Genomic DNA, 243,617 nt, shown 5'->3' with positions numbered 1-243,617 from the left:
GCTGGTCAGGATGCTCTCGATCACACAATGGTAGAAGTTCATCAGTACAGCTGAAGACAGGTGGTGTCTCTTCAGTGTCCTCAGGAGAAAGAGGCGTTGATGAGCCTTCTTAACCAGACTGGAGGTGTTAGTGGACCAGGAGAGGTCCTCTGTGATGTGGGTCCCCAGGAACTTGAAGCTGGAGACACATTCAACAGCCATCCCGTTGATGTGAATGGGGTTGTGCGTGCTTCCTCTTTCTCTCCTGAAGTCCACGATGAGCTCCTTCGTCTTGCTGGTGTTGAGGAGCAGGTTGTTGTCAGCTCACCAGGCGGCCAGATGCTGTACCTCCTCCCTGCAGGCTGTGTCATCGTTGTTGCTGATGAGGCCAATCACCGCCGTATCGTCCGCAAACTTGATGGTGTTGGATCCATGTACAGGTCTGCAGTCGTGGGTGAAGAGGGAGTAGAGGAATGGGCTCAGCACACAGCCCTGTGGTACGCCTGTGTTGCGTGTGATGGTGGTGGAGCAGGTGTGTCCTGACCTAACATACTGGGGTCTGTTGGTCAGAAAGTCCATCATCCAGTGACGGAGGGAGGTGTTGAAGCCCAGGTCTCCGAGTTTAGTGTTTAACTTGGAGGGGATGACAGAGTTGAATGCTGAGCTAAAATCAACAAACAGCATTTGTGCACATGTGTTGTTATTGACCAGATGTGTGAGCACAGAGTGCAGCGCAGTGGAAACTGCATCCTCTGTACTCCTATTGCTGCGGTAGGTGGTAATGACATCCTTGAAGCAGACAGATGCTCCTTGAATGTCAAGGCTTGCTTGATTATTATGTCCACAATTAAAGGGAATGGACGGCCTCAACAATGACAGACCAGCCACTAAGGAGGTCTGGCTAGTTGTTACAACAGGCACAATTAAGAAAAGGCTGACTGAGGCAATGAGGATTCTGTGAGTAGAGTTGAACAAGAGAATTACAGGACCCACCAGAGTCCAATCCGCCCCCTCTGGACCAGCTAAAGCCTCAAAATGTTTTATTTTAGTTAACACGATAAATTTTGATTTTGAGCTTAAAAACAATTGTAGGGACAAATAGTTGGTTTTATAATTAGTTGCTGTAGCCTTCAGAGTTCCTTTTATGGAATTAAGTAATGCAGCTGCATCAGGCTTATCGTCACCTTTCAGAGAGATCTAGATTTAGTCAATTTAATCTGTCTTCCCTTTCAGTGTTTGTGCAAGCTGCTGCATTGAGCTAATTTTCAAACCAATAAAGGACACAAACAGGAAGTAGAGTTTAGAGATTAAAATGAGTTTATTCATGATCCTGAGCTCAGACATTTCATTCACTCAGTTCAATAATAAAGTATTTACAATAGTTAAAAACTTAAATTACACTCATAGCTACACCTTAAGTTACAGGAAACCAGAACCAGTCTAGTCCTGATGACCTGCAGACACAAGCCCTCGAGTTAAACAACCTTCAGTTTAAAAAAAAAAAATAATGTCCTCAGAACGAGGGTTAAAAACAAAAACATTTAAAAAAAAAGGAGCTGTGCTGTTAGTGCTGCTTGTTGTCGGCCAATCAGAGAGCCCGGTTGTCCCAGATCTCCGACGCCTTGCTGCTCTCCAACTGCTGCAGGTGCAGTGCGAGCGGCAGCAGCAGGTCGCTCAGGTGCTGGCTGGAGAAGGTGAAGGCGTTGTGGGCGGTGGCCTCGGCTGGTGGAGTTAGAAGCGGGGAGGTGGACGGAGGGGAGGAGGAGGTCGAGGAATTAGGTGAGGTGGAGGTGAAGGGCGAGTTGGGGGAGGGTAAACCTGAGCTGCTCTGGTAAGGCAGCGGTGTCTGCTCTGAGTTTTTCATCTTGCTGGGGAGGCCGTGCTGGAAGCGGCAGCGTGTCCCGTACAGGCAGAAGCCGAACGAGCTGAAGGTGCGGCACAGAGCGCCACGCGGCTTCCACTCCTTTGTCTGTGGAGGTGGGTGTGGCTGAGGGCTGGGAAGAGGCGGAGTCTTCTCCTCAACATCATCAGGGGAGTCCACGCTGCCACCCTCAACGTGCAGGAAGTTACAGCGGGTACCAAACGGGCACACGCCGAAGGAGCGGAAGGTGCGGCAGGGGACGTTCCTGCGGCGGCGGACGGCAGGGCGCTGCTCTGTGGCGCTGTGCACAAACAGGCAGCGGTTGCCATAGTAACAGTATCCGGTGGTGTGATAGCTGCGGCACAGCTCCGTCTTGTACTTGGGGTGGCGGAAGGGGACGTGGAGCTCGTGGAGGCCGTGGGCGAACTGGCAGCGCTCTGCGTACTTGCAGAAGCCGGTGGCCGAGTAGCTGGTGCAGAGCTCCGTCTTGTAACGGGTGGAGAAGAGCCACGGCATGAGTGGGGAGGAGGACGACTCCACCAGGGGGAGCAGGGCCTTCGCCAGGGAGAGACCGCCTCCTACGTCGCCATCAGACTCCTCGCTGGAGAGGAGGTTGTCCACCAGCTCCTCGTCCTGATAGGAGGGCAGGAACAAGTCGTCGCTGCTTGTCTGCAGATAAAAGAAATAAAACAGTCAACATTGGCGCCATTTTTTTAAACAGCAGTCACTTATAAACTTGTTTCAACACATGATTTGACAAATGTTATTTTCTCTACTTCCTGTTCATCACAAACTTGATCGACAATAGACTGTAAAAATCCAATGATGCTTTAGGCATTAAATCTAAGCTATCTGATGTTTAACGGCTACGTTAGCATTCAACCACTTAGCCTGCTAGCATCAGATTATTGCTTAATTTTAGTGATGAATTTTTTTAAAAGTTAAGCTTTTTGTTCCAGTGATCACTAAGTCACTGGTTGAGCGGTAGCTTCAGCCTTCCAGGTTACTAGTCGTGAACATGTGACTGCTCCCAGATTGATTAGCAACTCGAACCAAAAAAAAAAAAACACTTTAATATGAGCTAATTAGTAAAGTTTTAATTGATTAGCTGAGGTAAAAGTTTAGCCTCTTACTAGCCAACATAAACTGCTAACACCTTTCAGCACAAACGTGAAACTATTAGCCAGACGCTTTAATGCCAACATTAGAACTCAAGCAGTGATGTTGAAAAACGTCACATTAGCTAGATGTGGTTGAACGCTATATGCCCAACATCTCGAGTTTACACGGTTGTCTTCTGAGTTATTGGTTCATCAGGATGTGGCGATCATTACACTACAAGAATATTTTTACTTCCTTGCAGAATAAAAGACACAACAGTCATGCCAATTGTCACCACGCTGCCAAAACTTTGAGCCCATTAGCTTTACTTTAAAGTTTGCTTGAGCTAAACAGTATACTCCCCCCCCCCCTTGCTTTTTAGCCCCAATAGTCTGTAATACACATTAAAATAGTTTTAAACCAAATTTAGTCCAAAACTTGGAGAAATAATTAAATAACAGGAACAAACTAGAAATAGAAAAGTCCAGGTAAAGTTTCAACAGTTCACTGAATGTTTAAAATTTGTAAGTTAATTTCAAATTAAATAACTCTGAATTGTTGTAATAAATATTTTAAGGGTTTGGTTTATTATAAGTTTAAATAAAAAGTTGTTCCCAGCTTTTATTTAGGCTACTACAGGCCTTTAATCACATTCAAACTAAACCAGTGCACAGCCAAGAGGCAAGACTAAGACAATAGTAAACTTAAATAAATCAATAAACTAAATTAATTACCAACTTGATGTTACTTTGTAAAGCTGCTTCATGGTTTTTGTTAACATGTTGTAGCTCACCTTAGTTTTCTGTGCTGCTGTTTTTTTCCCCTGATTTATCCACAAACTGTTTCCACACTGAATGCACAGAGGCCTCTGAGCAACACCACGCCAGTGAAAGAGACTGGGCCTTACAGCGTGGTGAGATTTTAATGTTAATTAAATCATTTAGTCTTTAAACAAATTGAAGTTAATCGACCTTTAAAGAACATGTGACGACCTCTAAAGTTGTATTTTTGTAAGGAAAGCTTAGAGAGAAGGACAGTTTGAAGTAGAGACTCACCTCCAGCATGTCTGCACACAGGTGTGGTGGTCGTTAGAGATGATCGTGGAGGTGAACCGCACGGCTCAGGAGTTTACCTGTGGACTGGTGAGACGGTTTGATGGTTATGGATCCGCTGACCTGCTGGAATCACACAAACACACAGACACACACACACACTGAATCACTTTGTCTTTTAATCCTCGCGCCCTCCTCTTCAAACGAGCCTCAGGTGTGCGCGAGAGCAACGTCACAGGCATGTCCACAACCACCAATCAGCTCCAGGTGCGGCGGCGACAGCGTACAGGTATTTGCATTAGACTAAATAAAGTGTTGTAGGCTGTCACTATGTTTTTATAATCACCCTCTGTCGTTGAGTTAAGTCATTAAAACGTGAAGGACTACTTTCTGTCGGCGCGCGGATGTTTCTCCTCCGCGGGGCTCAATCCACATCCTTAAAGGAGAGCTGCTCTGCTCATTAAAGGTGTGTGGACATTTACACCTCAGGCTGAGCATTAAACAAACGTAATTAAAAACCGTCTGAGCACAAACACACAGATATGAGATGTTTGAGAGCAGGAAGTCCGGACTGTTTCATGTTTTATTTACTGAGCACATTTTATTCTTCTTAATGGAAACAACAGAAGAGAAGAAAGATAAGATAAAGATGAACTTTATTGAACCCCCATGGGGAATTTTTTTTCATTACAACAGCTCAAGAAAACAGGAAACAGGAATATAGTTATTAAAGATAACAAGAAGTTAAAAATCAAACATATGTAGCCTATGACAAATGTATGTATCAAACATATGGATCAGTGTTATTGTTGGAACAAGACACATTTATCTTCATGTAACTTTCATGTGAAGGGATTTCTGTCACTGATTTTTAGTTTTTCATGTTTTCATAATTCAGAAAAAGATTCCTGAAGCTTTCACACCAATGAAACCTTTAAATTGAATCAAACTGGACTCTCATGAGGGGGTCATTTATTTATCAATTAAACACAACATCGATCAAATCATGGACACGCCAGGCAAACCTCATTAACTAAAAGATAATCCCTCTTTTAAAGTTCTGTTTTTTTATATCTGACTTTTAAAAGAGTGTTTGTTGTTTAAGTTTGACAACAAAATATTTGAAGCATTAAAAAATAAAATCTCTACGGAAGCCCTAAGTGGACACACATCTGTACATTTGCTTCCAGTCAAATTCACTTTCAATTTCAGCAGTGACTGAGTATGACGGAGGATTAGGACCTGTTAAAGAAAAACAAATCTTATATTTATCAGAAGAGCAGTCGCCTGCTCGAATGACAAACGTGGAGCGTCTTGTGACATTATAGGCTACTTTGGTAAAGGTTTCACAAATAAGGAAATAGGCTACTTCCTTGTGTAGTCTGTAAAAAACAGTTTGACACAAATATCCGATAGTTGTGTTGGGGCTTTAAGATATGAAACTGGGCTACACATGTTGTAGGAGCCATTTTGTGTTTATCGTTGGCATGTTTTATAATTAGATTTATCTGAATATATTATTTTCCACGAGGGACAGTGAATGCACAGGGGCGTGTATATATAGTAGCACAGGTGACAGGAAAGGGAAGGCACAGGTAGGGGGAGCACAGACAGTTCTCACCAGACCGGCATTCATGTTTCAGACCAGCACTCAGACAAACTACAATTCATTCATTCTACTGGCTACGCTTCACTAGAAATGTTTTTTGTTCTCATATCTCCATCAAGTCACTTCAATAAACCTTCAACTCAACTTTAATAACGGCTGGAAAATCATTGTTTGCATCTGCGTAAGACTTCACCCCTACCTGTGTATTCATGGCAATAATTGGAGCAAAGGAAAAAATTGGAAAATTGCCATTACACATGTTTTTGGAACATCAGCATCACGTGGTCATTAAATATCAGGACCCTGAAAAGATACTGCAGGAAACTAACTGTGGCTTTCTGAAGAAACAACCACACTGACTCAGAAAAGACTTTCAGATTCACACAACTTTATTTATCCCAGGAGGGTAATTCAGTTTCACAGCCATCGAGCCGTTGAAAGAAGCGAAGACATCATAAAGGAAACAAACAGAGTCACAGCAGCATCCACTTACATTCACATGTCAGTAACAACAATTCAACAGACGGACAGGTCGACCAGTGAAAAGCCAGAGCTAGCAATCTAGAATTTCATAAATACAATAAATCTAATAAATAGACACATAAAAAGAATGGACCTCACAGGGAGTGGTGTAGTGGTGCCTGAAGAAGTGGGTATACTCTGAATTTTTCCCCAAAATGTTTCTTTTAAGCGGCCTGTCCACCAAAGGAAAAAAGGCCTCTGTTAAAAACAATGGCTTTTAAGACAGATTAGAGACAATTAGAGACAGAGTAGAAAGGCTCATCCCTTCACCATCCAAGGAAAAAAAATTGCAGCATACTATAAAATATTGTTAATAAATCAATGGTGTGAATCAGATGATATTTAGAAGTGGGTTTACTCTATAGAAACTGAAAAATAAGTGGGTGTTCAGCATTCAACAGCCTGATAGCTGAAGGGATAAAAGAGGTAGAGTATTTGTTATTAGTTCTTCTTGGAGGAGCAAGACAACTCTTTAAGGGTTCTCCTGTCCTCATTTTCACGTATACAGGTGGATGGCTGCTCTTTTGATAGGCGACAACGCTTAAGAATAATTATCTACATAGCCTAATTTAAATTGATTTACGAGTTTAATCTCAACATTTTAGGGGTTTTTTTTCTTAAAGATGACCCTAATACCCCGTCGTAACCCAGAACTTCCTCCAGTTAACTTGTGCATTGTGTGTAAACTCCCTTATGTCTCTGTGCTCCCTCGTCCGTCATCACAACACTTCATTACCGCAAACCAGAACAAAGTGCAGAACACACAACATACTCACGGGTTTTTTCATGAGCCTGAACAGTGGCGGTTCTAGACCACTTTAACTGAGGGGGCCTAACGGGGGCCAGTTGTTTTGTCAGAGGGGAACATTAAACCCAGGTGAAAAATAGACAAAGATGATCACTTTAAAAAATATATAAATATTATGCCAAATAATAACGCACATCATTAAATACCACAACATAAAATACCATGATTTATATTTGTTTCAGTAACAGTATTTAATACTAGATTGTGAGTCAAATACTGTGTATGTGTTATTAGGGGGGCTCTTCCTTTTGGAGGGGTGGCCACAGGGGGGGCCAAGCTCAGTGTTACAGGGGCACTGGCCCCTGTTGGCCCCTGCTGGCCCCTGCCTAGCACCGCCCATGAGCCTGAAACCAAACAACCTGTTGACAATCCAAAAGGACTGATTTTATTTTTTAATATCATTCACCAGAAACACAAGTAGGCCTATATGAACTTGAGGCAGCCTTCAGAGCGCACAGAGTTTTGAGGTACACACAAATATTTGCAGGTTTGTAGTGACCCTGTGTCTCCTCTGAAGCAGTGTGCTGCTGTCTGCAGAGAGAGGAGTCTCCCTCATGTGAGTTTGCATCTCCTGATTCACGGCCCGTTGCTTTTTCCACAACATCACTGTCTTCATTTACAGAGGCAAAGAGTGCATGCAATGGTGGTTATACTGAGAGCGACACATTGCAAACATGAGACCCTGGAACTTGATCATATGTAACATTTATTATAATAATCTTCTCTTTATAGCCTCTTTAAAATATGCCCTGCTCTCCTAAAATGTCCTGACCTCATCAGGCTGAGCTGCATGTGTGAACAGGAATTGTCCGATATATCTAATATCAAATATAAAAGTTGTGAGTCAATGCATTAAGCGGATAAAGACAACTAGATATATATTTCACAAAGCTTCAGATTCAGAAGGGAGAGATGGCTTTGGCTCAGTGGTAGAGTCAGTCATCTCTCAACCGGAAGGTCAGAGGTTCAGCAGCCTCTACCATCAGTGTGTGAATGTGTATGAATGGATGAGCAATGGTTAATATCAACTATGCTCTTACATGAGCAAATAAATATGAAAATAAAATTGAAAATGTGTAATATGAGAAAAACTCAATACATTAGAAAAAGTTAAATTACTTTTGAATCAGACTTTAAAAACCAGTGGCAAATTTAACTTAATTAATGTCAACCCCACTATATATCATTAGTCATTAAGGAAACATTTGGAAATGCTTTTGAAAAAATGTTATGAGCCATTTTAAACGCTAGGTGTGGCATATTGCTCCTATTGAAATGTGCTAGAGGTCATCATATTTGGGCTTTTATGGTCAAAATGTTTCTCCGGGGGCGTAAGCTTCTCTACAATAACGGCACAAAACGCCCCCAAAAAAAATATCTTAAAAAAGATTACACTTTTATTATTTAAAAAAAAAAAAAAGACAACTCATATGCAAGCGAGACTGGATATCCACTGCTCATTAGTGTACACAAATGATATACTTAGGCCTCAAAACATTCTGGCAGGGTGAGCTTTGCATGTGTACAATTTTTTTTTTGTGTGAATTACTTGTTTTACTTCACCACCGCTGCTACACATGCATCCTAGGGGAAACACTGCAGGGTCCAGGTTCATTTCTGAAGTTTTCAGGTTCATCTTTGGACTGATCACTCTTCAGAGACGGACAGCTGAGTACAGGAGACTCTGCTCTCTGTCTGCTCCACTGAACTCTGGAACAAACCAACAAGTTTTAATTTATATGATCTGAATCTTTGATCAACTCTCTGATGACAATGCTGTAAAAGAAGCTGTAAATACAAAGAGGGCTACAGGTTTCCAGGTTTGTTCCTTTTGTCAGGAGGCTTACTTGCTGTTCAAGTTAAAAATATTCGGTCTATCATCCTATCAGGCTGTCTGAAGTAGTTTGATCCAGCAGAGGGCGCTCTCAGTATAACCACCATTGCATGCACTCTTTGCCTCTGTAAATGAAGACAGTGATGTTGTGGAAAAAGCAACGGGCCGTGAATCAGGAGATGCAAACTCACATGAGGGAGACTCCTCTCTCTGCAGACAGCAGCACACTGCTTCAGAGGAGACACAGGGTCACTACAAACCTGCAAATATTTGTGTGTACCTCAAAACTCTCCATTTAACATTTAGAAACAAAATTAATAAAATTTATAGTTGTCAATGAAATTCTCTTCAATGTATATTCACAAAAAATAAATATGACAAAGTTGGAGGAGCCTCACAGTGAAGGTATGCAGCCAGACTGCTTTGGGGTCACATCAGAAATTAATGCTAACGGGCGCAGATGTCCCAGCAGTTTGGTTGCGCCCCCATGTACGCCACCTCTACCATCTCCGTGCTCTAATGAACCTGCTGCATTATGTTTCCTGTTCTCCAGTATGTTCTTCTCCACTCTTTAGTTCACATTGACATTCTGTTCAACTACACGTAGCATTGATAGAAAGACACATATTCTAATTTTAGCGTCGTATATAGGACTTCGTAGGCTACTTCGTCACTCACTTTACATCACGTCTTACCTCAGGAGACCCCCCCGCCTGACGGGGTAGTCTCCTGCTGTGAGGTGCATGTGTGAACAACCCATTAACTGTAAATATGAATGTTTGAAGCCTGAGTAACGTCACCCGTCTGTTCCTGGAGGAGAAAACAGCCACAGAGAGACCGGTCCTATTTACCGTCTACGGTGAAAAATCTGGAATAAAGAGACCATTAAGAGCCGTGACTGACCACGAAGAAAACAAAAATCTTTATTTCTTTTCTTATCAAGATACATTAAAGGATACAGAGACATTGGAATAAAAAACACTTGAGAAAAAGTTTCAGTTGTAGCATGTTTGTCTCTCCGTCATACAAAAAATCAGCCCCGTCCCTTTTCAAATCACCCCCCACCCCCACCCTGCCCCCCCTCCCCTAAGCCCCGCCCACTTAATGAAGGAGAGCGCTGTTTCACATCCACCTGTTAGAGCCATCTCCACAACACCGGAGCAGAAGAACGACACACTTTAGATGTAAAAAAAAAGTTTAAAACACGCCTGTTTCCCCGCTTCTCTTTACACACGTTAGTATTTGCTACAAACTCCACACTTCAATTTCTTCTTCTTTTGAGAAATATAACGAAGCCCACATTGGGACCAGATGTGATTATAAAACCAGAGTAACCCCTCGATTCTGAATTACCCAATCTTTTTTTAGTGCTCTCCGTTTCAGAGCGACACGAACGGGGGAATAAAATAAACACGTTGAGACAGCTGGACTTTCACACCGACGTCGAACCCAATCAATCGATAAGGCCGTTTTTTTAAAACCGCTCTGACCTTTCAGAACTTGATTTTTGGCCCTAATTGCCTTCCATACATTTACATATTGCCGCTTCTTTTTTTTTTTAACAGACTTTTTCATCAACTGACCACAAACGTAACGGCGTGTGTCAGTTTCATCCTCACAGAGCGAACAGTACTTTGTCAGAAACGCAGCGGCTTCACTTTCTTTTTTTTTTTTCACGTTATGGCTTCTTTTCAGACTCAAACATTGTAGAGTTCCTCATCAATCGCTGTTAAACTACAGACTCTAAATAATTTGATCCGCCCCCACCTTTTGATTTTTGACTGTTTTTTTTTTTACACCTCTCAGCGTCAGACTGTCTAACAGCTCGCAGTGGTCAGAAAAGAGCGGCAGGCGAGCAAAGAGGAGAGGAACGACCTCCAACCCTCGTCCTCCTCTTAAAAACTGAAAACTGTGGCGTTCAGGTGGAGCCGGTACGGAGGGTTAAAAAGGACGAAGGAATCATTACTATAAAAAAGTGGATTAAAGCACCTACATCAGGAAATCGAAGTCGGGGTTCAGTGTAAGAGGAACAAACACAAACGGGGATCCAGATCTGTGAAAACCAAACACCTCAGTCCTCTCTCTCTCTCAGCTCATTCAATCTCCCTCCTCCTCCAGGTCCTGGTCTGCAAAACCTGTTAGCTAGTATCAGTACCAGGTCCCAATTTGATGACCCGTCGGGTCAAGACCAGGATTGGAAGTCCTTCTAAAGAAGGCTGAGATCTGCAGTGCTGTGAACCAAAAACAAACAGATCTTCACAGAGATTTAACGACTAGAAACTGGTTTAAAGGACGCTGAAATAACGACACCAGGATGATGAGCTATAAAAAGTCTGGATTTGACAGCTCGGCCTGCAACATGAGAGTCTCAACGAGCTTTCGCAGCGATTTGGTCCCTCAAGCTGAAACTTTTTTTTTTAAACGTACCAAATTCTGCATGTCCGCGTCAAGTTATTCAGACCCTCCTCCTTCACTAATTAGCATCAACTGCTGCTTATAACTCTTAAAATGCTTCGTCCTCTGAACGTTAGACGATTTCTCTAAGTGAGGACGTCGCTGATCAGCTCTTTGATGCAGAACATTGTGGAAAAAAAGTTCTAACTTTGCAAATGTGCCTTGTTTCATCGACTGAGTTGGTATTATGTTTGCAGCTAAAGTTGTATTAAACTGAAAGTGTAGGTTTTGGACTAAAGATTTTTTAAAGATTATCCTGGTAAATTCTTACTAATGTTGAATTGCAGACCTCAATGATTTAACTGATTTAAGATCCCAAAGAGGGTGAACATCCATACTTTTTACTTTTCTGATAACGAGTAAAGTTTGTGTTCTTCAGATCTTGTGTTAACAAAACTATTTTATTTGTGTTGTTGAGATCTTGATGAGTTCACTCATCACGGGAAAAGCAGTGTTGTGTTCTCATGAATAAGAACTGATCTCTGGATAATAACGCCACTTTCCCTGTGATAATGAGTTCTTTTTCTGTGATAGCACAGAAGAACCAGCAAAGATCACTACTTATTTATCTCTTTCTCTCTGGAGAACTTTGGTGGCAAGGACTTCATTTCAGTCGGTTTCTCGAGATCTTGGAAAATGAACTCGTTGTCACTGGGATACCAGCGTTGTGTTCTTGAGGTAACAACTGGAACAAGTTGAGATCTCCAGAAAACAACCGAGAAGTCCTGAAACACACAAATCAGAACAGATCTTTTTTAGATTCTGCCGGACAGAAGAAGTCCACAGACCTACATCTGCGGAGCGGCTGTAGCCGGAGAGATTCCTTCAACTAAGTCAGAAACTACTTGTCATGAAGGGGAACAAAATGTATGAATGTCCTCTTTGGGCTTCCGTAGTTTTCTTAAATGCTTGCACATCCGTCTTACTTCTGGAGCTGTATTTTGTTTGCTCAATGTTTTTTGACACTTGGAGGCTTCCGTATCACGGAGCGTATTATATATTTCGAGACGCAGGTGGGAACCTGATGCAACATGCATCATACAACGGATAAACGCAGCTGAAGGATCGAACACTGAGAGCAGATCTGACGACACGCCTCCTAAATTTAAACCAATGAGCTGCAAGCGGACGTTTCCCTGCTGGACTTCATTGGACGAGGGAAACTTTTGAGCCAAATCTGACCTCAGCTGTCTCACGCACGGTCTGTGGTGCAGGTATTTACACAAAGATCGGGACGTGGAGGAAAAAAACCAAAGTGTGCTTTATCACTGTCGATTCAGGAGGAGAAATATCTCAATTTAAGTTACACATTTAAAAACAGGCAGCGCTGAAAAAGGAGAAAATAATTTGTGATGTTGATAAAAAACTACAAATCCCAGCAGGCTGTGTGTGTGTGTGTGTGTGTGTGTGTGTGTGTGTGTGTGTGTGTGTGTGAAAATGTGTCGTTGTCTAAGTGCTTGTGTGTGTTTTTAGGTGTTTGTTTGTGGGACAACCTGGGGGGTAACAGAGGACTAAAGTAAAATGACGCTGAAAAAGGAAAGAAAGACTACAGTTATGGCGTGCTGTGCTGCCTGTTATGTGACGGCCTGAGCACAGACCCCTCCCCCCAAACCCCGTGTCCTGCTGAAAGCCCCGCCCCCCCTCCCGTCTCTCCTCCTCAGTCCTCCAGGACGATTGGCTCGCTGGTGCTGGAGGGGATCAGGGGCATGGCCAGGGAACGGGGAGGAGGGGGCAGCTTGATCCGGACCAGAAGGTGAGGCTTCCTCGCTGCCCGACGCATCTCAGACTGAGTCAGGTGTTTCCTCAGAGCCCTGAGAGGGGAAGAGAACCAGAACGTCAACGAGAAGGTCGACCACAGTCCAGTGACCTGCCTGTTTGATAACGACAGGTGAAACAGGTGTGAGGGACTCAAATGTACCTGGTGTCCTTTGTAGCCACAAACACCACCGGGTTTGGAGCTTCCCCCTGGCTAACCTTCTGCCGCTTGATGACCGACTGAGAGGTGGTCCTCATACCTGAAGTGTACGGCCTCCCATTGGCTGGGAAGGGAGCCCCTGAAGCCTGTGATCCAATCAGAGAGCAGGAGAATGAATCAACCAAGATGTTAAAGAAAATCAGACTGAGGGTGTTTTAAAGGTTTGTTTAGGAAGATGAGGGGGTTTAAATATGTGTGTGTATGTGTGTGTGTGTGTGTGTGTGTGTGTGTGTACTCACGCTGTCGAAGCCTCTCTTTCCCAGCAGGCTTTGCCCCACTCGTGGCTGGCTGGCCTGGTTCCTGTTGATGGGGGTCGACGGTCCTCGAGACGCCTTCAGCTTCAGAGGGGCAGAGATGGCTGCAGAGACACGACGACAACAAAAACTCAACAACCAATCAGAGCGGAGGAAAGACAGACGAAAGGGAGTGATGTCACACAACGTGCTCTCACCTAAGTCCTTCACGATGGCGGCCAGAGACGGACGAGGAATCACTTTACTCTTCACGGGAGTTTTTGTGGCTTTAGGCAGCCGGATAATACCTGAGGACACACACGTTTAAGATTAAACACTTTAACCACGGAAGGTGGTGTTTTAAACGACCTGTAAAATTTGTATAGGTATACGTACACTCTGCCTTGACCGCGTTGGCGTTGATGGAGGCGTAGGGTCGGCGTGCAGCGCGTCGAGGCTGCAGGATGTCCTCACACACCCGGCGGGCGATGCGTGTCAGCTTGGTGGTCTGCAGGATGAACGTCTGCCGGTTCTTTGCGAGCAGCTTGGCTCGACCCTCGTTACGGGTGAACGGGGACAGACCCTGGACCTCCTGGCGGGTCATGTGACCGCGGGGGCCTGACTCCTGGAAAAATGAGGAAGAAACAGAATTGATGATTTCTACTTTTACTTTCTGAAAACAAAAACTTCATGTTGAAATGGGCCAGCGGGGACTTACAGAGCCAGCTCGAGCGGCGCCCTCTAGCTGTGTGGGGGTCTTCAGGCCTCCGTATTTCTTCCAGTAGATCCAGCAGGAGGCGCACAGTCTGCACTGCATGTTGGACGGCCCCCAGGCGTACCACTGAGGAGACTGAGCCGCTGAGGAGGTGAGAGGAGGGTTTAATAGATATAAAATAAGTTATTCTAAATAAATAGAAACCAGAACACATTGTCAGATTCCTTAACATTCTACATGTGCAAAGATACCACGACAGGCTTCTGTACACATCTAAACCCTGACAGGACTTCAGGACCCTGTCTTCCCAGTGTGTGTGTGTGTGTACTCACTGTGGCAGCCTTCACAGCTCAGTCCTTTCTGGAAGCCTGGAGCTCCGTTCATTCCCGGTTTACTCCCTGGAACCATGATCTGGTTTGGGTTGGGTTTGGTGCTGTTGAAAAGAAGACAGAGAGTTCTTCTGAGAGCTCGACTTAAAGGGGGGTGGTACAGTTTCCTAAAAGGGGGGTGGTACAGTTTCCGGTGACTTATAGGATTTATACTCACTATGTGGGGATGTAGACCTGCTTCAGTTTACTGTCTGCCTCCGCAGCCTTTAGTCGTTTCTGACCAGAGAAGAGAAACAGGAAGTCAATCATCTGAAAGCGCTTCAGACAAAAACAAGCTGAATATTTTGGCTCGTGTTCACTTTGAAAATGCTTCTTTGAATGTTTCTGACGAATCATAAAGAGTCAGGGGAATCTAAGAGCTGATTTTTGTTGATGACACATTGTCGAGCAAATCTGTCGCTCCAGTTGAAACTTATTTGCTTCCAGTCATTTGTGTCCTCATCACAAGCTCTGAGTCCTTCCATTGACTCTCCATGACATTTGTCACATGAAATATTTAAACAGCTTCATGTCAGAACACACCTTAGCTGCCTTTTGGTGTAAGTGTGTCTGTGCAGACGTACCTGCTGGATGTAGCGGTCTGTCGTCTTCCACATGTAGTAAAACTGGACCACACTGGCCAGAGACTTCCAGGGCAGCTGAGGGAGGAGAAGCAGAGTTTAAACCATTAATATTCAAGCTTTTAAAAAAGAAGATGATCTGGGGCTCAGAATAGCCTAGCAGTTTTGTACAGAAAGTCTACGGCCCTGCAGCGGAGTTCAAATCCGACCTTGACCCTTTGCTGCATGTCATCCCCCCTCTCTCCCCTCTATTTCCTGTCTCTCTCCAGCTGTGCAAAAGATCCTGAAATGACCTAACATAAAGAAGAAGAAGAGCTTACAAAGTCCTGGCGAATGTCGTTGAAGTCCTTGCCGTATTTCTCCAGCGCCTCCTCAAACAGCATGGCCTCTGAAGCGCTCCACTCCTCCATCTCGTCCCGGCAGAGGACCGGCCCCCCCTGAGGGACCAGCGTGGACATGGCTTTGGCCAGGTCGTAATCGTTCTTCTGCAGCGTGTCCATGGCGTGGAACTGACGGCAGAGAGGAGGAGAATTACAACCTTTCTCAGAAGGGACCTACAAAATCTTTTTTATGATGGCCGGAGCACAAAGGCACGAACAAAACAAGCAGTGCTGTTTTATAGACACCCGGTCCACGGTGACATCATGCTCATCGTTCCTCTGAAGCAAAGTTTAAACTACACGACTACATATCAAAGGCTTAACCTGGGGGACTCCAGCAGGAAGCCTGAACAGCTGACCGGTGGCTTAGTTTTGTAGTTTTTACACATTTTGTAGTCATCTTAAATCTTTTTGTAGATTTTACACATTTTGTAGTCATCTTAAATCTTTTTTGTAGTTTTTACACAAACAACACGATGAGCTGCACTGCTCATCCAAAAACTCAGCCATGTACAGTCCTTAAAACCTCCAGAAACAGGAAGAACAACTTTTCTTCGACACATTTGGGCCTGATGAAGTGATACATTTATGTTGAAGTAAATCTTCTCACCAGTGTGATGTCTCTGGAGGCTGCTGCTGCGCTCATGTGGAGGCTTGGCTGACGGATGGAGCTGCTGCAGTCCAGAGCGCGAGCGAACGTCCCCACCGCTCTGAAACAAACAAACAAACAAACATGTTTATCACTGATCGGTGATCTTCTCATGAGCACCGGGATTTATCAAGTTCAAGATGAAACATGTGCAGTCAGATTAAAGAAGTATCATCCCCTCGCCTCTTCTTAACATATCTCTCTGCTTGTTAGTAGCTCTGTTCAAACCGCCGTCTCAATGAGTGATATTTATGCCCCTGTGATGTTTGGCTTTCAATCTGAATGTCTTGGAGGTGTAATGAGGGGACGAAGTGACCCCCTCTCTGTCCCGCGTCTTTAGAGGTGGTAACAGAGGAGAGACAGGATCAGCTGAGCCAGCGGGGGAGAACAGCGCTCTGTCTGTGTGTGTGTGTGTGTGTGTGTGTGTGTGTGTGTGTGTGTGTGTGTGTGTGTGTGTGTGTGTGTGTGGAGCTCTCTCGCACTTCTGCAGCACCACGTGAATTCACAGACTGGGACACCAATGTCACGCCGTTGCTGAATCAATATAAATGTCTGAAGACATAATAAGGACGGAGCTTTGCTGCTACTGATACACTTCAAACAAGACCCTTAATTCTCTGTACCATTCTCTTCAACTTATCTAACTCATATTTCACTTCTTTTGTTTCTTGATATGTTTCTCTCACTGATTATAAAACCTGCCAGGTATCCTCCAGAGTTAAAGTATTTCTATGAGGACGAGTTTCAGACTGTGAGATGTTTGGGATAAAGGTCGGAGGAGGGATCGGGTAAAGAATGTGCTCTATATAATCTGTATGTCGTGCGGAGCGTCACAGCACATCCTGTAAATATGTAAATGTCTAACTCACAGGAGAAGAGAAGTGAATCTGTAACTGCTGAATGTTCACTTAACGACCACTAGGGGGAGCAGTTGGCTCACATTCCAGTTTAAAGGCAGCCGGATGATTCCCTCCAAAATCAAATTTCCTGCAGATTTTTTATTTTTTAAATTTTTTGTAATCATTCTACAGCGACTAAAGATCGCAGTATAACGTCCATATCATGCTAAAATAAAGTATCATTTATGTTTACCTGCATTTTCAGAATAAAGGCTGAAATAAAACTAATATGTCCAAAAATCCTCGGGACAACATGTCGACTGCACTGAGAAAATGTTCTCTTTATTCCTGCTGAACATAGACGGATGTTGTTCTTCTATTTTTATGTGTATTTTTAAGTTATAAAAGAGCATTTTTCAAACTCCCTCCTCTTCACCAAGATATTCATTAATTAATTTTGTCTTAAAAAAAAAAATACATCAAAGATATTCTTTTGATCCTGTGAGAGACGTTTAGGCTTGTTGACGATTCCTGCATCTCATCCAGAAAAGTTGTCATGGCAACAGGATCTAGTGATGATGATGCAACAGGGTGACAGATGGCTGACAGGGGGGGTTTGTTACCTCGCCACCACCAGGAACTGGTCGATCTGGGGGTCCTTGAGCTGGTTGTCGGGGTCCCACACTTTGGTCTCCAGCTTCTCCTGGACCCGGGTGTCTGACTCAACTGAGAGGTGAAAAAAAAAACAGGTTCAACTTCTGCTTTTTTTCCTGTTTCTAACGGGTCAGACAGGTCTGGTTTCTCTAACTCACCCTCTGCTAGCTTGTCAGGGATCTCCGCCTGGTACTTTGAGCCGACCCGGATCTCGCCCTGATCCGCCAGCAGGGTCTTCTGGACCGGGTCGAACACCAACGAGTAGAAGAAACAGTCCTGCACACAGATTACAGAAGAGATTAGAGATCAGATCGTTCAGTGTTTGTTTGAGCTGCAGAAAGGTGAGTGGGTGGTGTCCTACCTCTTTGTCCAGGTATCCGGCCAGGACGTCTGTTTCATTGAGGAGGGTGACGTTACATTTCCCCCTGAGGAGACACAGAGAGGAGCTTGAGGATACCAGACTAACACTCTATATAAATATGTATGTACTGTATGTATGTATAAATGTATAAAGAGGTTTTTGCCTTTATTCGATAGGACAGCTAAAGAGAGACCGGAAACACTGTTGCATTTCATCCCCCAGTCTCTCCTACCAAAGGGCCAGGGCCGGATTCATAATCTCGGCTCCATCATCTCAGCCAGTAAAACCAGACTATCCAATATTGATCCTAGTTTGAGCACGTTTCTGCTCGTGGAGCTTATTGGGGCACGGTCACACTGGCCATCCGTACCACGCCCAAGCACGATTCAACCCTAAAGTCCAGTTCGTTTGGCCAGTGTGACTGCTCCGTATCGTGCTCAGGCACGGTATACTTCCTTGGCTTTGGCACACATCGGAGAGGTGTGCTTTGGCACGGTACACTTCATGCACGAGCACAAGCACGCGGGTAAACAACGTTGACAGCCTTCATTATGGAGAAATCCAGAGTTTGTATCTGACTAACATGGGGACAATCACTTCTATCTGAACCACTTCTCTTGACCTCTTCCATCACTGCAACACCTGTTGACCTGATAACTGCTCTCATATCTGGCAAACCGAGGGGCGTCCAACACGGCCGTTTGGGGGGTGCCTTAAAACCTCCTACCTCCTCTGTTCCAAACAAATCCAGATCATTCAGGACCAGAATCTAAAGTTAGAAGGAGGACATACTGACTGCTGCATTGTTGTCAGAGAAGCCAGCACTTCAACATAACATGTTTCCTTAATGTCTGATCATATAGTAAGATACCTTTATCATCTCACTCACTACACATCTCACTGATTGGACCTCTTAGGGTTGGGAATTGTATCTTCTCTTACTTCAGGCTGTTTCGTTTTTTATGACTTAATGACCAACAACAGAAACGACTTTAAATCGGCCGTGACGTATTTAAGACAGTCAGTGTATTCAGTCAGATTCACACAGATAAAACTACAATTCCAATAACTTGGACATTTCTGTTTCTAATTTCTTGATGAGTATATTCCAACAAAATTTCAATTTTGTTTTTTGTTTCAAACATTCACTGAAACAAGCTCTCTTTATTTCTTTGTTAAAGATCTGACTCAATAATATGTCCTTCTTTTAAAGGGTAGGTACTTTTTAAAACCATCGATCCTGAAAATAAAAGGAGATGCATCGCTTTGAAACGTGTGGTATCGGAGCATCGAAACGTTTGACTTCCTCACATCATACTTGGATGTTTATGTCCTTAATTCTCTGCTTCACAAAGTCAAATATGTGCTGCACATTTATTCATCAACAGCTGTGGATGCTGTGAAGGAAATAAAATGAGACAGTCTGAGCACGTGCAGAACATGTCAGTCTGAATGTGTCTGCAGAGACACTTCGACTCACTCGTTCACCGCGCACGTGTGTGTGTGTATGTGTGCGTGTCTTGGAATAAGGACGTACCGTATGTGAGTAGCAGGGAGGGATTCGAACTGTCGGGACAGGAAGAGTTCTCTGTGTTTGAGCTGGTGTTTCTGTGGTTCAGCCAGAGTCGGCTGCTTCGACTCCTCCTCGAACTCTCCTAAAACACAAACAAACAAACGCGTCAGAGTCACACAAAGAGCACGCAGCATCACGACATGACACAGTAACAACACTGCAGCACTACTCTTCAGCCAGTGTGTCAAAGAACAAAACCGTCACAGATGCATGGACAGGAATTTCCTCTGACGCCCCCTGGTGGTCACACATTTGTCGCTAATCTGAGAAAGTATTCACAATGAAATGTTGACGCCAGTAGCATTTATCAGGCCGCCGTTTCAAGGCGCGATATCTACATCCCTGTGAAGTTTCACCTTCAATATGAATTTTGCGGTGTTGAAATGGGGGGAACGAAGAGATCCCCCTTTCTGTACCACCTTTGGAGGTAGTAACAGAGATCAGCAGAGCCAGCGGGGGAGCGGGGGAGCGCAGGGCTGTGTGTATGTCTGCATGTCTGTGTATGTGGAGCTCCTGCTGTGCTGTGCTCTCTTGCACTTCCACAACACTGAAACATGATTTGAATTCACAGACTGGGACCCCGACATTACTCTGCATCACCAGGGAATTAACATCTTAGGGCATAATGACGGCGGAGCGTTGTTACTATGAAACAGAGTTGTGTTGACATTTTAGCATCAAACCTTTTTTTTTTTTTTTTTTTTTTTTAAACACTAAACTTGCTTCGGTACCTTACAGATGATGACTTCATTTCAGTCCGCTTTTTGCTCCGCTGTTTCAAAACTTGACGTACGAGCGAGTTGCAAACTGACAGGATTTGAAAAGGTCCAGAATTTCACTGAGGTTTGTGTTCAACTGTGAGCGCCATTTTTTACGCTTTTAATGCTGCAAGAATCATAAACTACAAGAACTGTCCCCACAGACAGGAAGTGAGTGCTACAAAATAAAGTAATACAAACATAGTGATATGTTGTCTCTCGTTCGATGTAAGTGTTGTACATCGAGAATTAAGTACAAATGACTTAGGCACCGTGTCCAGCTAGTTTTTTTCTGAGGGCCAGCGTCTTTTTTTAATTGTTTAACTTTTCAGAGAGGCGTTGACATCTTTTTTGAAATATCCGATATTACCCACATTTTATTGTCTCCTACAGATCGTGTCCTGTACTTACATCCTCCCCGCTCCGCGTGCAGACAAATTAGGAGGACAAACATCGTCCGCTTGATGCTCATAGTGAAGGAAAAAAATATACATGCAGTAATAACCATCGGAGCATTGTCGGTCATACCAAACCATTTTTAAAAGACTGTTGTCATAGAGACAGGTTGACATGCATGGTTCAGAGCGCACAGCCGGCGCTTTTCTGCCCGAAAAAAACAAAAAGCTGGGTAGGTAAGTGCTTTAAACACCGAAACACAAACAAGCAACAACGCTGATGTTCTGTGAGGTCAAACCAACAATTTTATGAATGGAGTCTGGCGACGTTGTGAGACGTGTTTCTGGTTGGGGGTCAGAAACTCTGTCCCAACCTCGACTTATTTCCCCCCAAACAGCTGTGAACTCTTTGATTTATTTCTCACAGCATATCTTACCCGGTGGACAATTAGATTCATTACACTACGGTGCAACACTGACATTTGGTATGCCTTGTTTTTTCTTTCAACTCTGCACTTCTGTGTAACATTTTACGTCTCCAATACTCTGCACTTGTTGATTTATTTATTATTTGCGTCACATTTCTTTTTTTAATCCTATATTTTCTGTGTATAGGAGCGACTGTAATGCCCGGGGATTAATGAAATACTGCTGATTCTGATAAAAATAAAACATCTCAAACTTTATTAAAGTGTCTCTCTCTGTAGTGATCCTTTCTGTAATGATGTGGACTGAGAATAACTATAGGAGCCTGTCAGGGACAAAAACAACAACTTTTTGTAGACGCCATTTAAGCTGCAAGGACAGCTATGCAATCAAACTTTTCTACCTGTCTGTTATTTGGACCTGAAAATATGTAAAGTCCTCAGATAATAAAAAGAAGAATTAGAGCAAAGGGCCACAGACGCACGTCTTAACAGACTCGCTGTAAAACAATCATTCTGTGCACCACATGAGTCGAGTTTGCTGCCAAGAAAAGCTGAACCCATGGGCTCATTGTGTGTGTGTGTGTGGCCACTAGATTGCGCATTCCTAATTTCAGGCGGGTGAGTAATTTGTTGCGGGCCTGAGGGGGCGGGACTAGACTGCTCCATCTCCGTGGACTCCACCCCTGCACTCAGCCACAGGAAACCCTGTCAGTGAGGGCAAGAGAGAGAGACAGAGAGAGCGAGCGAGCAACATGCAGAGAGATAGTGAGGGAGCGAGAGGGACGGGACCTTAAGCCACACCCCTTTTCTGTTAACCTCTCTAACCCCCTCTTCCTCCTCCTCCCCCCTGTCCGGCTAGTCCCTGCCAGACAAAGTAGGAAACCCTGTGTACCAAACCTGAGGCGCCCATCCCCCCCTCAACATGTATCCCCAACTCAAGCCACACACACACACACACACACACACAAACACACACACACAAGATGAAACCACACACACACAAAAAGAGCGACAGACACAAGGCGAGTCAGAATTAACCCGCTGCGTGCCGCGGCCCTCAGGGAAAGATCAAGGGCCTTTTGTTCTGCAGAGAGACTTGATGCAAGTGTGTGTGTGTATATGCATGTTTGTCTGTGTGTGTGTGCGCATGTGTGTGTATGTGTGCGTGCAGAAGAAGGAGGAAGGGGAGGAGATCAGTAATAAAAAAAAAAAGAAGTGAGGCAAATAAATCATGGTCTAGTGGGAAAGAGGGGCGGGGAGAAGGTCCAGGTTCAGGTCTATAACAGGATCATAATGGGACGAACCGACCCCAGCCTCGACAGGCAGAATCCAATGTTTACCCTGGGTTTGCAGTTTAAAAAAGAAAAGATTTATTTGGGGGGGGGGGGGGGGGGGGGCGCAGACGGACACCAACACAAACACTTGTTTTCATGGAATCATGGTGTTTCTTTTAATGACGACAGTCAATATAATAACTGAACAAGGATTTGCCAATAACAGTCTAGTAGAGCCAGGGGGAGCGTTTCCCCTCTGACAGCCAAGCTGGGGCAAAACCTGTCATCTGGTGGTGACTGGACTTTTGCTGCTTGTCAGGGGCAGGGCGTGCAGCGCTTGGGTCTTCTCTGTACTTGAACCCGCAGCCTTACTCCTGCTGCTATTCGCAGGAGAGCGAGTGTTGCCATCTTTACCACCCTGGGAGCCTTTCAAAAACGCAGATATTTCTGTCTGCTTTTCGGGTGGTTGACGCAACATTTTGTCCGACGCTCACTCTCTGTCCGCTGGTGGGAGTGTGCTCACCTGTGTGATGCGCGCACGTGTCCTGCAGAAACAGAAGCCTTGTGTATCTGCTGCAGAGGACTCCGGACTGACGGAGCGGAGACGCAGCGCAGCAACTGGAAGCACACATCAACCCCGCGGTTGATGTGTGCTTCCAGTTGGACCGAACACGTATCTGGTGGAATTAAGCGGTGAGACGCTGCCTCCGCTCTGAGTGTCAGAGTGAAACATGCAGAAGAACGCCACTTTTATTTAGCTACCGCTGCGGCTGATTTATGTCATGTGCACTTTGACAAAACGTGTTGTTTTCACCGGTGATGACTGTAGGGCAAAAATCCATGGCGTGGGAGAGCGTAATAAGGGTTCCGGTGTAAGTTCTGCTCGGGGTCCTGCGTTTGTATGATGATGTAGCAGATTGTGATTGGCTGTCAGAGAGTCAGAGAGAGATCATGAAAGAGGAAGTCCTCAGACACACAGCGTCCAAACTGCCTTAAATATTACACGGGTGATGAGACTCCCCCGTCTGAACATATTAATATGCTAATGCATAATGTTTGTAAAGACGCCCCCTACAGGTAAGAGACGGTAAGCCTCCTGTAACACGTTTCACTTGTTAAACATCAAAAGTACACCATGTGCTCTCACTTCCTGTTCATTCCTTTCTCCATGGATTTAACATTCATTGATATTCTCCGTCTGAAGAGCTGTGAATACTACATCTGTAAACTCTCTGACAAACAGCCAATCACAACGCGCTACATCATTATATACAAATGTACAGTCGATCATCTTGTGCAGCGTCACTGGCAGACGCAGGACCCCGAGCAGATCTGGTACCTACATCGGTACTGATACCAGTTTACTGCCCACCGCTTGCTCACACAATGGGGAAGATAATTTTGCTTTAACTATCGGACACAGCAGAGAAAGATTATTTTTTGTATAAAGAGGCAACATAACCGGATAAATTCATCATAACCCAGATGTGACGAAATGAGCCTTAGATTTAGAAATACGTCAAAATGTGTTTGAGTATAATTTGATGTTTGTTTGGCGTTGTCAAAGAATAAAATCCTTGATGATAAAGAAGCGTTCATGAAATAAATATCATGATGGAATGAAACGTTTAGTTTTTTCAATTAGACTCAAATGTCCTCAATGACCATGGAGCTAATACAGTTAGCATTGTTAGCATGTGTGTGTGTGTGTTAAGCTGAGTACAATGAAAAGAAGCAGCATTCATGCATCCATCTTGAGGTGTGTGTGTGTGTGTGTGTGTGTGTGTGTGTGTGTGTGTGTGTGGAGGCGTCTTTGTCTGGAGCACTGCGGGCTGGGGGGGAGGGGGGGGCTGCTGGTGGGGGTAATGAGTGAATGTGATCAGGCTTCAGTAGTCTGCACACTATTAGCAGCACAATCACACCACCTCCACCCTCTCTTCTCTCTGATCACACACACAAGAAGGCGGCAAGAAGCAAGCTGATTGGTTAATCCAGGCGGACTAGAGGGGGAGGGGCAGGTGCCTCATATTGAGAAGACTACAGATAATACTAAAAAAGTGTCAGATAATGTTCTTACTATAATGTCTCCCCAGAGCTAAAATGTAGAAATATCATGTCCCGAAGGTTTCTTAATCCAAATACTGAAGGTCCTGAAGAAAAAAATGAAAACTGCGAGCTGAAGTCGTTAATCCGACATAAATAAATAAGAAGAATATCTACAAAAGAAAGCGTGTGTTTATGTTATCAGCTGTGTTTCCACCAAACAGTCCGGTCTGGTTCAGTACAGTTTGGTACGGCAAACCCTGATCGTGTTCAAGTTTCCACAGCCGACTGTTACTCCGTTAGCAGAGCGTTAGAAAAGAAAAGCGCGACACAGTAAACTAAGGGCAGCAATGGAAGACGTCCAGCAGAGGTCACCACCTCCGAGGTTGTCGACGGGGCGGAGCTACGCGCTGACATTAAGTCGCTGACTCATTAAGTCGCTGACTCATTAAGGAAATCGCCGGTCGTCGGTCCAGCGATCGTTGTGGTGTGTCCGGCTCCGTCACCACCCATCAGCCACCATTTTCTACTTTTTATCAGACATTATTCTCCATTAGTAGACTACCTATAATACGAGTGGTGAGCGACACAGTGTGAAAATGGTCTTCTCGTATCATAACAACAGACTACCGCCCCCTGCTGGCATGGAGAGTTATTTCCTCTCACGCATGTGCAGAACGTACGTGGTGGTTGACTGTCGGCTGTAGTCTTTGTGGTGTGTTCAAGTGCACACCTTGATAAGATAACCTAATGAGGAAGACACAATAACTTTTCCTAACTGTCATCCCTCCCGGATCCTGAGGCAGACGTGACGGTGTTCCTCTCTCTGTGAGCTGTTCTGTTTTATTTGTCTCCACAAAATCTGCAGAGGAGCTTTGAGGTTTTGATGAGAAACACAAAGAGGAGCGGCTTCATTAAAAAGCAGCGAGCAGGATCACAGACGGAGTATACAGAACAAAGAGAGAGAGCGGCGTCAGGACTCACTGGCGTTGCTGTCAGCCAGCGTGTTGAGGTTTCCTGAGATGTCTCGCCTCCTGAACAGACACACCACCTTCGCCTCCACGTTCCCATTGGCCGTCTGTGAGGAGAGAGGCAGAGGTTAGAAAGCACTACACCGGTTAGAAACCAGGTAACATGTTAGCATGGTTTAGTTCAGCGCTCATTAAAAGGAGTTGAACACAAACAACAACAACTCTCGCTTCAGTTCAGCTTTCCTCCTGCTCTGATGTTTTTATTTTATATCATCTGAGGGAGCCAAAACAAATCAGGAGTCAAATCCGCTGTAAGCATCAGCAGCTGCAGACAGACACACTGTTTGTCCATCATATCGACACAGACTACTCACACAGTTTACACACAGACAGGAGTCTGTTTCTCTTCTGCTCTGTGCAGGAACAACGATTCTGCTTCATGACTCACATATTTCATAACTTGCAGTAACTTCTTCTAAGGTGGCGAGTAGCAAAATGTATTTATTGTGTACCAAACTGGAATCATCCTGAAAGTTTCCGAACTTGTCTCAGCATTATTAACCTCCGACGTGGAGCAGCAACAGCTCTCTATATTTCTGATGGCTTAATTTAACAACCTGTAAATAACACTCCTCTTTTGTGAGCTGTGCGTTTATCGATGTAGACGTAGTCTAAGGGCGCACTCACACTAAGCAAGCCGTACCGTGCGTTTAACCCCTAAAGTCCAGTTTGTTTGACCAGTGTGAGTGCTCTGATCCATGCTCAAGCTTGGTACACTTCTTGGCCCTGGCACATTTCGAAGAGGCTGTTTCTGACTAACATGATTCAAAGTAAGTAAAGTAGCTGTCTAGTTCTCTGTGTTGTTTCGGATGTGCGGACACGGACTCGACAGCGCGTCTCCTTTATTTATTTACATTTTTTTTGTCTCGAGTCCGCCTGTCTTGTGAACTGAGCACGCTTCGTGATCACGTAAAGCCTTGCATGTGTTGTATAACGACGTTATGTACAAGAGGTAACTGCTCAGGCCCGGTTAGTCCTGGAGCAGTGTGAGTGCAGACTAGCGAGGCAATGGGGAGGGGGGCAGTCGTGCTTAAACACGGTACGGGGCAACTTTGCTCGTGTGAATGCGCCTTAAGATTATAGCGAAATAAAAATTGATTCTTCAACGGCATCATTTTGGTGTCACAGTCTTTCATTGTATCGCGGTGTTGCAGAAGAGAAACAGCAGGAGCTCCACATACACATTCTCACACACACTCAGTGCTGTTCTACCCCGCTGGCACCTCCGATCCGGTCTTGCCCCTGCCTGCCACTCCTCTGTTACTGCCTCTGGAGGCACGAAGGGAGGAATCACTTCTTCCCCCGACATTTTATTTTCCGACCATCTCTTTGCACGTGTTGAGAGTGGTTTGGGGTTTTCCTGGCTATGTGATGAAACCGTCAGCACACAGGACGGGACAAGCGTTCCCTTCGCTCTGCTCTATTCTCTCGAGATATCATCGATACTACGTCCACTATACTGGAGCAAATCTCTCCATATCTAATATCCAGAGAGCTTTGATAGATGATGAGCGATTTCTATCTGGCTGGACTGACTGATCAGAGAGAAAGCAGAACACACACACACACACACACACACACACACACACACACACACACAGAGCCACAGGCTGGAGCTGAGACTCGTCCACTCTCTCTCTCTCCCTTCATTCATTCATTGCTGTGAGCAGCCGTTAGCACTCAGGACGCTGCAGCACGAGCCCTTCAGAATAAGAGTGTTACATAAATGAGCTTAATCCTTTGACTGGGAAAGAGTCCTGTGTCATACGCTGCTGCTGTTATATAAGAGGCTCCTGTACCACAGTCCTGTCATCACAGAGGCCACCACAGTTTACCAACAGAGGCCAGGAGACTGCGTGTGTGTGGACTGGACCCTGATGTATGATTTTGACCCTCTGAAAGCAGACCTCCAGATTATCGTGTGTGTAATACATTTATTTTATTTATTTAACGGAATAATTGAAATAGTTCGATGCTTTATTATTTCTGCAGAGTGAAGCAGACTTTTTTCTTTTGCATCACCCTGCTGTCTGAACATTTATGTTTTCATCACTTTGTGTCTGTGCAGGGTAAAACCCTGGGGACGACATGCAGCTCGGTCCTGGCTCGGACAAATTGTGAGCATTTCATCTTTTCTTAAATAAAAGCTTTAAAAGCATTCAAAGACTTGGAAACAGGGTCTGAAATTAACTTTTTGACTCACCGGCCAAGGTGGCAGGTAGATGAAAAAATTCACCGGCCAAACATATTTTTTTACCGGCCAAAATAACAATATTTCTTCTTGTGTCCTATACACATCTGTTACAGTACATTTAATTGAGAAGGCATTATGTTTTGTTTAATCAATAACAAATTTAAGTCACAGATTCGATCATGTCATCAGATCAGGAGATTGAGAAATTGCAAAAGAATATATTTGCTGGCCTTTATTTTTTTCTTAATGTATTATTTGTAGGCAGTAGTTCCAAAACTCGCCTCCTGCTCCCCTCTGAACCGCCCCTGCATTACAACATTACAGACTAAAAACAAAAATCCATCAGAGAATAATTAATTAGTAATCCTCAAACCAAGGTTTCTCCTGATTTAGCTTTGACAATATTAGAAACTTTATATAATCAGCCTGCTCATTAGTGGATGTGTGTGTATCTCTGACTGCTCCTGCTGCACGTGATGGAAGAGAAAAGTGGAGCGTGCATTTAGCATCCGCTAGGATATTTAAAGTGTTTAGAACGCAGCGCTGTTTTACAAAGTCTGTGTGGAGATGTTCACAGACTTATGACGTTGCTATCGCTAAGTTAGCTGCAGACACGGTGAGAGTGAACAGAGAAAAGTCGAACCGACTGTTAGACCTGATCACGTGTGTTCCCGTCTCGGCACTCCGGTGTGTGTGTGTGTGTGTGTGTGTACGTTTGCGCTGCAATGTATGTTAGTGTGTCTCAGCGTGCCCTGCGATGCTCGCAGACATTATAGCAGAGAGAGGAGCAGAGAAAAGTAGCTGCAGCATAGTTTTTTATAACTTTTTGATGAAACATTTACCCGCCCTGTGGCGGATAGCCCTCTGAAAAGTACTCGCCAAACGGAAAATCCACCCGCATTTGGCGCTTGGCGGGTGTTAATTTTGGACCCTGCTTGGAAACAATCCGTTTTCCTGCAGCTGACAGTTCAGGCTTCTGCTTTCCACTCCACCATCATGTCGGTTTGTTGATGAGGCCATTACAGTTTACTACGTGCGGTTTATAACCGGGGAAGAACATTTAGCTGGCAACAAACTGGCTTGAAGAAAAAAAAGGTTGTTTGCAAGATCTTGTTTAAAATGAGCTTCAATAAAACCCCCAAGAGCTGGAGCATTTATTCTTTAAGCATCATCTTAACGTACGTTCACTGATGAGGTCATTACTTTAAGACCTGTGCCGTCTGAAACTTGCCGATCTCAAGCTCTTTCTGCATGTTCCTGTTTAAACTAAATGTTATAGAAAAAACATTAAAGCTAGAGCATTACTTTCCAAACTTAGATTTTGGGGATATAAAGTATTAAAGGTCCAATCAGTAAGATGTGTAGTGAGTGAAATGGTAAAGGTATCTTACTATATGATCAGACATTAAGGAAACATGTTGAAGTGCTGGCTTCTCTGACAACAATGCAGCAGTCAGTATGTCCTCCTTCTAACTTTAGATTCTGCTCCTGAATGATCTGGATTTGTTTGGAACAGAGGAGGTCGGCGGTTTTAAGGCACCTCCATACAGCCGTTTTGGACGCCCCTCTGTTTGCCAGATATGAGAGCAGTTATCAGGTCAACAGGTGTTGCAGTGATGGAAGAGGTCAAGAGAAGTGGTTCAGATAGAAGTGATTGTACCCGACCTAAAAAGCCTCTGCATGTTTCTAATAAGCTCCACGAGCAGAAACGTGCTCAAACTAGGATCAATGTTGGAGATGCTTTTGAAAAATGGAGAGAGGTTAGAACACAGATCCATGCAGAGCTGGATAAACACTGAAGCTTCAGAGTCCACCACATGGTGACCTGTGTGAGCATTGACTCTAGAGAGGAGGGGGGAGGGGGAGACAGCTCTCTATGATGTTTAAAACACTAGGTGTCAGAGTTACGTATTGCTCCTTTAAATTTTCACAAAGATATGTCATATCAATGAGAAAAACAAACAGTGGAGTCACTTTCTAATAAGACATCAAATAAAAACACGTCTGCAGTTCACTCTGCTCATAAAAACAAGAATAACTCAAATGTCTAAAGTTGAAATAACGTCTGGAGTGTTGATCTTATTTTGTTCATGTTTCATGTTTTATAAATCTTCATGGCTTATGAACTTGCATAACGCTGTTATCACTTTCCAGCATTAACTACTCCATGACGCAACACTTTAATGTAATTCCCAGTTTAGAAACTGGGTTTTATTGCAGATATCTCAGAGTTGACTGACCTAAACTATACTAAAACATTTTTTATTGGTGCGTACAGTGTGAGGCAACAGGAGAAAACACGTACCTTGTTGAGCTCTTCTATTCTGCGGATCATGTACGGGTTACTGGAGGAGTTCTCAAAGTACACATAATCTACAAAAACAGAGAATGAAACATTAGAGTCACATCTGATTCACATGCACGGACATAGCACACAGGATACACATGAATAATGATGAAGATTATATTCTACATGACCCTGTAAACAACGTCAGGTCAAACCTCCTCTGCACAGACAGCAGCTCAGTGAGTGAATGTTTGGACAGACTGTGGCTCACCTGACGGATAAAACCCTTCAGTCTGACACACACACACACACACACACAGCTCTGATATGAAGCCTGTCTGCTGAGCTGTTAACAGACCCAGACCCCGTCAGCTCAGTAAATGAACAGGTGTAATGTGAGCTGCAGACTGACGTCATGTGATCTAATGTCCAGAATAGTTTGAATCATGTTAGCATGCAGCATTCACCCAGTGATCTACTTTTATAACTTCTGTATCCTCAGAAAAACATCTTATTAATAACTGTTGTTGTTCAGACTCACAATCAAACCTAGAACCTTCAATGTTGCCTTCATATGCAAATCAGAACACATGATATCACACAGCTGTCAATCTGCTTGGTGGCCATAAAAACTTGATTACATCATTCATCCTCATTCCTAATTAAAGTTTATTAGGTTCTACATCTACATGCTCATGTGAGCCCTGCAGACCGATGAGACTCTATACAAACTGACATGGCTTGGTTTTAAGTCACCGCCTGCTCTACGATCTGTAAACCGGATTATCAATATCATTTTATTTTTACTAGTATCGTAACAGATCTGGAATGGTGACGCCCCTACTCTTCACTGTTTGAAATAGGATTTATCTTGAACTCCAGGTCTCCTCTGCCCTTTCCTTTTCCTGAAACACTTTTGTTGTTTGTGATAAACGTGCCTGTCCTCAGTTATAAAACCAAAGACTGAGCATGTACATAAGAATGTTTCCTGTTCTTCTTCACTCTTTAGTTCATATTGTGATTGTGTTGAACTACACTTAGCATTGATATAAAGACAAATATCTATTTCAGGAGTGCAGACGTGAACACGGCTTAAGTTTGTTCGACCTGCTCCACCTGCCTCATTTCAACACTGAAGACTCTGCAGGAAGAATCGAGTTCACTCTGGAGGCAAACAGCTTATTAGAAAGAAAGTTAAAGCAACTTTCAAGCATAGAAACGTATCGTCAATCAGCCTCCCATTCTTCGAGTTTTTTATGTTAATCTTATTTTATGCACATCCGTCTGTAATTTATGCTAAACACTCGTTTAAACGGGTTCTTATTTAAAAGAGGTTGTTGCACTTTTAAACAGACTTTAATTACCCGAGTGTTTCTATGACTTTTGGTAAATATGTTCAGATTTAGTGAAGAAGTGCTCGCAGCAGCAGCTGCCGACAGCTTTAATAGACACTCCAGCCTTTACACAGCATACTGATGGAAGCTGCCCGTTCATTATCACACACTCAGAGCTTCTGTTGTGCCGTTTGAAGCCGCTCCGCACAGCTTCACGTCAGGCTCCATCTGGTCCTCCCACGAGCGGGGACACGGAGCCTCAGGAGGACTTCTGGTGCTTCGCCACGAGCCGAGACGCAGAGACGACGATTCAGACGGGGGAGAGGATTTCTTGCTCTACTTAGCACAGTGATGGGGAGCCCGAGCGGAGAGGCTTCACCTCCTTGTTCACAGTGAAGGAACACAACAGCAGCACATTACATAACACGGGCAGAAGCAGCGAGAGGGGATCTGCACTCTCATGTGCCTGACATGACTAATTCTAGCCTCAAAAGACACAGTGATGGAGGACAGAGGGAGTTATTTTATTTTAATCCAGCCTGGTGGGACATATTAGAGACTGAGCCTGTTCCAGCAGAACTAAGGAGGGGGTGATGGATCAATAATCAAGAAAAAAAAACACACACACTGGCTTCAGCTAGCGCCTGCATTGGGCATAATCACATTGCCTTTGAAAGGGTTTTATGTTAATGGACAGATTTAAGTGTCAGCCGGAAGAAAAAGAGATCTTTAAAAAGAGTGTGTGTGCTGAGGCTGCTGTGTGTGTTTGTTGTGGATGTACACGGCTGGAGTGGCGCAGTGTGCCGCTGCTTGAGGGTGAATGAAGAGGAGGAAGCCCTTTGACTAATCTCTGAGGAGGATAATGATCTTACATGCAGGCTGAACACTATGTGCTGGTGGAGGACCGGTGATGTAAAGAGCTGCCTGATGCAACAACAGGACTCTTACTGAACACACACACACACACACACAGGTTAACAACAGCTTCAGTAACGCTGATACATTTCTTAATTATCATTTCTGCATTAAAGCACCATACTACTTATTAACCTTGCTGCTGTGTGGGCTACTTAAAAACACATTTCTCAGTCATTACATAATCACACGCTTGTTGCGAGCCGCACGATTACAAGGGCTGGACTTTACACGCTAATGTATTAACGGCTTCATCACACTCGATTCCTGCTGAGGCTTCTCCTCTACACACACACACACACGAAGATCCAGCAGGCTGGCGAAAAGAACAACGGTGCCCGAGAGACCCAGGAGGTCTGTGTGGCGAGGACACAACACACACTGACACTGAACTGTTGACTGTACACAAGACTGACCCACAAATCTGTGTGGTAAGAGATCGAGCTCATCCCAACACATCTCATGTGCAGACAAATTACCTTAATGTGAGGACGATAACCACTGGTGGAGCACAACCACACAAAGGAGAAGGAAAAGCTAAATAGTGTTCATTTCCTGACAGTCTGACCAAGCTTACAATGACTCTGAGCTTAAACATCAGGGTGAGATGTAGCTTCACTGGAACACCAAAGTGAGGAGATTCCTCGGATGAAACGAATGACAAGACAACCGTAAAGTTTTTTTTCTCTTTCATTTAAAATATGTTTAACATTAATCCCTCAAAACTACATTAGCATTTTTCAGACTTCTCAGCCGTCACCGCCGTCTCTGTGCGGTCATATTGATTCCACGACGGCGTAATAATGGTGTCCCAGTCTGTGAGGTCACATTGCGTTTCGGCGTTGTGGAAGCACGGCACAGCAGGAGCTTCACACACACACACACACACACACACACACACACACACACAGTCAGACATGCACACACACAGCGCCGGATCAGCAGATCCCATCTCTCCTCTGTAACGCCTCTGCTACTACCTCTGAAGACTGAGGTCGACTGAGGTCACCGAAGCGTTTGATACCACGTGTTTTTAAAGTACACGGTCACAATGATATCATGACTGATGATAAGAAGAGGAAGGAATCTATCATTTCTGTACAAACGTTTTGTGCAATTAAGACAGTGTGTTGGAGTTTGCCTGCAAATTTTTTAAATTAAAAACAATGACTCACGCAATTTAGGGTCTCTAAGATGTCTAGTTTTGTCGACTTAGAGAAAAAAAAAAGGTCTCTATATTGTTTGATTTTACTGGTATCATATGGAAACTTCAAATTATGGTGTGATGACGACACTAGACCAAACAAATAATTTGCCTAAATAAACGATTAATTAATAACCAAATTCAAATAAAAAAGGTTTTTCAGTTGCAGCCCCAAAACTTGTAGATGCCCGCTATTAAAAAAGTATTAATTTTTTTTTTTTATCATCGTGGGGTATTGATATTATCCAATATAACCCAATCAGCACAATGAGCTATGCATTGTTTCTACATCACACCTTGGACTGTGCAACTGTGTGAATAAGCAACGCTTCATATCTAATAATAAAATGTTAACCAAGCAGACTGCCACTGGCAACAATCATACCAACCAGTGCGAAAAAACAATGCAACAGCAAAGCCAACATTTATACTGCACATGCTGTCCTTTACTTCAGTCTTCAGTCCTTTGCATTAAACACAGCTACATGCATGCACAAAATATTCTGCAGCAGTGACCTATATAGTGTACAGACTGATGCACAGCCTTACACACTGAGATAAGGCTGCTGTCCCACAGGCAGTCAGTCCAGCCATCTCTGAGGCTGCAACAGCGGAATCACAGAAGGTACACCAAGTCCTAATATCACCATCAGCGCTCAGACACAACACACAGCGGTCACAAGCACAGCAACACAGGTACACTGTAACACACACACGGATCAGTTACACTTGTAAATAATGATGTTGGAGAGATGCTTCTCCTGCTGTTAGCAAACTTTGTTATCACGCAAAACAGTCTTTTAAATTGAGTCCATTAATGTTGATTATGTATTTCAATGTAGTTTCACTTTGATGCTACGAGTTGGTACATGTTAAAATGTAAGTCCAAGTGGTTGCAAGTTTGCTAACTTGGTTCAGTTTTGTCATCGTTAAGTGTTGACTTATATGTTTTTTTCGAAGCATTAACTTTCTTACAAAAACAGCGTGGTTACTCAACGTCAACCAATATTACCAAAACAAATAACACCGGTGTAATGACGAGAAATGCATGCCTGCCAGAAAAAAATTGCACGCACCGCGCTGGTGGCAGATATGTGATGACAAAGTATCTGAAGTTTATACTTAATGAACATAAACTGTCCTTGTGGTTCGGTAGACTTTGTAGAAGACGCTTTTTCTGTAGCCTGCGTAAATATGACCTGCAAACAGTGTTTGACTCTTAAGTGTCCTTAGAGCAACTTAAAGGGTGGAAGACAAACTCGGCAGCAGAGCAATTTTGTCTGCCGTATTTTACATTGTCCTATGGGATTTTCAGCAGACGTGCATTTCTCGGCATAACACCGGCTTGAACATACCCACACGCAGTACGAAGCCACGGCTAACACAACTTAGCAATCAAAGTTAGCACACACGGCTGACGAGTGATATGGCGGAGGCGATCATGAAATGTACCCGCTGCTCCGACCAGGCTACCCCCCAGCTATACGAGTGAATCTATCACTACCCATAGTACTTTTTGAATTTTACTTAAAAGCAACCCGGTCCACGCTGCTCAGTAGCCACGTAAAGAAACTATGAGGGGAAGTCACGCAAATTATTTGACAAAGTTGATATTTTCCTGCAAGTTTACACAGATTCATGTGTAACATATATACAGAAAAACCCAACTGAATATTAACGAAGTTTTTACGCTTGCTGTATTATAATTAGCTCATGTTTGACTTCACTATCGGATGCTTTTATAGATTTGACGTTCCTACGTACGGTGGCTAGCAGAGTGTTAGCATTAGTTAGCAACCACACAGACAGCTAGCGGCAAATGCTAACCAGCATTGTGTTCACTTCCAGGACGTTGCATCCACATTGCAAACACATTACGATTGCTTCGCTTTTAATTGCAACCTACCCGATGACTGAGTCTGCAAACTCTAAATTACGCTTGTGTGTTAAAAATAAATACAAACTTTCTACCGGTTCACGTTGGTTTTAGTTTTCGCTACTCGCGGCGGGCCACCGTAGTTTGAGGAAACTAGTCGGGATATCACGCAAATATGTTGTAAAAGTTATTCTTTTAAATGAATTCAAACTTCTTAGCGTTTATATGCATTCAGAAGGTCTTCAGTTTAACTTCGGCTGGATATAATTTAAATCATAATGTTGGGATTTCTTTAATTTATGCACAGGCTCATTCAGATTACATTGTTGGGTGTTTGAGTAGATTTGGCGTCCCTCTAATAAAGAGTCACGTACAGACGTTAGCACGGAGCTAACATCAGTTAGCGGCTAGCCGCGCAGACAGCTAGCGGCTAGTTAGCCAACTAGCTGTCGAAACGAACAATCACGTTGTGTAGGGGGGGATCTTAAAAATATTAAAACATTCTTTACCTCCCACTCGGTACATATTTGCCGCCATCCTCTCGTCACTGTAAGATAAGAAGTCCCGGGATATTCCCCGCTCCGGTAGAAAAAGGTCGATGGGGATCTATTTTATTCCTTCATTTATCGTAGACTCCCCCGCCGAGAAACAAAGCCGGCTCCGGGCACCGCGAGCGAGAGCTGTGGCGGGTAAAAAGTTGAAAGTTTCCGTTAGGAATGCTCCGGAGGTTATCCCCAAAAAATCCAAGTATTTGTTTTCGGCCCCTCGGACGACCTTCCTCTCCTCTTCCTCTTCCTCACTCACTCATTCACTCACAGCTAGCCTGTATCTTACTCCACTCTTCCTCCCATCCTCCGCTCCCAGCTTCATCCTCCTCTTCTTCACCTCCGCTCAGTTCAGCACACACACACACACAGAACACACACTCACTGGCCCCCTTCGCTCGGGTGATAATCGTCATCTTCGGACATTGTCGACAATCTCCGGTATCTCACAATTAACTTTTCACTCTTAGCTACTGTTTTACTAAACAGTCCTGATATGAACTCACACACAAATAATACAAACTGTATTTTATGCACTTTACAGAGAAATGCCCATAAGTGAATCTCAAATTATTTAAAAAAAATATATTAAGTTTAAATATTAGTAAAATTCAAACATAAAAAGTAGAGTTACTGTCAGATTCAGGCAAAGCAGGGACTTGGGAATGTAAACACTAGGATGTAATAATCAGAAATATTTTTTATTTCACAGCTGCTTTATTACAGAAGAGGATTAGGGCCAGACATGAGAAATAAATGATGAGAGGAGGAATACATTTTTTCCTATTATGCACTATGAGAATTAAGTTGAAATAGCCTACAATTTAGGAAGGATTAGAATTATGTTGACAAATGGAAATTGGGAGAATAAAGTAGAACATTTTTTGTCGAAATGTTGGGAATAATGTTGAAATATTGAAATGTTCAGAAAAAAGTTAAAATTCTATTACATTTTATGAGATGAGGAAGTTTTTCCCCTTATACACGTTGAGACAAATTGAAATGTCTATAATTACGTAGAAGTTTGAAAAACTAAAATTGAAATACAATTTCATGAGTAAATTCAAAATGTTAAGAATTACGTTGATGTACAGATTTGTGAAATTCTGACATTATTCTCGACATTTCGACTTTTACCTCGAAGTGCATAATGAAAAACATAATCTACCTCCCCTCATGATTTTTTTCCTGTGCATGGCCCTAATTGTCTTCTGTACATTTTGACCGTGGTGGGTCTGCAGACCTTTGGGGCAAAAACTCCCGGGGCAAATCACCAACTAGTGTGCAAAAAAACTATATATATATCTATTTATCCTTGTTGATTTGTTTGTGTAATTAATAATGTAGAAAAACTCTCAGAAAAAGAATACACACATAATACATTTACAGGCTATATATAGGGCTTTTAATCGCATGTTTGCAATTTCATTATTTCAAATTTAAAAATAAAAATGGTTAGGCTTTTATTTTGAATTCTTGTACTGTCTTAAGATGAGAGTACTTTACTTACTGTGTGCTTTTATTTTGAAATAAAGTAAGGTCCTTCTGGTAGAGTAAAGCTTAGGACATGAAGTTAAGCACAGAAACAGGAAGTGGTTAGGGATCCCAAACTGAGGTCAAACAGCTCAAAAGAACGGTAACAAAGGTCAATGTGTGATGTCATAGGTCAATGTGTGATGTCATAAACTGGATATCACTTTGGACTCGTCAGCTGAACTGTATAAGAGCTTGTTAAAGTGAAATGAGATATTCAAAGATGCAGCAGATTCTGTCTTTTACATCACTGAGACTACAGGGAGACACTGAGGACGACTATCTACAGTGAGCCTGAAGGGACAAAATAGCCTGATATTAATCGAGATTAAAAAGAGATTAATGCTGACAGACCTAATATATATTATTCCTGTTTCATATCATGATACAGTTTCTCCTTTTATTTTTATACTTGCCAATGCACACTTAATCTACCTGTACCTGTACCCCTCAGTACTCCTCTGTACTCCTCTGTACTCCTCTGTACCTGTACCCCTCAGTACTCCTCTGTACTCCTCTGTACTCCTCTGTACCTGTACCCCTCTGTACTCCTCTGTACCTGTACTCCTCTGTACCCCTCTGTACTCCTCTGTACTCCTCTGTACTCCTCTGTACCCCTCTGTACCCCTCTGTACTCCTCTGTACTCCTCTGTACTCCTCTGTACTCCTCTGTACCTGTACTCCTCTGTACTCCTCTGTACCCCTCTGTACCCCTCTGTACCTGTACTCCTCTGTACTCCTCTATACCCCTCTGTACCCCTCTGTACTCCTCTGTACCCCTCTGTACTCCTCTGTACCTGTACTCCTCTGTACTCCTCTATACCCCTCTGTACTCCTCTGTACTCCTCTGTACCCCTCTGTACCCCTCTGTACTCCTCTGTACTCCTCTGTACCTGTACTCCTCTGTACTCCTCTGTACCCCTCTGTACCCCTCTGTACTCCTCTGTACTCCTCTGTACTCCTCTGTACTCCTCTGTACTCCTCTGTACCCCTCTGTACTCCTCTGTACCCCTCTGTACCCCTCTGTACTCCTCTGTACCCCTCTGTACCCCTCTGTACCCCTCTGTACTCCTCTGTACTCCTCTGTACCTGTACTCCTCTGTACTCCTCTGTACCTGTACTCCTCTGTACTCCTCTGTACCTGTACTCCTCTGTACTCCTCTGTACTCCTCTGTACTCCTCTGTACCCCTCTGTACCCCTCTGTACCCCTCTGTACTCCTCTGTACTCCTCTGTACCTGTACTCCTCTGTACTCCTCTGTACCTGTACTCCTCTGTACTCCTCTGTACCTGTACTCCTCTGTACTCCTCTGTACCTGTACCCCTCTGTACTCCTCTGTACTCCTCTGTACCTGTACCCCTCTGTACTCCTCTGTACTCCTCTGTACTCCTCTGTACCTGTACTCCTCTGTACTCCTCTGTACCTGTACCCCTCTGTACTCCTCTGTACTCCTCTGTACTCCTCTGTACCTGTACCCCTCTGTACTCCTCTGTACTTCTCTGTACCTGTACTCCTCTGTACCTGTACCCCTCTGTACTCCTCTGTACCCCTCTGTACCCCTCTGTACTCCTCTGTACTCCTCTGTACCCCTCTGTACCCCTCTGTACTCCTCTGTACCTGTACTCCTCTGTACCCCTCTGTACCCCTCTGTACTCCTCTGTACTCCTCTGTACCCCTCTGTACCCCTCTGTACTCCTCTGTACCCCTCTGTACCCCTCTGTACTCCTCTGTACCCCTCTGTACTCCTCTGTACTCCTCTGTACTCCTCTGTACCTGTACTCCTCTGTACTCCTCTGTACCCCTCTGTACTCCTCTGTACTCCTCTGTACTTGTACTCCTCTGTACCCCTCTGTACCCCTCTGTACTCCTCTGTACTCCTCTGTACCTGTACCCCTCTGTACCCCTCTGTACTCCTCTGTACCTGTACTCCTCTGTACCCCTCTGTACCCCTCTGTACTCCTCTGTACCTGTACCCCTCTGTACTCCTCTGTACTCCTCTGTACTCCTCTGTACTCCTCTGTACCTGTACTCCTCTGTACCCCTCTGTACCCCTCTGTACCCCTCTGTACCCCTCTGTACTCCTCTGTACTCCTCTGTACCTGTACTCCTCTGTACTCCTCTGTACCCCTCTGTACCCCTCTGTACCTGTACTCCTCTGTACTCCTCTATACCCCTCTGTACCCCTCTGTACTCCTCTGTACCCCTCTGTACCCCTCTGTACCTGTACTCCTCTGTACTCCTCTATACCCCTCTGTACTCCTCTGTACTCCTCTGTACCCCTCTGTACCCCTCTGTACTCCTCTGTACTCCTCTGTACCTGTACTCCTCTGTACTCCTCTGTACCCCTCTGTACCCCTCTGTACTCCTCTGTACTCCTCTGTACTCCTCTGTACTCCTCTGTACCCCTCTGTACTCCTCTGTACCTGTACCCCTCTGTACTCCTCTGTACCTGTACCCCTCTGTACTCCTCTGTACCCCTCTGTACTCCTCTGTACCCCTCTGTACCCCTCTGTACCCCTCTGTACTCCTCTGTACTCCTCTGTACCTGTACTCCTCTTTACTCCTCTGTACCTGTACTCCTCTGTACTCCTCTGTACCTGTACTCCTCTGTACTCCTCTGTACCTGTACCCCTCTGTACTCCTCTGTACTCCTCTGTACCTGTACCCCTCTGTACTCCTCTGTACTCCTCTGTACTCCTCTGTACCTGTACTCCTCTGTACTCCTCTGTACCTGTACCCCTCTGTACCTGTACTCCTCTGTACTCCTCTGTACCTGTACTCCTTATAACACCATGCCTCCATCTTCTGTGAAAGTGTGACTTCTTTGTAACTCAGGTTTAAAACGTTATCTCATATTTACAACTTAACCCGTGTTTGTGACTATTCCACGAGTGTTTTTATCATCTCACAGTCTTCAGAAATCTTAACTGTTTACACGTTTTTGTAGGATGCAACACCTTTGAAACTCAAATATCTCTCACACACACACAGGGTCAGAACCCCTGTGAGGGCTCTGGTCTGGGATCACAAACAGCAGAGCCCTCAGTGTGTGAGGCAGCACTGCCCACTAGTGACACGTAACACACATTACACTTTCCAGTCTTCACTTCTTTATTGGGAGCTTTACAGATACAACATCACAGTATTCCCAAACTTCTATTAAATATGTCAAACGTTATTAAAGTAATCATTTCCAGGAGTACTGATGTGATAAAAGTTCATTAAGATACGATTTCATTGGAAGGATTTGTCACAGTCTGTTTAATGCAAAAATGAATATTAAGACAGCTTCAGTTTTAGCTGAGACGTTAAAGAAAACACTGAGAAGAGTCACTTCAATACTTTAAACCTGGGCTCTATTTTTTGATGTATTTTGGCATCCAATGACAACAGGAACTAAATGATTTTAAACTGCTCGAGTGGAGCGACTCAGCCTGCAGCCACGAAACGAGCTTTTACAGATTTCATCTTTCAATCCATCAGAAAGTGTGTCCACTCGAACTTGTTGTTTTTGTCCCTGTCAGGCTCCTGTTGTTATTCTACAACAATACAGAGAGGATCCCTTCAGAGACAGAACTTTTTATGACTGCAAACGTTACAGCCTGTTTTTCACATTGGGACCCAGCTTTAAAAATACAAGAATGACTCTTTAAAATGTAAAAACATCATGAAAACGTCTTTAAGGCTCGATGGCAAGCACCACAATGCAGTGGGTTGATAAACAAAAACGCAGAAATGTTCATGAGAAAGTTTCTGCAGAAGTCGAGTCGTGTTCTGTACCAGCAAACACACACGGCCACTTCTGATCATCCTCGCCTCACGCCCGACAGAACCACAGAGATCCTGAATCACAGCGTCCAGTTTCACAACATGGTTTCAGAGGAGAGGACTCTTCCACATGTTCTGTATGAAACTGACGCAGCGGTGCAGCTCAGAGGATCGTCTTCTTCCTCTCAGGCTGAGTTAACACGCCCCCCCCTCCATCACTGTTCAGATCTAGATCGACCTTTTGTTTATCCAGTTGCCGGTTCTGGAGAGCTGGTGGAGGTGGACGAGGCTGAAGCAAGTCTCTCCCTGCTGTCACCCACTCCTCCTCCTCCTCCTCCCAACACCCTCCACTGGAGGATGCAGGTGTCCTTCCCCCCCATGGAGAGGAGGTGGGAGTCGCTGTGCGTGAAGCAGACGTTGGTGACGTGGCTGCCGTGGCCCTCGTACTTGTGGCTCGGCGCCTGGAGAGGAAGGAAAGAGAATTCACTTTTAGAAAGCGCAAAAAAGAGAAGTTAGAACACATCATCTGGACTTTTTCTGCATTCATGTAATTCTTGAATCAATTTCCTGAGTTTGGACCGTGCACTGTAAATATTAATGGATGAAGCCTGAGTGACGTCCGCTGTCTGATCCTGCAGGGGGGGCTGGAGTCCCATCGATGGCGGTCTCCATGCTGGAAATGCTGTCTCAGTCTAACTTTCAATCAACCTAACGACAGGCTGAGAGCTGCAGCTGAGGCGGGTTTGAAGCCTCCTGACAAACTGTTGTAGCTTACACTAACACTAATCAGAAAAGTTCCATTTTGCACGCCCTGTTCAGACGGTGACAAACTTGATATCATCCTTTTCCTTTTTCTCTCCTGGTTGCACAAAGCTTTCGAAGAACCAGGTGAAGGTTTAGAAGTGTCAGAACAAAACAGGTTTTTGCTCTGACAGGCGGCCAAAGTTATCGTGAAGCATGAACCCAGAGATGTGAGTACGTTTGTGCAGGATGTAATGAGGATGATGTGTTAAAAAGTTCAGACTGAAGTTCTCTTTAGTCCACCTGCCGGTCCTAAAATTAAACATGGAGCTTACTAAGTGCACTGGCAGGCCTTGAATATTGTGATTTGGAGTTGAAAATGTTGTCAAATGTTTGTACAGGTACGTTTTCTTTCATTTAAATGCTGAAAATGTCCGACTTTGTCCAACAAGTAAGTCTAATGATTGGGCCGTGGAGAGACGGTACCTTTGGTTTAGGACAGGGATAGTGGAAGAGATGAACTTTACAGAAATCATCGGCGACGGCGACCATCCTCTCACTGTGAGAGCGACACAGAGCGTTGATGTCCGTGCCGTCTGAGCCCTCCAACCACACACCTGTAACACGAGAACAACACCGTCATTCACGTGACGTATTATAACACATAGAAGAAGAAGAAGAAATGTTTTTACGTCTCACCCATGACGTGGAAGCCGAGCACGCAGGTGTAAGACGCCCACTCTCTGTCTTTGCTCTCGTAGCGATTCCTCAGCAGTTTACAGCCCCCTGCGATGTCCCCTGATTACACACACACACACACACACACACACACACACACACACACACACACACACACACACACACACACACACACACACACACACACACACACACACACACACACACACACACACACACACACACACACACACACACACAGGAGCACGGAGCATCAATTTACCACAGAGCAGACCGAGTGGGACAGGAAGTCAGACACCATTGTTGTGTTTATGCAACGCACACGTATCTGGTGGAAGTTCTGGGTAAGAGTTTACGTACAGTAGAGGATCTCGTAGTCTCCTGAATTGGACATGATGTATTTTCCATCTTTGGACCAGTCCAGGTGAGTGATGAAGCTTGAGTGTCCCTGATTGGACGAGAAGCCAGAGTAAGAACATTGTATTCTGAAGGGTGTTTCATGTTTATTTTAATCATATTTATCTTCAGGTGTTCTCTGATACAGATATGGATCTTCTTCCAACATATTTTTACTCATTCACATCTCTGCAAATCACATCTTTTACAGGATGCATCTTCACTCAAACACTCAAAGGATAAAGGAAGCACACATGGACCTCGGGGAGAGAGAATACTGTGAAGCTGTTGTGAAACTGATTCTGTGGGCTGGATTGTAAAGTCGCTCTACAGTATTTTCATTCATGTTAAAGCTCCTGAAATCTTTCCTTCAAATCAAAGTATTTCTTCACCTTCTTTAGCTTCGAACTTTGAGACTTTAACGACCACAAACTCCCGACTTCTGGTGTCATCAGACTTTAATCAAACCGACCCACAGTCATCAGATTCAAATAGCTGTTGGATCGGTGCATGAACAGACGAGACTCTCAGGATCACCACTTCATCCTGGCCATGTCAAACCAACACGCTCATATTTCAGCCTTTAGTGGAAACATGCTCATTGCTCATCAAACTGAGATTCACTTCAAACCTTGGAGTCAGACTGAATCATGCGAACAACAAACAAGACTGATGTAGACGTGTATTTGATGTTTGACTCACGTTACATTTCCCGAAGCGAGTGTACCTCCGGCCGAACTCGGTCACAGTGTAGATGTAGATGAAGTTATCATGAGAGCCCACGGCTAAGAAGCTGCCGTCTGAAAACACAGCAGAACATTGAAACTGTTAACAGGAATGTCAACAAACATAATTCTTCAGGGTCTGTGGTGTTCATATCCTCTAAAGTGCTCTGAAATGTAGGTAAGGACGATGTCCGTCAGAATACTGTTCATTGTTAGATAATAAAGTCTGACCGGGTGAGTATCTCATGACGGACAGCTGCTCGTTCCCGTCAGTGGACTCAGACACCACCTCTCTGGTCAGCAGGTCCAGGACCAGCCACCTGAGACAGGTGAGAAAGGAGAGAGAAAGTTACACAGGGGGCGTTACATCACAGGGAACTGGACATAGTTGATGGAAATAATTTAAGTTTTAATACCTCAATATATTAAAAAAAATAAAAATAAAAACATGTAAAAAAAAACCTTTGGCCTTATCTATCAATGCTGATTGATTTTGGGAAGATAATACTGCATATATCAGTGAGATGTGTAGTGAGTGAGATGATAAAGGTATCTTACTATATGATCAGACATTAAGGAAACATGTTGAAGTGCTGGCTTCTCTGACAACAATGCAGCAGCCAGTATGTCCTCATTCTAACTTTAGATTCTGCTCCTGAATGCTCTGGATTTGTTTGGACCAGAGAAGGTAGGCGGTTTTAAGGCACCCCCACACGGCTGTTTTGGACGCCCCTCTGTTTGCCAGATATGAGAGCAGTTATCAGGTCAACAGGTGTTGCAGTGATGGAAGAGGGCAAGAGAAGTGGTTCAGATAGAAGTGATTGTACCCGACCTAAAAAGCCTCTGCATGTTTCTAATAAGCTCCACGAGCAGAAACGTGCTCAAACTAGGATCAATATTGGAGATGTTTTTGAAAAATGGAGAGAGGTTAGAACACAGAAAGGTTTACAGACCGATGCAGAGCTGGATAAACACTGAAGCTTCAGTGTTCTTCTTTAACAAACACTAAAATCCATACTGTTTCGTTTAATGATTTTATGACGAGCTGAAGGATTTCTTAAAGTCTATCATTGCTGTGACTTTGATGTGTTACCTTCCTGAGTTGAGTCCGACTGAAACCACTGAACCATTCGGACAAAATCCAGCACACAGACCGTACTCCTGTTGGAGAGACACACACACACACACACACACACACACACACACACACACACACACACACACACACACACACACACACACACACACACACACACACACACACACACACACACACACACACACACACACACACACACAACAATAAGTGAGAAAAAAAAATGTAAAAAATGTATTTGAGCAAAAGTAGAGCTCCTGCTGTTACTTTGTTCCTGGACGAGGAGGGAAAATGTAATAAAAAGCAGAGGTAAAGCCTCCTACTTGATTTTATTGGCTGCTTGGACCAAAAGTGACTCTGACGAGGGCTGCGACTCTGCGTCTTGAGCTGATGCAATGCAAACTGCAGCAACTGCACAGTTAATTATTTCAAAATCTGTCACAGCTTTAAAATTAAAGCTGTTAACGATATTAAATATTGATCAGCTGCTCCGAAGCTCTTGGTTCTTATATACAACAAATCTGCACTGTTATAGTTTGTATTGAATAGCTCTACTTTTTACCTGTTTTTTTTATTCTGTTTACTTATTGTCATGTTGTTTTCTGTACTCCAGGGGAGAGATGCTAAACAAGTTTTTGTTGTGCCTTTATAGGTTGACAATTAACTTGATTCTTATTCTGATAAGTCGGGGGAAAACATTTTTTTGTTCAGGGTATAAAGTGTCAGTAATCAGCGTGTTTTACCTCCAGATTGATGCTCCAGTCCAGTTTGTGCTCCTCGGTGTTCCACAGACACACCTGTCTGTCGTGACCACAGGTGAGGAAGATGTTCTGAGAGGGGTGTGTGGCCAGACCCCACATCTCATCTACATGACCCTGAGACACACAAACACCAGTTTTTGTTGTGTTTAAAAGCTAAATGCTAACACTGCTTCTACATGCTTTTGTATACGTATTATATTTAGATTAACATGATCATTATCAAAAGATGTCGCCCTGAGCGTTGTATTTTCATGATTCAGTTTTGTCAACAAAACTTCCAACATCGAAAGCCGAGGGCAAAGTGTGACGTGCAACATTTCCTTCCACCCATTCTTTTAATACTGCTAGACCAAACACACGTGTTCAGTGGCTTTAAATGTAGCTCACCTGCACGATGGCCACAAAGCCGTCTGAGAAGGTTCCTCTGAGGACGGCGTTCCTGGTCGTACCAACTAACAGCTCCTCTCCATCTACGTCTGCGATGGTACGAACCGCCCCGTACTTCTCTGGAATCTGCACAAATAATCAATGATTAGTCGTCTATTAAAGTCTTAATGCAACGCTACCAAAATAACACACAACCACTCATGCATACATGCCTAAGTATAACCCATGTGAATGGGTCAATACAATTCCTGCTCCAGCCAGCAGAGGCACTGCAGAGCATGACCGTAAACACCCACACCTTCAGCCACTGTTGGCAAAAATTGTAAAACTTAACCAGAGTGGCTTTGACAAGCTTTTAGGATGATTTAAAGTATGAATGAAAAATGCCCTCCCTGTTTATTGGATAGTCCACTGTTGGTGAATTGTAAATGACAACCTGGTTCCCGTTTAGATGGAAGTGCACTTAAACACACAAATACAGACACACACAGACACACACAGACACACACAGAGTTGTGGTTCACCTCACACTCTCTCTCAGGAGCCAGGTCGGCGCTCCAGCGAATGATTTTTCGGTCTTTTCCTCCTCCGCTGAGCAGAGCGCCGCCCTGCAGGTTGCACAGCGTAAACACACTGCCCTCATGAGCTCGGGTCTGACGCATGATCTGAAACGTCTCTGTGGGCAGAAAGAAGACTCACAATTCATGTCGACAAACTAGGATACAAAGTTTTACACAAATAAAAGATTCATCGTTTTGTTATTATTTCACCAACACAACACGAAACATTTGAGCCTGATTGGCTGCACAGAAGTGAATCTTTATATTGATATTTGATAAAGGGCCGTTTGATCCACAGCTCTGACCTTTAGCTCCTTTCCCGAGCGTCTTAATGTCTGCAGCCGACTTTCCCCACGTCAGGATGTTTCCTTCAGAGTCTCCGGTCAGAACGTCTCCAGTCAGACTGAACACAAAACACTGGATGAACTTCGGCTTCTTGTATTTCTGAAATGAAAAATAACAACTGATTTTAGTGGGCGAATTACTGATTTGACACTTTCAAAAATTAAAACAAATCTGTTAATTTGCAACAACTCTTCAACTTAAACCCCAAAATTTAGCATTATAGAACAGACATATTCAGATGCTTGAGGTAGCAGGAATAAATTATTCCACTAGCACTGTGTAATTTGTTAATCTGCTTTCACAATTTCTGCTCAATTGACACCCAACTTGCAAACTTCCTATTTAACACCAACTCAAACACAATATGTGAATTGAGGAGAGCAGAAAAGTAGAAAGTTGTTGTGAGGATAATGTGATTTATTCATCTCTTACTCCAAAGATTCCTTGTTTCTTGGTGAACTGTCCGTCTCTGAGCGTCCAGAAGTAAACATGAGATTTCCCGCAGGTGATGATGTTGGAGCTATCGCTGGGATTAAACTCGACCTCAAACACAGCTTCATTGGTGCTCTGAAAACACGGACACACAAAAACAACCTGATTCACATCAAGGATCCTTCCAGGGGGAATCATTTACATGGTCGACTTTATCTTTGAATGTAAAGATAATGTTGAGGATGAACGAGGACATAAAGCAGCACCAATCATTAAATCACACACAACAACATTCACTCACTTTCATAGAGTTTTGAAACTTTTTATGGACTCTCCTCTCAGGCCTGAAGACTAGAATTTGAACGTTTACTGCTATCACACACACACGCACACACACACACACACACACACACACAAGCACGCACACACACACATACACACACACAAGCACGCACACACACACATACACACACACAAGCACGCACACACACACATACACACACACACAGTGTGTGTACGGTATGTACAGTGCAGCGAGTACAGCAGCATAATTTCTGCACAAAAAGCTCCTTTCACCGCAGAGCTATAAAGTGCCTATGGGGGGGGGGTAATTATCTGGTTCCTGCTGGATAGATGTGTGTTTTTGTATAGTGTGTGTCAGTGTGTGTCAATGTCGACCCACACAGAACTGAAGCACGTCACGTGTGTGTCTCACAAAACATACGATCCTGCACAACGACCATTAAACTCCTGACATGACATATGTTTAAACTGTGTGCTTCCTCTACTATGTTACACACACACACACACACACACACACACACACACACACACACACACACACACACACACACACACACATGTCCAGTGCATATAATATTTACACTGTTGTCATGGCAGCAGTGCAGACCAGCTCTGAGGGAAGTTGTGGCATTTTGGGATCAGAGCCCATAAAAGCAAAAAGAAGTCTGCCATCTTTTCCCCGACTTCCTTCCTCTTACTGGATTTTTGTCTGTCTAACTCTAAGTATACACTCTGCGCAAAATGTCCAGCTCTTTTTGTCAATGATTGTACATATTTAATATAATACAGTTTTAGATTTTTATTCCAATGTTATCTGCAATCTGTATCTCGGAAACCTAGTGTCTCCCCTCCCCCCTCCTCTCTAGAGTCCATGCTCTCACAGGTCACCATGTGGTGGTCACTGAAGCTTCAGTGTTTATCCAGCTCTGCATCGGTCTGTAAACCTTTCTGTGTTCTAACCTCTCTCCATTTTTCAAAAGCATCTCCAACATTGATCCTAGTTTGAGCACGTTTCTGCTCGTGGAGCTTATTAGAAACATGCAGAGGCTTTTTAGGTCGGGTACAATCACTTCTATCTGAACCACTTCTCTTGACCTCTTCCATCACTGCAACACCTGTTGACCTGATAACTGCTCTCATATCTGACAAACAGAGGGGCGTCCAAAACAGCCGTGTGGGGGAGTCTTAAAACAGCCGACCTCCTCTGTTTCAAACAAATCCAGATCATTCAGGAGCAGAATCTAAAGTTAGAAGGAGGACATACTGGCTGCTGCATTGTTGTCAGAGAAGCCAGCACTTCAACATAACATGTTTCCTTAATGTCTGATCATATAGTAAGATACCTTTATCATCTCACTCACTACACATCTCACTGATTGGACCTTTACGTTTCTTGACAGGAGAGGTGTTGCTGTTTGTTTTGTTCCAAATCAAACACCTTATAAATGTAATTGCTCGTACACAAAGTAAGAAATCTTAGCAGTATTTCTGCTGGTGAGAAGAAGAATCTTTACGGAGGCTGTTAGAGATCATTTATTTGAACAGTTGTTTACCTTGACCTCTGCTATCTTGGTCCCCTTGTTACAGTCCCACACTGACAGCATGTGTTCATTAGAGTCGTCGATCACACACAGAGACGCTCCGCTGTCCTGAAAACAGAAAAAACAAATATAGAAACTCAGTAGATTCAGTGTAGCGTTGGTGTTTAACCTTTTGTGTCTCAATAATGACACTCAACCCCTCTTCAAGATGTTCCTGCGAGAGAAGCTTTACATTTCATTGATGCAAAATGTAAAAAAAAGGAAGTGTGTTTAGCTTTCTCAAATCTTTACCTGTACTGTTTGACTCTGAGGAAGATGCAGTGTTGAAAGGTTAGTCTTTTGCACCAAAATACATTTGCCTTAAAGGCTTTATATGCGATTTTTTGATCCAGCAGGTGTCGCCCTTGAGCACCAGCATGAAACCAAAACAACTTGCGCTGCATTGTTGTGTTTGCATGCTAATGCTAGTGATCTTTATTATGCTCGTATCTTCACACTGCATGTAAATTTACCTGAAATGAGCGTGATCTAGAAACACAGTTAAGCAGTGAGTACAGTATGTTATTCTTCTTTTCTCTAGTCCCTCAATTAAACAATTTTTATACGCGAGGGGAGGAGTCAGCCGGCCGTCCCAACGATGTAAACAAACTGAAGATAGAACTCTGAAAACATCACAGACAGTGGGACTCGGGTGTTACACCCATTGTAGACAGTCATGACTCACAGAGTTATTTTCAGAGGATATACTGGATTTCTATGATATTTAAGTGAAAGCAGGAGCGATTTGTCCCAACAGGTTGAATCATCTCTGTTTCAGATAAAGATCTGGTTTTGAATCATGTGTTCATGGTCATTAGTTCATACCTCACTACTCTATAGTTGGTGATTTATTAGAATGAACTCACTGTGAAGGAAAAGGCGACAGATCCCACTCCCCTCTGGAAGGTTCCCAGACCAATCTGCTGCAGAGTAACGAGCGTGGCCGAGTCCCAGATATGAACACAAGGCTGCAGAGGCTAAAACACACACACACTTACCGTTAGATAGAACTACATATACAAACGACTTTGAGGCTAAATGTAAATCTTTGAATGGTTAGAGACCCAATGTTTGTCACCTTGCCGTCTTTGTCCACGCCAGCTGTCTGACCTGACGCCACTCGCACTTTGTCCGGATGGACGGTCAGACTGCAGGAAGAACAACAATACTTAACTCCATGACGAGACAGCTTTAACAAACATCTGGACAAACATCTGTTTGAATTGGAGTACACACATTCTTTAGTCCAGAAGAAGTTACTTGAATAACTTGTGCGGACCAGGATCTGAAAAACGTCAAAATGTTTTTGATACTTTTGGATAACGTGTGTTTTAAATTAAACTATCTCTCTTATTTCAATGAAGAAAAAAAAAATCTTCGGTCATATTTCAACCAAAAGCTGCAACGAGAGACAAAAAGAGAACACTTCCTACACTTCACTAATACGTTGGCAACGTTTGAATTTGTGCATTTTATTGATTCTTTTGACAGAAACAAGTAAATAAGTTGGGTCTCAGGTAATCAGGGGCTTTTAGTTCACAAATCACAGATTAGAGCAGCCGTTAGTGAAATGTGGAGAAATGTAATATCTGACATCATAAAAAAATCACTTTTAATCTCAACTCCAACCCGATGCCAGGATCCGAACATGCAGCGACCTGCAACATGAGAAGACTTATTTGTAGAAGTTTGCTGACAGTCCAGATGCTAACACAAAGGTTGTCAAAACGTCAATTCCTTGTTTTTTAAAACGATACATTCTGTTATTTCAATAATCGTATGTATAGAGAAGTACTGAGCCTTTAAAGAAACTACAAATCTTCTAAACCTAAACCAAAAGCTGATGGTTAAGTTCAGTACAGAAACGTTGCCAACATATTTGTGCATTTAAGACGGCGAGCAGGCGCTTACCTGCAGTTTTTATATTTAGATTAAAAACAAGAAATGTCTTAATATCGGGTACCTTTCACTTCTATTTGTGTTGCCGTGGTAACAAACAGGTAACCATATCATTTGATTTGTACTAGAATCATATCAAAGATTAAAACTTGACGACCCTCCTCTGAAAAGTGTTCACAGGGTCAAAGTCAGAAGTCTCCCTCTGAAGGACTTTTCTATCAGCTGTTAGTGTGCAAAGCTAACTGAAGCTCACCTCACATTTCAATCCAACAATATCCGTACCTGTTTGATACCACGGCGACAACAATAGAAGTCCTAGACACTCGATATTTGGTCATTTGTTGTTTTTAATTAGCAAAAATTGCAGCTAAGCTCTTGCACACTGACTAAACTACACAAATACGTCACCAACGTCTCTGTTCTGAATACCAGCAATATGTTTGTGCAGTTTAGACATCGCTCTCTGTCTTTGGTTTGCAGCAGCCTTTGGTCAGAAACATGCCTGAAGATTTATTTCAATCCTTAAAGTAACACAGACTATATCGTTTTAAAACACGTGGAATCAAAAACTGATGAAAACTTTGACAACTTGAGTCTATTAAAGTCTGGACTGTCAGCAAACTCCTACAAATAAGTCTCCTCGTGTTGCAGGTCGCTGCATGTTCGGATCCTGGCATCGGGTTGGAGTTTAAAAGTGATTTTTTTTAAATGTCAGCTAGTTCACTGACGGCTGCTCAGATCTGTGGTTTGTGAACTAAAAGCAGCTGGAATGTCCCCTGATTACCTGAGACCCAACATGTGCTTCTGTTCGAATATAGAGACTTCATATCACATCCCTCCTTTCTGATATTTTGTACATTTTGGGGTTAAAGGACAGGCGGTAACATGTCCGTGTCACACAATCAATCCTGCACCCGCCCTGAGTTCATTTTTAGGTTAAGACAAAAATAACTCCCCCAGCTCGTGGCGTGTCTGCTGCTAACATGTTGATTCATCTGTGGACTCACTCGCCAAGTTTTAAATCCTCATCAATCAAATGAATTAACTGAATTAACTCAGGTGATTCTACGTGATCTCCTGAAGGAGGGAGGCGAGGACAAAACAGAGTCTGACACGGTATTAATGCCTTGCAGGAAGAAGAAAGAGAAAAGCAGAATTCTGAGAAATTGATGGAGAAAATATCTGTGATGCCTTCAACTCTGCTAGTCTGTACTCATGCTGCCTTCATGCGCTCCTTGGACATATCGTACTCACTCTGTTTGCAACCCTAATTTTTTTTAAAGGAAGAATGTGTGACTTTTTCATCCAGTAGATGTCGCCCTTGAGCTCCAGCATGAAACCAAAACAAACTGCTGTTTAGCCACACCTCCTCCATCCTGAAGCCTCCGCTCTCCTCCAGAGACACACCTCCAACCCCTCTCCCCTTGTGTTCACACGAAGGAGTCACAGTGTCAAGGAGTCAAGCGGAAAGGGCGGACAAACTCGTCCTCGGCTCGAGCTGCATTCACCTGTGTCCTGCATTGTTGTGTTAGCATGCTAATGTTAGCGCCCTTTAGTTAGCTTGTAGCTTCACATTGCATGTAAACTGACTAAATTGTAGAATGACCGTGATCTAAAAACTCTCACTAACATCCAAATAATCAGTGAGTATGTTCTTCTTCTTCTCTCTAGTCCTTGTTTTAAACAGCTTTTATACACAAGGGGAGGAGCCGGCCGTCCCGTCCATGTAAACACAGCTCTGACAACAACACAGCCAGCGGGACTCGAGCTTCTCACTCATTGTAGACAGTCGACACATTTACACAGGATAGACTGGATTAATGATATATTTATATGTCGCACATTCTTCCTTTAAACTTTTTTTCAGACAGATGACCTCTCAGCCACACACAGATGATCTATGGCTGTAGATAATATAAAAATGTCTGACCAGCGGACGCAGTCTGTGTGTTTCCGGTAGTGTCTCTGCGTTCGGTTGTTGATGTGGTAGAGGACGACGACGCAGGCGATGAAGTAGACGGCCTCTCCCGTGGGCAGGAAGTACAGGTTAGCACGACAGTCCCGTCCCCGGTAACCATAGCTACATCAAAGGGTCAAGGTGATATTCTTAGTAAACACATGTTTATGTACATTACTGCATTGGAGTGTAATTCAGTGTAGACCTTTGTAATCTTCTTATATCTATACTTTTCTGCAAACATAGACATACATACTCATTTCCAAAGCTCACAGTTCATCTTTGTTTGATCCAGCTCTCAGTCGACTGTTTAAAGCAGGGACGTCAAAGTTCTATTGGGTCGGGGGCCGGATTTGTTCAAATGAGACCTCAAGTGGGCCGGACTAATTTTGCCAACATCACTATAACTCAACACATGGATATATAGGCTAATGTAAGATTGTATAGAAAACTTTAACATTAAGCAGAGGGGTTAACTGTCATTGCAAACTGCATGTTGGCACATGGAAATATTTAAATGTACCACACAGAAAATATCAATAATTACCGGTATGTTTTGTTTGAGATTATTATATTATGTTTAAATATTGCTGTTCAAGGTTATAGAAACTTTGACACAGGTTACTCAACTTGCCCTGGGATCAGTACATTAGAGAGAGAGAGAGAGAGAGAGAGAGAGAGAGAGAGAGATACTTTAGATCTGTATTTCAGGCCACAGCACAGTTTGCACTCCTTAAGGTTCATTACAGATAAAACCTGCTCACGTGAATTAGTTGTCACAAACACACAGAGTGTCTTAGATGCAAGACCGAAATCATCTTTGGGTATTTTAGTAGTAGGCATTATAAAATGATAACATGTTTCCAAACCAACAGACTTGAATTTCTCCTTCAGCGTTGCGCACTGCAGTCTGATCAGCTCCGTGTGGAGTGCACGTTCTTCAACTAAGTAAACTCAGTAAAACGACTTTTGATATGAGTCTGGCAGTCTGTTCTTCTACGTGTCCGCAATATCGTAATCTATCTCTGTCACTGACTTTTTATGCTCTCTGCCATCTCCGTGCGCAATTCGAGAAAGTATTTTAGCGCTGCTCCACGGTTAAACCAGCGGACCTCTGTATGATCGGGCAGCCTGTGCGTGATATTGTTTTTGGATAAGAATGAAATGTTCCGTAATAGTTACATATTTACAGTCTGATGAAAGCTGGTGATAAAGTCGCAACAGCAGGCTACTGCATTTAGAAGTGATGTCGAGCTGAAACTTTTAGGTGATCAACACAACACGTTCATCTCTGGGTGACCTAAACATGAACCATCTGTAATTAAAATCAGTTAATATTCACTTTAATTTACAATAACCAGAGGTAAAACTAGTCGGGAGATGCATCAGGCTCAACGCCGGTGTCCACAACCTACACTTAGTCTGGATGTGTGGAGACGATCTGGGCCGTTACAGAGAGCATTGTGATGTATTACCAGCGTAATGCAGGAGCAGCTCGTGATAGTCCCTGCTGAGAAGATAGTTCAAAGTGCCCCGTTTAATTAATATTCGTATCATGATTTCAACCTTTACGTTGCTCATCATAGGTTTTAATACAATTCCGGGAAAATACGTATTACAAATATTTAATTTATAAAAAATCTCAAAATATTTTTCAATACATTTCCCCCTTCTTCTCAAAAAGTCTTGCGGGCTGGATGAAACCTGCTGTCGTTAGTTTGACATCCCTGGTTTAAAGAGAGCATCTATATTACAGACAGATTGGCTTTAATCCAGCCAATGAGATCAGCTCAGTCTGAACGTCACACCGCTCTCATAAGTATAAACATGAAGCTCGAGGAGGATACACCCAGTCCAGCTCCAGCCTCTCGGAGGGCGGCTCCATCTTCAGCTCTTCGTAGTTCTGGATGTTGGAGGGGATGTACATGGTGATGGGCCGGCCGCGGATGAACATTTTAATCGACTGTCCTGGAAACACAGCAGATGGGCACGGTTAGGAGACAACATTTGTTCATGTTAGCAGAACACAAAATAAAGTTCATGTTAGCTGTTGTTGCACACTTTTTGAACGGGAGGGGAGCTAAAGAGAGGGAAGGCCCACACATACATCCTTTGGTTACACAGGAGGAAACTGTCTGTATGTTTAACTTCTGCAACAGTGAAAAAAAACACATCAGAAGAAGAGTTAAAGTGACATAACAGCAGGTCTACCTTGGCCGTAGGTTCCTCTCCTGGACGCAGGGGACCCTGTCAGGATAAAAACACGAGGTTAGCAGACAAATAAACACCTACTCCTCCTCCGAGCTGTGAGTCAGAGGTGACCTGACTCTGACCCGAGGAATCCCAGAGGGTCTATAACCGACTTATACGACTCAGATCTACGAGCTTTGAATCTCAGGCTGCGTTATATTTTCCTTTTTCGTTTTCTTCCTGGGACTTCCAACCTGGCTCGGATCGCTTGGCATCCGCTCTGTTCGTTTAGGAGGCTGCAGGGTGAAGGCCGAACAGACGCGGTCTTGAACTATCTGTCTGACAGTGAAATGGTGTGAAGCGTGAAAAAGTATTTAGACTTGAAGTAGTCACAACAGGAAGAGAGGACATAAATCAGAAGCTGTTTCCTGTTTCGATCTGTTGTGAGACGATAAGAACACTGAGCTGATGATCTTATGAGACGAACGACCCTGTTTCTTTTGTTTTTTTTTAAGATACATTTTTGGGCCTTTATTGGAGAGATAGGACAGTGGATAGAGTCAGAAATGGGGGCGAGAGAGAGAGAGAGTGGGAAACGACATGCAGGAAAGGAGCCACAGGTCGGATTTGAACCTGGGCCGCCTGCTTGGAAGACTACAGCTTCCATACATGAGACGTGCACACTAACCACTGCGCCACAACAGCCCCACGATCCTGTTTTTAAAATATCTGAGGACAAGTCAAAACAAATTCATCCAGAAAAATCCCTAAGAAAAGAAAAAGGACTGTTAAAGAGAGATAGTTGGACTGTGTCCGCTGCAGTTTCCATCCATCCCTCGTCTCCCTCTTCTTCTTCTTTGTCGGGGTCTGATTACAGTATTCCAGACGTCATTTTCCCCCCCCAGTGTTTTCCAGCTCCTCCTGCGGGATGTCAAGGCGTTCACAGGCTGCAGAAGACATATAATCCATCACGTGGGTTCTACAACTCGCCAGGAAAAGCTGCAAAATGAGCCGACCAGGACGCGTCCCAATCAGGTCCCTGAGTCGCCTCAAAGGAGCAGCGGGTCTGAGTTCCCTCCAGGTGTCTCGGTCCTGACTCTATCTTGTATTCATTCTGACCCAGCCCTGAAGGCCGCAGTCTGGGAGAGGAATGAATCAAAGCAAAGTCTGACGCCATGATGACAGTCTTTCACTTTGTATCAATGATGAGTGGAGAAGAGTAAGAAGCAGCTTCACTGTGTGCACAATGACGAACCAATCAAATGATCGTCGTCATTATTGGTCCTTGTGGGTTTTCAAGTGGGCAAAAAGGCAGATCCTTGAGCCACACATTTAGATGCAGTGTGGGTGGGGCTATTTAGGTTTAGTTTGAGCTTTCTTTGGTGGTCGATGTCGCCTTTCTTGGTCTGCGCTTTGTCTTCTGCAGTGCGGTGAAGGTCCTTTTCATATAGTGCAGCACCTTCACAGACAAGCTTTCTCCAGAATGTCCTGTTGGCTACTTTGGTCTCCCGGGTTTTAAGGTCAACGTGGCACTTTCTGATATTCAGTCTGATGTTGTGCTTCTACCTTCTCTTTTGGTCTCCTGGTGCACGTTGTCCAGTGAGCAGCTGAAGGACTTCATCTCATTTCCCGTGCTCTGGTAGATTTCTTTGAATAGTTCAGTTGATTTCATGCAGAGGGTGGGGGGATGGTGTTTGTTGTGTCCACAAAACACAAGGAACGTCACATTAAGCAGCAGCTCCTGCACACTCAGAGCTTTATTCCCCTATCACAGAGAGGAACAGGTCTAGTTTCTATCTATTTTCTCTTCCAGATGGCGATGGCTCTGACCTCACACGCTGCAGTGGGTAGTTCTGTTGCCTCAGCTTTCTGTACGTTACGTTATGATTGTAATAAGTACAGATGAAGCTACAGAATCCTGTAATTTAAGATCCACTCTGGGACGAGCATCTAAATTTAGCCTGGATTAAACACAGCCTAAAACTGGACACTCTGAAGTCGATGATGATGCGAGAAAGTCGAGAGCCGTATGTTTTTGTCAGGAGTATAAAAGTTTAAGACTCATCTTTGGAACAACTATAACTCACCCAAACACAAACTGTGAGGACAGGATGAGAGTGAAAATGACAGAGAGCAGCAAAAATGTTTTTCTGGCTGCCTCCTCTGCAGAGCGTTCATCCATCATCCCGTCAGGAGAGCGGCCACTAGGCTCACCGCAGTGCACGTGACTCCAGGGAGAGAGAAACAGACTGTCTCTGGAGGGTTTGACTTCAGATTAAGAAGTGATGGTGAGTCTTAAGAGAGGAGGCCACATATTCTGTAAAATCTACTTATCCATATATACACTAATAAGTGTCTCTAGTCCGTCTACAAACCCTCCAATGATGAGAAAAGTCCATCCTCTCAGTCTTCTGCCTGCTCCACTTTTCAGAAAATGTGTGCTGAAACAGGCCGTTTGGAGATTTTCCCTTCATGACATCACAAAGGTGGCTGACACTCCCACAGCTAGGTGTTTGTTCTGCCCTCTGAGTCTGCCTTCTCACCGTAAATAATAGGACATGGAGCGAGAAAGCCCGAGACACCCGAGCCCTTCCAGAGAGGGGGCGTGGTCAGACACAGCTCATTTACATATTTAAAGCTACAGACACAGAAACAGCCTGTTCTGAGCAGGGCTGAAATAGAGGGGTTTATAGACATGATCAAATACAGGATCAGAGTGGATTTAGAACAAGAAACTTCACAGACATGTTTTGGGGAGCTCTGAGACTTATTTAAACTGGTTGAAGAGGAGGAGAATATGTGACCTATGTGTGAAGAGGTTTAATTGAATTTGAGAAACCTGATTTTCCTACCTGGAGAACTCTGACAGAAGACGTGATGCTCTGGCATGTATATACCTCACCTCGGTTTCTAACAGCTGCTGTTTCTTTCCTGTTGCTTGAAATTAGGTGGGGAGAGATGAGCCTGCAATATTCCATAATGGTCTTATTTTTCTCAGATTTCTAAATGCTGACGGTTTGGGTTGTAAAACATAAACATCACAGACGCCTGCACAAATAAGATGCAGTATTCATAAAGCAGGATAATCACATTTCTCATCTATACAGGGGGATGAAGATCCAGGTATCTCTGTGTGCAAAAAATGCAGAATCGGGTGGCAGTAGCTCACTCTGTAAGGACTCGGGTTGGGAACCTCAGAGTCACTGGTGAAAGTCCTAATGCGGACAAGTGTTAAAGTTGGAGAGATGCCAGGTCAGTTTCCAAGTACTGCCGAGGTGACACTGAGCAAGCACTGATCCCCCAACAGCTCAGCCTCATCTGATATGTCTCCATTAGTGCATGTCCACAGGTCCTGTTAGTGCATGTGTGTGTGTTCAGGCCCATGTGTGTGAGAGGGATGTCTAAATGTTCAGCTCCAGAATAAATCAAGGTTTTAGCAGTTTTTGTTTTTATTTTAGATTGATATTAAAACGATTAAGAAATACCTCCTTTACCTGCTGCAGTCGTTCTACAAAGCTTTCCAACACAGTTACTGCAGAGTCAAAGTTCTGCACATGCTCAGAGTGGAATAATCTTCTTCTTGACTTTCACAAACAGAGCATCTTTTTCTCTTTGTCACAGACTTCTGCAGGAATGAGGCCTAAAAACAGAGCTAACCAGAACCAGACTGAAGCCAGCACTCATAAAAGCTACTCTAACCACGCTGTGGTTTGTTGGGAAATGCTCTCGGTTTTACACAAATGACTCCATGTGTGAAGCGCTGAGAACGGAACAAGCACGAGAATAGACGAGCAGGCCGCTTCTTTCCTACAGTAAAGTCAGAGCGATGTGGGAAAGACTCGGATTATTACAAACATGAGCATGATAGAGGAAACTTGTAGTGTGTCTATTCTTGTTTTATTACTCGTAACAGTAACTAGTAATGCACTCCACGTAAAAGGCCACCTGTCACTCAGAGGTAGCGGCTTTTTAGGCTAACACACAGATCATCCTGTTTTAAAATGTGTGTGTACAGACTCTGACCTGCAGAAAACACACAGAGGAAAACTGCACAGAAACAATGTTTACTCCGGTCGGAAGAAGCGGCTTTATTCAGGATGTAAAGGAGGTTAAACCTGCTGACTCAGCTCTTTGTTTGCATGACTCACACATGAGGCTCTTCAGGAGAGGCTTTGTCCTCCTCACATAAAGAAAACCTCCGATTAATGAATAACAGGACAGAACAAAGACCCGACCAGGTCTCTGAAACCAGAACACGATGCTGACAAGTGCAGAAACACCTGCGAAAACCTGCAAAGAAATGTGTACGCAACATGTGCGGCATGTTTTTTCATCTGTCCTGGTCAGTCTGCTTTTGTTTGCACTATTTAGAGTGAGATGAATAAACTGAAACTCACGCAGGTTGCCATGTGGTGGAAACTGAAGCTTCAGTGTTTAGCCAGCTCTGCTCATTAAGTTAATAGTTTAATAAAGTTTATTTTGAAGGATAACTCACCTGAACCAGCGATCAGCTCTTTGGCTCGACTGTGGACATAAAAAAATAAAAAAACACTTTTATGAATCTGTCCATCGCTGCAGAATCATTCAAAAAGTGTGTGTGTGTGTGTGTGTGTGTGTGTGTGTGTGTGTGTGTGTGTGTGTGTGTGTGTGTGTGTGTGTGTGTGTGTGTGTGTGTGTGTGTGTGTGTGACTCACCTCTCCAGGCTGGGCGAGCGGGTGAGGAGGTTAGCTGAGGACGCCGCCTTCTTGTCCAGACGCTTCCTTGTTTTCTCGGGGTTCCCGAGCTTCTCGCTGTTCCTCCGAACCCTGAAACAACCCGACAACAGGAGTCAGACACACAGCAATGCACGCACACACACACACACACACACACACACACACACACACACACACACACACACACACACACACACACACACACACACACACACACACTCACACTCACTGTGAATCACACACGGAGGGATGCTGTTAGTCTTCTATTTTGAAAACATCCACAGACAACCGGAGTGAGGGCATGCATGAACACACGGAAACATGCATCAACAGAAATCTGTTTCACTAGAGGGTTTCATCAATCGTCTCTGCTTTACATCAACTCTGACTCTACAAAGACCGAGGTTGTCAAAATGTTCAATATTTCAGAGCTGTTAGAAACCACGAGATTTAAAACAAGACAATCTCTCTTACTTCAATGAATGATCGGATCGAGCGGGTTTGAGTCCAATCTGTGGCAGCATAACTGAATATTGTCAATCAATCAATGGTGTGAATCAGAGGAGGTTTAGAAGTGGAGAGTGAAACATAGATGGTATACTCTGTCGTCCCTGACGCGCTCGCAGATGTTACAAAACTCTGCAGCTATGTTGACTGGAACCAGGAAGAGAGAAAGCATCTCTCCTCTACTTCCATCTTTGCACTGCCGGCTCCCGGTCGAGTCGAGGATTGAGTCTAAGGTACTACTATTGATTTTTAAGGCTTTCCTCAGTCGAATGTGTTTGTTTCTTCGACTCCTGTCGGTTCTGCTCTATGAATAAAATCGATTTGACTTCATAAAGTCTGAGTTTGACAAAAGATGACCGAATGAGTCCCAGCAGGTCAGACACATCTGTCACATCTGTACGCTCCTTCATGCAGCCAAGGAATGCGTCCATCTTTGTCCAGATTTACAGGAGCCATCTGCTGGATTCACGGCCCGACACATCTCAGATTCCCCGGGGAGAATCGCTGAGCTCAAGAATACAGCTAATGGGGATCCTAACACATGAACACTCAAATAAATAAATCAGTAATGATGTCCTAGTTTAGAGACTCTTTAGATTTAATAAATAGCCTCAGTAAAATTTGGACCAAAGTTTAAATGAATCAGATAAAAGCCGAATCCTGAACGGCCGATTCACACAGGAGAGGTTTGGTGTTCATGCTGAGGGTCTTAAAGTGAACCAAGGAGGATAAATAAACAAAAAAAAACATGTTTTAAATTTTAATCTAACTCGTATTGTTTCACTTTTTCTTGCGACACACCCCATTTCCTGGCGAGTCGCCGTTCTACCACAGAAAGTGTAACAAGGCTATAAAAAAGCTTTGGACTTTGTCCACGACGTCACTGGCTGCAGATCAGGGAAGTGAAACTGAACTGGCATCAAAACCTCCCCCATCCCCCCCCCCGGATATCTCTGCACTCATCTTTAAATAAAGTGTCGAATGTGGAGCATGGAGATGAAACCATCCCAGTACCTCCACTTTCCATGGAGGGGCGTGTCAGAGCAAAGCAGCACAAGTTCCCCATCACCAACAAAAAAAAAAAACAGAACAAACTTCTTTACAAGCCACAACAAGGAAGTGAAACAAAAGAAGCGCTGCATGCACGAGCGCACACACGAGTAAACAAAAGCAGCAGAGCTTCGCTTCTTTGATTTCACAGCAAGGAACAGATCCCAGCATGCAGCAGAACCTTTGTTTGTTTGAAGAGAAGGACCATTAGTGCAGAAGTTCTTTGGAAAAACTGTCTGTTAAAGACGCTTTGTGTGTTTCTGCAAATCCCAGTCGACTCTGCAAACATCTGCAAAGACTTTAAGAACCGAAAACGTTAATCCTGCGAGTCTGCTGTGCAGTTTTGACACACCGCAGGTTCTTCTGATGCAGATTAACTCTGATGTGAGCAGTTTAGACATTTCGAACTGTTTCTCTTTGACCTTTTCTCGTTCAGCCCGAGTGTAAACACGCTGTAACACTAACCGCGCTCGTAGTTTTTTCTAGAGTTATGCTGCATTTAATTTCCCGTACATCACTTTTTCCACTGGGCTCTAACCTGTGTGTGTGTGTGTGTGTGTGTGTGTGTGTGTGTTAATCTTGGATGTGTCACTCAGTGTGCACGAGTGCCTCCATTATGTTCAACAAAAAGGCTTTATGTTCCCTCGCCCACTGCTCAAACACACAGAGGGGAGAGAGAGGACGGAGCAAATACGACGACAGATCGGCATCCTCTGGTTTCCTTCTTTAATAATCATTTAATAGACAGAGGCCTGTCTCTGCTAATGTGAAAATACAATGACCAATATCTGACACTAATGGGAAACTCAATATTTTGAGTATTAAATGATCAGGACAGTTGATTTGTATTTGAGATAAAATATAAAGAATTTAATTTAAGAGACACTGAAGTAAAAACTTTGAGACACTACGGGATAATTTCAGGAGGACTGCTCCTATAATCCTCCTGAGGTAAGACGTGACTGTACGACACTATAATGAGAATATGTGTCTTTCTATCAATGCTATGTGTAGTTGAACAGAATCTCAATGTGAACTAAAGAGTGGAGAAGAACATACTGGAGAACAGGAAACATGCAGCAGCAGGTTCATTAGAGCACGGAGATGGTAGAGGTGGCGTGCAGACAGTCTATGGTCGTGCAGAGATCACAGGGAATAAACGTCACCACCCCCTCCCACTCGCTCCAGGTGAATTCTCCTGATTATATCCTGCTGCGTTCTCACATCAGCTCACTCTGACTTTCTGCAGAATAAATACGAGGAGGCTGGAGGAGAAACTCTGGGTGAAGAGAGAAACATTCAGCTGTTTGTGTTCACACATGACGCTCACCACCAACACTTAAAGGGTTCTGAAGGTGTGAAAGCTCTTTTATCAGAATTTTTTTTTTTTTGCTGAATTTGCTGAATTTGCCTCCCACGACCTCTGAGTCTGTCTTTTACCTGAGCAGATTTGCAGGTTTGTGTCTCACCTGGGTTTTGCAGTCACACAAATGAAATCAGTAAATTTGATCTTAATCAGCCGTGCAATCACTGACAGAGAGAGAGAGAGAGGATGATTAAAGTTTGGCGGTGGAAAGAAGGACGACGGTTTGATCACACACAGCGGTTTCTTCTCCCCCTCCTGGATGGGGCACAGGGGTCCAGGTCGGGGGGTTAGGTTCTGCTCAGGGGTTCTGACGGAGGGGGAGGAGCCGCCCGGGTCATCGGGGGAGCAGCTCCCGTCATGAAACTCCTCCCTCTGCAGACCTCTGATCGTCGTGGGCTGGATTGGCTCCTCCACCGACGACGTCCAGCTCAACTCCCCTCCCCCCTCCTCGTCTTCCTCCTGCTCCTCATCCTCCTCCTCCAGGCCTGCCACACGGTGCAGCTTCGCCCGCGTCCCCTCTTGTACCGGCTCTCCAGGAATGAGGGCGTCCTCCAGGTTAAGGCTCTGAAGACGCCTAGACAGAGGGGCGCGTTCCTGAGCCAAGGGGGCGGGGTCAGTCTGTGTGGATCTATCCTGAGTGGCCATACTTTGTTTCAGTGACTTGGGGCCTCCGATGTGTCCGTTCGGGGGGCTCACCAAGTCTGACACGTGACTAGAGAGACGTCAAGTCCAAATAAAACATCATATGGAAACAAACAGACGGCTGCATATAAAGTTGGACAACATGACACCTCCCTAAGTGAAGCCAAAATATTTAGATCCCCCTGCTGACTGGCTGCAGTATAGGTCATAAGCTCCGCCTCCTCCATGTTTAGTTATTGGAACAAGGGTCAAACTTCAATATCAAAATACACGTCAAATAAAAATCTCTAAAACATGGCTTCTATCATTATAGTTCGTTCTTATGTCTGTTTTTCTGAGAAGTTAAATTTTAATTATGTATTTGATGCTTGAAAAAAAAAAACGATTGACAGCTCTGTTGACGAATCCTTCGTTGCTGTGCGCACCGGAATATCAGAGTAGAGGAGGAGCGGTGAGAGGACTTTCCATAACTGTGAGTGTCTGCTTCAAACTGACACAAGAATCAGTTCTGCAACTGAAACCACCTGAGCGACCTTTGACCTTTAAGCAGAAGATTACACGTGTTTTGGTTTGGGGAAGGTGGCGGGACCTCAAAACTGCAGCTGCACAGACTTGGTATCCAAATCTGAATCTGTCAGTTCCGATCTCGAGGGGAATTTTGGCTTCACTTGTGTACAACATGTGGAGGTAGAGACCCGTCGTCCATGTTTTTATACAGTCAGTGATCTAAACAAAGCAGTGTACAGTACAGGCAGACAACAGTGTGCAGGTGAGTACCTGTTAGCAGAGAGTCTGATCCCATCACCTGCTGAGCTGGACGACAGCTTCCTGTTGTTACATCCATCAGAGCCGCACACCTGGTTCAGGACTCGAGCAGCAGCCGGGTTCACTGCAGGTGAGGAGAGGAGTTTAGTTTATTACAAATTGAGTGTTTAGTAACCTTTACGTTTATTTTCACACAAAGAGCCTGTGTCCACATCGTGTTGTTTACGGGCAGAAAAGTTCTGGCTGTGCACTCGGAGTGCTTGCATGAAGAATCTGTGTGCTGAGAAGAAAAGAGATGCACAACTTCCTATCTCTATGACAACAGTCTGTTGACAACGGCCGCTGTTTGATCCACACTGCTCCATAACTTTTTACTGTATCTTTTTTTTTTTTTGATCGATTTTTTGAGAGGAAGGGGGTCATTTGAACATGTAACTCACCTGCGATGAGCTGCTGTTTCAGTATTGGCAGCAGCTGATCATGAAGGCGGATCCGCCGCAGGGCGTCAGCCAATGAGGACTTGAGCAGTGTGATCTCGTCCTCCTGAGCCTGCAGACGGACCTCCATCATGGACGCTCGGTCGGGAAACTCTGCGCTGCTGTCTGCAGACGCGTCATCTACACAGAGAGAGGAACAGACGAGGGTTAAGAATTCAGAAATGACAAGTTAAGGTTTGAGTGTCCTCACAAGTATAGAGAGAGTTCATGTGTGTTAACACGTGTGTGGAGCATTGTACTGAAATGAGTCCAGACCCCCAAAGACCCCTGAAGACTCGACTGTGAGCAGAGACAGTTCTTCACGTGTAGGCGGAGCTGGTTCTGTTCCAGATGGAGTGTGTGTGTGTTACTGTCTCTGTGTGTGTGTGTGTGTGTGTGTGTGTGTTACTGTGTGTGTGTGTGTGTGTGTGTTACTGTCTGTGTGTGTGTGTGTTACTGTGTGTTTGTGTGTGTGTGTGTGTGTGTGTGTGTGTCTGTGTGTTTGTGTCTGTGTGTTTGTGTGTGTGTGTTTGTGTGTGTGTGTGTGTGTTACTGTGTGTGTGTGTGTGTTACTGTGTGTGTGTGTGTGTGTGTGTGTTACTGTGTGTTTGTGTGTGTGTGTGTTACTGTGTGTGTGTGTGTGTGTGTGTGTGTTACTGTGTGTGTGTGTGTGTGTCTGTGTGTTTGTGTGTGTGTGTCTGTGTGTTTGTGTCTGTGTGTTTGTGTGTGTGTGTGTGTGTGTTACTGTGTGTGTGTGTGTGTGTCTGTGTGTTTGTGTCTGTGTGTTTGTGTCTGTGTGTTTGTGTGTGTGTGTGCGTGCACAGCCAGCGCCAGCAGGACATTTTCCTGCTCTCCTCTTCCACCTCTCAGCTGTTTTTTGTGATTCCTTCGTTCTCTCTCGGCCGTTTTACATGTTATTTTTTTCTCTGCAGTCCAACAAAGCTGGAGTTTAAATTGACTGTGAAGTTTTGAGGAAATGTTTCGCCTGCGCTGTAATAAGTAGGTAAGAGGTCCTCTCTGCCCAAATCCTATAAAGACTCCCAGACTCTCAAATCACCACCTGACACGATAAAGTCTCAGTGATTGACGTGCTTAAATATCCTCCAACAGTTTTCATCCTCTGGACGGGCTTTGTTTACTCTCCTTGTTTACTCGTCTTTTTCCATCGGAAACAAATCCGATAAATAAAGTTCGAGCTCTAATATTCAGACAAATCTTAAAACTCAATTTCTCTCTGCTGCAAAGAGAAGCCACCAGGCCTGGTAGAGTCGGTTGTCTCTCAACTGGAAGGTCGGGGGTTCGATCCCCAGCTCCTGCAGCCACATGTCCGATATGTCCTTTGGCAAGACACTTAACCCCAAGTTGCTCCCACTGCTTCGTCTATGGTGTATGAATGTGTATGAATGGATGAGTTAATACTGATGAACTCTTTACACAGCAGCCTCTACCATCAGTGTGTGAATGTGGAGGTGTGACCTGCGGACTAGAACAACACTGGTAAATGAAGTGCTGATGCTAATAATCTCTCTCGTTCTCCAGATGTTAGAAACACAACATTTCTGTATTTTAATCTTTGTTTTAGTGTAAATACAAAATGTGATGTAAACATCATTTTCAGTAATATCTTTGAAAAGTTGCAAAATGCCTCGTCCCAGGTTGTGCATCCTTTGTCCAAGGCCTCCCTACTTCTGATAACTGATCCTTCATATCCCCAAACTGACACCCAGAGATGAGTCCATGCATTCATTTAAAGGTTAGTTTACTGTGAGGCTCTCTGTGCAGGATCATCCAAAACAGTCTGTAGGACCACTTCAACTCATTCAGAGTCCAGCAGCCAGAGTCCTGACCCGTACAGGAACATCTGAACACACACACTCCACTGGCTCCCCGTACAGAATCCCTTTTAAAATCCTTTATCAGTCCATAAAGTTTGAAGTATATTTCTGACTATGACACGACCTGGACCTGGACCCCTCAGGTTAGTCGTACCTAGACTTATATCATAGTCAGGAGGGCGGGGCCTTTAGTTACTGTTGTCCTTCTCTCTTGAACAAACTTCCTGCTAACTTTGCGGTGTGTCTGACTTTATTGGTTTGATTTCTGTATCTTCTTCATGTTGTTTTTAACCTCGATGTAAAGCACGTTGAGCTCACCTGTAATGAAATGTGCTTCATAAAAAATAATGCCATTCTTAGTGTTTGTCTTTTCTGAACAAGTTCATAATAACGTGCAACATAAACACTCATTTTGGTAACGGCAAAAAACTGCAATGAAAGCAAACAAAAGTGAGGTCATATTTTACCAGCCAAACAAATCAGTTACCCACAGAAACGACACGAAAAGGTGCAAATATTATCTTTGCACATCTGAAATCAAAGGCATGCTAACAGAGAGTCCAACACCCATCGGAGCTAATAACACGTCAGCAATCAAACATCTCAAGATCCCTCGGGTCTACACCATCAGCCTCCACAGCTGCAGCTAACCTAAGAGAGCTAGATGAGGCTTCAGCTGAGCTAACAGTGCTGGGGGTTTCTGCATCAGCAATCCATTTTGACACTTTTGAAAGGAAAGTTATTATCTGTGCACATTTGGGCTGATACCATTTGTCATCATCTTCTTTTATATTTTCTTCATCCAATGTTTCAGCACAGGAGGCATGCACAGCTTTAAAGTCATCCAAACACTGAACTTCATCACGTTTCCTTTAACTTCGTCAACAAAGTCTTTATCAGCCATTAAACTCTTCACAATGTTCATCCTCCGCGTTGTTATCAGACATTTTTCCTGATCGGTAGATGAGCGAAGACGCGCAGCTGCATCATCCAAGTCTCCTACAGGTGAAACTCTCCGAATGACCGCTGGGATCGGCTCCAGCCTCACTCGACCCAGAAAGGGAAGAGCAGTATAGATAATGGATGGATGCAAGTGTTCATTTTCAGTCGCACACGGTGGAAATGCCGACTTACGGAGCTGTTTTAAAACAAGCGAGCACAAACAGTGGGTACAGACAGGAAGTAGAACTGTAACGATCTGGTTCAGTGAAGCAAAGGAGCTGCTCAGATGGAAGCCTTTACCGACCAACCTTTGTGGCCACTGCAAGGTCACAGGTCTGTAGATTGGTACATGTGGTCGCCCTATTTAAACCCTGGTATCTGCAGTTTATCTCTATAATAATGAATGAAAACGTGTGCTGTGTTTTTCTGCCCTCAGTGTCTCTCTCTGCCAGCTGAATGATGTAAAAACACCCTGAGGCCTGCAGGAGGTTCTGGCAGATGACGATTATGATTCACTGCAGCTTTTAAAGACATTTTCCTTCTGTGTAACACTTTGACTGGAACTCAACTTTCATCATCAACGCTCCAGTGTTGCAAAACGTCTGGAGACGATCCAGAAGTGAAGAGGTTGAAAAATATTCCTCCTCCACTCAGGCAGGTCAGCTCGACGATAACACGACTTCGAACCGGTTTTCTCGGCTCATCTCGGGTTAGATCTCCTGTTTTTAAAGGCGTACATCCTCCTCTTATCACATTACCTGACCTTAACTTGAATCAGTTCAACTGAAATATTTGAGAGAAGTTTGTCAACCAGTTGACTCCTTTTCACAGGAAAGTGTAGGAGTAACCTGAGAGGACGAGTCCTAAATCACATGATTAATCACATGTTCAATATCAGAGTGATCACCTCTTTCTCTCTCTCTCTCTCTCTCTCTCTCTCTCTAAGTCTCTCTCTCTAAGTCTCTCTCTCTAAGTCTCTCTCTCTTTCTGTCTCTCTCTCCCGTCTGATGCTTCTACAGATTTGATTCAGATTCAAATCAGCACAGAGACGTCGGCCGGTGGCCAAAGAGCAGGAAGAAGGAAGTGACTGTTGAAGCAGCTCGTTGGGAATTTCCACTGAAACCACACACACACACACACACACACACACACACACACACAAACACACACAAACACACAAACACACACTCTCAAAATGTACAAAATGTTCACCTGCTTGTTCGTGCTTCTTCTCAAATTCTCTCTTTGGTTTCCTTGCAGCGTGAGTGATCGATGAAAACGCTGGAAGAGAAACTTTTTTTCCTGCAGGATTTTCCATCATTCACTCGTGCTTTCACTTTCCCCTCCTGATGGGATGTGCGGCGGTATTTTGTAGGAACTCCTTCCCTCTGAAAGGACTAGGATTTACCAAAGCAAAGGGGAGGTGCAGAAGTCGACTTTTCTCGCACTTAATACAATTTGCTGAAAGATTATGGAGGAATTTCTGCACAATGACGTCAAAGTAACAACCTAAAACAACAGAAATATAATGAAAGGAAAGCTGATCGGAGCTGTGGCTGAAGAGAATTGTTGTTTTAACCCCGTGAATGGGATGGTAGTCTCTGCACACTGAATGCTTTGTACGAGGGACTCAATCTGCAAACCTTAATGTCAGAAATCCAAAGTCCCTCATAGGGATGTGTGCAATAAGACGACTAAACGACTGAATGTCATCACCCTCACAAGTCGCGCCAGAATCACTTTATCTACGAGGCCCACGATGCCAGTTAAAGCTCCCATATCGTCCTCATGTTCTCCTCTCATGTTGTCAGTCTGTGAAACCTTTAGAGCAGCTTTAATGATCTTATTGATCTGATACTGGAGTCAGTAAAAACCCTCATTTCAGCCTCTTTCAGCTGCTCTCTCTTTAACGCCCACCCTCTCCTAGTGCCCACTAGGAGAGGACTACGCTCTCTTCTGATTGGCCAGCTCTCTGGAAGCCTTCCTGGGGGGGCAGAATGCTGCAGGGCTGCCAGGGGAGGGCTGCTCTCCAGGGCTGGGAGAAGAGAGTCTATGTAAGAGGTTTCAGTGGCTCACGTAGAGGCTTGAAGCCGTCTGGTGAAATTCTTTGTTTCATAGTTTCATATCGGGGAACTATGGCGTGATTTACAGAGCAAGTCGTTCAGCGCCCTCTGCAGACTCACCCTGGGATTACTCCAACATATGTTTACCTCATGATCTGAAGCTTTGACCATGTTTAGTTTGGGCATCCAGCATCATAACACTATATGAGTTTTAAAATGAGGACCAGCACAATAGATTAAATTTAAATGTTGTGTGTCTACGCTGTAAAGCAGCCATCCACCACTAGACGGGGCTGTAGCTCTGGTTAATGGACCTGCTCTCCCTGCTCTATGGTCCAGTGGACCAATGGTGTCTCATAAGAGCAGGGCAGGTTAACTGACATGTAACCACATTCAGCACAGGCATGTGGATGTTAACCTGCAAGGAGGACTGAAGGCTGGTGGTGTTAGCACTGCTAATGTTAGCCACACTCAACCAATGTGACGTTTTTTACCTGCAGACGCCGTGATCCAGCTCGGTCTGAAAAGATAACACGGCTCATCCCGTCAACGACAGCACAAGATGTTTTCTGAACTTCCGACTCGTCCGAATTTAAATTAAATCAGTCGCTAGGAACGTCCGTAGTTCAGTCAGGACCACTTTGTCAAGAAGGATACTTTGACGCAGTTATTTATATTTGGCGGTATGGCTCTCCCTGCATTCAGGGAAAGCTATAACGCAGATATAAGCAGCAATAACCAAACAGAGCATCGATGACAAGCATGACATTGATTACGTCAGAACAGCAGAAAACGAGGAGCCAGGGAGGGGAAGGGACGCAAATGTGGCTTGCAGAGGAAGCAGCAAAGAATAGGCAGGCTAGAGCAGTTTAAATAAGGCGGCATAAGAACTATGTGGCCAATATGACACTTTGAGCAAATCAGCTGGCCATCAGCTGATGAGGCTTGCGTGAGATCAGCTGACGCGAACTCTGGTATGATAGAGCATGACTCCGTGGCCTGCCTGAACTAACTCATTTTGTGGTTTCATTTCTTGAAGTATCTTTAAAACCTTAATATCCCAAAAATACACACAAACTGAAGTTTTTTCAAATGTCCTGGAACACGTGTTGTGTTGTGCATTAACACACGAGCATTTTCACCACTTTTACACGACTTTACATCATGCAATGACTTCATGAGCCAGCAGACAACATGAGGACAGAAAGATGAATGTCTAAATGTTGTGTTGCAAAAAGAAAGAAGGCTCTGTCTGTTATAATTTTCTTTTTTGTTAGATTTAAACGAGGTTACGTAATGTGCATTTTGTTTTCTTCTCGTTGTCCAACCCTACGCTAACCGCTGCCTGTAGCTTCATATTTACTCCACAGGTATGATGGTGCTCTCTACTCCTCACATCACCAAACATGTCTGAGTCTTCATTTGATGGACAGAAATCCTACAGAATGAAATCATGCAGAGTGAAATCCTGCAGAGTGATATCCTGCAGAGTGAAATCCTGCAGAGTGATATCCTGCAGAGTGATATCCTGCAGAGTGATATCCTACAGAGTCATGTTGGAAACACAAACCTACCTGCTAAGCCAGGATCTCTGTGAGGCCTTACTCTTAAACTCTCCTCCTTCCTGTCTGTGCAGACGTCAGCACAGAGCCGCTGCAGACTTTAACAGGCGTCCTGACTCCTCCACACTAAACACTACCTCCTGATAAACAATTAAAACATTCCAGTTCTCCTTTTGTGAGGCTGAAACGTGGGCAGAAAAGCAGAAACACATGCACAGAGCTGGCTCTCAGTCCGCAGACTCCATCAGTCAGAGAGGAGAATCAAAGAGCCACATCGTTAGCAAATAAACAAGTTTCTCTCTCCAGCTCCAGCAGCCTGACAGAGATTGATGGACACATTACTGTCTGCAGAGTGCAGCATGTTCTCATGTTTTCTCTGTGTTTGGCTCACGATGAGCTGCAGCCGCAGAGAATTCAATCCAGCTGCTGCTGCGGTGGAGGAGAGTGCACGTTTGTGTTTGTTGGTGTTTTGATGCTTCATTTGTCCATGAAGGCTGATCATGTTTACAATCGTGTGTTGGATTTATGGTGCAGTTGCCTGTGAGTGTAGCAGAGACTGAAGCCTTAACCCGCTCATCACATCATTAAAATCTCTCACTTTTCTCTGTATGCAGGGTGCATCAAGAAAACATTCAGATGTGCTTTAAATAAATCTCAGTTTTCTCTCTAAGCTTGTGATCTAAGGAGTGAGACGTCTTGGTTTCCGAACGTCTCTGTGCCAGGTTCAAGGATCAACGCTCAAGGCTCAAGGATCAACGCTCAAGGCTCAAGGTATCTTTATTAGTACTATTAGTTTTACTGACTCAGCTCAAGGTTTTTAAGATACACAGATAATAGTTTCTGAAACGGCGACGAAGCAGCAGAGTGCTCTATGCGTCTTTATATCAAAGCTACGAGAAGTTCAACATGAGTTTGTCCTCAACAGAAGATCTGAAGATGTGAGGCGCCGGCGTTACGGACCGTTGAAGGTTTGTGATAAACACACAATACAGAGCTAAACACTGTTTACTGTGTTACTGCCAACACACACACACACACACACACACACCCACCCACCCCCCAAAACCTTGTCACATGTCAAGGACGAGCTGCAGAGTCAGACTGTGACTGCAGAGAGGAGCTGCTACAGCATCAACACTGCAGGCTGTGCATGCACAAAGTCTCACTGCAGGAGGTGACATTTCATTATATTATAAGCCGGGTACGGACGGAACAATTCCAGGCCTTCTCAGATGAAAGATGAACAATCGTGGTCATATCTGTGGTCATGGCTCCATGATGGTGGTCTCTGTGAGAGAGGATCACAAGCAGCCCTGAGGTCAGAGCACCGACAGCGGGCAGAGTCAGCTGACAGCGAGAAGCTGACAGCGATGGGTAGCTGGTGGATGCAAGGCGTCCCTCTTCTTAAGCGGCCCAAAGAACTTCTGATGTGACGACTGGAGCTGAAGCTTGTTTCTTCTGCAGAGACATTAGTATGTGTTTTTGCCTTTTTGTAGCACCTTTTTTATTTTCACTTCTTAACATTCGTTTTGGACTTTTGCACGAGTTTATGAATTGAAACATTTCTCACACTGCTGTTTGTTTATGCTGGTGGACCTTTGGGGACATTGTAGCATGATTGCACTTATCCACTGTGGGTAGATTGCATCTGAAACTTTTGTAGCATGATTCCTCTGAGATGATGTTTATCAGTAAATGGCCGCTCGTTCAGATTCACAGTCGTGATGTAACACGGACATTTTATACCATCAGACTCAGTGTGAGCAGCTGTAAATATCTGGACATCACACGGTCTCCATCTGCTCCGTCCTCTGCAGGAATGTTCCCCAAACAGGAAGCTGCTCTTCCAATAAAGAGGCCTCTTACTGATGAATTCTCCCTGAAGGAAGAAACTAATTTAACTGTCCTCAACCGACCTGAGTCTGTCTGAAAAGTCTGCTCACACATATACCAAGTCCAAAGCACGGTGGTGTTTCAGTGGATATAAAGCATGTTAGAAATGTTTCTGGGCACATTAAACTCTTTTTTTAGTCTCTGAGCTCACGTTGTATTTATTTAGAGTGCGGCTGTCAGTTTGGAGCCACCACACCCTCTGCTGCTGCTGCTGTGACAGAGTTTGTGTTGGCAGCGGGTCGCTGCACTTAGAGGGCTGCCTTTACACATAAACTGGATGAATCAAGTGTTTTATCGTCTGGTTTTGATGGGAGCAGCAGTGGCACTAACAGGGAGCTAACGTTTGACACTAAATGAAATCAGATTGTTTGAGTGCTTCTTCACCATCTGTCACATCTATTTATATCTGTTCTGTCAAAGTGCACGCCAGGATGCTCTCAGTGACCAGCAGTCATTTTAATACACAGCAGACTAAAAATATGACTCCTTCGGACTACTGTGCTCCTCTGCAGACTGTGTGTGTGTGTGTGTGTGTGTGTGTGTGTGTGTGTGTGTGTGTGTGTGTGTGTGTGTGTGTGTGTGTGTGTGTGTGTGTGTGTGTGTGTGTGTGTGTGCTGCTGTAGTCTAAGCACTCTGAATTTCATGTTCAAGTCACTACAGATTATTAAAAGAAAAAGCAAGGACAGAAATGAAGCCGACAAAGAAATGTCAAAAACTGCAGTTCCCAGAGTGTCCACCTGAGGCTGTCTCTAAAAGTGCATGCATCATTCTCTGGCACATTGCTTTGGTTTTTTTCTGTCGCTCTCAACCTGAATGGCTCGGAGTCAAAGAGCTCGATGAGCTGAATGTGTGTCACGCACACCTGCCACCGCGGGCACCGCTAAGGACCGCTGTAAAAGTGCAGGTTGCTGCTTGGTCTTCGTCGTCGTCCCCCCCCCCCCCCCCCTCTCTGTCTCCCTCTGATTTCTGACTTTATCTACTGTCCAGTCTTTCAAATAAAGGCATAAAAAGCCCCAAAATAAATCTACAAAGAGAGATTCTTCTCTTGTGCCTGATCGTTTTTAAAAAATCCTGTAGTCCAAGCTGCAGGCGTCAGAAACTCGTTTGGACCGTAACTTCTGCAGGTCAGATTCAACACGTTCAATGCAATCTGCTCCTGCAGGAAATCATCATTTGTTACCACAAACCAAAAATAAACTTATGACTCTAATCTAATGAATCTAAAGTTTGGATCACTGCAGGAAGCTCAGTTCTGGTTAAATCCAGATTATTCTCAAATCCACGTAAACAAACAAAATTTCACACACACACACCTGCACACACACACACACACACACACACACACACACACACACACACACACACACACACACACACACACACACACACACACACACACACACACACACACACACACACACACACACACACACACACGTATGTGCATGCTCAAGTGTTTTCCCGCCCTCTCCTCTGAACGTCTGCTTTTCTTGTTTTCATTTTTCAGTTACGAGCCAACACTGCGGGTGACTCATCTCTATTTGGCAACAGCTCATGGGAAGCAGGAATTTGATCCGCATCCAATGAACTGGAATTCTGGTTAATACTCAGCCTGCATCGGTCCATACAACCACGGTGTGAACACGACGACAGAATCAGGGTGAAAAACGCTCGTTATGACTCACGCCGTTTGGCATTTTGAGTGTCCTGTTCGTCTGAAAGTGTGTCTGTGTTTCCAGGGAAGGCGCTGGATCTGACATTCCTGCACAGAAACAACGAGCCTGCAGAAGGTCTGACTGGCGATGGTGCATGAATGCATTTCAAACATAGCAGACAAGAGACTCTTAACTCTTCTTATTGCCTCAGATAAACACCTGAGGGCAAACCTGTGGTGCAGAAACTTTAAGACCATAGTCAAACTTTTATACATACCAGAAATACATTCAAATACAAAAAGGGAATGTTGAGAGACATGAGATCTGTTGACAAGGTTCATTGTTTTGGTTTTGTGTTGGGAATCTGTTCAAGGCATTTAAATGTTTTTGTGTTTAATGTGCTGCATGTGGCTCCTATCTTAGGATCAGTTAGTTATCCCCTCATTGTTGGATATGATCCACGGACAATTAACCTCACTTTGGTGAGTCAGACAGACGATAAAAAGGTGACACTGTGGCTGCCGTCTCGTCACAGTTGGCACTTTCACCAGCCAACAGTTTACTGAGCCATTAACAGGTAGCAGGAAAAATAAATGAATCAAGCAGGCGAAATAGGAGGAAAATAAATGTGCTCAGTTCAGCAGAAAACACGTTTTTTCTGGAGCGCCGTCTCAAACATGTGAATGCACCGCCTGAGACGGTTTGGTTTCCTGTCAGATCGAAAGCCTCATGTCTCTAATGACCCTAAAAGAGATGCAGGAACACTTCATTCCAAAGCCGAGCAACAGATCTTGTGTCTGATTCGGACTGCAGGCTCCGGGTTGTTCCAGGTCTTGTGGGAGGCTGGCTGCCTGACAGCTGCACAGCCACACATTCTTGGACTCGGGGGAGTCTGTTGTGAAGTCTCAGCTCTGCAGACTTTCTCGTCCAACTGGTTGATGCTCGAGTTTACAAAAACGTCCCTTTTCATCCCAGCAGGAGCAGAGCCAGGAGCAGAGAGGAAGCAGATATAATTAGCCAAGCTGGCGTTCCTCTTTTTCTTTTGATCTGTTTGTCGTCGGGCTGCCACGTCTCCAAATGTCTGCTATTTGCATGTAAAGCGTGTTAAAACATCAGATTCTCCTGCAGCAGGCACTTTGAAATCACATGCAGCTTATTCTCTGACGGCCACCCACTCATTCTCTTTGACTCTAACCTGCATGATGACCTGAACCACCTACAGACGCCGTCTGTCCCAGAGTACATCACTCTCTGCATTTAGTTCTCCTCTTTGATTGTGACGCCTCGCCGCCCCTATACTTCCTGCACGCCCCTGCACCAGAATCTGAGGAGTGAAACCGAGAGCAGCGTCACCTCAGAGAGACGCTTTCTCTTCCCACGCTCCTCCAGGCACCAAGGGCAACGTTTACACGGCTGAGATCTGTAACAGCATCATTTGATTAACTTTGAAACATCTTTAAGAATCACCACAGACATAAAAACACAGGATCAACATCCTGAGTCACAGATCAGAAAGCCGCAACCTTTGTGAAACATTTCCTTGAGGGGTTGTTTGTCAGTTTGTTTGTCTGTATGTGAGAGTACAGTCAAACCAGAGTTGGTGCCGTATGGCCTAGCGGGTATGTCGCACACCCCATGTACGGAGGCCGTAGTCCTCGTTGCAGTGGCCTTGGGTTTGGTTTTGACCTCTGACCTTTGCCACATGTCAAGAAGTCAAGCGTTTAAAGAGGACATATTATCCCCCTTCTCCACCTTTTCAAACAGTCCCCTGTGGTCTAAATGAAACATCTGTGCTGTGCTTTGGTCAAAATATAACATGAATCAAGCACCAGAGGAGGTTTGTGACCCTGCATAAACCAGCTCTCTCAGAACGCTCCATTTTGGTGTGTGTGTCTCTTTAAATGTAATGATCCCCCCCCCTGAGTTTTCCTGGTAGACATCACTCCTCTGTAGAGAGAATAAAAATGGCCGACCTGCACAAAACTTTTGTTCTAGGCTGGGGGTGGAGTCCATGGGTGGAGATATCAGGGGAGGGGAGGGGAGGGTATTCTTTTTTACCAGAATCCCACTGTGACATCACAAGGAGAGCACATTTGAAACAGAGCATTTTTCTCTGTGTTACAAGACAGATGTTGTGGTTTATTAGTTTCTAATTTTAGAAGAATGGAAAAAAAATCTGCTTCCTTGTTTTGTTTTCTGTCGCGATTCGTACGTCAGCCCCCGCAGTTTGTTTGAGGTTCACCACCCCATCAACACCTGTGAGCAGACGATGCATTTCTGCTTTTCAATCCATGACAAGAGCGTCCAGCAGCCAAACACAACACGGCAGTTTGTCTTTTGATTCGTGTGTGATTGCACAACAAAATAACTATTAAAAAAATGACTGATGCATGTGTGTGTATAAACACTAACATTTATCTGGCACAAAGCTTCAGTGTTTGGAGGCTGCAGCTCTTTTCTGGCTCAAAGGAAGTGATGCTATTTGTTTGCAGTAAATTAGGGCTTTCACGTCCGTGGAGAAAGAGTCTCAACGAGGGCTGCAACAATAAATTGCCATTTTATGGTTATCACAATGTCAGCTTTAGCAACAGACACATCGTAAAAGTCTGAATTTACCGCAATAAATCTGGAAAATTATTGTTTTTGCCAACAACTAGCACGGCTCACTCACTCAGCAAACGTACATTTTCACGCTCTCACACCATTTTCATGCCGTCAAATTAAACTCAGACTATCATCTTCTCCTCAGAGTCACTCTAACAAACTGAAACCACGACCGTCGTTCTTCAGACTCCAGAAGAAGAACTCGACTGATCCTCTGAAAAGAAGTTTTACAACGCTCTGTAAAAAATGATGTAACTTCCTGCTGATCTCTGCACAACCTGCACTCTGTCCCACATCTGATTGTTCACAGTGAAGAGAGGATCCCATTAAAGGAGGTCGCTGGTGTTCTTTATTATGTCATCATGTTGTCATCGTAAGTCTTTACATCACAGAGAGAGAGTCTGACATCCACACAGGCTGTAATCAAAGCTGGAACACCCTGACATTATTCTTAATGACGTAATAACCAGCAGCTGCAGAAGCTCAGTCTGCTGCAGGTTCAAGTCCCGGTACAGACCAAAGTCTGGAGACTGGTCCGGTAGCTGGAGAGGTGCCAATGAGCAAAACACTGAACCCCGAAACATCTCAGAAGTCTTTCATGTGCAGCTCCCTCTCTGGGACATCTCTCCTTCAGTGCATGACCACAGATCCTGTTTGTGTGTGTGTGTGTGTGTGTGTGTGTGTGTGTGTGTGTGTGTGTGTGTGTGTGTGTGTCCTGTCCTATGTGTGTGTGCAAAGCATGTTTAACGTCACACACTTCACAACAATGTTATCAGTCTCAGTGTCCACCTATGTGTTTTTTTAAGGTTATTTTTGGGCGTGTTGTGCCTTTATTGTAGAGACAGGACAGTGGACAGAGTCAGAAATCAGGGAGAGAGAGAGAGTGAGAGGGGGATTCGAACCTGGGCCGCCCACTTGGAGGACTACAACCTCCATACATGAGGCGTGCGCGCACTAACCACTGTACCACCGGCGTCCCCTCCTCTTCGCGTTTTAACCAGTTTTATTATTCATTGTTTAAACTAAAGACAGTTGTTGTTGTTGAACGTGACGCTCTCACCAACCGATCAAATCGGGTTTTTTTAAACACATGCAAGTCAGAGAGGAATGAACGCCATGTAAAAGTAGACAAAGTCTTTTTCTTCCTCCGGGTACACATGGATGTAAACTTGGATGCTGAAAACCTTTTTATGCTGAGATCGTGCAGCAGTATTCTGGTATTATGTATGTTTGCTCGTTTAACAAATGTGAGATTTTCATAACGCTGCACCAGATTTAACTTCACATCAAATGTGTCAAAGTCCACTATTTCACTTTGATGTCTAAAGAACTCTCTGAATAATTTACAGTCTCGTGTGCAGGAGTATAGAACATGGAGGATGCAACCAATCGTGATATGGAATCATTGACAGGATGCTCGCAATCAGATCGAATAGAAAAGTGAGACCGATGACAACCGCAACCCTGAGAGTCATGATTCAGGATTTCAGCTGCTTTGGTTTAAACTGACGACAACATGAGATATCTGATTTTATGGTGCAAAGTGCTGAAATGAAATCATTCCCTGCATCACACATCAGTCTGACTACTTTATAATGTGCATGTTTTATATACTTTGTGAAACCGTTTGACTGAACCGCCAGTGTTTTTTTTATTAACGTTGTGATATCTAAGCCAAGTCAGATTCTTCTCCTAAACTTGAACTTTGGTAAATTCAACTTTTAAGCAAAGCTTTTGGCAAACTGTGGGCACATATTTTGGACATTAGAAGTGGAGAAAAATTGTGAAATTGTTATCGTTGCACAGAAACCAGTAACTCCACATCATCTGATTTCTCAAAAATCCAGTCAGCTGACGGTGAAACACACACACACACACACACACACACACACACACACACACACACACACACACACACACACACACATTACTCATGAATCTTGAGTTTAGATAAATACTCATAAAGACAGAGGAGGTGTTGCAGCCTCAGAGAGATTTACTCTTCTCTCCCCTGCAGCGCTCTCTCTCTCACAGCAGCCTTCCTCACAGATGCTGAAGCACATCCGCATGTGATGTTTACTGTTCCCTTGTGCCTCGCCGCCCCATCGTTTAACAAGACAAGTAAACACAACATCAGCACACAAGGTGGGACAGCGAGGGCCTGCAGACGTGCAACAAAAGCAGCTTTGTGAAGCAGCGTCGGTTAAACACACAGCAGAGAGAGCAAGATGTGAACACTATTATTTTAATTCATGAGTCAAACATGTGTGCATAATCATGACGTTCAAAAGTCACACGGTGCAACATGTTGTACAAACACTGTATAATGATGTTTGTTTGTAAACACGCTGCTGCTCGTCTGACATTTTCAATGCACCAAACCTCATTTACAAAAAAAAGCTGATTTTGACAACTACTGAATGTTCCATGAAGTATAACAAACTCTGCAGCCCCTTCACATCAGCCACAACCAGATTAAGAAACACAGGAACTACAGTTGCAGTCACGCCTCATATTTTACTCCAGCCCGCGTTTGGATCCGAGTCCAAATCCGTCGGGCGCTGCAAGGGAAACTCGGCAGCTGCAGAAAATGTAAATGTCAGATGTTTATTAATGCACCAGGATGTGATGCACACACATACACACGTATTACGCAAATGCGTGTCGCAACACTGCCTGCAACGACACTCAAGTGCGCCATCTAACTCTGCAGAAATCTGGACGTTCATTAAAGAATAAACTGAAGCTGGGGAGCCAAAAGTTCAAGAAATATTCTCTACTTCCTTAAAAGTGAACATTACTATGAAGCCTGTCTGTCTTTTTTTCCACTGAAATAAGCCAAGAAATGCTGCAGCAAAGCACTGCGAGAAATCAGCATTATCAAATTAAAAACGGTCTCATGACAGATGTACATGTAAAATAAAGATGGAAAGCATGCCGAACAAAGCCGGAGAGTTTACCCTTTTTGAATATAGCCTACTCTTACTAATGTTGTCCATGTTATGTACGTTAGCAGAAAATTAAATAAACAGCTATTGGAAACTTTTTCGCAAGATGTTCGGAGCAGTGTTCCCTCCATAACGATGTGAGAGTCATATCCGAAGAGTCTGACAACTTTCCATAACGCTGGCAGTAAACAAACAGTGAGAAACACAAACAGCACGCAGGTTTCCATGCTTCACTCACCCAAACTGTTGGTGGAAGAGTCCATAATCCGGAGTTTGAATTGTGTGAAGTTTGTCTAAGAGGAAAGTCTGCACTGAGGTGTGTTTTCCATGCTGAGAGAGAGAGAGAGAGAGAGAGAGAGAGAGAGAGGGAGAGAGGAGTGTCAGAAGTCACACACTGCTCGGGGGACTCCCATCAAACAGCCCAAAGTTAACGACAATAACACCGGAAGCAGTTTTCACAATAAAACATGAGCGCGTCATCCTTATAATAAAAGTCTAGAATTTATGAAACAAAACTGAAAGTGCAAACTGGATGTCTGCATTCATAGGCCTACAGTTTAAATATATTATGGACAGTTCATTATGATTAGAAGTGCTGCTTGTCAACAGGCAAGGCAGGCAACAGCTTGGGGCCCCAGACCAGTAAGGGGCCCCTGAGGGCTCACAAACTTTAAACAAAGTGTGGAAAAGTTTCCCATTGCAGTAGGAAACCTCCCTAAGGGGTCCCCATCTGACAGCACTCACTCTCGTCGCCCTGCTGAGCATTGCATTATGCGTTAAGCATGCATTGCTGCTGTGAAAACCAAAGTTTGTGCTTGAAAGTCAAACAAGAAAAATAAAGAGGAATTATCCGTCTATAAGAGAGAAAACAGAAACTGGAAAAAGGGAGAGAGGAGTAAGCGTCAGGAGACTGGCAAAAATAATGGTGAATGGTGAAGAACGCTGGTTGGAGGGCCCCCCCAATTAATTTTTACATAGGGCCCCAACAGACCCTATGCCACAGCCACTGATTATGATAAGCACAGAAGCCCTAAGAGGACATACATTCAAACATTTGATTTTTGGCTCCATTTTCCTGTAATAACGAGCTCAATTTATTTATGTCGTTATCTCATAATAAAAAGGTTGATTTGTCAAGATCTTGTGAAAGCCTGACTGGCTGAAATGCACTTATGGTCAGGGTAGAAACCAGTGTTTAATCACAAGATAACGAGAAAAATAAGTTGAGTTCTGAAGAAAACAAACAAAATTGATTGTAATTATGTGCGAAATGGAACAAAATAAATTGTAGGATGCATATCCGCTGAAGGCTTCCTTAAAAACCAGCCTGCACAAAGTCAATTCATTGAGAAAACAACCAGGGAACACGGAAAACTGAGTAAAATAAATGTATGTATGTCCCTTGTAAGTTCATTGTGATATTTACAGGATAAAAAGCAGTTAAAAATAGTTTTAAACTGAAAAGTACACCAAAATCTTTACTGGAAACAAGTGGGTGTTTAGGAGATACCAGGTAAATAATACTACTTAACTGGCTTTTATTTTATTTTTTTAATAAAAAAAAAAAAAAACTTTTAATAATTTCCTAAGCCAGTTGAGAATTTAATGATAGCATGAAATAAATGTTACTACCGGTATAAGAGTAAATAAATAATAATAATAAAATAAAAAGCCCCAAATCAAAACGTTTAAAGTACACACCGGAAGTACTTTGCCTCATTTTGGCAGGCTTGACGATATTCGCAGCGCCCTAGCGTGTTGAGCTCATGGCTGAGTCTCGTTGTTGTTAATGTCGAAAGTTTCATTTTTTATTCCTCTCAAACTGTTGAAGACGCTTACACTCAATAAATAACTTCCACTTACTTACCTGAGGAGTGCAAACACAACTTTTCCAGGCTTCACCTCCGCGCCTATCAGATACATAAAGGTATTATCAGTTGGGAAGATATTTGTCGCCACCTCGCGGCAGGGTGGTGTAATACAAGCATATCTTGATATTCAAAACGACCAATAATCGACTTAAAACAACCTTTATATACGACATTTAAACCTTCATTTGTTACCAATTTGCTTAAATAAACCTTCAAATTTAATACGTATTGGGCGTGTACTCCTCTTTGCTTCCACTTGACAAGGTTATCGATTACGACTCCGTTTGTACCACAAAAAAAGTGCCAAAATATACAGACAGCAGAGTCACATTTTAATTTATCAACAAAACAATAAACAACTCAAAAATCTGTACCATTGCAGACACAGGAGCCGCGGAACAATTATCTCAGCTCATGTTTCTGTTGTTTAGGGGAAGCGAGCTCCTACAGGACCCGGATGTACAGCCGGCTCTTCAACATGGAGGCGTCCAAGGAGACAGATTTCTGAAGGGGACTTATTTCTTCATACCCTCGTCACCATCACTGTTGTTTATTAAGTAAGGGTTATTGCGTTTATGTGATGTGTATATTTGTTATGTACTAAATAGAACAGTTGTTATTATAAATAAATCATTACATAAATTAGTATTTCACCCGTAGACAACCTCATGTCTGCGAAACCTCGTACAGAACTGTGTTAGTTTAATGTTTTCTTTACTCCAGGATATAAAACAAATGGGATATAAGTCAACTAAAGACTTTTTCTTAATCAAAAAAGTCAGCTCTTTTGTTCGGCTACCACAAATCCAAAGGACATTAATTTAATAAAATATATTTTGGTAACAGTTTAAGCTGTTTTCATAATCATTTGACGTCACCCTTGTTGGAAAATCTTCACTTTTCTTACTGGGGTTCTGCATGGTTAAATCCTGTCCATGTCATGTGTATTGCTCCTCTGCAGTCTCCCGTGTGTCTCTGTGATGTCTCCACCATGAAGTGTTCTCGCTGCCTGCTGCAGCTGCAGACTCTCAGACTGGTGGGTCAGTCAGTCAGAGCTGCTGCCCAGTATGGTGCTGGACTCCAGTCAGCCTCCTCCAGTCAACCCAGCGTGCTGCACAACACCAAGCACCAGGTAAAATCTCTCCACACATAGCAGCCTGATTCCATTCAAATGATCGATAATCTAATGATGATCGCATGCATAGAAAAAAAGGAGGTATCACACATCGAAGCAGAACCGAGCTTTTATTTTGAAGTCAAAAAGAGGGCGTCACATCTCGCAGTTACCACCAACTCTCAGCAGGCGCTCATTTTTGTTTGTGAGTTAGACCCGTTTTACAATGAGGCTGATTTAAATAGAAAGAGGACAGTCTCCCTCCAAATGACGGCATGATGGCTCATTTAAATACACACAGCAGAGAAGCACAGAGACGCCGTTTGCTCCGCAGCGCAGGTGGGGGAGCATTTAACCCTTTACGCTGTCTGTGAGATAGACGGGGTCTCATGTGGTTTCAGGAGCGCTAAAGCCGTACAATCATTTTGTGTGTCAGGCCCTGAATGTGCACGATGTTTAATATTTCTGCTTCCTAATTAAAATATACTAACAGAAGTACTTGTGGCTTCTAGGTGTTGAGGCGTTTCCATGGCAGCCCGGCGCGCGCAAAGACTCCGCCCACTGAGTTCATCAAAGAGTTTGACAAGGAGAAGAACAGATCTCTGGTCACGCAGGACGGCCTGTTTGAGCAGATTTCCCAAGACGCCAAGTCTAAAGCGACATTTAACAAAGTGGTGGAAGTCTTCATGAAGCGGGACGTGAGGCGGCGAGGCCACGTGGAGTTCATCTACGCCGCTCTGGCGAAGATGCAGGAGTTCGGCGTGGAGCGAGACCTCGCCGTCTACAACAAGCTGCTGGACGTTTTCCCCAAAGAGGTGTTCGTGCCGCGAAACTACATCCAGAGGATGTTCAACCATTACCCCCGACAGCAGGAGTGTGGCGTGCAGGTCCTGGAGCAGATGGAGAACTACGGTGGGTCTGATTTAGACTTCAGGATGCTCCTGGAATTCCTGGAAAGCTTTGGAATTGAGACAGTTTGTTTTCTCTCTGAAGTTGAAATGTTTTTGTTTTTTTTAGGAATCTTACCGAATGTGGAGACCAAAGTGCTGCTGGTCCAGATATTCGGAGAGAAAAGTCACCCCATAAGGAAGTACCAGCGTCTCATGTACTGGTTCCCCAAATTCAAAAACCTGAACCCCTTCCCCGTCCCTCAGCAGCTGCCCGAAGACCCCATGGACTTGGCGCGCCTCAGCCTGACTCGTATCGCTAACGACCGGGACGCTGAAGTCACCATTTACCAGGTCAGACTCGTCAGATTTCAAGAAAACAACTAACAAACATTCAGGAAAATGAGTGAGAACGAGTTACGAGTGAGAACTTCTGCTGGAGATTTAACTTTTGTCTGGGTGTTGATCAAGGAGCTGGACTCTGGATGTGTTAGCAGCAGTTAGACAGACGGTGGAAAGGGACCAAAGTCTTAAAAAATCGACCTTGCAAAACCTCTAAAACACAGCGAGCGGTTGATAAAAGTGTTTGTTGAAGTGCATTTAGAACAGGAATAGCTTTTGGTCGACTCTGTGGAGAACATAAGGCTGACTCTGTGAGTCCACTTACTTCGTCGACAGTTCAGAGTTTTCAGCGCTCGGTGTCGACGCCCTCCATGTGAGCTGTTTATTGTCGCTGCGATCACAGCCGAGCTTGATGATGTCACCAAATCAAAATTTACAAAAAGAGGTGGGACTTCTGATATCAACTTCGTCACCGGCATGAAAATAGGTGAATTTCTTTAAAATTGTATGACATTTTTATTTGGGATATTAAAACAAAAACGGTTTTCGTTGTTCACAAAGGATCTAAGTTTCATTTAATGGTCCCTTTAGGCATTTTTGGGCCGCAGGAACTTTTTCATAGGTCCAGGAACTGTTGGAACCCTCCCCCTTTTTTGATTAGGTGTCTTTGGACCAAACAGTTCTGGGGTCCACACCGTGCAGAGTACCTACCCTGAAGCAGGAGCTAAAAAAGGTTCCTTTGTAGTTTGTAGTAGTGTAGAGTTTGTTCCTTAACAGTTTGTAGTTCCACGAGGTGCAGACTCAATAAAAAAGGGGGAGGGTTCCAACAGTTCCTGGAATTATAAAACAAGTTCCCATGGGATGTAAAAGCCTATTGAGTCCTCATTCAGATTAAAGGCGAAGCGTCACAGGGGCGTAATTATCGCGGCTTTAAGTGGTGGTCTGAAGCGGGCTTTGACCCAAAGGACGCTGGGTAAATGATTCTCGATACAGTTTCAGGGGTAGAGCTGCGGTAATGCCAGGACACGATTTCTTTTACACGTTTGATTTTCTTCTTGAATAAAAGCAAACAGGGAAATTTAAAACGGACTCAACGGTCACTAAAGATGGAGGCGGAAGTGCTGCTCTTTCGTATCCTAGCAACAGTAACCGGTGAGAAGCGCTGTGCACTCTGAAGTCGAGGCGGTGGGCTCAAGAGAAGCCGTTGTTCTCTCTTCTTTAACGTCCTCATCTTTGACATAAATAACATTTATCTGTGTTTGTCTTCTCGTCCCTGAAGATGCCGTGTACAGACGTCACCGAGAGCGGAGAGGAAGTCACGCTGCCACATGTCGTCGGTATGGAAACGGTTTTCTATGTTTGAGTCGTTCACAGGTTTCAAATGTTTACCGCTTAGCAACACCTGAGTTACCGTTTGAAACACGTCTCCATCACTTTCCTGTATCTTTGATCTTTTGATGTCCGCTGACCTTTACGAGTCCTGCTGTTAGCTTCTACTTCTATATTCTTTGTTTTTACAACAAAAGCTCATCCCTCACTTCAGCTGTCTGTCATTCTTTAAATTAGAAAGTTAACTTAGCTCAAAGATGGATTCTTGGCCGTACATTTGGTCTCATCTTCTGTGTCTCCTGTCGTTCCCGTGGTGACTGCAGGGACCCAGAGTCCGGATCAGGTGGAGCTTCTGTCCAAACACAACCCGAGCAAGCCCGTGTTTGTGGAGGGTCCGTTCCCGCTGTGGCTGAGGAAGAAGTGTGTGTACTACTACATCCTCAGAGCGGACCCCACTCCTGCTGAGGAGAAGGTGGGGAGCTTTATTTTTCAAATTTGACCTGGAAGGTACTTTTACCAACGCTCATTTAAATACAGCAAGATGTATCGTCGTTTTGAATCTATTGATATCGTAGTATCCCCCCCCCCCCCCCTGCAGGTAGAGGAGCCCTACGATCCAGAGAGGTGTTTGGACTATCCTCTGCAGCTGGACCTGGACCTGGATCGAGACTTTGGGGACGAGGAGAGCTTCGACGTGGAGGATTGTAAGATATCTGACACACACAGACTAACCCTGAAATCTTCCCGACTTAGTCCCCGTGTCCACCTTGCGTCTTCCACAGAGCGTCTTCTTTAAATTGTTTCCAATGAGTAGAGAGCGTTTGCAGCAGCAGGCGGTCGCCAGGAGACAGGAGACAGGAGACAACATCCTGAAAAACGATCTCAAATATAAAACGTGCAGTAAAAAGAGCAGCGCGGTGACGCTCATACAGCGGCCGTTTTGAAGAGACTGTTGTCATAGAGACAGGACGCAAGTGCAGCGCTTTTCCTCTCACATCTAAACGCTGCTGAGTGCACGGCCAGCACTGGACACGGCGGCCTTTCTCATCCTAACAAGCACGTCACAGTCACAGCGGGAGAGGAGGAGGCGTCAGGGGGCGGACGAAGCACAATGACTGTTTTTAGCTTCATATGCTCATAATGCTACGCGTAGTTTGACACATTCACAAAATCAACAGAGCTGAGATGAAAATACTGACGTCACCGCCTCCTGCTGCGTTCTCATTGGCTCATCCCGTCTTCATGCAGAAAACCTTAGGCGGGTGCTGGCAGGTAAAGTCAGGGTAAAACAATCGCCCGTTAGCGTTCACATGTGCAGCTCACCGTTAACAAATCAGGAAATGTAAATTTAAAAAAGAGCAAAATACACCTTCAGGTTTGATGGCGTTACATTTAAGAATCTGAGCGAGTCTTAAAGCTGTCCCTTGTGTGTCTTGTTCGCAGTGGACGAGGGTCCTGTCTTCGCCATGTGTATGACGGGTCGGGGCGACCAGTCCACCCTGAACGTGTGGATCTCTGGACTCCAGCAGAACAACCCGATCCTGGGTCAGGTCCCCACGCTGTTCCGCCTCGAGGCCGGGCCCAAAGAGCTGGAGGGGGCCGAGGACACGGAGTCAGAACACGAGCGCACAGCGAACCCAGAGACCCCGAGAGAGGAGGGCGAGGTCACAGAGGAGGAGGAGCCGAGGAGGAGGAGGAGTCAGTGACAGCAGGCAGACGGTTTTTAGACTGATGGAGAAACAAAAGACTGAGTGGTATAAATGTGTGTCAGTGTACATGTGAGGAGCTTGGATACCAGCTGATCAGAAGACCATAAAGTATATTACCTGATCGAATAAATGTAATTTAAAAACCTTCTGTACGTCCTCATTTAGATTCGCTGGTTTATGGAGAATTTACAGGATTTAAAAATAGGAAAAAAACATATTTTCAGTTTTTAAAGGAAGAATGTGCAACATGTTCCACATAAATATATCATTAATCCAGTGTATCCTGTGTAAATGTGTCTCTGAGTCATGACTGTCTACCATGAGTGAGAAGCTCGAGTCCCGCTGGCTGTGTTGTTGTTAGAGCTGTGTTTACATGGACGGGACGGCCGGCTCCTCCCCTTGTGTATAAAAGCTGTTGTAGTCAAGAAGAACATACTCACTGATTATTTGAATGTTAGTGAGAGTTTTTAGATCACGCTCACTCTGTACAGTAGTGTAGTAGATAATCAAACGCCCTCTGCTGGTTAAAACTGGAAACATCAAAACGTCAGACCAGGAAGTCTGCTGGTGCCCCAAAACTGTCACGGTCCAATCAGAGAGGAGCTCTGCAATCAGCGTCACTGTGACTCAGGTGAAGTTGATCTCCCCTCACCTGGAGTCAAACGAGACTCGATGATGATTTGATATTTAAAAAAAACTGTTAATAAAAGTTCACTGTCTTTAGAGTTCAAACCAAAACAGAAATGTTAATTAAACGGTGTAAAACAAACTTGTTTGATTGTGAAATGGCAAGTTCGGTTTTATTTTTTCTAAAGCGCTTCTAAAGGAAATTGTTCGTTCTTGCCATGATTTGAACTATGAGCAAGAAAATGTTCATCAACGGTGTCGGCCGTGGATCTGGAAGGTCGGGGGTTCGATCCCCGGATCCTGCAGCCACTGACGTGTCCTTGGGCAAGACACTTAACCTCAGCTCATCTCTTGCATTGTGTAGAAACTACGTCATCTCATGTCTCATTCAGCGGTAATTAAACTCACAGTATAAACTCTGTCATCAGTGACGCGCTTTGAGTGTGAGCTAGAGCACACAAGAGGTAGAAAACGAGCAGGGAGACAGGGAGGCGTCTGATTGGTTCATTCATCAGATTGGTACCTCGTGGCAGACATTGGTTGAAATTATTACAGGCTTACAACTGCTACAGATGACAGATTTTCTTTGTTACTTTTTCAGAGAATATGAGTTATTAATTTCTGTCAGGACCTAAAGACAAGTTCAACCAGAATCTGAAAAAGTGGATCTGGAGGAAATGACCAACCCTGTCTTTAACTTAGCAAACATTTGTCGATCCCTAACATATTCTGAGAAACAATTATTGACTCAAACGTTTATCAAACAAACAGTTCAGCACTAAATCACTCAAAGGTCTTTACAGAGTTTAGAACGAGCAGAGACTCTTCCCAAAGGTAGAAAAGTTTTATTACTGAAAGGCATCGAGAACATTCCCTTTAAACCAGTAAACATGTCGGAGTTACATTCTCAGAGGTGAAACCAGCTGCAGGCAGCTTTGTGCTCAAACACAACAATATATCAGCATCACACTCGTCATAATAAAAAATCATAGAAAAACACGGGAATGCATTCAAGGGTTTCGTCTCTGATGCACAACGGAGCGTCCTTTTTTCTACATATCATGCAGTAAGTTCTTCCTTTGGAGCGTCGACAGTCACAGAAGAAGAGCTAACATGGAACTATCTACACGCGTGAGAACACCAGATATCAATAAATAATAAATAAAGTGATGAACAGCACAGTCAAAGGAAACATTTGGCATCTCAAAACCACTTCAGTATTTACAGTGCAGGAGGTCATTTTTTCACTGTGGAGTAAAATAAAAAAAAGGTATAAAGAGGTCTGACGTCCGTAAGGTTTCAGGGTTTGTTTGTTTGTTTGTTTGTTTGTTTGTTTGTTTGTTTGTTTGCACACTGCAGAACCAGACGCACGCAGAAAAAAATGTTCATGCAAAGATTCAGGAGCTATAAAAGTCTACAACAGTCGAGGACCTGAACGCATCGTGCCAGCAGAGCGGGGAAACCTTTTTACAAAACAGAAAGAGTCAGTCAACTCTTAAGTGTTTGATTGATCTGTTACAGGGCCGACACAATGTTATTTAACCTCAACATTAGATTCCACAGAGTCAGTGTGTCTTTAAATTAGAACGGTCACATCTTAAAAGGGAACTTTAAGTTCACCAACCTGAGCCTTTTTTTTTCTTTTTTTTACACATTTGGGGACTAAATTTCTTAAAAACTTAAAAGTTTTGGGAAGGATTCAGCCACCACCAAACCCCACTGACAAAAACATCAATTTAACGTCACAAACGACAGGAAGTCCTCGACCTACAGCTGCCTCTATCGATCTATTGTCTATGTTACTTTGAGCTACGAAAATATCCTGTTGGATCCAAACTAACTATCTAGATTAAAAAGTCACATGAAGACACAAACAAACTCAAAGCTAGAGGCAGTGGTAGAGCAACAGCTCCAGTGTCCTGTGAGGTAAAAAGACCTTTTGTGAATGTAGTCTGGTGTGTTTGTAGAGAGTGACGTCACACTTACAGGACTTTCACACTCCTGAAAAACTCCTGATATTTCCATGCTGAACGTCGTGTGTGAACACAAACAGCTGAATGTTTCTCTCTTCACCTGGAGTTTCTCCTCCAGCCTCCTCGTATTTATTCTGCAGAAAGTCAGAGTGAGCTGATGTGAGAACGCAGCAGGATATAATCAGGAGAATTCACCTGGAGCGAGTGGGAGGGGGTGGTGACGTTTATTCCCTGTGATCGCTGCACGACCATAGACTGTCTGCACGCCACCTCTACCATCTCCGTGCTCTAATGAACCTGCTGCATTATGTTTCCTGTTCTCCAGTATGTTCTACTCCACTCTTTAGTTCACATTGAGATTCTGTTCAACTACACGTAGCATTGATAGAAAGACACATATTCTCATTATAGTGTCGTATAGAGGACTCTGCTGCTTCGTTCGACACTTCCTCGTCTTTTTTTTTTACATCACGTTTGACCTCAGGAGACCCCCCCCCTCCTGTCTGACAGGGATAGTCTCCTGCTGTGAGGTGTATGTGTCAACAACCTGTTCACCGGCTGCAGGATGAAGAAATGTTTTGCACCTTTACATCTTTTTAACTCAAAAATATTTCAAACACAGGCTCCCGGTTTTAATTGTATTCCCCGTCTCTAAAATGAACACTCTGTTTATAAAATGGGGGCAACTTAAACGTTAAACTCTTCTTCTCTCTGTGACATCACAAACTGCATAAATACGCTGACAATGTGATGCTTTTGTGCAAAGTAGAGACAGTGTGCCGAAGTTTGATCCGATATGGTTTGCCGAGGACTTCTATTGTTGAAGCCGTGGTGACAAAACGAGTTTCGACATCTTTTGATTTTGACTATAAATCATATCGAGGTTTAGAAATCAGTTACCATGGCAACACTACGGACACCTCTTTATAAATAAAGTCCATGCTAACTTTGATAAACACATCACAGCCCGGGTTAAGAAACGATGTAAAGCAGCTCTTTTTGGTCATCGTTCCTCAAACAGCATTTTCTTCTCATGAGTTTTATGAAGCTCGTAAAAATAAATAAGTATGAAGTATAAATAAGACGCATTCAGGGTGGGGGGTTTGGCCTCCTGGATCATGGTCGTCAGTTGTCTTGTCTGCAGCTCAGTTTCTTTCCGTCTCTGCAGAATAAATCAGACAGATTTGTAAAATTAGAATCAAGTTCTGCTCCTGCGTAATGTGCCGATAACTACCCCGCTTCTTACACAACGCCCTAACGTTTGAGGAAACGGGGCTGCCCTGCCCCCCCCCCACCCCCCCGACATGTCGTCGCGTACCTGTCTCGCTGTTCCTCTGCAGCTGGCTGGTGAAGAAGCGCTCTCGTTGGGACACCTGTTCGTCCCAGGCCTCCAGGATCCTCTGGTGCTCGCCGGGGTCCAGGTTGAGGGTGTCGGGGTGGGCGTCGTCGATGTGGGCCCTCACCCCCTCCAGGCTGTGAGAGTACTGCTGCTCCCCACACACCATGCACACCAGCAGCTGGTTCAGAGGGTCGTAGTCCATCAGGTACCTGCTCCTCCACACGGCGTCGGAGACCAGACCGTCCTCGGCGCCGCTGCTCTCGTAGTCCATGAACACGAGCTCCGACTCGTCTGAAGAGGTCAAAAGGTTCTGTTTTCATTTGCGATCTAAAACATTCAACATGTAAACATGACGTGGAGCATGACTCACCTTCCAGAGGTGCGGTGTAGTTCGAGTAAGAGAAGGATGAAGGGTCGGTATCGTCTGATTGGCTGTCACAGAGAGAGAACAGAGTAAGTCATTATTATGTGACATTAACGAGACTGAGAAACTGGTTTTAAAGTGACAGCTGACCTCATCAGATGTTCTGACTCCTCAGACGAGTTCACCCACGGATCAGAGTCCTTCAGGAGACAGAGAGAAACAGAACGGTTTTATTAATGTACGTTTTCAGCCTGTTTGTCTCCACTAGGCCCCGCGTCCACCTGGCACTTTTTTTTTCCAGGCAGTAAAGCTCTTGAGCGCTTGCATGAAGCGTTTGTTCTCTGAGAAGAAAACCACTCAAGTCCGTCCTGTCTCCATGACAACAGTCTGTTGATAACGGCCGCTGTATGACCCACTCTGCTCCGTTTATTTTTACTGCATGTTTTATATTTGAGTTCGTTTATTTCCCGATCAGACCAAGGCGAGGAGGATGAAAACGATCTGTAGGCGGCAAAACTACGGGGAATATCAAACATTTGGAAAAGAGCGCAGGTGACGTCAACAGCAACTTTCTGAAAAGTTGAAAGATATTCAACTTGAGTGTTCGGAGCGGCCGCACAAAAAAGGCAAAGCGCTCAGAAAATAAAGACGCTAGGTGCTGCGCTTTTTTTCATATCAAACATTTTCCAGATCAAGTGTCTTGCGATCCTCATCGACTTTACAGTAAGCTCTTAACCCTGTCAGCTGTTTAAATACGTCGACCTGCGCCGCGTGCCTCACCTGTGTGTGCAGCTCCTGTGCAGGCAGGATGGGCCTCCAGGTATTGGAGGATCCCCTTGATGTGACTCCCTTCTCCCTGATGGCCTTCCTCGCTCTCTGCTCCTTCTTTTTGATCCTCCAGTACTCCCTCTTCCTCCTCAGGAAGTCCTCCTCAGACTCCCCGAGGACACGCTTCGGAGGGACCATGGTGCTGATCGGGGTCAGCTTGTGGATCGTGTGTGCGGGGGTCTGGAGGTGGGCACTGGGGATTTTTAGGGTGGGGTTCAGGGCCTGAGGAGGGGGTTCGATGGGGTGCAGGTTGATGCTGGTGAGCGGGTTTTCCGGGGGCTTTAGGGTGGGGAGAGGAGGAGGCGAGTCGACGCCTGTGCTTCTACAAATCCACTTTCCTGATCGTGTGGCGGTTTGTCTCTGATTCTCTGGAGCCCTGAGAGCGTCCGCCCCGACCTGTGAGGGTCTGAAGGGTCTCTGCTCTGAGCAGGACGCTCTGTTAACGGGCACTTTGACCTGCAGCGTGTCAGGTGAGCTTTCAGGAGTAACCGCTGCAGGGCTCACCACCAGGACTGTGGGGATACCGGTCGCAGAGGTCACAGAGGTCACTGAGGCAGTGGGAGGTCTGGGCTGAGGGGCGGGTTTAACTGGAGAAACAACACCTTTAGCGGAGTCAATGACGCCCACACCTGAAGCCTGCGAGGAAAAATACAAACACATGATTAATGAAGACAGAAGGTCTGAAACATGCTCATATGTTGGTCCAGAACTTAAAGGAGGCCCCTCTCCTCTATATTTATGTCACATGCCAAACTCAGGTTTGTGCAGAACGACTCAGCCGTGTTCACACTCAAACAAGTTTAACAAACGTCCTCATATTTCCATATTTTCCCTTGTTTTTTGAAGGGGCTAAAATGGCTCCTATGCACAGAGAAATAAATCAACTTCTGTCTGCATACGTTTACTAAACTCCACTTTTTTGAATTCAGGGTTGAACAAAAACAAACATTATCCCTATTGTTCCCACGTTCCACATTACCTGTACGTTCCTCTGGGAAAACCGAATGCTCGAGTCTCCCGCTCTGTCTCTCTGCCCCGCCTTTAAGCGCGCCCTCTGCTGCCTCTTCATCAGCTTCCAGTACTCCCTCTTCCTCTGCAGGCTGCTCAGCCCGCCGTGCTCCGTCACCACGCAGCCATGCTTCTGTGGCGACTGAACGCTGCGGTTCCTGCACGGCTCGGGCGCCTTGCGTGGCCGCTGCTCTGGTTGCGTTTGATCTAAAGGAAGGTGGTGCAGCCTCGGCGGCTCTGGCGGACTGTTCTGAGCGAGGGTCTTTTTGGTGCAGATTCTTTGAGTCCTGCGCGGAGAGGGCGGGCCGTCGGAGGCGTCCGCGGAGGGCTTTACGATGAAGTTTGAGAAGGTTTGGGATGAGCTCTCGCAGGTCGGGCTGGAGACAGGAAGGGGTGACGGTGGCTCGCTTGTTGGGGGGGAGTTTTTGAGATTAAGACTTGGGGAACCTGCTTGTACTGAAGCATCAGAATCCGCCTGCCAGCTTTTAATCTCCAGAGTCAGATCAGCCGCGATCGGAGCCACTTGGTCTTTCTCAAAGAAGAGCTGCATCAGCTTGGGCTCGGCGTCTGAAGCCTCGTCCTCGATCTTAACGTCAGCCTGCTCGCCTTTACACTCTGTCACCGTGCTGAGCGACTCCTCCAGAAGTTTCTTCATGGAGGCCACGGCTAGCAGTGTGGTAGCCTGGCTGTCTGCACTCAGAGCTGGGTCAGGCTCCTGCTGAGGCGCTGGAGGGGGTGATGGAGGGGTTGGGGGTTTGATATCTGGACAGATGGCTTGCTCTGGTGGGGAATCTAGGTCAACTGCTGCCTCTTGTTTTATCCCACTTGCATTTGGCTTAGCAGGAAAGCTGTTTCCGGGGAGAGGCTGGGCGCTCTCTGTTCTGTCGGTTCTGTCGGGTGGTGCCGCGGTCCCCTGCCTCTGGAGCTTCCTCCTCTGTAAGGCCCTCGCTTGTAACAGTCCCTGCTTCAGCCGGGCTGCCCGAGCCGCTCGCTGCTCCCGCTTCTTTATCCTCCAGTACTCCCTCTTCTTCGCCATCCTCTCCTCCTGTGTCAGCTCTGGGTCGGGACAGGAAGCTGACGGGGAAGTCACACTACTTGAGACGGCCATTTTCATAACACATCCGCCGAGACCGGACCCTGCTGCTGACCCTCCAGAGGACGCACTTTCAGGGGTCTGAGGATGAGTGAGTTTGAGCTGGCCTACACTATGGATATAAACGCTTGTGCTTTCAGCTTTGATTGATGGAAGCCTTTGAGGTTTGTTGAGTCCAGCGAGAGGAAAGGAAACTTTCACCTGAGCCGGACGGAGGGGCGGCAGAGTCACGCGGACGGGTGCAACGGCTCTGCGTTTGTTATCCGGGTGAACGTGAGGCGTTGAGATGGGAGAGCTTTTGGAAAGTAGCTGTTGCTCTCGTTTGTGTTGCTCTTCTGCTGTGCTGCGATTCGTCGGGATGCTGACGCTCACCGTCCCGTCCTCTTTGATGAACCCTCCGATGGCCTCCGAGGCGTGGGCGAGGATACTTCCTGCTGATTGCGCTCTCGCCCTCCTCATCTCCTCCAGGATCTTCTGATACCGCTTGACCCTTCGCATGACGCAGTCCTTCTCCTTCAGACGAGCCTTCATCTCCATCGACAGCTTCGCTCGCTGCTCGCGCTTTTTAATCCGCCAGTACTCCCGCCGCTTGCCGATGATCTGCTCAGGTGTGTCATTGGGGTCTATTTTGGGGATGTTTCTTGTACCAAAGAAGGAAACAAGCATCGGGGATTTACATCTCATGTTTCTTTGATTCATGAAAGTCTTTTGGGCGTCGATGAATCTCTGTCGGGGTGTTTTACATCGTGCGATCCCTCGGGAAACATTTGAGAGATTCACATAAATTGGAAGCTTTCTATGTGTCTCTCCCGCCCTTCTCACAGAAATCCCTTCAGGTGCGTTGACTGTCATGTTCCCCGGTGGATTCTGGACTTTCACCTGGTCTGCTTGCAGGTTAAACGTGGCTAAACGTTTTGCAGGCGTAAAAGAAGTATTGACCCGAGCATGACACTGATTCTGTCCGACTCTTCTCGAGAACGTCCGAGGTGAAACACAAGGAAGAACCGTGCCTCCAACAAGTCCCGCTTTTTGTGCCGTTTGCCTCTGTGAGGTCACCTCCGGGCCCTGTATCCTCTCTCTGGTTTTAGCTAACTTCGCTCTCTGCTCTCGCTTCTTGATTCGCCAGTGCTCTCTGCGCCTGGCTGCTCTCTCCTCCTCGGACTCTGTGGAAGTCAGTTTGGAGACGTAAACACCTTTAGCCCTCTGCGAGGAGGCCAAGGCACTCTTTGTTCCTCTTTGAGGTGTTGTGTTTGTTGTCCTGCCCTCTGATGGAGGACAAGTTGTAAAAGTCTGACCTGTCGTCACACTTGAGGGCGAGAGTTTGGGCTGAATGTGGGATTGTGCCTTCGGTGGAGTTTTGGGGACGAACGCTCCCTGCATAGACACACATGGCTGAGGTGTTTTAGTGGAGCTGCCGTTGGTGATTCTGGTCGGTCTGGATGGAGGCACTGAGGAGGTGGAGTTCAGACGGGCGGCTGTAGGTGAGGTAACGGCTTTGATCCCAGCAGCACTCACGTTCGGGCACTTCACCGCGGCGCTGTCGACCCCGGCAGCTCTCACTGAGACTGAATATGAAGCTGGCACCTGAGGCAACACCTTGTTGAGTTCCATCGTCTGCAACCACTTCTCCTTTTGGCGCTCGCTGGCTCTGACTGAACCGTCCTCGGCTGTGTTGCGCGACTCATCCTGACCCTGCAAAGGAGAAGAGAGAGCAGCGAAGGAGCCGGAGACGTTTGGACGTAAGAGTTCGTCTCCTCGACTCTCTTGCGTCGGCTTCCCTCTGCTCTCTGACAGTCGAGCTCTCTGCTCTCGTTTCTTGGTCCTCCAGTATTCTCTCTTCTGGGCGAGCGTGGCATTGTCGAACTCCGAGGCGGGCCGGTACCGGTGGGACGTTGCACCACCTTTACCTTTTGCAGTTGGCATGCTGTCTCCAGCTTGGACAGCCCATCAGTTCTCATCCAACAGTTCTGCTTTTCTCTTCCCTTGTCATCCCTCGCAGTCCAGAATCCTCCGTGCTTTTAGCTCACATGGCGTCGCCCGGTACGATAACACAGCAGTCGTAGATTTTGCTTTGATGAGCAGCGGCCAGATCTCTCAGACATCACATCAGAAGGCAGGCGTCCTGGAACACAGGAAGTAGTTCTTAGTAACTTATCTTAAAACTTAGAAACACATGGTTCTCTAAAAGGTAGCACAAAAACATTTCTCTTAAATTATACTCAGGGGAAACTTTCATTGATAAACTTCTACAATCTGTCGTAAACCACCGAAACATTGGGAAGAAGTTGGACATTTAAAAGTGAATTAAAGACGTCGGAACATATTTTGAACATTTCTACCTAAACTGGACATTCTGTAAATAACAACGTCACTGAACTCCTGACATTTCTATTTTAATTTCAAGGATTCGACTTTACTCTCGACATGTTGACTCTGTTCAAAACCTTATGACTTTTACGTTCACATTAAACACTTGATTGCAATTAATTACATGTTTGGAAAGCCATTATTTTGCATTTTAAAACCTTTTATGGTATGCTTTTATTTTGAAATAAACTCAGGCTCTTCTGGTAGAGTTGAAGTTAAGCACAGAAACAGGAAGAGGTTAGGGATCCCAAACGGACGTCAAACAGGTCAAAAGAACGGCAACAAAGGTAAATGTAAATTGACACAGAATGAGCGTGATCTAAAAACTCTTACTCACATCTAAATAATCAGTGAGTATGTTCTTCTTGACTAAAACAGCTTTTATACACAAGGGGAGGAGCCGGCTGTCCCGTCCATGTAAACACAGCTCTAACAACAACACAGCCAGCGGGACTCAAGCTTCTCCCTCATTGTAGACAGTCATGACTCAGAGACACATTTACACAGGATACACTGGATTCATGATATATTTATGTGTCACATATCACACATTCTTCCTTTAAGTGACTACCTGTCTTTTTCTTTTGTTTGCAGTAACTTAAATGTTTTTGCTTTTAGATATTTCAGCATGTTGCCCTTCAGGGCCACCGTACATTACTACTTTAATCTTTACGTTCTGTACTTTTGGACAGAGCTGAATTCTCGTTATTTCTACTTTAATTCTAACACTTTTAATGAACTCTTAACATATAAAATCTGAGAGTTTTCTCCTCTTGTTCTTTGCCTCAATAATCTCTCTTAGATATTACTTTTAAATAAAGGTGCATGCGCATTGGGCTACATGGGAAACATGAATTCACATCCCTGACAGTTCACCTGTGACAACATTAGCTTTCCTTCCGTTTCCTCACATGAACACGATAAAACATCACAATCGGAGCCACTACGGCACATGTTGGTATTTCCTGTTCCGCCTGTTTCAACGGATTAAAAAGCAAAATGAAGACAATGCGTGCTTTAAACCGCCCATCTCCTATCATCACAACACTCAGAGTACACACACTCTCCACGTGAGACACCATACAGCTCGCTTTGTATTCAAAAAGATCACCCGAGAACCTAAATGTGGAATATTATGTACATTTCCGCGACATGTTTGGTGGTTTGAACACGTCGCGTTTGAAAGCTACAAAGCTCCAGGAAGCAGGAAGGAAGCAGAGTGACACTGTCCCTTTAAACCTGTCCCTTTCTATCACAAATTATATCTGTCGAGAGCCATTTTTATTCTTTATTGCGTCCGTTTGACTGTAAACGAGGAGAAGCGGACGCGCAGAGGCAGATGTAACATTACGTGCGGACAAAATGTGAGAAAATGGAGCTTGGCTCGATCCTAACGCGTTGTGTCTCTGTCCCTGCGCTGCACAATGGACAAGCTCTTCCTCCTTCTGTCCACACGGACTGTCTGAGGCTACAGAAAAACCACGAAACCCCGCACAGGATCCCCGCAAAGCAACGCGCTCGGAAACATGCGGAAGAAAAACATGCAAACCCGTTACCTTCCAGTTACACTGAACTTTCCGGGACAGTTTGTGTGAACGTTTTTAGGACAGATTTTTCTGCCAGGACACTGCAGCTACTTTCCGCCTGCCTGCCGAGCTCAGAGGCTGCCTTGACAACGCTGAAAAGTACCAGGATGTGGGACCTGGATGCTCGGTGTGTGTGTGTGTGTGTGTGTTTGCGTGCGCACGAGTGGTAGTGTTTATGTGGGCACTCAGTGTACAGTACAACCCCCTCCTCCCCTCTTCAAACCCATAAAGCGCCGCGTCAAAAATACAGAATTAAACCGTGAAGTGCAAACAGAGATGGATTCATGCACAATGATCGACCACACGGAGCCCAAAGTTTGCATTCACACTGTGTGGAGCAGCTGCACAAAGGTCCATTGATTGTATTGGCTGTTTCCACTCATGACCTCATTTTATGCAGAGTTTTGTACAGAAGCAAAGCGGCTTGTTGCACCAACAGAAAACAGAAGAAACATTTCCAAACAGCGGTTTAGAATACGTCAATGTATGGAGTTCAAAAGCTGCCAAATACAAACAAATAAATGACTCAATATTTTAAATTTAAATTCCATTAAAGCTACAACATGTAGAATGTTAACACAAAAATACCTTAATTAATTTAAAATGTTCTAAACCTACATTATATATATTTATTTTGTTGAGTCCTTACATCACCTCAAATATTTCCAACATTTATCAAAGACAGAGTAATCCTTCATTTTAGAGATGAAACAGGAGGTGTGGCTCCACCATGTTTACAGTTGCCGTGGAAACACGGGATGTTACATCAAATTCCGCTGCTTAAGGAAGTGTGAGCTGCTCCTGAAAGCTGCCGTACTGTTGCTGTATGTGCTGCTGTGATAAAAACGTCATGTAGATAATACTCTGATCCATTAGCTCGTCTGTAAACATATTCTCTTCCTCAGGTCGGTTTCACCGGGTCGTCATGACTACGGTCGACTAGGAGGTTGTTTACATTGCGGGTGAGACGGGGAGTAGTAGAAAGAACTCCCATGATTCCCCGCCAGCCTCGACGTCATCTTTTAGTTACTGTTTAATTGAGAGCACCCTAGTGGTGGAATTTACTTACTGTGCGTTTTACTGGTTAATCACGATCAATTAAGGTCTGAAATTAATATATTAGTTGTTTTTAATCACATTAATCTCGTACTATTTTGTCCCTTCAGGCTCACCGTAGATAGTTGTCCTCAGTGTCTCCTTGTAGTCTCAGTGATGTAAAAGACAGAATCTGCTGCATCTTTGAATGTCTCATTTCTCTTTAACAAACTCTCAGACAGCTCAGCTGACGAGTCCAAAGTAACATCCACCTTATGACATCACACATTGACCTATGACATCACACATTGACCTTTGTTACCGTTCTTTTGAGCTGTTTGACCTCAATTTGGGATGCCTAACCACTTCTTGTTTCTGTGCTTAACTTCATGTCCTAACCTTCCATCTACAGGAAGGGCCTTACTGTATTTCAACATAAAAGCACACAGTAAGTAAAGTACTATCAGCTTAAGACAGGACCAAAATACAGAATAAAAGCCTAACAGGTTTTATTTTTAAATCCAAAAAAATGAAATTTCAAACATGCGATTAATCTTGATTCAAATATTAAACCCTTTCACTGCCTCATTTGACATAAGCACATACATTTTAATTAGATTTTTAAATAACACCGTTTTCATTTATGATCTTCGCCTTACATTTTTTAAAATTTACATTATTTCACGTATTGTTTATTTTTAGTTCACATTTCTAATTTCCTGCTTTTGTCCCCGTTTTTATTTCTCCCAAATTTACTTATTTTTGTATTTTTTTTACCATATTGGTCTGAATATAAGACTACCCTGACTATAAGACCCCCCCCTTTCATTTTTAGAAACCTGATTTCTGTTTTTTTAAATAAATAAAAACATTACATTTTTAAATAATGAAGACAAAAGTAAGTAAGCTTTTTCCAAAAGACACCAGACATTATTAAAATAATATTTATAACATCAACACACATAACCCCCCCAGCCCCCACCCAACGTCACTGGACGCGGAGCTCCGGTGTGTTGGGGCCCATATTTGGACCCGCCCCGCGCCTTTAACCCCTGCAGTGCCGGACTGCGAGCCTCGTCATCACATGATTCACTCAACAACAGTATTAGTAACAGCCGCTTATCAGTATTTACGCCGCTAACCCCCGCCACCCCCACCACACCCCGCCCCCCCGGTGCGTGAGCTTTGTTGACGCTGCTACTGTCTCTTTAAATTTACCCAGGAGCCCCTTAAGGAGCCCCAGGGGCCCCTAGTCCGGCTCCCCACCCTGAAGACAAGCAGGAGCCTTAAAATACACGAGAGGAGGCCTGTAATGATCAGCACGGAGCAGCGGGCTCTCTGCGCCGCCGGACTGCGGGATTTCTGCGGGATTTGATTCTATGAAAAGTTAACTTGGCTCCCGTGCGGGGCGCGTGGGGGGACATCGGAGAGCACGGGCTCGCCTGGCAGATGCGTGTCTCGCGGAGCCGTGCGGTGTGAGAGGGGAGGGGGGACATGTCCCGCTCCAGCGCTGCGGTACCGTGAAGGAAGCAGGAACCGCAGCGGCCATTAGCGCAGCAGCAGGGCCCGCGATGGAGGAGGGAGGACCGGGCGGAGCGGAGCCCGCGGAGCTCCGGTGTGCGGAGCAGGCGGAGGTGCTCTCATTAATAATAAGCGGGGAGGAGGAAGCGACGCAGGCGGACGCTGAAGCGGGAGGTAAAGAGAAGAGCTGCGGGAGTGTTTGTGTTTGTTTGGCACCGCACGGTGAGTGTGCGGGGCTGTCACACACACGCCATTGTCAGGCCGCCCGTTAATCCGTGTCAGGGACAATACCGGAGCAGCATGGCCCCTCCGTCTGTGGCTCCTATAAACAAAGGCTCAACAGCACGCAGGCAGGCAGGCAGGAGCAGCCGCACTCCGCCGCCCCCTGGTGGACGCTCCTAAAAATGAATAAACAAAAAAAAACATGCGTTTGAGTTTCTAGATTCATTAGATTAGAATAAATAACACATGAAATATATAAAATACAGGATGTAGAAACCGTAACAGAAAGGAAGAGATTTAAATGTCTTAAAATAGTGTTTGATATATTTATTTTTATTTAGAGGAAGTTTCATGACTCTAGTTTTAATCATTTCCTCTGTCGTGATCTAAAGGAAACAAACTCGTTTAATGTCTAAACAGATTTTCAATGTCATTAAGACGGGTAAAGTTTTAGCCATTAAATCTGTAAATACAGACATTCATCATGACACGACCTCCTTTTCAGAGATGGAGAACATCCCTGTATGAACACATGGACTTATGTAGATATCATAGTATGTTATAGTTTTATGTCAGGCTCTGTGATCTCCTGATGTTAATATTTTATGTCATTTTAAAACATTGAAGATCAGAGCGGCCTTCACTTTGTTTAAGGCTCCAAACGCCTCGAGGTGAAGTCGTGAATTTAGGGATCTGAACAAAGACATGATGTCAGATCAGCAGGGGCGGCATGGTGGTGCAGTGGTTAGTGCTGTCCCCTCTCAGTGAGGAGGTTCCTGGTTTGAACTCCGACCCATAAAAACAGGCCGGATTATTATATTTAGTGTCCGAGCAGAACATTCTGATCTGTTGTACCTGAAGTAAAGATGCGTTCACTGATGTGACTTCCTGTCTCCTCAGACGGCGACGCTCTGGCTAACGGTCACGGTGACGAGGAACCTGGAGGAGTCACACCTGTCAGGTCACCAGGTACCACCTACTGGAGCATCACCGAGCTCCAGGACCACCCCCTCCTCCTCTCCCCGGCCCCTGGGCCTTCGGGGCGGAAACCCCCAGTCCAGAAGGCGTCACGCGCCGGCCTGAGCCGCATCCCCGGCCGAGACCACCGGCGGTACTACCACGAGTACTGGAGGAGCGAGTACCTGATGGACTTCGACCCGCAGAGGCACGGGATGATCTGCATGGTGTGCGGCAGCTCGCTCGCCACGCTGAAGCTGTCCACCATCAAACGTCACATCCGACAGAAACATCCGGACTCCCTGCTGTGGAGCGCCGAGGACAAGGAGGTGATCCGCTCAGGGTGGGAGAGTCACCTGAGTGTGGGCGGGGCTCTGAGGTCGTTCAGCTCTGCAGAGACTCCCTCAGCTCAGGAGGAGGAGGAGGAGGAGGAGCAGCAGGAGGAGGAGCAACACGCTGCAGGTGGGCGGAGTTTACCAAGGGTCACAGTGGGGGTCAGCAGGAGTGTGTGTGTGTGTGTGTGAATGTGTTTTTAAGAGCAGCGTGTGAGGACGACGTTTTTATGATTTCACACTTCTACAGAGCCTTCGCTTTATTTTGGCTTTTTTGATGTCGTTTCCTGAGAGTGTCTTCAAATGTTTAATGTTCCTATAATCTGAACACCCTGAAGGCGCCGCTCGTTTTGTAAGTGATGCTGTAGATATTATTAAAACAGGTTCACACAAACAGTCTCCTGTGCTGAAAAGACGTCGCCACCTGCACCATGCACACACACTCTCACAGGGTTTTTACTCTGCATGTACTGTAATGTGATGATGTCATCAACAAACATACAACTGGGTGTGACGAAAGGTTTGAGCTTCCTGATGCAAAAAGAACAAACACTCCAGCTGTAAGACTTTTGATTGTAAGAACACTTAAAGAGGGATTATCAAACTAAAGGCAGGATCGTTTGTGCAAACCTGAAACATTCAAATGCTGCAAATACTTCTTCAAGTCAGAACGTTTCCGGGCTGCATGCTCAACTTATTTAAGAAAGTACCAGTACTTCAGCAGGGACTTGATGTAGAGCTAGGACTTGATGTAGAGCTAGGACTTGATGTAGACCTGGGACTGTAGACCTAGGATTTGATGTAGACCTGGGACTTGATGTAGAGCTAGGACTTGATGTAGACCTAGGACTTAATGTAGACCTGGGACTCGATGCAGACCTGGGACTTGATGTAGACCTGGGACTGTAGACCTAGGATTTGATGTAGACCTGGGACTTGATGTAGACCCTGTACTCTTCAAAGGAACCTCACTTCCCCCAAAGGTTCTCAGTCCCTGGAAACCTCCATTCCTCATCAATAAAATTCAGATTCTTAAGTAATTTTTTTTAATGAAATTAACTTTCAGCCTGAAGACAAAGATATAAAAAAAATAGATTTTTAAAGAAAGTCAACAGAAACGTCTGATTTGAAGAATAAAATCTGTGAATAAGTCTGAACTCTCTTAATATTTTTTTATATGAATCCAGCAGAGCCCCCGTACCCAGTGACCCCCCAGGAGCAGCAACAACAACCTCCCAGTCCCCCTCCCCGCTCTGAGGAGGGTGAAGCCCCCCCGCCTCAGGAGGACGAGGATCAGGACCTGCCGGGGCCGTCGGCGCAGACTCTGGAGCGCTACCTGAACGACTCGCTGCACGCCTGGTTCAGACAGGAGTTCCTGATGGAGTACGAGGCGGTGGCGGGCCGCCTGCTGTGCATGGTGTGTGGAGGAGAGCTGCCCTCGCTCCACCTCGAGCACATCAAGAGCCACGTGCTCGACACCCACCCAAACTCCCTGGTCTACAGCTCGGAGGAGAAGCACTGCATCCTGCAGGCGTGGGCGCAGACTCACGGTGAGGACACGAGCGCCGGTAGAACCTACCATCGCATCGTAAACTTAATGATTTTATTTAATATGTCGTGTGATTCTTGTCTTCAACAGAAGAGTTAGAAATGTCAATCAAATCAGAGGCGGACACCAAAGAAGCAGGGGCGGAGCTTTTCTCTCAGGAGGTGGAGGCGGTGCAGGTCCACGCTGACTCGTACCCGCAGGCTGACGCCACTTTAACTCAGGACACGTGTCTCATCGGAGAGGACGGGGGCGTCGGAGCGCCTCAGCAGGGACCGCCGCCGCCCCGGCAGCCCAGGAAGAGACGACTGCGGGGGGGCGACCCGTGGCGGCTCCGCCTCGACTACCTGGTGGCGTACGGGCCGGCGGGCAGGGGGACGTTCTGCATGGTGTGTTCTCAGGTTCTCCATGAAACCAAGGTCAGCAGCTTCCGCCGCCACATCCAGGAGAACCATCCGGATACGACGAGCCTGAGCCGGCAGGAGAGAGAGGCCATGGCTGCCGCCTGGACCAAAGATTACTCGGGGGAGGGGTCGCACAGCCATGACGGTGAGATGATCCATTTACTGTTCATGTTTTAATAGTTCAGATTTATATCAAATTATTCAATCCTGAAGTTACAGCAAACATCACCAAACCATTTCATTTCCTAAACTGGACAAAACGTATTTAAAAACATCCACTCAGGTCCTGAATTTGATCGTGTCTATAAACAGAACAGGCTGAACCAACAAATGGCTGCATATGTCACAAAAAGGGTCAAAGGGCGTCTGGGTTTCAGAAAGGTGTCAGTGGGAACGTAGCTCCAAACAGCCACCCACTGATTGGCTATCGAAAAGAGAAGAGAGAGTCAGAGGACGGAGGGGAAACATTTCTCTTCCAGCAGCTCAGATTTTCACTCAAACGGAAAACCCAGAAAGCCAACTGATGGTGTCGACTCACAACCAGCTCCACCCTCCCAGCACAGCTGATCACCATCAGCTGATCAGTCATCAAAACGTTGTTCATAGACTTCTGTACATCAGACGTTGAGTCTCCCCCTGCTGGATGTTTGAAAGAATGCAGGTTTAATGCACTCTGTAATTCTGTTTTCTTGTTGTTTTATCAGAGCTGAATGTGAGCGGCGGCGACGTCCTGAACACCTCTGGAGAGACGAGCGAGGACGCCTCACCTGACGCCGGGACATCGAGTAAGATTGTGAAAAAGGAGGAGGGGGCTGTGAGCGGGGGGAGGGCTAAATCAAAGGACAGCGGCGCTGCAGCCACGCCCTCCCGCCACGGTCATTACCCCGGGAAGGACCAGCGGAGGAACTACCAGTTGCGCTGGAGGATGGAGTACCTGATGGAGTACGACAGCCGCAGACACGGGCTCATCTGCATGGTGTGCGGAGCCACGCTCGCCACGCTGAAGGTGAGCACCATCAAGAGACACATCCAGCAGGTGCACGCCCACTCGCTGGACTACAACCCCGAGGAGAAGCAGCAGGCCCTGCTGAGCTACAACCAGACCGCCCTGAACGCCACGCACCCCGATGACCTGTCGTCCAACCAGGAGAACGCACACACCGAGCTGGGCCCCGCCCTCGACACTTAGGCACTTAAAAAGGGCTTCAATCTGTCGCTCCTCACACACCCCCCCCCCCCGCTCAGAAAAGACCCCTACCTTTAAACTGAAAGGGAAGTTCAACTTTAACTGAAACAGGGTCTTTTAATCCGTAAACCTGACCCCCTTAATTCTCACCCTCTCTGGTTCCTAAATCTCTTAAAGGTCAGGTTTTCTTAACCATGACGGATAAATACACGTGAATAAGACCAGCTGAGTCTGCTCCTCCTCACAGGAAAGGTCAAACAAGAACGTCACGGCCTTCAAAATAAAAGTCTAGACACTCGTTGGAAACATGAGCCCTTCTCTGCACAGAATCATCCTTTAATTTATGATTTAAAATCCTGATTTAGAGACTCTGAGCTGAATGGAGGCCAATAAAAAGATGAATGATTATAAAGAAAAGACCCTCAGAGAGTTCGCTGAAGTTCACTCTCACAGATTCTGTTTTGTGTGAAATGAGGTCAGAACTTTGCACTTAAAATGACCTTTGATAACTCCACAGACAGCAGGTTGACATGAGAGGAAGAGTCAGACTGAACCTGACTTACGTTAGCATGTTCACGGCTAGCTCGCATGTTATCAGTTAAAGCTCGGGCAGCAAAGCGACCATTAGTCAAGACATGAGGGAGAACATCTGCAGCCAGATGTGTCGACCTCTGAGTCAATCAAACTAAGACAAGAGAACATTTATGAAAGACTCGTATTCTTTTAGTTTGCACTTTATTTCTGATTCTTGATTTGGGCTTCAGACATCAAACCGCCTCGTGAGTGTCTGGACGTTCAGACTTTGTCTCCAGAGTGGCAGGTGTGCAGACGTCAGCGTTCACCTGTTAGGGCCATTCAGGGGGTGGGTGGGAATCAGGGCTCGAGTCTTACGCTCTCAGGAAGTTAGAAACTGAGTCTTCGTCGAGGCCGAAGCTCCGTTAGCTTAGCGATGGCGTGTCTGAGGACAACACAGCACTTTGTCCCCGAAAACAAAAAACTGTCCTGAACGCAGCGCTCGCCGTCTGCGTGTCTGGATGAGACTTGAGTTAAAGCTGAAGACAATGAACGCAGCGTGCAGTTTGACATCTCTCCGGTTTATATGATGACCCGTTTACAGCTGAGGACGAGGAGGAGGAGGAGTCCCTGGTTTAATGAGATATGTTATCTCTCGGTCTGCTTCGTCACCTCGACTTTCGGACAAACTGCACAAAGACTGTAAATAAACGAGAAATTAGAATTATTTTTCCTCGATAAAAGCACTTTTATGCACCCTGCTTTCTACGGAACTCGTTTGTAACTAAGTCCAGTTTTTCTACTTTAACTGAATATTTCAATGAGGACGTTTCTTCTTCTTCTTCTTCTTTTTGGACTTTTGAACCTTGTTGCTCCAGTTTTTGGTGCCGGCTTCCTTTTTTCCTGTCTGTACGGAGCGTGTGCATCAAACACTTCATCTACAGCGACGTCACGTCTTCTAAATGTAACTCAGGGATTCTGTTGTCATCAAACACCTGAAGATTCAGCTGTCAGCCGAGGCGGGAAGGTGATGTCATCACTACGGCAGAGTGTTAGGGTCACATGTCAAATACCCCTCAGTGTAAGGAAGAGATCTGAGGATTGTTAGGAACTTAAGGGGGAGTAAATTACCTTAATTTAAATAATTTATATCTGACTTTAAATAGTGACAGTGACTTTCTTCGTTTCAGATCTGGTTTCAAACAAGTCGTTTTATTTTGGGGAAAAGTTCTAAAAATCTAAAGTCACATTTCTGTTTCTTAAAAAGGATCAAAATGTCAGAAAGAATCATTTTGATACGATGCTCGTAAAAATGTAAAGACTTTTGACTCCTCCTAACTAACTCCTGATCAGATACCACGGCAACAACATTTGCAGAAAGACGTTGGTAACGTGTGCCGCTGTTCTCTGTTGGGTTCATTCCCCCGCTTCCATTTTTCCGATTCACATTTTTTAATCTCGATTGATCACATTCTTAAAGATTTATTCATATTTGGAGAAAAGATCCTCCATCCATCACCTTAACCACTTTTCCTGTTCAGGGAAGAGTCACCAGTTAACATAACGAGCATGTCTTTGGACTGTGGGAGGAAGCCGGAGTACCCAGAGAGAACCCACACATGAACGGGGAGAACATGCAGACTCCACACAGAGAGGATCCCGACAGATGAGGAGTCAAACCTCCTCATTGTGAGGGGACAGCACTAACCACTGCAGCACCGTGCACCTCGAGGAAAGATCCTGATAAAATGAATTAAAATACGTTGTGTTCTCAGAGAAGAGGTGATAAAGTTACTTTAAAAAAGTTTATATTTGGAGTACAGCGACGTCATTGTCAGACATAAAAAACATAAGAAAAAACATAAAAAACAAGTAAAATAGGAACAAAACGTGACACAAATAATTACAAACGTTATATATGAAGAAAACTTAATTTAAAGTCATAAAAAATGTTTTAAAAAGTCTTTAAATTTAGACATTAGAGTGTCACGTTGATGAAAAGATTCAGAGAATATTTAATTTTGAGATTTAAGAGTAAATTTAGACTCTCAGGAAAAAGAAAACCTGCTTCTTTATTTAATGCAATGCTATTATTTTGAAAGGGTTCTGTGTCCCTCTGACTCTGTCGGGTGCTGACTCGATGAGCTTTGTTGAATCGTTTGAAATTAAACTTCATTAAATCAGAAATGAAATCCTCGGCGTGACTCTCCAGCAGACTCACGTGACGCCACGTTTTCATCTTTTCTCAGAATAAGACTCAAGACACGAAGACGCCTGACAGCACTTAATTATTTAACCTGAAGATGAACGAGATGTGTGTGTGCGTGTGTGTTTATACTGTGTCATTTGAGGCTTTGTCTTCTTCTTCTCTCTCACCTTTCCTCACCTGAACCTCTCAACATGTGAGACGTGTTTTTTCTGATCTTTGAATAAAAAAGATTCGACTCACCACGACGACTCCGGATATATTTTCATTATTTGTTGAGTTCTTACATCACCTCAAATATTTCCAACAGTCATCAAAGCCAGAGAAATCCTTCATTTTATAGTGGTAACGCCCCGTGTCTCGTTGAGGCGTCCGCCTTGACAGACACGACATGTTTAGTGTTGCCGTGGAAACACCAGATGTTTTGTCAATCACCAATGAGCTGCTATTGAAAGCTGCCGTGATAAAACCGTCATGTAGATTATACTCAGATACATTAGCTCGTCTGGAAACATATTCTCTTCCTCAGGTCGGTTTCACCCGCTCGTCATGACTACGGTCAACATGGAGTTCGTGTTCATCGGGGTTGGAGGGGAGTAGTAGAGAGAATCACTCCCATGATTCCCCGCCAGCCTCAACGTCATCTGTTAGTTATTGTTTTGATTGAGAGCCCCCTGGTGGTGGAGTTTACATCCTGTGCCTTTACATCTAAAAAACTAAAAACACTATATAAATTACTAAACATCTTTTTTACAGTGAACTGTCATTTTCTACTTTTGACTTTATTCTCAAAATAACATATTAGTAAATATTTATCCATCATGTTTGTCCGTTATGGGCCTCCGTAGCATCCTCTTCTTAAAAACTTACCTGCGGAAGAAAATGGCTGAAACAAGCAGGGGCGGAGCCAAGTAGTGGAAATCTGATTGGCTGTTTGTCAGAGGGTTGATCTATCATGTCCAGCATGATGAGTGTTGAGCAGAGTGTAGTGGTGCTGCTTTGGAAACACAATCATTGGACCTTGGCGTGCATGGAGTTTGTGGAAATTAGGAGTTAGCGTTGTCACTTTTATTGTGGCGATATAAAGGGTCAATTAAAGTGTTCCCTTCATGTGAATGTGTTCGTTCATAACACTGCAGGCTGCCCCTGCAGAAGTCAGCTGCCTGGCTCCGCCCCTCGAAGTGATTTTAGAGAAATATTCATTCTGAAGCTGCTGACTTTATCAAACATTAAATATTTACATGCATGACGTTTGTATTGTGTTGCATAACCTCACGCAGCCTTTTCACACTTTCTAAAATTAGAAACTTTAATCCTCCCCCCGCCCGAACACGCTCTGCCCAAATCGTCTTATTTTACTTTCTAGTAATCTGGATGATTTAATTTTTTAATCCGCCGCCCTCTTCTCACCGTGCAGAACATAAATAAATCCACAGAGCCAGAAAAGTCCTTTTAGGTGTTTTTATTAATTTCACTTTGACATCAGTACAGAGACCACAAACTATATTTTTATCTGTTTTCTTTTTTTTCCTGCAACACTACCCCCCGCCCCCCCCCGCCCAAGCTTAAAAAAAAGGAACCAAAGTCATAGCTAATACAAAACAGAGTTGATGTTAGTGAACGACGTCTAAAGATACAAGAAAGAGTTCAAATGGAGAAAAGGTCAAAACCACTCGTCACACACTCGCAGAGCCGAACACGGGAACACGACGAGGACGCACAGAGAGGACAACATGGATTTATTTAGATCATTTATGATTCTCTGAGCTAGTTCAGCCGCTAACATCGTGGACTAAAGGTTCACTTAAAGGTGCTGTGCTAATGCTAATTAGCTTCCTCCTGAATTCAGAGAACCAGGGTTACCTCTGGAGTTTTAGTCCTCAGATTAAATCAAATGATTGAGATTTTTACATCCTCTGCTGAAAGGAAACAGTTTCACTTGGAATCATTTTACACAGAAAAAATATTATTCCCTACTTAATGTATTTATAATTTAACAAACGATTCAGTTTCCATCTCATCGTTTGGGTGGAGGAAGAAATCTAGAAAAACTCGCTAAATCTGTAACAAAAGCTGCATTTTCGCTGCAAGAACTTTCCCCAAAGGACCAGGTACCCTAAGAAATCTCTAAACTCCAGCAACCAATCCAAAAGTCCTCGATGTCATCTGGTAATTTGCTTCCTCTGTCTCTTATGTAAAGAAAGAGATCTTTTGTGAAAGCAACGTTTCCACTGCAAAAACTTTCCCAAAGTACCAGGTACCAAGAGCAAAACCTGAGTACATTTTTACTGCAGGGTCTAAATTTAGTTCCATGAACGTCATTCTACTGCTCAGTGTGCTTAGAACTTTGTAAAAACGTTTAGGAACTTTTGGGGCGTGGCTTGGAACATAAAAAAAATTCTACCTCAGAGAGCAGGGTCCACATTTAGTTCCTGGGATATTATTTTGATGGTCAAAAAGTTCCCTATTCAGGTGTTGGTACTTCCTTAAAGTTCAGAAACTTTCCGAGCGGGATATGCAGGGCTAGAATTTATTCCAATTGGTCAAGTACTTGCATCTTTTTTTTTCTTCAGTATGCAACAAGTATTAAAAATCTGCACAACTTTTTGTTTTGTAAATCAGCTGAAAAATGTTCCTTCATTTCTGAAGGTCTTAAGACCATGTCCAAAAAGACAGGAAAGGACTGAACTGAAGGAACTTTAGTGTTTAGAAAAGCAGATACCACTACTAAAATTTTAATTTCAGGGGAAATACAACAATTTCCAAAATTAATTCACGCTGAGTACTTGAATAATTGTATTTAAGCTGCAGTCGGGAACTACACCTTTTCTTTTAATTCTCTGAAATTTAAGTTTTAAGGATGAATAGTTACATTTTGTGGGTCCGATCTTTAGACGTCAACAAGAGTCTGTAGGAACCCCAAAAAGTAGTTCCTGGGACTACAAGGTTTTACAATCGAATCAAGTCAAGTCTTTGGATCATTTAGTCTACACCAACATCTAAAAAGATGTGCATACTGTACAACCTTTTCCTTCAAAAATCTTTAGACTGCAACACAAGCCTGAAAAAGAAGTTCCTGGCACTAAAAGGTCTGTTCTTGTGGTGGAAACGCACCCTTAATAAACTTAATAATTTTAGTTTAAAAGGAGACTTTTAAAGCTACGTTATGCAACTTTTCCAGCTTCAAATAAACAAGAAAGGATGCATATTATCATCAGGGTTTGTGGTTGACTAACAGAAATGTTGCATATTTTGTTTTTTTACCCCTGAAGTTTGAACAGAGGTGGAGCCCAAACAGCTGAGGAGGACTGCTCTACCAGAGACGACATTCAGGCAGACGTCTGAAGAGTTTTAAAGTGTTACTGCATTTAGAGATGACAGGATGATAATCAGCTGTCGACCGGGGGACATTCACTCCATGCAAACTTAAAAAGAAAAAAAGACATCAACACCAACATTTTAGTCGTTTCACTTCCTTTTATAAATTCATCCCTTAAAACAAAATGGAGACGTAGCATTCGAGCTAACATGACTACGGTTTCTTCTTCTTTATTATCGAGTTCAAAAACACAGATGAAACAATCACAAGTAATAATCATATTAATCCAAAAGAGAGGGTTTAAGAATATGATACAGCCTATTATCATAATATAAAGGGTGAGAGTCTGTTTCCAGCTTACACTAGGACATGCGCTTCATGGCAGTCGAAGAAGAAAAAGAAGAACAAAGTGACAAACCGAGCTCTATGATAAGAAACACTCCAAAATAAAAAACAAGCCTCCTTCGACAGTGACACTCTTTATGCAAATCACGCCACTCCTGTATGAGCTACAGTGCCAAAAATGTCCTCTCAGGTCCACGTGGAGTCCAACATGTGCCAAAAAAACCCGAAATATTTTAAAGCAGAATCACAAACTTGATTCCACTTGTGAAGCTTTCTGCCTTTTCTCGACTGTTTAATTTGCAGGTTTCTCTTCTTCTAGTTCGAAGAGCTGAAATCATTCTGCTGAGTGAAGATTAAATCAGAGAGGATGTCAGGAAGCTTGAACACTTCAGTTGTTTTTGTTTTTCACACTGCAAGATTTTAAATTCAGAGTTTTTTAGACTTGGTGCATTTTGTGTCGTTTTAACTCCCGGCCACTAGATGGCAGTGCTCCACTCCCGACATGACAAGCTGACATGTGAAAGGAAGAGAGGGAAAGGACACAGGCTCACTGTATGAATCAGACCTTCATGAGGGGAGTAATATACATCGCCCTTTTTAGAATAAATCAATATATGTCGTAACATTAATATTTACAATCTATGGTCGTAACAGGCCTTTAAACGTGTCGACCACCAAGAGAACCGACACTTCCGGTTTACCAAACAGCAACTATACTTTTTTAATTTAATCTTAAAATATAGTTTTTAAACGAGTCAGAAGCATCAACAGGAAAAAAAAATTTAAATCGCAATTTTAGGAAAAGTCAGTTTTAGGATTTAGAGGCCGAAACACAAACGGAAAAGACGACGACATTTGTAATTTGTTTATTATTCTTAATTTTACGACTCTTTATTAAAACTTAAAAAATAAAGCTTATCCTCCCTTTTTTCTAATTTTAATTCTTTAATTTAAACTTTATTCTTTGCTGACATTTTCACGAATTCAAAAGGAAAAAAAGGAAAAAACAAAATTCAGACCTTTTTCTATTTACTTTAACTAAATCCTCAATAAGAATATTAATAAATCCCGTTTTAATGCCTTCCTTTGTTGTTTTTGCATATTTTAAATTATTTTATTTACTTCTTTATTAAAAAAAAAAAAAAATCTGTTCAGTTTTGACACTTTCCTGCATAATTTAACTCAGACTGAAAGAAAAGTAAACCTTCGAAACAGCCCGGGCTTTTATTTCCTTCAGTCTCTGAAACGACCCCAACTTTTATTAGGGACGGGCGTCGACACCAGACGAGATTTTTTAAATATGTTCAAACTAAATCTGAGCACAGCGAAGACGGGACAGAAATAATAAAATCATACCAGTGACAATACTAAATGCACTGATTCACAGCACGCCATCCTGCCGCATAGCCGGTACAGTCACCGTCATCATGCTGTCATTTAAAGGGCCGAGGTCAGATTCGAACAAGCGGCTGCTGCAACGAGGACTACAGCCGCTGTACATGGGGCTCACCACGTAACCATTCGGCTGTCCGGCGCCCCTCGCTGCCTACTTTTACTCTGACTTTTGAACTCTGTGATCTGAGAGGACATTTAAATCATAGCAGAGAGAGCGTCTCTTAACGTCTCATCCCTCAAGAGGCCGCGATACAAACATGAAAACTACAAAGTGACGCTTAAACACGACCGTTACAATGCTGTCGTCAAGCTAAGAGGGGAGTCCGAGCAGCCGTCCTACGATTCATATCCATAACAGGAAGTGGTGATGAGAAGAATCAAAACATGAACACGTGAGACCTCAACACTTTGCTGCGTGAACAGGTGCGACCAGAGGAGCGGCGTCGGTACGTTAAGGTGAGGGGACGTACTGTCGATATAAAAAGCGAGGCTAACGTGTTTCCATACGGCAGAGAGAGAGAGAGAGCAAGAGAGAGAGCGAGCAAGCGAGAGAGAGAGAGAGCAAGAGAGAGCAAGAGAGAGAGCCTTAAGGTGTATTTACAGTCCAAAAAATGAGATCTGATCAGAAGAGGGTGAACTAGACCAAATTATCACAGCTGGCTCCGTGTTTCCAATCTTTTTATTTCAACCTGCTGACGTGTGTAAAAAATTAAAATTCAGTGCAATGCAGAAAAACTTACATACAGAGGAAGTGCCTGGAAACAAACTCAACAAGCCGAACCCAAAAACCAACTTTTTCAAACTCATCTCTATCCAAGCAAGAGCTGCAGAGCGAGAAGACAAGTCGCAGTGACACCCGAAAGGTCGTGTTTGTTTGACTTATGGCGTTACCTTCAGGGACATGTGGGGAAAGTACAGACATTTGCTTTTTTTTTTTTAAATGACCATCACCCCCCCCACTGCGCGCTGCACACGACTAAAACCAGGTCATAGATTCAGTCTAGTTCACTCGACCCTGCCTCCATCTCCCTGTGGCTCCGCCCACAACAAATCCGGGGTCCGCCGCTGGGCGTTACATCACTTCCTCTCCTGTCTGCACAGGCACAGTTCTTTTTAATGCTGTAATGCGAGTTAAGCTGCGCAGTAGTTTTACATTGAATATCGAGTACCTCAGGTTTTCTACCTAGCGGGGTTCAGTGTGGGAGGTCGGGAGGGTGCTGATGGTGGATGGAGGAAGGGGGGGAGGAGTTATTTGACTGGAGGGGGCGGGGTTTAAGGTGGTGATGAAGATGAAGATGATGGTGTTGTGGAGGTTTCTAATGACGGGGAGGATCATTCAGTTTTGCTGCGTTTCACAGCGCCGGGGAGTTTCTCTTGCAACCTGCCGGAGACAAAAACAAACGTTACAAAACAAGTTTGATGACATCATCTCTGAGAGACGGTCGTATTTACTCATCGATAAAAATCACTCACTTGGCGATGGTGGTGTTGACTTGAGTGCGTACGACGTCGATGAACTGATCGATCTGAGTCTGGAAGAAGAGAAAAAGGTGAGCAAATCGTTTGACCTCAGAACATGTTCAAAGTTCAAAGATCGACTTCTGAGAGACAACTCGTCAAAAAACGTATTAGAGTGCTTTTTATTTCCTCTTTTTTAACCGAGATCCCGCTGCTCTGCCACTAAGAAGAAGGACCTCACTTTGCTTTCTAACAGCATACCAAACTAAACCAATATACCACATTCCCATGTGCCATCTTCCAGAGGTGGAAAGGCGCATCAAGCAGCGTCCTCATGTTCTCCTCTCATGTTGTCAGTCTGTGAAACCTTTAGAGCAGCTTTAATGATCTTATTGATCTGATACTGGAGTCAGTAAAAACCCTCATTTCAGCCTCTTTCAGCTGCTGTCTCTTTAAGGCCCACCCTCTCCTAGTGCCCACTCTCTTCTGATTGGTCAGCTCTCTGGAAGCCTTCCTGGGGGGGCAGAATGCTGCAGGGCTGCCAGGGGAGGGCTGCTCTCCAGAGCTGGGAGAAGAGAGTCTATGTAAGAGGTTTCAGTGGTTTACGTAGAGGCTTGAAGCCGTCTGGTGAAATTCTTGGTTTCATATCGGAGAACGATGGTGTGATTTACAGAACAAGTCGTTCAGCGCCCTCTGCAGACTCATCCTGGGATTACTACAACATATGTTTAACTCATGATCTGAAACTTTGACCACGCTTTGTCTGGACATCCAGCTTCTTAAGTTTAACTGTATGCAAGTTTTAAAATGGAGATCAGCAGAACAGAATACGTCAAAAAGCAGCATGATTGGCCAACAGAAGCCGTGACATCCTCACTTAATAATTATTAACAGGACTGACCGGATCATCTAAACCTCTAGAAGCAGGTAAAGGTCAGAAGCTGGCATTAACAGCAGTGTGACCATGACCTGTATGAGCTCTTTACTCTCTGACAGGAAACAGCTGAAGATAATAAAGCCCTAAGAGTATGTTGCAGCGTGTGCATGAGCGTGATGCTAACGGGTCGCCTCTATCTGCCCTGAGAGCGCGATGACTTCATGTCCTCAGCAGCAACAACAAGAGAAGCAGAAAGACTTGAGTGTGTGAGGAAGGCTGCGCTCATCCAGTGAGCTCAGCTGAAGTCATCGCTGAGACTCGACAGATTTAAAGAGGACATATTCTCCACCTTTTCTAACAGTCCCCTGTGGTCTAAATGAAACATCTGTTCTGTGGTCAAAATATAACATGAATCAATCACCAGAGGAGGTTTGTGACCCTGTATAAACCACCTCTCTCAGAACGCTCCATTTTGGTGTGTGTGTGTCTCTTTAAATGAAATGACCCCCCCCCCCCCCCCCCCCTGAGTTTTCCAGGTAGACATCACTCCTCTGTAGCAAGACCTGCAAGAAAATGGCAGACCTGCACAAAAGTTTTGTTCTAGTCTGAGGGTGGAGTCCATGGGTGGAGATACCAGGGGGAGGGGAGGGGATTTCTTTTTTAACCAGAATCCCACTGTGACATCACAAGGAGAGCACATTTGAAACAGAGCATTTTTCTGTGTTGTAAGACTTATGCAGACCACAAACAAAGGACTGGATGGATTTATTTCACATTTTGTGGATCAGTAGACACTCAGGTTACACAAATATACTTTATGTTCACAAACACTGTAGAAGTGGATTTTTCATAATATGTTCCCTTTAATCACTGCGAGCTGTGACAGAGGTTCACACTCACCTTGTTCTTCTCGTAGATCGGAGGAGTGGCGAACAGGAGGATGTCAGCTGGAGGACACACAGAAGAAACGTTACGAGTACGGGTCATGACAGCAGAATATCAAACTTCCATACGAGTCTGAGAAGACTGAGACACCAAGTATTTGATCATTGCATGTTTTAGAGGATGGTTCCACATCAGGGACCCGGCTGATCCGAGTATGCTTGACCCTAAAGTCAGGTACTGAGCCCGAGTCCTCTTAGCCACGGGTCATGTGTACTCGAGTACGGTCTGCGGGAGATGTGAACACAACTGTGCTCAAACAAAGAACGGGACCGCTACATGGTGCTGGCTGTGCGCTGCACATCCGTGCAATATGAGTGTCAAACAGTGACTTTGTCTGGACACGCAGCGACGAGGGTGAGGATACACGACAGGGTCCAGAGGAAACAACAAAAATATGCAAAATGTATTTTATTTTGAAAAGAGCGCTGTTGACGTCAACAGTGCCTTTATGAAAAGTTGAGAGAATTTCATCTCTGAACGGTCGCCTGCAGCAGCAAATGCGCTCTACTCAATAAAAGCACACTGGTGCTGAAAAAAAAACTCCAGGTGGACACGGGAATTACTTAGCAAATACTAACACACCAACTTTAAGGTCTGTGTGTTAGTGGAACTTTTATTCTGAAGAGAAAACAGATCATGCTGCTTCGAGCATTTAGTTTGTTGTTTGGATCCAACACTTTATTTGTTTAAACATAACAAAAATAACGGCTTCAGTCAGTTGTAAGACAACGACTCCTGTTCTCTGGACTTCACAGATACAGGACAGAAGTCTAAAGTCTGACTATGAATAAACACTCGTGGTCATTATTGTCAATGTGGGCGTTATCATGTGAAAACAGAAACATAAAGGGTGTGAGTGTGAGTGTGGTTTCCCACGGTGCTCACCAAGGATGAGGATGGTGATCCCGTTGAAAACAGCTCCGACGTAGGTGAACAGCCACATGGCCACAGCCAGCTGCAGAGAACGACAACCAGACACACAAGTCAGTCAGAGAACGACACACACACACAGGTCAGTCAGAGAAGGTTTACAGACCGATGCAGAGCTGGCTAAACACTGAAGCTTCAGAGTCCACCACATGGTGACCTACGTGAGCATAGACTCTAGAGAGGAGGGGGCGGGGGGGGAGACAGCTCTGTAATGTTTTGAATTTGGACTGCAGTACACATTTTAAACACTAGGTGTCAGAGTTACATATTACTCCTTTTATATCAAAAGAATGTAATGAATGATGAATGATGAATGATGAATGATGACGACAGCGGTATGGGGATGGTTAATGGAGTGTGTTCAGTCTTTAATCTCTCAGGTCACACCTCATTTTCTACACCTGAGAGTCACACCCTGCAGATCCTCCACACAGGTGTGCTCTCTCTCTCTCTCAGGTAGACTGATCAGACACAGTCAGTCCCTGTTCCTCCTGTTCGATCTGTTGCACCTGTTAGGGAGTGACCACTGCACATTTATAATCCTCAATTCCGCAATTCCAGTTTGGTGACACCATGAAAAAACCTGTGTTCAGTCCAGTTTCAGAATAAACCGAAACACCTGTGTGTGTGTGTGTGTGTGTGTGTGTGTGTGTGTGTGTGTGTGTGTGTGTGTGTGTGTGTGTAACTTTGAGTTTTTGTTTTGAGGTCATTTCTTGTGTTTTCATGCTGTTTATTAAAAACAGGGGACAGTGGGAGCGTCCTGATGACGATGGTCGGAGACGCTCACCTTCAGGGAGTCGATCAGGTCCTCGACCAGGAAGAGGCGGCTCATCTGCTTCAGGGCTCGGTTGATGTAGGTCAGACTGCAGTCCACGTGCTTCCGGAAAGTCTCAGGAGGGATGCTGACATCCTTATCTATCATGCATCTGCAGGGAGTGAGGAAGAAGAGAGAGGAGGAGGAGGACAGAGGTAGAGAGAGGGAGAGTGGAGAAGAGAGAGAGATAAAGGAGGAGAGAGGGAGAGAGAGAGAGAGAGAGAGAGGGAAAAAGGAGAAAGAGAGAGGAGGAGGGGAGAGGGCGAGTTGAGGAGAGAGGGGAAGGAAAGAGGGGGAGAAGGTTGTTAGAGATTCAAACACAATTTAATCATGATTTTTCACCAATGTCATTTTACTGAATTTTAGATTTTTAAATTTAATGATATTGAAGGAAGTTTGTTACCACGGCAACTAAAATAGAAGTCAAAAACACCCAATATTTGATAACTTCTTGGGCCAGCCAGTGTGCAGGAGTTTTTGATGGAGTCATTCGTCTCTTTGGCTTTTTTAACGCTTCAGTGGCTATAGATGATATCGTGTCAGAGTGCGTGCAGAAAGCAGACGAGTTTGTTTGATTTAGTTAAACCTAAACATTTATTCACCTTTTAGCCCTAATTATGACCTTCTCAAAAACCGACTGGGTGTTTTGAAAATGTGCTGAGGTTCTGGAGAATATTGACGAAGAGAGTGTGTACGAGCGTCAGTCACACCACCCTGCTGATGAGGCATTATTACTTGGTGTGTTAGCGATGTTACCAAATGCTTCGCGCTGCACATTAAGATGATTTGCACGTGCTTCTGCAAATTCTTCAGCAAGACAGAACAAAACACTCACACACCAGAGGAGTTATGATCCAGCCTCTGTGTGTGTGCGTGTGTGTGTGCGCGCGCACGTGTGTCTGTCATTACTTAATAATCATAAATTACTGATCTTGATAATTGCAGCGCTCTGAGCTGCCTTCACAGCTGTGCAGAGGTGAGAGGAGGTTAAAGGATTTTGCGGCTGTGTGGAGTCTCAGGAATGTTTTACATTTTTAATCAACAGTTAGAAAGACGAGACCGCGCAGCGCACTTCTTCTGAATATAATCATGTTCCAAAACTGTTGTGGCGTGCGCTCTTACTTGAAGGGGTGTCCCTCGCCGGACTTCTGCACGGCCTGGACCACAGACTTGTAGATGCGGAAGGTGATGGTGACGCAGAGCAGAGCGAGCAGCAGGTAGGACACCACGCTGATGACGCTGAAGGCCGCCAGCGACAGCAGCAGCAGCATGGACACGCCGAACACCACGCCCGACTTCTTGGGGTCCCGCCAGTGGATCAGATCATTCACTGCAGGGAGGAAGAGGGACGGGTTATAGACTCAATCTTAGATGGACGTTTGAGGACAAACCATCATCTTTATATTCAACTCATTTACTGAACAAAGATGGTAAACTGGAAGCAGAAATATTGAGTAATTTATTTTCAAATGATTAAAAAAAGCAGGCAGACAAACACATTCTGAAACTGGTTTCGGTTTTATAACTTTGCAGCCTGGGTCAGATCTGGGTCTGTCGTCGGACTCAGCGGTTACACTGCTGGAAAGGCGTGTAATAGAAAACATCTGTGAATAAACGGCTGAGTTTTAACTGACAGAGTTTCAAAGAAGATCCACAAGGAAGCAGCAACTGGGAGTAATTAGCGAATAAAAACAGTATTTCTGAGCTGCAGGACGCTGAAGATGAAGTTTAAAGGCGGCTGAGTTTGTAAGATGATCATTAGTGGATAAAGAACAAGACTTAAATGAATATATATCAAAATTAGACAAGTAGAGATTAGAAAAAAGGGGATGATTCTAAGAAAAGTCATTCAAATCAAGTTATAAACAGGGAATCACAAATAACTTCAGTGTCAGTGTCACACCTGGTCTTATTGAATCTGCAGCTGCAGTAAATTAAAGCCCCACCCTTTAAGTATTTGCAATTACACTGAGGCTTGAATATCAGCTCTGTTGTTTGCAACCGGTTGCATAGATAAAGCAAATATTCATAACTCCCCCCTGCAGCTCCATGTTTATAAACATGCACCATAAACCTCGCTCAGAGGCTGCAGCAGGGGTGACTGAGGAGGCTGCAGCAGGGGTGACTGAGGAGGCTGCAGCAGGGGTGACTGAGGAGGCTGCAGCAGGGGTGACTGAGGAGGCTGCAGACAGGGGTAACTGAGGAGGCTGCAGGTAACTGAGGAGGCTGCAGGTAACTGAGGAGGCTGCAGACAGGGGTAACTGAGGAGGCTGCAGGTAACTGAGGAGGCTGCAGACAGGGGTAACTGAGGAGGCTGCAGACAGGGGTAACTGAGGAGGCTGCAGACAGGGGTAACTGAGGAGGCTGCAGGTAACTGAGGAGGCTGTAGACAGGGGTAACTGAGGAGGCTGCAGCAGGGGTAACTGAGGAGGCTGCAGACAGGGGTAACTGAGGAGGCTGCAGGTAACTGAGGAGGCTGCAGACAGGGGTAACTGAGGAGGCTGCAGGTAACTGAGGAGGCTGTAGACAGGGGTAACTGAGGAGGCTGCAGCAGGGGTAACTGAGGAGGCTGCAGACAGGGGTAACTGAGGAGGCTGCAGGTAACTGAGGAGGCTGCAGGTAACTGAGGAGGCTGCAGGTAACTGAGGAGGCTGCAGGTAACTGAGGAGGCTGTAGACAGGGGTAACTGAGGAGGCTGCAGCAGGGGTAACTGAGGAGGCTGCAGCAGGGGTAACTGAGGAGGCTGCAGACAGGGGTAACTGAGGAGGCTGCAGCAGGGGTAACTGAGGAGGCTGCAGCAGGGGTAACTGAGGAGGCTGCAGACAGGGGTAACTGAGGAGGCTGTAGACAGGGGTAACTGAGGAGGCTGCAGCAGGGGTAACTGAGGAGGCTGCAGACAGGGGTAACTGAGGAGGCTACAGGCAGAGGTAACTGAGGAGGCTACAGGCAGAGGTAACTGAGGAGGCTGCAGGTAACTGAGGAGGCTGCAGGTAACTGAGGAGGCTGCAGGTAACTGAGGAGGCTGTAGACAGGGGTAACTGAGGAGGCTGCAGCAGGGGTAACTGAGGAGGCTGCAGCAGGGGTAACTGAGGAGGCTGCAGACAGGGGTAACTGAGGAGGCTGTAGACAGGGGTAACTGAGGAGGCTACAGGCAGAGGTAACTGAGGAGGCTACAGGCAGGGGTAACCGAGGAGGCTACAGGCAGGGGTAACCGAGGAGGCTACAGGCAGGGGTAACCGAGGAGGCTACAGGCGGGGGTAACTGAGGAGGCTACAGGCAGGGGTAACTGAGGAGGCTGCAGGCGGGGGTAAATGAAGAGGTTGCATTTCTGTGGAGGCCCGTTTTACAGTCTGAATGCACATCCTGTGACGAGTGCTGCATGTGATAGCCTCTATACCAGCCGGTTATGTAACTCTGGCACGCTCAGACTGCCACTACTCCTCCCCCCCCCCCCCCCCCCCCCCCCCCGTGTGGGGAGAAAAAAAGGGGGTATTTAAAAAAAAAGAAAAAGAAAAAAGCCTTGTGAGCGGAGGAGAAGCCACGTGGGCCGATGCCTGGGGGACGATCAGGCCTCTGTGCTCTGACTGGTTTAATGAGAGCACACGTTATGCTATAGAAGCTTCACAGAGCACAGCAGCGAACTGCTAAATATCTTTGAGACTTTTAAAAGCACGCTTTTATGTCATTAAAATCGTATTCTGAGTAAGGCGTCAGCTTCTTCTGCAGTTTGCAGGATATATAACAAAGCTGTTTTTCTTATCAAAGTGGCCACGAGGACGGCAGAAAGACTTTGTGATATTTTTAGGTTCCTAACTGACAGCGCTTTAAAATCTCGGCTCGCAGAGAGGCATATTTGACTGAATGTAATGCAGGAGAACAGATCTGGAGCTGCAGCATTAAGTTCATTTATCAAGCAGTCAGCCAGAAGAAAAAAAATGCTGCAACCGTTTTAAAGTAATCTTTAATCCAAACACTAGACAGATAATGTTTTTAACAGCCTCTTAAATACAAGGATACAATGATTTAAAAACAAAAAAAACATGTTAACTGCGTTTGACAATCTGACAGAACAAGAAATCGAGTGCGTTAATATGTAGGACTCTAGTATCTTGGTTAAGGTCATATTCCGATAAGGGCCTATATTCCTATAACATTCCAATTAACCTCGAAAAAACGGTGAATTAGATATTTCTGAGGAGCACGTGAAGGTAGCATAAGACGCTGTCGTCGCTGCAGTCATGTTTGTTTTTGCTGATACGTCACTTGGCCTGTCAGAAACAGTATCATGTTTTCATTCAGTCTTCAGGTGGAAAAAAATCAGATTTCTCAAAATTTAAGATAAGGACTCCCACCAAGAGATTTTTGAGAAACTGGGATGATATTTTATTTCATTATTTTTTAAATCGGGTGAATAATCTGCAGATCCAGAACAACATCACAACTAACCACAGATTTAAAACGGACTGAATCATAGAAAACTAGAGTCATATTTAAAACCTAAAAAGTGTTACCGCATCTCAAGATCATATCGAAGGCTTCATAAAAACAGGGTTTGTAGCAGGACTGCAGGTTTAATACATGTGTATGATTATGTTATTGTTACATATGCATGCACTGTATTCACTCTGACAACTGTACCGTTAGTGCATCTTTAATTATTCAAGATCTGCAGACTGAGCTCAAACACACTCAAGCTCAAAGATGCAGAAGACACACACTGTCAAACACAACGACACACACTCCTTGTGACCGACACGTCATTAGATTACATCACATTGTTAGACTTGAGGACTGACTGAAATCGGCTCCTCAGGGATTTTTAAAAAGCTTTACGTTGTGGGCTGCCTGCATTCCTGACTCATCAAATCCAAAAAACAGTACGACTTCTAGATGAGTGGTAATTTTGGGACAAATTTCCTTTCCCTCCTTTCCATATTGTGCATTGGCAATTTTAATATCAGCATGTACAACACCTTTATATAATCCATTCAACCACCATCTATATAATGCGAGAGGCTGGAGACGATCCCAGCTGTCATTGGTCGAGAGGTGGGTTATACTCTCTCACAGGGCTGACATACAGAGACTGACAACCAGCCTCACATTCGCACCTACGGCCAATTTAGAGTCACCAGTTAACCTAGAACCCATGCATGCATGGAGAACATGCAGACTCCACACAGGAAGGCTGCTGTCAGACGGGGATTCAAACCAGGAACCTCCTCGCTGTGAGGCAACAGCGCTGAGCACTGCACCACTGAACTTCACAAACATCTTAGTTTAGTAGTTATAAATGCATATATGTTTGTGTCTGTAGCTTAAATGCTCTCTCCTCTCCGGAAGGGCTTGGGTGTCTCTGGCTTTCTCGCTCCATTGTCCTATTGTTTACAGTGAGAAGGCAGACTCAGAGGGCAGAACAAACACCTAGCTGTGGGAGTGTCACCCACCTGGGGGAGGGGTTACTGCCCTTTGTGATGTCATGAAGGGAACATCTCCAAACGGCCTGTTTGAGCACACATTTTCTGAAAAGTGGAGCAGGCAGAAGACGGAGAGGATGGACTTTTCTCATCATTGGGGGGTTTGTAGACAGACTAGAGACACATGTTAGTGTTAGAAAAACATGTTGAAGTGTATGTGACCTTTAATCAAATAAAGATATGATTCTACAGAAGCAGCATTGCAGTGGGACTCAGGATCAGGAACAAAAGAGCTCTCTTTGTTTCTGTTTGTTTGAGTTTAACCTAATACATGTCATATGATGTCAAATTAAGTTAAAACTATTATCAGGGGGAAGTACAGCCACTCATCTGAATTTAAACCTGATTTAAAAACATTAACTGGATGTCACAAAAAAAAACAACTCCTGATGTTTTCATACGACAACGACAATAACAATGAGCGGGGTTTCCGCATCCTCAGTGCAGGGGTGTGTGTATCCTCCCAGCATGCTTTGCTGCCAGCACCCACAGGGAGGCAGCCGTAGCTTTGACGGCCTTCGTTCATTATCTCTCTCGCTCTTTGTGTGTCTGCTGCTCTGTGCTGAGCTGCAGTGTCCTGCTTTTACTGAGCTGCTCTTAAAGCCACACACACACACACACACACACACACACACACAATAACAGGCTGGCCCAACGTACACTAACTAGACCATGAAACCATTTGTGCACTCTTAACACAATTTATTCTAAAAATACATTTACTAAGCCATTACATGGCTAGTGAGAGGCGCAATTAGGGCCATAAATCCACCAAAACGTGCGAGCAATCACCTTAACACTGCATAGATTGCACTAATACATTAGATAGCTGATGTTTTTGTGCAGTTTAGACAGTGGGCAGGAGTTTGCTTTCTGTTTTATACAATTGAAAAGAAGAGCTTACCCACCATTGGGTGGACAGACTTCCATCTTTTTGTCCCTGGTATCAAAAAAGATATTGATTTATATTATTAGCCTATTGTAGCTTAAAGGAAGAATGTGCGACTTTTTGATCCAGTAGATTTCGCCCTTGCGCACCAGCATGAAACCAAAACAAACTTCCTGTTTGGCCACACCTCCTCCATACTGAGACACACCTCCAACGCCCCCCTCCACTCAAGTTTGAATGCAGGAGCTGCAATCACGTGTCCTGCATTGTTGTGCTAGCATGCTAATGTTAGCGCTCTCTAGTTAGCTCGTAGCTTCACATTGTAAATTGACACAGAATGGCGGTGATCTAAAAACTCTCTAACATTCAAATAATAAGTGAGTATGTTCTTCTCTCTAGTCTCTTGACTAAAACAGCTTTTATACACAAGGGGAGGAGCCGGCCGTCCCGTCCATGTAAACACAGCTCTGACAACAACACAGCCAGCGGGACTCGAGCTTCTCACTCATTGTAGACAGTCATGACTCAGAGACACATTTACACAGCATAGAATGGATTTATGATATATTTATGTGGAACATGACGCACATTCTTCCTTTAAAATTCTGTTATTGTGACCACGTTGGGTGCACAGTGTAAATATTCACTCAGCACGGAGAATCTTTGATACAAAACTAAATTTGGTTTGTTTCAGGCACAACGTATTATACAATTACAGAATCTGTCCAGCATGGAGGATCCGTCTTTCATTGGGAGAATTTTCAGCAACTTGCATCTAAGTGGAGCAACAAGTGAATTTCAATGCGTCAGTGGTGAGCTGTATTTTCTGCAGCTAGTCTTTAACTGTCTGTTTGGTACAAAGTTTGTTTATTTATCAGGTTTTTCATTGAAACAGGATCTCTGGTCTTGGTTTCTGGCCTATGATGGATTATAAACTGTCTCACACTCACCTGGTTAAACTCAAATTAAGATTACTTTCAGTATCAAACATTGCTCTATTTTTCAAGCGACCCAATTACAAATCCTGTCTGGGTTATTATCTTGTTCTACTGAATCATTGCAGGTTTGTATTCCTGTGAAGCAAACAGCGATGCAGGTTAGATTTGATGCAGGTATTCACACATGTGCCTTTCCTTCACTTTGGAAAACCTTCAAACGAAGGATTAACACAAATCTGAACGCTGAAGGAATGCTTTATTCAGACTAATCTTTGGAGCCCCTGCAACAAGTCTGACATTAGAAACCTGAGGCAGAGAGCCCTGTTTGGCTTTGTTTTTAGCCTCACAGATTTCTCCAACTAGAAACTTGAACAGCAACACAGCAAAGGCAAGCATATCCAGCCTGACAACAGCCACACCAACAGAAACAATCATACCCAACTGAGTGTACCCCGCCTAATAACCTACTGAGTTGTGGAGCAGCACTGCAGAGAAGCACTAAAATAGAAGCAGCTCATGGCTGCAGGGGGGGAGGATTCAACAACACGGCTCCTCTCCAGAGCACGACACAAAGCAGAGCTTCCTCTTCAACACGATTAAGAAAGAACTTTATTGTATTTACTGCGAAACAAGCCTCACAGAAAAATAAAACAAACAGCTTTAAAATGAAGCTGACTTTTCTTTTATGCACTCTGAAAACTCTCCCTGTTGTTCCTGGTTGCTGAAGCGCCAGCAGTGCGGTGAGCTGTGCCAAACTCTCGGTAAAAGTATTCAACACATGTAGACGTAGCTCTGAATGTGTCAGGATTACTGTCTGCATACCAGCCTCTGTGTGCATATGTGCGAGGAATAGAGATCATGTTTGCAGAGGGACGACGGGGAGGGTACCGCAGGACTGGCTCCTAGAAATTAACGCTTTCCTCGGCTTTGACCTTGCAGTGGTCAACTTTTTATTACAGAATATACACATTATGATGCATGGAAACAAAGGGAGTCAAGATACCAGGGGTTTTAAACTTGGATTACAATATAGATACCAAGATATCAAAAATGTTTTTTTTAATTAACAAAAGTAGAAGGCAAACTCCTGCACACTTTCTAAGCTGTACAACTATGATGCCAATGTTATAGCACTGAAATTTAGCCAACGCATACGTCCAATTCAGACAGTGCTCACCCTCTCATTAACAGCAGATTTAGGTTAAAAATTTGACTGCAGATCTGCAGTTCTTATAAAGTTTCTGTAATATTTTATACTATAATCCAAGGAACGGAAATGGCATAGTTGTAAAACATGTAGTATTTGAAGAGTATCAAACATTTGAATGGAAACAGGCTGTTTTTTTGGTTGAGGATTAACTGACTTCATTAAATTCAAAAACAGAATTGCAAAATTGTTCTCTCATCTGAAACTGTAAAGGCACAAAAGTAATCTGCCACTTTAGATTTTGGTTATTTTAATTATTTTGGCACCCTTTTTTTGTTCACTGCCTAATGTGATGTTCTTACCAAGGGTGTTGTAGAAAGTTGCATAAAGGCAGAAACCCAACACCATGGATCGACTGCAACCCGTGACATCCAAGGTTCCCGAAGCCAACACTTGGGCACCATATTTAAACCCTCCTGTCCCAACACCCACCCACCCTCTCTCTGTGAATGGACCACAGCCGAGCTGTAAAGGACAGAGGGCAGGTGAGGGTCAAAAGCTCAAACAGAGAGGGGATCACTGAACCATATGCAGCTTTAGTGTTCATATAGAACACTTCACTGTGGATTATCTTCAATAATCTCTGAGACAACTGCAGTTTCTACAGCTGCCCTCACTTTGGAGATGTTCTGATAACATTTTTTTTCTTCCCGATACCAATTCTGATGCCTAGACTTGGACATTGTCTAATAGCTAGCACCCCTCAGAAACTACTGAAATTTAATAAACATACATGATATTGGTTGAAAACCCTGATTGGTTTTCCTAGCTTTAATGAAGATTTAACTTTCTGTTAGCACCACACACTGCCAAAGTTTGTTATTGCCACTCAATAATTTACATGAAACCAGTACGTTTTAGGAGGCTGACTTGTTGTGCTTTCATTACTATGGTTATGGTATTGGAACCGTTCATTGACTTGCATACTTGCCGATCTCAACATTCCTGATTGTCAGGTGTTGTCAGAGGCTTTTTTAGAAAAAAAAACTTGTCATAGGTTTCTTTTTTTTTTTTTTTTTAAACTTTCAGGTCGAACATTTTTCTTTTCAAGGCTCAACAGTACGTCATGGACAAATGGCATGTAGTGGCTGAAAAGTGTTATTCAAATACTTAAAGCAACTTGGGCATTATGCTGATATCCTGATTCCTTTTAACTCCACTGAAATGATTCACGATGGAAAGGTTGATTAACAAGATCATTCTAGTTTCAGACTATTGTGCTCGAATAAGTAGCCATTTTACTAAAAATGCAGAGAATATCTGTCAAATAAGATCTCATCACAAAAAGCCAATCTTGCCTTGAAGACTTAATAGGACAGTCATGTTAGGTACAAGTGAGGAAAATGGGTCCTTCTGAGGTGACTGCATGAGGTTAGCAGGCCTACCGCCTGGAAGGAAGAGGTGTTACCTGATAAGTGGGTTAGTATTGCTGTCAAGACATGCTCAGCAAGATGATAGGCTTCAGCCACCCATTCGTCGATGGCGTCTACCTCTTTGGAATACGCGCTGTCAAACACACGGTTGCTTTGGGAACATGTAGGGTTGGGAGCGGAGGGACAGGAAGACTGCTGTACAGGTGTAGCATTGATGCTTTCTTTGACAGGAACCTTTGACCGGAGAGATATTGCCTCCTCTTCCTGACTGCTGCCAAGCTCTTTGAGAGCACTGATGGTTAGCTTTTCTTGTTCAAGATCCATCACCATGGTAGGATGGGAAGGAGGCAAATCTGTGCTCCCAGACTTGTTCTTAGAGGAAACCTCTTGGAGCTCTTCATCAAGGTCTTCATCTTGCCTTGATTTAAGGCACTCCCGCATAAAGTCCACAAAGCTGTCTGTAGGCTCAGAGCTGTCAAGGTCAATGCTTTCTGGTTTACTTGTTTTGTCAGGATCCGTTTTAGTGTCCTTCTGGACCTGTGTGTCAATATTTTGTGCAGAGATAGAGTTACTATTATCCATGTTCTTTACAGTCTTCTTTTCGAAATCTTGCTCAATGTTGCTGCCTACAGTTGTACTTTGGAAAGAGGAATACGGATCTTGGGGATAATCTCTTGCAACTGGCTTGGTGAGGACATCATCTTTAAGACGGTCTTCTTGAAGCGTAGGATCAGAGAGAAACCGCTCCTTTGCGTTGTTAAGCCCTTTGTTATCAATGTCATCTAAGGGACAGGATGCATCATATTCATAATCAAATGATTGTCTGTCATATATATCGTCTTGCATGAAGCTAGTTTTAGGAAAGGAAGTGGTCTCCATATAATCTGCTTTTTCAGTTGTGTTGCTCTTATCATCCACTTTCAATGGAGCGTAAGGATTTGCTTCCATGAGTGTAAGATCACTCTTGCTTGAATTGACGAGGATATCTTGTGCTTCATCTGACCACTCATCCTCATTGTCTGGGAAATCCACTTCTTCATTTGTGCCCATTAAGGGGTTTGTTTCTTCCTTTGTTTTATTGGAAATGGCCTGTGGTTTTTCAGATTCAGAGTCTTTTGTAACTGTCTGATCAGGTTTTGATCCAGATTCCTGAAGGACTGTATCAGGAAAAGATCTGGCTATCTTATGGTCAGGAGAGTATTCCTCATCAGAGTCCACAGGCGAGGACGGAGGAGAGTAGCCTTCCATGAATTCTGTTTCTAAGGGACGTTTTCTTGGTGGTTCATTTTTACTGTCATCTGGCTCGGGTGTTTTTGAAGCCTCTCTAACTGGATCTTTAACAACCTCATAATCTTCTTCTTCCATTTCAAGCTCCATCTCCTCATCACTGTAATTTGGCTCATCTGTCTCAATAACATTGATTGTTGGAACCTGCATTAGCTTCCTCTCGGATCTCAGTGGAGGAGCTTCCTTTTCCTCAGCTGGAGGACTGGGAGCTGCGGAAGCCGGAGCAGCAGTAGGCTCATTTGAAGCAGCAGGATCAGAAGATGGAGGAGAAACAGATGCAGGAGCGGTGACACCATCTTCAATGACAGTATCATCTGACTCTCCAGAGCTGTCTGCTTCACTTGCCTCTGGGGGCTCAAGATCTCCAGTCAAATTGAGCTTCTTGTCATCCAAAGACTTCTGCTTGGAGTCTGATGCGACTGGAGGGGAAGCAGGAGGAGTAGGGGAACCAAAACCTGCAGGAGGCGGAGGAGAAGACGGGAGCACAGGGTTGACATTTGACGAAGCCTGGACACCTGACTTTTCCTGCTGATCCCACATGTAAGCAGTTGGCAAATAGCTGAGGTCAAACTCAGACTCCCCCTCAACACTTGGCTGCTTCTGTGCATCAATTACATGATCCTTCAGCTTTGGAGCTTCAACTGGAGAATCCATGAAGGCATCGGGAACACCGGCAAAGGCAGCAGGAGCTTCAGGTATGACCATGTCAGTCACCTTCTCCTCCTTTGATTTAGCGTTGTCTGAAGTCAAGTTTCCTTTTATTAGATTGACTGCATCAAAGTCTGGCACAGGTGGTAGATGAGCCTTCATCCACTCTTCGGTTTCTTCAAATTCATTGACTTGCCTCAGATCGCCAAGAACCTCGAAGGGAGATTCAGGCGACTCCAGATCAGAAGAGCCTCCTTTTTTCTGGACAGGTGGTGTGGATTTCTCAGTGGGGGATTTTGGAGTCTCAGCGAGGGATTTTGGAGTCTCAGTGGGAGTTTTTGGAGTCTCAGTGGGAGTTTTCTCAGATTTCTCATGGTGGCGATCTCTGTAATGCGAGAAACCTCCATCACTTCTAAAATCAGGCTCCTTCTTTTTAGCAGCAAGAGCTTCCAGTGCTTTTATTCGCTCTGAAACAGGGGACGTCTTTATCGGTGAATCTGGTTGTCCATCTGGCGGACTTGCCTCACTCCCGAAGTTACCAGGGGTGAACGAGCCAGGTTGAGAAGGAAAGCGAAGGGATGTCGCTACACCTTCGCAGGGCTTGTCAGAGCCCAGGACAACTCTTTTGTCTGCATCACCATGCCAGAAGAATGGCAGCGAAGAGGAAAAAGGAGGGGAGGTCATATAAATCACAGACACGAAACTCCCATGCACTTATCTTATTCAGCGAGGCCTTAACGTTGCAGCCATAGCACTCGTGCATTGCATCATGGAAATGTAAGGCAGACTGGTATAATGGATGGGATTTCAACCTGTTGCATGCTGCTCTTAACATCTCTACGAAGTTGCCAAAATGATGAAATGAAGCAGCAAAAGAAATTAAATCTCATAGACTAGGTCTTTAGAAATCACTGAGGATTCAAATGCTGTATATGATTTGCTAAACACTTGAACGCAGTTTCTTTTCGATGGTGTTTAATTGACTGCTTTATCAAAAAACAGTATTTTCTCAGTGGTAACTAAATGAATTCTTTGCTTAAATTCTCAGTCACTGATATGAAAAGGTTTTGATTGGAAACAAGTGCAGCTAAAATAAAAGTGGTGGTTGTGTGAGATTGTGTATAAAGTGTAATTTTTTTCAAAAACAGAGTATTGCAGATTTAAGTCAACACAGACACCAACTGTTATCTTATTTTTCATGTGAAAAAGCTCTGAGCTCCTACTAAACCCCCAGATATTTCTGGTTACTTGTGAGGCTGCCTCTCCTTAGTTTTCTAGGAAAATGTCTACTTTTTGTAATTCCATATCAAATGACTAATGCTAATAGCTTCAAGGTAGAAGTCCACAAGAGTGTTGCACAAAACAAAAACCCCACTAGAGAAAGTTGTCACCACCCAAACCAGATACTGGCAAACATGGATGCAACATCAAATGCATCATACGTATTCCCCAATTTTGCCTGAAAGGATATTTTATGGATTCTTTCAAAAGGGACATGTAACAAGTATGCCCCCTGAAATTAGAAATCACAAAACAAGTGGCTGTAATATGACTACATCCTAAGCTTTAGACAAATAGGGAACGAGTTAGTTGGACATGTTTAAAGTGAGTGAGTCAACATGCCAGATCGAGTCCCAAAGCCAATCAGGCATCCATGCTCTTCAGAAGAAGAAAAGACCCTCACTGGAAAAGCCGTTTTACACGTTGTGTGATGTTGGTTACGCTTTTTGTCTCATTCACCAGTCACTTGCGATTCAGACGTCTAACAAGAGTAGCCAAACGCAAATAAATTCACTTAAATTGTCTATATTTGTTTCCATTTTGAATGTATTGCGAGGTATCCATTACATCACTAGACTAAAGCTTTGCCAAGAAAATTAAGACACAGGAAGTTTATGAATACAATAAATCTTTAAATGCTGCACAATAAATCAGAAAGTCAGTGTCAGAGAATCTCAAACATGGATATTATGTGATAATCTGATTTCAAAATGGTGAAAGTCATGCACAGAGTTAGGTAATACTGCAGTCTGGTTGGTTAAGTTTTTTAGCAACACTGAAAGGGCACCTAAAAAACCCAAAGGCATTCCTATAATCCCTTTCAGCACCAATGATCATTTTCAAAACTCACATTGAGCCACAACGTTAGATTGCTTAATTGGCCCAGCTCAACCTCTTAATTTAACTTTTACTTAAAAGGCACTGGTTTAGCAGGACGCTGAAATTTCATCTTCTGTGTTTATAAAAGTTTATATTTGTGGGACTTTAATTGAGCTCTGCGATGTTCGCTTCAACGGACAGATTTTTCCACAGATGCCTAACTGACTAGTCCACTTTGTCTTGCACAGGACAGCCACCTCCCCTGCGCCACAATACAATGCCTTGTTCAAACTAGGCCACATGAATGGACTTTCCAACTCGCCAGCAGCATCAGCAGCAGTCGCGTTGTAGTCATTTGCAGGCTTTGTAAACAAAATCCAAAAACAGTTTCTGTTCTGAGAATAAATCCCTGGATGTCACACAGAGAGGGAGGTCTACTTTATTAGAATATCCAAAGGGACCGTTATAATTCAACAGTGACTTCATGAACATGTTTCAGATAAAACTGTCAACAACTTTGCTTTGTAATTGGCCACTAGTCATGTACCATCTGCCAAATCAGGCCTCAGTGCTCTTCAACGCCTCGTTTATGTAATCTGCTCTCTGCAGACGCCGGGTGATTATGTTTGAGGCCTCAGGTATGGGAATCTTTTGGCAAAAAAAAACCTCTTTCTACCAGTTCACGTTGGATCAGTAAGAAAATGATCTCAAGTCAAGGTCCAACCACATCAACAACATATAATCATCCTAGAGCTACTGGACATCAATTTATAGCTCACAATAAGTCAGTAAATGGACTTTTAGTTGACATTATTTGTTACAATAACTCCCAAAAAGAACGAGCAGGGCTACAATGGAATCAGAGTTTTGCTGGTCAATTGAACTTTTGCTCCCCAAAACAAATTGTTAACCATTGAGTCAATTCTTTTTTTCAGCTAAGAACAACCACATACTCCTTTTTCAGACTACAGGACTCACGTTAATGCACATTTTTCAAAGACTTAGATAAGCATCAACAACTTTCTTGGTCTTTTAAGTTTCCTTACAGTAATTTTTTAATCGATTTATCCTGTTGAAAGATTTCAATCAACAAGCCAAGTTTAACAGCAATGGTGTATCTACTTAATATTGCTGGGGAAACAAATGTATTATTTATTCAACATTCTCACCAATAATCTTTTTCTTGATGTTAATTTGTACACACCATACTGCCACCTTGTTTAGTTCATTAACAAGCTTTTCACCTGCCAATTTCAACATTGAAACTACAACCAGGCGGTCCTGTTTGGTTCAGAATGCATTTATTGGCGTTTCCACAGTCAAAAGTTGTGAATGGTTGTCAAGCGTACCAATCCATCCTTTTGCTGGACGTCCTGCGTTATTGCTCTGTTTACTGTGTCACGTTCTCCTTCGTTGAATTTATTGGCGGGCTATACTGTGCTGCTCGGCAATGATGTAAGGCTATTACATAGCTGACACGTCTAGGGTCATCCGGCTTACACTCTGCTTACCAAGTAAGGTTACGGTTGGCTGTGGAAACACAAGCAAGATCACGGTTACCTAAACTGTACTGAACCAAACCAGACCGCTTGGTGGAAACAGGGCTTTAGACTCAGTTTGAGAGCTTTACATGCTGCATCTCCTGCTAGCTCTTTCTACAATGACACCACTAATAAAAGGAGTCGTGATTTAACTCGGGGTCTCTTCCACGTATTTGAAACTTGTACCTTCAGTTGGCAGCCCTGAAGCTACTTAAATAAAAGGACTTAAAACCCACAGGCAGGAGTCTAGTTTAATACTTTGTCTCCTTCCCTTGAATAACTTGGTACCCCCCTAAAAATATATCCAATAGATCAAGAATTCTGCTCTGTAGGCATTTCTGTCAAATCTCCAGTAATTGATTTACTGCTTAAACACTGTGACGAATAAGCAAAGTGAGCTTTCTTCGATAGGAAGCAGATGAGTCAGGAGGAGTTCAAATTCCACTGGGTGCAGACACGTCCTTCCATTCCTCCCCTATAGAGTCAATATGTTGGCTGCTTGTGACATATGTGTGACTTTGTGTACCTACATTAGTCTATTTCTACTCTTGAAACTGTTATCTACTTCAAATTTTAGGCTACAATCAAAAATCACAGCACAAAAATAATCTAAAAAAAATGAGGAAAGAAAACCTACTTTTAAAGCTAAAGCAAGGATGAGACATGCAGAGAGCCTACAGAGCCATAAGCAGGTAGTGGGGTGGAGGGTGGTTGAGCGGCTGCAGGCGATGGCGGGCCCAGGCTGCTGGGTGGTGGGTGATTTCTCCGGTGCCACTCGTCCTCGGAGGGGCATGGTTGCTACTTGGGCTTAGGAAAGGAGCTGGGATATTAAGGACAGCAGGAAGGTAGGACCGTCCCCACAGGAACTGGATCCATTTTTAGGTTTCTGCTCTTGTGAGCACAATGTGAACTTGAACTTCTCCGCTTTCTTAAAATAAAGTGGCAATCTTGGGATTATCTTGAACCTACAGCGAGCGCCGCTGACCTAAATAATGCTCGACAGCACGAGGTAAAGACTGAAACGGATCAGATTGCTGGCAGCTGCACAGCCCAGGTTATACAGGGCTAATTCTTTAGTAAACATTCAGGAGATAATTAACTGATAATGCCAATTTGATCAATCAAATCCAAGTACAAAAAACTATGTGTAAAAAAATCTCTCTAGCATTTCTCAGTTTAGCTTCTGCTGCCATGCACATTTAGATTTTCCTGCAGCACTTACAATACGCTAACAATAAAACTTGTCAATAGGTCAAGATGGCTATTTTTGGAACATGCTAGAGAGGTTTCATCTCAAATTGCAGCAGGGTTTGTTGGAGGGGGGGGGGTTGGTGGAGAAAATTACCAATGCCATATGTCATTGAAAACAGGAGGAGGTGCGGTGCTAACTGACTAACTGACAGTCAGCAGTGTTGGAGACAGATGGAAGAGCATGACAAGGTTGGCAGGAGGAGGGGAGGGTAGAAAGCAGTCGAGCTGGGTGTTAGGACTGAAGCTAGTTAAGTCGTTTCTCTTCTCTTCGCGGGTCCGTTCTATTTTCATTGGACTCTTTACACGAGCAGGAGAGGGGCACCAGAAATAAAAAGGAGGGATGAAGTAGAGCGGTACAGCAGCAGGCCAGCGAGAGAGAAGAGGAGAGAGGGAGAGAGCAGGCGAGCAGCGTAAGAGAACCATACACTTGCCTTGAGGAGACTGAATGAGAGATACAGGCGAAGAGGAAAGAAAGCAATCTGAAACAATAAAAAAAGGACAGAAGAATGATCATCCTAGAAAAGGAAGGAGAGAAAGAAGAAGAGAAGTCGTCCTATCCACCGAATCCATTGAAATTAAAGCATTTCAATAAAGACTTAACTTATCCGGCTTTAACAGCTCTACGAAAACGACAGCGAAATAAGGCCAAAAATACAAACACGCTCCATGCATATGCTCTAAATGTAATCCTGCAATGACTTTAACACATGCACTTATCATTTCTATACAAGGAAGAACGTTAGCTTAAGCAAACAAGCTTAGTGTTGCTATCTGCAAATACAAGAGCTTCCACAAAGATCTATAGGACCTGCAGAACTTCCCCAGACGTAATGATGCTGCTGCAGAAAACTACACGGCACAAAGACTTAGCTTCTTCATTCGACAGGGTCAACTTTAAAACCGGCAAATAATATTTTGGATCGGAAAAAAACATCCATTAAAGAAACTTTGAATGTCTCAATGATTCGCTTCATCTGGGAGCTAAAAAACAGGCTGTGATGTCATCATTCAAGGAAATGCTCTGAATCGAATAACTTCCTCTAAAAGTCGTTTTTTCCCTCCTGATAGGTATCTGACAACATCACAAAAACGATCCCTGCAGAGACAAAGCTTTTTGTAACAGAGGAAGAGGATTGCTTTTTTTTTTTTTTTTTTTTTAAACCACAAACAGTCATGACATCACTCTTTGTAAAGACACCAAACTCCACTGACAAAAACATGAATTTAATGTTGCAGAATGCACAAGTTGCTGGTCTACCGTTGCATTCATCAGTTATTTGGTTTGTGTTAAAGTGTTCCACAAAAATAGTGTTAAATCATAAAAAATAAAAAAAACTTTTGTAAATACTAGAGCTCGACCGATTAATCAACCAGCGGATAATATCGGCCGATAATAGCATATTCAGTAACTATCAGTATCGACTAATTATATCTCAGATATTACTCGAATTATTAACCAGTTAAAACATAATTTCATTTGAGCTTCATTGTACAACACTAGCTGTTCTCTGTCACCAACAGAGGGCGCTATATGGATTACAACGAGCATCATTACTCTGCAGTGTCGAGCGGCGAAGCATCTGAGGGACACAATTCATGTGTTTATCTATCTCTACACATGGAACATAGATCTAAGAAAGATATTGGCCGATATATCGGTATCAGATGTTTTTACTTACTAGTAATGATATCGGCCCCAAAAAAATCCACATCGTTCGAGCCCTAATAGTTATACAAAACTTTCTGATCGTACGACTGCACACACTCACTCACTTCTTTTTGCCAGTGTGAGTATTTGAGCCGTACACATCGATTGATAATTGTGAACATTACATCCTGATTTAACCTGATACAGCTCCCAGGTAGTACAGTGTGAGCCTACATTTACCATGACCTTCATACAACCACACAGAGTTCACCGGGCTTTAGTTCTGATCCATCACAATATTTGTGGAACGCACAAGAACCTCAATAAATCAGAACTTTGATGCAACAGTAGAACGGCGACTCTCATGCATTCTACAACGTTAAATTGATGTTTTTTCAGGGGAGTTTGTTGGCTTTGAAAAGAGCGAGGGAACGACTGTTAGTGATTTAAAAAAAAACAAAAAAAACAATCACCTTCCTCTTTAACATAAAGTTTTATCTTGACAGGGATCTTTTCTGTGATGTTGTCAGACAATCTGAGCCTGTCGGGGAAAAACCAAGTTTTTGGATTCAGAGCATTTCCATGATTACGTTCCAGCCATCATAGCTTGTTGTCCAAGGCATGACACAAAAGCAAAACTTTATGTACCTATTCATCATGGAGACACTAGGGCTGTCGCGGTGACGGAATTTCCACCGCGGTGATCCATGGTGGCTCAATAGCGCGGTGTGCTGTATTATCACTGTTGAACGAACTTTGATGCAGGAGTAGAGCGGAAACTTGTTGGTTCTGCGACGCTAAATTGATGTTTTTGTCAAAGGAGTTTGGTGGCTTTAAAAAAACGATGGAACGACTTTTTGGGGTCAAAAAACAATCATCTTCCTCTTTACCATAAAGCTCCATCTGTGCAGGGATCCTTTCTGTCAGACACTTTGAATACGTTCCAGCCATCACAGCCTGTTTTTCAAGGCTTCTGAGACACAAAAGCAAAACTAAAACATGTCAAATAAAAAGGCCCAGGCTTTAAGTGACATAAATCCCCCTCAATGCAGCTCACAGTGATAGTCACAAAATACACAGGAAGTTGCTCCTTTTCCATTTCACATGTCACAACGCCCCCCGTGCACGAAGCATGATCCACAAAGAAATTATGTTAAAGACTAGCCATGATCTAAAGCCTGACTAACAGCTTGAACTTGATCCCAAACTGCAGACTAGACCTCGCGAGGATTAGTGCCCCTGACAAGGTGAAGAGGAGGTAATTAGGAGGTCACACCTCATTCTCTAGTGTCGGACGAGTTGGGAATGCCAAGAGAGAAACGTCCTGAGTCATGGGTAAAATGTGAACAAGAGTTTCAGGTTGACTTAGGGAGGAGCAGCTGGCGTCTCCCTTCCCTTCAGCTCTGTTGGAGTTTGTGCAGGCCGGACAGGTTGGGGTTGGCGTGCCCTCGTGGTGCAGCATTCCTCCTGTCAGATTCATACAACTATTCCCCCTCTTTCACACACCACACCTTCACTTTTTAAACCACATTACGCTCCAAGGCACACTCGTATTTCTGGATTGTCGGGGCAGATAAGAGTGAAGACGGCTGCAAGGAGATGAAACCTGCACTATGAATCTCTATCTAATGAATCTATGGAAAATGATTACAATGGTTCAACAAAAAGAGAAAATTAAAGCATACCCCTACACATTTTGATACAGCTCACATCTTAGATCTCAAATCTAAAAAAAGTTATGGAAAAATTTTAAATGAGGAAAGCAAAGATCTCCGAGTGTGATTTGAGTGTTTTCAACACAGCAAAGAACAAAGTTGAATATATGAATGCAAACAGGTCAGAAATTAGTATAAATGTTCAAACTATGCAGCCGAGGAGACGTAGAAAGTATCCGTTAGCTCTTTCCTGAATATTAATGCCATTCCAATCTGCATTCAGGTCATTTTTGGAGAACAGAAACAAGCTGAGAGCTACATTTAACATTTAAAGGCCTTTACAAATCTGCCTGAAGAAGTTAAAGCAAACAAGGCCAAATTTAAAATACCCGCTTCCTAATCTGCCTCCTCCTAAATTAATGTTACCACCAGAAGGAGTTGCATTCTGGTTGTTGGGCCCAGAAGGGGATCATGTGGTATGGGAGGTAGTATCAGCATTGTCACTACCTGGAGCTTACATGCACAGAGCCTGGTCTGTTGAACGTGGCGATGCTGTTTGGACTGTGACGGCCATGTGGTGAAGTAGGTCAGATATAAAAGCTTTGCATGTGGGTGTGGTGGGCAGAGATAACTAATAATTGTGGGGGGGGGGGGGGCTATGGTGTTAAGAGATAGCTGTCCAGCCTTCCTGAGGTGTCGTGGGACTAATTGGGCGCAACACCGACAACCCCAGTGATGTCCTGGGTCTTGCTGCCCATCGTTCTACACGGTTGAGTTGTGGGGGTCAAGAGGGGCCATGTGGTAGGAAGGTAGTATCGCCGTTGTCACTACCTGGAGCTCTCATGTACGGAGCCTGGGTCTGTTGAAGGTGGCGGTACTGTTTTGGTTGCGGTGGCAACAAATGGCCATAGGTTAGGTTATGCAACTTATATCAGTAGGATATTGGGGCATGACTGAGCACCTTTCATTTCATTAGGGCATTTGTTTTTTCAAGTTTAGTGCAGGTGACTTCAGAGCAGGTTTTGTGCAGCTGGAAACACACTCCAACACAACATATTGATTATGACAGTTTTTGGACTCTGGTTAGACCGCCTTCATGGACTCCCAGTAACTCTAAATTTAATCTGTTATTGGCAGACAGTAGTTGGAGGTCAGAGTTGCCCCTGCAGCCTTGGGCTTATTACGCTCCTCCCTGAGTGGATGTGATGGTGCAGGGTGGGTCAGCTGCACCGCCTGCCATCCCTGCCCTGGTGTTCCAGATATCCTGGACCATCCCCCCCCCCCCACCCCAGGCATATCTGATTGCCTGTGTGACCTCAGAGATTCGGTCGGCTCCAGCAGGGAGTGAAGGGGGAGGAGGAGGGTTGTGTGTTGGCAAGACAAGTGCAGAGAGGAAGGGAGGGAGGTGGAAAGAACTCAGTGTTCTTTAAAGCTTCACCTCCGTGAGGTTTACAGCGAGCAATAATCAACTAATCAAATGCATGTTAGCCTCCCTCAGATATGAGTTCAGATGAATGAGACAGGTTTTTTAAAGTAAAACATGTACATTAGTAAAGCTGTGTATCATTAGGTTTGTGGTTTAGCCCAATACAATACTTAGAGGTTGTGTCAGCTTATAGTTATGAAATAATTTATTGTGGGCTAATGGTAACAGCATGTCCTAATAGCATGCGACGTGAGTGAGCAACAAAATCAGCTTCTATTGTTTCCTATCTGAGAGTCCTAACACCCTGTGAGTGACTGTGCAGTTTTTAACCTATGGACAAGGAACGAGGAGGAAGGGGCTCTACAAGGCACCGACACTCTTCCTCCTCCCTCAGCAGAGCTTGTTCGCGTGGTGTTCAAAGAGGAGATAACTGTGCATTAACAATATCCACATCAGTGATTGAAAGTTAACCTCTGACCTGTGTCAACACCGGAGACAAACTTAATTTCGTCTCACAGCGAGCTGTTTGTTCATGTGTTGTGATTTGAGTAAACAGCTCGTCAACACAAAGCACCACACTTCGATTTGTCCACCTTCAAAATAAAAGCACCACATGTGATAATGTTTGCAAGGGAAAACTGAAATTCACAGAGCAAATATGAGTTGTTTAACGTGTGGACAGCAAGCGAGCAATTGTCTGCTCACATGAGAACGTGTCTTTTAAAGAGTCATCATGACATCCAAAAAGTTTGGAATTGCACCTATAGATTGCATCAGCCTGCAGCAGTGAAGCAGACTGTAATGGACTAGGGACAGCGCTTTTTGCACTGACAGCACCCACAGTTTCTGTTTCAGAGCGCTTTGGTTTTGTATTGAAAACCAGAGTAAATAAAAACAGCTGTCTGTGGACACAGGCCTTAATCGTCGTTCATCCCTGCCAATCAGTCCCTGGATTTTTCACCTTTAAGTCAAATTTCCTTCAACTTTAATTTCCCCGTCTTCTTCTCCATCGCTCTCCAAGTCACGGTTTGTGAATGCTCAGACACCTAGCCACCTTAAAGGCGACCACCGCTTCTGTAAATACAGTGAATGTCACATGAACAAGCCAATCAATATTACCAAAAATAAAAAACATACAAAGACGCCTTTTTAAGACATGTTATGACCCTAAATCCTAAAAATTACATTTAAGATTTCACAGGACTTTTTAAGGATCCGCGTGGACCCTAATGGAGTCGGGCGCCTTTGAAGAGAGAGTTTAAGACGTTATCTCTGTACAAATCCGTTCTGTGCCGTTATCAGACACTTAGAAGATCAATCTAGACGCACTTTGACATTACACTGCTGCTGGCTGAAGCAATCTACTGGTGCAAGTCCTTAAGGGGAATTAAGAGTCAAGGTTTGAAACCACCAGAGTCCCCCTTTAAGTCTGAGTGCTGCAATGTTTGGAGACAACTTTAAAGTTCTTTGAATCATTATGCAGAAAAACAGGGATTGCTATCAGAGGGTAACTTCCCCTGGATCTCTGATGTAATGTAGTTTGAGAAATGAGGTCTCCATTTTGAAGTGTGCCACTTCCTTTGTGACTCGAGTGTCACTCGTCAGTCAAGTGGAATGGGCTCAGTTACAGACGCTGGAGAGGTGGGCCAGGCCATCTGGTAGCCTGGCGGACTCACCGGGTGTAGATTATCACGAAAACTACTCTCAACCAGGTCGGGGAATTGTGGAGAAAACCATATTTATGACAGGATATGTCCATCTAAGTCATAGGTAACAGTTAGAGGACAAAACCAGAAGCGGTTTGCTTCTCTTTGCAGCTTCAGTAAACGGCAAGAGCTATCCGAGTTATCTCATCCTGCTCTTACACTTTTACTAATTTATTACATTTAAATCAACACAGGGAAGCTTTGCAAATCTATCTGCCTGAACAAAACAAGCGTCATATTAATCATTAAAGGAGCAATATGTAACTCTGTCACCTACTCAGCGCTGTCTCCCCCCCCCCCTCCTCTCTAGAGTCCATGTAGGCCTCACAGGTCACCATGTGGTGGATACTGAAGCTTCAGTGTTTATCCAGCTCTGCATCGGTCTGTAAACCTTTCTGTGTTCTAACCTCTCTCCATTTTTCAAAAGCATCTCCAATATTGATCCTGGTTTGAGCACGTTTCTGCTCGTGGAGCTTATTAGAAACATGCAGAGGCTTTTTAGGTCGGGTACAATCACATCTATCTGAACCACTTCTCTTGCCCGCTTCCATCGCTGCAACACCTGTTGACCTGATAACTGCTCTCATGTCTGACAAACAGAGGGGCGTCCAAAACAGCCGTGTGGGGGTGCCTTAAAACCGCCTACCTCCTCTGTTTCAAACAAATCCAGAGCATTCAGGACCAGAATCTAAAGTTAGAAGGAGGACATACTGGCTGCTGCATTGTTGTCAGAGAAGCCAGCACTTCAACATAACATGTTTCCTTAATGTCTGATCAGATAGTAAAATACCTTTATCATTTCAGTCACTACACATCTTACTGACTGGACCTTTAAGAAAATAAATGAAAAGCTTTAGATTATAAATATAAATAAAATTCCTGATATTGTTAGTTTATGACAACAAAACCTAAAATAAATATATTTATTTAGCATTTCTGAACAAGGAAGACACCAACAAACAGGTCTTTCCATATGACGTGGATTCAGAGTTTATGGCCTACAGCCCACACTTTAAGGTGACTCAGCATGCAGGAATGACTAAGGTTTGTGTCATCTGTCAGGGATAAAACAACCACGTTCTATATGTTCAGGACTGCTGGATAACTATTTATGTGCACAGCTATGTTTCTGAGTCTCCCTCTAAATTACAGTTGGGGGTTGAAAAACAGAAAACACCCCGTAGAGATGCTCTCAAACAGCTCTGCCGCATGTTGAGTGAATAATATTCTGCGTATTAGTGAGAATCTGGAGAGATGAAATGTGTTACAGTTCAGCATATGATACATTTCAATTCCAAAAGCATACTGGGATACAGAAACGCATTTTATTCAACTAGCATAGGATTAAAAAAAAACTATACCTTTATTGCAATATTTAAATACTCCGAATGTATTTACACTTCCTTACAGACCTTGTAAATAAACGGCAAGCAATCCAAAACATGCTGCTCCTAATATAATCAAGCACCAAACTCATTTTTGCAGAAAGCTGGAGATGAAAATTCAGCAAACTATAATATTTGACTAAACGACAAAAAGCACAATTAAATAAATCATCATTTTTAATCACATGATTGTAAACATGTAGAGAATGGAGCTCATGGTCTATTTTTAGCTTCCTGTTTTTTTTAATTCCATGGATCTTTAATTTAGTGAATTTTTTATTTCCTTTTCTCTGCGATAACAACTTTCCGGGAGGCATCAGATGCCACGCCACGCCCTGCCTCGTCCGGCTCACGCCCATGACCACATAAGCTGTAATTCTTTAAACCCCACAATCCGTCTGATTAAGAGAAGATGGCTTTGAAGACGAGTGTCTCACATGTAGTGGCTGGTGTAGATCAAATCAGACAGCTTAACGCACACATACATACAAACATAGAAACACACACACTGATGCTGGAGCTGCCACTCCCTCCTTAGGGTACACAATCCCCCTGTCAAAAAGGCCCAGCTGGGTGGGAGACAACACTGCTCCTTTGAATAAATTAGGCCTGTCTAGACTGTGAAATCTAAAAACACAACAAAACCAGGAGGGGATTGGTATTAGACATAAAGAAACGATGACGCTTAAGCTTTTTGGGTTTGATTTTTTTTTTTTTTTTTTTTGTTCTTGGGATGTTGCCATTATTAAGACACCGACACAAAAAGAGCAATGCGCCTTTAAGAGGTCCTCCCTTCACTGGCACTCGCCCAGTAACAATGCCTCTGCAGTGCAGAGTATCGCAACATTTCGTCAAGCTTCTGCTCACCGAATGCCGTAATGAAAACTGTCAAGTTATATTTCTCTAAATATTAACAAGCAAACCCGCGGTGTAGAGCATGACGTAAGACTACATTAACAGTCGTTAGGATTCAGGCTTCAATTCGGCTTACAGTAAAATCCACTACATTTTGCGTTTCTATATTTAATTTCGCTTTTATTCCGAGATAGCCTCGCAAAACAGGCAGTCTCCATGTGCTAAAATAGCGCTTCTGCGCAGAGTGAAGCGGTGTTTTATTTTACATATCGGCTTTCTTTAAATGTCTGTGCTGTTTGGTTAAATGTCTTATCTCATGCTCTACAACAAGAAGCTTACGCGTATTAGTAAAGCGACTGAAAATCACTGATTCTTAAATGGACGTTTTGCATTAAGTCATCATACATGACAGGAGGCTAAGGCTAACGTTGCACAGGCGATGATTGGCAGCAGTGCGTCCGGATACGTTCATTAGTCACCACAGGTGTTTCGCATTAAAGCTAATACAAGCTTAAACAATTACACATGGACTAACAATAGACAATATACGATATATGTTTCTACACAGCCAACTAAAATTATTGCGTTATTGCGCTTGACGTAAATCAATGAAATCATTAATGAGGATGTCCATAACAAGAACATTTAAATGGCTTAACGTCGATTTAATCTTAAATTTATCATAGGCTAATTACGTTGACATGAGTGTGTTTCTTACCGGACATCTTTGATTCTTTTGCAGCTGAATTTTGTCCATCGGCAAGCCCTTGCGACGATGATATCTGGGCGGACTGAGTCATTGGATCCATTTTTTACTGTAAACTGCTCAAATGCGGTGAAATGACCGTCGTCTACACTTAAATAGTCTAACACTGTGCTTTTGAAGGCGTGTATGTCGTCTGACTTTCCTCTATGTAACCCCAAAGAGCGGGACTCGGCGGGTCTGCACCTTCAAGCGACGTCCGAGCAGCACTGAGAGCTCAGCAGAGATGATGGAGGGAAACAAGGCGGAATAATGGAGGAGGGGAAAAACATGTCGGGCTGTGACACGTTCAAGGTCTCCACAAAAGCTCATAAATCTCACCGACTACCTTCAGTCAAGTGCGACAACATATAAAAAAAAAGAATTATTTTATAACCATCAAAAGTTGACCTCCCTTTAGAGAAAATATAATATTTTAGATACTTCTGCTATATTAATATCAAACTGTACAAGCCCACATGTGTAATGGTGTCGTCAAGTTTATCAGCGATGTCGAAATATTCCACTGCATGTGAAGGCAGCAAAAGGAATATTCCTGAACGCAGGCAAGACACCATGTTACAGCCTGCTCTATACAAAAGCGAGATTTTTGTGTCATTTGCTGATATATAATTATCCTGTGCGGACAAGAGCATCTTTTATTTATTTATTTTTGGGGACTTAAGGGGCTCTGTAATTGAGATAATTATATTGTGTGCTCAAGATAATAACTTGTGGACACAAGTTACATGATGTCTTGGGCAAAATTTCATTATATTTGTTTTTACTTTTTGGGACTTCAGTGGCTCCGTAGTGTCTCTTAATTGTTATTAATATTTGTATTATTACTACTACTATTATTATTATTATTATTATTACGTGTGTGTGTGTGTGTGTTGGTGATGGTCTGTTATTAAAGACAACGATAATGAGACATTAAAAGTACAGACAAATAATCAATAAAGGTCACAGTGATACAATGATTACTGGATGATGAATGACTGGTCAGGAGCAGAGATGTGATTTGGGTGGATGGAAGAAAAAATAGATTATGTCAAAAAATGCGAGAGCGAGGAATACGTAATAATATCGGTGTGTTGGAGGGAGAGTTTATGTTCTCACGTGGTCCAGTGCAGTTTGGTGAAAGAAAATTGTGAGAGCAAGCATAACAAATAGTGTAAATACAAATTAAAAAGTAAGAATGATAGTAACAATAATGGTACCATCAGTGATACAAAATAATTAGTCTACCTACAGCTACAGATCCAATCACACTCACACATACACACACATCTTTTTATATTATAGTATAAACACATCTTTACCAGCATAAAATAAATACTCATACTTTATAGTATATTTTTCTAATGGTTATCCCCATATATACGGTAGTATTGGTCTCTTTTCATAAAAAAGAGGCAAAAAAAGTAACGACAAATGATGAGGTAGTAGTGATTATATAATAAGGCTACAAGAGTGATGATCTAGAGTCAATATAGCACGGTGGGACATTTGCTGCTATATCATTGGCAGGCTGTATTTCACTCTATTAATTTATTATACATGGTGAGCATTGTTACCGTACTTACACGCATGAACTGATCTGTGTTGAAGCTTTATGTAGGTAAATAAAGCTAGTCACGGCTAAATATTTGATAAAATAGTTAAGTAATTATCCAGATAGTGTAACTTTACGGCTATAATACAATTTTAAACGATTTTACACAGTGTATAACCTATTTTTCCATTATGTAATGGTTACCTTTGTTCCATTTGGAGGTAATTTGTCACAACATGACAACATGCTGCCCTCTACTGGGCGTGCGAACGAATACGTTACAATAAACTACATTTCCCATCGTACATGAGAACAAACCGTGCGCGAAGACTAAGAGATCTATAACTACATGGATGGGGCTAACAGCGTTCCTCTGCGCATGTCAGCTCCTGGTATACTGTTATGAGATCTGCTCTCGCGCGCAAACGTCGCGGCCGTTGACGCACTGCAATTGATTTTCTGGCAGACAGAAGTGCGCGGCAAAAGAGGGGTACACAAACAAAAACATGTGGCTGAGCCTGTGAGAAAACAGGTAGGTAATCTCCCAAAAAGTCAGTCGTATTGTACGTTAATAATAACGTAGAGCGACTCGGCGTTGAGTTGTAATGTGGAGGTATATCCCGCGAGAGTGCTCGGGCGAGAAGAGTTATCTTAAAGTGGTGAGTTTAGCTAACTAGCAGCTCGTTAGCTTGTTAGCTGCTCCTCTCATCACTCAGCCACCTGCTCTCCCGAGCCGGGGGTCGCTTCATTGTCTAGGCTTTTATTGTGCTCTATACCGCTTAATAACGTTGAGTTCATTCAGAAAACTAGCTCAACCAGCGAGCTTAACTCGGTCGATAATATTAACTTAACTTAGTAAAGAGAGCTAGTTAGCCTTCATAAACCAACCACGCAGGCTAGCTAATTAATCATCCTAACGTAGTATTCTGTCTATAATGGGATATTTTAAGTTTGTGTGATATTGTGGAGACATTTGTACCAGTAAAGTGTTCATAGAGGATGTCTTAAAGCTGTTAGCAGCTTTTCATTGAATGTGAGTGTGTAGCAGCGGGAGTGCCCCGCCCACCAAAGCGCCACAGACAGCAGCTTGATGTAACAACATTATGCAACCGCACAAGCTGCTGAGGGTCAGTGTCCTGCTGGTTCTTCTTTTGTTTGTTTATATCGTGATCAAATGTTTTATTTATTAGATACTTAAGGGAGGCTTAGGAATTAATATTCAACAGTTAATTCGGACCAATGCGATTATGATTAAACGAGTCATTCCCTTAGCGACTTTACAGGAGAACAACAACATCACTGGGTCCTTTCACATTATGTATCCCTCCTCTTCATCCTGGAGGTTAGGAACACTTTTAATGAACATTTACAGCGGACAGAAATGTCCTTTATACATCATCTCAAACCATAGAATCTCACAACAGACTTTTATGTTAGCATGTTAATATTTACGGTCTATGGTTACCACTCATTTCTTTTGACATTCAAGTAAAGGTTCATGCTGACATAGTTGCTGCTCTGCGGTTACCATGGACACAGACAGCAGAAATGAATGTTTGGGTTGCTTAGCAACAGCCTAGTTTCAGTAAAATTGTGGAACTTGTTGAGTCGGTCAATGGAGTTAAAAAATGTCTGTTGATTTTTACTTTTTAACACCTTTTTATGCCAATCATCTCAAATTATTAAACAAAACATAAACCAGTATGTATCCTTTTCTAATGCATTTGATCTTTGTTCATGGTGTTTGATCTCAGCTGATCCCTTCTCTCCTCTGTATCGCCTCTGAAGACGCTACAGAGGGGGGATCACTTCGTCCCTCGTAGCTGCCGCAACGTTGAGCTTTAAGGCGAAAAGTCACAGGGACGTAAAATTCTGCGGCTTGAAACGGCACAATATAATGACAACCCTATGCACCTCAATGAATATTTCAGACTGAGTCTTCTTTTTACTCTTTTTACACTTTGTGCTGATATTGATGTAGAGTTCTGTAACTGTAATCAGTCCTTCAGGTGAGGGGATCGTCTGAGCCACCATGGGTCTGCACTCGTCCCAGAAGAAGCACTTCCCTCTGCGGGGGATCGACGGCGTTGTTCAGCTGTTTGACGCTGAGCTCCGTAAATCTGAGCCAGACCTGGCCCTCCTCTCACTGGTCCTTGGTTTCGTTGAGCACTTCCTGGCTGTGAACCGGGTCGTCCCCATAAATGTCCCGGGGGTGCGGTTTGAGCCACTGGAGCCGGACTGTCCCAGCTCGTGTTTCCCGACCGTGGAGCTGGGGATGATCTCTGCACTGTACGAACGCTTCACGGCACAGATCCGCGGCGCCGTGGACCTGTCTCAGTACCGCCGGACTGCTGCCGGGTCCAGCAGGGAGCTGGTGAAGAAAGTCTCTGACGTGATCTGGAACAGTCTGAGCCGCTCGTACTTCAAAGACCGAGCCCACATCCAGTCCCTGTTCAGTCTCATCACTGGTACGACACTAAAGGAAATTGTTAAATTGAGTCTTTGTGGAGATGTTTGTCCCGGAGAGTTAAACAACCTTTACTTTCAGGTACCAAACTGGACAGCTCAGGTGTGGCGTTTGCTGTGGTGGCGGCCTGTCAGGTTCTTGGTCTTAAAGACGTCCATCTAGCGCTCTCTGAGGATCATGCCTGGGTGATCTTTGGTAAAAATGGTGAAGAGACAGCCGAAGTCACCTGGCATGGGAAGGGGAACGAGGACAGACGAGGACAAACGGTGGCAACAGGAGTCAGTGAGAAGGTGAGCGGGCTGACTGTCTTCACATTGACAGTGAGGTCTTTGTATTTCTCAGCCTTTATGGAGTTCTCTTTGACATACTTAAATAAAGTCCTATATCAAATTCAGAACACAAAATGTACTCTTATTCAACTGAAGATGAGTGAGTATCCGTAATCTGATGAGAATCTTGTTGTGACTTAAAACAGATCATAAACCCGAGAGATTTAGTTATGAGTCACACACAGGAATCTCCCCTGATGGAACCTGGTGATGCCGACAGGCGCCACCGTTATCTTGTATCTGTTGCATTCAGATGTTGTGTGTTTGTGTGTCCCTCAGAGCTGGCTCTACCTGAAGGGCTCCTACATGAAGTGCGACAGGAACATGGAGGTGGCGTTCATGGTGTGTGCCATCAACCCGTCTCTGGACCTGCACACTGACAGCTCTGAGCTCCTGCAGCTGCAGCAGGTGGGACATGAGTCTTTGCAAGAACCACACAGGTTTCACTTTCGTGGTTGATGTTACAGGAAGAGGAGACCTACATGTCAGATGGCCTAGATCTAACAAACTTTAACTGACATACTCAGGACTTCCTGTTTGGTACTCTCTGCCTCCCGATGTCATACATTTCATGTTTCTCAAAGCAGAAAAAGGTCTTTAATTATCCAGCAGACGTGTTATTTTCTAACTGGTGGAGTGGAAAAAGAGCAGAGTAAAGCCCTCTTGGAAAATGTTAACATTAGAGAGAACATATTATACCCCTGAAATGAAACATCTGTTCTGTGCTTTGCTCAAAATATAACATGAATCAAGCACCAGAGGAGGTTTGTGACCCTGTATAAACCAGCTCCCTCAGAACGCTCCGTTTTGGTGTGTGTGTCTCTTTAAATGCAATGACCCCTCCCTGAGTTTTCCTGGTAGACATCACTCCTCTGTAGCGAGAATAAAAATGGCGGACCTGCACAAAAGTTTTGTTCTAGGCTGGGGGTGGAGTCTATGGGTGGAGATATCAGGGGAGGGGAGGGGATTGTTTTTGGAGAGCACATTTGAAACAGCATTTTTCTGTGTTTTAAGACTTATGCAGACCACAAACAAAGGACTGGATGGGTTTATTTCACATGTTGTGGGTTAGTAGACACTCAGGTTACCCAAATATATGTTCAATAACACTGTCAAAGTGGATTTTTCATAATATGTCCCCTTTAAAACTCTGCACTCAGGGCACAGCAAACTTGTTGCAGAAACCGGGGGTCCGAATCCGACCTCTGTACTTTGCTGCACGTCATCCCCCTGCTCTCTTCTCTCTACATCTCCTGTCTCGATCAGCTGTCCTCTATAAAGGCGAAAAGGCCAGAAAAAAAAATCTTGGGGAAAAAAAAAAGAAACATTTACCAACCTAGCGTCTTTTTAAAATAGTTTTCAATGAGTAGAGAATGTTTGAAGAGAAGCAAAAGCGGCTGCCTGGAGAAAAAGCAAGGCGCCCAGCTACTTTCTTGTGCAAGTGCTTCGAGGTGAAAATCTTTCATCTTTTCATAAAGTCGCTGTTGACGTCACTGGCGCTCTTTTCCAAATATATTATATTCCCCGTATTTTTTCCACCTATGGAATGTGGACAGCAGCTGTTGTCAGCAGACTGTTGTCATAGAGACAGGACGGAAGTGCTGTGCATTAATTGACAGCGCACAAACGCTTCATGCAAACACAACCAACGCTTTTCTTTCCAGAAAAAAAACACTTGGTGGCCTCAGGGCCTTATGTGGGACATGTCAGACCTGATAAAGATTTCTCTGAATCATCTGAATCTCTTCCCGATCATTTCTTTGTTCTCCTTTCCTCCCTGATTTACAGAAACTTCTCTGGCTGCTGTACGACCGAGGAAACCTGGACAGGTGAGAGATTGTTTGTTTTGAATTACTAGTCTCAGAAGAAGTTTTTATACAGCTCACTGCGACCCCACTTTAATGTAACTCTATGAAGGCGTTCTTAAAATTCAACCAGCTCCTCCTGTCCCGTGTTGTTGCAGGTATCCCATGGCGATGGGCACTCTGGCCGACCTTGAAGATCAGGAGCCAATCCCAGGAAAGGAGAACCCGCTGAAAATCCACCTCCAGGTCAGACTCATAGACTGTCATAAGACTGTAAGGAAGTGAAGATCACATTCGAAACAGGTTTTTTATTCTCCTTATTTCCCGTGTTTCTCTCTCAGGCCGTGACCTCTGCGCAGAGGCACTACAACAACGAGCACATCTACCCCTACATGTACCTCGCAGGTTTCCACTACAGACACAGGAACGTCAGGGACGCTCTGAGGGCCTGGGCCAAGGCTGCTCAGGTCATGCAGGAGTGAGTTCACACACCTCTCTGACACACGGCTAGAAATGTTATGAGTATCTGTTGCAGGCTGAAGTTAGGGAAGAAGAAGATGATGCAAGGAAACATTTTGAATTTTAAATTTCAAGGTGACATTAATCCAACAAAGATATGAACACGTCAACTGTGAGACTTTAGAATTTAAAGCGGACTTTAGATGGTAAAAGTGACAGTGTTCAAATCCTGTGGTATTGTTTTAAGGGGCAATGGCGTTTAAACACACACAAGGAATCGGTCCTGCACGTGAGAATTGATTTGGACTGTGAAGCTCGTCTCCTCCTGTGACCTCGGCTGCTCAGCCTTGATGTCCATTAAAGATAATTTTCAAAGGTTTTAACGTGAATAAGCCCGCCCCCTGCCCCGGATGTCAGCGGTTCCTTCTTGTAGTTGGCGCGTCTCTGGAATTTTTTTTATTTTTTTTATTTTTTCTATCCGAGAGCCGGTTCTTTGTTGGTCCAAACACAAAGAAGTGGTTTTAGATTTGGTCCTAAAGCTGACTATGTAGAACACACCCTCGTCTTAAAGTGGAACTATCATAGAGCAACATTTCTGTTTAAAGTAATTAACCAAACTGATGAAGGAGATGCCTCTGTTCTGCAATTCGAATCATTGTGTCACATGTTTTCTAACGGCTGCCTCAGGTGTAATACCACCAGATGAACACAAGATGGCAGCAAATGCACGACTACCAATCCAGAACTGGGGTTGTGGCAGATTGAGAAATAATTTGAGGTAGACTAAATGTTAGAATTAGGTCGGTCATTATTCAAAAAGATCAATCTAAAGGTGATGAGGCGGTGACGTTTGTGGGTTGAGATGGTTCACCAGTAAACCTCCACCACTGATCCCAGTTAGTTTGGAGGGTGTGGTGTTTGAAACAGGAAGTGTCGAGCTCTGCATCCTCGCTCTCTCTCCTCCGGCAGCTAAAAATATCATCAGTGACCCTCCACAGCTCGCATTCCTCGCCATCCATCAGCTTCCTCTTCCTGCTGCTGCATTGTTCTTCTTCTTCTCCGACGTGTGTGTGTGTGTGTGTGTGTGTGTGTGTGTGTGTGTGTGTGTGTGTGTGTGTGTGTGTGTGTGTGTGTGTGTGTGTGTGTGTGTGTGTGTGTGTGTGTGTGTGTGTGTGTGTGTGTGTGTGTGTGTGTGTGTGTGTGTGTGTGTGTGTGTGTGTGTGTGTGTGTGTGTGTGTGTGTGTGTGTGTGTGTGTGTGTGTGTGTGTGTGTGTGTGTGTGTGTGTGTGTGTCAGATGATAATCATCATGTTGAATGTCACCAAATCAAAGTGAAACCTGAACCTTATAAAATCTTCTTTTTTTTTTTTTAAACATCACAGACAAATTTGGTGTTGAAAATCTTTCATCGTTTCATTCCGTCCCTTTTTATTAAAAATCTCTTCTCCTCTCATCACCTCTTGCAGCTATAATTATTTCCGTGAGGACGAGGAGATCTATAAGGAGTTCTTTGACATCGCGAACGATGTGATCCCCAACCTGCTGAAGGAGACGGCTGCTGCTGCGGAGAGTTCGGGGGAGGGAGGAGAGGGGGGGGAGGTAGCAGACAAGGTGAGTAATCCCAGCAGGGGACGGGCTGTTTACTGTTTACCAAACCACCACCAGATCCATTTTATTATTGGTCAAATACGGCTCCAGCGATGAGTCCTTTGATCACGGCTGTTTTCCTCTTACATCCAATGGTCAGTGACATACAAAGCAGATGATTTCTGTGAACACTCGTCCGTCCCGCTCGAATACGTGATATTTCAGGAGCTGAATGTCCTATCTTCACATTTTTCGCCGAAATGCCCTCGTGGATTCGAGGATGGACTGATTAGAATTTGGGGGCTTAACCTCTGTCCCTTCCCGTTCCAAGAAGAAGAAACCTCAGACATGTCTGGAGGGAATTTAATTACATCTGGTTTATGTTTTATGCATCTTAGAGAAAAAAACAATAGGAGAAAAAAAACCAAGACCCCTGAGAGCATCATTGATAATCCTCCTCCTTTAATCACAGCGCTGCAGTCATGGTTTTTTAAATAGTGAAGCTGCAGACTAAAATGTCTTCAGATGTGAGAGCGCGTCAGACTGTTTTTAAATCTAGTTTAAGATCAAGTCTTGGGGCGCCGTTGGAGTAGTGGTTAGTGTGCACACCTATGTACGGAGGCTTTAGTCCTCCAAGCGGGCGGCCTGGGTTCGAATCCGGCCTGTGGCTCCTTTCCAGCATGTCATCCCCCACTCTCTCTCTCTCTCTCTCTCTCTCTCTCTCTCTCTCTCTCTCTCTCTCTCTTTCGCTCTCCTGTCCTTTGTCTACAATAAAGACGTAAAAATCCCCCAAAAATCTTTCAAAGATTAAAACCTAAAATGAACACGATGATGATTCTTCAGGCTGTGACTGAGACTAAACACGATTGTTGTCCAACTTAACGCTCAGACTCCAGATACAGTCTGACAAATCTGGTAACATTGATTGTGTGTGTATTTACACCAGAAGAAAAATGAGGGGATTAAGAGGGGTACCCCCGACAATCTTAATCTTAAAATATTAAGATGCATTTAGCATGTTAGTAACTCCCTCTCTTCTGTCTGTCAGGAGCCGAAGCAGGCGGCCGCTTTCTCCGCTCTGCAGGACTCTGACTGTTTCGCTCACCTGCTGCGTTTCTATGACGGCATCTGTAAGTGGGAGGAGGGAAGCCCCACGCCTGTCCTTCATGTGGGCTGGGCCACCTACCTGGTCCAGTCCCTGAGCCGCTTTGATGCTCAGGTGAGGCACCAGGAATAGACTTTTAGAGAGTGTGAGTGTGTGTGTGTGTTAACCCTTTGAAGCTAAAAGCTTTGTGTGTGTGTGTGTGTGTTGTGATCCTCAGGTGCGTCAGAAGGTGTCCATCATCACCAAAGAGCTTGAGTCTCAGGACGAAGATGACCAGTCCAGTGATGACCCCCGAGAAGGTCGCAGACGACCCCCGAGGAGGGAGTCCAAGCTGGAGGAGCAGAGTTCTCCTCATTCTTCTGCTCCTCCCACTTCGCCCTCGTCCCAGCCTCCTCCAGCAGCAGCTCAGCCCAAGAAGGTGGGAGAGGGAGGGAGCCGTCGCCGCTCCTCTCAGGGCCCGCGTGGAGGCGACACTGAAGGAAAACCCAAATCCCCAAGCCCGGACTCCTCTCCCTCCTCCCAGCATCAGCAGGAGGCGCCCCCCTCACCTACCTCCTCCCCGGCCGGGCCCGTGGTGGTGTTCCAGAGCGAGAAGATGAAGGGGATGAAGGAGCTGCTGTGTGCCGCCAAGGTGAACTCCAGCGCCATCAAGCTGCAGCTCACGGCGCAGTCGCAGGTCCAGATGAAGAGACAGAAGAGCACGCCGAGCGGAGATTACTCCATGTCCTTCATGAAGAGGCAGCGCAAGTCTCTGTAGACACCGAGGAGGAGGAGGGGACTCATACTGTGAACATCTCGCTTTCATTCGTCAAACTCTTTTAGCCGTGTTTTCATCAGTTCAGTCTCAGCAATATTTTTCAGTTGCACTCTTCACATATCAGGTTTGAAGGCGGCAAAGAAAACCACGCTGCATCAGCAACTCAAAATGTTTTCATCAGGAGCAAACGGGATGCAACTGCAGGACGAAGCAATTTTATAACAAATAAACAAATAGGAGGGAAACATGCTGCATGAAGTCAAAGCAAAGGCTTTAAAATCAAACCTGCTTAAACGACACATCCGATCATGACGGTCAAAGTGCTTGTGGCCTGTAGGGGGTGCTGCAGGGTGTAGCTGCTGTTTAGCTTAATAAGCCGGGCAGACGGTGGTATTTTCAGTTCTACTCTGCTTAAAGAGCTCTGAGGATCGGCGAGTGTTGGTGTTGTCTCTTTAACCCAACGACAAAGTTAACTGAGAGTTAATCAGGACTCTGGTGGAAGGGTTGAGGAGGAGCGAGAAACATTTTGAGCGATATTAAGCGTGCACTTAGTCAGACCTAGAGGGGGGGGGGTTTCTGCAGTTTACAATGAGCCAAAAAAAAAAAACAACGGCACTGCTGCATTCCCCGTTTTCAGTCTGACTTATAGTCCCCAAACATCAAGTCCTCCTGGCAACACGAATCTCCTCTGTAGATTATTGTGTCCATTAAAGCGCCCCCTACAGGCCTGGAGCACTTTGTATGCATTGACTGGATGTGCAGCATGTTTCTGTGGCTTTCTAATCTGCAGTGCTTGCTTTTGCGGCACATTTGCTGACGATGCATCACTTTCTCCTGATGAAAATCCTCTGGGCCGTTGCTGCGGGTTCGCCCTTGTCGTCCGCCGTAACTTAAAACTGAAGGAGGGAACATTTCATTGTGTTTTAATTCAACTTCAGCTGGAAACAAACAGACTTTTCCTGGTTTGACAGATTGTAAACACTCATTAGTTTGTGTATTAATTGGCAGCCAATTGCACACTGACTATTAACTTCTGATTGACTCACATGTGGATGTTTTGAAGCCAAAGTTTCTCCAGAATCCAGCGTACAGAGGAGTGAAAACGACCATTAGGACAGTGTTGATGACTGAAGCCTGGAAGTGATTAATTTAGGATAGTTACTGTGTAACATTGTCCACCTGTGCTCGATCCACAGCTTCTTATTGCCAGCTCTTTGTTGCCTTACGTTGCCTTTGTTCTATCTACAGTAGGTGGCCTTTAGTGTCGGTTAGCTGCGTTAGGCCTCATTTCTGATGAGTAGAGAGGAGCAGGAGACCATGCACTGTTGAGACGGCGCCTCAGTAGGAGGCCCGATACATCGATTTACCTTTTAGTTGTTGTTTTTGTATCTGCAAGTAATAAAGGTCTGATGGAAACACTGTGTGAAGGTGTGTGTGTGTTCACAGGGGACCCAGCTGTGAGAGGATGTACACTGTAAAAAGTGTCTTAAACCTGCAGTCCTTTTCATGTCCAGCAGGGGACAAAACAGGAGTGGAAGAAAGAGACTTCTATGATGAAACCGTCCTACTTCTCTGGATTTATTCCCTCAGTAAACATTTTTTCAGTGACTCTATAGTCTCAAGCTTGAGTTTCAAGTCTTCTTCAGACCCAGCGTGACGTTCATGTAGTAAATTATGATCCCATTAAGAGTCAAGGATACCAAAAAGCAGCATGGTATACTATTTATGATTTTAAATTGGGATTATTATTCAAAATGGACGAGAAATTAGAGAAAAAAAGAACAAATGCAAATCTTATATACCTGAAATTGTGTAACAGTATGATTCAATATCGATTAAATAATACGCAGAAAATCCATGACTGTACCTTCTGGTATTTGTTAAACATCCAACCAGTAAGATGTTGTAGTGAGTGAAATGGTAAAGGTATCTTACTATATGATCTGACATTAAGGAAACATGTTGAAGTGCTGGCTTCTCTGACAACAGTGCAGCAGTCAGTATGTCCTCCTTCTAACTTTAGATTCTGGTCCTGAATGATCTGGATTTGTTTGGACCAGAGAAGGTAGGAGGTTTTAAGACACCCCCACACGGCCGTTTTGGACACCCCACAGTTTGCCAGATATGAGAGCAGTTATCAGGTCAACAGGTGTTGCAGTGATGGAAGCGGGCAAGAGAAGTGGTTCAGATAGAAGTGATTGTACCCGACCTAAAAAGCCTCTGCATGTTTCTAATAAGCTCCACGAGCAGAAACATGCTCAAACTAGGATCAATATTGGAGATGATTTTGACAAATGGAGAGAGGTTAGAACACAGAAAGGTTTACAGACCGATGCAGAGCTGGATAAACACTGAAGCTTCAGTGTCCACCACATGGTGACCTGTGAGAGCATGGACTCTACAGAGGAGGGGGTGGGGGAGACAGCTCTACAATGTTTAGAGTGTGGACTGCAGTACCCATTTTAAACACAAGGTGTCATATATTGCTCCTTTAATTCTTGAGTTTTTTCTTGTGCATAATGTAATTTTTTTTTAATCATTATTAATTTCTCATGTGTGGCCCTATAACCCTCTTCCATATGAAATGTTGTACGAAGACGTTGACATATTTTTTTGCAGTATTTGAAATATTTTTCCGCTTTTCAAAATGTATTTGTGTGTCATTTAGGCTAATATGTTTGCATTAATGAAATGTTTTGTTGCAAGCATGAAATATTTGTGCAGTTGACCTTCAGGGCCACCGTAGATTTCCCTCTTACTCTTACATGTTGTGTTTCAAAGATGGACAGGATCAGAGGAGGTGAGCTCGACTTGTGTTTGCATTTTTTTACAGTGTGCAGTGTCTCTGCTCATGCGTGAACTGGCTCCAGCTCCACTCGGGACTGTCTACACACACACACACACACACACACACACGCGCACGCGCGCATACTTTCACAGTGTCAGTCTGCAGTCACTGAACTCTCGCTCTTGCCTCTCTCGCTCTCTCTCTCTCTCTCTCTCTCTCTCTCTCTGCTTCTCTGCAGGGTCGACCCCTCCAGTTTTTAGTCAGATCCAGTTCGGTCCCGTTAACGGTCAGAGTGTTTATCTTCTCCTGCGGTAAAACGTGCAGCAGCAGCGGTGTGTGTGTGATGTGTGAGTAGTTGTCAGGCAGCAGCACCCTGAGGTGTCTCCATCATGGACCGGATAGGTGTCTCCTTTCTGGACCCCCTGGATGATTACGAGTTAATCCACAGGATCGGGTGCGGCACATACGGAGATGTGTTCAAGGTGAGCGCGAACGTTTGGTTTACAGAGCGCGAGGACTCGTTAATTCAGGAACACACACACACACACACACACACACACACACACACACACACACACACACGGGAGGGTTTTGACTTCCTGACACACAGGTGGAACTGAGTGTTTGTGTGTTTTTGTGTCTGTTTCCGTTTTTTAAGGTGAATGAAAGGTTAATTTCTTCCTCTCTTGTTGTGATCGGAGCTGCGTGGTTTTCTTTGTGCCAATAAATCTATTTAACCCTTTCAGTCCTTTAAGACTCTGAACACAGGTATAAACCATCGTGTTGTATCTGTTTGAGCCGCAGTCACATGATGTTTACATACAGAAAAAAAGAATCTAACCTCTTGTTGCTTTTTTTTTTTTTTTTTGGTGCAGCGCTGTTATATTTCATAATGTGTCTAAATATCTGTCAGATCAGCAGTTTATAACCCAAAATAATCATCCTGATTTGTGAACAGAAATACATGAACGCTCACTGATTCCTTGACTAACTGACGAGTCAATTAAAGGAAAAATAGCAGTGAGTACTTTGAACACCGATTTATCATCTCACTCATTTCTTAAGATTAAATGTTTTCTGTGTTGAGCTTCTCTCATGAGAGAGAATGAGTGGAGACAATAGGTGGAGATATCAGGGGAGGGGAGGGGATTTTTTCCCACTGTGACATCACAAGGTGAGCACATTTGAAACAGAGCAGTTTTCTCTGTGTTGTAAGACTTATGCAGACCACAAACAAAGGACTGAATGGGTTTAGTAGACACTCAGGTTACACAAATATATGTTCAGAAACACTGTAGAAGTGGATTGTTCATAATGTATCCCCTTTAATGCTAAAAGTGTGTGTGTGTGTGTGTGTGTGTGTGTGTGTGTGTGTGTGTGTGTGTGTGTGTGTGTGTGTGTGTGTGTGTGTGTGTGTGTGTGTGTGTGTGTGTGTGTGTGTGTGTGTGTGTGTGTGTGTGTGTGTGTGTGTGTGTCTGTCTGTCTGTCTGTCTCAGGATGCAAACATCCTGTGCTGCCAACCCGCCCGCTGCCTCATGCATCCTGCAGAAACACAGAAAGAATTTGTATTGTTTCTTTTTTTTTTTACTCCCCAGCAGCCTGACAGCTCAGACTGAACCTGTAAATTGATGAAGTAAATCAAAGTGTCACACAACATGACTGGAAGCTAAATGTAAACACTTACGCCTGCTGCAGAGATTTATACTCTAGATCTGTTTTTATAGCTGCACTCCTGAAGATATAATCACAGAGTCTCAACAGAGCAGCTTCAAGCGTTGACTGTGAAGTTTCTTGGTTTTTCTTTTTGAAAGTAGGAAACTCCTGGAGCTCGCTGCCTGTTCACGTCTTACTGCCAACTTCACCACTTTGATTAGTTTGGTTAGTTCAGCGTCAGACTCATGCTCTTATTGTTTGCAGCAACATCTCAGCTTAATGTGTCTCACTGAATGTTGTTTATTCAGTTTACTCTCTCTTTTTCTTTTTAACTGTTTTCATCTTTTATCTACTCTAAAGCTCTTATAGGGACGAGTGTCACAAATCAACATCCGCTATAAAAACTCTGAGACTTTCATCTGGCAGCTGTTTGTAGCTCAGTCTGTAGGGACTTGTAGGGTCGCCAGTTACAGGTGAAGTCTGAAAGAGGTGCCAGATCACTTTGCCGAGGTGTCCTTGAGCAAGGCGCTGAACCCCCCTAACTGTTCGGGTGCTCCTTCATGTGCAGCCCCCCGTGACGCCCCTGTGCCTGTCAGGTTGAGTCTTCTCTTCTCTTGTGATGCAGGTTCCAATCAGCCCGACGCTCACAGCCTGCTCACGGAGACTTCCTGCATGCTCCTTGTTTTTAACTTCATCTCCCTTTTCCATCCAACACCTGCACCATACACTCATCACACACACGTGGTGTCATTTCTGAAGTTATTTAGATTATAATGTACAGACGTCATTAGGTTTATTCACTGTTCTCTAATGTCAGTCAGACCTGACAGAGTTCAGTTGTTATTAGAACACCAAGTACAGCTTAGAGAGTGTCAACTGTTCTTCCTGATATCTGCTGGATGTTTGGTAGACTTGTTGTCTGCTCCAGTGTTAGAGACGTCACAGTTTAGTCTAGGTGGGTCAATGTGACACGACCCTGATGATGATAATGTCTTTTAGGATATATGCGATGCCTTTCAAAAAGTTCAGGAGATGTGATTGAGCAAGACACGAGAACAGAAGTGTGATGTTGATCCATGTCTCCTCATGAGTATTCTTCTTAAGTATAAACTTTCATCAACGAAAGCCATCTGAGTCAACTGAGTCTTATTGTGTGGAGTCAAGTCTTAGTAAACTCTTCAACAACACACACTCATCACACACACTCATCACACACACACTCACTCTTACTGACATCCAAATCTCTGAAACCGCCGTTTCCCCTTTTAATGGAGGACTCTTCGTCTTCTTCTGCAGCTTTTTTTAAAGACATATGTCACTTCCCCTGCCTAAGCTTAGAATATTTTAAAAAAGAGCTTCAAGTTGGCAAACAGGAAGTGATGGTTATCAGTTCGTGTTCAGTGCGCTTTGTTTCATGCACAACGTGAATGTGCCCTGCTGACAGAACGACACAGTGTGACGTGAAGGCTTCTGTTTGTGGAGTTCAGGCTGGAAAGGTCCGATAGAAATATTATTCATATCTGTTTCACACCCATCAAACTTTAGGATGTAATGTTCAGAGACAGTTTCCACATGTCTCTATGTGAAGCACACTGTGTCCTCTCTAAAGCTGCTTTCACATCTCCACTCCTCAAAATATCTAGATCATTTAAGAGGACTGCTCCGGATGTCCTCCTGATCTGGTTGTTCACACATGCACCTCACAACGTCACCCCCCCCTGAAAGTTTCAAAGATAAAAACACGTATTTACGGAGGATAACCGCAATATTTGTGTCAGCATCAGACCGCCGCCAACAGCACGACAAACACAGACACTTTAGAGATTCACGTCCGCCTCGATTCAATCAGAGTATGTTTGTAAGAATTCCCTCCTGTGTGTCACCCTGATGGAGCTCAACCTGGTTTATACTTTTATAGTAGCTCTGTGTTTGGTCTCCTCCACCTCCTGAGGGAAATGTCCGACTCTTTAGCTGCTTAAAGCTCCATCATGTTCTCCAAGGAGCTCTACAGTCATGTTCAGGAGTCATCAGAAAAACCTTCAGAGCTCGAATCACTAAAGACAAAATATAGAAACAGTCTGACATGCTCTCAAAGGTTTGGTGTTTGGATCTGTCTTTGTGTTACTGTAACATGTGGAGATATTTCAGCCTGTGTGTGTGCGCGTGTGTGTGTGTGTGTGTGTGCATGTGTGTATGAGCAAACACTCACAGACAATCACACACATTATCTCCGCTGCTGCTTGTGGGTTTGAGTCCGGGCTGATCATGTGACCATGTGGGCTTTAAGGACTCTCCTCACACTGCCGTCATTCAGAGAGTCTCCTCCTCTTAGTCCAGACCTCTGACCTCCTGAGGATCGGAGCAGTCCCAGCCGGATCACACGGAGACAGATTCTGTCCTTACACCAAAAATGAAATGAATTCATTCTATCAATTCAATCAATCAATCAATTTTTATTTGTATAGTGTCAACTCATAACAAGTGTTATCTCGAGACACTTTACAAAAAGCAGTTAAAAAGACCTTACTCATTGTTATGTTACAAAGATCCGGCCTATCCATCATGAGCACTTTCGCAAAGCAGCAAAAGTTACAGTGGTAAGAAAAAACTGTCTTATTAAAAGGCAGAAATCTTCGGCCAGATCCCCGGCTCATGATGAAACAGCCTTCACAGGCCTAGACTGCGCCAGGCTTGGAAAGGGATAGGGGGAGAGATGGGATAAGATGCAGGAAGAGGGATAGGGAGCAAGGGGGTGGGGGGAGGCAAGCCGTCCATCAACAATCCGGTGGGGAGGGGGTTGTTCTGGCAGGCCGTCAACCAACGATCCCGAGGAGCCTAATAGAGCTCAAGAGCTCCCAGGAAAGTAGGTGGTTAGTGACTGAGATTTACAGATAGATACATGCAGTAATATGATGTACTGTATATGCACAGAGAGAGGCGCTCAAGGTGCCAGTTCCCCTGGTAGTCTAAGCCTATAGCAGCATAACTAAGAGCTGGTCTACACCAGCACCAGCCCTAACTATAAGATGTATCAAAAAGGAAAGTTTTAAGTCTATTCTTAAAAATACAGACAGTGTCTGCCTCCCGGACCCCGGCTGGAAGGCGGTTCCAGAGGAGAGGAGCCTGATAACTGAAGGCTTTACCTCCCATAGTACACTTATAGACTGTAGGTACCACTAGCAGGCCTGATAACTGAAGGCTTTACCTCCCATAGTACACTTAGAGACTGTAGGTACCACTAGTAGGCCTGATAACTGAAGGCTCTACCTCCCATAGTACACTTAAGGACTGTAGGTACCACTAGTAGGCCTGATAACTGAAGGCTCTACTTCCCATAGTACACTTAGAGACTGTAGGTACCACTAGTAGGCCTGATAACTGAAGGCTTTACCTCCCATAGTACACTTAGAGACTGTAGGTACCACTAGTAGGCCTGTACTCTGGGACCGTAATGCTCTCGAGGGACAGTACGGCACTAGTAGCTCCTTAAGATAAGATGGTGCCTGGCCATTTAGAGCTTTGTAAGTGAGAAGAAGGATCTTGAATTCTATTCTAGACTGTATAGGGAGCCAGTGCAGAGAAGCCAACACAGGAGTAATGTGGTCCCTTTTCCTAGTTCTGGTCAGTACACGAGCTGCAGCGTTCTAACAAAGTGAACATGTTCCATTCTTGTGAATCACTGCAGACACGGGGTTGGTGATGTTTGAGGCTCTAGTTCTGAGCTTTTCTTCAGTGGATTCACGGAGGCTGATGATTCTGATGTTATTCCTGCGGCTACAGCTTTCCAGGTCTGCAGTCCTCGCTGCTAGCCTAGCTGTCTTTCAAAGCTACACACCTCTCCCCCAGGGCTTGAATACACTCGATTTACAGTTCAGCATTTGTTTCCAAACAGTCAATATGTTGTCCAGTCTCGATGCACAGCCGCAAAAGTTTTTTTAATATTGCCTGTGATGCTAGCTCTGTGGTCCTCTAGCAGGCGAGCTATGCTAATCAGACAAGAGTTACTGTGATGGCGCAGGCTTCTGTTTTGGTTTCTGTTTTGGCCTTCCTTTGTGGTTTTGTCGTAGAGAGTTCTGATGTCTCAATTCTCTTGGTAAGGGTGATGAAGAAGTTGAGTTTTTAAGGGCAGAGTTAAATGGATACTTCACCGGTTGAAACATGAATCAGTATTGACATTGGGTCATATATGTAGTAGAAATGTGAAAAACATTTGACCTTGAAAAGGCAGAAAGAGTCTTTCTGGCTCATGTGGATGAAAGACAACAACTCCCAGAATGCACAGCAGCTGCCTCCTGTTCCTTCATCAGCCTCAACTGCTTGTCGCTTTATTGCAGCCAACCAGTTTTTAGTTAGTTAAACATGACAACATGTGGCTTTGGAAATAAGAGCAGCAGAAGAAAGCGCATGTCCCTCTGTTTTGTTTTGTCGTTGTGCGTTGGTGGAAATAAGAAAAGACCGTGTCCTTCTTCTGTCTCTGACTCGGTGCTCCTCAACATCATGACTCACTCGTTTATGTTCCTCGTGTGGATTTAACTTGTGAGACATGAAGCCGATTATTAAGAGTCTGAGATTTTATACATTTGTGCAAAGACCCGACAGAAGTCAGAGCGAGCTGCAGGTTTAATACAGATTATGAAGCTCTGTTTGAACATATACATCACTGTGTTCAGACTTCCTCAGAGACAGACTCTAAAGGTTTCAGTAACTCTGCAGGATTCATGCTGATGTCACAGAGGTGAACTACTGCTCTGATCTACAGACGTCTTTAGTGATGCTACTTATTTTTCTAGAGCCGTGTCTGTTTTTAATAGCATTCTTCTAATATTGTCCTAAAGGTCCAATCAGTAAGATGTATAGAGACTGAAATGATTAAGTGATCTTACTATATGATCAGACATTAAGGAAACATGTTATGTTGAAGTGATGGCATCTCTGACAACAATGCAGCAGCCAGTATGTCCTCCTTCTAACTTTAGATTCTGCTCCTGAATGCTCTGGATTTGTTTGGACCAATAACTTCATTATTCATTATTGCAGATTGTAAAATAGTAGAAGTCCTACACACCAAATATTCGTGCAATTTCTTGTTTTTAACCCCCAATTTTTGAAGGCAAACTCCTGCACACTGTCTAAACTGCACTAATCCGTTGGTGTCAATGTATGCTGTGTGTAAAATGAAAAGACAAGTTGTTTTCCTCATGATATATTTTATTCTGGGGAGGGGGTGTGCTTAAACTAGGATCAATATTGGAGATGCTTTTGAAAAATGGAGAGAGGTTAGCACACAGAAAGGTTTACAGACCGATGCAGAGCTGGATAAACACTGAAGCTTCAGTGTCCACCACATGGTGACCTGCATGAACATCGACTCTAGAGAGGAGGGGGAGACAGCTCTCTACAATGTTTAGAATTTAGACTGCAGTACCCATTTTAACCACTAGGGGCCAGAGTTACATACTGCTCCTTTAACCTTCTCTAATAAATCAAATGAAATCTAGTCAGAATGATAATCTTTTCCAAATGATTAATGTCAATACTTCTAGACATCATGCCAGCGTGTAAGCTCCACAGACGCGTGAAATATCAACCATATGTTCAGCGAGGAATGTGACAGGTTCAAAGAGAAGATGGGGGGTGGTGGAAGGGGGCAGTTCAGAATTGATTTTGAAAGTCAGATCGGCCAGAAGTTGTTTTTGTCCTATTCATCTTTGCAGTAATCATCACTTGATGCTAGATCGAGGAGTCCGGCCCTTTAAAACAGAACAAATGAAGACCTGTTGGCGCCTGTTGATCGGCCTAAAACCTGCAGGTGTTTCTGCAGCTTCCTGTTTATGAATGTAAACAGTAATGTGATTCAGTCACTCTCAGTGGGTCGATGTTTTTTAATGAGACACCATCAGTAGCGGTCTGAGACAGAGCTCGTCGTCTGGCTCTCATCACAGTTTGGTTTGAGGGTCTCTGGTTTGATGAATTCAGTTGGAGGTCTGATGTTGATGCGGATGTCTCGTCTGGAGTCTGGAGGCTTTTGGAGCTGATTCATAAAAAGAAATCTGCTTTATGAATCTCGCTCTTTGTTCAGATCTCCCCTCGAGGATGTGCTCCGTGTCTCTGCTTGTTTCCTTATTTTGTTGTGACACAGATGGATCCTCTGAGATTAAGCCTCCTGTGTGTCCCTCTCGTCTTTGTACCTTCATATATCTGCCTGTTTCTGATCGATAGTTTCCTCACTGTTCAAAATAAATATCCACATCGAGCGCTCCGAGCTTTTAGCTCCTTTAAGCGCGTTGTTTTGGTTTTACGTCTGTCTCTGTTATCGTGCTTCAAGCAGCTGTTTTCATTCACATTGTTCGTTTTGACTTCAGCGTTTAGACCTCGTGTTTTACCTCTGTGTTGAGTAGGAAATGAGAAGGGGGAGGGGGGGTGCTCTCATTATGTATGAATTACGGCTTGATTGATGACCTTCTGATCAAAGTGCAGCACAGTTTCCTCTTCCTCCCGCCTCGTTATGTCACCCTGATGTCAGCTGTTATTTCAGGCTCTCCATGTAAAGCCGCTCAGAGACGTTTTTTTTCGGAGGCGTCTCTATCAGCGTTGTCACAGGAAGTTCTGCGGCAGAACAGGAAAGAAAACAGGACGTTGAGAGCAGCGCGGCGCAGGTTGTGTCGTTTACAGTGAAGCAAGAGCGTCTGACGTCAGAGCGGGCGATGAATGGAGAAGACTAATGTTCCCGGGAAGTTAAAAACAGAGTAAAACTGCTCAGAAACAAACATGAAGCATCACTTCTGATGGACTGATGTGGAGAGACTCGGCTCACAGGTTCATCCTGGGAGATAAGGACGGACGCTGACCCGATCTGACTTAGTTTTGACGTCAGCATTTAAAGCTCTGCAGTCTAAAAATACAAAGCATCACCTCCACCCCAAGCTTTGCCTCCGATTCATCCACCTTTAACTTACTTGTCTGTGAGTCTGGGACTCTAAGAGGAGTAAAATGTAGATCTATGCCTGCTAGAAGTTCAAAACTGCGGCCTTGCCTTTTTATTCACGTAACAGCTGATCTCACAGAAAGAAGTTAAAGAAGCAAGAGTTTAGCTCTATGTTTTCCAGAAAGGCTGCTGAGCAAAAGGCCTTACAGCTGTAAACTACGGAAGCCCTAAGAGGACATGCAGCCAAGCATTTGATTTAATTCAGTTTTCCTGTGATGACGAGTTGATTTCAGTCATTTTCTCAAGATATTCCCTAATTTTCCCGGCGAAGCCTTCGCTGTTATCTCCAGATAATGATTTCAAGTCGAGATCTCCAGAGAACAACCGGAAATGACAACCCTGTGTGTGTGTGAAATTCTGTTTTGTTGTAAATAAAGTGTTTTTCCTAAGTGTTAAGGAGAAACAACATTACTCTCATTTAGTGTTACAATGCAGGATGTCCAAACTAAACGTGTGCAAAGTTTCAGATCATGAGGTAAACGACTTGTTCTGTAAATCACGCCATAGTTCCCGATATGAAACCAAGACCAATTTCACCAGACGGCTTCAAGCCTCTACGTAAGCCATTCAAACCTCTTACATAGACTCTCTTCTCCCAGACCTGGACAGCAGCCCTCCTCCTGGGCTCATCTCCCCCTGAAGCTCTCAGCAGGATGTAGTGTGTACGTTTACTGCTTGTTCCTACACTGCAAGCTCACAAATGCTAGCACAAGCTAACCGCCATTGTTTGACACCTGCCTGTCCAACAGGAAACACACCAGCTCGCCGCCCAGAAATGTCCCGAGTCGACAAAAACAAACCAAAACATGAATTATCCAGGAAGAGTCTCTTTGAGCTGTTTCTATCAGGTCTTTACTCGTGTGTCTGCACCTGCATCTGGGACAAACTATTATTGGTATCAACAATTGAAACAGGTGATGTGTAAAGTTTCACCTGCTGCACGCAAAGACAACAGGAAGGATGTTTTAAAGAATGGGGTCAATCAGGACGAGTTACATTTACACAATGTGAGCTCAGAATAAGAGACAGACCATCCAGATCTTATCCTGCCCTGTGTGTGTGTGTGTGTGTGTGTGTGTCTCTGTGTGTGTCTTTGTGTGTGTGTGTGTGTGTGTGTGTGTGTGTGTGTGTGTCTCTGTGTGTGTCTCTGTGTGTGTCTTTGTGTGTGTGTGTGTGTGTGTGTGTGTGTGTGTGTGTGTGTGTGTGCGTCTCTGTGTTTGTCTCTGTGTGAGTGTACCTCTTTGTGTGTATGTGTGTACCTGTGTGTGTGTGTGTGTCTCTCTGTGTGTGTGTGTGTGTGTGTGTGTGTGTGTGTGTGTGTGTGTGTGTGTGTGTGTGTGTGTGTGTGTGTGTGTGTGTGTGTGTGTGTGTGTGTGTGTGTGTGTGTGTGTGTGTGAACCTCTCTCTGCTTATACAGGAAATTAAAGACGTTCTATCTCTTAATCAGACGTTTAAATCAGGGTCATTCTGCAGCCTCATTCGGAGTTTGTGATAATAGATGGCGTGAAAGTGTTTTTAACGAGTTCTTCCAGAACTGGGATGTTTAGAAATTCTCTTATGGTTCACCTGATGTGCTCTGATAACACACTCAGCAGAACAGGACTAACACCTGTTCTCCACATTTTTCTGGAATGTTCCTCTGGCCAGTTTGTAAAAGCTTTGATGAACTGTGTTACTTAAAGGTCACATATTCTCCTCCTCTTCAACCAGTTTAAAAAAAGTCTCAGAGCTCCTCAAAATGTCTGTGAAGTCTCTTGTTCTAAATCCACTCTAATCCTGTGTTTGATCATGTCTATAAACCCCTCTATTTCAGCCCTGCTCAGAACAGGCTGTTTCTGTGTCTGTACCTTTAAATATGTAAATGAGCTGTGTCTGACCACGCCCCCTCTCTGGAAGGGCTCGGGTGTCTCGGGCTTTCTTGCTCCATGTCCTATTGTTTATGGTGAGAAGGCAGACTCAGAGGGCAGAACAAACACCTAGCTGTGGGAGTGTCACCCACCTGGGGGAGGGGTTGTTGCCCTTTGTGATGTCATGAAGGGAAAATCTCCAAACGGCCTGTTTGAGCACACATTTTCTGAAAAGTGAAAAGTCTGAGAATCATCAGAACGGCCTGTAAATAAAAAGCTCTTATGATTGTATCGTTTATTTCCCGACGTGTAAAAAGAGATCAACCAGAACAACCTTCATGAGTCTGAAGCTTCTTCTCCTCGTCCTGTGAGAAACAATAAGAGAGCAGGTTATAATGTACATGTTAAAATATGCTTATTGTTCGTTTGCTCTCCTTTTTCAGGCTCGTAACATCCGGACGTCCGAACTGGCAGCTATCAAGATTGTGAAGCTCGACCCGGGTAGGATAAACTTCACACAACCTCTCAGTCCTGACGAACACTCAAAGATTTCTAATTTCCCTCTGGGTTTAATAAAGTCTCAATAGATACTCAAGACGTTCTCACCATCTGAAGACGTTCAGAACAGAGACTTTAGGACTCAGCACAGACCTGGAGTTGACTTCCTTAAAGAGCAGATTAACATCAGTATCATTTTCTTTAACGCCCTTACAGACTGATTTTTTCTGAATAAGGTCTCCTGCACGAGGCTTCACTTCAGTCTGATAAACAAACACATACAACCTGATCCACCAGTGTTCCCAGTGCTCTAACCCTGTAGTTTACTGGTCTGTTATTGAGTCTGAACTCTAACCGTGTGTGTGCGTACAGGTGATGACATCACGACCATCCAGCAGGAGATTACCATGATGAAGGAGTGCAAACACAAAAACATTGTGGCATACTTCGGAAGCTACCACAGGTGAGCTGAAGTCAGTTTGCAGACTCTTCAGATGATACAGTTTCTTCAAGCCTTTGTCTGTATTTGTCCCCACAGCTGCTGGATTCTTCTCCCACTCGTGGCTCAGACAGCAGCTCACTCATCGTTCTTTGTGTTTGTGGGCGTTCATCGGACTTTCAGGGAGCGTCTACATTTGTGTTTCCTTCAGACTCTTAGGGAGCGTCTACATTTGTGTTTCCTTCAGTCTTTTAAGGAGCGTCTACGTTTGTGTTTCTTTCAGACTTTCAGGGAGAGTCTACGTTTGTGTTCAGACTTTAGGGAGCGTCTACGTTTGTGTTTCCTTCACACTTTTAGGGAGCGTCTACATTTGTGCTCAAACTTTTAGGGAGCGTCTGCATTTGTGTGTCCTTCAGATTTTTAGGGAGCGTCTTCGTTTGTGTTCAAGCTTTAAGAGAGCGTCTACATTTGTGTTTCCTTTACATATAAACGCTTTAATACTCAGATGATGTTTGTGTCTCTGCAGGAACACCAAGCTGTGGATCTGTATGGAGTACTGTGGAGGAGGCTCACTGCAGGATATGTACCACGGTATTAAACAATGTTTATATTAAATACACTTTGAGTGATTATTAGAATATTATCTGCAGCTCATCTCAACCCGAGCGGGATGAAAAAGATTGATATACTTCACCTCTGTGCTTCAGTTGTTTGTCTTTGTGTATTCAGATCAGGAAACATCTTGAGTCCTGCTTTGTCTTTTCTTTTAACTTAAAATTTGAATTCTCCAGTTCTTAATAAGCGGTTTATATCGTGAATATTTGTAGTAGTTAAAAGTTTGTGCACCACATGAACAGAGGCTGTGACCCTCAAAGCGTGCATCCCAGGTTTGACGGATTTTTCTTTGTTCCTTTTTCAGAGCACATGAGCTATTAATTTCTGTCAGGACCTAAAGACAATTTCAACCAAAATCCTAAAAAAGTGGATCTGGAGGAAATTACCAAACCCCTGACTTTAAATGTTATGATCTGCTGACATGTTCTGCTGTAATCACCTCATTCACTCAGAGACGTTCGTATGATTACTGTAAATCAGACGTGGAAGAAAGCACAATGAACTCTGAGGAGAACATCCTATCTTTTTTAGAGACTGTGTGTGCAGGCTGTGTCTTTCCCCCTCCTGGTCAGAATGTGAGTTATTAATCAAAGTGTGGTTCACAGTGACGGGCCCGTTAAAGGAGAAGCAGATCGCCTATGTGTGCAGAGAAACCCTCCAGGTAAGACTTTCTCAGTGAGTAGCAGCTCGTTGTGTTTGTCAGAGTGACTCATGTGTTTTTCCAGCCACGGAGGAGATAAATAGTATTTAACCTCGCCAGACCGCTAAATATACAGTGCTGTAAATGCTGCTGCTGCAAAACAGAGTCCTCTGCAGAACAAAGCAGGCTGTCTTTATTTAGTTGGTGAGTGGCCGTTTCCTCCTGCAGGGTTTTTCTGGACGATCAAGTCTGAAGACAACAACAAAAACATCATGACCGTGAAGTAAAGAGAGAGAAGTCACAGGAAGCAGCTCGTACACATCGCTCCTGTTTGACTTTGATACTAACAACAGCTAATGCAGCAAATTAAAACAGCTCTAATCACATATCCGGTGATGTTTCATTAACCGATGTAGAATATTAACTTCAGCAGATTCCGGGGTCTTTGCAGTTTCTGAATGAGACGTTAAATCTACTTGAAGAGATTGTTATCCACACTCACTCCTCTTGGTTCCTCTGGTTATGTTGGGCCTCTAAAAGTAAGACCCAAATCAGAAGCAGGAATGTTTTATGACATGTTGGAAAGTCTTCATTATTTTTCATTTTTGACCACGAGTCTCCGGTCCCTGTGTGACCAAATGTAGAGCTGTGTCCACATCCTTGGCACAAAGTCAGACATGTTCCCGGTGTGTGTGTGTGTGCGCGTGCGTGCGTGCGTGCGTGCGTGCGTGCGTGCGTGCGTGCGTGCGTGCGTGCGTGCGTGCGTGCGTGCGTGCATGTGTGTATGTGTGTATGTGTGTGTGTGTTGACCTCCGATAGGGCTGTCCCTGGTCTCTGATTCTGTTTGTGTCTCAAGGCGTAGATCTAAAGTGACCCGACCTCGGATAAGCAGAAGAAAATGGATGGATGTTTAGATGATCCAAAATGTATCTTTGTCATAGAAGTTGTCATTGAAATGTACATCATCCCTGTTTAATAGATGACAACAATAAAGTGAGTAAATATAGAGGATGTATGCACCAAGCGCTCTGCACAAAGGTCACCTGTCCGTTTTGTTTTTTCAGGGTTTGTATCACCTGCACGAAACTGGAAAGATGCACCGAGACATAAAGGTACTGCAGATTTCTTCAGCTCAGTTAAGCTCTTGCTGAATGACTGTGAGATTACACTTCATTCTGTCATGGCAACAAAAAGTTTACATCTGGGGCGCGCTGGTGGCGCAATGGTTAGGGCGCGCGTCCCATGTGTTGAGGCTCTCATCTCGAGCGGTAGGCCCGGGTTCGCTTCCACCCGTGGCCCCTTCCCGCATGTCATTCCCCTCTCTCTCTCCCTGGTTTCCGACTCTATCCACTGTCCTCTCTCTGCATTAAAGGCACAAAAAGCCCCCCAAAAAAAAATCTTAAAAAAAAAAAGTTTACATCAGTATGTGGGGTTTTTTTTCTTTCTGCAGGGAGCGAACATCCTTCTGACAGAGAGAGGAGATGTTAAACTGGGTGAGTGGTGATGAGTATTTAAACACTGAAAAAAGACATTTCACTGACATGATATCAGGATCCCTAAGCTGCAGTTTAACCCTCTCTGTCCGTCTGTGCGTCTTTCATTTCTGTGTAGCTGATTTTGGAGTAGCGGCAGAGATCAGCGCCTCTGTGGCCAAGAGGAAATCTTTCATAGGAACTCCATACTGGTAAGAGGAATAGTCTGTGTCAGTAGCATGCAGTGTGTGAGGGTTTTAAAAGAGTGACTCTTTCATGAGGAGTGCATACGTCTTCAGGGCATTTGTTCACAAAGCAGCCAGTTAGCCCGTCTCTGAACTGTTTGATTCAACGGCTGAGAGGTAGAGGAAAAAGAGAGAGAGTGGGTACTGCAGTCTAAATTCTAAACATTGTAGAGAGCGGCCTCCCCCCCCCCCCCCCCCCCCCCCCCTCCTCTCTAGAGTCCATGCTCTCACAGGTTGCCATGTGGTGGATACTGAAGCTTCAGTGATTATCCAGCTCTGCATCGGTCTGTAAACCTTTCTGTGTTCTAACGTCTCTCCATTTTTCAAAAGCATCTCCAATATTGATCCTAGTTTGAGCACGTTTCTGCTCGTGGAGCTTATTAGAAACATGCAGAGGCTTTTTAGGTCGGGTACAATCACTTCTATCTGAACCACTTCTCTTGCCCGCTTCCATCACTGCAACACCTGTTGACCTGATAACTGCTCTCATATCTGGCAAACCGAGGGGCGTCCAAAATGGCCGTGTGGGGGTGTCTTAAGACCGCCTACCTTCTCTGGTCCAAACAAATCCAGATCATTCAGGAGCAGAATCTGAAGTTAGAAGGAGGACATACTGGCTGCTGCATTGTTGTCAGAGAAGCCAGCACTTCAACATGTTTCCTTAATGTCTGATCATATAGTAAGATACCTTTATCGTTTCAGTCTCACTGATTGGACCTTTAATAAATGTAAGTAAAAAAAGTGATGACATGTAACAACCTCTTAACGTTTCATCCTCGATGTTTCCTCTCGTCCTGCAGGATGGCTCCTGAGGTGGCGGCGGTGGAGAAGAAGGGCGGCTACAACCACCTGTGTGATATCTGGGCTGTCGGCATCACGGCCATCGAGCTGGCCGAGCTCCAACCGCCCATGTTCGACCTCCACCCGATGAGGTCAATGAGGACATTTTTTATGTAACATTACGGCTGCATGCATAGCTTTCTTCATCATTTGATCTTTCATCCATCCTGTTTCATTCATTTATTGTTGTGTTTAATCTTTTTTAAGCACTTTGGCAGCTGGTTTTAGTGCGGAACAAATATTTTCATAATTACTATTTTATTACCGAGCACCTTTCCCCTCCTGCTGACGTGTTCCTCCATGTTTCAGAGCTCTGATGTTGATGTCAAAGAGCAGCTTCCAGCCTCCACGTCTAAAGGACAAAACCAAGTGGTGAGTTTAACTCTGTGTTTTTCTTTTACTTCCTTTAATCCTAGAATAAAAGGTGTTGATTTTTATATATTTTGGTTCTCTCTGCAGGTCTGCAGGTTTCCAGAGCTTCGTGAAGATGGCACTCATTAAAAACCCTCGTAAAAGGCCGTCAGCGGAGACCCTGCTGCAGGTGAGATCGCTCGTTATAGAACTCTATTAATGATCGGCTGCCAACCCGCCATTGCTCTTCTTATTCACAGTATCATACATTCACTATTCATTACCCTGATGAGATCTATTTTTAGATGTTTCCAGAGTACAGGACTGTGACCAGCTGCCTCACATTCATAAACCCCCACAGACTTTGAACGCATCATGGATCCTCATAAGGGAGCGGGATTGAAATACTTGCAGCGTGTTTTATGTTTTTCTCCGTCATCTGATTGACACAGTCTGTCTCAAAGGTCGCGTCACCGCCACTCAGTCAAATCAACACACACACACACACACACACACACACACACACACACACACACACACACACACACCATCAGATCTCTGACTCTCACTCTGTTTTTGTTTTTCATCGTGTCGATCAAAAACAAACGTCTAGAAACTCTTCAGTGCGAAAGGTCACGTCACAACTTCTCCCCATGAGAGGAGCAGCGTTTTATTTAAAGTCGTGTTCACACAATTAACTATCTCGTGAAAATCCTGCACACTACTCTTTGTCAGCTTCACGATTTATCAACACAGCAAAGAGGGAGGAAAGGATGTTAAGAATCGTTTTTTACGATTATTAGGGATGTAAGATGAATCGTGAGGAAGTTAAAAATCGATTCAAAGGTGTCAAGATTCACATCAGTACTCTGAAAAAAGAATCGCAGTAACATGGTGAGCGTCAGCAGCTGTAGAGCAGAGGAGGTTGGTCGCTGCAGAGCAAGATTTAGAAATTGAGGACGCACCAGCGTCTTTTAAATCGGAGGTGTGGAAACATTTTGGCTTCCCCAAGACAGAAAATGAAAGAGGTGAGAAGATAACAGACCAGACAAAAACTGTGTGCAAATATTACAAGAGAACTAGACAAATAGCACGGCCAACATGATGCAGCATTTAAATCAACACCAAGGCCAAACCACACTGACAGGCGGGTTTGCAGCCCCGCTCGCCCAAAACGAGTGAGAGAGCCAAAGAGATTACGAGGTGCATCTGTGTTTTCATGACAAAAATGAGAGGAATCTTTTTCAGTCATACTTTGTCTTCAGTCTCATTTTGTAAAATAACTCGTGAGAGATTCTCTCTATAACGTCAAAGCGTTGCTCTTTATTTTCATTTGGTTTGATGTGATCCTCTTGATGGGAAAGTATAAATATAAACGTGCAGCCCACTTTTCACACATGCACAGAGAGGTTTGGAGCGTGAGCTGCATGCTGGCTCCTTTCCTGCCAGCCCCGTTGTAAACTTCTCATGAAGTCGGGTGAGGCGAGCGGGAGGAGGTGGTTACGCTGCTATCACATGACCGTGTAGTTCGTACTGTGATCGAGTCCTCGCCCAGCTGGCTGCGGTCCTGGATGTAGAGTATAGTTGAGTACAGAACCTCAATTCCAGGACTATTGTCTTTGGATTTTTTGGCAGGGACCTGGGAGGCTAACTGTTTTATAAAAGGTCAAGAGAGGTCAAATCATCAAGACATCTTAGCCAGACAATCACAGAAATGAGGATCTGGTCCACTCATTATTCAAACCAGGCAACTCTCCCTAAGTGAGACTGTCTGTGAGTCATGTTTTATTTGTTCTTCCAGCATCCGTTCGTGACTCAGCTGCTGACTCGTAACCTCGTCATCGAGCTGCTCGACATGGCCAACAACCCCGAGCTGCACAGCACGCACACGCTCAGCATGGACGACATGGAGCTGGAGGTCAGGAACACGCACAGCTCACACACTGATATGAACATTTGACAACACATTCAGGTTCTGCTGTGATTTCTGCGTTTGGCTTCTGTGAGCGTTCAGCGTGACCGATTGTGTGTGTGTGTGTGTGTGTGTGTGTGTGTGTGTGTGTGTGTGTGTGTGTGTGTGTGTGTGTGTGTGTGTGTGTGTGTGTGTGTGTGTGTGTGTGTGTGTGTGTGTGTGTGTGTGTGTGTGTGTGTGTGTGTGTGTGTGTGTGTGTGTGTTTTTGTTGGTGTGTCGTTTTAATGCGACGTGTCGACAGGTCGGGGAAGTCGGTCCAGACAAAATCCAGTCAGCAGGGAAACACCTGCCTGCAGAGAGGACGCTGTCTGAAGAGCAATGTGAGCACACACACACACACACACACACACACACACACACGCACACATCTTGGGTATGTCCTGCAGCTTTCTGTAACTTCACAGATGAAGGCGATAAAGACAGAAATGCTCGACGCTTTCTCTCCGCTCGTTGTTTCAAACATGCTTTCACTGTCTCGATGGAAACAGTTTCCCACAGTCCTGTCTGCACACGGAGGTCGCCAGGTGTGGTACCATCCGGTCTTTATGGAAAGCACAAACACTAAATCTGTTCTCACCGTCTTCTTCTCTGTACCGGGCCGGGTTTATTTCTGCTGTGACAGGAGGTTTCAACTTTGACCCACTTTTGGAGACGGCCTCTTAAAGGTCGTCAACATGTTCGATACTTCTGTTCTTACCACATGTTGTTTTAAAACAATACCATCTCCATTATTTAAAAATCTACATCTATCCTCGGAGCGGCTGTGGCTCGGTTGGTAGAGTCGGTCGTCTCTCAACTCGGCGGTTTGATCCCCAGCTGCACGTTGTCCGAACTGCACAAAAACACTGGCAGTGCAGTTTAGACGTTGTGCAGTGGTTTACCTGCAATTTTTAGGAAACAAAAACAAGAAACCATCAGACATTGGGGGCTTAGGACTTCCAATCTGAGCCTGTTGGTGACAAAAACAACAACTGTGATTGAAGGATTGTGTGGCAGCCGTTACAGCTTGTGTCCTGAAACACTCTGCTGGAGCACTCCCCTTCATGTAACTTTTTGTTATTAAAGAGGACATATTATCCCCCTTCTCCACCTTTTTAAAGAGTCCCCTGTGGTCTAAATGAAACATCTGTTCTGTGCTTTGGTCAAAATATAACATGAATCAAGCACCAGAGGAGGTTTGTGACCCTGTATAAACCAGCTCCCTCAGAACGCTCCGTTTTGGTGTGTGTGTCTCTTTAAATGTAATGAGCCCCCCCCCTGAGTTTTCCTGGTAGACATCACTCCTCTGTAGAGAGAATAAAAATGGCGGACTTGCAAAAAAGTTTTGCTCTAGGCTGGGTGTCCATGGGTGGAGATACCAGGGGAGGGGAGGGGATTTTTTTAAACAGAATCCCACTGTGACATCACAAGGAGAGCACATTTGAAACTGAGCATTTTTCTCTGTGTTGTAAGACTTATGCAGACCACAAACAAAGGACTGGATGGGTTTAGTTCACATTTTTTGGGTCAGTAGACACTCAGGTTACCTAAATATACGTTCAATACACTGTAGAAGTGGAGTTTTCATCATATGTCCACTTTAAGACTCCCAAATATGTGTTTAAAAAGACCCTAATGCGTCCTTAAGGAGCAGGTGTGGAGGAGGTAAAGCAGGGCACAGTCTGTGTCATTATTGCATAGCAGAGCGTCTTCTTCTGACAGTATGAGTGCACGTTGTTCTCGTGTCCGTCTGCATGTAGCTGACTGTACGCCGGTTGTTCTGGCTGAAGAGAGGCTTCATTGTGTGCTGTGGCTCCACTTCTCTCTGCTGTAATCTCCAGAATATGAACGAGGACAAAAGTGTCTCAGAGGGCCCATGGTCGTGGTGTAAGCCGTGCACACGTGTGGGCTGCAGGCTGCGTCAGAGGACGATGGCGCTGAGAACATGCCTGAGCTGTGTGACACACAGAGACGCCTCAGTCCTGCTCTGACCTCACGCCGCCGCTCTGCCAGCACACGGCGTGCTGTGGTGTTTGTGCTGCGATAGTCTGGCTTCACACTCGACCAAACACTGAATCATAAATCAGTGTGAAGCTCACCTCAGCTTCCCTCGCAGACACAGAGCTGTCATAGACACTGAAACCACAAACACCTTCATCACCTGCACATCACGGTGACCAACACGAGGTCTGAATATTATTGATGGCTGCTCCTGTGCTAAGGCTGAAATTACTTCTAGGTATCAGGCCGCCATACTTTATGGACCAAATGTTTCTCAGGTTAATATCTGACACGTCCCCTCCCCCGGTGGGGACCATGAATTGAATAGATCTCTGGACCTGGGAGATGGAACAGGGGCTTGTGTTGCAGTACCTCTGGGAACGGTGCGCCCTCTGGGGGCGGCACTAGCTCAGTTTGTAGGGACTTAGGTTTGGAACAGGGGAGTCACTGGTTCTAGTCCTGGTGCGGACCAAGTCTGGAAATTGGTCTGGAAGCTGGAGAGGTGCAAAATCACTTCCTGAGCACTGCTGAGGGGAGCACCCGCTTTGTGCAGCCCCCCTCACTCTGACATCTTTCCATCAGTGCATGTCAGTAAGATCGTGTGTGTGTGTGTGTGTGTGTGTGTGTGTGTGTGTGTGTGTGTGTGTGTGTGTGTGTGTTTCAGCCTGTGTGTGTGTTTCAGCCTGTGTGTGTAGCATGTTCAACAACAGAGTGTCTGAGGAGGAGCCTGTTGGTTGAAACAACACTTGTTAATAAATCTTTCACACGGGAGCTTCTTGGTGCGGATCTGGTTTTGCAGAGAACATCAGACAGCGCAGAGCTCGTTTGGGGTTGTAGCTCTGGTGACTTTTAGATTCTCTGCAGTCTTTAAACCAGCCGTCATCATTTCACGACGAGAAATCTTAGAGTGTCAGTCGACCATAAAAGGAGTCTTTATGCTCTCTGTGATGGGATCTCTACTGTCGCGAGTCTCTGAAAGTTCAGTTCAGACTCAAGACTGCAGAGAGCCTGGAGTAAATGAAGGACACCATGCAACATCAATCATAATGTTTTTATTTGGTTATAACAATCCCTTTGCAGCCTGTCGTTTCAAGCCCCCATATTTACGCCGCTGTGACGTTTCTCCTTCAATATGAATGTCGAGGAGGCGTAATGGGGGGGGCGACGTGACCCCCCCCCTGTCCCTACTTCAGAGGCGTTACAGAGGAGAGACGGGATCAGCTGATCCAGCGGGGGAGCACAGCGCTGTGTCTGTGTGTATGTGTGTGCCTGTTTGACTGTGTGTGTATGTGGAGCTCCTGCTGTGCCGTGCTTCCGCAACTCAGAAACACAATGTGAATTACGATTCATTACCAATATTACGACGCCGTTGAATCAATATGAACGTCTTAAGGCGTGATGACGACTAAGCTTCGTTACGGCATTAAGTCTGAGAAGGGCCACAGTTTACACTCTTCTGCTTGTGTGAACTGAACCAGTTTTAACATGCGTTTTAAGACATTTTCCAATGAGTTTCAAACTCCTGACACTCAGGTTTGAGAGCAGAGAAACTGAAGTTACAGACGTGAACATGAAGCTTTGGTTTTCTCGCCTTGATGCACATCATGAGAACTGTGAGACTGGAGAGCAGCTTCTGCTTTTACACTCGCTCACTTCCTCTGCTTCAAAGTCAAACTGCCACACATGGCTCAGGTTCTCTGTGGTTTTTACAACGACTCACTTCCTCCTGACGATCACGTCTCCGTCACATCGTCAGAGAAACGTTCACTTCAGAGTCACCTCCACAAGCTGCAGAGTTCAACCCACAATGCACTCATGAGCATGTTTAATAAGCTCCGGTCCACCCCTCAGTCTGCTTGAAATGTAAACGTCTGTGTGACGTGTTGTTCGGCCACATTTCAAACTGAAACGTCTTTAAAGCTGCTCCGTGTGCAGCGCTCTGAGGCCTCTCTGTCTCTCTTTATGGACACGCGTGATGTGATAAGTCCCTGAAATAGTCGTGCAAAGTGTGAAACACTAGAGCGAGACGGAGACGTCGAACCAGGCGTGCACTTTGAACTTTTAAAGGAGAAATGTAATGAGGACAACAGAGACTTTCTTCACATGAACATGAAAGTACGAGAACCTGAGAGGACATGCATCCATACATTTGATTGTTCTCTGTTTTAAATGAGAGAAACTTAGTGTGTGCACCTCCAGAGAAACTGAAACAAGAAATGTACTGACAGCAGAACAAAGGACTCCGCTCTCTCTGTAAGCAGGGCAACGTTTGGATCGACAACATCTCCCTCAGGCCGACAGTGTGTGGACCTTTTTCTTTTCTTCTGCAGTTTCTCTCCCTTTTCCCACGATAGATGAGACGATGAGATATTATCAGACGTTTTCTCAAGATCTCGACCTACTTATCTCGTTGTCGTCATATAACAACACGTTTTCCCGTTAATTTTACTTGTTTTCTTGAGTTCTGCAGAAACTTGTTATCTCGGAGGAAGGCAAGCGTTGTTATCCCGGGAGAACGAGATAAAGAAGTCGAGCTCTCAGGAAACCGACCAGAGCCTCGTTGTCTCGTACTCGCAGGAAAATTTAGTAAAATCAAATGTAGGGATGAATGTCCTCTTACGGCTTCCGTTGAAGTGTTGCAGGCAAACTCCTTCCTGGAAACTGTTTAAATTTACAGTCGCCCTCTCTCTCTCGCCCTCTCTCTCTCTTGCGGATTCAAAATTGAAATTTCTTTTGGTTTAATTATAACTGAAGATCCGAAGATCTGCATTTTTAAAGCTTTGGTACCTTTGGTTCTATAGATCAATAAAGCTCCCATATCGTCCTCATGTTCTCCTCTCATGTCGTCAGTCTGTGAAACCTTTAGAGCAGCTTTAATGATCTTATTGATCTGATGCTGGAGTCAGTAAAAACCCTCATTTCAGCCTCTTTCAGCTGCTGTCTCTTTAAGGCCCACCCTCCCCATGTGCCCACTCTCTTCTGATTGGTCAGCTCTCTGGAAGCCTTCCTGGGGGGGGGCAGAATGCTGCAGGGCTGCCAGGGGAGGGCTGCTCTCCAGAGCTGGGAGAAGAGAGTCTATGTAAGAGGTTTCAGTGGTTTACGTAGAGGCTTGAAGCCGTCTGGTGAAATTCTTGGTTTCATATCGGGGAACTATGGCGTTTAGCGCCCTCTGCAGACTCATCCTGGGATTACATCAACATAGGTTTACCTCATGATCTGAAGCTTTAGTTAGTTTGGACATCTAGCATTTTAACACTAAATGTGAGTTTTAAAATATTCTCTCTCTCTCTCTCTCTTCTCATCTCGTGGTCTCTGCAGTCGACCAGGTGAAGTTCGGACCTCCACTGAGGAAAGTCACAGAACCGTATCCTGACCTGGTAGATCTCAGTTCTTCCTCTTCACTCTTTAAATATACAAATATTCACATCAGAACAACAACAACAACAGGCCGGTGTTGTGTTTCTGTTTTCAGCAGGGTTCCTATGACGACGACTGGAGTCTGTCTGGAGACGAAGACAACTCACCGTAAGACCTCCCTCTCTCTCTCTCTCTCTCTCTCCCTCTCTCTCCCTCTCTCTCTCCCTCTCCCTCTCTCTATCTCTCTCTATCTCTCTCTCTCTCTCTCTCTGTGTCTCCCTCTCTCTCCCTCTCTCTCCATCTCTCCCTCTCTCCCTCTCCCTCTCTCTCTCTCTCTCTCTCTCTCTCTCTCTGTCTCCCTCTCTCTCTCTCTGTGTCTCTCTCTGTCTCTCTCACTGTCTTCAGTGTGGGGAATATGAAGTTTAAGATTTAACAGCTCAACATGATGACAAAGTTTAAGTTAGCAGAAGTTTACAGCAATGATAAGTTTCACTTTTGTCTGAAGTACTTCCTGGTTATATTTCGGGACCGTCGTGAGCTCCTGTAGAATATTTAAACTAAGACTAGAATAAAAGGCCCACGCTGCGATTGAAATGAGATTAAAGGTGAAACATTGAATACAAGTCAAAGTGAGGACGGTCTGTTGAGGCTGTGTTTGTTGACTGAAATAAGACGGAGATGTTAAAGAGGAATAAATCAAATATTCCAAACTGTCTCTTTAAATTTGAAGTTTTCAATAAATGTACGACTTTAATCTGAAAGCATCTTCACCTCGTGTTTGTCTGGTAAATGTCCAAAGTTTTTCGTCGTACATGTACCGATAAAATTCACAACATTTCCAAGTAGTTCTTCAAATATACATCTCTTAAATCTCAGAACATATTCAAAACAACACGGAGGTTTTCATAAATTAGAAGCACACAGAGGAGATGTGGTCAGTAGGGGGGGCTAAAGAGGCCCATGGCCAGATAAACAGCAGGTGTTCCTGTTGCAGGAGTCTGTTGGAATGTGTGGAACAAGCCCTGCAGCTCAGGTAGGTCCCACCCGCCACCACCCGGCCTCTCTAACAGCAGTGTCTCCCCCCCCTCCCCCCCCCCGTGATGATGTGAGTCAGTGGGTTTGTCTTTTCTCTCATCTTAAACTCCAGAGTCTTTCCCGAGTTATTTTTAAATCCAGAACAAACCCGCTGGTTCTCAGCTTTGTGGCTTCTTTTTGTGTGTTTGCTTATTTTGTTGCAGGTTTTTGTTCGTGTGCTGCTGTTAGCATCCGTTAGCATTCGTTAGCATCCTCTTGTGTCGTCCGACTTCTTGTGGTTGTGATGCTTCATTTAAAGAGGACATATTATCCCCCTTCTCCACTTTTTCTAACAGTCCCCTGTGGTCTAAATGAAACATCTGTTCTGTGCGTTGGTCAAAATATAACATGAATCAAGCACCAGAGGAGGTTTGTGACCCTGTATAAACCACCTCTCTCAGAACGCTCTGTTTTGGTAGACATCACTCCTTCGCTAGTGAGAATAAAAATGGCAGACCTGTGCAAAAGTTTTGTTCTAGGCTGGGGGTGGAGTCCATGGGTGGAGATACCAGGGGAGGGGAGGGTATTAATTTTACCAGATTCCCACTGTGACATCACAAGGAGAGCACATTTGAAACAGAGCATTTTTCTCTGAGTTGTAAGACTTATGCAGACTACAAACAAAGGACTAGATGGGTTTATTTCACAGTTTGTGGGTCAGTAGACACTCAGGTTACCAAAATATATGATCAAACACACTGTAGAAGTGGATTTTTCATAATATGTCCCCTTTAAAACCTCTCATGATGAGTTTTTTTATTCTATCCTGATGGAAACACTCCTGCTTTCTTCTCTTTCAGGAGTTTAACCATTCGGAGGGCGCCATCTGCTGATGTGAGTGTTACATTACGTCTAAAGCTCTGTTTTTTATTGCACATTCTGCAGTGAGTCCGTCCCAAGTCTGAGCATGAATGCTCCTGAAAATCCTAGGTCTCGCATAAGATCTCCGGGAGGGCGCAAGGCTTTCTGTGCTCTGAGTTTGTCAAAATGGAATTTGCACATATTGACTAAAATGATCTGAATCTTGATAGTAAACAAAGGTCTCTTGGTAAGAATGAGTGTTTCTGTCAGCCACATTACATTTTTGGGGCTCCAAGGAAAAAGTTTGGGAAACATGGTGTTTGATAACTCGGTCACCCGGTGGCCATACAGGGCGACCTTCAGAGACCAGGGCTTCACTTTGTTAATTCTCTGGTGTGTTTTCCAGGGAGGTAAGAAGAGCGGCTTGTTCAGCCCGTCCACAGCCTCCCTGCCCGCCTTCAGCTCCTTAAGTCCAAATACAGACAACAGAGACCTGACGCTGAGACCGAGCTGCACGCTGGGACCTGAGGCCGGCGTCACAGCTGACTCCACCTCCACTACAGGTAGGTACAACCTGTCAATCATTACAATCACTCCTTCGGGACGCGTCTCCAACATGGCGATTGTTCTGAGAGGTTAGCTGGGGTTTAGTGTGACGTTGGCTGTGCAAACCTCGGGGACTGGAGATCTGTAGCAGGGGTTAAGGGCCAAAGGGGACGGGCCTATGGTAAGATGGTTGGCGTACGTTGGGAGGACAAAGAGTTGGAAAAGCTAGGCCACGTCGGGAATTTCAAAAGCAGCCTCTGAAAATCTGTCCTCTTTCTCTCTCTTGTGTTTGAAAAGTATTGTCCAGGTGCTCGGCCACACAGGACATCAGACAGCGCTGCAGTGACCCATGTCTGCCTGCGGGGGACGCTGTAACCTCAGAGAAAAAGAGGGCTAAGTCTGTTACTTCTCCAAAGAGAGAGACGCCACTATCACCTGAATGGAGCACGCTGAGGAGGAAGACCGAGGACTCTGTGAGTTCAGACGCCTCGTGTCTCATTTCAGTGTGATCTGCTAACATAATAACGTCCTAATGAATCATGTCTGAACGAAGTTGATTTTAAAAAAATCATCTGATATCACACTTTTTATCATCCCCTGTGTTTTTTTGTTATGTGTAACCTTTGACCTTTCTAGAGGGCTGCCTGTCATGGACTCCCTCCCACCCCCCAAGTCCATGTAAGTGTGAAATCTAACAGCATGTGATCTTCAATTAAAGCTGACCAACATGACTAATGCTGCCTCGCATTGCATCACTCAAGCTGCATGCCAACTTTTTATGTGAAATCAAGATGATGATTTAAAGGAGCAGTATGTAACTCTGACACCTAGTGTTTAAAATGGGTTCTGCAGCCCAAATTCTAAACATTGTAGAGAGCTGTCTCCCCCCGCCCCCTCCTCTCTAGAGTCCATGCTCTCACAGGTCACCATGTGGTGAACACTGAAGCTTCAGTGTTTATCCAGCTCTGCATCGGTCTGTAAACCTTTCTGTGTTCTAACCTCTCTCCATTTTTCAAAAGCATCTCCAATATTGATCCTAGTTTGAGCACGTTTCTGCTCGTGGAGCTTATTAGAAACATGCAGAGGCTTTTTAGGTCGGGTACAATCACTTCTATCTGAACCACTTCTCTTGCCCGCTTCCATCACTGCAACACCTGTTGACCTGATAACTGCTCTCATATCTGGCAAACCGAGGGGCGTCCATAACGGCACTGTGGGGGTGTCTTAAAACCGCCTACATTCTCTGTCAAGTCCACACTTCAACATAGCATGTTTCCTTAATGTCTGATCATAGAGTAAGGTCACTTTATCATTTGGTGTCTTTGGAAATGTTGGCACTTGATCCCTGCTTGCTGGTGTTTTGAGTCAAAAGATCTTGCATCTGCAACTTTATGTACTTAAAGTGACTTAAAGTGTACTACATGACTTAAAGTTTTTCTATGAATACCTGTAAGTGTTGTTGGAGAGGGTCACTGTTTCCCTGTCAGATCAATAGTGTTTAATGAATTTGCTGCTTCTGTAGATGGGAGCCTGCTTCTCCAAAGTCTTCAATGGCTGTCCTCTTCAAATCCACTGTGCCGTCACCTGGATTTTACCCAAAACAAGAGGTGAGGCTGGGATATTAATTGAAGTCTGATGAATGTAGCTTTGTGCTTCAAGACAGAAAATAGAACCAGATTTACACAGACCTGAAGATGCAGACTGACATGAGGCAGAGTAAGAAGCAGAGATTGCTGTTGGTGATTCAATGGTGCAGGAAAAGAGACTGCTAAGATGATTCAAATAAAAAAATCACCTAAAGGTTAAAAGGAGGCGGAACCGTGTAAACTAGATTTAACTGCATTGAGTAAATGATAGGTGATCAACATGTCAGAATTGTTAGCTATCTAAACAGTTCAAATCAACGTCGTTGTGTGTGTTATGGTCTCTTTACGTCACAGTAGAGAAAACCTAATTTTCCCTCTTTCAAACATTTTCCTGCTCAGATCAGTACCTCATTCTTGGAGCCGAGGAGGGCATCTACTCGCTGAACCTGAATGAACTTCATGAAGACACGCTCGAGAAGGTAACACCGCAACTTCTCTGTCTTTGTACAAGACATGACGCTCTTCAAGACAATGGTTCTCAAATGATGTTGTCTTTCTAAACACAGCTGCTCCCTCAGCGATGCACGTGGCTGTACGTCATGAACAACGTGTTGATGTCTGTATCAGGTAACGAAAAGTCTTTGAGATGTCGATGTGGTGACAAACTCCAGAATGCGTTCTGAGACATTTCTTCCTCCTGCAGGGAAGTCCTCGCAGCTTTATTCCCACAGTCTGACGCCGCTGTTTGAACACAGAGGACATGTGCAGAAGAAACACAGCAGTCTGTCACTCAGCACCAACCGCTTCGCTGAGAGGATCAGCACCAGGTAGGACACGACGCAAAGGAAACTGTTCTCAGACCAAATGCAGAGAGTGAATCTGTGAAACCTCAACGTTAAGACATGAACAGACCTGCACACATGTGGTTTTCTGTATCAGGAAATCCTCTCAGCTCTGAGACTCTCCAGAAATGCTGGAACCAAAAAAAGGAGCTAACAAATCCTGAATTCAGACTATTAACAAATCCTCATCCTGATGTCGTTATTTCAACGTCCTTTAAACCGGATTATTGTCAAATCAGTCCAATCTGTTTATTTTGGATCAGGTCATCAAACTAGGACCTGGTACTGATCCTAGCTAACAGGTCATCAAACTAGGACCTGGTACTGATCCTAGCTAACAGGTCATCAAACTAGGACCTGGTACTGATCCTAGCTAACAGGTCATCAAACTAGGACCTGGTACTGATCCTAGCTAACAGGTCATCAAACTGGGACCTGGTCAGCCTCAAGTAGCTGGAGGAAAGTTCATGCAGACACAGTTCCTGTGGGAGGAGAGAGATTTAACAAGCTGTGTTCAGGTTGATGTGATGTAAATCTGAATTCAATCATGTTTGGTTCTGATGGAGAGAACACCCTAATGACACAGAAAGTAGTGTTCTCAGGTGATGTAATGATAGAGCTGTAGGTGCTCTAGTAGTATCAAAGACATTTGTAGTTCTACCACTAGGAGGCTCTAAAGTGAGAAACTTTAAAAAGTGTCTACAGCTACAGAGATGTGTTCTGTTGTTCTTACCGAGCTGTGTTTCCTCTCTCAGTCAGAGAAAGTTCGCCGTCTCTGTGAAGATTCCCGACACTAAAGGCTGCAGGAGATGTAGTGTAGGTGAGTGATGCAAACTGCAAACTTTCCATCCACTGCATGTTCTTCATTGTTTGCACCGAAACACCAAGGAAAGTTCCTTGAATGTTTAAATCTGTCTGGCAATAACCCCACATCTGATTCTGACTCTGCATCTCTTCTTCTTCTCCTTTCAGCAAGGAACCCGTACACTGACAGTACCTTTCTATGTGCAGCGGTTCCATCCGGTCTAGTGCTGTTACTGTGGTATGAGCCTCTGCAGAAGTTCATGCATCTTAAGGTTCGTAACCAGAGGCGATGCTTGTCAACAGGCAAGGCAGGCAACTGCTTGGGGCCCAGACCAGTAGGGGGCCCCTTAATGGCTCACAAACTGTTAACCAAAATGTGCACATTTCGCAATGACAGTAGGAGACCTCCAGAGGGCCCCATCTGACAGCACTCAATCTCGTTGCCCAGCTTATCGCTGCATGCATTATTGCTTTGAGAACCAAAGTTTGTCATTAAAGGTCAACAAATAAAAATGAAGAGGAATTATCCGTCTGTAGGAGAGAAAAAAGAGGAGTAAGCGTTGGGACACTGGCAGACATGATGGTGATGAACCCTGGTTGGAGGGTCCCCCAATTGATTTTGGCCTAGGGCCCCAACAGACTTCTTTGAGGGTTTCATGACACTCAGGAGCCTGTTGGGACTCTTTTTGACCAGGGGGGCGGGGCTTACTGTGGTATTGACCTATAAAAGTGGGGCACACACACACCAATGAATACACACCTATACCGTAAAATGTGATGTAGAAAACGCACTTTCGAAACCTTATTTTTCATCTAAAAGTGGGCAGCGTCCTATTGCTACAAATATACCAGAATAAAAAGGCTGTAACATGCACCATCGTGACAGCTAGTGTAGCTGCCTCTATCCTCCACTGCAGCAACATGAAATGAACAGTGAAAATTTGCCGCCGTTCATTGTGTATTACAAGTGGCTGCAAAGGCAGTGGCTGGACGCGCCCCTGATGACATTCAATGTCATGTTACATCATTTAAGATCATTAATATAAGCACTTGTATTTAATTATCAGTTTAATCAACAGTAGTTGTTAAAGTGAGTGAGCTAGTATGAAAGTGTTGACACATAAAGCGGTGTATCATTAGCATAAAGCTGAATATGGATTTTGGAGCTGGAAGAGTGTGAGGGAGTTAAAACAATAATGAGATATGAGTGGATCCTTAACTTGAACAGGATTCCTTTACATTCATGTCTATTTGCTCAGACTACATTTCTAGTCACGCATTGAATACTCATCTCATCATGTGTAACTTTTATCTAAAACACCATTATCTCACCTCCAAGGAGTCACAGTTCCTCTGTTTCTCTTTCTGTGTGTGTTTCCTTCCGTTTGACTTCCAGCACATACCAATCAAGCTTCCAGACTCTCTTCCCATATTCGAGCTGCTGGTGTTGGTGACGGATGAGTTTCCTCAGCTGTGTGTCGGAGTGAGAGACTGTCCTAATGGGAAGCGGCCCGTCAGCCAACAGCTCCAGTTTGATATCATAGAGCTGAACAGCTCGCCTGTTTCTGCACCAGGTAGGATCGACTGCGTACACATGTTAGAAACCTTGGCTCTATTTTTAACATGTGTTTAAAGTTTAGATGATCAAATATGTACAAACGTTTTGGAATTGCACCTGTAGGTTTCGTCACCTTGCAGCAGTGAAACAGATTGTATTGGTTGCAAGACTGCTTAGGAGTAAATGCACCAAAATACATTTCGTCCACTAAAAGTTGTAGGGATGCTTTCTGTAATGTTGTCACATACTTAGAACAACAACCTGAGCCTGTCAGAGACATAAACACCAACTTTTACATTACAGTCTGTTTACCTGCTGCAGGATGGACATAATATATTCCAGGACCTATTAGTCATTTTGAGGCCAAATTTGTTATAAGTAGTGCCAAGGTTTAAAATGTTGTTTTACGCCTTTAAATCTCTGACTCTCTTTATGCAGACAGTGGAGCTCTGATGGCAGCACAGGTAACCCAACTGGACAGAGACACCGTTCTCATCGTGTTAGAAAGTAAGTCACTTTATCTTTATCTTAAAGGTGGAGTCAGCAGCATTTTTAATTTCAGTTTGTAAACACAACATTCAAACATGGCCCCTCCTCCTGGGCTCATTGCCCCCAGAAGCTCCCACTCACTGCAGGACGTAGTGTGTACGTTTACTGCTTGTACCTACACTGAAAGCTAACGCACGCTAGCACAAGCTAACCGCCAGTGTTTGTCACCTGCCTGTCCAACAGGTAGCAGACCAACTCCACGTCAACACAAGGTTCACCCTCGTTTTAGAACGAGCTTTATCCGCTTGGTGTTTCTCCTCACTGTGATTATATTTTCTCTTCTTTGATGCTACGTCCACGTCCGTCATATTCAATGGTTTGAATCTCTTCCAATCACTGAATTGTATCCACTCCTGAACTTACCTGCTGCGCTGTCATTGGCTGGAGGAAACACACCAGCTCCGCCCAGAAACGTCCCGAGTCAACCAGTACAAAGCAGAATAGTAAAATCCAGTCAGAGGACAGAGTCTCTGCAGACACAGTCACCACCACACATGTACGGAGGCCCAGAAGGGACGATGCAGCAGCTTCACTTTAGGAGAAGTCTGTATTTTATTTTGAAGGAGGAAGCTGCTGACTCTATCTTTAAATCCTCTTCTTATCGTTCACACTGATTCATCATAACATGCTGTGACTCTATCTTGATGCTGATTGGACAGAAACTGTGAAGGTCGTGAACCTGCGAGGACTTCCGTCCAAGGAGCTCGCTGCTGAGATGATCTTTGACTTCCCCATCGAAACTCTGGGTAAAGAAACATCTTACAGACAGAGTAAGTGAATCAGATTTGATGTCTCAGCTGACATTTGAGTGACACGTTGTCTGTTTTTGAATCAGTGTGTTTACAGGACAGTGTGCTGGCTTTCTGGAAGCATGGCCTAAAAGGGAGGAGCTTTCATTCAAACGAGGTAAAAGATACGTATCCAGCTGGAATCCAGATGTTTTCATGTGTTCTCATTAACTTAAATTCATACTCACACCTCCTCTGTTCTTAATGTTTCTGCAGGTAACTCAAGAAATCACAGACGAGAGTCGAGTGTTCAGAGTTTTGGGAACAAACAGGTACGTTAACATATATCTGTAAACATACACAATGAAAAGACTGAGTCAGGCAGAGGTTCTGATCAAAAGCAAAAAACAACTTTTATCTGCAACTAGTGATTGTTTTCATGTCAATAAAGTGTTTTGGTTTATCAGATGTCATAAAATGTTGAAAAATGTGAATCAAAGCGTAAGTTAACGCCCCCAAATACCAAATTTGTCCAAAATGTAAAGATATTCCGATGACTGAAAACAGAAAATATTCAGAACCATTATTTTTCTCTGCTACAGCTCGCTTGCGGGGCGCTCTTCTCTGCGTTTAAAAAAAAAAACTTATGTCAGCATGTTGCTCTGCCCCCATGGACGACCTCGGTGGTGCTGGACGTCCTTCATTGTTGCCTTTTGTTTACTGTGTCACGTTCTTCTTCTATGTTGAATTTATTGGCGGGACACATTGTCATGCTGCTATGATGTCACACTAATTTGTAGCTGACGCGGCGATCACCATCTGGTTTACACTCTGCATACCGAGTTACGGTCCGCTGTGGAAACACAAGCAAGATCAGAGTTTACCGCAGCAAACTGTACTGAACCAAACCGGACTGCTTGGTGGAAACGAGGATTCATTTTCAAGCAAACTCTGACACAACTCAAGTTTTAAAAACATTACTGATACCTGATACCGCACCTTTCAAAATGGTCACCATGACTACCGTGTTTTTATGGAGGAAACCTACGAGCAGCCAGGTGTGACATTTAAGGTGTAACTTCTGTCTCAGCTCATGCAACACCTGAAATGGTGGCTACTTTTGAACATACACAGAGCTGGTGTAACCCAGGACTGAACTCTGAACGAGCATTAATACTCCACATCTTTTTTTATTTTCCACAGAGACATCATCCTTCAGAGCACGCCGACAGACATGCCGTCTGCTCTGAGTAACCTATACATCCTGACCGGACATGAAAGCAGCTACTGAGACATCTCACACTGAAGGGAAACTTGTTCTAAAAGACTGTTGTGTGAGAATGATTCTCACAAGGAGAAGAAATGTAAAATGTTAGTCCACGTTCTTAAAAAAACATCGTCATCAAAGGTTATAAATAATAGATTGTGTTGAAGAAGTGGAAAAAGTCTCTTGGTTAAAAAAAAAAAATGAATGCAGATATGTCTTAAAGACGCATTCTTTCTAATAGCCAGCAGGGGGCGACTCCACAGGACTTCAGAATGAAACCCTCAAACAGACAGGTGTTAGACCTAGTCCACATGTAGGCAGGTATTTTTTAAACAGAGGTTTTCCTCCTCTGTTTTAAAAAACAATCCTGTTCACACACGCTCAGTTCTCAAATACATCTTCGTTCACATGAATACGCAAAATGCACGGTTGTGGCTGTCATGAGCACGCCAAGTCAACAACCATGTCCTTGACATGTGAACATTTTCTCACCATGCCTCCACAATGACCATTTAATTTTCAAAGTTTTCCCATCAACCCGAAGTCCCACTGGGTCTCGTCCACGGCTCATTGGGGTTTATGTGGTGGGAGTGTTGCCCACCTGAAGCAGCAGTGACCTCCGTCGTCCAATAAGGTGTCTCTGCTCATCAACATAGTGGGAGAGTAACTGTGTATGTGTGAGCATGTAAAAAGTCCAGTTAGCAACGTTAGCACCAGCGCTAGTTTGGTTAGGTCTGCCATCGCACTAATCTCATGTCAACTGAAGTGACTGCATCGCACGATGACGTCACGATGACGCCACACAGCGTGACGTCACAAGAACAAAACTCTGTTTACCCCGTCTACACAGAAACACCTTAAACAGAGTTTCTGAACATCTTTGAGTTTCACTAAAGGACAGTTACCAGTGAGCTAAAACGCTGTTTGCGTACAAAAGTCCAAAGTGCAGAGAAAAAGCTATGTGTTCTAAAATACCCACCTACGTGTGGACGAGGCCTCAGACTCTGGATTTGTCCCCTTTAAACCGTGTGAGTGATAGTTTGTTCATCAGTCTGACTGTTACAAAGAAACAGGACGCTTGTTTAAATGTATTCTTACTCTTATCATATAATTCTGAAAACCATGAATGTGCGAGCGTAGCAGCGTTTACATTATGTGCCACCATGTTGGGAGAGCGGGGAATGTGATTGGTCTGTCCATCGCTGTCAGTGACCTTTAAGTGCCATAAACAGATTCATCTTGTGACTCTCGTCCATCTTATGTTTGAACTAATCATGTGTTCACAGAATCTAAATGTGTATTTGATTAGAGGAGGCGTCAAAGAAACTGGATTCAACTAAACCTGCTTGTTTGGCTAAAATCAAAAATATAAACTCACTACAGTCAGATGTGTGTGTGTGTGTGTGTGTGTGTGTGTGTGTGTGCGCGTGTGTGTGCATTGATATTTATGTTAAGGGAAGCGTTTCAATAACACTCACGTTTCCCTGAGCTATACTTGAAGAGCATCATATGATACAGTCATTTGTTTTTTTAATGATGATTTTATTATTTGTGTGTACATTTCATGTATATAACACAGTAAACTTTTACATGATGTAATGGGTTGTATTATGCAAAATAAAGATTTTAATATCCTCTAAATTGACGTTCTTGTCATGTTTAAGAATCCCTTATGGTCACAGTAAGAGCCACAATATATGTATATTTTATTTAACCTGTGTTTCACCATGAAATAATTTCATTGAGACTGAATCTATCCATCTATCCATCCATCCATCCATCTATCTATCCATCATCCATCTATCTATCCATCATCCATCCATCTATCTATCATCCATCCACCCATCTATCTATCATCCATCCATCCATCTATCTATCCATCATCCATCCACTATCTATCATCCATCCATCCATCATCTATCCATCATCCATCCATCATCCATCCATCAATCCATCCATCCATCCATCATCCATCCATCCTTCCATCCATCCATCCACCTATGATGTGTTGTTGCAGTACATACTTCCGAACAGTAGGAGGCGGTAATGAATTAGGAAGTAGAAGAAAAGACGCGGCAGGAGCTTCGTCATTCCACTTTTCATTCATTGGTGTCGAGGCCTACGTCGTTTCAGAGGTGGGTTTGCGGCCTTTAAAGTTAAATAAACTTCGTTTAAACGCGTTTGAATGTGTTTATTTTAAGTGGATTATCTTCTAACAGATTTATTTTGAGAAAGAATGTTCACACCGGAAGTAGCGCGCAGGGCGAACGATAGCTTGTAGAATGTTAGCTTTAGCCAGTTAGCTCACATATTAGTTTCATGAAAATAAACGACATTGTTGGCCAAATATAAAGTGTATACGCAAACAGGCGTTTTAATGGGTCAGGGCTTTAGTAAGACTTTAAGTAGTAATAAAAACACGATAAATGATAATAACGTCGATGTAGGGCATGATAGCTGACGTAAGGCGTTTCTACGACTTGTTTGGCTTTCAGCGTAAACAAACATAACTGTGTTTAGTTTTAACATCTAGATTACGAGGAGGGCGGAGATTCTTAGTATTTTTATTAAATGTTAACCTGTAAATACACTTTATATCTATTTAAAATGCGTCGAAACGCTCCTCGGTGTTACGGTTTAAAGGGTTCCCGTGTTCAATGGTGACTTTGCGTCTGTCGTTGTCGTGGTTACAGCAGATGTCGAAGACAGAAACTGTCCTGACGGATGTTTAAATGTCTAAAAAAAAAATATGTTTAAGTTGCCTACAAATTACAACTACAAATAATTAAAGTTAATTTTTGTTGAGAAAAGTCGCGTTTTCCTTCTAATCAAAGTAAATAAATAAATAAAAGTAAAATCAGTGGTGGTCTTGATCTAAAATCTTGAGTGTTGGTTGTACAGAAGCATTTGACACATTTTTTTAAAATCTTCCAGGAAACACGGAACATCATCATGGTGAAAATTTTCATCGGCAACTTGGCGTGCAACGCCACAGCAGATGAACTGCGTGAACTCTTCGAGAAGTACGGCAAAGTCACAGAATGTGACATTGTCAAAAACTACGGATTTGTGCACATGAGCAACACGTCTGAGGCAGAGGAGGCCATCCAAAACCTCCACCAGCAAGAGCTGCACGGCTGGCGCATGAACGTGGAGATGAGCAAAGGGAGGCCCAAGTCCACCACCAAGCTGCATGTCAGCAACCTCGGTGAAGGCGTTGACACTGAAGTCCTGAAGGCCAAGTTTGCAGAATTTGGCCCGGTGGTGGAGTGCGACATAGTGAAAGACTACGCCTTTGTGCACATGGAGCAAATGGAGGACGCCATGGAGGCCATCGATAAGCTGGACAACACAGCCTTCAAAGGTGAAATCTTGAGCAGGGGGAGCTAGTTCTCTTCTGCTGTTTGTAGTTCTGTCATCGTAGAGCTCTCGTAAGAAGTGAAATCCTCTGAATGATATTTTGAAAACACAGGTGGACTGAAAATAATCCCTTTTAAGTTTGTTAAACCAGTTGCAGTGAATCCGGTGAATGCGATGCAATGGCATTAAATCCCCTGCACCTGGCGCGGCCGGGTATCTCGCTTCGCTCTGTGATTGTCCGTCAAATGTATTAAGGTGTTTAATAGTCGGTAAGAAGCTTTCCGTGTCAGATTCCCTCGGTCTCATGCGTGTCTTCTCTCTCCTCACAAGGCAAGCTGATGAGTGTACAGCTGTCCACCAGTCGGCTTCGCACCGCCCCGGGAATGGGAGATCATACCGGCTGCTATGTCTGCGGGAAACATGGTCACTGGTCGAAAGACTGTCACATCAGTCGGAACGGTAGAGACGGTGATGGCTCAAGAGGTCGCAGGGGCCCCCCACGCGGTCCCCCAGGTTATGGCAGGGAGAGCTACGGAAATGCCCCGCCTCCTCCAGATGATTACATGGGTGGCTATAGTCGGGCGAGTTACGTAGGTGGGATACCGCCTCCCCCTCGCAGACTCAGCGGCTACGGTGCTGAGCTTGGGGATCGGTACGCAGGCAGAGTGGCAAGCTCCTATCCTGAGAGGCCACCGGCTTATGATCGTGAACGCCTCTATAGCAGTTATGACTACTATGAGAAGTACAGAGCTCGCCCTTATGGCTCGAGCTATTTCGAAGATCGTCGCATGTCCTATATCCCCCCTCCCCCTCCTCCTCCTTCCTCTCTCTCAAAGCTTCCCTCCAGTTTAGATCCATACGACCGTCGCCCTTTGCCTCCTTCATCGGCCTCCGCAGCTGCCGCTTACTATGCACGGGACCGCAGCCCGATCAGACGAGTACCCGTGTCCTCGGCAAGCTACGCCTACGAGCGAACACGCCTTTCTCCTGTGTCAGCCGCCAGGAGCTCCTACGCTGCTCCACGACCCAAGGATCATTACACGCCACGCTACACGCCTTACTGAAGCTGAGGTGCCAAGGTGAGCAACATCATACACAAAGTATGAGGGACATGAACTGTGAACGATGGTCAGCCGGCAATGTGAACTCTATTTGGATTGTTTTGGTTGTTTTTTTTTAGAATAGGTATCAGTGGGATTATAGGATGTGAATAAGGTTGTTAGAAACACCTGCAGCTTTGTCACTGTTTGGCAACGTTTTGAAATTTGAATTAGTTAGATAACACTGATAGCAGCAGTGTTTCTCTAGGCCAGTAATTCTAGACCTCTGGGTCCTGACCTCCCTGGGGATTATGGGAGATAATTTCTGGGGTTTTTCCAGAATATTGTGTAGAAGAAGAAAAAAAATGATATTCTTATTTTTAGTTTTAGTAACACGTTTTTGACTTGGGGTTGCATTAAAGTGCCTGTATTAGTGATATAATTAGGAGGCTGTTTCTGCAGTAGTAGTGTTGACACACATGTCACTCCACACCCCTCATGCTTGCTGTGTGAGTGACTGCTGTCAGCCCTATCTTTCTTTTGAAGTTATCCATAAATTTAGGCCACACATGGGAACACCAGAGCTTTTATTATTGGGGGTCGTGACTCAAAAAGGTTGAGACCCACCGGTCTTTGTTATCAGTGTTTCTGAGCTGACATGTCAAGCCGTTCATACCCATCCCTCATGTGTCCATCCTACAAATAAGTGCTGTGAGCTAATGAGGGATCAAACCGTGTTTCTAATATGGAAATAATTTGCTTTCTCTCCAGGTTTGTTTGTGAACTTCAGGACTTTTCCTTCGTTGTCATTTTTTTCAAGCTTCAGGATTCCATCAGCAGAGAATAAAGATCTGGAATGAGATTTTTCAGGCACCTGAGACGCCAGTAACCTGTAGACGAATCATCTTTTCAGATGCATAAAGGTTTGCAAACTGCGTTGACACTTGTGATGTATAAAAACAATAATTCACTCACTTTTTTTTTTTTTTAGAGTTTTTTTAACGTCTTACATGTTTCTTCCTCACATGAACTGTAGAGAAAGTGAATAGTTTGGCCTCTGTTCATGTTTGGTTGATGTATGTGAACATTGACTTTTGATCGAGATGAGGGATATCTTTTTCTGTTTTGAATCTTATCTTCCTTCATGGCCTCTGACTTGTCGGTTATATCGATGGATGTTTTTACAAAAAATGCTGAGAAAGTAAAAAGATGAATCCAGAGTCTTCGGTTTGGATCTGTTTTAAAGAATCGATCTAAAACATTCCAGCCTCTTAATTTTTTTCTCTGACTACAATGTGTGTCTACAGAATATTCAGCATCATTTTCAAAAACATCTTTACATCGTTAACTCTCAGCTGACAACGAACAATAAGCTTTCTTGTCGTTCGTTCTTGTCTGGGGTGGATGTGCACCGTCTCTGAAGCGGCGATAAATAAACAGAAATGTGAGGCAGGACTCTGGCCGTTTAAGTCAGGAGGACGTTCCTGTGTTTTGATAAAGATGCCTTTGTTTGTTTTGCATATATTAAAGGTGGATTTGAAGTTTGTATTTTTCATACTAGCTGTTAAAGCACCGACACAAATTCAGAAAATCTAAAATGGAAATGATTTTTAATAAAGCCAATGTTGTTTTGGTGATGTTGACAGTTTGTACTTTCTTTGTTTGTCACCAACTTTGATTTTGTTTCACTTCAGTTTTAGTTTTAATGGACGAAACTGAAAAACAAAATTTCTAATTTTCCTTAGGAGGTTCAGGATTTTGGTTTCAGAGCTTTGTTAAAGGAGCAACATATAACTCTGAAACCTAGTGTTTAAAATGGGTACTGCAGTCTAAATTCTAAACATTGTAGAGCGTTGTCTCCCCCCCGCCCCCTCCTCTCTAGGGTCGATGCTCTCACAGGTCACCATGTGGTGGACACTGAAGCTTCAGTGTTTATCCAGCTCTGCATCGGTCTGTAAACCTTTCTGTGTTCTAACCTCTCTCTATTTTTCAAAAGCATCTCCAACATTGATCCTAGTTTAAGCACACCCCCTCCCCAGAATAAAATATATCATGAGGAATACAAGTTGTCTTTTCATTTTACACACAGCATACATTGACGCCAACGGATTAGTGCAGTTTAGACAGTGTGCAGGAGTTTGCCTTCAAAAATTGGGGGTTAAAAACAAGAAATTGCACGAATGTTTGGTGTGTAGGACTTCTACTATTTTACAATCTGCAATAATGAATAATGAAGTTTGCTTAATGAAGCGACCTACCCAGCAGCACATGAGAAGGTCTACCCGGGGACAGCTCTAATGGCGGTCACTTCCAGAGACGCTAACACTGATCTGAAGCATTAAGCAAAATTGTGCACAAAACTCTCAGCTGCGTACTGAAAGCCCTTTCAATACGCGACATTTGAAGGCTGTTTCAAACCCCTGGCTCCAGAAATGTTCACTGATGGAATCCAGAGGTAAGTCAATCGAGTTAAGACGACAAGCAGCCATCGCAGGGCAGACATGGATCATATTTTAAATGATTTGAACACGTTTTTAGGAATGTAAAGTTATCCCCTGACACACTGCTGTTTCTCTGTCCTCGTTCTTTCACTGAGAACGAGTTTAGAAAAGAATGAATTATGATGATTAATACAAATAAAAGTCTTATCAAATCTCGAGGTAGGGAGGAGCCAGCAGAAGAGATTTTATCTAAACGAGTAACAATAACCAAGGAGGATGGGGCATGTCAGTTTTCATAATTTGATGTATTTTTTCTTTACCTTCCAAACTACTGCTACACACCACAGACTGTAAATACTACACACCACAGACTGTAAATACTACACACCACAGACTGTAAATACTACACACCATAGACTGTAAATACTACACACCACAGACTGTAAATACTACACACCACAGACTGTAAATACTACACACCACAGACTGTAAATACTACACACCACAGACTGTAAATACTGCACACCACAGACTGTAAATACTACACACCATAGACTGTAAATACTGCACACCACAGACTGTAAATACTACACACCATAGACTGTAAATACTGCACACCACAGACTGTAAATACTACACACCACAGACTGTAAATACTACACACCACAGACTAAATACTACACACCACAGACTGTAAATACTGCACACCACAGACTGTAAATACTACACACCATAGACTGTAAATACTGCACACCACAGACTGTAAATACTACACACCATAGACTGTAAATACTGCACACCACAGACTAAATACTACACACCACAGACTGTAAATACTGCACACCACAGACTGTAAATACTGCACACCACAGACTGTAAATACTACACACCATAGACTGTAAATACTGCACACCACAGACTGTAAATACTGCACACCACAGACTGTAAATACTACACACCACAGACTGTAAATACTACACACCACAGACTGTAAATACTGCACACCACAGACTGTAAATACTGCACACCACAGACTGTAAATACTACACACTCCAGTCCGGTAGGTGGCGGTAATGCACCGTTAAGCTGTTTTGCAAACCGCCAGTTAAATCCATCGCAGAAGAAGAAGCGAGGGGACGCATCCCGGTGTTCATCATTTCATACTAAGGTTGCAGCTTTTCGAGGTAAGAATTCACGCTCTACTTTATCTGCATTTACCAAAAGACGCCATTATAACAAAAGCAGCCCTTTCATCCGGGTTATCTCCGTCTGAATCAAAGTGACGTCATGTCAAACTGGATGTGAATGCTAAGCTAATATTAAGACGGACAAGCTAACGGCGTGCTACGTGTTTAGATTACTGAAAAACGTGGAAACGCTTGTTACGTAACTTCGCCACAGACACGTTAACCTCACGGTGATCTAAACTGATGAGTTTTAATGACACAGTTCCAATAAAAGCAGCCAGTGTAGGTAATGTTATCTGCTGAAGCTAATCATGACTCGCAGCATGTGAGAGAGAGAGAGAGAGAGAGAGAGAGAGAGGTGCTAGAAAGTGGAAATGAAGAGAAACTATTTGTCTGGAAGAGGAAGAGCACCGGGATACTGGTAGATATAATAGAGGTTGGAGGGGCCCCCTATAAATGTTTGCCCAAGGCCCCAACAGACTCGACCATTGCCACTGCTTCTGCTTGTTTTTATGAAGTAATTAATGGATGAAAACCAACACAAAACTTAGTAGCAGTAGCCACAGAGAAACCTCTTAATTCTGCAGACACACTTCAACATATTCAGTGCGCTGTGTGTATCTTTATTGATCCCCCATTTGAGGAAATTAACACAAAAGCTCGAAAGGCAACAACCATAACAGTGTAACCAATTCGAAATGTGAAATAGAGGAAGAAGGAAATACTTCAAACATATGGCAATAATAATAACAGTATTCACATCTACTATTATTTTGTTTCACATTATTTTCATGAAACTTAAACAAACTGCTGTTTGGCCATGCCTCCTCCATCCTGAAGCCTCCGCTCTCCTCCAGAGACACACCTCCAACACCCCTGCACTCTTTTATTGCACAAAGGAGTTACCTAATGATACGCACCATAATTGAGTGCAAGCGGCAGACAAAATGGTCCTTTGCTCGAGCTGCAATCACCTGTGTCCTGCATTGTTGTCTTAGCAATCTAATGTTAGCTCTCTTTAGTTAGCTCGTAGCTTCACATTGCACATAAACTGACACAGAATGAGCGTGATCTAAAAACTCTCACTAACATCCAAATAATCAGTGAGTATGTTCTTCTTGACTAAAACAGCTTTTATACACAAGGGGAGGAGCTTCCTGTCCATGTAAACACAGCTCTGACAACAACACAGCCAGCGGGACTCGAGCTTCTCACTCATTGTAGACAGTCATGACTCAGAGACACATTTACACAGGATACACTGGATTAATGATATATTTATTTGTGACAAGTTTCTCTCCTCTTTCAGTGACCTGAACGCTCCAAAATGGTGAAAATATTCATCGGGAACTTGGCCCAGGAAACCACATCAGATGAACTTCGCTCTCTCTTCTCCCAGTATGGGAAGATCGCAGAATGCACTATTGTCAAGAACTTTGGCTTCGTGCACATGGACGACAAAGCGGAGGCAGAAGAAGCCATCAGTAACCTCCATCATTACGAGCTCAACGGTCAGCCAATGAATGTAGAGCTGAGCCGAGGCAAGTCGCGAGGATCGGCTAAACTACACGTGGGGAACATCGCCTGCACCAACCAGGAGCTGAGGGCCAAGTTTGAGGAGTTTGGAGCTGTGTTGGAGTGTGACATAGTCAAGAACTACGCTTTTGTTCACATGGAGCGAATGGAGGACGCCATGGAGGTCATTAGTCAGTTAGACAACACAGCGTTTAAAGGTGAACTTTCAGGCATTTACCTTCAAGATACTGTATCAAGAATATTAAATTCTGAACTTGTGAATTGACGGGTAAGTTTTGGATCCATTGCAGGTAAGTAGACGGAGACTGAGAGGTAACAGTAAGATGAAGACAGTAAGGCAGCCATGATTACTTTAAAGCTGGTATCCGTAATCTGGTCGGTAAGTAAAGTCTGCGCAGCGTTTGAAGTTATGAATATTATTTGAATTCTTTAAACCAAAGCCCAGCAGCAAAGGGTAACCACCACCAAATAGACACCAATTGCACATTAATCTTTAATTCGTGTTTGATCATTTATGCAGTAATTGTTTTGTCTGCACACTCTAACCTGATAGCTACTAGTTATCATGTAAGCGGTCAAATTACGTCGTATTGCATGTTTAAAATGAGTTGGCATCAACCTGCGTCCTTTGCAGGATAAATTGAACACTACACGAGCGCCACTTTCTGGAGAGAAACATGCGGAAAGTTACGGATTTCAGCTTTAATGAATATTTTTAAGTTATGCTTTCTTGCTATTTTGGGATGTTTAGAAGACTGGTTCTGTTAGGAAACGTTTTTGTTCAAAGCACGAAATGTGACAGATATGATTTGGAATCAATGCGGGTATAAGTCCTTATTGAGTCTTTTCTTTTAAAGGCAAACTGATGAGCGTGAAGCTTTCGACTAGCCGCCTGCGTACTGCGCCGGGAATGGGAGACAGATCGGGTTGTTATCGTTGCGGGCAGGAAGGCCACTGGTCCAAAGAGTGCCCTCTAGACCAAAATGGCTACCACAGAAACGGCTCAGAGCCAAACTCTGATGGATACGATGCCTCGAGATTCGGCGGGCGTGGTCGCAGCAGGGGTTATCATCCGGACTTCAGCGTCGAGCCAGATTACGGCACAGGCTACGCTCCTGTTCATGGTTTTCCACGGGGTGCTGCTCACAGCAGCGCCATGGCAGGGTACAGAAGGAGCACGGGCTACGAGAGTGCAATGAGATACGGGCCGCCCCCGGGTTACGGCATTAGTGCTGGTGCTGACCATAGCATGGCTCGGATGTACGGCAGCGAAGCAGCTTACAGGACTAACAGCTCATTCTATGGCGCGGTACCTCCCTATCCCATGCGGCGGTCGCCCTACGAGGAACGGGATCCGTACGGTGTCGTGGACTACTACGAGAAGTACAGGGCCAGTTATTATGAAGATCGTCGCGCTGTTCCCATGCCTCCTCCTACAACCTCCTCCACGGGTTTAACGAGGGAGCGTCTGCCCCCCTCTAGCCACGACCTTTACGAGTGTCCTCCCTTCCCTCCTCCACCAGCCCCCGTCTCCTCATATTACCCACGTGAGCGGAGTCCGATTCGGAGAGTCCCTGCCGAGGCAGATGGATACACATACGAGCGCTCGCGCCTTTCCCCGGTGGCCGCCCTACAGAGAAGTTCTACCTACGAGGTTCCGCGGGATCAGGGTGCTGAGCGGGCACGATATGCTTACTGAATCTTGTCCCATGAAATCTGGGGAGAGCTTGGTGACTTCTAGTGGGGGGTAGGGTAGCCGAAGTGCCATTGGTATCAAACATTATATCTCATTGGTAGGATTAGCGGTACCAGTCAGATCTCTGCATGTAAAGCGTGTGGGCTGTAAGAACTTAGCTTAAAAATCCAAACCGCTTCTGAGTAGTCATTCCAGGTTCAAATAAAAAATGCAGTAAGTCCTTAAAAGCTTTTGTCTTCTTTCTGTGTTGTTGTGTTAGTGCAGCTCTGAGAGAGTCTCGCCTTATTTTAGATGTTAATTCTTTTATCGAGGACGAGTGTAGTTACGTGTTTATTAGGAAGACTTGGTTTGTAGAAACCAGTTACATTAGTGCATGTCTCGAGGTGTTTTCAGACTATACAGCAGATTTCTCCACACACAAAGACAATGCAAACATATAGGATTGTACTTTGTGAAACATATCGGGAACACGTCGTTTACCAAGTTGAAGAAGTTTAACTAAATTGAGAAATTAGCATGAAGCTGTTTTGCAAACGTCTTTTAAGTTCTGAGCTCCTCATGTCCTGAGATTGACCAAACCTCTCTTAAAAAAAAAGAAGAATTTTTTAAGTTGTTTGCTGGACGTCTTGCAGACAGAATTGACATCCAGACTTTTGACAAATCTGCATCTTGATGTTGTTTTTCTTTAACGTTATTTTCTCTTTATTGCATTTAAATCTGCAGAATCTGTTTGTTTTGGGTTCATAGCACTTTAATAAGCCAGATTCAAGCCAAGTTTTGACCTGCAAGGAAGGGTGCCAAAATTTTTTCCGGTACTTCTATACTTTCTGAAACAACGTTTTAGAACTATTCGCTGTCGAGACAAGACCAAGACCATAAATATCTCTGAAAAATCATCATCTTGGGTGCCACTCACCCATAACACCGGGAAGGTTGAGGCAGTAACCACAGGCTAAAAATCAAACTATAAATGAATTGAAGTTATTTATTCTTTTAAAAAGAGACGTTTTCCTTCTAATCACAGTTATGGTGGAAAAATAGATCAGTGGTGATCTTGACCGGTCTTGATTTTAAACCCACAGTCCGCCTGGTCTGAGACCGAGACCTTCAAAAAGTGGTCTCTCGAGACCAAGACTGATTTCAAGTACTACAATAGTAATCTTCAGTCATAGCGTGCAGCAGTTTGTCTGCAACTTTTATTTATTAAAAATCCAGAAAACAAGTATTGGATGCCTCAGACTTCTGTTTTTGTTGCCGTGGTAACACAACAGGTGTCGATATTGTTTAATTTTTACGATAAAAACAAATTGAGTTTTTAAATTCTGGTATCGTGACGGCCCTACGTGCTCGATAGCAGAGAGATACGGAGAAGGTTTCTTAAAGTGTTATGAATCCAAACAGGACTTCAGATTGCCGCTGTATGTGAAAGGGCAAATATTTGGTAGTTGTGTTGAAAACCGTGAGCAAACATAAGTGATCCTTTTGGTCAAACTTGCGTTAGAAAACAGATGAAAAATTGCTACACTTTCAGTTGAAGTACACTTCAAGGGTTACAATTTCCTTAGCAGTATGTCATGTATTGATCTGTGCATTTAAGTGTTTTTTTTACAACTTTAAACCAGGCGTTTTCAGACTGAGAGGTTCGTTTTTGAGATCACACGACTGCTGGAAGAGCCAGCGGGTGGTTGGTATACTCGCATTACATATTGCAACACGGAGGATTGCTTGGTCGTAGCCGTTGGTTTGTTTTGCCTCGTGGGAGTTCAAAAGAAGAGACTTCTTTCTGAAGCAGTCGGACTTCATCGCTGGCCTCTTTTATTTGTGTTTCGGTCCAGACTACCAAGCTTTTGTAGGAGTTTGAAAGCTCCCATATCGTCCTCATGTTCTCCTCTCATGTCGTCAGTCTGTAAAACCTTTAGAGCAGCTTTACATGATCTTATTTATCTGACACGAGTCAGTAAAAACCCTAATTTTCAGCTGCTGTACTTTAAGGCCCCCCTCCCCATGTGCCCACTCTCTTCTGATTGGTCAGCTCTCTGGAAGCCTTCCTGGGGAGAACAGAATGCTGCAGGGCTGCCAGGGGAGGGCTGCTCTCCAGAGCTGGGAGAAGAGAGTCTATGTAAGAGGTTTCAGTGGTTTACGTAGAGGCTTGAAGCCGTCTGGTGAAATTCTTGGTTTCACATCGGGGAACTATGGCGTGATTTACAGAATAAGTCGTTCAGCGCCCTCTGCAGACTCATCCTGTGACTACATCAACATGCGTTAACCTCATGATCTGAAACTTTGCCCACGTTTAGTTTGATCATCCAGCATTGTAACTCTATATGAGAGTTTTAAAATCCAATTTCTTGCCGGTTGAACCCCTGGTCTGAAAACGCTTTTGTTACATGTTGCATTATGTGAAGCTAAAATCGTAGAAAACTGTGCGCTTCATCGTCTCCTCTGTTTAACCTGTGAACTGTCGCTCTTTTACCAAATATGGATCTGCACAGTAGTAAAAATAAAAATAAAAAAACACATGGTTTCCTTTCTGTGACTGGGTAATATCAAACCTTTTTGTGAAATAATTTTTCTGACGGTGCATCCTGATCATGTTGTTTTTGTGACACATCAGTTAAGAAAATTCACTTTCATTGTTGTAATAAGTGTGAAGTTTCATATTAAACAATTTAGTTTCATGATTAAAATGACCTCTGATGCCTTTCGTGTACGTCTTGATTTTCTAACCATTTCAGTGACATTAAAATTCTGTGCATCTTCAATCTGAGGAATGTGACCCGTGTCTTTGGATATACTGTCTCATTGAAGGCAAGGAAGATGTCACAATAGTCAATAAAAATACATGTGTGGGTGGCGCCGGTGACCTAGTGGTTGTGACGAGTTCCATTTGATCTCAGAAGTTGGCTTTTCCAAGATGCTAGTCCCATATGTCATCGGTAACGCCCCCTAAAGTTTGAACTCCAACTCAGCCACTCGGAGGATCTTCAGTATAAGAGCTCAAAATACAACATGGCTGCTCCGTGCATACTAAATGTTTTTTATTTTTAATGTTGTATAGTTACTCATTTAAGTAGCTTTAAGTGGAAACAGAGAATAATGTCACAAATTTACCAGAATAGCCCTGTAGATGTTATTTATTTTATTTTACATACTTTTCACACACATGCACAAGCAGGACTGGGGACATGTTAGGGCACTAGAGGGGTTTGGGATGTGGTGTATTGCTCAAGGGCACCTCTGCAGTCCTGGCACCTCCCCAACAACCAGACTAACTTCCATATTATGGTTCTGCATCTGGAATGAAATGTCGAATCTCCGGTTTCCAACCCAAGTCCCTATGGACTGAGCTACTGCCGCGATTGAGCTAAAGGCCTTTTTAAAACCATCCTGAGTACCTGGACCGGGATCATACGGTGGTTTGAGGGATACCAGAAGCGCTCCTGTTGTCTCTCTTTCTAAAATAAATACACATATCTATGTTTTCTTGTCCTGTGAGTTTTGCACATGAGATTATTAAACAGATTGTTTTCCACATTATGTCAATTCAGTGTTTTTACTGAGATAAATATTGCACATTGTTTTGCACTGTGAGGGAGTCAGCTGGTGCTACTAGTCTCACAGCAGCTAAGAAGATGTTATGGAACCGGACTGTGGAAATATATCATAAAAAATAAATAAATAGTTCCTTAATAATTAATACCTACATTTCTGAGTGGGGAATTATGGGGGCTATAAATGTGCTTTAATGGCAAAGCATCCGGTAGCTCTATAACAGGATTGATGGTCATTTCAGCCTATCAGCTTGAAGGATGAGGATAACGACAGATTTTATTAAACCAATCATTTTAAGTGGGAGGGGCTTCGTTTGGCCAATAGGAACGCCTTTCTACTTCAGCGGATCAACCTACGGCCAAGGAATCATCTCTTTGTGGATCTCTCGACGGCGCCATTTTGCGAAGTTTAACGTGTAAGGGGTATTTGTTGGGCACACTTTTATTGATTACTCTTCATTTTGGTAAATTTATACATAAATTGCAGACGTTGAAAGGTGAGTAGGCCATAGGAGTACACCGAAAATGGCAACGGGAGCAAATGCAACTCCGTTAGGGAAGTTGCACCCCAGCATCGGCGCTAAACGGGGATTTGATGCGGGGCCTGGTGCGGGCAACGGGCTGATGCCGACACCGGGGCCGCCTGCCTCCTTCCCGGCTCTGCAAGTATTTCAGCCCCCAATGCCGACCGCCGCTTTCCCGCAGTTCAGTCCGGCGGCAGGGTTTGCTGCCCCGCTCCCACAGCAACAACTCCCGTCGGTCGTGTCCGGACCAGGTGAGTGACCTGAGCGACCGTTATAAGCGTTTGGAGGTAGCAGCGGCTAACGAGCTAACGATGCTAATGTGGCTAATGATCACGAAATGGAGACAACCTGTGTTATTGAGGGGCTAACTTTCACTAACTGTGGTTACTTTTGTTGCATCTTTAATGTTAATATAACAAACACATCGTAGAGGTAACGTCACACAACACGTATGAACACAAACAATACGACATTTGAAATGTATTAGTAAGGTACCGATATTTGTGTTTATAATAATGCCGTATGAATGAAATTAAAAACTGATGAACAACATCAGCTGAACCCTCCTAGAGCAGAGGTTACCAAACTTTTCAGCTCGGGACCCTCAACATCAGAGACCAGGGTCCCCCGATGTCCCGGCAGCGGGTTAAGGCGGTTAACGTCGCACACTGATGATGTAATGCAAACAAAAGGAAACACCAGCATTAAAACCATAAATCTGGTTATTTATTATAACTAAGGCTAGAAGCAGAACACACGTAATCTCCATGTTTAGACTTTTTCACAGAGTGGACAAAGTAAACTTATTAAACAGACACTCAGGTGTAAAGAGAAGCAGACACCTGCATCTAAACTTTAGGTTTTTTAACATCTTCAGTTCATGTAATGGTGTGGTTTTATTTGAAATTAAACTACTTTAATGTCTGTATTATCACAACAATTGGTCAAATATACATTAAAAAACCTCTGTGTTTCTTTTTCTTTTTTAAGACAGGTTTCATTTATTCCTAACCTACAGCCAACATTGACTTTTTTAATGTGTTTCTGTTTCTCTCTGTAGATTTTGGCTCGAAGAAACAAAGGAAGAAGAGTCGCTGGAGCAGCGAGACGCCCGATCAGAAGACGGTCATTCCGGGCATGCCCACTGTCATTCCCCCCGGCCTGACCCGGGACCAAGAGAGAGCCTATATAGGTAAATATTAAATCAGTACCTGCTTCTAAATTCAACTTGCTATTTAAATTACAAATGCAGTTATGTTGAATAATGTGTCTCACATCTGTTTGAGGTTCTAGTTTTCTTACACATCACTGTAAATGTTATTTCCTGTTTTCTGAATTCCCAACAGTTAGAACTGTAAAAGACACGAGACATGTTTCTGATTAAATTTAACCCTAACACTGATGTGTTACACATACTGGAAAAATGTCTAATTGTTCCAACTGTTGAGAGAAAGTAATTCTTCCTGATGATCATGGATGATTTTAATGTGATGTCAAATGTTAACTGGGGTCATTTCTCTTTCAATGGAAGTGAGATTTTTCTGTGGTCTTCTGGTTTGCATACCACTGACTGGGCAGCCATTAGCAAGACGAGTTATAGCTAGATGATTAAACACCACTGCTTGCTGCTATTTGTCCCTGAGCTGCAGGTCACTGCTCACTGTCTTTGCCTGACCCCCCCCCCCCCCCCCCTTACACACATCATCAGTATTGTTCTTGTGCATGGAGGCGTTTACCCATAATGTCCTAATATGCTGAAGTGTGCTGCTGTTTCTCCTGAGTGTGAGCAATGCTGCTTCAATGGCTTTCCAACATTTGACTATTCTCTTACTGGGCAATGCAAGATGTGAATCACTCTTTAATGTGCTTTGATTTTGGCCTATTTCAAAATAATCATATTTAACAATGAAGCTTTTAACAGAGATGTTCTGATACCATCTGATCCGTCTTTAAACTGAGACGATCCTGTGAAGGCTTTTTTTTTAAAGATTTATTTCTGGGGAACAAGTTGATTATTTTTATTTTTTTATAGGGGACTGACAAATATATCTATTTTTTAATCTTAAGTGAGAAATATGATTCATATGATTTAAAAGCCCTTTTCAGACTGCTTTTTTGGCAAACGTGCCGTAACTAAGCTCAGCCGTCATCACGTATTGATTCCGTGACGGTGTACTATTGGTGTCCCAGTCTATGAGGTCACTTTGCGTTTCAGCGTTGCAGAAGCACGACACAGCGAGAGCTCCACATACACACACACAGTCAGATATGCGCACACACACACACACAGCGCGTGGGGTCACTTCGTCCCCCTATGGCGCCTCCACGACATTCAGATTTAAGGAGAAACGTCACAGGGGTAAATATGGCGTCTTGAAACGACGGTCTGAACAGGGCTAAAGTCTCTGTTCTTACAAATTGCATCTCATCGGCGTAACATTCGCTACAGTGTTGCAGAAGCTTGAGAGGTACGGCATTTAAACGCACAGCAGAAGCTCCACATATACAAACACAGCGCTTTTTCGCCTGGCCTACCCCAACGTTACACGTTCTCAGTGCGTTCCCTTCATTACTCCTCTGATGGAGGATCAGGGGCAGAACAGCTTCACCCCACCATTCCTCCTCTGTGCGTTACACGTTGCAGGCATAAATACCCCACCTTCAAATGGCAGCATGAAAACGGCAAGAGACGTTTCCCACGCTGGTATCGTAACAACTCTGAAAGCAAATTGAGTAAAAATAAGTTGTTAATCTGCTCTTCTTAAGGCCAAACTAACAGATGTTTAATAACCAGAAATGCCTTCCAGCAGCAGTGTAGCACCAACATGCTGCCTTCACAGGCCCTCAGCGGGGTATTCTGAAGCAGATGAGTCCTTTTTCTGTCAATAACCGACATCGTTATTGATGTTTGATTCACTCATTGGTAATGGTTGTTGTTCTTTGGTATGTAAACGTTCATCTGTGCCCACCTCCCTTTGTCACACTTCTCGTTTCCTTTGCTCATTCAGTAGATAAAACACAAAGAAGGGAAGCGTGTTTGAAAGTTCACAGGGCCTGTATTCATCTCTCTAATCCAGAGTAATCCTCTCTGTGACCAGTCAATCTCTGTGTTTGGGGGAGTTTCATTCCAACTTTCATAATGTGCATGGGATGATTGATTTCTCCATTGCCTTCTAAATGTAAGACTTGTCTCTGTGTCACATCAGGCCCTCAGTGTTAAATCTGTGGAGTGCAAAGAGAGACTGTGATCACCTGAAACATACAGAACAAAGAGAGCCATCAGTGATTTTTAGACCCCATGTGTCCTTCAAATGCCGGAGCCCTTAAACTAAACCTGCAGCCGTACAACATCTAACTGAAACATGACGGGCTGGCATTTTGAGGAATCATGGTCTAGACATGGACTGATATGTTTCCATGTTTAATCATTGTGTGAGAAAAGGTTAGTCCTGTTTCTGTTAATGTAAACACCTCTGATCCTCAGTAAGTGGTCTCATGCTGTAGACTTTGACCAGATGTTTTATTTGGGTCTCACTTTATTTAACAGACTCACCCTTTTTTTTGTGTGTCTTGAACTCAGTAATGTTTGAGTCGACGCTGCTCTCATGTGCAGAGCGTCGTCTCTCTGATGTTGTCATGATAACCACATTTCTCTCCATCCTTGTTTTTCTTTCCTAACCTGAATTCTTCCAGTCCAACTGCAGATCGAAGACCTGACTCGTAAACTGCGTACAGGAGACCTGGGAATCCCTGTTAACCCTGAGGACAGGTCGGAAAAAGATTAAACCCATGAACAGTAACACTTTCTCTACCTTTTGACTTTTTGGAAGACAAATGTTGATTTTCAGTTTATTTCTGTGTGTGTGCTTGTTAGCCCGAGCCTCAGACTGCTGTAGTGTTAGCCTGCAGATGTAGCATTTAGCTAGCTCACTCTTTAAAGAAGGGGCAGCGCTGAGTCTAGAGTTAGACGACAGTTTCACTTCATTCACTTTAAATGTTTACGTGTTCTTCCACTGCTAACGCTAGCTATAGAATGTGTGCTAGCTTTCTTGTTTATTGATATTTCTTTAAAGATATACATACTCTAAAGTAAAGGTGGGTTTGTTCAGTGTTTAAGCTGCATCGTGAGTTTAAAATCAGGCAGTGTTGGTTCATGTGTTGCAGCTTTATGAGCATCTAAAGTTTCTTTAAGACATTCATCATAAAATCTAAACAAATGCTGCACGGAGGAAGTTCGTCTTGGAGCAACAAAAAGAAAACAAACACAGTTAGACCTGAACTTTTCCTCCTGAAAGTGGAAATTAAAATGTGTCTTTTTTGCGCTTCAATCAGTCAAATCATCAGATCCTCTTTAGAGATGGAGGCTCGTTCAGACCTTCAATTAAGTAACTTTAATTTAACGAGGCTCTGATCGGTTTCAGAAATGTACGTTAAAAATACCGATATTCATTTAGATCATGTTTTAATCATGTGTAAGGTTACGAAACACTGACGTAAACAGGACGTAGACATTGCACTTCTAATTGAAGGAGCATAAAAATAATGTATAACTTAATAATATTATTCCAAAGGAAAAATGAGTTTGAACTTTATGCTGGCTTCAGGTACAAACAGGAAGTAGCTGTCAGCTTTTCAAATTAAATCAGTCTGAATGTCTTCAAAGAGCCCGACCGTCTCTCTCGATCGACGCGTCAGTCCGATCATGGATATGTAAATCACGTCAGGGTCGGATCGGTCCGATCTCTAACTTCCTTTTTTTTTAAATAAATTAATAACAGGGCTGGGTGATACTAAGAGTCATATTTGTTTTTTTCTGTACCCATGTCTTAATCCATGTAATCTTCTTTAATTGAATTATTCTCAGTCCCCTGCGCTCGTGTGCAGCTGGCGGCTCCTCATCCGTCACGTCTCTAAGACCTGCTTTAAGTTTGAATAGATTCAAACAACAGTGGTTCTTCAGAACTCAAATAAAAGTTAAACCTAAAAGTTGTCTCAAATCTCCAACACGTAAGTGGATCTATCACCCGGCTCTTTTTAAAAAAACTCGGACCTGACTCGTTTTCTTCAGAAATAAATGTTGGATCTGACGTAAGAATAATGATGAGGTCGTAAAGCAGAGCAGGAGAGATGCACAGGGGTCAGTTATAGTTTAGATACTTCAGTTTCTGTCTGAAGAACCAAACATGTCGTCAGACGAGAGGTCAGTGGAGGTTTAGCCATCAGGTTTGACTCGTCATGGTTTCACTCTGCCTGTTCTGTGTGTCTGATGTAGAGTACTGAATGAATACATGAGTTCATATATGATGTATAGTCATGAAAGGTTTCCCTCTGATACAGGTCTGGGTCTGATCACCTGGCTCTCTTTATCTGTGATGTTTTATTTGTAGCTTGGATTATTTAGCGTCTGTTTATCTTTCAGATAGTTCAGATAATTTGGCTCTTTTAGACACAAACGTTGAACATAAATGTCGACAAGTCGCACATTTGAACATTTAACCTGTGATAGTTTAGCTTAAAGCCTTCATGATAACATCAGTTACTATTTAAAAAGATTTGTTCAAGACATAAATGATTTGTGGCTGGTCACAGCTGTTTCTCCCCTCTGTGGTTTTAAACGTTTCCACTCAGGGGGTCAGGGGGGCTTGTTCCAGCTTCCCCCCCCAGAGACGAAAACATCCAGAATAGTTTTAGTTCTGGAAAGCACTGGACAGCTTTTAGATCAGTTTCCACAAGGATCTTGCTGTGACTACTGTCAACATATATATATTGTTCAGTCCGTTCATCTTACCGTCTCTCTCAACTCATGGCCCTGACTAGTCTCCTGGTTTTGACCATATCAGCGATGCATCCAGAAACACAGTGACACGAGGAAGCAAGATGGCGGCGTACACTGTAGGCGAGGCAGAGACTGGACCAGACACAGGCACAGACATGGCCAGCTGGCCGGTACAGGATGTAATCAAGGCGGCGTCCGGACGTTTGAGAGGGCTCACTCCTTGTGATGTTAAATGAACTGACGTAGTTGTTAAAGTTGCGTGGGAAGGCGAGTTTGAATGGACTGAACAACACGTATATAAAGACAGAAGTCATGGCGGATCGCCACAAGAGAAGTATCTCACCTTTCTTAGCTCGAGTCCCTGTCGTCTGTGTACAGTTTCTCTGAATAATCAGACATTTCCACAGCAACCAAAAGTTGATAAATCTCTCCCCGACCTAATGTGACACAACCAACAAACCAGGGCTGTTTCAGGTTGTCACCGTTGGAAGATTTTAAGGAAAAACGTTTTTTTTTTTCTTCACATCACATGGATACAGATGTGGCTCTCTGCTGGGAGAGTGTAGGAAAAGGTGGATAATCTAATCTCAATTCCTTTTCTCTAACCCAAATTACCCCACATCAGCCTAACCCTTTTTCAAGCACAGAGCCTCCTTAACGCAGCGACACAGGTTTTCAGCATCCAAGGGGAGGTACGGACCTCTCCCTCCACGTCAACACCCAGCGACCCTCACAGCCAGCGTTGTGCTTAGGACTGGTTCTTTTTCTCACCTCACACTTTCCTCTCCTTTAGGCCAACAATCCTGTATGCAGGTTTAATTATGGCCATGTATCTTTTTTTTATTCTGTGTGGTTGATGCCCCCCCCCTCCCCTGTGAATTGGGTTAATTACCACCAAACAGCATTGGTTGCCCCCTTTTTTTTTTTACCCTTAAATATATAAAAGAATGGACTCTAGCCTTTAAGATGTCAGTGCAGAGTTCATGCATAACTTTCTTTTTTCTCTTGCACTGGCCAGAAGTCTCTCAGTGAATCCAAATTTAACCATCGACTTTTTAAATTGAACCTTGTCAGCACCCTTTGCTTAAAAAGTCCAGCAGCGTTTTTGAAACTGTTCAAGTTTGAGTTAGCCGTAGGGAGCCTGTTTGAGTGTTGAAAGCAGAACTCCATTTCTAGAAAGGTATCCATGATGTCTTTCTTGTCTTTTGTCGTTGTCCGGTTTCAGGTCTCCGTCTCCGGAGCCAATCTACAACAGCGAGGGGAAGAGGTTAAACACCCGAGAGTACCGCACGCGGAAGAAGATCGAGGAGGAGCGTCACTCCCTCATCACAGAGATGGTCGGACTGAACCCTGACTTCAAGCCTCCTGCAGACTACAAGTATGACTTCTTCACTTGTTTATATGGGGGGGGGGGGTTATCGTCTCTATTTACAACCTGACCCCCGGCTTTTACATCCCTTTAGTTCTAAATGATTTCCAGTGTGAACACCAGAAATGCTTTAAAGGATGTTAAGCGCTCTGTTAGGTGAAATAGCGTGTTCATATTTGCTGTGTTCCTGCAGCGGGAGAAGGCGGGTGGATGTCGGTTAACACAGATTCTTTCAGGAGGGTCAGTTAGATGTTCCTTGCTTACTGTAAATGCTCATCATGTTTTCTCTCCTGCAGACCTCCAGCCACCAGAGTCAACGACAAAGTGATGATCCCCCAGGATGAGTACCCTGAAATCAACTTTGTTGGTCTTCTGATCGGGCCGCGGTAAGTGACATAAACTATCGGTGTGCGTCTCCTTTTCCACAGCCACAGCAGTTTAAAGTGAGTTTGAGTTTGACTCTGTTCTCGGCTGGTTTCTCAGAGGTAACACGCTGAAAAACATAGAGAAGGAGTGCTGTGCCAAGATCATGATCCGGGGGAAAGGTTCAGTGAAGGAGGGGAAGGTCGGCCGGAAAGATGGACAGATGCTTCCAGGAGAAGACGAGCCGCTGCACGCCCTCGTCACCGCCAACACCATGGAGAATGTCAAGAAGGCTGTGGAGCAGGTAAGATAATCTCCGCTGTTTTCATCCATCATATTTGTGCAGCTCCTCTTCATACTTCAGTCACCTGGGAGTGTAAAGACGAACAGTTCAGTTACGGTGAGACATTTATGTCCACAGATTCGTAACATTCTGAAACAAGGCATCGAGACGCCTGAGGATCAGAACGACCTGAGAAAGATGCAGCTGAGGGAGCTCGCCAGACTCAACGGCACCCTGAGGGAGGACGACAACAGGTCAGTGTGACACAGAAACCTCTTAAGAACAACAGTAACTTTAGTGTTTTGTCCAGAAATTCATAATTTGTCCTTAATCTCCGCCAGAGCATCAGCACAGAAACTTTGCTCTTTACTGTCTCAAAATGAACCTTCAGTGTTTGTGTTCTGGGTTTTTCACTTTGAGCTGGATATCCTCAGATGTCTCCTCTTCTTCATCTAACAAAAAAACAAAGACAGAACCAGTAAAACATGTTGGAACATGATGTTTAAAAGCTGTCTTTTACACTCTTTGGCAATGTTACATGAGCTGTAAGCTGAGTTGTTGTTGACTTTGGCTCTGCTTTAAATCAAGACATCTGACATCCCTCATATGGTCAAAGAGGACAATGACATTACTGTTGACAGTCTGAAGGTTTTACCAGAACAATGGTGATGATGGTTATATCCTGCAACCGTCTGCCTGGAAATCTCTAGAAATTTACAGACGTGCCTATGTGTTACTGACTCATTTATTCAGATAACGCTTGTGAAACCTGATAAATATTTCCCTGTCAGATCAAACTTGAGACTACGTTGGGCCTCTATGGGCGGTACAGCCTGAGGATGTAACGGTGTGAAGAAGGGGGTGTAGTTTAATCCACAGGAAGTCTTTAAAGTTCGGAGCACCACTGAAACCTGATGTGTGTCTCTGCAGAATCCTTCGTCCATGGCAGAACGCTGAACCTCGCAGCATCACCAACACCACCCTGTGCACCAAGTGTGGTGGAGCCGGACACATCTCCTCCGACTGCAAATACACCAGGTGACGATGAGGATCAGTGTGTGTACTCGCAAAGCTTGAAGGTGTTAATTGAAGGTCTTTAATTAACTTTCCTTTTCGTCCGTGCAGCTCCTTCGCTGCCCACAGAGCGACGGGCGGCGAGCCCCCTCAGTCAGCTCAGGACAAAGCTCGTATGGACAAAGAGTATCTGTCCCTCATGGCCGAGCTGGGGGAGGCTCCGGTCCCTTCGTCTGGAGGAGGACACTCTGGAAACCAGGGAGGAGCACCCCGGTCCTCAGGACCCAACAGCAACCAGCCCCCACCGGTTAGTCCTGAGCACCCATGATCCCACAGTCCTGTTTGTGTCTGTGATGATTGCACATCCTGATTAACGGTCTTGTGTGTGTTCAGCAGAACCGCCCCCCCTGGATGAGCTCCGGGCCCACTGAGAACAGGAACTACCACAGCATGCATGGTGGACCGGGAGGTCACGGAGGACCTCACAGCTTCCCTCCCCCCATGCCCAACATGGGAGGCCCCCCAATGCCTCCAAACCCCAACGGCCTGCCTCCCCCCTGGATGCAGCCCCCTCCTCCTCCCATGGGCCAGGGACCAGGACCTCATGGACACCCCATGGGTAAGAGATTACTTTTCTAGACAGTTTTTTTTAAAAGTCAACAGATGAACCTGTTTGAAATCAACTTAAAGTAGAAGTAGCTGAAAATAAAACCCTCAGTAAATTTAAGACCCCAGAACTTCCCTGTCATATTTTTGCTTTCAGGTCTGCTGCCGCCTCCGATGGGCATGATGCCTCCTCCCCCTCCTCCCCCCAGCAACCAGCCGCCTCCCCCTCCTTCTGGACCCCTGCCACCATGGCAACAGCAGGCTCCACCCCCACCTCCAACCAGCAGTATGGCAACCAGTACACCGCTGCCATGGCAACAGAGTAAGATCACACTACGCCATACTTGAAAACTGTCAACTACTGAATCTACTGACTGATCTGTGAAAAGGACACGGTGTACTGGAAGTGAAAGGACCAGTTTAGGCACATAATTTTTAGTTTTTACAATGCATTGTGGGATATCAAGCTTACTGCTGACCTTCATATTCTTATCTCTTTGACAGTGAAATAGTTTGTTGTTCACTTTGAATACAGACGTGCGTGTCATGTGCTCTGCCTGGAGCTCGAGGCTCGGACTGATCATAAAGCAGAGTTTAATTCAGGAGACTTTAAATGGTTTCATTTCTTGTTTCTTCACCTGATTAAAAAAATGCAGACTTACTGTAGCTCTCCTTCTGTACACATGAAAAGAAAACGATGAGCCTCTGTAGATAGTATTGTATACGGGGAGGTCGGCTATCTTTGCCGAGTCTGTTTGGTAGACATGTTTGTGTCAGCTCTAATGGAGCATCAGAACATCAAAGTGACCTGTCTCCTTCTCCCCCCTGCAGACACCACCACCACGTCCAGCCCTGGAACCGGCACCCTGCCCCCCTGGCAGCAGCCCCAGCAGACTGCAGCCTCCGGAGCTCAGCCCCCTCCACCCATGGGAACCCCCTCCATGGTGCCGCCTCCCCCTGGCGTCCAGCCCCCACTGCCCCCCGGAGCCCCTCCTCCTCCCCCTCCCCCTCCCCCAGGCTCAACAGGCATGATGTACGCGCCTCCGCCTCCCCCGCCTCCCATGGACCCTTCCAACTTTGTCACCATGATGGGGATGGGGGTGCCGGGCATGCCCCCCTTTGGCATGCCTCCTGCCCCACCGCCCCCTCCCCCTCAAAATTAACCCCCCCTGCAGAAGAATCGTCCTCCCATACGTGTGCTCACAGAAAACATATAACCAGTGCTTTATTTTTTAATGATCATCCATATGAGAGGCTGTCGGTTGAGTTTGTAAAGTAACTTAATCAGTTCTGTTTTTAAAATTCACACTCTGCGAACAAACGCGTCCTGATCACTGACGCAGTTCATCCTCCTACCTGTAAACTAAACGACTCATCAGATATCCAGCAGCGTCTTAATTTCTGCTCATCGCTTCTTCACTCAAACGTTACGTTATTGGAGAAAATATATTCGAACTCGTCTTGCATGGCCCATTAAAACACATCGCTCACAGATGATTCTCCCATCTTGTCCCCCGTGTCGGCTTAACGTTGAATAAGATTAATATTTTTGTAATAACGACGTGAAGTGTTTCTTAGTTCTGTCAGAAAATCTTTTTGTAGTTCTGTCTCTGATGTTTTCCAGAAGTTTCCAGGGTTTTTATTGTTTTGTTTTTTTTCTTTAGTCTACTTGCCTGCGTCTCAGTCGTGACATTGAATTTAAAAAAAGGGGGGGGGGGAAGGGGGGTTTGATGCTTCTAACCCGCCTGCACTACTTGAATGCTAAACATCCGATGTATCTTTGTTTTCCGGACATGATATGACGCTGTGTGCAGTGTTTGTGTTGCTCTCTGCAAGGACAGAGACAGATGTTAGTTTTACTCTCTTTCTGGAATCAGTCTGTTGTGTTGAGTGTGAATGAATAGCTGTTGAAATCTTGCTTGGTTTCGCATTAAACTGATCCATTTCACCTTCGAGTGCAGACTGCTTTCTCCTTTCAGGGATGTGAGACCCTCTGTGTGTGTGTCCCAATGTTTGGCAAGAAATCTTTTTTTTTTTCTTTTTTTTTTCCCCAGGCGAGGCCATGCTGGCTGCTGCTTTCAAATGTTACATAAGCGGGTTTTGTCAAGGTTGTCCTCGGCCCCACAAACTCTCCAGGAAGTCTACACGCTTCAAGTCTCATGAAATGTAAAGCATTGCTAAAGTTCCTTATTTCCTTGTTTCTGTCCTACAGGTTTTAGAAAAGAATGGTGATTATGTGGAACAGTCCTACCTCTTAGTTGATTTACTACCTCAGAGAGCATAAACTAGTTAGGGAAAATGTTTGCTCTCTGTAGTTAAAAGTCTTCTTCAACACAGTGTGATGTTCATTAGTGAATGATGGTCCTGTTTAGAGTGGCTTTGTTAACTCAATCACTAAAACATTAAAAAATCACACAACCATGTTTAAAAGACCATTTCTAATGTCCAAAATATATATTACAAATAAATGAAAGAGATTAAGTGTGATCCGTTTCAAAACTTAAGTCATGAAAACAAGTGTTTTTTTTCAGCAAGTCTGACGTACTCAAACTCACCACAATCCATTTGGCCGTTAAAATCAATTTAAGGTGTCCTTTTCAATTGTGCTGCCTTACCTGTTAAACTGAATAATTTCAGCAGCCTGGAGAGAATTAAAAAACTATTAATGTGTACACAGAGATTATGCACGCACATCCGAATAGTTGAGTACTGGGTGCTGGACAAAAAACATCTAAAGCAGAGAAAAGAAAACGTACTTGTTCATGTCTGATGAAGGGCCAGGAGCTGACACGTTACATGAGGTGATGATTTCCATTTAATGTTAATTGAAGCAGCTTCTAGTCTGCAGACTGGGCCTTTCTCTGTCTTAAGATACACACATAAACAGAAGTATTGAGCTCTCGTTTGGTACTCTTTAACAGGATAGAAGAGCCACCTAAATATGAATCCAGAGAGATATCAATAATAAAATAGTTATAGCTGTTTGGCAACATTAAGTTGCAAATATCAACTTGAATATTTGAACATAAACCGAGATATTAAGGTATGTGTTTATTTGTAGTCCAATAATGTTTTGCCAGATTGGGGCGCCGGATTGCCAAGTGTCCACGTCATGTCTCCAACGTACGGGGCGGTAGACCTCGTTCAACAGCTATGGGTTCAATTCCAACCTCGTCACTCTGCTACAGGTCGTCCTCCACTATCCACTGTCCTCCCAATGTTTCCTGTCTTTCTTCAGCTGTCATATCCAATAAAGGCAAAACAGAAATGATACAGAATCACATTACGTCAGCATGTTATACTTTATTCCAGTGGTCATCAACTGGCAGCCAATGGGCCACATCCGGTCCCCCAAAGATTCCCATTCAGCCCCCTGAATCATCTCGGGTGATGAAACGGTAAACATAAAATAAAATCCCAAAGCTGAAATACTCACATTAGGTTCCCCTCTGACCCATCTTCTTCACATCGGGCTCGACGGCTTTTATGTGCAAGCATATTTTAAAGTCCGGCCCCCACGGTGTACGTCAAGAAAAAAGCTGACCCTTGTACAAATGACCCCTTCTTTATACCAAAATGAGGATATTTTGAAGCAACACTGAGCTATTTTAACAAACAAAAATGATAAATACCATAAAGAGTTTAATGACTGAGCTATTTAAAATTAGAAAGAAAGAAGGTGAGGAGATATTAGGTTACCAGTCCAGTCATATTTCCAGTCCAATAACAGATAGCAAAATTAAAACAATAAACTTTAAGATTGACTCATATTCAATGGGCTCATTGAAAGAATATCTACAATTTAGTTTGGTTAATCCCAATAGACCATCTTGAAAAAATCTGTCAGTATTCAATACCCCCCCCCCCCCCCCTCCCCCTACAACATGTCCCCCAAGGGCCTCTTTAGACTCGCGAGAAAAATAATGAATAAAAAACCCTTTTCAGCAGTTATTTGTGTCTCAAATCAGCTGAATGGATGAGGCTCCATCGTTGGGAACTTTTTGTCCAAGACCCAAAAACAAGTGTACTAAATTAAAACCGGCAAAAGAGACATATAAATGTCAAAATAAAAGCCCCAATTAGATATTTTCTCCATATGTTTGACACAGTTTGCTAATTCAGCGTATTTAATAAAAAATAACGTTGATGTATTATGATTTTATAGCTCCAGATTTAAGGTGTAGACGCCATATTTTGTTATTTACTGTTGTTTTACCAAACAATTTACTATTGTTTGGAAATGTGTTAAAAGAGAAGAGTGTGACGCATTTGAATGTCAGTTTTATTTTGAAAGGTCAGACCGGGAAAGCTTGTCTTCCTGCCGCCACCTTGACGCAGAGTCTGTGTCGTATAAAAGCGGCTGGAGCGTCTCATCCCAGCGGCTGTGTGCTCAGGAGAGAGTCTGAAGAGAAGGTCGGAAGTGATATTAACTTATTAACGCTTAACGTGAGAAAAGAACTGGAAAGACAACATGGCCAGGCCACTCTCAGACCAGGACAAGAGGAAGCAGATCTCCGTCCGGGGTCTGGCTGGGGTAGAAAACGTCTCGGACTTGAAAACTAATTTCAACAGGCACCTGCACTTCACCCTGGTCAAAGACCGGAACGTGGCCACCAAACGGGACTACTACTTCGCCCTGGCCAACACGGTGCGGGACTACCTGGTGGGCCGCTGGATCCGGACCCAGCAACACTACTACGAGAAAGACCCCAAAGTAAGATGCCGCAGTGATCCTGCACGTACACAGCTGACCGAGGGAGGAGGAGAGGGGAGGGGGGCGGGGTCGCTCCTGCAGCATCATAATTTACGACCCTGCACGAGTGGGCGTGCGCGCGCTCTGTGCAGATTTCCCTTTTATCTCCATGTATAGAAATGTTCCGGCTACTTTGTCTCGTGCGTTAAATGCGACGTCAGAGTGAGCTGCGACTGTGCGTGTGTGTGTGTGTGTGTGCACGCGGATGCGGATATTTCCTGTCTGTGTGTTATATAATGTGCAGCTCGTGCATCTCAATTAGACTGACTAACCTTGATGGGTGTGTTTGTGTGAGGAGTGAAGAGGATATCAACTCGCTCTGATCTGACTGTGTGTGTGTGTGTGTGTGTGTGTGTGTGTGTGTGAGAGGCTCAACTGGTTGTCCAAATATGTGTTACGTAACGCGCTCCATCCATCCATCACACACACACACACACACACACACACACACACACACACACACACACACACTGCTCATCTCAAAATGTCCACACACTGTTTAAACAAACAGCTGAGAGTAGACTGCATGTTTTTGCTCTTCATTTGACCATCTCATCGACAAAGTGTAAACACTCAGCAGCTCTGGTGCGTGACTGGAACAAGATGCTGAATGGAGGATTTAAAGGGCCAACACCTGTGTGTCGGGCTGCACTGAGTGCTGACCACAGATCATCCTGCTTCAAACTTCCTGTTTGTAATCCCTGACAGGGTTTAATGTTGCCACCACACATGTAAAAGTAAACGGTTTGGTCTTTTCTGCACGTACATTCCTGCTGCCACAGACACTCCCTAGGGGAACAAACGGGGATTCGTCCGCTGCAGAAAATAGTCCCTAACGTGTCCACTGTTTAGTCCTGTCCCAAACTTCCAACCTTCTGTTACACACTGTAACACACTGCAATCCTGGCGCACAAGCTCTGCTCTGTTATTTATGCCGACCACTCGATGCCTTTGTTACTTTTGGCACATGTTCATTTTCCATATTGCTTCCTTTGTGCAAAGTGCCCCCTCACCCCCCCGCCCCCCCCCCCCCCCCCCCACCACCACCACCACCACCACCACCACCACCACACACACACACACACACACACACATATCAGAAATGTCAACACAAGGTCAGGGATGTTCAGCAAGGACACACAAAGTTGCAGCTGCTTTTATCGTGCCCTAACATAACTTCTATTTAATCTATTGGTCCATCATGAGCTCGGTGTTATTTCTCACAGAGTTGTGTTAGTGTGTGTTTCTGTGTGTTCCTGTGTTATACCCTTCATGTCTCCTCTCTGTTTGGATATTGTGGGAGGTGCTGCCACTTTTAGCTCCATGTCTGTTGTCGCTCTGACAGCAGCTGTTGTTTGTGACAGAGATAATGTTGCAGGAACACCAGGCGGAAGGCGTCCTCTTATCTTTTATTATTAGCGTCTGCTTAAAGGTCAGTCAGTGAGATGTATAGAGACTGAAATGGGAAAGGTATCTTACTATCTGATCAGACATTAAGGAAACATGTTATGTTGAAGTGCTGGCTTCTCTGACAACAATGCAGCAGTCAGTATGTCCTCTTTCTAACTTTAGATTCTGCTCCTGAATGATCTGGATTTGTTTGGACCAAAGAAGGTCGGCTGTTTTAAGGCACCCCCACACGGCCGTTTTGGACGCCCCTCAGTTTGTCAGATATGAGAGCAGTTATCAGGTCAACAGGTGTTGCAGTGATGGAAGCGGGCAAGAGAAGTGGTTCAGATAGAAGTGATTGTACCCGACCTAAAAAGCCTCTGCATGTTTCTAATAAGCTCCACGAGCAGAAACGTGCTCAAACTAGGATCAATATTGGAGATGCTTTTGAAAAATGGAGAGAGGTTAGAACACAGAAAGGTTTACAGACCCATGCAGAGCTGGATAAACACTGAAGCTTCAGTATCCACCACATGGTGACCTGTGAGAGCATGGACTCTAGAGAGGAGGGGGGAGGGGGCTAAGACTAACAGTGGTAGCCCAAACACTGTCAGAATTTAATTTATCTTTTCTAGCTTCACTCTCCTTCAGTTGCTGCTTCCAGTGCAGCTTGTTTTAAAACAGTTTTCATCCAATCAGATTTCACCTTGCGTCTTACATTCAGTCCAGCCAACAAGATTCAGCTCAGTGGAGTGAGCTTGTTTCAAATTTTCATGCAGAACTTTTTGTTTTCAAAGAAAAAGAATGCTTGGTTTGCTAACAGAAGTTATTGATTTGCATTCCTGCATGGTGATATATTTCTGATTGCAGTGTCGGAGTTTTACTCTCACATCTTTCTTCTTTTTTGCAGTGCATAAAGTCAGATGTTTGTAAATGAATCATACGCATGACTAAAAGAATGTTAATGTTATGCAGTATTCTGATCTTCATCCGCTCGTGCCTCCTCTGTCCTCCTGCAGCGTGTTTACTACCTCTCTCTGGAGTTCTACATGGGCCGGACTCTGCAGAACACCATGGTGAACCTGGCTCTGGAGAACGCCTGCGATGAAGCCACATACCAGGTGAGGCAAAGGATCATGGGAGCGGTGTTCTCACTGACATTCCTGCCCTCTTTGGTTCGGACGTGCGTGTTTCTCGCTTATTGTAAAACAAACACAGGAAATTTGGGACTTTACTTAAGTGTCTGCAAAGCCACAAGTTATTAAACACCTGAACAAAGAGTCCAACATCTGACCTCAAGTTCACTCTTCTTTCTGCTGCTTCTTTCACTATATACTGTTAAAAAAACAGAGCCACCATGACATCATGTATTGGTTATTTCAGCCTTCATTATTGTCATTATAGAGGAGCAAGAGTTCATCAAATGCTAAATTAATAGATTTCTGCAGTCTATGAACAGGGATAATTCATTAGCTGACTTATAAGATAGTTAGCGAACCAAGCTACCAACGATATATTGAGCACAGACCGAGCAAAACCCTCAGATTTGAAAAATGAAGCCAACGTAGAATTCCAAAAAACTGCTGTTCCCCAAATGTCCACTTGAGGCTGAGACTATGCCCATGTTATATAGAGTCTATGGCATGGACTCAGATTGCTGATAACATGAAAATACAATTATGTTCTTAAGTAACTGGTTGTAAAAAGTCCAATAAAGCTCAGAGAGAGACAGATTATTAGTGTGATATTTACAGGAACAACTCTCCAAAAGGCTCCAACAGTAGAAACATGGCCCCAGAGGTTAAAGGTCAGGGACTGAATTAGCTGAGGTGACACCTAGCAGACAGCTCGCAGCTCCCACCTGTCACTCAAAGAGGCCACACCCCCTAATTCTACATCCCTTCTAGTGGACACTGGAGGAACTGCAGTTTTTATTGTACTAATGTCTTGTCTTTATTTATTAGCCTCAGATTTTCCTTAGTGACTTTATGAACTCTTTCCTGCAGTTGGGTCTGGACATGGAGGAGCTGCAGGACATCGAGGAAGACGCCGGTCTTGGAAACGGCGGTCTGGGGCGTCTGGCTGGTGAGCTTCCTCCTGATTGGCTGCTGACAGACAGTGATGTTTAGTGCTGTGGACAGTCCTGTCTCAAACACCCCCCTTGTCATGTCTCCTCAGCTTGTTTCCTGGACTCCATGGCCTCTCTGGGTCTGGCTGCTTACGGGTACGGCATCCGCTACGAGTTTGGCATCTTCAATCAGAAAATAGTCAACGGATGGCAGGTAAGATCAGCTGTGATTTCTACTATTTAAAGAGATTTAGAAGGAAAAGTTAAAACATAGCATAGTTTGAACGTCATTTCTTATTAAGGGTTGAGTTTAGCATTCAATCAAACATTTAAAAAAACGTCACATTTTTCTGAAACAGGTGGAGGAGGCAGATGATTGGCTGCGGTACGGGAACCCCTGGGAGAAAGCTCGTCCTGAGTACATGCGGCCAGTTCACTTCTACGGCCGGGTGGAGCACACAGCAGAGGGAGTGAAGTGGGTCGACACTCAGGTAAGTGCACGTGAAGACGTCTGATTGAACATCAGTCGATATAGATAGTCTGAATAATATGAACTCTAGGCCGGCTACACGATTTGTGAAACGTGGAAGATCACCGACATGAGGACAGATTCCAGCAATGGTTAACGTTATAATCCTCAGAATGCACGCATGAGACGTTTTAGCCAAACTGTGAGCCCACACACCTGCAGTTTGTAGAAACAATTCCACACACACACACACACACAAGATCTCACTGAAACTCACGGGATTAAACGAGACTTCAGAAGAAAAACAAACATGGAGGGCGATGGACATGGTCAGCAGTCTGTGTGGTTTGTCTTCATGAGACCCCTGTTGTTGCCATAGTAACACAAGCTGCTCTTCTTCAGTATCCCACTCGGCTCGGGGCTCGGTTGTGTTTATGTTCGCTGCCATGTTTGTGAGCTGTTAAAAAAGTCTGGTTAACATCCGGTTGGTGACGCTTCCCAATTTGCTCGCTCTCATTGGCCATTACTTACATTCCATCAGAGGCAGCCCATTTTTGATTCCAGATCAGGGAGGCTCCGACTCGATCAGGAGCAGTAAAATATTTGTAGTGACACACTTGAGGGTTATTTGGACAAATAATCGGTTGCGACACCCTTGAATCAGGCCACGCCTCCGATCATTGGGCAGCAAATCATGGCACAAAAGGATCCTAAAATCGTGTGATGTGTAGCCGCCTTAGTCTGATCCTGACTGTTAGATTTAAATATAAGTCACACCCACTCCAGATGTTTCTGTTATGAACACTTCTGTATTTAATATCTTTTTGTTGCGTTTTGTTCCTCAGGTGGTTCTGGCTCTTCCGTACGACACTCCGGTCCCCGGATACAGAAACAACATCGTCAACACCATGAGGCTGTGGTCGGCGAAGGCTCCGTGCGACTTCAACCTCAAAGACTGTCAGTGTTGTCACCTCTACTTTTTATAAACATCATGACGTAAATCAAAATTTTCTCCTGATATACTGAGAGTATAACACAAACATGTTGTTCCACAGTTAACGTGGGCGGGTACATTCAGGCGGTGCTGGACAGAAACCTCGCCGAGAACATCTCCAGAGTTCTTTACCCCAACGACAACGTGAGCAAGTTCCTGATTCTGTGTACAAATAACTTCTCTCTGTGTCAGGGACTTCTGTTTGTTGACATAGTATCAATATCATTTGATTATTATTGATGATATCAAAGGTTACAATTCTGGTATCGTGACGACTATCATCCCCAGCATCAACCTTTTTTTTTTTTTACAGTTTTGATTTTTGAATTTTAGTCTGAGGTCTGGAGAATATGATCCGAACAAAAGAAAAGCAAAAAGGAACAAAAAGTGTACAAATAATCAAGAAGACTGTTGATATGGATGAAGAGATAGATTGATGAATTTGTGCAAAATGTGAATGACTCCTCCCTGCACTCAGACCGTTCACAGATCCAAACTGTGCATCAGTTATCTCGTATAAAGTGACCGCTGTTTCTGACCTCTGTGTTGTCCCTGTTCTCCCGCAGTTCTTCGAGGGGAAGGAGCTGCGTCTGAAGCAGGAGTACTTTGTGGTCGCTGCGACTCTTCAGGACATCATCCGACGATTCAAAGCTTCGAAGTTCGGATCCACAGAGTTTGTTCGTCTGGACCTCTCCACGCTGCCGGACAAGGTGAACCATCCAACGTGTTTCATCTGATGTGGGGGGATAGGTTCAACAAATAACGGACATGTGATTCTTTTAAAACTCCATGTTAACACCACAGAAGCTCTGCAGGTCTCTCTCCCCCCCCCCCCCCCTCTCTCCCTTTCTCTCTCTCTCTTGTCAGTCCAATAAGTGGAAAGTGAAATGTTCTCTTTCTCCTCCTGTGTGTTTTCTTCAGGTGGCGATCCAGCTGAATGACACCCACCCTGCGATGGCGATCCCAGAGCTGATGAGGATCCTGGTGGACGTGGAGAAGCTCACCTGGGAGAAGGTGGGACACATTTCAGCAGAGCACAAACACAAACACGCAGACCTCGGAGCTTTCAGGTCGTCTCGGAGCGTAACGACAAAAACCTCGACACAAAGAGGAAATGTAACTCAGCAGACAAAACTGAATTTATCCCTGAATGAGAATCAGCTCTGAATACAGCGGAGATGATGAGATATCTTTGATAAACAAAACCAGATGCAAATAGAACAAGAAAATGTCACCAATGACACTTCTGAGATATCTGAAACTTTAAGAAACAAAATAAGTATTTATTTAAGATAAAAGAGAAGCTCTACAGCCACATGACAACAGAAAAATACAACAGACACAGCAAACTGGAAAACAAGGACATGGATGCAAATGAACCCTCTTTAAAAATTGTTCCTCCTGTCTCTGCAGGTTTGACAGATATGAACTCGCATGTTCTGCGCTCGTCCAGTAAAAACAAACGTGTTCAAACATCCTGATGGTTCTTTCAGCTGCAGTGTCTGTGTGATTCTTCATGATTCTGCTCTCGTCTCCTCCACGTTCAGGCCTGGGACATCGTGGTCCGGACTTGTGCTTACACTAACCACACCGTCCTGCCTGAAGCTCTGGAGCGCTGGCCCGTCGACCTCCTTCAGAACCTCCTTCCCCGACACCTGGAGATCATCTACGAGGTCAACAGGAGGCACCTGGAGGTACGACACAAGCATGAAGATCTAGAAGGTCATACCAAAGATTTTACCGTGTTATTCAGGGTTTTTTTGTTCTGGTTCCTCCCTGCAGAGGATCTCCAAGCTGTACCCCGGAGACGAGGACCGTCTGCGCAGGATGTCTCTGGTGGAGGAGGGAGGCATGAAGAAGATCAACATGGCTCACCTGTGCATCGTGGGCTCTCACGCCGTCAACGGAGTCGCTCGCATCCACTCTGAGATCATCAAAAGCACTGTGTAGGTCTCCTGTTGGTCTGCCGTATCACAGAACGCTGCTGAGAACATGTGTTTGATTTCATCTCCTTTTTCTCCTCAGGTTCAAGGATTTCTACGAAGTGGACCCTGAGAAGTTCCAGAATAAGACAAACGGCATCACACCGCGCCGCTGGCTGGTCATGTGCAACCCCGGGCTGGCCGAGGTCATCGCAGAGGTTAGAGCCGTTTCATTATGCCGAGGTCACACCAGGACCTGACCGTCCCTTTAAAAACAATAGTTCCCATGTAGTGTGTCATAGTGAACGACTATTATGGTCACATCTGGGACGCCTCATGACCTCCTGACAGGAAGTCCTCCATGTAGTCCTCCAAGCAGGCAGCCGGGGTTCAAATCTGATTTGTGGCTCTAAATCTATCCACTGTCCTGTCTCTAAATAAACCCCAAGAAGAAACCTTAAAACAATATATCTGTTTCTATGAGCATGTGTCTCCTTCCAGTTGTTCAGATGTTACTCAGGCTTCTTTGACATAATGAATTCACCTCATGATCCCCGTCAGGTAATAAATGTTGTGTTGCTCTGGATCCTTCCCCACAGAGGATCGGTGAGGACTACATCCGGGACCTGGACCAGCTGCAGAAGCTGCTGGAGTTTGTGGACGACGACACCTTCATCCGGGACGTGGCCAAAGTCAAACAGGTGCTCGTTTCAGAGAGAGGCGCTCATGTTTCAGCCTGTTTCAGTTTCAGTATCTAATCTCTGTTTCTTCATCAGGAGAACAAGATGAAGTTCGCCGCTCATCTGGAGGAACAGTACAAAGTGAAGATCAACCCTAACTCCATGTTCGACGTGCATGTGAAGAGGATCCACGAGTACAAGAGGCAGCTGCTCAACTGCCTGCACATCATCACGCTCTACAACCGTACGTGTCTGCAGCTTCCACCGCTCGCTCGACAAACACGCTTTTATAAATTCAGAGTGTGAGTTACTCATTCATGTGTTTTTAATCAGGAATCAAGAAGGAACCAAACAAGTCGTGGACCCCCAGGACCATCATGATCGGAGGGAAGGTAAGCTGTACTAAGGGTCATGACAGCGCACTTGTCAGCATGATATACTGGTTGCACTGGACAAAAAAAAAGAAAAGGAACAAAAAGTGTGATAAATACACCAGATTTTATAGAACACAATTCATTGTTCTACATTTTTAGGAGGAGGAAGAAAAAGAGACCAAATTCACTTTTTAACCAGACTCTATATATGTTAATTTTTACAGCAGAAATAAACATTTAAATGGGGATTAGATAGCGCCTCTAGTGGACACTTGAGGAAATGCAGTTTTTGCACTTATGAGGTTGCAGCCTGTATTAAACAAACATGTCTTGTACCGTGGAAGCGTGTGTACATTCCTCAACCTGAAAGTACTTTGTGTTTGCAGGCGGCTCCTGGTTATCACACGGCCAAGATGATCATCAAGCTGATCACTGCCATTGGAGACGTCGTCAACAACGACCCCGTGGTCGGAGATCGCCTCAAAGTCATCTTCCTGGAGAACTACCGGGTCACACTGGCTGAGAAAGGTCATCTTTTTTCAAAAATACAAGTCATTCATGTTTGACATTTTAAAGCTGCTTCTTTCTTTCTCACATTTTGGGATGCAGTGTTTTTTACATAAAGATTTATACTCACCCTCCTGTCTCTGTCCTGCAGTGATCCCGGCAGCCGACCTGTCGGAGCAGATCTCCACGGCGGGCACGGAGGCGTCCGGCACCGGGAACATGAAGTTCATGCTGAACGGAGCGCTCACCATCGGCACCATGGATGGAGCGAACGTAGAGATGGCCGAGGAGGCCGGAGAGGAGAACCTCTTCATCTTCGGGATGAGGGTGGAGGATGTGGAGGCCATGGACAAGAAGGGGTGAGGCTCTGACGTTTTACGAAGTTATTTCTGGATGAGATGCAATCACAGGAGACGACAGTAGAACATGTCTGTGTAGCGATTCAAATGTATGCATTGATGTCCAGCTAGCAGAAGCTACCGGTCATACCAACGTCTGCATATAAACAGCTAAAGTATACCGATTTGAAGCCTCTTGCTGAGCACTTTGGCCAGTGCCATCTTGTTTCTTTTGGAGCCAGCAGTGACCATATATGGGCAAGAGGTTTGGGCTAAAGAGCTGCAAGGGGTTAGCAAACACAAAGCTGAAGTATGTGTCCCTAGCTGGTGTATGAGCTGTTTATGAGCCAGGTGTTCTTCTCACAGACTCAGATAGCTGCTAATTGTTGCTAACATGTAAATTAAATAGAGTTCTAATGTGACTGGTTGTAAAAATTGGAGCTCAGACTTGTGGACCAGAGATTAAAGGTCAGGGACTGAATTAGCTGAGGTGACATCTAGCAGACAGCTAGCAGCTCCCACCTGTCAGTCAAGGAGGCCATGCCCCCTAATTCTAAATCCCTTTAAGCCTTACTATAATGTAAACAAGTGAGTTGTATAAACATTCAGCCTGTACAGTTGAAGAGAGAAATGAGCTCTAGAGACCCAAACTGTTTTAGTACCAGGCTGTAAACATGTTTATTTTAACATGGGGCTCTATGAGGACTGACTCACTGCAGGAGACAGACTCTAGTGGACAAATGCGGAACTGCCGCTTTAGGATACATCGTCCTTTTCTTAATTCTTTAGCTCAACCTGACCATGTGAATTATGACAGAGGTAAAGTCATGTCTGTCACTTTCAGATCAAGGTTTTTCAGGTAATTTCTGTGAGCAAGAAAATACAGTAAATAAACCTTGTTGGGTTCACAGAGTAGGGTCAGGATGTCATATTTAGATGGATTATGTCAGGATTGATGTCAAAGAAGCAGCAATGGACAGGGTAACCAAAAGTTACTAAATGACTAAAAGTCACCCGTGTTGCTCCATTTTTCTCTCTCAGCTACGACGCCTTGTCGTACTATAACCGGATCCCTGAGCTGAGGCAGGCGATGGATCAGATCTCAGGAGGCGCGTTCAGCCCCGCACAGCCCGACCTCTTCAAAGACCTCGTCAACATGCTGATGCACCACGACAGGTGAGAGCACACAGACGGGAGTCAGTATGACAGAATGTGCTGACACAGAGACGGAGCTGCAGAGTCATCGGTTATACACATCTTTATCTTCAACCCTCAGGTTTTATTTAAACTCATGTGACCTGTTCTCTCCTCCTGTGTGTGTGTGTGTGTGTGTGTGTGTGTGTGTGTGTGTGTGTACGTGTGTGTGTGTGTGTGTGTGTGTGTGTGTGTTGCAGGTTTAAGGTGTTTGCAGATTATGAAGACTACATCCAATGTCAGGACAAAGTCAGCGCGCTCTACAAGGTCAGTGTGTAAGAGAGGAAGTCAAGAAGAGCCTGATAATGACCATATTATCAAGCAGTCCAACTCAGCCTGATGAGTTTCTTTATTTAACTTAACGAGTAACTCAACCCTCAGATCTCTTATTACAGCTGGAAACATCTGTATGTGTGCAGCATCCCTGAAAATGTTTCTCTTTCTACTCTCCTGTTTATTGAGCTAACATATCAAACTACACAGTACTTATATAACTGTTCTCTGCACGCCATTATTAATTAACCGTCTGCAGCCACTCCAAAATGAATTTCAAATAAGACTTTAATTCTGCTCCCACCTCATCTTTGAGTCACTACATACTTCCATCCAGCAGGGGGCAGTGTTTAGCTTTTAATGTTGAATCAAAATAAAATGGCAGAGGCAGTGACCTCCTGCTGTGAGTCTATTAGAAAGAAACCAAGGGTGCGTTCGAATTGTCCCTCCTATCTCCTTTCACTATCCACTTTACCTTAACCCCGGAAGCATTTAAGTGGCGGTCATGATAAGAGCCGTTCGAATTTTTTTTAAAGTTAAGGAAAGGTGGGTCAGTGCTTCCTTTATAACCTCCTTTAGCATAGGATACACTGGACCATCCTTTACGAAAGGAGATGAGCTATGACGCCCCAAAATTCCTTGCAGCCGCAACATTTAAAGCGAGTCGCGCATCCGACCGTTAACGAACATTAACGATGATCATAAAGTGACACAGATCATGTAAGGGATAAAAGATAAAAGACATTTTTATCAGATGATGTTTTATTCAACATATTTCATTCTCTTAAGAATGCTGTGCAGTTGTACATTTGTATGTTTAAAACATTATGTGTAGGTTATATCTTGCAGAAATGTAACAATTAATATCATACAATCATATTTATGTTGATTTCTGAGTGGACAGGAAGCTGATGGTTTCCCTTTTCTTACTTGTAGCCTGGTGTTCTATATTGTTTTTATTTCAATCCCAACCTTGTGGTAATTAAGATTATTTCACCGGTAAGAAGGCACAGGGGAAAGTTTTTTTTAGATGCGTTTTTTGTAGTCCATTTTCTGAACATTGTAGTTTCAACACGGCAGACCCACGTCATTAACCTCCGCCGGCCCTTCGCATTTAATGATGTCGCCTAGTGGAAAATGCGATCGGATTGTCAGAGCAACGAGATCGCCTTTCCCTAAGTCCTTTATGAATTCTCCTAACATCTTTCCTTGACCTCATGATGTTTTCCCCGGGGTTAAGCTAAAGTGGATAGTGAAAGGAGATAGGAGGGACAATTCGAACGCACCCCAATCTGTAAGTTTTACAATCTCCCCCTCCCCTTTCTCCTCCTCTTTCTTCTCCTCCTCCTCTTCCTCCTCCTCCCTTTTATCCTCCTCCTCTCCTCCTCCTCTTCTTCCTCCTCCTCCTTTGCACTAACAGAATCCTAAAGAGTGGACCAAGATGGTGATCCATAACATCGCCGGCTGCGGTAAATTCTCCAGCGACCGGACCATCTCCCAGTATGCCCGGGAGATCTGGGGCATGGAGCCCAGTTTGGAGAAGATCGCTGCTCCTGACGATCCTCGCTAAACCACGTCTGCCTCCTCGTCCTCGCTGTGGTCCAACCACTGAAGAAGAACCCTGTAGCTTTTACACTGTGTACTGTGGCATTCTTTCTCTACTTTATTAACCCCCTCGGCTGGTTTCAGTCCATCGTGTAGCATCATATATATGACCCTTTCAGAATCTGTATTATTTCCCTCTCAGCACCATATCCGCTTCTCTTCACTGATTGGTGTAAACCTTGTGGCTCCGTGTCGGCCTTTCAGCAACCAAGAACTCACCTGGATTCACCTCAGAATCGCGGGATTCTTCAGCTGCAGTGAAAACATTAAAGATGCATCTCCTTACTTTTGTTTAAAATATCCATAGTTCCAAAATGCTCCTCATTTCTGAGATTTGAAAATTTGAGGCTAAACTTTTTGTGTTCTTTACAAAATGAGGAACTTTTATCTTTAACGAGAATTCCACTGAGTGGTTTTCAAGAAACCGTGATATCTAACCATGATTGCCCTTCACTAAGTCCCGCCCCCTTGTTACCAGCAAAGCGTACTGTTCTTGATTGGTGTATAACGCAGTTTAGGTATGGAAGCCCGAAGCGGGCACACAACCAAAAATTTATGGTGAACACTTTTGAATTCTGTTTGTTTTCTCGAGATCTCGATTTATTTATTCTGATATCACGGGATTCACGGGTTAATTTTTAGAGATCACAAGAAAATTTCTGAAATGAACTCGTTATCACAAGCATCGCTGTTCCCAAAATAACAAGATAAGTAAGTAGAGACCTCGAGAAAACAACTGAAATGAAGTCGATATCACTGGAAAAAGGAGTATGATAAAATGTAAGGGCTTGTGTGAGTAACCGTAATGAACAGTAACTGATTATCAACTCAATAAAGTGATACTCAAAAGCATTTATTATCCGTAACGTTAGCTAGTTTGCGACTTAGTCTAACCTTAGCTACAGAGTTTGATAAAAACGTGCAGAGAGGCTGAAACCTCGTTATGCTGCAGTGGATGGATTTTATATCTTCAACAACACAAACTACAACGTGATTTGTTGACTTGAAACCTCCTGAATCGATGCAGGAAGAAGCTGCTAATGTTAGCCTGATAGCGAGACCTGATCCGAGACAGGCTTTCACAGATTTAGACTTTTTTTAAAAATTAAGATTGTAACCCCACGAATGAATGTAGTCGACTCGTTTTTATGAGCTCGTTGGTTTTGGAAGCAACATTTAGCTTAAAGTACAACGCCAGCTAGCCAGACATGCTAACGGTTACAGTTTATGAACACGTCTTCACCATGTTGAAAAATATAAAGTTTGTTCAACCATTCACGCTAAATCAGGGTTTTCAAGGCTATGAATGGATAACTGTCGTTGGGGGAGGGGTTTAGCAAAGGGTCAACTCTAACCACATTCCTAATATTTACATGGTAGCCATTTTTCTGAGAGTTCACACTGATCTTGGGAAGCTCAGACGCCATTATTGCTTCAGTTGTTTCTCTGTGTTTAAAGTTTTCACAGTTATAAACAAAGGGAATCTGCTAACGGCTATTGTTGCTTTGAATTAGCCGAATACTAACATTAGCTATTAGGTTAATGTGTTTGTCAGATTCTTCACGTTTATACAACTTGTAGATCTTAAACACCAATAAGACATCATGTCAGCATCCCGCTCTTTGCATTACTTTGAAAGAAGAATGGCCGCCGTGTGAAAATGCCCAATATGGCTGCCAAAACCAGCAAACACGCCGGTACACCTCAGCACTGTTCTGGTCTCAAAGCAACACGTCTTCCACCGAAGCAGCGAGGACTCACAGCAGCACTGTGACCGAAGGTGACTCGCGCTCGCCTCGGGTTAACGCTCAGATTTCCGCTCTGTCAGTGTTTTCTGTTCTCTCTCTGCGTGTTATTCTCAGCATGTTTGTGTGTCTCTGTCCCTCTAAGTGACCTGTGTTAGACATTAACGAAGCCTTCTCTGCCTAAAACCTAAGTGACTGAACTTACCTGTTGAAGGTGTGTGTATTCTGTGGTGTATCCGTGTGTGTGTGTGTGTGTGTGTGTGTGTAACATAGAAGAGTCCTCGACACTGTGGACATCAGTCGATTGATGTACTGTAACAACATCCTGTCCTGCTTCAGCTGCTGTTTCTGACTGAAGAAAGAACTGTCCACCAAACTGAACCTCACACCTCACTGTCAGTCAGAGCTTTTCTTTTTTTAGTCAATAAATGATCAAAATAAATCCTCACACGACTTGGTTCATTTTGTCTGTTTGACATGAAATATAGGACCCTGTGTCCACCTAGTGTTTTTTGGGCATAAAAAAGTTCTGACTCTGCATGAAGCGTTTGTGCACTAAGAAGAAAAAGCGTCCTGTCTCTATGACAACAGTCTGTTGACAACGGCCGCTGTATGACCCACACTGCTCCGTTACTTTTTACTGCATGTTTGATATTTGAGATCATTTATTTCCAGATCAGACACGGAGCGAGGAGGATGTGGGTAGAAGACACGATCTGTAGGTGACAAAAAAAGCCGCTGGGGGCTGTGCCTTTTCTCTAGACGGCCGATTTCTGCTGAGAAGGCTCTCCTCATTAAAAACGATTGAAAAAAGACAATGGCGCTCAGATGAAAAAACGCCAGGTGGACACAACGCCTTGGAGAGGGCCCAGTTGTTCAAAATTCTCAGATTGGATAAAAAACTTAAATTGGGTTGTTTAAAAGAAAAATTTATTTCCAACTTTGAGAAGATCTGGTATCAAATTTTCAGGATATGAGATGTTAATTAATTTTCTTCCAGGGTCGGGTCGGGGTGGCAGCAGGTCGCCCCAGACTTCCATACCCAGCGACGCTCTCCAGCTCCTCCTGGGGGATCCCAAGACCAGAAGGGATATACAATCCGTCCAATAAACTGGAGGTCTATCCCAGGGATCTACAGGGTGGACGGAGCGGAAACGCTCTCCATTTACCAGTCGACCTACGATCCAACCCTCGCCTGCTGTGCTCATGAGCCTTTGGGTGGAGATGCAACGTTCGTGCACAAACAGTTTATTGTTTTGAATTGAATTTTAGAAAAGAAAAGAAGCCAGCTGACTTCAGAGCGTAAGAAGCGAGTGACCAGAACATTCATTGAAATGTAGAGGAGTCAAAAGTAAGTTTCCCCCCAAAAATAATACTCAAGTAAAGAACAGATACTCAAAATAATACTCGCGCAAATTGACTTTGTTTACACTTAACATCTCGGCTCCACCAGCCGATCTCTAACTGCATGGACTCTGGCTCCAAATGAAATGGCTGTGTTGAAACACGTCGGTGCCCGTCATGGGGTGATTTTGGCTTCACTTTACAACAGGATGAGCTGGAGATGCGTTGTCCATCTTTATATACATCCTTTGAATAAACAGTAAAATACACTCTTTGTAAACATCCTCCTCTTTCTCTCCTCGCCTCAGACCTTTTCCTCCAGCTCCTCCCACCTCCACATGATTGACACTTGTCCATCACAGCGGTCCTCCTCCCCCTCCTCCCCCCACTCATATTAAAGGATCATTGCCCCCTTTCTGCGGCCCCAGTTTGTCCCACCTGATCCCTGAACCCCGACGCAGGAGGATGGACTGCAGTACATACGGTAAGACGACGATTTCTCCATCTCCTCTGTGTTTTATTTCACATTCTAATTGGCTGTTTTTTTATTAACTTTGACTCCATGTTGAGAATTTGAAGCAGAATCTGTGTGGACTCTCTTTATGTCAGTATCTGATGAAGTTAAACATTTCAGAGTGTTTCTTTTTGTTTTTGTCATCCTATAAACATATATTTAATGATTTATTCACAGCTGTAATCACACATAATGATTAAAACACAAAATATTATCCTTAAACTTTGATGTTACACTCGTGCAAATCCTTTAAATGCATTCTAAGACTTTAATGGTGCACGATCTGTTGAACTTGGAAATGAAAAGGTCGACTTGTTGGATCTGGCAGAGCGTCTGGACGTATTTTTACAGCCTTTGTTTCTGGTCGAGTCGTCTCAGGTCCCACAGTGGTCAGAAATCCTTCAAAACACAAATGTCATAACAAACAGATTTACATGATAAAGAAAAGATAAAAGAGCAAGCATTTGAAAAGAAAATCTAAGCTGTTAGTTTGTAACAAATCACAGACGGTTATAAAACAGGAAGATAAACTGAATCATAACTTCTATTTAACACACCAGCAGAGGGGACAGATTCAAACAGTACCTGTAGAAAACGAGAGGACACTTTGGACTTCTCTGTTTCACATACGGAAACTGGAGGGGAATCCTTCAATATCATGGTGAAGACGAAGACTCCTAAATATTAAGAGTCGCTTCAAGTGACAAAATTCAGGACATTTTCCCCTCAAAGTTCAGACTAGATCCGTGTAAAGTTATTCACGAAGCTTCTTGAGAGCTCCTCAGGTGGGAAACTGTGAAGAGGACTTTTAACAGGAAGAAGAGTTTCTCAAGCTGAGGAGAAAACGGAGAAATGTTCTTCAGACACTCGATATTATTGATGATGATGATGGTAATGAAGATGTCTTTTGTTTGATAGCGATGACTTTAAGGATATCTTCTATACTGATTAGAGCAGGGGTGGGCAACTGGCGGCCCGGGGGCCACATGCGGCCCCCATCAACCCTCAACCTGGCCCTCAGGTCTATTTTTACATATCAATTAATTGGAAACATGAAAAAAACATGACAAAATCTGCCATGAAATCATGAAAACCAGAAATATGTCCATGATAATATTTGATCACTGGTATATGTTGAGTTAAATTTGAGACATAATTGACTGTAATCGTTTTTGTTTACTACAATTTGGCCCTCTGGCAGTGAGAACTAAATGAATGTGGCCCTTGCTGTGACCAAAGTTGCCCATCCCTGGATTAGAGCTCTCAAGAACTGCCATCGATGTTGTGCTTTGCCTCTGGTCACTTCCTGTCAGCACCTGTGTGTCCAATCAGACTCAAAGCTGATCGTTTGCTCTTACTGACATTATTTCCATTTTTCTAGATCATTGCTTGTGTTGTACTTACTCTCTGATGTCAAATGGTCATTGCAGAGGAATGGCGAAAACATTGTTGGTGACTTGGAGTGCACGAGTACTCCAGTGCGTTTTGCATTTTCATGTGGACGAAGATGTTTTTGAGTACTTCGACTTTTTTAAATGGAGGAGGAAAACCTCTGTTTAAAAAAATTCCTCTCTACGTGTTAACTAGGCAGTGGTTTACTTCTTTCTAAATTTTTTGGATCAGCTTCTGAAAAAATGGGTCGACCACGCCTCCTCACTAAGATGAAAGTTTTAGTCTCAGAGTCGCTCTGAGAATGTTCCTAAATCACTCCTAAGATAAAACCCTTGCCGCTCTCTGAGAGGATTCTCAGAACATTTGTGAGTATGTGCTTGTCTGACAGCAACTTATCTGTTCCTGTTGTCTCAGAGATGGACCCGCTGGAGGTCCCTCCTCTCACCCCAACCAGTAAGGAGGTCCTCAGCCAGGCGCTGAAGGCGTCTTTCTCTGGATTCTCTCAGGAGAGGATCAATCATCACTTCCCTCAAGGTGAACGGCAGAATATGAGTTTATCAATCAGAGCTTTGTTTCTACATGAGCTCTGGATTTATCTGTTTCTGTGTCTGTGCAGACGTCACCCTGTGGTCTGAGTGGGAGGTGAACTTCTGGTTGGACTGGTGCCAGGCTGAATTCGGCCTCACCTGTCTGGGGTCAGACCTGAGGGGCCTGCAGGGGGCGGAGCTCTGCGGCCTGGACAGAGAGGCTTTCCTGAACCTGATGTCAGACTGCACGGCCGGCGAGATCCTGTGGGAGCATCTGGAGGACATGAGGAGAGGTGAAACACTCATTCCTACTCGTCTAAAATATTTGGTATGTACCGGGGCTAGTCTGACTGTAAACAAAGACAACGCTGGGAAAATGAATACATGGCCGTTAGCCATTTAGACGGAGCACTGAGGGAATGCTACTTTCAAAATTATGCTAGTTTTAGAAAATGACCAACCCTGCCTTTAAGCCTTCATGCTTTAAAAAAACTTGATATATGGCCCAATGGCCCTCCAGAGTTTCACTATCTGTTGTCTGGGAATGTGTACGGAAGCCCGAAGCGGACGTGCACCCACCAGTTTTATTTATTGCATTTTCAGCTGATAACAAGTAATCTCCGGTTTGTCATTTTTTTTGGTATTGCATAACTGGTTTTCACATTATAACAGAAACATTTATGGCGATTTCTCACGATAACTACGTTTTTTCTAATGTGGTAAATGGAGAATTTTCTGGCGATCTAGAACACAAAACAATTTTCTGGTCACTCTGATTGTGTTTTAGTACTCCAGACCTCTTTTTGACCACCACTGATCGGCTGTTTTTTCACGTCATTACTGTGATTAGAAGGAAAATGCCTCTTTCTATAATAAATAATATTTTTTATTCATTTGTTGTTTGATTTTTATCCTCTGGTTACGGCCTAAGTGAGTGACACGCCCCCTAAACACAAGATGTTGATTTATCAGAGATAAACCCTAACCCCTAACCCTGGTCTCAGTCTCGGTATTGGTCTTGTCTCGGTCTAGGTCTTGGTCCCGGTTACTGTGGTCTTGACTACAACAGTACACTGTAAATGTCCAGATCACAACTATTAGCTCTATGTTTGTTTTAAGCTTTTGCTACTCTGAAGAAATAAATGTATGTATGGATGCGTGTGTGTAAAACTCTACTCTGATGTAAATATCTTTTCATTTGAATTCTCCAGAGAACGAATACGACTGCAGCTCGACTTTAACCATGTGCACATTATCGTCTTACTGCCAGCTGCAAACAAACAAAGGTAAGAATTTTGTAACACGTCTTCTCTTTACTTTGTCGTAGCGATCATAATTCCACGCTTTCCCACAAACGTGTGATTCATCGTCCGCCTTTCCTCAGAAAACTTCTCCGACTACGTTCACGATCATCCAGACAAACACGCTTATCATGCTCAGTACCATCACGCCGAGCGGACGGAGTTGCACGCTCTGGACTCTGTGAGCGTCCAACATCAGGATTATTATCTCCTCAAATCTGAAGACCCGACGAGCAGCCTGAACGCAGATCTGCTGCTCGAAGCAGGAGGTGAAAAACTGTTCACGTTTCAATGTGCCAATATGCTGGCAGAGAATGATCCGTTAGAGGTGATTTTATAGATCTGTCATTAAATTCTGCTTTGCTTGTTTCTGCTCATTTTGTACTTTCAAACTGTTCTTTAAATGGTTTCTGCTTTAACCTCGTCCACGTAGCCGAGAGACAATTAATAAATCTGTTTTTAAAATATTGATTATTTACTTTTGTAGGAATGTTGCCTTTTTGGGGAATGCAGCAGAAATTAACCTGAGGAAGTTTTTTGTGCTCATCAGAGGGTTTTATTTAACTTCAGCTTGTTTTATTCACAGAAATTATTTCAGGCATCTTAAAATCTGTCAGCTTGGGAAGAGCAAAAAACGCTCCTTTCCTGATTTTAGTTCCCCTTCAAGAAGCACGATATCGGATAAAAATGTGTTTGCAGCAGTATTTCTTAAAGCAACAAATAAACCTACTTCATGTTCTTCTAATCCAAATGATAAATGAAAACAGATTTTTGATGGGAAACTCTTTAAGAAACTGGTGCAAAAGACTGTAAAGAAACCAATATGGCTGCCAGAATTTGTGTTTTGTGTTTTTCCCTCCTCGTAGAGACGGACTCAGAGGTGGAGATTTCTCACAGTGACGACTCCGACATCATGGGCTCTCTGTCGTGGACAGCTCCACTCCGGGAAATTGATCCTATGACGGAGGAGAACATGTCGGAAGGCGTCTTCGTTTTGCCACAGACACACCGGAGCTTCAAAGAATACGTCGGAAACAAAACCGACCTCGGCCGAGCCGTGATCCCAGCAGCCATCCTCGCTGGGTACACAGGTGAGTAGAAAACGTTTTTTAATAGATTCATGTTAGTTTGAAATCTTTACATCTTCTCCATGTTTGAACAGGAAGTGGTCCAATCCAGCTGTGGCAGTTTCTCCTGGAGCTCCTCACAGATCGGAGCTGTCAGTCGTGTATCAGCTGGACGGGAGACGGCTGGGAGTTCAAGCTGACCGACCCCGATGAGGTACTTTGATTGAGGCCACGTTAACATGAAAACAATCCACAAAAAACTGAATCATTTTTCACACACCACTTTATTAAAGTTCTGTGTTTAGACAACAACCGCTGTGTACACAGATCTGTGAAAATGACTTATAACACTGCAGTAAACATGCCAGGCCATTAGGTGGCGCTGTGACTATTGAAACAACAAGGACATGTGCAGAGGCTCGTCCTTCAGAGCGCTGAGGTGTAAACATGCAAAACCAGCTAACGCACAAATGTTTGTGTGGATGGACGACGAGGTGGGGTTTTTACTTTGAGTGACCCTGAACTACAAAGATGGCGACTGGGAGTCATGACAGACCTCAGGAGTCTGCCATTGTTGTTGTAGTCCCACTACGCACTCATGGCTATTTACTGGAAGCGTACTGAGCATGTGCGAGAAGTCTCTGTTTTCAGAGAAACTGCATATCGTCGGTTTACACGATGAAGGAGACGGTGGCATCCATGAGTGCAAAAGTTTGTTTTCAAAACTCGCTGTCATTTAAACAAACAGCCAAAACACGTCAACAGGTTACTGTTTTCAAATAAAGTTCTTGTCCTGTTTTGACTACAGGTAATTGAAAACGCAAAGTTTTGAATATGGGTTACAAAGTGCAAACTACCAGACCAGCGCTGCCCGCTTCGAGGACTGTAGCCTCTGTGCATGTGGTGCGTAAATTAACCACTGGGCCACCGACACGGTCCTCTTTTCTGTTTTTCCGTTGATCTTTTTTGTGTAAACATTTGGTAATAGAACCAAATAATAATAGTAATAGAAATAATAGGTCGTCTGTAGCTACTGTTTTTGACCCGTTCAATAAAGCCTGATGTTTGCCTTCAGGTGGCACTGCTGTGGGGTCGCAGGAAGAACAAACCCAAGATGAACTACGAGAAGCTGAGTCGAGGTCTGAGATATTACTACGACAAAAACATAATCCGAAAGACGGCCGGAAAGCGCTACGTGTACCGCTTCGTCTGCAACCTGCAAGGCCTGCTGGGATACGAGCCCGGGGAGCTGCATGCCATGTTGGACATCTGCAACAACAGTCAGTGATGATGTCATCAAAAAAGAGACAATTTTTTATACAAGATACTTTTGTATGAGTTTATTAATGAGAACTGCCTGAGGCTCTGAGTGTGTGTGTGTGTGTGTGTGTGTGTGTGTGTGTGTGTGTGTGTGTGTGTGTGTGTGTGTGAGTGTGTGAGTGTGTGTGTGTGTGTGTGTGTGTGTGTGTGTGTGTGTGTGTGTGTGTATGTGAGTGTGTGTGCGTGTGTGTGTGTGTGTGTGTGTGTGCGTGTGTGTGTGTGTGTGTGTGTGTGTGTGTGTGTGTGTGTGTGTTTTGTAGCACTTTATCTTGTAAAACAATAAAACAATAAAACAAACAGCATATAAGCAAACATATGTCATTTATTAGGATTGAAGTCTTTTGGATGGGAAAACTAACGTTGTTATCCCGAGATAAATATGTCGAGATCTTGAGTGAACAATCGAAACTCATGATGACCTAGTTAAAAAGATTATCCCCCTACAGTGTGTACAAATAAAGAAATGATCTATAGAGACAAAATGCTTCTTTGTACCAGGCTGTAAACATGTTTAGTCCAGCTGTAAAGTTGAACATTTTAACATGGGGCTCTATGGGGATTGACTCACTTTGGGAGCCAGCTTCTAGTGGATATTAGAGGAACTGCAGTTTTTGGCAATTCCACATTGGATTCCTTTTTTTTTTCACCACTGCTGGGTGCTGCTTGGTATGTACACAGATATTTGTTTTAGTTTGTTTTTACATACTTCTGGGTTTAAATGACAAATGAGTACAAAAAGTTTTTGAATGGTTTTTGTTTTTATACAAAAGAAATATGTTCAGAAAAATAAAACCCTGTGTTCCCTCATCCCTGTGTTCCCTCAGCCCCATGTTCCCTCAGCCCTTTGCTCCCTCAGCCCCATGTTCCCTCATCCCTTTGTTCCCTCACCCCTGTGTTCCCTCAGCATTACTGAAGCAAATAATACAAGGTCTCATATCCAAAACACAAAATATGACGGGGGGGGAGGGGGGGGGGTTTGAGGGGGGTGCAACAACACGTTATGTACATTATAAGGGCCAGCCCTGATTCTGGGGGAATGTAGGCCTTAGGAAACACCGGGCCTAATTTGGGGAACATCGGGATGACCCCTGAACATGCTAAGCAAAAGGCGTACTGATACATAACACCAACAACATTTAGATCAATGTAAGGTCTCTTCTTTTCACTTTGGACACCTGCTGAGCTTCTTCATGATGGCTTTCTAAGCGAGCGGAGATGACTTCCAGCAGAGAGACAGACGACGGGCACATTTGTGCAGAGACTGGGCAGTAAACACAGGAGCCGCCTGAGAGAATCCGTGCCAGCAGGTGTTCTTCACAGAGATCAGCTGGTGTTTGAACTAATGGAAGCTCATCCGATATGTGCACTCCGTCTCTCTTTCACTTCAGTTCGTCTGAGCGGGCGGCGGCGGCGTGTGGGCGACTGGAATTATCAGCTCCTGCAGAGAAGCCAAGCGTCCTAATTTAACACCTCGTGTCCCACACAGAGCTCCTTTATTGATTTATCACCTTCTGATCCCTCACGCTGCAGGGAGAGGTTTCTTCTTCTGTGGTTTTTGTTATGACTCCCTCAGTCTGACCTTGTTTGGTCTCTAAAGATGGTTTAGGACATTTAAGGCTCGTGTTAAAATAAACACAGAAGAGCTCAAATCATTTCATCAGGATATTTTTAATAAGCAAACTCCTCACATGTGTAAGCTAAAAGAAGTTAGCAAAACTGTTTAATGCTAACGCAGACAGATATATATATATTTTATTTGTACTTTACGCCTTTTAAAGTCCTTTATCTGTAAGAAACATCAGCACAAAGCACTCTTATGCCAAATAAATTAAGTTTTATCATGTTTTTTTTAACGACTTTCCATCCCAATGCATACTTCCTGATGCCCATTTTAACTCCATGTGTCTTTGGAATCACGAGTGTAAACTACCCCTCGGAGTACTAACCTGTATAAACAGGAAATGACATTGTGAAAACGTTCTCTCTTGATCCGAAGCCCTTCTGCGTCCCACTTCCTCCTTTACTTGACACATGGTTGTTGTTCAGGATTTTGATTTAGTTTTTTACTTACTTACTTTGTTTTTTTTTTATTTGGGGGGGGGGATTAATACCTTTATTTTAGAGACAGGCAGTGGACAGAGTCAAAAATCAGGGAGACAGGGTGGGGAGTGACATGTGGGAAGGGAGCCCCTTACATGGGGCGCACTAACCACTAGACTACCAGCGAGCCCCCTTACTCTAAGTTTTTAGGTGTTTTTTTTAAATGTTTTTGCAATAAATGAAATGTTTCACCTACTGAAGTGTTTTTGTGTTCTGGGAAACGTTTTGCAGTTGACCTTCATGACCCCCACATGGAAAGTCTGAAGTACTGACTGAACACCTTAGCATACGCTGAAACATAAAATACATTTTCAAACACAAAAACTGTCGGCTCAGTTTCACTCAGAGCAAAATAGAAACATAATATTTTCTCAGATTCAGTTCTGTTTTTCTCTCAGGTGGAAAATCTGCTGCTGGGGTCTAAATCACAAACTCATTGTCATGTTGTCCACCCTGAAATAAGAGCACACACACACACACACTGACTCTTCCATTAGCAGCCTGTGGCGGTTAAGTGGTGGAAGTAATCCCCACTCACTCGATGCTCGTGCTCCATCTCTGTCTCCCGCTCACTGATGGAGAAAATCAGATCAGGGTTCAGTTGTTTCTCGTCGCAAACACAATTTATTTTATTTTCACGGCATAAAGCTGCGGATGTAAATGAGACAATGACACCTGAGCGTGGCGAGAAAGAA

At 44.1% G+C, this 243,617-nt stretch overlaps 14 protein-coding genes and 1 long non-coding RNA gene across 28 annotated transcripts; 10 read left to right on the top strand and 5 right to left on the bottom strand.

The window, feature by feature from the left end:
- Positions 1–1,273: 1,273 nt before the first annotated feature.
- Positions 1,274–4,185, bottom strand: cth1 (cysteine three histidine 1). The gene is made up of 2 exons (XM_020649305.3): positions 3,997–4,185; positions 1,274–2,509 (listed from the first exon to the last, which is right to left on the bottom strand). The coding sequence occupies exons 1-2, from the start codon at positions 4,003–4,005 to the stop codon at positions 1,568–1,570; spliced, it is 951 nt and encodes a 316-aa protein (XP_020504961.1). The 5' UTR covers positions 4,006–4,185; the 3' UTR covers positions 1,274–1,567.
- Positions 4,186–9,665: 5,480 nt separating this feature from the next.
- mta2 (metastasis associated 1 family, member 2) lies at positions 9,666–36,183 on the bottom strand. Its single transcript, XM_020649282.3, has 18 exons — positions 35,797–36,183; positions 29,977–30,044; positions 25,431–25,524; positions 19,513–19,630; positions 17,976–18,039; positions 17,773–17,890; positions 17,584–17,686; positions 16,083–16,182; positions 15,413–15,601; positions 15,096–15,170; positions 14,690–14,748; positions 14,476–14,576; positions 14,147–14,286; positions 13,825–14,053; positions 13,647–13,736; positions 13,435–13,553; positions 13,139–13,281; positions 9,666–13,031 (listed from the first exon to the last, which is right to left on the bottom strand). The coding sequence occupies exons 1-18, from the start codon at positions 35,822–35,824 to the stop codon at positions 12,878–12,880; spliced, it is 1,992 nt and encodes a 663-aa protein (XP_020504938.1). The 5' UTR covers positions 35,825–36,183; the 3' UTR covers positions 9,666–12,877.
- Positions 36,184–40,458: 4,275 nt separating this feature from the next.
- eml3 (EMAP like 3) lies at positions 40,459–80,628 on the bottom strand. 2 transcript variants are annotated; one of them, XM_020649257.3, is made up of 24 exons: positions 80,466–80,628; positions 64,690–64,866; positions 64,262–64,373; positions 63,078–63,554; positions 59,899–60,009; positions 59,700–59,728; positions 55,226–55,261; positions 54,862–54,982; positions 52,988–53,137; positions 50,237–50,306; positions 50,025–50,135; positions 49,132–49,227; positions 47,276–47,410; positions 46,804–46,942; positions 46,463–46,614; positions 45,939–46,064; positions 45,534–45,665; positions 44,788–44,855; positions 43,926–44,014; positions 43,672–43,769; positions 42,934–43,021; positions 42,574–42,672; positions 42,361–42,491; positions 40,459–41,594 (listed from the first exon to the last, which is right to left on the bottom strand). In XM_020649257.3, the coding sequence occupies exons 1-24, from the start codon at positions 80,488–80,490 to the stop codon at positions 41,379–41,381; spliced, it is 2,988 nt and encodes a 995-aa protein (XP_020504913.1). In that variant the 5' UTR covers positions 80,491–80,628; the 3' UTR covers positions 40,459–41,378. The 2 variants fall into 2 exon arrangements, with proteins under 2 accessions (XP_020504913.1, XP_020504914.1); XM_020649258.3 differs by lacking the exon at positions 63,078–63,554.
- On the top strand, positions 71,978–74,869 carry LOC114921061 (uncharacterized). 2 transcript variants are annotated; one of them, XR_010664980.1, is made up of 3 exons: positions 71,978–72,095; positions 74,528–74,680; positions 74,760–74,869. It is a non-coding gene; the product is annotated as an uncharacterized lncRNA (long non-coding RNA). The 2 variants fall into 2 exon arrangements; XR_010664981.1 differs by lacking the exon at positions 71,978–72,095 and adding an exon at positions 72,422–72,599.
- Positions 80,629–82,523: 1,895 nt separating the features above from the next.
- ecsit (ECSIT signaling integrator) lies at positions 82,524–87,758 on the top strand. Its single transcript, XM_020649283.3, has 8 exons — positions 82,524–82,655; positions 83,060–83,230; positions 83,725–84,124; positions 84,230–84,453; positions 85,721–85,778; positions 86,094–86,242; positions 86,369–86,474; positions 87,214–87,758. The coding sequence occupies exons 2-8, from the start codon at positions 83,090–83,092 to the stop codon at positions 87,474–87,476; spliced, it is 1,341 nt and encodes a 446-aa protein (XP_020504939.2). The 5' UTR covers positions 82,524–82,655; positions 83,060–83,089; the 3' UTR covers positions 87,477–87,758.
- A 1,173-nt stretch (positions 87,759–88,931) lies between these two features.
- si:dkey-28a3.2 (serine/arginine repetitive matrix protein 2) lies at positions 88,932–98,781 on the bottom strand. 2 transcript variants are annotated; one of them, XM_020649275.3, is made up of 7 exons: positions 98,635–98,781; positions 93,590–96,833; positions 92,563–93,246; positions 91,933–91,982; positions 91,789–91,850; positions 91,398–91,709; positions 88,932–91,241 (listed from the first exon to the last, which is right to left on the bottom strand). In XM_020649275.3, the coding sequence occupies exons 2-7, from the start codon at positions 96,632–96,634 to the stop codon at positions 91,225–91,227; spliced, it is 4,170 nt and encodes a 1,389-aa protein (XP_020504931.2). In that variant the 5' UTR covers positions 96,635–96,833; positions 98,635–98,781; the 3' UTR covers positions 88,932–91,224. The 2 variants fall into 2 exon arrangements, with proteins under 2 accessions (XP_020504931.2, XP_020504932.2); XM_020649276.3 differs by lacking the exon at positions 98,635–98,781 and adding an exon at positions 97,990–98,309.
- A 2,047-nt stretch (positions 98,782–100,828) lies between these two features.
- zfta (zinc finger translocation associated) lies at positions 100,829–108,829 on the top strand. 2 transcript variants are annotated; one of them, XM_020649278.3, is made up of 5 exons: positions 100,829–101,394; positions 102,343–102,861; positions 103,922–104,281; positions 104,371–104,826; positions 105,386–108,829. In XM_020649278.3, exons 1-5 carry the CDS (start codon positions 101,271–101,273, stop codon positions 105,868–105,870), a joined length of 1,944 nt encoding a protein of 647 aa, XP_020504934.2. In that variant the 5' UTR covers positions 100,829–101,270; the 3' UTR covers positions 105,871–108,829. The 2 variants fall into 2 exon arrangements, with proteins under 2 accessions (XP_020504934.2, XP_020504933.2); XM_020649277.3 differs by having other exon boundaries at positions 103,919–104,281.
- Positions 108,830–113,383: 4,554 nt separating this feature from the next.
- rtn3 (reticulon 3) lies at positions 113,384–145,064 on the bottom strand. Of its 3 annotated transcripts, XM_065950139.1 has the most exons (9): positions 144,774–145,064; positions 135,812–135,859; positions 128,589–131,117; positions 119,792–119,999; positions 118,643–118,781; positions 117,811–117,880; positions 116,881–116,927; positions 115,119–115,177; positions 113,384–115,026 (listed from the first exon to the last, which is right to left on the bottom strand). In XM_065950139.1, exons 1-9 carry the CDS (start codon positions 144,862–144,864, stop codon positions 114,978–114,980), a joined length of 3,240 nt encoding a protein of 1,079 aa, XP_065806211.1. In that variant the 5' UTR covers positions 144,865–145,064; the 3' UTR covers positions 113,384–114,977. The 3 variants fall into 3 exon arrangements, with proteins under 3 accessions (XP_065806211.1, XP_065806212.1, XP_065806213.1); XM_065950140.1 differs by lacking the exon at positions 128,589–131,117 and having other exon boundaries at positions 144,774–145,055; XM_065950141.1 differs by lacking the exons at positions 128,589–131,117; positions 135,812–135,859 and having other exon boundaries at positions 144,774–145,052.
- Positions 145,065–146,769: 1,705 nt separating this feature from the next.
- men1 (multiple endocrine neoplasia I) lies at positions 146,770–156,279 on the top strand. Of its 2 annotated transcripts, none has more exons than XM_020649306.3 (10): positions 146,770–146,887; positions 148,357–148,823; positions 148,904–149,112; positions 149,431–149,559; positions 150,940–150,980; positions 151,115–151,202; positions 151,298–151,434; positions 152,881–153,025; positions 154,050–154,220; positions 154,324–156,279. In XM_020649306.3, exons 2-10 carry the CDS (start codon positions 148,388–148,390, stop codon positions 154,861–154,863), a joined length of 1,896 nt encoding a protein of 631 aa, XP_020504962.1. In that variant the 5' UTR covers positions 146,770–146,887; positions 148,357–148,387; the 3' UTR covers positions 154,864–156,279. The 2 variants fall into 2 exon arrangements, with proteins under 2 accessions (XP_020504962.1, XP_065806688.1); XM_065950616.1 differs by having other exon boundaries at positions 146,876–147,014.
- A 1,492-nt stretch (positions 156,280–157,771) lies between these two features.
- Positions 157,772–191,941, top strand: map4k2 (mitogen-activated protein kinase kinase kinase kinase 2). 5 transcript variants are annotated; one of them, XM_020649266.3, is made up of 32 exons: positions 157,772–158,133; positions 168,580–168,637; positions 169,007–169,097; positions 169,600–169,664; positions 170,294–170,349; positions 171,393–171,440; positions 171,779–171,821; positions 171,940–172,012; positions 172,846–172,977; positions 173,195–173,257; positions 173,345–173,426; positions 175,038–175,154; positions 175,450–175,528; positions 180,507–180,565; positions 180,664–180,713; positions 181,540–181,578; positions 182,420–182,453; positions 182,827–182,983; positions 183,264–183,439; positions 183,603–183,644; positions 184,489–184,573; positions 184,952–185,031; positions 185,119–185,179; positions 185,256–185,379; positions 186,150–186,214; positions 186,367–186,470; positions 187,595–187,772; positions 188,195–188,263; positions 188,965–189,051; positions 189,141–189,211; positions 189,310–189,365; positions 190,237–191,941. In XM_020649266.3, the coding sequence occupies exons 1-32, from the start codon at positions 158,041–158,043 to the stop codon at positions 190,322–190,324; spliced, it is 2,625 nt and encodes an 874-aa protein (XP_020504922.2). In that variant the 5' UTR covers positions 157,772–158,040; the 3' UTR covers positions 190,325–191,941. The 5 variants fall into 5 exon arrangements, with proteins under 5 accessions (XP_020504922.2, XP_020504921.2, XP_020504925.2 ...); XM_020649265.3 differs by having other exon boundaries at positions 180,661–180,713; XM_020649269.3 differs by lacking the exon at positions 181,540–181,578.
- A 391-nt stretch (positions 191,942–192,332) lies between these two features.
- LOC109995550 (RNA-binding protein 4.1-like) lies at positions 192,333–196,343 on the top strand. The gene is made up of 4 exons (XM_065950619.1): positions 192,333–192,435; positions 193,235–193,664; positions 193,991–194,739; positions 195,472–196,343. The coding sequence occupies exons 2-3, from the start codon at positions 193,253–193,255 to the stop codon at positions 194,722–194,724; spliced, it is 1,146 nt and encodes a 381-aa protein (XP_065806691.1). The 5' UTR covers positions 192,333–192,435; positions 193,235–193,252; the 3' UTR covers positions 194,725–194,739; positions 195,472–196,343.
- A 1,891-nt stretch (positions 196,344–198,234) lies between these two features.
- On the top strand, positions 198,235–204,261 carry rbm4.1 (RNA binding motif protein 4.1). Its single transcript, XM_020649285.3, has 3 exons — positions 198,235–198,325; positions 199,638–200,061; positions 200,722–204,261. The coding sequence occupies exons 2-3, from the start codon at positions 199,656–199,658 to the stop codon at positions 201,561–201,563; spliced, it is 1,248 nt and encodes a 415-aa protein (XP_020504941.1). The 5' UTR covers positions 198,235–198,325; positions 199,638–199,655; the 3' UTR covers positions 201,564–204,261.
- A 1,218-nt stretch (positions 204,262–205,479) lies between these two features.
- sf1 (splicing factor 1) lies at positions 205,480–216,994 on the top strand. 3 transcript variants are annotated; one of them, XM_065950780.1, is made up of 12 exons: positions 205,480–205,886; positions 206,696–206,827; positions 209,329–209,404; positions 212,637–212,789; positions 213,077–213,166; positions 213,264–213,447; positions 213,565–213,680; positions 214,357–214,464; positions 214,552–214,747; positions 214,837–215,059; positions 215,204–215,368; positions 215,878–216,994. In XM_065950780.1, the coding sequence occupies exons 1-12, from the start codon at positions 205,637–205,639 to the stop codon at positions 216,207–216,209; spliced, it is 2,025 nt and encodes a 674-aa protein (XP_065806852.1). In that variant the 5' UTR covers positions 205,480–205,636; the 3' UTR covers positions 216,210–216,994. The 3 variants fall into 3 exon arrangements, with proteins under 3 accessions (XP_065806852.1, XP_029136135.1, XP_065806853.1); XM_029280302.2 differs by having other exon boundaries at positions 205,481–205,886; positions 214,834–215,059; XM_065950781.1 differs by lacking the exons at positions 205,480–205,886; positions 209,329–209,404 and having other exon boundaries at positions 206,700–206,827; positions 214,834–215,059.
- Positions 216,995–219,415: 2,421 nt separating this feature from the next.
- pygmb (phosphorylase, glycogen, muscle b) lies at positions 219,416–233,805 on the top strand. The gene is made up of 20 exons (XM_020649264.3): positions 219,416–219,760; positions 222,208–222,309; positions 223,195–223,273; positions 223,367–223,470; positions 223,616–223,747; positions 224,571–224,682; positions 224,781–224,863; positions 225,286–225,429; positions 225,641–225,733; positions 226,267–226,413; positions 226,502–226,665; positions 226,745–226,859; positions 227,241–227,342; positions 227,418–227,565; positions 227,655–227,713; positions 228,082–228,223; positions 228,354–228,561; positions 229,582–229,716; positions 229,935–230,001; positions 231,428–233,805. Exons 1-20 carry the CDS (start codon positions 219,518–219,520, stop codon positions 231,575–231,577), a joined length of 2,529 nt encoding a protein of 842 aa, XP_020504920.1. The 5' UTR covers positions 219,416–219,517; the 3' UTR covers positions 231,578–233,805.
- Positions 233,806–237,230: 3,425 nt separating this feature from the next.
- On the top strand, positions 237,231–241,090 carry LOC109995540 (protein c-ets-2-A-like). The gene is made up of 6 exons (XM_065950133.1): positions 237,231–237,427; positions 238,346–238,420; positions 238,519–238,704; positions 239,302–239,526; positions 239,598–239,716; positions 240,578–241,090. Exons 1-6 carry the CDS (start codon positions 237,370–237,372, stop codon positions 240,788–240,790), a joined length of 876 nt encoding a protein of 291 aa, XP_065806205.1. The 5' UTR covers positions 237,231–237,369; the 3' UTR covers positions 240,791–241,090.
- Positions 241,091–243,617: the final 2,527 nt, after the last annotated feature.

The sequence above is a fragment of the Labrus bergylta genome, chromosome 22 (assembly GCF_963930695.1).
Source record: "Labrus bergylta chromosome 22, fLabBer1.1, whole genome shotgun sequence".
Taxonomy (NCBI): domain Eukaryota; kingdom Metazoa; phylum Chordata; class Actinopteri; order Labriformes; family Labridae; genus Labrus; species Labrus bergylta.
This window is presented reverse-complemented; position numbering and strand designations above follow the sequence as displayed.

Excerpts from the sequence above, each read along its gene's own strand:
- LOC109995540 (XM_065950133.1), top strand. The coding sequence starts at position 237,370 with ATGTCAGACTGCACGGCCGGCGAGATCCTGTGGGAGCATCTGGAGGAC. Across the intron at positions 237,428-238,345 it reads TCTGGAGGACATGAGGAGAG|AGAACGAATACGACTGCAGC; the intron begins GTGAAACACTCA and ends TGAATTCTCCAG. Across the intron at positions 239,717-240,577 it reads AGCTGACCGACCCCGATGAG|GTGGCACTGCTGTGGGGTCG; the intron begins GTACTTTGATTG and ends GTTTGCCTTCAG.
- zfta (XM_020649277.3), top strand. The coding sequence starts at position 101,271 with ATGGAGGAGGGAGGACCGGGCGGAGCGGAGCCCGCGGAGCTCCGGTGT. Across the intron at positions 104,282-104,370 it reads GGCGTGGGCGCAGACTCACG|AAGAGTTAGAAATGTCAATC; the intron begins GTGAGGACACGA and ends TGTCTTCAACAG. Across the intron at positions 104,827-105,385 it reads GGGGTCGCACAGCCATGACG|AGCTGAATGTGAGCGGCGGC; the intron begins GTGAGATGATCC and ends TTGTTTTATCAG.
- pygmb (XM_020649264.3), top strand. The coding sequence starts at position 219,518 with ATGGCCAGGCCACTCTCAGACCAGGACAAGAGGAAGCAGATCTCCGTC. Across the intron at positions 219,761-222,207 it reads ACTACGAGAAAGACCCCAAA|CGTGTTTACTACCTCTCTCT; the intron begins GTAAGATGCCGC and ends GTCCTCCTGCAG. Across the intron at positions 227,343-227,417 it reads ACGTGGCCAAAGTCAAACAG|GAGAACAAGATGAAGTTCGC; the intron begins GTGCTCGTTTCA and ends TTTCTTCATCAG.
- mta2 (XM_020649282.3), bottom strand. The coding sequence starts at position 35,824 with ATGGCGGCAAATATGTACCGAGTGGGAG. Across the intron at positions 30,045-35,796 it reads AAATATGTACCGAGTGGGAG|ATTATGTGTACTTTGAGAAC; the intron begins GTAAAGAATGTT and ends CTGTTTTTGTAG. Across the intron at positions 13,737-13,824 it reads CAACGCGGTCAAGGCAGAGT|GTATTATCCGGCTGCCTAAA; the intron begins GTACGTATACCT and ends GTGTGTCCTCAG.
- si:dkey-28a3.2 (XM_020649275.3), bottom strand. The coding sequence starts at position 96,634 with ATGCCAACTGCAAAAGGTAAAGGTGGTGCAACGTCCCACCGGTACCGG. Across the intron at positions 93,247-93,589 it reads TTTCCCAGAGGAACGTACAG|GCTTCAGGTGTGGGCGTCAT; the intron begins GTAATGTGGAAC and ends TTTTCCTCGCAG. Across the intron at positions 91,710-91,788 it reads CTACACCGCACCTCTGGAAG|ACGAGTCGGAGCTCGTGTTC; the intron begins GTGAGTCATGCT and ends TGACCTCTTCAG.
- LOC109995550 (XM_065950619.1), top strand. The coding sequence starts at position 193,253 with ATGGTGAAAATTTTCATCGGCAACTTGGCGTGCAACGCCACAGCAGAT. Across the intron at positions 193,665-193,990 it reads GGACAACACAGCCTTCAAAG|GCAAGCTGATGAGTGTACAG; the intron begins GTGAAATCTTGA and ends TCTCCTCACAAG.
- ecsit (XM_020649283.3), top strand. The coding sequence starts at position 83,090 with ATGAAGTGTTCTCGCTGCCTGCTGCAGCTGCAGACTCTCAGACTGGTG. Across the intron at positions 84,454-85,720 it reads CTGAAGTCACCATTTACCAG|ATGCCGTGTACAGACGTCAC; the intron begins GTCAGACTCGTC and ends TCGTCCCTGAAG. Across the intron at positions 85,779-86,093 it reads CACGCTGCCACATGTCGTCG|GGACCCAGAGTCCGGATCAG; the intron begins GTATGGAAACGG and ends TGGTGACTGCAG.
- sf1 (XM_029280302.2), top strand. The coding sequence starts at position 205,637 with ATGGCAACGGGAGCAAATGCAACTCCGTTAGGGAAGTTGCACCCCAGC. Across the intron at positions 209,405-212,636 it reads CCTGTTAACCCTGAGGACAG|GTCTCCGTCTCCGGAGCCAA; the intron begins GTCGGAAAAAGA and ends GTCCGGTTTCAG. Across the intron at positions 214,748-214,833 it reads ACAGCAACCAGCCCCCACCG|CAGAACCGCCCCCCCTGGAT; the intron begins GTTAGTCCTGAG and ends GTGTGTGTTCAG.
- eml3 (XM_020649257.3), bottom strand. The coding sequence starts at position 80,490 with ATGGACTCTTCCACCAACAGTTTGG. Across the intron at positions 59,729-59,898 it reads CGCTCGCCCAGCCTGGAGAG|TCGAGCCAAAGAGCTGATCG; the intron begins GTGAGTCACACA and ends TTATGTCCACAG. Across the intron at positions 42,673-42,933 it reads AGACTACGAGATCCTCTACT|GGGACATCGCAGGGGGCTGT; the intron begins GTACGTAAACTC and ends GTGTGTAATCAG.
- map4k2 (XM_020649265.3), top strand. The coding sequence starts at position 158,041 with ATGGACCGGATAGGTGTCTCCTTTCTGGACCCCCTGGATGATTACGAG. Across the intron at positions 183,440-183,602 it reads GGAGGAAGACCGAGGACTCT|AGGGCTGCCTGTCATGGACT; the intron begins GTGAGTTCAGAC and ends TGACCTTTCTAG. Across the intron at positions 189,366-190,236 it reads AGAGTTTTGGGAACAAACAG|AGACATCATCCTTCAGAGCA; the intron begins GTACGTTAACAT and ends TATTTTCCACAG.
- rbm4.1 (XM_020649285.3), top strand. The coding sequence starts at position 199,656 with ATGGTGAAAATATTCATCGGGAACTTGGCCCAGGAAACCACATCAGAT. Across the intron at positions 200,062-200,721 it reads AGACAACACAGCGTTTAAAG|GCAAACTGATGAGCGTGAAG; the intron begins GTGAACTTTCAG and ends TTTCTTTTAAAG.
- men1 (XM_020649306.3), top strand. The coding sequence starts at position 148,388 with ATGGGTCTGCACTCGTCCCAGAAGAAGCACTTCCCTCTGCGGGGGATC. Across the intron at positions 149,113-149,430 it reads CAACAGGAGTCAGTGAGAAG|AGCTGGCTCTACCTGAAGGG; the intron begins GTGAGCGGGCTG and ends TGTGTCCCTCAG. Across the intron at positions 151,435-152,880 it reads GCTGCTCAGGTCATGCAGGA|CTATAATTATTTCCGTGAGG; the intron begins GTGAGTTCACAC and ends CACCTCTTGCAG.
- rtn3 (XM_065950139.1), bottom strand. The coding sequence starts at position 144,864 with ATGGATCCAATGACTCAGTCCGCCCAGATATCATCGTCGCAAGGGCTT. Across the intron at positions 118,782-119,791 it reads GGCGAGGGACACCCCTTCAA|ATGCATGATAGATAAGGATG; the intron begins GTAAGAGCGCAC and ends CACTCCCTGCAG. Across the intron at positions 117,881-118,642 it reads ACCTGATCGACTCCCTGAAG|CTGGCTGTGGCCATGTGGCT; the intron begins GTGAGCGTCTCC and ends CGTTCTCTGCAG.